This window comes from Schistocerca piceifrons, chromosome 2, assembly GCF_021461385.2.
Source record: "Schistocerca piceifrons isolate TAMUIC-IGC-003096 chromosome 2, iqSchPice1.1, whole genome shotgun sequence".
In the NCBI taxonomy this organism is placed as follows: Eukaryota; Metazoa; Arthropoda; class Insecta; order Orthoptera; family Acrididae; genus Schistocerca; species Schistocerca piceifrons.
The window spans coordinates 911716387-912004744 of record NC_060139.1 but is presented as its reverse complement, the minus strand read 5'-3'; the positions used below and the strand labels follow the sequence as shown (position 1 = coordinate 912004744).

Genomic DNA, 288358 nt, shown 5'->3' with positions numbered 1-288358 from the left:
CAAATACACAAGGGTACATAAACACATAGCAGAATAACACAGGAGGAAAGGACAGGGTATTTTTCAGTGTAACATTTGGTACTGCAGTCCAACCCAAAACTTCATTCCATATATCTTTCATCTTATTTCAACATTTGTTTCCACCAAAAAAAATCCTATCCAAGCATGCTTTCTGTATTTATATGTTCACATTTTTCTTACCTCATTATTTACTTTCCATTATCTTACCTCTTATTTCCACGAAAATTCTACCTATACCTGCTTTCTGTACTTTTTCTGTATAACTTCTCAAAGCATTTCTTCCAATTCATCACAATTCATTCTCTTATATAGTCTACACCCTCTTAAGCTGACTTAAATCTACTGAGCTCAGATATATATACCAAGGGACGAGGCAATGCAGCAGCACATAACAAATTAACACAACCAGCAATGACAAAAAATGCAAATTGGCAAAGCAAATGCAATATTGCAACTAATATAAGGCAATGTGCAGCAACAAGAAAAATAAATCAGTAGTAAAACTGGCTTAACAGTGTAATACAAAGTGAAATTCAGTAGCACTATGCCTGGCAAACAGCAGCAGCAAATGGAATAACTTATATCTAAACATGACAAAGCTCAAGCAGAAAAAAATATTACAGTAAAAATGGCCATGTTTAATACCTATGTCACATCTTAACACTATAGTGATGCATCACGAGAACTTACTCTAGCAGACAAGTTACCAAATCGTAAAAAAAAAATTATTTATGCAATTCCTGTGAAGGGAAATGTCTATTTATGTTCCTTCGTTTTCTTGGAAGTAGATCATAAAATTATTTTTTACTGGATCTGTAGGCATAAAATAACTATATTAGTACATCTATTAAATTTTATTTTAACCAATGCTGCAGTGCAGCTAGAAACTAGATATTAAACAAAATAGGCAAAGCAAGGCGTGAAACATCATTCGCTAGCCATAAGGCATTTCATAATGCAGTAAACAATCTTCCAACTAGCAAGACAATAGACATGAAATGTTTCTCATCATCTCATTTCAGTAAATATCATAAATTAAGAACTCCACAGTGTAATCATGTTTTCAAGTTTGAGGGTGTCGTATTTGCGACGCTTTCTACAAAGAACTGTCAATAGCAAGGATAATGGCCTCTTTTTTTTCTCCACCTAATGGCTTTCTGTTGTCAGACGACTATCTCTCAGCTGGGTGCCCAAAACGCATTACGTCAAGGTCAGTTACCTTTCTTACTGAAATATTTACGACAGCAGTTTCCGCTACACGTGACAGTCTCATATAAAAATTTTCACAGGTCGAAAATTGGCGTTACAAATATGTAGAAACAAAATCCTATAAATATAACAGTGTGCAAAAAATTTTCAGCGGCATTGTGATACATTCATGCATTTACACACATTTCATAACTCTTAAAGTATGATTCTTGGTTTCCAACATCCTTTTTCACAAACCAGAGTCCCTAACCACTACTCATTATTCCTTGCTTTATTACACATATACATATTTGTAGACACTTCTTCAATATTTCATCATAATAAATACGTAGCACAATCAAATTCCTCATATAGCATCAGCTTATTGATCATAAACATACTGCAACAGCGTAATACACATCGTCATCATAACATCATAAAACCTCAGCCAAATCTCAAAATCGTCGTAGCTTCCTCCAATATTTTCAAAACCTAAAAAAAATTCTCTGCACATGTCAAAAGTGTCATCTACCTCAAACGTACTTTAAAAATCATGATCCCATACCAAATACATCATTCAAAGCTCTCATAGTATCACAATGGTTCCGAAAAAATATGAACAGTTCACAAAGTACAGACAAAATACAATTTCATAAGTGTGAAGTTATCCAACTGTGTAATTGTGTAAACATGTGTCACTGATGTAGTAAAAAATGTTTGTCTCTTCCAGTTAAATGATCAGATAGCTGTGTAATTTGTGTGATAGAGAAATATGGTATCGATGTGTAAAGTTGTATAAGCAAATACCATATTAGCTAGGGCTCCTTGTGCTTGCCAAACACATGGTACACAAAGTAAGCATGTACCCTCCTGAGGATTAATGTAATTATACCCTCAGGTGTTACAGATTACAGCAATGGAATGAAATGTATCACGGAAAACCTTTGTATCTTTGTAATTCAAAAATCTTTAAAAATAAATGTTTGAAGTACAAAATTAATCACTCAAATACGTTTACTGTAACGCTAAACAGTGCCTCTTGTTGTAAGATAATCTCTGTGGAAGTGTTGTAGTTAGCAAAGTTTTGCTGAAATTAATGTACTTACCTCATCATAAACGAAAGTGAAATGCTTTGCGTATAGATATCGTAGTTATTACGTACCTTACCGTGATCAAGAAAGTACTATAATGTAACGTATTGTTGTGCTACTAAAAAGGCTATCTCATTGTAGCTATACCACAAAAGTTACAACTAAAACATGTTTTCCTTTCCAGAAGAATTCAGAAAAACTGTGCAGATATAAAACAGAAACACCGCAAAAGCAACATTGTAAATGGTCACTCATTAGTAGCGTCGTGATAAAATCGTGTAGCTGTCACATAAACTAACCACTGTGTCATCTGGTATCTCACAGAAAGTACTTTAAATCCAGAATGTATTTTCAAGTAAACCAAAATGTTGCATTAAAATCTCGTTAGTATACGTTCTAAGTATGTAAGCTTGATAGTCGTTACGTAATCGTGCAACTAACAAGCAAGAATGTACAAATAACAACACTGTGTCGTCTGTTCACTATAACAATGCATTCGTAATTTCTGTTTAAAAATGTTCCCTAGGTTCTAGGCTGGATAGTTAACTTTAAAACATTGTTGCATGTTAACAGTTTCTCAGTGTGACAAATTGTACTAGTAGCAGTGTGACAAATTGTACTAGTAGCGTGAAGTGAAAAGTTTTATAGCAAAGACTAAGTTAAAAAACAGATTATCTTTCAATAAACGGTTTTACATGTGAAATTTGGTGTAAACCTTTACTCTTCCTAGTACGCAGAGTTTCAACTTCAACGCAATTATCATGTGGTATACGTCGCATTCTGTAAGGTCCATTGTAAACTAGGAAGAATTTGTCACTCAAGTGTTTCTTCTTATGTGACAATGAATGAGCTTTAATAAGAACTTTCTGACCAATATATAATTTCTTTGCATTTGCTTTACCATGCAGTTTTCTCCTTTTGTCTGCTGCAGATTTTATATTTTTAATAGCCAAATCAATTATGTCTTTGTGTCAAAGTTTACGTGTATTCGGAGAAGGTACAAGCTCTCTGATTCTGTTCGGCGGTTCTTCATTCTTCAGTACAAGAATAGGTGGTAAAGCAGTGGAGTCATGAGGCATTTCATTCAGGACGTTTTGAAATAAGTGTAAATATCTGTCCCAATGCTGATGCTTTCCGTGACAAAGTCTGCAAAGCTTATTGATTTCTTTCATAATCCGTTCAGATGGGTTACAATGTGGTGAGTACAATGAAATAAAAACAGATTTGATTTTATGGTTCCGAAGCGTGCGTGACCAAACAGCAGATCTGAATTGCGGTCCGTTATCTGAAATGACTTTACTAACGTGTCCAACTTCACGTAAGAAATTTTTAACAAAGGCGTTGGATACAGACCGTCCAGTGGCTTTACGTAACGGAGTGAAAGAAACAAATTTTGAAGTAAGTTCAACAGAGACTAGAACGTACGAAAATCCATTGGATATTCTGATAAGGGGTCCCAAGAGATCAACAGCAGCAAATTCTTTTAATTTAGAAGGAATGATAGGAAACAGCGGAGCACGATGGGAGATAGTAGATGGTTTCGCCTTTTGACAAAGTTTACAAATAGACAAGACTCGTCGAATTCTCTTTTCCATATTGTTAAAATAACAAGTCGTCTGAAGAATATGATTACATTTTCGTGGACCAAAATGTGCTTAGCTGAAGTGAATGTACCAAATGAGCTTATTAACAAAATCGTCAGGATTGCAAAGTACCCATAGCTTGTCATCAACAGCGCAGCGTTTGAACAGTATGTTGTTTCTAACCAGATAATAATGCCGAATCTGTGTGTGTGTCTTTTCATCCCATTGACTTTTGATGTCTTTCCAAATCGGATCTTTATCTTGTTCATGAGCAATGTCCTTTAAAGATGTGGTGATGAAGTTTTCAAAGGCGACTTTCTGAACGTAAAGAATACTGAAATTTTTCTCGGGGTTGCCTTCTGTGTTACTTTTCTCAAGCCCAGCCGGTGCGCGTGACAGTGCGTCCGCAACAATGTTCTCCTTGCCGGGAATGTAGACTATTGTGAAGTGGAATTCTTGCAGAAACAATGCCCAACGTTTTAACCTGCCATGATTTACTTTTGAAGACATAAGAAATTGTAATGCACGATGATCACTGTATACTTTTACGTGTTTACCAGAAAGAAAGAAACGGAATTTGTTAGATGCCGAAACGATAGCTAAAGCTTCTAATTCAGTAACGGAATAATTTTTTTCAGATTTTGTTAGCACTCGGTTAGCAAAAGCAATGGTTTTCTGAACAATAGTGTCATTTTCTATGGCTTCTTGAAATAAATGGGCACCAAGACCGACTTTAGAAGAATCCGTGCTAAGGCAGAAATCTTGTGACAGATCTGGATGAGCTAGTATTAGCGCGTTAAGTAACGCTTCTTTCAAAGAATTGAATTCCAACTGCGCTTGTTCGTTCCAGTTCCAAATAGTATTTTTTCCGGTGAGAGAACAAAGTTTTGGTGTAACTAGAATTTGCATATTCAGAAAACGACGGTAAAAATTTACGAGACCTAGAAAACTGCGGACTTGTTTTTTAGTGGATGGAACTGGAATGGCTCTGATTGCTTCTAACTTTTCAGGATCCGGCTGAATGCCTTCAGAAGAAATAATATGTCCCAGAAACATCACCTTTGTCCTACCGAATTCAGACTTTTCCAAGTTAACTGTAATTCCAGATTCTGCAAAAATATGTAACACGCTGTTGAGGATGAGATTGTGTTGTTCCCATGAGGCTTCTGCTATCAGAATATCGTCCACATATAAGGTGATGTGACGTTTTAAGAACTCAGGTAATATGGAATTTAGCCGGCGAATGAATGCTGCCGAAGAAATGTTCAAACCAAAAGTAAGTTTCCGAAACTGATAACAAGCGCCGAAACAAGGGAAAGCAGTGTATTTTCTACATTCTGGATGAAGTTCGATCTGATAAAAGCTGGATCTGAGATCAATAGAAGACAACACTTTTACACCATTAAAATTTTGAAGAAGTGCTTCCAACGTTTGCGGCCTGTCTGTTTCAGGAATGATGATAGTATTGATTTGTCTCGAATCTAAGATAAGCCTGATCGATCTATTTTTCTTCTCAACAACATGTAATGGATTGTTGTATGAGCTTACTGCAGGCTCAATAATGCCCTCGTCAAGCATAGATTGTATTTCTGTTCTAACACGGTCCCTATAATGTGCCGGAATTACGTATGGTCTAACACAAAATTTAGTATGCTCACGAACACGAAATTGGTATTGAAATCCCTTGATTGTTCCTGTTTTGTGAGTAAAAACTGTGGAATGTGCTTGTAAAATCTCAAAAAGGTCTTGCCTAACAGTATCATTACAATTCTCAATTGCTTGAATTTTATTCTGAATTAACTCATTAGTATCTAATGCGCCGTCGATATCATCCCTGTCAGTACTTGCAGAGTGTTTGTTAGTGTCAAGTTCCGTCGAAAATTCCGAACTGTTGTCTAACAGGAGGTAAAGCTGATTAATTTCTTCGTCATGGTTTGAGAGCCAATCTTCAAGTTTCAAAGCTACTGACTTACCTTCTTTCTCTAAACTTATTTCAGCATCGTGAAAGTTTAAGATTGCTTTGTATTCATTCAAAAAGTCTACTCCCAATATAATTTCCGTCGACAATAATGGAACAATGAGAAAGTTCATAGAGAAGCTGTGGCTTTGACAAAAGAATTCTAAGTTGGTTTTTTGGCGTACTTCTACACTTTTTCCAAAGATTGCACCTTGCAATTTAATCCTACGTAACGGAAGTGTGGGACAATCGTTCGATTTGTTGCATTTGCTAAAGGCTGCTTCCCTAATTACTGAAATGGGACTGCCAGAGTCAAGTACTGCCGTAAATTTTACGTCATTTACTGTAATGTGAATCACAGGATATGCAATGTTGTTACGTTTTACGTCATGTTCCTGGAGTAAGATGTCCATAATGTCTTCCATTTTTACGTAATTGCTAGCTACGGTAGCTGTGTCGTCAGTTTCATACGTACGTTTAGTGGCTGCCAGCGGTATGAGTCATTGCCTATTGTCTCTTTGTCGGCGCGCAGAGTTATTGGGATTTGGAGACCTAACTTCTACAAATTCACCTTGTCGAGAGGACCCTGCCCTGTTTGAATCCTGCCAGTTCTGACGCAATTCAGGTCTGTCGTTACGATCATATCGTCTGTCGTCATGTCGGTAGATTCCATAGTTTCTTTCTTGTCGGTCACGTGGTGGAGAATTTCTCCCAGAATCTTAACTGCGCGCTGGACCGTTGCGTCTGAAGTTATTCTATCTCCCTTGATAATAATTATTTTGGTTCCCATATTGTCTGTTTCTCTGATTGTCTCTGTGATAGTCATTACTGTGGAGAGGTGATCTTTCCCTGTACTTATTACTACTCTGCCAACGGTTGTCATATGGGTGGTGTCTGTTTTGGTCACGATTTACGTTGTAAGAATAGCCTTGTCGTGTCCATTTATTATTTCTGTCATCGTGGAATTGTGACGGATGTGACCTGTAATTGTTGTGTTCCTGTTTTCGCGTTCCGCGATTGTCAGTGTCAATTTCTAATTCTTGTAAGAGTCCCTGAAAAGCTTCAATGTCGTCTTTGCAACGTCCTGCCAAAATAATGTGTCATAAATGTTCAGGTAATTTCATTAAGCAAATGCGGATGAGTTCTGAGGGGCTGTATGGGTTTGACAGGTACTGATTCTTGTGCGACATGTGTTCAAAATATTTCACTAGACTGGAAAATTCAGATTGTTCGAAATGTTTCATCATTATGATGCTATGTTTTACTTGGTCTTGTGTAGCTTGAGACCAATATGCTGAGAGAAACGCATGATAAAATTCTCCTTCACTGTGACAATCGTGAATGACCAATCGCATTCTTTCAGCTGGTTCATTCTCTAAGTAGCCACACATAAATTCTAATCTGTGCTCTAATGACCAGTTGGGAGGAAAACAATGAGAGAATTGATGGAGCCACGCTTGTGGATGAATGTCGTTGCCAGAATTCTTAAATGTTTTGAATTTACGTATAGTAATGAACAGCTTATAGTCAAAATCATCGTGTCGGCGAGTAGCATATCGGTCATTGTTACGTCGTGTCCGCGGTTCCATCTCAAAATTCGGTGCACCTTGCCAATTTCTTTCATAATTTCCGAAATGCCCTGTGTTATTATTTTGTGGCTTTTCCGTATTTTTAAGTCCCTCTTCCCGTGTTGGAGCGCGAGTGTCCTCTGAAATATGTAATTTTTGTATTACTTGTGCCAACTGATCTTGTACTTCCCGGATTTCTCTTTTGTGTTGCGTATTAATTTGATTCTGATTTTGTTTGAATTTCTTAATTTGTTCATACTCTTCTGTGTCAGTGATGGCTACAGGTCTTGTGTTATTCAGATCATCATCTACCTTTGCAGGTAAGTTAGTGAACTGATCCGAAAGTTTGGCTACTTTCTCCGATAGTGTACTTATTTCCTCAGTGTGCTTTTCTGAACCAAATTTCAGAGTGTCCATTTGTGTTGAAATCGTATCTACTGTGTCCTTTAAGTTTTGCTGAGTTTTTTCAAGTTGTGTAACCGAATCGGTAGATGCAACTGAGTCAATTTTAGCTTGCAAGGTCTCATGATTTTCATGAACAATAGTTTGCAGTTCTTTTATGGCTGATCCGTGTTTCTGTAATGTATTTTCATGCCGCAAAAAAAATAGGTTGGAAATGCTCACAAATTTGTATTTTTACGTCATTACAGACTTTTTGACATTTCGATTCGATTTTGTGTAACTCAATAGTTAAATCTTCACGTGTTTATACAAGCGTATGTTCCACTGAGTCTAACTTTTGAAGCTTTTGTTCCATTGTATCTAACTTTTGAAGCTTTTGCTGTGTTTGTCTCTGATTTTGTTCCATTTGTTGCATTAATTGCAATAATAATGTATTAGTGTCTGGAATCTGTTCCTCTATGCTTTTCGGCAGTGCATTTGCACCGGCAACATTCACATTTTGACAAGCAGAAAATGTGTCTTGACTTATTTGAGAAAATGGTGAGGATGCAAAACCTGAATCTACAGTATTTGCAAGATTGTGTACTGTCATTTCGGATTCCTGAGGCGAGCTGTTGCCAACCGATCGATCGATAATGCTTCCCTGTTCACTAATTGTTTCGCTGCCTACACCATTATTTGCAGCCTGCTCCATTTCCCTATGCACAATTATCAAATTACTACTTTGAACATTAGTTAATTCATTACTCGGCGGCGCTAACACACTGCTTTCGTCTACACTGTCATTTCTCAGTTTACTTTGAAGCCTAGTATTATGTTTCTCACACGCCCTTATTGTCACAATATTTCACAAGACAACCCAGAAAACCACAATTTGAAGAGCAAAATAAGAAAACACATTAACATAGCATTGAAAATAATATCTCGTTAATTGCAAGCGCAGCTGCGAAATACTTGGTGCAAATCTACATGCATGCCACAACTGTTTTACTGTACAAAAATGAAAAACTACAACTACAATGGAAATTCTCTCTACAATTATGTGCTAGCAATAAACAAAGGCTGCACTAATTATACAAACTACAAGAAAAAATCTGAAGATTCCAGTGAGATATCCTGGCAGGGTCGCCATATGAAATGTCCCCTTAGAAAAATTATACATGACTGTGCTTAAACTGACACACAATTTTTTTTTTTAGCGCAATGCAATCTGACTTTCAGTAATCCCTACAAGAGAATGGCCCTGACTAAATTAACCTATACGTTTCACAAATCACTTACCTCACAAAAACCTTCGTTACTCGAACAACTGCAATACGGCGAGCACCACTACTGCCAGCTAAATAAAAGATTCAAACTACGGAAGGCACTAACTACCGATAGGCATAGTTAGCAAATGAAAGATTTTAATAGAGAACAAACAATGTATTTACCTTAATAGTCATAATATATATAGCAGGTCATGACATCCATTCTTACAAATGTACTGTTTCTGATGGACACGCCTCCAGATTATCCATTCTCAAAAATCCTCCATCTCACTTCCCCACATCCACCACTGCTGGCGGCTCGCCTCCAACAGCGCAATGCTATGCGCTGTTAACATCCAGCTGCCCAACACTACAATGGCAGACAACAATGCAAATTAGCCGCAGACTGCACACAGCACAGCCAGTGATTGTCATACAGAGCACTACGTGGAGTTACCCATAAGAAAACCTAAATAGCCTACTTACACTTTTAAACACGCCGCTAACGGCAATCAAGTAATTTATAGCAACACAACAATTTTTAAAAAAATTAAAAAAAACACAGAAGTTAGCAGTAGGGCAATGAACAACCTTTTAAAACACGCCGCTAATGCCAATCAAAGTAATTTATAGCAATACAACAATTTTAAAAAAATTTAAAGAACATAAGTAAACGGGCTACTAAAGTAAATGCAGAACTTTGTTAATAAAGTACGGTGAGGTAGTGAAGCTATCAACACCACCATTAAAAAAATTAAACAGGTCTCAGCAAACACACGATTAATGGCAATAAAAGGAATTTACAAACTTCGAGGAATTTAAAAAAATTTTAAACAAAAGTGTCCTGGAATATCATTAGAACATAAGAGATATGACGGACCCGTGTAAGGCGGCCACAAATCACCCACTCAGGGATGCTCAGTCTAGACAGAATACTGACCAATTTAAATACGGCCGTAAACACAATTGCCACTTTCAGGCTGGTCACTGCACCGACTTTTAGCAAGCGAAAACTTGTTATAAGATGGCTTAACTTGCTGACAGAATTAGAGCTAACCTCGTGCAAGGAAACATTACACCGCACAGTCCTGAATGAGCGACCACATGATCAACCAACAAGAAGCATGAATTACTCATAACCCACGACAGAATAGCGAAACAATTAGACTGCCAAAACTACACGTCCCATCGGACAGTAACGAGAGGAGGAGGAAAGATCACTGTCTTCAATTACACCTGTGCCAGGGACAGGAAATCCGGTCGCCGGAGGCCACAAGGCAGAAGAGGCGCTGGTTACACAAAATTATTACTCAATGATTAAACCTTCCACGAACTTAACTTGCAATTATGCCAGACCTCCGATGGCAAGGATCCACGCCACGGTCACGACAACACGCTCTGCCACCGGAGATCACGTCTTCTCTACAACGTTGACGGGTAGTGACCGCTCCTTCATGTTAGGTGTCTCCTTTTAAACTCCAGTGTTGAAACGGAGGATTTAAAAAAGCTTGTTAACGTTCCACCAAGGCGAAATGAACAGCAACTACCTGTGGGACGATTCTGTATACAACCAACACGCGGGGAGCTCTTCCGTCAACTCGACCCGCTCGTTGCACACAACCGACATACATCACGTGGTGACTCGGTACAACCGACCACGCCTGCTTCGCGCTGGAGAGTCACACTGCCCTCCCGTGTCCACCACACTCTCTCTGCGCGCAACCCCCTACTTCCGCGCCACCACACGAGGTTACAACCGGTCAAAGATCTCACTTCCTCCATAGCAGTTTCCCGGAAGCAAAAACGCAGATATCGATAGCAGAGGGAAAAGACAACCAAGCAGCCACTTAATAGCAGACAAAATATCAAACAAACATGTCAGGGGAAGAAAGGAAAACCAATGAAATCTAAACACACGGTGTAGCCCAAGTCGATACACGGCTCAACTACGTTATCAATATTAATATGAAACATATTTTAAATTGCTTATTTTTATCTTATTACAATCTCCTTATAAGTTTTAGCTGCTACGCACCGAGAGATTACCTCTCTTAAATTAAGTTCCTCCCCAAGCGGAAAGATATTAATAAGAAATTTTCAACGAATGTCGCACAAGTCGACTGAAAACTTTCGTCGTGTATTCTGAAAATGCATTGAAATATTCCTTTAATACACCAGTAGACCCTTAACCACATTCCTTTAATCGTACCTATCAAAACGTTCTGGCGAATTTCGAATACGGATTGTTAAATACAACTTCTACCACTCCCCACGCTCTACTAGGTCTATATCGTACCCTCTTTCCGCAGTTCCTACTCTGACACTACAGTATGGTTTCAACAAGTAATTAGTCGCAGTAATTACTTCATTTGTCAATATAACGTATGGTGCAGTTTACGTCACTCCTGGTAATGGCAGGCATCTGTTGTCTTCGAGATATGTGCACCAAAGCCAAATTTAAAATTACGCTCATTAGTATTCTGTCCTTGGCATTACATCAGCGCGCGTTAAACTATAGTTGGCGTCTATCACAGCGAGTAGTGCTGTGCTGAAAGTACCTCTGTACTTGAAATACTAGCTGTGGCTGCTTTCTGACACAGTTATAGTTATTGTCGTCAGTACTGCAGAGCAGCGTGAGAAAAGGCCATCCACTAGTAAGCAACAGCTTTCCATGAAGCCTCTGATATTTTCTTGTTAAAAAATTTAAAAAATGAAGATATTTATTCAAGTGTGAATAGAGGAGGTGAAAGACCAAGAGTGATTAGTTCATGTTAAAAATCACGTAAGGCAGGAGAATGGTTTAGCATCACTATTTCTCAAAAATGGTTCAAATGGCTCTGAGCACTATGGGACTTAACTTCCAAGGTCATCAGTCCCCTAGAACTTAGAACTACTTAAACCTAACTAACCTAAGGACATCACACACATCCATGCCCAAGGCAGGATTCGAACCTGCGACCGTAGCGGTCGCGCGGTTCCAGACTGTAGCGCCTTTAACCGCTTGGCCACACCGGCCGGCCACTATTTCTCAGCTTATATGTCCGAGTATTGGTGAAGGAAGTGAAATAGAATATTACGAATATTTCGAAAGAGGAGTTGGCAAACAAACATCAGTGATCAGGTTCGCTGACCTTTCGGCCTGAAATAATGGAGAACTGAAAGTTGCGTTGAAATGAACGTGAAGCAGATATGACACAGAATATGGATTAACGAGAAACGAAGGAAAGACGCGAGTGACCAAGAGTGATAGGAGAATACGACTTTCTTAACATAAAAATTGGGAAAGTCGCAGTAGAGGAGTGAAGGCAAAGGATTCTTCTATCGATGAGACAATGAAAGTAAGATTGCATGGAATGGCAGATATAAGATGTAGATTGGGAAAGCCTTCTTCACTAAGATACCTCTGTATCAGAAACCCCTGAATCTGTAGGTTTGAAATACAACACTATGACAGCGAAGCGTGGGCCACCGGAAACCCAGAATAAAAGGAACTGGAATCATTTGTAATATTGTGATACCAAAGAATATTAGGCATTAAGTGCACACATTAAATGCGAAACGGAGAATTTGTATAAAAAACACATGAGAAAGACGTCTATGGCAGACCCTTTCTAGAAAAAGAGATCCGTTAGCGTGACATCCGGTATGTCATCCAGGATGCATAACTTGGCAGTGGAATGGGCAGTAGAGGGCAAACAAAGAAAGGTTAGAAGAAGCGAAATGCTTTATACACGATGAAGGTGTAGTGTTGGCAGAAGAGCCAACACCGTGTTACTACAGGAGGCCGAAATGCACGCGTTTTAAGCGCACGTAGGCTGGCGTGAGGAGGGAAGGACTATACTGACGTGAGGTCTTGAATATGACAAGGAATTAGAATTCAGAAAGCGGACATAATTAGTTTGATACTTAACTTTAATCCATTAATGATGAACGTCGCTCTAGACGTTACATGAGTCACAATATTATCTGTTCAGAATACGTTCTTGAAGAATATGGCGCCTTACTAGGTCGTAGCAAATGACGTAGCTGAAGGCTATGCTAAACTGTCGTCTCTGTAAATGAGGGCGTATGTAGACAATGAACCATTGCTAGCAAAGTCGGCTGTACAACTGGGGCCAGTGCTAGGGAGTCTAGACTAGACCTGCCGCGTGGCGGCGCTCCGTCTGAAATCACTGATAGTGGCGATACGCGGGTCCGACGTATACTAACGGACCACGACCGATTTAAAGGCTACCACCTAGCAAGTGTGGTGTCTGGCGGTGACACCACAGAAGGCTATCGAGATGAAAAGATTAGTAGAAGATACGGAACTGGAACTGAGCCTCAGAAATCTTTAACAAAAATAATCAGTAGTATTTAATAGTTTATGGAGCCGCTTCTTACATTTCTACAAAGATTTAGGAGTAATATTTTAATGAATAAATAATCCGCTTCCGAGATACGAAGGTTCAAAGTTACCCGACTTGTGTACGTAAAAACGGATGTGAATCGGAAACGTCGTTGATAAAGTGACGTAGAACGTCGAAATACGCTTTAAATAGTCTCCGTTAGCATCAGAAGGGTTTTTGGACCCCCTGTTATTGTTGTATTGAGGCACATCTAAAATTTTTTTGCATTCACTACTGGCCATTAAAATTGCTACACCATGAAGATGACGTGCTACAGACGTGAAATTTAACCGACAGGAAGAAGATGCTGTGACATGCAAATGATTAGCTTTTCAGAGCATTCACACAAGGTTGGCGCCGGTGGCGCCACCTAAAACGTGCTGACATGAGGAAAGTTTCGAACTGATTTCTCATACACAAACAGCAGTTGACCGGCGTTGCCTGCTGAAACGTTGTTGTGATGCCTCGTGTAAGGAGGAGAAACGCGTACCATCAAGTTCCCGACTTTGATAAAGGTCGGATTGTAGCCCATCGCGATTGCAGTTTATCGTATAGCGAAATTGCTGCTCGCGTTGGTTGATATCCGATGACTGTTAGCAGAATATGGAATCGGTGGATTCAGGAGGGTAATACGGAAGGCCGTGCTGGATCCCAACGGCCTCGTATCACTAACAGTCGAGATGACAGGCATCTTACCCGCATGGCTGAAACGGATCGTGCAGTCACGTCTCGATCCCTGAGTCTACAGGTGAGGACGTTTGGAAGACAACAACTATCTGCACGAACAGTTCGACGGCGTTTGCAGCAGCATGGACTATCAGCTCGGAGACAATGGCTGCGATTACACTTGTCGCTGCATCACGTACAGAAGCGCCTGCGATGGTGTACTCAACGACAAACCCTGGTGCACGAATGGCAAAACGTCATTTTTTCGGATGAATGCAGGTTCTGTTTACAGCATCATGATGGTCACATCCATGTTTGGTGACATCGCGGTGAACGCACGTTGGAATCGTGTATTCGTCATCGCCATACTGGCGTATCACCCGGCGTGATGGTATGGGGTGTCATTGGTTACACGTCTCGGTCACTTCTTGTTCGCATTGACGGCCTTTTGAACAGTGGACGTTACATTTCAGATGTGATACGACCCGTGTCTCTACCCTTCATTCGATCCCTGTGAAACCCTACATTTTAGCAGGATAGTGTGCGACCGCATGTTGCAGGTCCTGTACGGGCCTTTCTGGATACAGCAAATGTTTGACTGCTGCCCTGGCCATGACATTCTCCAGATCTCCCACCAACTGAAAACGTCTGGTCAATGGTGGCCGAGCAACTGGCTCTTCACAATACGCCAGTCACTACTTTGATGAACTGTGGTATCGTGCTGAAGCTGCATGGGCAGCTGTACCTGTACACGCCATCCAAGCTCTGTTTGACTCAATGCCCAGGCGTATCAAGGCCGTTATTACTGCCAGAGGTGGTACTGATTTCTCAGTATCTATGCACCCAAATTGCGTGAAAATGTAATCACATGTCAGTTGTAGTATAATATATTTGGCCAATGAATACCCGTTTATCATCTGCATTTCTTCTTGGTGTAGCAATTTTAATGGCCAGTAGTGTATAAAATTCAGTCTGGACCTCAAAATTATAAAGTTTTACGGTATTTCAATTTCACGTAAGTGAACTATCACAATTTTACTGACCCATAAAGTTCTCTTCATATGAGTGACATACTATGCTGCAGCAGGGAAAAGGACACCAGAGGAAAAATACTCCTTCCGGAGCCACAGAATGGCATAAATGCTTCTGTTTATTAAAAGACTCTGACTGGAAATCTGTCACATTCTGCCTTATTGATCATCTTTTAAAATTTTCCTAAGATTTCTAGCTTGTCAACAGATTGGCGCTTTTTTGTGCTTTGACAGAAGGAGATAGTTGTGGTGGGAAAGCAACGGAAAAGTAATAAACACTGGGAAGTAGTAAACAGTGGTGATATAGAAAGAGCGAAGAGACAGTGGCAGTGTGTGTGAGAGAGGGGACACAGTGGCAGTGTAACATAGTTGACAATGACAGAACAGTGCTAGAAAAAGGAAACAGCGCCAGTGGGAGAGAAATAAAGAGAAGGAGAAAATAGAAGTGGATAAGTGAGCGTGACAATAAGAGGCAGAATCTATGACATTGACAACGAGAAAGAGACAGATAGCGAGAAGAGACAGCAGCATTGTCTAGTAATGAATGAGATAATAACACTAAGAGGGAGACAGTGGCAGAGAAGGCGGATAATAGTAATAGAAGGGAACGAAAGAGACTGTGGCTGAGAAACAGATGACAATGACAGACAGACGCAGATTTGGGCAAGTAAGTGGTAGAGAATGAACAAATCGGAGTGGATAGATATGAGCAACTTATAGCAGCAGACTAGTAGGTGTGAGCGAGTTACAGTTTGGGAGCTTATGGGACTGAGATCTGAACTGCATGTTAAATACACCGCTAATATGTTCACATGCCAAAACTTTTGGGAAAATTTTTAAAGGTGCTGAGGAAAGTAGAACGAGGCAAGTGGTACCCCGCTTTTTAGTCATAATCTTTTAAAACATGAGCATATTAGCCTTTGTTATTCTGCAATACGAGCATTTTCCCGCTGGTATACAAATGATAAGCATTTCTGCGCAATCACAAATAGAAGTAACGCCATCTACACCGGTCAGGCAGAACATTACGACCATCGACCTCGTATCGGTGTAAGCCCATCCAGGCGATAGCAGCATCACCTGGCGAGGAATAACTCTACTCAGTAGAGTGGTTCATGTAATATGGGTGAGCGTGCTGTCCGTGAGTAGAACGGGAAAAGCACGTGATCTATCTGAGTTTGGCTGAGGGCAGATTGCGATGGCCCGGAAACTCGGCACGAGCATTTCGGAAACTTCGCGACTTGTCGAGAGCTCGAGGAGAGCTGTGGTGAGTGTCTTCAAAACGTGGCGAAACCACGTTCAGACGTCGTGGGATTGGGCGGACACACCTCATTACAGATGTCGGACGTAGTAGGCTGGGCAGACTGGTAAAACAGCACAGGCGGCGAACTGCGGCGGAACTAACGTCAGACTTTAATGGTGGGCAGAGTACAAGTGTTTCTGAACACACAGTGCACCGAACACTACTCACAATGGGCCTCCACAGCTGACGATGCAAGGATGTGCCAATGTTAACACCACGAAATTGGCAAGTACGACTGAAGTGGGCACATGACCCTCGCCACTGTACGTTGGCGCAGTGGCAGAGCGTGGCATGGTCTGATGAGTTCCGATATCTTCATCATGCCGATGGGAGGGCGCTTATTCGTCGAGGGAAACAGTTTCTTGACAGCTGTACTGAGGGATGGAGAAAAGCTGACGGCAGCTCCATCATGCTTTGGGGATCATACACGTGGGCATCCATAGGTCCAGTGGAACTCGAGCAAGGCACCATGATGGCCAAGGAGTATCGTACACTGGTTGCAGACCACGTGCGCCCCTTCGTGACCATCATGTTTCCCGACGGCAGTGGCATTTTTCCACAAGATGATGCGCCATGTTACAAGGCCAGGAGTGAGTCGAGGAATACAGTGCTTAGTTTCCGTTGGTGTGCTGGCTCCTCAGCCCTCAGATATGAACCCAATCGAACACATCTTAGATGTGGCGTCGGATCTCATCGCCACCCTCCCAGGAATTTATGGGAGCTAGGTGACTTGTGTGTGCGAATGTGGTGTCAGCTCCCTCCAGAGAACTACCAAGGCTTCATTGCTATCCTTCCATGACGTGTCGCCACTGTTATCCGTGCCAAAGGTGAACATACCAGCTATTAGGTAGGTAGTGATGGTGTTCTGGCTGATCGGTGTATATTCTGTATAACGAAAGATTACACAGCGTGTTTCCCATTCAGAAATCTCATTTGAATGTTGAATATTTGTGAGAAGATCGTGTTAAGTCTCGCGAAAGAAGCAGAATCGGCTACCAGCATGTGTTTGAATTCGTCAGCGGTAGCATAGTGGTCTATCGAGACTGCTCTTTACCGTTCCGCAATATTGGTGCCCACGCTGGTTGGGACCCTACGACAATCGCACTCAGCCTCAAGCTTGATCCCAACGATCCCACACAATTACCTCCTTAGAGGACAGACTTACTATCTGTTCAACCGCACCGGACTGTACAGACACGTAACGTATCTTGAGTCAGGAAAGAGACTTGTTTGCAGCAAGGTAAGTATCCACACGGTCAGTGGGACGACTTCTTGAGCACCACGGCGGCTGCTCGAAGCTTTTCCTAGTGCAGCAGCCTAGGGAAATGCGTCGACAGTGGTGCACCCAACAGAGACACTGTTTCATCTTTTCACACGATTGCTGGTCCCGCATACGGCACCATCCTGGACGTATCCGTACTTGAAAGTCTTGTGGGGCATGAACCCTGCCAGATTGCATTTGTTACTTGGGCACAGCACCTTGGATGTTGGTATGGGGTGATTTCGATGCCCGATGCGATCTCACATAGCCGGTAATTTCGTAACCAGTAATCCTATGTCTACATTTATACTCCGCAAGCCACCGAACGTTGTGTGGCGGAGGGCACTTTACGTCCCACTGTCATTACCTACGTTTCCTGTACGGGTCGCGTTTGGCTCGCGGGAAGAACGCTGCCGGAAAGTCTTCGTCCGCGCTCGAATCTCTCTAATTTTACATTCGTGATCTCCTCGGGAGGTATAAGTAGGGGGAAGCAATATATTCGATACCTCATCCAGAAACGCACCCTCTAGAAACCCGGACAGCAAGCTACACCGCGATGCAGAGCGCCTCTCTTGCAGAGTCTGCAACTTGAGTTTGCTAAACATCTCCGTAACGCTATCACGCTTACCAAATAACCCTGTGACGAAACGCGCCGCTCTTCTTGGGATCTTCTCTATTTCCTCTGTCAACCCGACCTGGTACGGATCCCACACTAATGAGCAATACTCAAGTATAGGTCGAACGAGTGTTTTGTAAGCCACCTCCTTTGTTGATGGACTACATTTTCTAAGGACTCTCCCAATGAATCTCAACCTGGCACCCGCCTTACCAACAATTAATTTTATATGATCATTCCACTTCAAATCGTTCCGTACGCATACTCCGAGATATTTTACAGAAGTAACTGCTACCAGTGTTTGTTCCGCTATCATATAATCACACAATAAAGGATCCTTCTTTCTATGTATTCGCAATACATTACATTTTTCTATGTTAAGGGTCAGTTGCCACTCCCTGCACCAAGTGCCTATCCGCTGCAGATCTTCCTGCATTTCGCTGCAATTTTCTAATGCTGCAACGACTCTGTATACTACAGTATCATCCGCGAAAAGCCGCGTGGAACTTCTGACACTGTCTACTAGGTCATTTATATATATTGTGAAAAGCAATGGTCCCATAACACTCCCCTGTGGCACGCCAGAGGTTACTTTAACGTCTGTAGACGTCTCTCCATTGAGAATAACATGCTGTGTTCTGTTTGCTAAAAACTCTTCAATCCAGCGACACAGCTGGTTTGATATTCCGCAGGCTCTTACTTTGTTTATCAAGCGACAGTGCGGAACTGTATCGAATGCCTTCCTGAAGTCAAGGAAAATGGTACCTACCTTGGAGCCTGTGTCTAATATTTTCTGGGTCTCATGAACAAATAAAGCGCGTTGGGTCTCACACGATCGCTGTTTCCGGAATCCATGCAGATTCCTACAGAGTAGATTCTGGGTTTCCAGAAATGACATGATAGTTTTGCGCATCTACTCGACGACCCTTCTTGAAGACTGGGACTACCTGTGCTCTTTTCCAATCTTTTGGTACCTTCCGTTCCTCTAGAGACTTGCGGTACACGGCTGTTAGAAGGGGGGGGGGGCAAGTTCTTTCACGTACTCTGTGTAGAATGGAATTGGTATCCCGTCAGCATCCATCCATTGGGTTTCTTACGTGTCGAAGCTGGCGGCTGTACCATATCACCGACATTTCCTGTTGTTATCTTTCAACAACATAACGCAAGACTATACCCTGGCTGTGCTGTTCTAACCAATTCCGATACACTAGGCAACGTTGGAGGATTATGAGGAAATTCTTGACCCAGAAAAACTGGAGGACGAATGGAGACTGAAATCCCGTAAAGTATCAGAGATGTTCTCAAACAAGTGTATACTCATATACCCTTTAGCTTTTACTAGACGGCAAAGATTATACAGAAACGGAAGTATCGCCATTTTCACGATTGAGAGTCGCTGTTTGAAGTTATGAAGGTGACGGGGATAAAACACAGGAATAAAGAAAGATATTTACAACTTGCACAGACGCCAAGCTGGAGTTGTAAAAGTCGAACTGAAGGCAGTAATTGAGAAAGGAGTGAGACTGGCTTGAAGCCTATCCCCATTCTTATACAGCGTGTACACTGAGCTAGTGGTAAAGGCGTCCACTAAGAATTTTGGAACGGTGAATAAAGATCAGGGAGAAAAAAAATTAAATCTTTACAGTGTTTAGATGAGATTCTAACTTCGTTAGTTGAACGGGAATGTAGAGCAAGAATAATGGAGGTTAGCTGGCTTAAATCATGATGTGCTCTGGGAATCATATTAGGAAATTACACAGTTAGAGATTTTTATTTGGGCTGTAAAAAAACTACCGACGGAAGAAGTAAAGAGAATTAGAAAATACAAGCTGATGATAGTAAGACTTCTCAAAATGAGAAGTATTACAATACTGAATTTAAATCTAAATCTAAGAAGTCATTTCTTTCTAAAACTATGTGGAGTGTAGCCTTATATAGAAGCGTAATGTGGACAATACACAGTACAAACAAGGATGAAGTAAAGGTTTGGAAATGTGGTATTACAGAGGAATGATGCAGATGGGTACACCGTATAACGAGGAGGAACTAAATCCAGTGGGAGAGAAAAGATGTATATGGCGGATCTTGACAAAAAGAACATACAGTTTCAAATGAAAGTAGGTTGCAGTACTAACGCAGAGGTGAATAAACTTGCACAGTACATTTTAACAAGGAGCGTTGCATCCAACTAGTCCTCGAGTGAAGACAACAACAAAAGTGAAATGCATAAGCCAAGTCAGGAGTCAATTGGCGAGCGTGGGTGTCGGATGAACTCACCAGCCACGTTAAGTCTCTGCAGGCTCCGAGGCGCTGCTTCGCGCTGGCGCGTCGCCTCCGGCGGTGCCCCTCAAATATCTCGGATAGGCAACCTGCCGCGCGTAATCGTTGCGCGAACACTCGATCTTGTAGGCTGCGTGCTCCCGAGTTAAGGGCACTGCAAGTAGATGCGTTTCTAAAAGAAACTCTGCATTGCTTTTAGTTTACTCTTGGCGACGGTCTAAAAACATAAATATTTTCACACCGGAGATGCTAGGCACATCAGCAAACGTTTTTCCACGGCGAAGCGTCTACGTGTTACATTATGTAAACACCTAAGCAGGAGTGAACATGCAGCTACAAATAAGTAAGCCCTGTAGACGGCCTACTAAAATATAATAAGTCCAAACGTTTGGACATTACAAACAAACTTGTACCAATATTCATACTCCCATTTGTTGGCTGTTCTTCTTCTTCCCCTTCTTTGCCCTTTCTTCCCTTATCTCGGTGGTGTCGGCATTGTTACATGAGTTTTGGCAATGTTTGTGACGGTTGGTGGCCCGATGCTCTCCCTGACCTCATCACTCGCCGATGGATGGTATCTGTATATCTAGTCTGTCTATATGTAGAGTAAACCTCATGTTCAAGTGTGAGAACGTTCAAATTTTGCGTACCGTGTATCTGGGCCGGGACGTGTGTACCAATCAGGTAATTATCTATTTGGGTGTGGGAAACCTCCTAAAAGCCACATCTAAGCTGCCTGGCTCACCAGCCATCTTCGTTGATCTGTCAGGTGGATTCATTCTGGGGTTGACTCGCCTCCCAGAATCCCGAAAATAGCACGTTAACGCGCTCTGATACGCAGATGGGTCAAATGTCATTTGTTGATTACAGCAAAATTATCCTGCAAAGTCTTTCTGAGAAAAGTTCACGTCTCAGGCAGCGTCTGTGTGCGACATACCTATGTCGTTCGTCCTGCTCGCCATACCTCAACCCCTACACAGAAGTTTTGTAACCCCCTCTATACGTTTTGTGACACTGTAGTGAATTCAGGAACGAAGAACAGATGCGGCTCGAGAATTCAGATATTAATTTATTCTACGTCCAGTATCAAATAGTGAAAGTAATACATGAGTCTGCTTGCTTTAGTTGCAGCGTCAGTTGCTAACAGTAGATTTGAATGTTGAAATATATGCAGATCCAAAGGTTTTCAATTCAGTCAGCCATCAATACAATTATTCCGTAGATGACGAGCTCAGACCGCTATAGATGTCTGTAAATGTTATGAAAAAACAGAAAATGGGCTCTGTGCACCGATGTTTGAAGTTTAGTAGACTCGCCGCTGGAGCTCCAGAGAGGGGATGTTTAATATCATTGGCAGCGACGTAAGCATTCGTGGCAGCGCCCTCATGCCACGGTGGTGGCTGTAAGAAAAGCGGCCGTGTGACCGGCGGAGCGCGTATTTTAACCGAATGGCGGCCAATACCGCAAGAAGCGGACTAGAACGTGCATAGAGGAGATTCTTCACTAGACATGGTTCTTAATCTGACAATATACCTCTGAAGTACAGCTCTGCATTGAAGAGAGCGGCCAGATGTGGGGTTACGGAAGGAGGTCTACACTTAAGTGAACTGATAAGACAAGAAATAAGGATGTTCCCCCAGAGAAACGGTGAGGAAAGGAGTATGTGGAAAACACTGAGTACAAGAAGCTACAGGGTAACAGAAGATCAGAGACAAATTTACATGCTACTAGAGGGATCTGTCGAGGGTAAGAACTGTAGGCCAAGGCAGAGACCGCAGTATATCAAACAAATAATCGTATTAAGCGCTACTCTGAAATGAAGAGGTTGGCACAGGAGAGGATGTCGTGGCGGGCCTCAATAAACCAGTCAAGAGGCTGATGGCAATATACAGGGTCTCCGTAATTAAAGTCCAGCTTCAAAACGCTGTAAAAGGAGAACCACTGCTCAGAATGACGTCAAATCTTAACAGCATATTGTAGATCCAAGAGGAAACGTCATGGGACAAAAACAAATTTTTGTGAAAATTTGGCCAGTAGATGGCGCTGTAAGCGGCAGAACATGCACACCAACAGAGGCCCTGCACAAAACTTTTCCTCAGTTTACGTCGGAGAGGCCTGTGCGCCAGTAGCCCTCGAGAAGTTCCGGCTTCGCAATCGTATGAAAAACGGCACTGGTCCGATGTCTGCTAAGGGTGTAGGGAAAATAATTGCAAAATTCGAAGAGACGGGTTGTTTTGAAGTGCATTGTGGCAGAGGGAGGGAGGCAGTTGATCCGACGTCTGTCGAAGATGTTGCCAGTTGGAAGAGGGTCGACTGGTGATATGCAAACATGTAGTGCACGAGGAGTTGCCCGAACGTTGGACATGCCTCCGAGCACGGTGCAAAAATCCCACGAAACATCATGCATTGCTATCCATACAAACTCACTCAGTGCGGATGCACACGAATTGCCTGAACTCTAATGGGACTCGGTGGATTGTCTGCCGCGAGTAATGGGTATAATGGGAGGGGCACTACGAATGTAGTGTGTGGACTATAAGTTGAGAATGTGGGTCTCACGGGGAGCGTACCGGCGTTAATCCCTGCAGTTGCACTATCCTTTGTGACCTCGGTGGCTCAGATGGATAGAGCGTCTGCCATATAAGCAGGAGACCCCGGGTTCGAGTCCCATCGGGGCACACATTTTCAACTGTCCCCGTTGTTGTATATCAACGCCCGTCAGCAGCTAATGGTATTGATTTGATTATAATTTCAAACTCACTCATGTTCTGGCACCATGACAAACGTTCGTTCTGGCATTACTTGCTCGCACTTAAATGGACAGTGAGTGGCCATAGATCATCTTCCGGACAGGTGAGGCCCATTTCCAAGGATATGTCAGTTCGCAGATTTGCGGAATATGGGCAACAGGTACCACTTCATTCTGTAAAGGTGTCTTTGCGGTGCGGGTACACGGCAACGTTTGTCTTACGGCAGTATTTTTTGGAGGAGATGAGTCCTGCGGGTCGTCTTACCTGTACTGGTAAACATTGTGAGACTCTTGTATGTACCAACTTCATTTCAACCCTTCAACTTCGTGGACGTGTTGGTAGGATCATTTTTACGCAAGATGCCGTTCCTCTGCACATTGCACAGTCAGTGAAGTGGCTGGTGCCGAGCCATTTCGGAAATGCTCGAATTATCAACCGACATTTCCCTACTGCCTGGTCGTCCATACCACCTGATCTTATTTCGTGAGATTTTTGGCTTTGGGGTTACCTGAAGGATGTTGTCTTCAGTGCTCAAATTACGAACGTAGCTGAATTTAAGGCACGCAATGCTCATCGTTAATGAACGTGACCCCCAAGACACTCCGATCTGTTGTAGAACATGCTGTTTCTCTATTTCAACTAATGACAGAAAACGGTGGACAGCATGTTGAACATGTCTTGGGCCAATCTCCCAGCAGTTAGAAACCGATCTCATTCTGCTTTTTACGCTGTTTTTGGCCTCAGAACAACTGAGAACCGATGTCATTTTGCTTTTTATGCGTTGTTTTGGCTCGAGGAAAATTAAAAACCGATATAATTTTGATTTTTATGCGGTTTTTGGCCTTAGGACAATGAAAAATTGAGTCTCCCATCCGATTACGGCCTTGCCTGGACTTACCTAAATAACAGTGCGACAGCTATGGACTGTCGAACTTGCGCAACTCAAAATCACAGCCGGCGTATTGCGATTCATCTGTCATTCCAACCCCATTTACGTTAAGACGCTTCAATGCCACTGTTGGTAAAATTTTCGTTGAGTTTTGTTGTTTCATGATGTCCACCCCCACCCCCCTCCCATCCTCCCGTCAATGATATCCTGTTCAAATTTGACGTCATTCTGAGCAGTGCTTCTCTTTCTACTGCGTTTTGAACGTGGAACTTTAATTATGGACACAATGTTTATAGCTGTACTGATAAAGATGTTGATGAATTTGAAGTGCAAGATAGCAGGGTTCTTCTCTGAAACGAGTGTGGAGGAAGTGTGGGAGAAAAGTAAAATATCAAACACAATTGAAACATAAAATTACAATGTTTATAGATTATTTTTAAATGACTACATGCTTAGTTTTTATTCGAAATTTGAATTTTAGTTGACAAGTCTATTTGCATTTAACCCCTATCTAAGGGTCAGTGACTGCCTCACTAAACAGCACTAGTCATGGTACAAGTCTACCGCTTAATTGGCAAGATACACTGTATCGAGGTCGTAAATGTGGTGTGTCTTCCTTTTGTTCTGTACACTATATTAATGCATTTCTGGTAGAAATATAATTCCGCATTTGTTCTGATAATCTGACCGATTCTGATGATGCCGGTAGCCGAAACGCTTTAGGTGTTTATTTTTAAAAAATAAAAATACCGATCAAGACGGACAAATATATTGAAATACAAATGTGCTGTGCAGACAACAGCAGAGATTTGCATAAATTCTGTTTATTTTACCATGTAATCAATCTGTACAGTTTCGCCTACCGTTGACGCTATCCCCATCAGAGAAAAATGTGTCGTCATTACATACCCGCGCGTTGTTAATTGTTTTCGACACTAAGAACCCGACTCCGGAAAGATCTTCCTGGCGATGTTACACAAATAGATCACAACTCTAACTTCGAAAGAGAGCTAATGTACCATTCTCGTAGAACAACAGTAACGTCTGACTTTCCTCCGATACATGCCCTTTACCCCACTACCCATAAATGGTTTCGTTTCCCACCACAGATCACCCGTTTCCCAAACTCCTTATGTGTCCAGGTCTTAAAATACGCTACTTTATGTTAAGGTGACAGAAGTCATAGGTATCAACACACACGTATGCAAAGGGCAGTAGTAATGCGTACACAAGGTATAAAAGGGCAGTGCATTGGCGAAGCTGTCGTTTGTACTCAGGTGATTCATGTAAAAACATTTCCGACGTAATTATGGCCGCATGGCGGAATTAACAGACTTTGAACGCAGAATAGTAGTTGGAGCTAGACCCATGGGACGTTTCGTTTCGGAAATCGTTAGGGAATTCAATATTCTGAGATTCATAATGTCAAGAGTGTGCTGAGATTGCCAAACTTCAGGCATTGCCACTCGCCACAGACAGCGCAGTGGTCGACGGCCTTCACTTAACGACCGAGAGCAGCGGCGTTTACGTAGATTGTCAGCTTAAAAGACAAGCAGAACTGCGTGAAATAACCGCAGAAATCAATATGGGGCGTACGACGAACGTATCCGTTAGAACAGTGTTGCGAAATTTGGCGTTAACTGGCTAAGGTACCAGACGACCGACCCAAGTACGTTTGCTAACAGCGCGACATCGCCTGCAGCGCCACTCCTAGGCTAGTGATCATATTGGTTGGATCCTAAACCAATAGAAAACCGTGGCATGGTCACATAAGACCAAATTTCGACTGATAAGAGCTGGCAGTAGAGTTCGACTCTGGCGGAGACCACAGGAAGCAATGAACCCAAATTGTCAACAAGGCTCTGCTTAATCTGTTGGTTGTTACATAATGATATGAGCTGGGTTTACATAGAATGCCGAGCGGTCTAAGGCGCTGCAGTCATGGACTGTGCGGCTGGTCCCGGCGGAGGTTCGAGTCCTCCCTCGGGCATGGGTGTGTGTGTGTTTGACGTTAGGATAGTTTAGGTTAAGTAGTATGTAAGCTTAGGGACTGATGACCTTAGCAGTTAAGTCCCATAAGATTTCACACACATTTCAACATTTTTTTTGTAAAAAAAAAATGCCACCTTTCCTTGCTGCAACTCAATTTATTTCTCCCGGACACCTTTCACCTGTTTCTTACTCTATGGTATCATCAGTGGGATCTAGAACGATACAGTTTTGTTATTTTTAGATTATCAAACAATCACGTCGCGTTTTTTATATAAACAAGTAATAACTCACAGTTTGTTGGCCTCGGCGTTTTATTTACAAAACAAGTATTTCTGTGCTTGCTGCAGAGGATGGCCACGAAAACACACTTGTTACCTGGAGACCATTTCCACGCATTCATGGACTTCATGTTCCATAACAGTGATGGAATGTTTATAGATGACAATGTGCCATGTCATCGGACCACAATTGTTCGCAATTGGTTTGAGCAACAATATGGACAGTTAGAGGGAATCATTTTGCCACCCACTTCGCCCGACATGAATCCCATAGAACATTTATAGGACAAATCGGGAGGCCAGTTCGTGCTCAAAATCCAGCAATGGAAACAACGTGGCTGAATATTTCCGCAGAGGACTTCCAACGACTTCTTGTGTCCATCGCGTCGAGATGCTGTACTACACAGCGAAACGATATTAGGAGGTATTCCATGACTTTTGTTACATCACTGTATAAACTCTCACTTTGTCCTCTTAGTGATGATCAAATTTCCATATTTTACCGTCTGTTGCTGTTATTATTTTTGTAAATCTCGTCGTCAATTTTGAAAAGGCCTCATCGCAACTGCTGTGGAGGCCGAGTTGCCACTGTAATTACGGTAGATCGAGCATCTGGATTCGTACAACGGTTTCTGGTGTAAAACACCGCTAAGACAATTTCTCACTGCCACAATTACACAATATGCCCCAGGGTCAGGTAACAGGATAGGAGAACGAAGGTTCTACAACACTACAACAAATTAGTAACAAAGTCATGCAAATGAGTTAAAATGTTTACTTATCAAAAATGGTTCAAATGGCTCTGAGCACTATGGGACTTAACTTCTGAGGTCATCGCTCCTCTAGAACTTAGAACTACTTAAACCTAACTAACCTAAGGACACCACACACACCCATGCCCGAGGCAGGATTCGAACCTGCTATCTCGGTAGTGGTCGCGCGGTTGCAGACTGCAGCGCCTAGAACCGCTCGGCCATCCCGGCCGGCTTTTACTTATCTTTGAGTCTTGACAAATAAGAAGTCTGCTTGTAATATAACATAAAAGAAGGCTCTCAGTGGGTAAGTGGCGGACTGTAGTCGGCAGCCAAATGGTCGAGCCGAAGTCGATATCTTCATCCTCAGCGCCGCCTGTGGCGCTGGTGGAACTCGCGCAGGTGGCGAGTCTCTATGGCCTCGTCATAATTGAATATTTGATGAAGTTGTTAGAGTATGGAAATTTTTTACCTTCGATACCGCTGTAATATTTTCCAGTTTCATCAAGCCTTCAGCTAGTCACCGTAAGAAGCTAATACAGAATTTTGCTATCTCGGTAGTAAAATAGATAAAAAAGGACGACTGGAGCAAGACGTTCTCGCAAGAACTGTACAAGGGAAAAATGGCTTTCTATAACAGGAACAGGCAGAAATATACAGGTTTATTCAAAACTTCAAGTGATTGTAAAGAAAATGTGTGAATTGAGGTCCAACTGTAGACCGATACGGTCCACACTCGCCCGAGAGAGTCCACATCGATATCAGTCACAGCTGCCCTGATACGTCCTTTGAAGTCAGCGATGTTGTGGGGAAGTGTTGTGAAAACAGTGTCTCTGATGTAACCCCAGAGGTAAAAATCATACACTGTCAGGACCGGAGGACGTGCGGGCTGCGGTGTGCGTACTGTAAGACCTTCGGTACACACACCGTCAGATTATTTGACTTGTCGCTCTAGCGAAGTAGGCGAGTGTCAGCAATATGTCTCGTGGTCTTATCGTGGCGTGTTTATCTTCTGCCGTTAGGTCAGACGATAGAAATGCCACTTGCACGCTTAGAGTAGCAGATTTATGGTGACCAACTTTAAACAGAACTTGATTAATTTTCAAACACGTTTATTAAAATAATAAAAAACATAAATCTTAAGTAACTGGATTCTGGATGCTGTTTACAATTGACAATCTGAAGTTCCTTTGTTCTTGGTACGTTAATCTTATTCTCACATATCTCTGATACTTAACAAAGTGTCTATTCATTTATCTTCATGGCTATGTACAGGAATATGATAATCTTATTAGGCACAGACTGAAACTTGACTACAGACTAATGCAGACTGATGCAGACTGACTAATCGGTGATCTGTACACTCGTTATAATACCTCGCGCGTTCAGGTATCACTGCGAGAGTGTGATCCGCGAGGAGAAAAGGTTCTACGTTAGCAGCAGTCTCATTGGCTGCATTACATTTTAATACGCGGTTGGGCAGAAGCAGAATTTGGTCCGTCTTTATGGCAGCGCCATCTCGTAGTGCGGAGACGGACGAGCGCTGCGCCTGCGCTGTTGTGCTTAGTGGGGCGCGCTCTAGTGGGAAAGTTGTGTACGCGCTGACTACGCGGAACTATGTACAGAACACGGTCCATCCAGCATCTGGAGACTTCCTACCCATTCACAACTGATCCGCCGTCATAGCAGCTCGGCATCCCCGAACTCACAACCATCTTTGCGCAAGTGCAGTGCAGCACCATCCTGTTGACAAATGAAACTATCACTCTTGCATTTGTAATATGAGTTATACAAAGTTACTTCTCTGTGGGTATGGTAGCCATTTTGCTGGTGATGACTGTTACAATACAAAATTCTTGAGTTACTATTTCCATACATGAAATCATATTATACGTTAGATCACTGCAAACATTTTTATAATCACTTGAAAGTGTTCAGATCATTGTGAATACCCCGCATCTTATGTACTCATTTACTACTCTCAGCTTTGCCTGCGTGTGCATACGTCACACTTATTACACACATATTAGTCTGATTCTCTGCTGTTTTACACCATTCGAGACGCTGTCAAACACATGCGTAATATCCAGCAGTGTGGCATGATCTTAGGTTCCCAAATACATAGACAAGCTTACTGCCTCACCTGTCTCACACACTGATCAGCACAAACAAGAGAGACACTGCAGTTCACACCCTTGAAGTATTCCATGTCAAATAAATAAAGGAAATAAATACCAACAGGTCGTTTTTTCCCATTCCCATCCCCGTCCTTAGTGGCAGTAGGGGTATCTTACTCGCATTATGCTTTTATACAAAAAATGCGTCATGTATATACCCCTTTTGGTTGGAATTGCTCCAGGTGTCCCTGAGCTATACTTTAATACCACCTCTTTTCAGTCCTGCACTCAGTCGTAGGCTTACTAAAGGAGCCTTACTATCACAGTAATTTTTTCCAGGTTGCAAATGGTACGTGTGCCCAGTTTGGCAAAAAATTCTTCACGCGTTACAGAGACGGGATGGTACAGCATTATCTATGCACCCTCCTCCCTGGTCCTGCCCGCTCCTCACACACACACACACGCACACACACACACACACACACACACACACACACACACACACTCACACCGACACCTAGGGAGGGTTGTCATCAGTGAGGCAAGCTACCCAAAGATACTAATATCGGCTGTTTCTATTTTGGTACATGTCTCGCCTTCTCATCCTCACACTCACCCCTAGTTGTGGTAGGTAGGGGAGGGGAATATTATCTACACCGTATTTTTCTGCAAATAATAAAAAAATGAGTCATGCATATACAAAATTTGGTTGAAATTCCTCGAGACATTCCGTTTTCACCCCAGCCCCCACTCCTATGAAAGGCAGCTAGTTCTTACTCATAAAATGATAAAATGCTTTTTTCTAGATACTAAATTATATAAGTACCAAGTTTCGTTCAGATGGATCCAGTCGTTTAGGTGGAAATACACACAAGCACATACGCATATATAGTAGTAGTTCAGTACCTGGCGTCACCCGGGTGTGCATTTGGTACAGTCTTCATTCACCCACCTCCCCCCTCCGCCCTCTCTCTGCCTATCTCCTCCAATATCTCTCTTGCAAGGAATTACCCGATGTGTGCCATGACAGTGAGGATGAAGGGGACAGTAGGTTAACGCCATGTAGAAGTAGTTAGCATCCAAAACGCGATGGCAGGAAATAATGAGAAGTTTGCTTCGTTAACAGAGCGAGGTAGTGCAGCAGGTTCGCGTACATCGTTGACAGAATCAGCAACAAAAGAAAAGGCGCGCAAATTAGATTTTTAAAACAAGCGAAGATTAAAAACAAAGTAATGTGGAGAAAATCAATAATTATTCAAACAGGCGAAAGATAAATGGTGGAAAGAGAGTGAAGAAAAAAAAGAATTTTTAAAACAGGTGGCTAATAAAATGGGAAAGGATAGTAAAGAAAATAAAGCATTTTAAAACAACCAGAAGAGGAAAGACGAAAGAGAGATATATACGATATCAAGGGCGAAATAACGAAAATTCGGCAGATAACAACAGAATCAAAACATACGGCAACTGACGAGAAGAAAGACGCAATGATAGCTCGTACCCAAGCACAAGGAATAAGGAAGGAGGCACTAGTCGCGAAAAAGCACGTGAGACAATCACAACAAGGAGTCTGCCGAATGAAGAAGATTCTAGCTACTCTACAGGAGCATGGGAAGAAACGCAGGAACAAGTATCGCAAAATTCGGAGAGGTAAGTCAAATGGGGCAGCAGCATGAAGAAGTACTAGAATTATGGGAGAATCATTTACGAATTAATACACAGCAGAGCGACATTGTTAAAGAGATGCAAGATCGCATGGAAGTCGTTCCACGAAGAAATGGATGGAGGACAGTGATAGCAGAGAAGTAACGAGGCAAGAAGAGGATACGATAAGAACACATTCAGTTATAACGCACCTGTGCATATCACGGAATCAGCAGTGTGTCGTGCAGCCGTTGCGTACACATAGCGAGTCACGAGCCACGAGTCAGGGTCCGAACCGGTGTATTATTGTGTACAATTGCAGAAATGTGTATAATAGTTTAGAGAGGAAAATAGTGCAGGAATCTGTAGTAACCACTCGCATAATAATGCCACACACCACAGAGAAGAAATTCGTTTTCAAAAGCAAGAGAAGGAACGATCGAGAAAGACATCGGCTGCAGTCACAAACGTTTCCTGTCTGTTTAAAACTTTCAAAACTGTCGGGATAACAGCAATACTTTACGCCCAATGCCTTACACTGTGTAAATTGATAGGTCGATGCGCCATACTTAGCCATTAAGATAAAAGCTAGAATTCATCTGTGGTCATATGGAATGTTTAGTTGCAGAAAAGATGCATGCCATTGCAGATACCTGCAACGTAAAAAGAATTTAGAGCAGCTTCCCTCAACCATTATTGCTCACGAGACATCCAGAGTAGGATAAAAGAGAAGATCATGATGTGCCAAGACTTGGAGTCATCGTGATTCAGGAGCCCTGTGGAACTGTTCGAATCACTTGTCGGGAAGACCCAGCTTCTGAATGGGCTATGTAGTAACAGCGAAATTATTCCTTTCTGCTATATGAAACTGCCGTTCGGTTACCAGCAGCTATTGGCAGGACGGTGCGTAGACAATACTGAAGCGTTTAAAAGCTCTCTCTGTGAACTAGACTACGCTTACGAAACGAAAAACGCAAGAGAAAAAAGGAGGAACTGGGGAGGAAACTTCCGTGAACCACAAAATAGGAATAACGAGAGAAGGAATAATAGTAACTATTGAAACAAACCATCAGGAGGACGCAATTATGGGCAAACAGCAAGCAGAGGCACCACCCCCATACAGACGGAATAGCTGAAAAGTGTTTGAAGGAGGAAACGGGAATGGTAGAGAGAAAATGGAGAGAATCGAGCAGGAGACGACAAGAAGTCGAAATGTTGGAGGTACGCCTTCAAATTCCAGCAGCTGAAGACGGTGATGGACAGCGAGTCAACGATTAATCAGGTGAGAGGATATGTGTTCAGGTTACTTTAGGAGTACGTTGTTTTGGGTATTACACTGAAGCGCCAAAGAAACTGGTATAGGCATGCGTGTTCAAATACAGATATATGAAAACAGGCAGAATACGGCGCTACGGTCAGCAACATCTGTATATGACAACAAGTGCCTGGCACAGTTGTTACATTGGTTACTGCTGCTACAATGGCAGGTTATCAAGATTTAGGTGAGTTTCAACGTGATGTTATTATCGGCGCACGAGTGATAGGACGCAGCATCTCCGAGGTACCGATGAAGTCGGGATTTTCCCGTACGAGCATTACACGATTGTACCATTAATAGTAGGAATCCGGTAAAACATCAAATCTCCTACATCGCTGCGGCCAGAAAAGAAACCTGCAAAAACGGGGCCAACGACGACTGAAGAGAATCGTTCAACGTGACAGAAGTGCAACCCTTCCGCAAATTGCTGCAGATTTCAATGATGGGCCATCAGCAAGTGTCAGCGTGCGAACCATTCAACGAAACATCATGGATATTGACTTTCGGAGCCGAAGGCCCTCCCGTGTACCGTTAGTGACTGCACGACACAAAGCATTAAGCCCCTCCTGGGCACGTTAACACCGTCATTCGACAGTTGATGACTGGAAACATGTTGCCTGGTAGGACGAGTCTCGTTTCAAATTGTTGGGTTGGGTTGATTTTGAGGGAGGAGACCAGACAGCGAGGTCATCGGTCTCATCGGATGAGGGAAGGAAGAGGAAGGAAGTCGGCCGCGCCCTTTCAAAGGAACCATCCCGGCATTTGCCTGGAGCGATTTAGGGAAATCACGGAAAACCTAAATCAGGATGGCCGGACGCGGGATTGAACCGTCATCCTCTTTCAAATTGTATCTAGCGGATGGACGTGTATGGGTATGGAGACAACCTCATGAATCCATGGACCCTGCATGTCAGCAGGGGACTGTTCAAGCTGGTGGAGGCTCTGTAATGGTGTGGGGCGTGTGCAGGTGGAGTGATATGGAACCCCTGATAAGTCTAGATTCGAGTCTGACAAGTGACGCGTACGAAAGCAACCTGTCTGATCATCTGTATCCATTGATGTCCACTGTGCATTCCGACGGACTTGGCAATTCCAGATGGACAATGCGACACCACATCCGTCCAGAATTGCTACAGAGTGGCTCCAGGGACACTCTTCTAAGTTCAAACACTTCGCTGGCCACCAAATTCCCCAGCCATTAACATTATTGAGCATATCTGGGATGCCTTGAAACGTGCTGTTCAGAAGAGATCTCTAGCCGCTCGTACTCTTACGGATTTATGGACAGCCCTGCAAGATTCATAGTGTCAATTCCCTCCAGCACATTTCAGGCAACAGTCGAGTCCATGCCACGTCGTATATATTGCGAGTAGTAGATAAGCTAGCGTAAGATTCATTCATTATTTGATGCTCTGGAAGTCAATCTTTGAATTGTTCCCTCGACAGTGCCTTTCTTGTATTTATAAATTGTGGCTGTAAATAGATTGTCAATAATCGATTAGTTTTGGCAAGTATGAGGTTTGTACAGAGTTGGACCTGGCACTTGACGACGCATACGCGCGGCACACAGCTGTGGAGGCGAATCGGCACTGGAGAATGAGGGGCGGACAGCTGATGCATTCCGCGTGCACACCAGCAACACTTGATGCAGCAGGGGTCCGAAGCTTGTGGCCCTGCATACCTGGCCAGAGGCAGCGATGGAAAGCATAGAAAGCGAGAGTGACGGCGTGTGTCCACGCAGGATGGGACTGGTGTTGATGAACTTGGGAGGTAGCAGACAGCATGGCACAGGCGGGTAGCACTGCCACAATGCTTTTCCCCTGGGATCCACCACGCTGGAGGTTTTCCTGAAGGCTAAACACTTCCTTAACAGACTGTCTATCATGACTCACGGCAGAAATGTCTCTCTGTAATTAGACCCAAAAACTTGAAGAGATTCCTTCTTGGTGACTGAGTTTCTGTGACTCATTCATTACCTTTGGCCAGGTTGTTACCAAAGGCAGCTTTCTGCCATGATGTTATCTGCAACTGCATATACACATCTTTTGCTCCTAGCGAGAGTAGCCAACTCGTATTAGCTATAAAAACAGAACCGATCAGGACCATTGGTATATAATGTCAACTGGCATCTCGGACAGCGACAACACGCCAGTTGTGTTACTCCTTCCTTTCTTTCTATTTAAACGTATTATGTTTACCATAGAACCACATCTAATTCAGTGTCAATCTTGTGTGCCACTCGGAGACAAGGAAGGCGTCTACGAGAAGTACACAATAGACAAGTCGTATCAGGACAATTTAATGGGGCCGTTATGACTGTTTAAACTATCTTGGCTGCCAAACCATGAGGTCACTAAGACTGTCTACACAAACTATCTTGGCTGCCAAACCATCACCGTGTGCTGTCCACACGTCCATGAGAGTCTACCATTTTATCCCATGCTGCCTTCAACAGTCTGTGTCTAGCGTGGGTCGCAGTTTTCCCACACCCAGAAACAAACTGCAGAGAGGTCCCCACCACTGCTCACTGAGTTTTGAACAGCACGCTTATCCAGCTCATCTTAAAAGTTACAGTGTTGTTTGCAGTGCAACAAAGAGTCATTGTGAAGCCATGCAACACTTTCAGTGTCACGGTTACGAGTTTATAGCGTTGCCAATTTTCACCTTGCTCAAATGTTATCATAAAGTTTTGGAACAAGCTTGTTGAAGTCTCATATGTACTGCAGGGTGTATCAAAAAGAATCAACGGATTAAAAAAAGAATGATAAGTCTTCTTTCATTTGAGATATGTGCATGAACCATATACTGTTCGTGCAAGCTGTTCGTGAAGGTGACAAACAACAACGTGTGCAGTTCTGTAATTTCGTCTTGGAAAGATGGAGGATGATAGTTTTCTTCCACACAGTGTTTACTGACCTGACAACACTCCATTTAAATGGAAAGGTGAACCGTCTTAATGTGAGAATGTGGTACGTAACAACCACATGAAGTTGTACAACGTGAGAGGACTCACCAAAATTTAGTGTGTTTTGTGCAGTTTCACAGAAAAAGGTGTATGGTCCATTTTTCTTTACCAAGAACACTGTTCCAGGAAGCACATATCTCTATATGCTCGAGAACTTTCTTTTCCCACAGCTGGAGCCTGATTCAACAGGATGGGGCACCGCGACACTGGCATCTGGAAGTGCGGCAAGTTTTAAATCAAAGGATTACTGCACGATGGATCAGTTGCACTGAACCAAATGGTTCAGCCTTACAGTACTGGCTTCCAAGGTCAGCGGACCTGACTATATATGATTATTTCTTGTGGATGTTTATAAAAGACTCTGTCTGTGTTACCAACAATAATGAAAGAATTGAGACATCGCATAACAGCAGCTGTGGAAGCTGTAACTCAAGATATGCTTGCTGCAGTGTGGGAACAGTTTGAATACCACACTTAATATGCTGTGCATCTCAAGGGGGGAATACTGGCCACCTATGAAAAGGTATGAAAGAAAACTATTTGAGTTTCCCGTTTAACAAAAAACAAAATTCATTATATGTCTTCATTAGTTTCAGAAATATATACCCGTGCCAAATCGGATGATTCTTTTTGATGCACCGTGTATATTATTCTTATTGTATGTTGTAATATCTTACTCTGTTCTTAGGTTGGCACTCGACATACAGTCGTTGTCTGTTGCTTTCATATGTATCCAGCTTGAGCAGTTATCATTCATGCCACTGATTCTCATTATTTTTATGAAGTTAATACGTTTCGCTTCATGTAATCTCGCATATGGTGACACATTTCTAACAAATATTTTGTTCAGGTGCGTCTTCAAATTTCATGTTTAACTTTCTGTTTGGACACTGTAATGCTCATTATTTAGTTACCAGCTTGAAGTATTATGCAGACATGTCATGCTTCACTTGTACCACCAGCTTTGCATTTTTCGTAAGTTAATGAATGTTGACGTAAGGAGATAACCCAATGTTGGACCTTAAGTCAAGTATAAGACCCGTTTCTCGGAACTGGAATCGGGGAGTTCACAGTTTTGTGGAGGTACAGAATTTCTTCAATATTTTAAAAATTGTGTTGCATATATCTCCTCTGGTCTCAGTAAATGAGTTATGTTTTATAGCTGAATACGTTCCATTTGAATTCTAGTTATTTTAATTGTCTGACTGTGTGACTGTGGCCTATCAACATCCAGCATGGCCTTCAGTCCCATATTCAGCGTATTTTAGGTATGTATCAGTATCTGCATATATTAGACATGCATCAGTATGTATTGGGATCACTGAGAATGTTCCCATGTTGATTTTTGGTTCGTCTTGCCCCATGTTTGACAAAGTTGTCCCCTTTCCTTGTTACTGAGTTCAGACTGACTGACAAGCAATCAATCGCTTACACTTCAAATTTTTGCTTGATCCTTTAGACCCACCTTCTTTAACTTCACATATTCAGTCGAATTCATAATCACACTCTTTTGTCAATGAGATTATTAGAGTTGACAGTGACTGTAATGGTGAATCCAATAACAGCTACACGCATGCAGTTACTTGTTTTTCGTCGGACAGCCACAGCTGTGGGTTAATGGTGCCAGGCAAGCTGGCACTTTTGCATGGCAGAACCTGCTGCAGAGAACGCAGCCCGAGCTACAGGGTGTCACTGGACACAGGGCACAAAGAGGCAGAAATGGGATGCCTCGGCATATTGTCCCTGTATCCAGTGGGAGAAAAAAAATTCTTACAACTTCTTTCGCAGAGTTGCGTAGGAATGTGAGAACGACAATCGTTCCCAGATGAGGCAAAGCACAATCCTTTGTTTTGATATGGGGCTTCATACAGTTTCCTCCTTCCACTAAGAGTGGGTGGTAACAGCTTGACTCTCTGAATAATTTTGCCATATGCTCCACGAGGTTTCCGGAGCGTGTAGGATAACAGAGTGTTGATTCGACCGGGATTCGTGACATCAGAAATTGCTGTAGTGGATGACTTGCAGATGTACTGGGATCGGAGGAAAACCGTTTTCCTGTCTTTTAGGGGAAGGTTGTGTGGTAAGCGAAGTGATGCACAGTTGGTGCAGGAGGGTTTACAGAGTTTTCAGGTGGCGGTTTTAGTTTTCTTCGGGAAAACTCCACGCGAAGTTTTTTGTAGCCTGGCAGAGTATGTGAGGAGCAGGGGATTCAGTGGCGAACTACGGAGGCGAATGGATGAGATACAGTCGTTCTCCCCAGAAGAGATTAGGATTTTTGGACTTGTAATCTGGGCACAAAGGTGTATTCGACAGAGAGAGTGTCATGGTGGTCCACAATCCGACTTGACACTGAGGCTCACTGGGCATTGCATAACGAGTTTTCTACACGCATGTGGTTAATCATTAGAGAGAATACTCTTACTCTGCTGCAAGCTCACAGGAACGGAGGTTTTTGCCCGACTAAAGTGCACTATAGAAGTTTGTAGCACTGGGGTGGGTTGTGATTTTAATACACTACTGGCCATTAAAATTACTACACCACGAAAATGACGTGCTACAGACGCGAATTTGAACCGACAGGAACAAGAGGCTGTGATTTGCAAACGATTAACTTTTCAGAGCATTCACACAATGTTGGCACCAGTGGCGACACCTACAACGTGCTGACATGAGGAAAGTTTCCAACCGATTTCTCGTACACAAACAGCAGTTGACCGGCGTTGCCTGGTGAAACTTTGTTGTGATGCCTCCTGTAAGGAGGAGAAATGCGTACCATCACGTTTCCGACTTTGATAAAGGTCGGATTGTAGCCTAAGGCGATTGCGGTTTATTGCATCGCAACATTGCTGACCGCGTTGGTTGAGATCCGATGACTGTTAGCAGAATATGGAATCGTTGGGTTCGGGAGGGTAGTACCGTACGCCGTGCTGGATCCCAACGGCCTCGCATCACTAGCAGTCGGGATAACAGGCATCTTATCCGCATGGCTGTAACGGATCGTGCAGCCACGTCTCGATCCCTCAGTCAACCGATGGGGACGTTTGCAAGACAACAACCATCTCCACGAACAGTTCGACGACGTTTGCAGCAGCATGGACTATTTGTTCGGGGACCATGGCTGCGGTTACCCTTGACGCTATATGACAGACAGGAGCGCCTGCCAAGGTGTACTCAACTACGAACCTGGGTGCACGACTGGCAAAACGTCATTTTTTCGGATGAATCCAGGTTCTGTTTACAACATCATGATGTTCGCATCCGTGTTTGGCGACATCGCGGTGAACGCACATTGGAAGCATGTGTCACTGCCTTCCTGGCGTATCACCCGGCGTGATGGTATGGGGTGCCATTGGTTTCACGTCTCGGTCACCTCTTGTTCGCACTGACGGCACTTTGAACAATGGACGTTACATTTCAGATGTGTTACGACCCGTGGCTCTACGCTTCATTCGATCCCTGCGAAACCCTACATTTCAGCAGGATAATGCACGACCGAACGTTGCAGGTCCTTTACGAGCATTTCCGGATGCAGCAAATGTTCGACTGCTGCCCTGGCCAGCACATTCTCCAGATCTCTCACCAATTGGAAACGTCTGGTCAATGGTGGCCGAGCAACTGGTTCGTCACAATACGCCAGTGACTACTCTTGATGAAATGTGGTGTCGTGTTGAAGCTGCATGAGCCGCTATACCTGTACACGCCATCCAAGCTCTGTTTGACTCAATGCCCAGGCGTATCAAGGCCGTTATTACGGCCAGAGGTGGTTGTTCTGGGTAATGATTTCTCAGCATCTATGCACCCAAATTGCGTGAAAATGTAATCACATGTCAGTTCTAGTATGATATATTTGTCCAATGAATACTCGTTTATCATCTGCATTTCTTCTTGGTGTAGCATGTTTAATGGCCAGTAGTGTATATTGTGAACTGACAGTCCCTGGTATGGTTGACCGCCCTCGGACATTAGACAAAAATTATTTAATTGATTCTAACTGGCTGATGTTGTTATATAACCTATGGAGGATCAGTAGGGTAAAGACTAATCCTGGTTAAATAAGCATAATAGTATGATATCAAAATATTTATTACAAAAAATCAAGGTAGTTGGAAAACAGAATCTGTACAATTACAACATTGATTTAATTCTAATAGTCAGACTAAGTTTAAGATTGGCACAGCACTTATCTTCTAGTCAAAAATCGCAGTCCCACTTTTCACGACAGGAATACTTAAATGGTTGATACTGCCTAGCCTCTCAGTTAGCAAAAACCTCGACCCTGACTGGCACTGACAACAGAGAGGTCAGAGAACTATTTAGCGCAATCGGTTCCCTGTGTCTCAAGCCATGGTGCGTGTTTCACCATAAACAGTTGAGCGGAGATAACGTCTGGCGTATTTATATGTGGAAGACTGCAGTCGTTGTGGGCACGAAGTCTCATAAGCAGATATGAATTTAACTTCACAGGGGCCGTGTGGTTGCGCCTGAAAACTGCTACGTTTGAAGTTATTCAAGTACAAAGTTCGTTATGAGTCAAGACAATCTGCTTGCACGCTTCCCAGGAGCAGACATTTGACACGAGTGCGCGGTCGCATGTGAGCACTTTTGGAATGCCTTAAGCTCCATGGAGAAACACCGATTTGTTCCTCTGCTCGCAGAAAAACAATATGATTCTGCATCAAGTGGCATAATCGGCACTTTCTGAGACTAAGTTTACGAGCGATCACTCGACGCTTTGCCCGCAATCTCTCAAACAAATTAATGCTCTCCAGCAATGTGTGTCAGCTAATTACCTGCCAGAGAGCCCCACGACTCATTCTTCCTCGATGTTAACAAATCTCGGTTCACTAATGTAGATTCTAAACTCAGCCAATGACAGCCTTCGTTACAAACTGATCTCCTTCCACTCTTTCTAGACATGGAACTGCTGGCCAGTTAATACAAAATATTCTACAGACTTCTCGAACAATCTAAAGTAATGTCCGTCCTAAGAGCTTGGCAAATCACAAGGCCTCCTGCATACAGCGACAAGACAGTGCTTCACGTTCTGCGTGGTGAGACTTCTTAACCGTTGACTCCTGGGCATCCGTGTGGCGACAGGGGAGACATTCCATTGGGGCTGAAAAACTGCAGGCGAGTCTTCTTAGATGACTATCTTTACTGCCCCCTTTCAACTTTCGCTTTCCCCCTAGACAACGGAAGGCGACGTTCGCTGGGCTTCAAATGGTTCAAATGGCTCTGATCACTATGGGACTCAACTGCTGAGGTCATTAGCCCCCTAGAACTTAGAACTAGCTAAACCTAACTAACCTAAGGACATCACAAACATCCATGCCCGAGGCAGGATTCGAACCTGCGACCGTAGCGGTCTTGCGGTTCCAGACTGCAGCGCCTTTAACCGCACGGCCACTTCGGCCGGCCACGTTCGCTGGGCTGTCCAACATGATGCCTTTGTGGCAGGCTCTAAAACTCTGCCCTTCAACCGCTGAGAGAAAACTCCCTCCTTGTCCCTGACCCACCCGTAGTCCGTCGCTTCCTCGGCCCCTCTCGCTACCTAGCGAGCGCAAAAATTGATTCTGTAAAATATACAATATTATAGTTGTTAGTGTGAAGCTGTCCCAACCAGTACGATTAATACATTGATAACTCAACCTCAACCTAACCCAAATGATATAAATATGTTAATATAATCGACGAATTTATAATCGCGTTAACTGATCATGTAAGGAGGCAAAATACCGCCATCTTACAAGTTTATTTCTGGGTTAATCACTGTCAGATCGTATTATCCATTTAAAGTCACAATTACAGTCGAACTGTCATCCCTTGGTCGAACTTTGTCTACTGCCAGTCATGCAACTTTACTATAGATAAGAGACAGAGTACAATAAAAGCAACGATTTAACTAATGTTTTTATGAATGAATCTGTCATGCTATTTAGTTATATTTATCATCCAAGTTCACAAAACCCCGTCATCACCTTTGGTTATTATGTTCGAGATAGTAATCTGTCATCATCAGTCTCACTACACAGGGCCATATTTTATAGTCATTTGCGTTAACATCGGTTGTGTTTAGTTTCAATAGTAGTGTCACTGAACTGGTGGATCTGTGTCTGAGTATTATTGAGATATTAACACGTCTGCCCACCAGACAGACATCTTGTAATCTGTTCTGGACCTGTTCCTGGCTTCCAGTGTTTTCACTAAAGACATCTTGTTTGTCAGCAGCAACACTTCTGTTACTCGGGTTCTTCTAACAAATTACACTGACTCTGTTATCGCAGTGCATTCGACTGTAAATACATTTCGAGAAATTTGGAAAATTTCTCGTTCAAGAATCAATGAACACCAAAAGTAACGTCCTACGTTTGCTCTCTACTTCAAAGGCAAAAGGAAAGCATTTGCTAAGTTTTCTTTTTTTTTTTGTTTATTACAACTGTGTGCTTCGTGACTATTAAATATAAACTTTTGTGCTTAACAGTACACCAGTGGTAATCCACAATCACATATTAACGATTTTCTTCTCTCGTAAGTCATCACAGAAAGATATTCTTCTTGATGCGGCAGTTATATGAGGCTACGAATTTCTACTTTTGCGGTTGATATCCATTCAATTTGACAGCTGGTTACGTAGATGTCTTAAGATAAAATAATACCATTGCTTTCGTTTTCCCTACCGCCCTGTTTTCATGTTAGATCCTTAATGCACAGTTCGATATGTTCGATTAGTGACAGGATCCCGCCGACTTTTTGGCTACATTTACAGCAAATTTCATGTTATGGCAAAAAGTTCGTTGCACTTATTCAAGTTTGGCCTTCTTTGCACAATCTTCTTCTTTTTTTTCCGGCCTCCATCCTGTATCTTCACAGGGTCCACATGTTAATTTATGGAATTGCTTGACAATGTTAGTTGTCAACAGCGGCCGGATGCTCTTTCCTATCGCAGTATTATACAGACCTTTATAATTAAACTACATTAACCGCTAATGCACTAACTACAGCAGATTGTGATTCATGACGTGTATGGGGGTTAGAAAATTCATTGGGTTTGTGTGTGTGCTACCAAGATTTCTCCATGCCTTACTCCTTGTAAGTGTTCTTGTATCCAGTTTTGTGTACTGTATTCGCTTTTAATCTATCTCTTTCTTACTATTAATTGCTGACTCGTCCTAGTGCGTTGTATTTTTCTTTCACGTTCTTGTCTGAGATCCAGTGAACTACTGAGCCAATTTTTCGAGCTTTGGTGCCTAGTACTTAGGATATTTTTCTCGGCGTATGTCCCAAGCAGAGGGTTATCTTCGATGTTTTCGATTTGAAGAACTCTGTGACTGTTCGTTTCTTTAACAATCTTCAACAGATGAACAACTTTTTACTTGGTCTGATCAAGGTCTTCTTTTTCATGTGAATGGCAATTCCATTAGGACATATTCGCTGGCATTTATAAACTATTACCGAGCGAGGTGGCGCAGTGGTTAGCACACTGGACTCGCATTCGGAAGGACGACGGTTTAATCCCGTCTCCGGCCATCCTGATTTAGGTTTTCCGTGATTTCCCTAAATCGCTTCAGGCAAATGCCGGGATGGTTCCTTTGAAAGGGCACGGCCGATTTCCTTCCCCATCCTTCCCTCACCCGAGCTTGCGCTCCGTCTCTAATGACCTCGTTGTCGACGGGACGTTAAACACTAATATCCTCCTCCTCCTTATAAACTATTTAAAAAAAGTTAAGCGCGCGCTCGCGCGAGCAGACTGGCAGTTCATGTAGTTGAGCAGTCATGTCCATGCACAAAACAACCGGCAGTAAATTGTGTGTTTGTTGGAAGGCTGTTCAATGTAGAGAAAAAACAACCAGCTCATTGATGTGTGTACACGTTAAGATACAACATACCCACCCATAACACTGTGTAGGTGCAGATACTCTTATACGTGGTACCTTAATATGTACACACATCAATGTGCTGGTTACGTTTTCTCTGCATCGAAGTCTTCTCACAAGCACGTCTGGTGATTTGCTACCTGGTGTTTGCTGCAAGGTTGTAGCTGCACCACTAAATGGACTACTCCTGTCAGTGTAGGCAAACCGTTTTGCATCCATACATCCCCGCTTCAACACCTGACCTGCTGCCCTGCAGCGCGGGATTAGCCGAGTGGTCTCAGGCGCTGCAGTCATGGACTGTGCAGCTGAGCCCGGCGGAGGTTCGAGTCCTCCCTCGGGCGTGTGTGTGTGTGTGTGTGTGTGTGTGTGTGTGTGTGTGTGTGTTGTTACCTCCCCACCGCAATTTTTTAAAGAAATTATAGCAATACTTAATAGAAATTGGGAGCCAAGTGTAACCTCCCTACAAAAATTTTAAAAGAAAAGGACGATACTAATTAGAAATGCTGATGGACATTACTCTATGCGTAACTTGCCCACAATCAAATGTACTGACAATGGCAACAAATGTGTGAAATTCGCAATCTGACTCAAATATAAATCCTTCAAAAAATTAAAGTCCATTCAGTGACAAGAAAATTCAATTAAACCGAAATATCGGTCTTTGGCCCTGTGTAAAACAATCAGAATTAAAGTCTTACCTCAGAATAAATAGATGTCACATATCTGCTCTTGTTGTTGCGCACTGCTCGGAGGAACTGCATTGCAAATAATAATATTCTCTTTTTTTTTGTGATTCTAGTGAAATTTTTTCTTCAAAAGAAGTGGAATGAAATGGGAAGTGCAACGAGATCTTTAGTTCAATAAAAAATTAAATTTTTGAAAAAATGCTTTTGAAATAAAAAAATTATTATTGGGAGACTTGTTGGAGAATAATTACAGTAAATAAAATTTTTCATTATCTAATGATTATATTAATTAACAGTATACCTTATTCCTCATCTTGACCAGTGTTGCCGACCGCCTACATCACACAACCGCACTGGGCTGCTACTACTGACCGACCGCTCTGCATGACGACTACAGACAGAGTACTGCTCTCAACTAGACAGCGCTACAGACTCGCAACGACTGCTACTGACCAACTCGCAACGACTCACTCGACTGACTCGCAACGACAGACTGTACTGCACTGCCCTACAGCTACTAACAGACTGAGCAACGACTACTGACAGAGAACCGCTCGCAACACTCGCGCGGTCAAGCGCAAACTCTCTGGTCACAGATGCTACAATGCCTCGCCATCGCTGCTGCGTTACATACGTGTTTCAGTGTGTGTGTGTTTATACTTAGGATAATTTAGCTTCAGTAGTGTGTAAGCTTAGGGACTGATGACCTTAGCAGTTAAGTCCCGTAAGATTTCACACACATTTGAAAAAAATGGCTCTGAGCACTATGGGACTCAACATCTTAGGTCATAAGTCCCCTAGAACTTAGAACTACTTAAACGTAACTAACCTAAGGACATCACACACACCCATGCCCGAGGCAGGATTCGAACCTGCGACCGTAGCAGACCCGCGGTTCCGGACTGCAGCGCCAGAACCGCTAGACCACCGCGGCCGGCCACACATTTGAACATTTTGAACCTGTTGCCCAAGGAAAAATAAGCATTAATGGCTTGCTCTTACCCAATGTACTTGGATGTAGTAACCAACCTATATACTTATTTCTAATAGCTATAATTTCTAATAGCTATAATTATTATTCTGCAAATGACGCAAATACTAATATAACGTTATTCAGTACGCTGCCCTCAGTCAACATAAATATATTTACGTACGCCTGTTACACCCTGTATATTATGAACAACCTGCAGAACGCAGTAGTCCATAATATGCCACCGCCTCTCAGAACACAGAATACTTTTTAATACTGTGTGTGTGTGTGTGTGTGTGTGTGTGTGTGTGTGTGTGTGTGTGTGTTTTCTAAAAAGTGTATTCCATGTTCCTTGAGGTTGTAGTATGGTATAGATTACTGCATTCTGTAGACCATTCGTAACATCGAAGCGTTTGCAATAGAAGAGATTTGTTTCACAAGTGAAGATAAAAAAAGTGATTGTAGTTGTTAGGGTACGCATTTTGGGGCCCATGTTTACTAGACATAATTTTCTTGTTTTGGTTCATGCTTCCACATCGGAAACTTCTTTCTCGACACACTTTCTCGATCACAGGAAATCGCTCAGTAGAGCCGCCATGGTAACGAAGGTAAAATTAAAGCCTGCATTCTTAGTGCAGTTCGGTGGAGCGGTGTGTGTCTCGAACGGTGAACGGGAAAAGGCGACATACGACCGCTGTTCAGTCCTGCAATATCCCACGACGCGTCATTTCAAACTTGCACTGAGCGCGCATTGTCACTTTATGGCAAGGAAGAAAAGATATCAGCGTGTGAAGTTGCCCGTCGAATTGACGTACACCACAGTGTCCAACCGCTATCATGAGGCACAAAATATTGACGATCTTTCTTGTAGTGATTTCCCGCAGCTAACACCCGCTGACGACCGCTGCTGGAAACTACACCTTGTAGGAAACACGTGGGGAATACAACTGTGCGGTACTGTTTTAGAATTAAGGGGAATCCAACTTGGGTCAGTGGCATAGCTTTCTCTTCAGCGACGCGTCTAATGCTTTATGATCATTGTAGAAGAGTGTGGTGCTTTCCCCCTTCTCCTTTCTTCAATTAATGTCCATATTGTCCGAATTACGCAAATCGGAGTGTTCACTATGTTGGTGCATAAGTTCGTAGCGTTTTTGATTTCTTACGGTTGCTATGGGTTTATTTATCGTTTGCCATTTTCATTGGTAGTTCACTGTTGCTGTTTGAGTTTACATATTGTCTTTTTGTCATGTGGAGATAGTGAGTGGAGCTGTATACGCTAGAAAATGGAATTCCGAGTGGAGAAATCGAACATTTATGACATATTCTTCTGTTTGAGTTCAATAGAGGGGTGACAGCGGGGAAGGCAGCCAGAAACATTAGTGTCGTGAATGGAGATAACTCCATTAATCCACAATGATCCTCGTCAGTGTACTCGAAAACTGGCAGATGTGATGAACTGTGATCATTCTACCATCGTGTGATATTTGCATGCAATTGTCGTAACGTATTCCTTTCTAATGGTGGCTTCCTAAATAGGAAGTTGAAGAGAGATGAAGCAATAACTGAGTTTCAGGAATAGATCTAAGGAATGCCGAAGAGGAACGGTGAGGTAGAAATAAGGGAATAAGGGAGTTGTCAAGTCATTTGGATGGAGTGATTGAGACAGACCATTGGACACCTGCATCGGTAAGGTCACAGCAAGTTTTCAGCTAACATCGCCTCAAAAAATCTGTGAGTTTCAGGTGCCGCAGCCTTACACAATGTCTATCGAGCGAGGTAATTAATATGGTTTTGTTATTGATGTGTACTTGGTTTCCGAAGTTGTTCCTACCATTTTGGAACACCGTGTAGAAAAGAGAAGCTTTGTATTCTTACAATGTTGACTATACCTGTATATTTCCATATGCTAGTATCACGGGTATGTCCTCTCAAACAAATTAGTGTGCTTTCTTAGTGGAACTCTGTAGCAATAATCACTTCCTAAGAAAACAGACTTTCAGTTTCCGAGTTCGTTGCCCTTAAATATTTTTTCGTTGGCAATAAGGATTTGCGCTTAATGAAAACAGCAGATTTTCTGCTCTATGTGAGTTTATTAAGTTTCAATACGTGAGTGATGAAGAGATATAGCGTAAAGGTTGTGGGATGCAAAATTTCATATAAGTTAAAACCAACCTCATAGGAAGTTCATCAGATTATTTATTTAATAACAAAGCTAGGGGAAAAAACATTTTGTTGAGGAAAGGCATAATATTATCAAAACAAAATGTTGCGTCAGCATAGGAAACAAAATAACATAAAATAAAATATATTTTTTTTACATTTCTTACACGACTTACAGTGACTTTGCTGACAGTCTAGAATAGTTAAAATAAAAATAAAAAGTTCATTTGGAATTTCAGAACTCAAAAGACACACAAATGTGAACAAAAAATTATCTTCTTGTAAATTAGATAATATTGTCACAAATAATTACGCTTCTTGCGTTTGGTAATTGAGTACTTCAGAATCGGAAAAGAAACAGTCTCTACTCCGTTAATATGTACACAAAAATTCAAATTAAATACTTCTCAACATAAATACTAAGATATGTACAGACACAGTACAAACATGTAAGTAGTCTCTCTCTTAGCGTCTAAATTCATAAGAAATCCACTATATTTACAAATTTTGGCAATCGTGATTTTTTAAGGACGCAAATGTTTTTGACAGACAGTCATTCAATAAATAATATATCTAGGCAGTATCATTTAAATGTATAACTAAACATAATGTAAAGTGTAACTCAACACGCTTCTAGTGTTATAATCATCTTAAGCGCTAAATTATCTAGATTACAAAAAATATATATATATTTATAGCATTATGTCTTGCATATGTACAGCGTTTCTACGAGAACGCTTTCATTCAGTTTTGACTAGTGTCAAGTAATACGCTTTGGGATGACTACACAAACCCTGTACAATTAAACTCAGTCATCTGTAAGGAAAATTACAATAGCTTATGGCATCGGAAGGTACACTCTTTCTTTTAAATACGAGCGTCGCAGTCGTGTTTCGTTTAATTACAGTAGATTTACAACAGCGGACGTCAGTCTTCAGGGCAGCAGCCGCCGCGGCCGGCGCGCCGCAGGTAGGAAGACGAGGGCAGGCGAGGCCCTCCCCGGCGCAACTCTTTGAAAACTATATTGTCTTTAGCGTCTCTCAAGTATTTACACAGACGTATGTACAGAACGCTTTCACTGTTTGCCCAACTGTCTCCGAGATAACTCCCCGGTGTTTGTCGGCGCGTGTTTGCCGTCCTCACAGATAACGCCGGTCCGCTACCCCTCCCAGCGAACACACACGCACGCCACACACACATACATACACACACACGGGTGAAACTCCTTCCCAGGACGATTTATGATCCCTTCGCTCGACCACCCCTGTGCCCAGAGGGGTGTGCGCGCTCTGACCAGCAGGAACAAGGAGCGGGAGGAAGCGGAAACACCTGCTACAGTGTATCGTGTAAGACAAGTGTTCCTACCGTAGCTCTTCTGGGGTTAAGACGCACAGGATGAGACGTAGGCGGAAACTTAAAAGAGTGGAAGGATAGAGGGATTAATGTAAGAAATGGAGACATTGAAAGATTGGTTGTGTCTGGATACTGACGATTTCTATCAAACGGCTGACTTACGCAGTTCTGGTTTACATTTGCATGAAAATGCAGCCGTGGGAAACGAAGGAGATTCTTCATTTGTTGCCTCTCTATATATTAACGGTCCCGAGTAAAAGGTATCGATCTGAGAGAAGAATTTTGGTGTTTGTAAACATATTAGTATAATTGGTAATGCCTTTATCAGCAAGTGTGTGAGCCTTTGTGTACGAAAAACTATTGAGTAGCATGGTTTGAGAGAGGAGAGAAAATGGAAACCGTAGTAACTGGGTAAATTGGGAGAAATGCTGTGAATGATGTGCCAGCATATACGAAGTACCTGAAGAGCCTCTCACCAGCGATGTGAATTCTGAAAAAGGCTGGGCTGCGAGTTGCCCGTCCACTTGATAGTGGCTCGTCCCCCATTTCCAGTATATAGGGAAGAACTTAGACACCAATATATTCGGCTCTAGACTATTACCTCAGATGCATGGTAAAATCATTTGGAGCCATATTGTTATAGCTCAAGGGTAAAAACTTGTGGAGCAACGCACGTAATCGAACTCTTAGACTAGATTCGAGTGCGGTGTAAGGCAGTAAGCACGTTTCGTTGCTTGCACAGCAGAATCTTTAAGAATAGTGACAAGCCCGTTCGTGGTAAACGGGGCTCTTTGCGAGCACGCACTTCTTCAATGCCTACTCATTTCTCCAGGATCTAAGTCTGAACAATAGTTCAGAAGTGCCTAGAAATTGTTTTGCTACAAGCGACCAAATTGGGATGGACCGGCGCCGTTGCAGTTTCTTGTTACACAGCACTGCTATGCTCAAGAAGGTACTTCGATTCTGGATTCCTGAAGAAGGGGGTAAGGAAATGGAATTCTGATATAGACGCAAAGTCTTAGAGGATTGTCATATGGAGGGGAGCTGGGCATGACGATATGTGAAATTGACACTGCAATAGGGAAAACAGTGAATGGGAAGACTCGTTTGGAGGAAGCGGTAGAGGGGCTGGTGAAGTCAGAGGGCTACCAGAGCTGAGAAGAGGGGTGGTTGACGTGTAAGAGGTGAGAGTTTTTGGTAAGCATGCACTACTTCTTTTGTCCAGGCTCTCAAGTCGGAACAGCAGATCACAAGTGCCTAGTTGCTACAAGCAACTACGTCTGGGCCAGCGTCGTTCAGTTTCTCGTTGCACAGAAATGGCATTGTTGGGACTGTTGAGGATGCTGAAGAAGGCCTGTCGGTTCCAAGTTCCTGGAAAACGGGCAATGAAAGTATATTCTGATACAGACACGTTCTTAAAGGATGATCATGTGGAGTGGAACTGGGCATGACGAAATGTGAAACTGACACTGCGGTAGGGAAAACGGTGAACGGGAAGAGACTTCTGGAGGAAGCGGGAGAGGAGTTTGCGGAGTCGGAGGGCCAGCAGCGCTGAGAAGAGGAATGGTTGACGTGTTGGTGGTGGTGGGGGGGGGGGGGGTGGAGGTGTCCGTAGGGGAGCCGCCTAGAGACACGTGTGGATGGTCTTGACGGTGCGGCAGAGCTTGCACTTGACCTCGCAGCACCAGTGGAAAGTGCACGCGCAGCGCTCGACGACGGTGATCTCCTGCGTGCGGTAGCCGCGCCCGCAGCACATGAGGTCGCAGCCGTCGACGCCGATGGAGGTGTCGTTGCACTGGCGGCCGTGCGTGCCCTGGATGCCGAGGCGCGGGTTGCGCTCGCAGAAGCCCGGCGACGGCTCCAGGTACACCAGGTCCTTGACGCCGGGCGGCTTGTGGTCCGGGTTGTAGGGCCGCAGCTGCAGGTTGTAGCGGCTGCGCTTGCCGCCGCCCGGCGCAGCCGCGTTGCTCAGCATGACGCGCGACGCGCCGTCGAAGCGGTCCTTCAGGTTGTCGCCCACGACGCGGAAGCTGGGCAGCCGCATCCAGCACGTGCGGATCGTGCACGAGCCCGACATGCCGTGGCACTTGCACTCGCGCCGCATCTCCGACACCACGTGCTGCAGGCAAACACAAGCGACACGTTCAGAATCAGCTCTCAGTACAGTGTAATGCAAGAGATGTCATTCAGCGTGAAGCTCAGCTGTTGTCTGGTATTTGGTCAGTCAGTGGATGTCGCCTGTATTGTTTGAGAGGACAAAAAGACTACACAGCATGAACTACACTACTGGCCATTAAAATTGCTACACCAAGAAGAAATGCAGATGATATACGAGTATTCATTGGACAAATATATCATACTAGAACTGACATGTGATTACATTTGCACGCAATTTGAGTGCATAGATACTGAGAAATCAGTACCCAGAACAACCACCTCTGGCCGTAATAACGGCCCCGATACGCCTGGGCATTGAGTCAAACAGAGCTTGGATGGCTTGTACAGGTACAGCTGCCCATGCAGATTCAACACGATACCACAGTTCATCAAGAGTAGTGACTGGCGTATTGTGACAAGCCAGTTGCTCGGCCACCATTGACCAGACGTTTTCAGTTGGTGAGGGATCTGGAGAATGTGCTGACCAGGGCAGCAATCGAATATTTTCTGTATCCAGGAAGGCCCGTACAGGACCTGCAACATGCGGTCGTGCATTATCCAGCGAAATGTAGGGTTTCGCAGGGATCTAATGAAGGGTAGAACCATGGGTCGTAACACATCTGAAATGTAACGTCCACTGTACAAAGTGCCGTCACTGCAAACAAGAGGTGACCGAGACATGTAACCAATGGCACCCCATACCATCACGCCGGGTGATACGCCAGTATGGCGATGACGAATACACGCTTCCAATGTGCTTTCACCGCGATGTTGCCAAACACGGATGCGACAATCATGATGCTGTAAACAGAACCTGGATTCATCCTATAAAATGACGTTTTACCATTCGTGCACCCAGGTCGTCGTTGAGTACACCATCGCCCGTGCTCCTGTCTGTGATGCAGCGTCAAGGGTAACAGCAGCCATGGTCTCCGAGCTGATAGTCCATGCTACTGCAAACGTCGTCGAACTGTTCGTGCAGATGGTTGTGCAGGGGGGGAGGGGGGGGGGGGGGTGTCCACCGGGGCCAAACTGCACAATAACCCTGGAAGAGTGGTTCGGTATGTGGCGGCGGAGGGGTGAAGTGGACTGCGGTAGTCGTCGTGGGATCGTGAACCACTACGGCTGCGGCCGGGGGCGGAGCCTTTCCGTCGTTTCTAGGCCCCCGACTAGCATACAGTACAATTATTAACTCGACAATGGTATAAATTCAAGGTTTCCACATGGTTTTACGTAAAGCTTGGCAAGAAATGAGAGTGACATTAACAACAGGTAGGAACTGTTAGATAAAACCGGAGTTTTGGCCTTCGCCTTTGTAATCTTATTCTGGAATTTTGCTTCAGTTGGATTAGGGAAACCACAGGAAATCTCAATCAGGATGGCGAGATGACACGTGTTCCAAATACAAGTCTAGTGGGTTAACAATTCACACTCCTAGTCACAGTGTGAGGGGCGGATCTAAGAACCAAGTTAACATTCATTCATTCTAAAAGGTGATTAGAGGTGCACGATGTTAGTTTGACAGGCACTAGCAGACAAGGGGATGTCTCACTGAACACCGGAACACACATAAACAGGAGGTGTTCAGGACGCATTGGACAACACAACTCCTATATTACGAACTAGCTACGCGGTTGCCGCTTGGGTGGCGCGCGGGTGGAGGTCATATGTGAAAGAGCGTGTGAGGCCGGTGTATGTTGTGTCCATTAGTCAGGACGGCTGCCATCAGTCAGTGGGGATGACTAATTGTGGCTGCGACACCTGACACCAGCCGTGACAAATAGGCCTACTGTAACCGTCCGTCCAGTGCCTTCTGCCCTTGTCAGCCGACAACACTGCTCCGAGGCTGCTCATTCGTTCCCTGTTAAAACCGATATGCCATGTTCTACCTTCTGAGCAACCGGTGATTGCAGCCTGCTTACAAGAGTGTCGGTTCCCAAGCGACACCGGAAAGAGCGCTCTAGTCGTACGTGAAACAAAACACACATACAGCCAACTATTGCCAGGTCGAACCTAGATAAGTCGAATTTGCCGATGAACCGAACGTGTGAAGCCTCTCGAAGAACACCTCCAAAATCGAGGAAATCCTTTTTTGTTTGGTACACTCGATAAATTGAAACGATTGTCGTGACATACCGCGCCAAAAACATATTCTAACAGAAGAGGACGCAACATACCTGTCGGTGATTGTGTGTTTCAGGTCATTCGTCAGGTCATTTGATGCTAGTCTGGTGACTGAAGGTTTCGGGTTCGCCGAAAATGAGGGTAGACCCACTAACTCAAAAGAAAAAAAACTTTGTTTTTAAAATGTTTTATGGAGAAAATACGAGCGTTGATGACACAGTTTGTCCAGCATGGAGAAATAAATGAACTGAAATTTTCTTACGAGTTCTTAGAAATGTGCAGACACTTTCCACAAGTGAGGCTGTGGTGAAGAACGACAGACAGTTGTTCGTGTCGTATCAACATGTCCCCACGTGCCTAAACGAGTCCTTTCGAAGATTTCCTAGCAGCTACGAGTGGCGTGATACGATACATAAAAAGCTTTCATATCCATTTATAGCTGTTGTCATTTGTGTTATTCTATGTTGGAGAACTGTGTTTAAATGGCGACGTGTTAGTTTTGTAACCTTCGTATACGTATGGCCATGAGATTAATAATAATAATAATAAATGTGTGCGTGCCTTTAATTTGAAATTCATATTTATTATCAAAAAAAACTTGTTCACCTGCATAATGTCGTGTAGGGCGCACGCGAGCATGCACAAGTACTGCGACATGACGTCGCATGGACTCGACTAAAGTGGTGCTGGAGGAAACTGATACCAGGAAGCCTGCAGGGCTGTCCATAAATCCGTAAGAGTAAGAGGGGTTGGAGAACAGCACGTCCCAGATATTCCCAATAATGTTCACGCCTGGGGAGTTTGGTGGCCAGCGGAAGTGTTTAAACTCCAAAGATCGTTCCTGGAGTCACTCTGTAACAATTTTGGATTTGTGAGGTGTCGCATTGTCTGGCTGGAATTGCCCAAGTCCGTCGGAATGCACAATGGACGTCAATGGATGCAGGTGATCAAACAGGACGCTTACGTACATGTCACCTGTCGGGTTCGGTGTGGGGAGGCGATAAGGTGGGTGGAGTGCTGTGGCCAGTTGTGGGGTTGTGAACCACTGAGGGCTACGGCGGGACGAAGCATCTCCGTCGTTTCTAGGTCCGCAGTTCAATGCACAATACAATACACCCCCACAAAAGGTTGAATGGAAACACGTTTACCGCTTATATTTCCACTGTTCTTGCAGTAAAACTGTCGCATCAAGTATGAGTTTTAATTTACTACTGTGTACGTGGCACATTTTGCAGACGGTATTCACATATACCACTGAATGTTCCAACAAAATTATATCATTGTAAGACTCATGGGTCAGGATATACGACTTCGGGGCGAAATTAGCTGGAGATATGTACAGATACGTGTAGAATATGTTTAATATATTTGTCATGTGCGTTCGTGGTTATATACGCGGAAAGAAAGCTTATCCTTGACATCTGAAACGATTTCAACCAAATTTGGTACACACATTGGTACGATCTGTGGCGGTAAGACCAGTCAGTCTCCAATTGGGGTGGAGGTCATAATGTGCAGAGAGAAGCGGAGGCGGCAGGAGAAGACAAAGAAGGGGAAGAAGGAGACAGACACCAATAGGGGAGGGAGGAGAAGGACAGAGAAATGGGAGAGGAGGAGATGGACTTAATAGAAGATGGCCACAAATACATATCCAGGTTAACACCGGGTTCTCAGTATTAAAATGATAAATAATGAAACTGGCCAAAAGTAAATCTTATTTTGGGTTCTGGTTGTTCCTTTCAGCTTCCGTTTCTAAGTTACTGAAACCTCAGTATCAATCTTGTAACGTATGCTCGTATTTCGGCTTTTCACTGTTTCCACCTTTATCAGTAGTACTCGCGTTATCGAATACTCAGTTATTCGAATGTTTTGCTACTTCCGTTGAACTCGGAGGTGTCTAGAGTCGACTGCACATTACGACAAATTGGCACAAAGCACGCTTCCTCGAGATAAATTGTTCCTCTGGTCTCTCAGTCGGCTGCGTTCCTTTTCAGAGTCAACAGAGAAACTGCAGCGGTGGTAGCCAATACTCGGTTCGAGTTTTGTGCTCCCATATGTGGCGCCTTCGAAGCAGCGACGAAGTATGACTGTGACCTGAGCTGGACTTGGCGGAAGGAACAGGCGTCGCGTGCGGAGCGGAGCGGCGCGGCGCGGGTGGCGGGAGAAACGCGGGAGCATCCTAGGCAGGCCGCCGTTACTATGGAAATGCCCAGCAGTTCTCAGGCCGGCCAGCGGCGTCCCGTGGGGTGGACGTGACGGCGTGGGAAGACGGGCGCTGCTTGCGGGGGCGGCGTGGGGGCGTGTCCCCAGAGAAATCCGCCGCCGCCACCCGCCGCTCGCCGCAGTGCCGCTGCGCGCACAATGCCTCCTTATGAGGGGCTGGGGCGCTCTTTCTCAGGCTTTTCTCTTACGGACAGCGAGCCGCTCCTGCTCGCTTACCAACTCGGCGCTCCTACTGTGCAACAATCTCAGTTTCTCCCAGCACTTGGTCCCTACTGATGTGAGAACTAGGACACACCCAGCTTTCACTGGAAAAAATCTGTTAACTCACGATCAGGAGGAAATCTGCATTTCCTAATCCAGTTCCCTCGGCAACGTTTGAGATAATTCACTTACACTGCATTCTCCATATTTTACTTTCGTTGATGTTCATCTTATATATTTTTTTAAGACAATGACTGTTCCACTCGGATATTATTCGAAGTCCTTTACTGTTCAGAGAATTGTCTCAGAATTACTTCAAAATTTTTACTTTTTCTCCTTGAACTTTAACCACCTTTCCAAATTTTTCCTGTGTGTCCTTTAATGCGTGTTCAGTCAGCCAACTGAATGACATCGGGGATAGGCTGCAAGTTTGTCTGAATCACTGCTTCCATTCCATGTCTGTCGACTCATATAACTGCATTCTGTTACAGGCATTCAAATCAAAAACGGAGGCTTGTCAAAACGGTACCACGGAATGGCTTCACTCAAAAGTAATCACCACACGTATTAAGTCACCATGCAACAGGATGATTCCTAATGACAGTCTTCCGACAGCCCGATGAAAAACAGCAGAGCATACGGTGGAAACATCCCGCATATACCCCGCCTAAGAAATCCAAAGCTGTGCACACAAGTTCCGGTAAGGTCGCGATGAGCTTCTTAGACTGCAGCGGCTCTCTGTCCGCCGATTTATTCGACCATGGAACCACAGCCAGTTAGCGACGCTATGGAGACACTTCGTAAAGTCAAAACGAATGTTTTCGGACGGAATCATCCAGTTGCACGATGACAGTCGCCCCAAAACTGTCAATCGGGGAAGGCTACGCTTCATCAGTTTGGTTGGGAAACACAGCAATGTCCTCCATACAGCCCTGAACTTTGTGATTTTCATGACGTTGGTGACCTAAAGAAAGACATGAGAGGATGTCGGTTTCAGTCGGACGAGGAAGTAGCAGAGAGGCTGCGCCTGTAGATCCGTCAGTGGCCGACAGCGTTCTACCAAGCAGAAATTGGTTTTCTCGTTTCCCAGTGGGATAAAAGTCTTAAAGCGTATGGAGATTATTTTTAAATAGAAACGTTCCATCATCCCGTTGTGGCGAGTGCTCGAGCTTCGTTTGATGGTCCCCTATAGTTTGTATGCAAGTTACAAATAACTTGTGGTCCCTGTATTTTATCCATGTTACCTTACAATGTCGAGGGGCATGAAATGGAAGCAGTGGTTTGGAAGGGAGTGAGACAGGCTTGTAGCCTCTCCCCGATGTTATTCAATCTGTATATTGAGCAAGCAGTAAAGGAAACAAAAGAAAAATTCGGAGTAGGAATTAAAATCTATGGAGAAGAAATAAAAACTTTGAGGTTCGCCGATAACATTGTAATTCTGTCAGAGACAGCAAAGGACTTGGAAGAGCAGCTGAACGCAATGGACATGGTCTTGAAAGGAGGATATAATATGAACATCAACAAAAGCAAAACGACGATAATGGAATGTAGTCGAATTAAGTCGGTTGCTGCTGAGCGAATTAGATTAGGAAATGAGACGCTTAAAGTAGTAAATGAGTTTTGCTAATTGGGGAGCAAAATAACTAATGATGGTCGAAGTAGAGAGAATATAAAATGTAGACTGGCAATGGCAAGGAAAGCGTTTCTGAAGAAGAGAAATTTGTTAACATCGAGTATAGATTTAAGTGTCAGGAAGTCATTTCTGAAAGTATTTGTATGGAATGCAGCCATGTATGGAAGTGAAACGTGAACGATAAATAGTTTGGACGAGAAGAGAATAGAAGCTTTCGAAATGTGGTGCTACAGAAGAACGCTGAAGATTAGATAGGTAGATCACATAACTAATGAGGAGGTACTGAATAGAATTGGAGAGAAGAGAAATTTGTGGCACAACTTGACTAGAAGAAGGGATCGGTTGGTAGGGCATATCCTGAGGCATCAAGGAATCACCAATTTAGTATTGGAGGGCAGCGTGGAGGGTAAAAATGGTAGAGGGAGACCAAGAGATTAATACACTAAGCAGATTCAGAAGGATGTAGTGTGCAGTAGGTACTGGGAGCTGAAGAAGCTTGCACAGGATAGAGTGGCATGGTGAGCTGCATCAAACCAGTCTCTGGACTGAAGACCACAACAACAACAAAAAAATGGTTCAAAAAATGGTTCTGAGCACTATGGGACTTAACATCTATGGTCATCAGTCCCCTAGAACCTAGAACTGCTTAAACCTAACTAACCTAAGGACATCACACAACACCCAGTCATCACGAGGCAGAGAAAATCCCTGACCCCGCCGGGAATCGAACCCGGGAACCCGGGCGTGGGAAGCGAGAACGCTACCGCACGACCACGAGCTGTGGACAAAAAAAATGGTTCAAATGGCTCTAAGCACTATGAGACTTAACATCTGAGGTCATCACTTCCCTAGAACGTAGAACTACTGAAACCTAACTAACCTAAGGACATCACACACATCCATGCCCGAGGCAGGATTCGAACCTGCGACCGTAGCGGTCTCGCGGTCCCAGACTGTAGCGGCTAGAACCACACGGCCACTCTGGCCGGCAACAACAACAACAGCAACCTTACAAAGAAGAAGGTGTAGGGCTTTGGTTGAAGCGAATAGGGGAAATCGAATCCAGCAGTAACTAATGGCCGACCGGAGTGGCCGTGCGGTTCTAGGCGCTACAGTCTGGAACCGCGTGACCGCTACGGTCGCAGGTTCGAATCCTTCCTCGGGGATGGATGTGTGTGATGTCCTTAGGTTAGTTAGGTTTAAGTAGTTCTAAGTTCTAGGGGACTGATGACCACAGCAGTTAAGTCCCATAGTGCTCAGAACCATTTGAACCATTTAGTAACTAATGGACCTTGATGCGAGAGCGTACGTTCAGTTTATGTGATTTTGAGGTGGTTGGAGTGAAGTGGGATGCTTCAGGTTCCGCGTGGGTGGTTGCCGCAGTGCAGAGGAGCAAGCTTTCATTGACAGATGTGAACTGCGCCCAAGTCTGAAGAGGCATTACGGTCCGCTACTGGGCAGCGGATGCGAGGCCGACAACAACGGCTTAGGAGCTCGCTGCCGAAAGGGAGAATGTCGCTAGCAGATGTGTAGAGGGGACATAAAAAGAAAGAACGAAGGAAGGAAAGGAATTTCACGCGACGCGACGCGGCCGGCGGCCGGTGGGTGGGGAGAGCAGAGCCACCTGGCGGCGCCCCGCTGCGCGGACAACGCCGCCAACAATGGCCACCCAGGGGCGCATTGTTCAATTTGCCACGCGGCGCGTGACGTACGGCCGGGCCGGCGGGCCGCGGACGTCTTCATTGTGCGCGCGCCGGCCTCTTTATCCACTGTAAATAATAAAACGCGCCTCGTCGTCCGCGGGGTCACGACCTCGGCCGCACCGCTCGTCCATAACGCCGGGCGCGACGCGCTGACTCGACGGAATACGTCACCGCCGCGCCGGTGCGTGTAACACATTAATGAGTGAGCGAGCCGGCATTGTCCCGGAGCTGTCGTCCGCCCGTCCGTGCGTTCGCTCTGCACTGAAGGCCGCCGCTGTCAGCAAACGAAAGGGAAGGCGCCTCGCAGGTTATTGTTTATATCTACCTGCGCCACAACTGACTTGTCTAGCGCGTCTTTGTTCCTCGCTGAGCCAGATTCCTATCTGCAGCGGATAGGCACTCGGTGCAGGGAGTGGCAACTGACCCTTAACATAGACAAATGTAATGTATTGCGAACATATAGAAAGGAGGATCCTTTATTGTATGATTATATGATAGTCACAGCTGCAAAATACTAACGCGAATTCTTTATAGACGAATGGAAAAACTGGTAGAAGCCGACCTCGGGGAAGATCAGTTTGGATTTCGTAGAAATGTTGGAACACGCGAGGCAATACTGACCCTACGACTTATCTTAGAAAATAGATTAAGAAAAGGCAAACCTACGTTTGTAGCATTTGTGGACTTAGAGAAAGCTCTGAAGGTGGCAGGAGTAAAATACAGGGAGCGAAAGGCTATTTACAATTTGTACAGAAACCAGATGGCAGTTGTAAGAGTGGTATGAAAGGGAAGCAGTGGTTTGGAAGGGAGTGAGACAGGCTTGTAGCCTCTCCCCGATGTTATTCAATCTGTATATTGAACAAGCAGTAAAGGAAACAAAAGAAAAATTCGAGTAGGTATTAAAATCCATGGAGAAGAATTTAAAACTTTGAGGTTCGCCGATGTCATTGTAATTCTGTCAGAGACAGCAAAGGACTTGGAAGAGCAGGTTGAATGGAATGGACAGTGTCTTCAAAGGAGGATATAAGATGAACATCAACAAAAGCAAAACGAGGATAATGGAATGTAGTCGAATTAGAATGTAGGGAATTAGATTAGGAAATGAGACACTTAAAGTAGTAAAGGAGTTTTGCTATTTGGGGAGCAAAATAACTGATGATGGTCGAAGTAGAGAGGATATAAAATGTAGACTGGCAATGGCAAGGAAAGCGTTCCTGAAGAAGAGAAATTTGCTAACATCGAGTATAGATTTAAGTGTCAGGAAGTCATCGGCGAACCCCAAATAGTCATTCGAATGGAGTGTAGCCACGTATGGAAGTGAAACAATGACGATAAATACTTTGGACAAGAAGAGAATAGAAGCTTTCGAAATTTGGTGCTACAGAAGAATGCTGAAGATTAGATGGGTAGATCACATAACTAATGAGGAGGTATTGAATAGGATTCGGGAGAAGACGTGTTTGTGGCACAACTTGACTAGAAGAAGGGATCGATTGGTAGGACAGGTTCTGAGGCATCAATGGATCACCAATTTAGTATTGGAGGGCAGCGTGGAGGGTAAAAATCGTAGAGGGAGACCAAGAGATGAATACACTAAGCAGATTCAGAAGGATGTAGTGTGCAGTAGGTACTGGGAGATGAAAAAGCTTGCACAGGATAGAGTAGCATGGAGAGCTGCATCAAACCAGTCTCATGACTGAAGACCACAACAACAACAATATGATAGCGGAACAAACACTGGTAGCAATTACTTCTGTAAAATATCTGGGAGTATGGTTAGGAACGATTTGAAGTAGAATGATCATATAAAATTAATTGTTGGTAAGGCGGGTGCCAGGTTGAAATTCATTGAGAAAGTCCTTAGAAAATTTAGGGCATCAGCAAAGGAGGTGGCTTACAAAACACTCGTTCGACCTATACTTGAGTATTGCCCATCAGTATAGGATCCGTACCAAGTCGGGTTGACAGAGGAGATAGAGAAGATCCAAAGAAGAGCGGCGCGTTTCGTCACAGGGTTATTTGGTAAGCGTGATAGCGTTACGGAGATGTTAAGCAAACTCAAGTGGCAGACGCTGCAAGAGAGGCGCTCTGCATCTTGGTGTAGCTTGCTGTCCAGGTTTTCTAGAGGGTGCGTTTCTGGATGAGGTATCGAATATATTGCTTCCCCCTACTTATACCTCCCGAGGAGATCACGAACGTAAAATTAGAGAGATTCGAGCACGCACGGAGTCTTTCCGGCAGTCGTTCTCCCCGCGAACCATACGCGTCTGGAACAGGAAAGGGAGGTAATGACAGTGGCACGTAAAGTGCCCTCCGCCACTCACCGTTGGGTGGGTTGCGGAGTATAAATACAAATGTAGATGTAGATTCCCTCGCCGCCTCCACTCCGCCCCCCCTCCCCCGCCCCTAATTTTTATCTGTGTCACTGATCTGCATGCCGATCTTTGCGTCTTTCAAAAGAGAGAAATTTGAGACTGCTCTTCGTGCATTTCTTTCTCACACGCTATTTTGTTTCCAGTGTCCTAAAACTTCCTTTCCCCACCTTTTGTCTCTACTGACTACTCCAGGAAAGTGAGTCTGCTGCAACGCCCCTGGCGTTTTATTGCTGTGCCGTGTCTCGTCTGTTTGGTGTAGTCTTTTTCGTTTAGACGTCGCCGCCAAAATTGCGTATGTTCTCAGAGCTGTCGGCTTTGCAGTTTGTCGTCTTTACGACAGGGACGGCTCTGAAGGAGAGGGGGAGGGGGATGAGCCGCGCCACAGCCCAGGGTGACAGGTTTTTTGGCGTAGCAAGTCTTCCATTTTAATATTGTTCCAAAAGGACGAGACAATGAAAATTATATAGAGACGAAAAAGTGTGAGAATTGGCTGTAAATACAAGTCATTCGTAAAATCTAGTATCTTATTAGAAATTGTCTGCTGTATTGTGAAACAGATGACCAAGGAAACGCTGAGTTCCTCGCCTTGGTTGCGTATTTCAAAATAGCAAAGATAGCAACTGGCAGTGTTGGCAACTTTGTTTCTACCATGCTCCTTCACAACACTTGAAATGTACGTACGTCACCTGGGTAAACACCACAGAAGCGGGAAACTTCGAAAGAAATAAATGTAGATAAATGCCAGCATATGATGGCCAAATGTTTCCTTAAATACCTATAGGGCTACAACTGAGAAAAATACTTTGTAATAAATAGAGAAAGAGTAAGTCAGCTATGCACTGCCCATCAATGCCATAGTCATTTGAATCCAGACGTTGGGATTAAGGGGGTTTGTCACGTGGAAAGACCTATGCTATCCTCCCCTACCTCATTCTCATTTGGATTTGTCATTTCCCTTCTCCTGCTCCTCATCCTCCTCCTCACGGTCGTCTAATTTATTTATTTTTGTTTGCTTTGTAACTTTTTTTTTAAGTTTCCTCTCATTCCCTTTTCTTCCTCGGTGTTGAAGCCGTAGTGAATGCATATTAATGTTTAAGATAATACGGAAACAGTAAAACCTTATTTTGGAGCTGAAGCAACTAAGATGCACGAACTGTTTATCCAGTTTCGCAGCATTACACACTTTTTGCTCTCCAACAACTTCATCTATCATATACCAGTTACTTTTCTCTGCAATAAATGAAGATGCTTTCAAAACCGCTTGTTTGGAGCCATAAATCATAGTCGTGGCATGGTGGAAATGCCTTATCAATATTCGAGCACAGACATTGTTTCTTAAGCACTACGGACGTAGGCATTACGATTAATGAACTTTTTTCAACAAATACAGCATTTGTCTGTCCCTCGCTGTACTGTAACCATCCACTTCGTACAGCAGAAGCGAAGACGATAACGTCGACAATGCAGTACCCAGGTCAGCTGTGTTGGCTGCTACAGGTATCGTGCTGCACACTCCCCTTTTCTCAGGGAACGTGAAAAAGTGAACAGATTTACTTATATATTCTGTAAGTGACATAACTTAATTTTGGAGTTATTACTCATAATGTATTACACTGCAAACGTTACAATACTGCTTCACTGGCTAGTCCCTCATACCTAGCCTAACTCTGTTCTAGAAGACGTATTCACGACTTATGGAGCCATTCCTGCTTTAAAGATGAAAGAGACACTTTGAGGGACTATCCATTTTAAGCAAATACCAAAATATAGTGGAAAAATATAGGAACAAGCAATGATAACAGAGTTTATCAACACCCACAGCAGAACTGGTAGTGGAAGTTCTCGTCAAATATGGTGTAGTACATCATTTGCACTGAGAACAAAGTGCTACCCAAACATTTCAGAACATATACAATAATTTGCTCAAGAAAATATAAACTTGCAAAGTGCGAACACATCAGACAATATCTAGGACGCAATAAATAGCATACTTTTGTAATTTATCCTTTCGGGATTGTTTTCTTGCGAAGTGCCAAATAACACCAAACTTACTTTTCTCGTCAAATAATTCTGACATTTTCATTATTGAAATAATTTTCACTAAAACACGTTTATCTATTTACGTTCTTATTTATGGACAGTGTAGGCTTTTTGTCTGTAAAACGTACACACATTTTTGGTTTCAAACATCTCGTTGATCGTGTAAGAGAAAACTAGTGTGTCACGAAAACAAACCGAACAACACTATAATGACTACGGAGACAAGAAAGCATAAAATCCATTTCTTGTGTAAAACGGATTTAAGACCGTGGTTTGTCAAATCTGTTCCGTCTACAACGTGTCTCTTCCAGTCGTAAACTGTGCAAGTCATAATACTTTGCTAGACGTTACGGTCCCATCCGCGGAAGTGCAGGTTCATTTACGGAACACAAAAAAAAGTGTTTAAATCGCGCCCGACCTCCCGAATTGTCGTTTTCCGCGTTTTTCCTGAAATCGGTTGATGTGAATGTCAGAATGGTTCGTTTTAAAAGGACACGAGCGATTTCGTTTCCCATCCCGCTATCACGGCTTTTCCGTCGCCAACGGCCGCGACGCCGATAGTAAAGTAAACGACAGTCCTGCACATTTGTGAAAATTGTGGGACATCATAGAAGAAAGAGACTCCCACATTTCAGAAGTTGTCAGTGGTGCTATATATTTAGTACGTTTGTTTTGCCCTCTGTGACAAGCTGTTACTGCGAATCTGCCATGTATCATTTGTTGAGTGCAACAATACAACCAGACTGCCGTGAGTGGAATTATTAACCTGCGCCAATAGCTGCAGCTGCAGTAATAGATCTGAACAGGTCGAACGCCCCGGAGAGAAAACGCGCAACTGCAGGCAATAAGTGGACCACTCTTTGCTCGCTATAGCCGAGAACGAGCAGGGAGTGAGTGTGATACGCCAATTTGTAATGCCTGTGCGTACGGCCGTTTAGTCCCCGCGTCGCCGCTGCCGTTCAGTTCTCACGAAAGCGATCTGCGGCTTATGGCCTGGTAACATCCACGTGGGACAGCGATTACGTTTTTACGCGCAGCTGCCACCGCCCTGTGTCTACACAGCTCGCTATTAAACGTCGGCCTTGCCCTGCACCCCTCCTCCCCACCTCCCCTCCACCGGCACCCAGATCTTCTCCGTGGTAGGGGAAGATAGCACAGGGAGAGGGGAGACGGGAGGGAGGAAGCAACAAATCACAACCCGCGCTCTTTTAAGTGTTTCCATCCACAGCCAGCCACAAGAAAGGCGCAGCGCTCAATTTGTACCGGTATTAATTTCCAAAGACGTTTTGCCCGAAACGCCAAAAGAGGAGGGCGCCACTCGGTCCTCTCTTTCGTTTTCCGTTCTTTCTTCTGCCCCTTTCCTCCGCCGCTCCCCGCCTTCCCTTTGCGCGGTCGCCATCCATTTGCCTTGACTTATGGTTGCGCCGGGCCGGACTGGTCTCGTCTGCAGGGCGGCCAATTTTGCCCACAAACATTTCACTCGGAACAAATGTAGGCAGTACAGAGGAAACCAACAGGGGTGACCACGAGAGGGGGGCGCGGTAGGGGAAGGTGGGAGAGGAAGACAGAATTCTACGAGCACAAAAACCAGCACTAAGGCCAGTGGGGCTCCCTTTTACAAGCAATTATTCAGTTCCATTTTATTGCGTCATTAAGCGAGGCTTGCGTGTACGCGGGTATGTGCGCGGCATACGTGCGGGGTTTTTGCGGCGCACAGGTTGCCCGCCCTGGCCGTTGCATCCCCCCTGAATGAGTTTTTCAGCGCCTCCGCGGGACTGCCCACCACCTTGAACTGCTATTTGCTCGCCATTGTCTGCCGCACGCTCTCGGCTAATTAAAATTCTACCTCCGGCTCGGCGGCAGCGAGGAGCAGGGAGCACGATTCCGCTCAAAAATAAAAGTTACGCCGATTAATTACTACGAAAGCCCTTCCTTTTTTTCTTTCCTTACTGTACCTTCACAAGAGAACTTTTTTTCCCTCTCTGGCGTCCCCGGCTCGTTTTCTTTGCTACCAGAGCTCAGCTTTAAGTGAAATACGACGTCGAGCTTTAATAATATCGTAATGCAGGTGTAATAACACATTTAATGAAAACGTCTACTGCCGTGGAGCATGCTGGGCCATCCTGGCAGACGTTTGCCTTCAGTAATTACGCGTTTTTGCCATCTGCGACGACAGAAACTTTCCCGCACTTAGATCGCGGGTGGCATCGCCGTCACTTCCCTCCGCATGTAATTAATTGCTAACAGCGAAAGACGTCTACTGTGCGGAACCCGCAGAGTGGGCTGGCTGTCGAAGTTTATTTGGCGGATGCAGCTATTAGTGTTCGAAGGCGCTCAGAAGCAAACGACGAAAAAATACAGTTACGGTTCTCGCCTAATTAAACCTACACGGTGAAGCTGTTTCGGTTTAGTCTCGTCGGAGTGTCTGTACAGGGAGCACTAGGTCTGTGAGATGATGCATGGAGAGGGTATTTAGCTCCTGCACTGACGAGTTACTTTCTAGCAAACTGCGTGTATATGGGACACCGACTGGATTAGTTTAAAAAGGTTACAAAACGAACCCATCTATTGAAAATGTTGTCACAGCCGACGTTCCCCAGCGAAATGTGACAGATCCTTTGCTTTTCTTGAATCTACGTAAATAATTTGGATTGCAGTTTACCAGCTCTCTCAGATTGTCGTAGTTTACCTTCTAGTGAAGTCAACAAAACCAAAGCGAGCTACAAAATTACTTTGACGAGATATCTGAATGGTGCAAAAAATAGCGACTGACCCTAAACCGTAGAAGCTGTGTAGTCGTCCATGTACATAGCTAGAAAATTCCTCTTACATGATAAATGACACAAATTTGCGTAGTGTCGATCCATTTAAACATCTAGTGATACTACCTAATAACAACTTAAGCTGAAGTAGTCACGTATAAAATGTTGTGGACAACTAAGGACAGAGATTTGATAGCAGAACGCTTAAGATCTGCATCAAATCTTCTAAATAAGCTGTTCTTCTAGAGTATTTCTGCTCATTAGGAGATACTTGCCAGAGAGGAAATGAACGCGAAAGAAGGGCTGTTCGTTTCGTGTGTTCACGGTAAAAGGGAGAGAGTGTCATGGACGTGATAAACGGGCTAGGGTGACGTTTATTAAAAGAAAGCAATCTCTTATTGCAGTAATTTCTTTCTTTTCTTTTTTTTTTACAAAATTTTAGTTAGCAAATTTCTCCTGCAATGGTCAAAGGTCAAAATATATGTCTGACTTGAAGGACGAATGACTATCGCGATGAAATGAAGAGGGATCAGAGCACGCAAGGAAAAGTCTTGCGTCTTCATTTTTCCCACCCGGTGCTCGATAGTGGGAAGTTAGAGATCTTGGAAGTGTTGTCTTACACCATGTGTAAAACACATACTAACGACATAGATGTCGAGTAGTTGAAATTTTTGTAAATCTGAAATCGATCTTATGTCACAAACCTTCGCAGAACGGTCGCGAATCTCTTTAACGTACAACGCCATTTTTTTTTCTTTATCTATAAGAATCCATATCTTACTTCTCGTATGGCTCTAAACGGTACTGCAGAAAAGCAGGGTCTGAACCCCCGCTTCAAGCTTTCTGAATGAGTCTGTTTTGTTAAGGCATTTCTGGCGAACTTGGTGATAGCTACTTCAACTAGAGCCCCACCTTTGCGCGTCATTATCCTGTGTTATGCAACCACGAACCCGGGCCTGGAAAATCCGATGATGGTTCTGTATGTTCCGAGAGTCCTCTGGGAGCAGAATCAAGTGTTTCCTTAAGAAGTGGGACAGGATCACAGTCTACCAGTAAGCCGCTGCAGCTGGTCTGAAAGTGTCTTTAAATGCCCGGGAAAGGGCTTGTTCTTCTTGTTTGAGAGCAGGTAAGGGCCACACACATGAGCGTTTCTCTTGTGTAATTCCAGGTGTTCCCCCTTGAGGGGAGGGGACACTCCCTCTCTCTCTCTCTCTCTCTCTCACTCTCTCTCTCACTCTCTCTCTCACACACACACACACACACACACACACACACACACACACACACACACACACATATACACACACACACACAAAGCATGAGGGAGAGGGAGGGAGGGAGAGAGAGGGAGAGAGAGAGGGGAGAGAGAGAGACTACTCCACCGCTCCGTTTCGACGTGAAAGGCAAGACAGCGTTTCGAGTATAGTGCGACCGTCGCCGTCAGCTGTGGCGCTTTGCTGCAGGCAGGTGCCGGTGCACCTGTCTTATTATACTAGTTTTTCGTTTTTTACACTGAAAAGTGAAATAACTTGTAAAATATATATTGATAAGTTCCATTTCTAAACTGAAAGGAAATAGAAAATTTCATATTTTCGTCCTTTCAACTCAACTGAAGGATGAAGGGGAGGTGAAGGAGGAGTTGAAGGTGTGCTGTGGTTTAATTTCCTGACAGACAATCTGCTCACGTTTATCCTCATGGATAACAGAATTCAGGCAGAGCAAATATAAAAATCTTGTTACATTTAGGTTTAAAAAACTAAGAATGGGAATCAGTTAATTAGCAGTTAATTCGTAGATGTTCTTGGGGATTTGAATTGTAATTGAATTTGATGTTTGATGGAATATGTTTACGGTGCGGTTATGAATTTACTCGGAAAAGACAGGAAGAGGTTGACAGCAGAAATGTTCAACTAAATGAAGAGGAAAGAAATGTGTCTGGAAAGGATGGGAGAGGCAGAGGGGGATGGGGAGGGGGAGATAGGGGGAAAGAGGGGGAGATAGGGGGAAAGTGGTGGCGAGAAGGGGCGGGGGAGAGAGGGGGCGGGGGAAAGAGGGGGCGGGGGAAAGAGGGGGCGGGGGAAAGAGGGGGCGGGGGAGAGAGGGGGCGGGGGAGAGAGGGGGCGGGGGAGAGAGGGGGCGGGGGAGAGAGGGGGCGGGGGAGAGGCAGAGGGGGATGGGGAGGGGGAGATAGGGGGAAAGAGGGGGAGATAGGGGGAAAGTGGGGGAGAGAGGTGGCGGGGGAGAGAGGGGGCGGGGGAGAGAGGGGGTGGGGGAGAGAGGGGGCAGGGGAGAGAGGGGGCAGGGAGAGAGAGGGGGCGGGAGAGAGAGGGGGCGGGAGAGAGAGAGAGAGAGAGAGAGAGAGAGTGAGTGTTGGTTAACTCACCGCTCGGCCCGCCTCATTGTTGTGAAGATTCATCTTCTCCCGGAGGGAGCGTCCGCGCTCGCCCGTGTCGACGAACTCGCGGGAGAACTTGAAGCCGTAGTCGATGTTGTCGGAGCAGCCGCCCCACTCCCAGTCGGCCGCCGCCTGCGCCGCGGTGCGGCCCCCGGTCGCCGCCACGCCCGCCCCCGCAGGCGCTGCCGACAGCAGCCCACCCGCTCCTGCAACAACCACAACATCGCTCACCTGAGATCTCTGGACATCCGAAAACTCCTCATATCGTACTGGAATATCGTCTCCTGTGCGAGAAGTGTGTTACTGCTCTTTCATGTCACTGGCACTAGTGCGGTTTTAAGTAAAAATCACTAGAGCTATGTCATGCATTAAAATCAGGACAGGATAAATGTAAGTCAGAATTGATGGGGGAAAAGTTCATAGTAGCATACGTATCAGACGGAAGATTTGCGTTGCAATTAGAAGAAGGCTGAAGCTTCTTATGTTGGAATATGTTGCCCGAGTACTTTGTAGCTGTCACTCAAATACAGGTGCACAGTTACACACTTAATGCCACTGCATCGGCAACCAACGTCGGCAAATATTTTTGTATATCTGTTGGGATATAGTACACCAACAAAATTTTTGTACAAATAGTGAATCATATGGATACAAAATTTGATTGAAATTGATCCAAGCGTTCCTGAATTAACTTGCTATGTCACTATCTTTTCATTTCCAGCCCTATAGGTGGTAGTTAGTTCTGACCCAACAGAAACCTTCACAGATGTGTGCAACAAGTCACCACTGTTTCATCGCCATCGCATGAGTGGTATAGGAACACATAGAAGACGAACACACAAATATTCGTTTTTTAATCAAATATAAAATATACATTGTAGAGGTTAGTGTCCAAAACCTGACTACCCCCCTAAAGTTGGCCCCATGGTTCTTAGTTGTGCATTCTCTTAAGCTACATGTAGTAGCTCAGGCTTGCACCACTCCGGCGCGGACTGCTGCTTCACTCGTTATTTATGTTTGACAGTAGGCTTCATGTTTTGACAATGGAAAATTTTTTTCTGCCTTGTACTACATTTTCCGTTATGGCAGATAAGCCATTCAACATGTGTCTGTTCTTGATTAATAAGTTTCAAATGTTAGTGTTTATGACTAAACGGTTTCATTCAGATATATGGTTAACAAAATATACGCTATAGTTGCTTAAACCAGATCCCTTACTTAATGTTTCAAATCTCTCGTATTAGTACACACTTTTATTCTTTTGGAATCCTAGTGCAGTTTCGAAGAGGATAATGGCGAAGGTTGATTAAAGAAAGTGGAGTGCTTCTAAAGTGAGTAAAGCTATTGAAGCAGTTCATAAAAATCAAGTGAGTTGGAAGGAGGTCAGTAAGCAGTTTAATGATCCAGAAATAACCCTTACGAGGCTGTCCAGCATGAAGTGCGGTACACCAGAGGAAGCAGCAAAAAACAAAACAGGCGGACCTACAGTTCGAGTAAAGATTTCGAGGAAGATCTTGTATAGTACTGTCTTGCTATGGAAGTTTCTGTCTTTGGGCTTACTCGTAAGGAATTGTGAATAATGGCATTACGGTTGTCAGAGGGGAATAACAGTAAATACCAGTTCAAAGGCGAAATTGCTGGTGAAAATTGGGTTAACGTTCTCGTTAAATGTCACAAAACCAAACTGTCAGAATGAAAACCTACAGGAACATCGTATGGCAGAGCTGTTGAATTAAGCAAAGGAATCATAGAGACATTCTTTAAGTTTCTGAAAGATGCAATATTAAACCTACTTTGAAACTACAAGATGTTTTCTCTTATTTAATACCTTTGTCCAATTTTGTTTAGTGCTTTTTGCTTATTTTTAAAAGGGGTCCGATTTAATTAAGGCTTCTAAGAGTAAAACGTAAGTGGTGCATAACATTATATTAAAATTATGATACGGTTTTGAAACATGTAAGAGGTCCATGATTAAGGAATTTGTTGCTAGCGCACTCGAGCAGATGTAATTTCGATGGATTGCTCTCGCGCTGCCTGCGATATGTAAGCTATAAGTGTCTCAGAGCAGAGAGTACTGTTGGCTGCAGTAAGAGCAGTGTCAGTAGCAGCAGTATTAGTAGTAGCCATCAGTCGTGTGTGGAGTTGGCTGGGCCGGTCTTGGGGAGCGATGGCGGATCCTGAGCATTGTAGTATAAGGTAAAAGCAGCCTCGCGCGTATGTACTATTGTTGTATCAGGTCCCATGTGAAATGCTTTAAAAAGTCTCTTAACAATCTTTCTCATAAAAAAATTAACTTTTAACAATTATTGATCTCAATTTTAAGAATTTACTAATTTCTCCAGTCCATGGTCATTCTGATTATTGTAAAGAAAAATCAGTTGTTTCTGTTATACATGACAAATCTATCGGCCAGCATTGCACAGGGCTGTGCCAGAAAATTTTAGTTTCATATAGGAGCAGATATATACGCGTTATCCGGCGACTTTATTGAGGTAAGAATTTTCAATTTATTCAGTATGATCTTTCAGGGCCATGACGCAGCACTGCTGACGTCTAAAATTTACCAATTTAAATTCACAGTCAATTATTGAAAGGTTATAAGTGAGCCACAATTTTATTGAGAGATTACTCACATTTTATTATTGATAGGTTACGCAATTTTTTTATTGGGAGGTTACGCTGAATGTGAATGCAATATATGACTATTTTTATCTGTTGGAAGGTTACATTGAATGTGAATGAAATAAATATATTGTTTTTACTGTTGGGAGGTTACGGAATTTTTATCTGTTGGGAGGTTACAAACAATTTTCTACTGTTTTCTGTTTTTAAAAAATCAAAAGCAAAGTGGGGTGGGGGGGTGTCCGGCTTTGGGCACTTTCCTCTGTTAGCTTTTTTCCTTCGGAGACGTATTGGCGGCTCGGCTCCTTACCTGCAGCGGCGGCGGCGGCGGTGCCGGGCAGAGGGTGCTTGGCGTGGGCGTGCGCGCGGTGCGCGTAGCTGTGGTCGCACGAGCAGGCCGACACGCTGCCCTCGGAGCAGGCGCGCGCTATCGCGTGCGTCACGCCGGCGCTCGTGATGGCGTAGATGAACGCCGTCTCCCGGCAGCCTGCAACACGGCCCACACCGCGTAACGGCCTCCTCATTGTGTGCTCACAGCAAAACGTCGTTTAGCTCTAACAACTCAGCGCTACTACTATGAAGCAGTGTCTATATCACGAAGGGAAAACTTCATATTCACTGTTTCGTATAATTAAGCCTGCCGTAAGCTACTCTCTACAATGTATAAACTTACGTTCAAAGTCTAACACACCACCAGTTACCAATACTATATTCATGTAGCATTTAAGAGTGAAACCACTTTATGTTAGCGACTTCCAACAAACTTCAACACAATTTCAAACTTTTTCTAAATTTTTTTTCTCGCACGTAATGGCTTTACATGCTCTGTTCTAAATACACTACTGGCCATTAAAACTGCTACACCAAGAAGAAATGTAAATGATAAACGGCTATTCATTGGACAAATATATTATAATAGAACTGACATGTGATTACATTTTCACGTAATTTGGGTGCATAGATCCTGAGAAATCAGTAGCCAGGACAACCACCTCTGGCCGTAATAACGGCCTTGATACGCCTGGGCATTGAGTCAAACAGAGCTTGGATGCCGTGTACAGGTACAGCTGCCCATGCAGCTTCAACACGATACCACAGTTCATCAAGAGTAGTGACTGGCGTATTGTGACGAGCCAGTTGCTCGGCCCCCATTGACCAGACGTTTTCAGTTGGTGAGAGATCTGGAGAATGTGCTGGCCAGCGCAGCAGTCGAAGATTTTCTGTATCCAGAAAGGCCCGTACCTTAAATAAAACAGCAAATTGGGAAGGTGTATTTGGTATACACGCACGTATGCGCGCGCGCACACACTATTTATATATATGTGCAGAGTGGATGTTTGTGTGTATGAGCACGATCACCTACCAGACGCCGTGATTGATGTCATCCAAATCTGGCACAGAAACAACAGACCTTTTGAGTATCAGCACTGTGGGGTTTATAAGCACCTAGCTCCAGTAAGACCAAAGATATGGGCAAAAACGATATACAGAGAAGCCTTACTTGAAACGCCAGAACGGATTCAGCAATTGGTAAATAGTAACTAACATGGAGACGCGTTTAGTATACTCCCAAGCTTTTTCGTCTTTACATTGTCGAAGCCTTTCTCTAGGTCCACAAATGCTAGGAATGTATCCTCAGTTTTCTTGTATGTTCCTTACATTAGTAATCGGAATGTCAGAACTCCTTTTCCACTACTATTTCCCGTTCTGTAACCAAACTTACCTCCACCCAGTGAGCATTCGTCCTTCATTTCTGTCCTTCTGTTTATTATTACTGGCAGCACGTGAAAAGCGTGATTTGGCAAACTGATGTCCCGATAGCATTCAAATTCATCAATACATACTTTTTTTGCAAATGGTGATACTAACGAAAAACGAAGAATCTGGACTACCTTTATATAAGCATTCTGTATATACGCGGAAGAATCTGAAGGTGACGATCATTTTGGTTTTCGGAAAGGTAAGGGCACGACAGAGGCCGTTCCGACGTTGCGATTGTTGATGGAAGCAAGACTTAAGAAAAATCAAAACACGTTCATAGAATTTGTCAACCTCGAGGAAGTTTTCGGCAATTTAATACGGTACAAGATGCGAAATTCTCAGAAAAATAGAGTGAGGTATAGGACAAGACAGATAATACACAATATATACAAGAACCAAGAAGGGACAATAAGTATGGAAGACCTATAACGAAGTGCTCAGAGTACAAATGGTGTAAGGCAGGTATATATAGTTGTTCGACCGTACTGTTCAACGCTTCTACTCAGGAGCAGTGACAGAAATAAAAGAAAGCTTAAAGAGCGGGATTAAAATTCAGGGCAAAAGTATTTGCTGACATTGCCATCTTCAATGAAAGTTAGGAAGGATTGCAAGACATGTGAAATGGAATGGACAGTCTTACAGGCACACGCTACAGACTAAGAGTAAACTGGAAAGGAAAACGAAAGGGTTGAGGAGTGGCAGAAAGGAGACGGCCAATAAACTTCAAAATAAGGGACCACGAAGTAGACAAAGTGGAGGAATTCTGCTACCATGGAAGCAAAATAAAACGTGTCCAATGGAGCAAGAAGAAAGGAGGATATCACAAGCAGATCAGCACTGGCAGAGAGGTCATTACTGGTTAAAACATGTCTGTTAGTATCGAACATCAGCCTTAATCTAAGAAAGAAATCTTTGGAGCACAGCAGTGTATTGGAGTGTATCGTGGACTGTGGGAAAACTGGAAAATAAGAGAATCGAAGCGACTGAATGTGGAGCTATTGAAGAACGCTGAAAATTAGGTTGACTCTTGGAGTAAAGAATGAGGTAGTTCTTGGCAGAATCTGTGAAGAAAGGAACATACGGAAAACACTGATAAGGAGACAACTTGATTCAAATGGCTCTGAGCACTATGGGACTCAACTTCTTAGGTCATAAGTCCCCTAGAACTTAGAACTACTTAAACCTAACTAACCTAAGGACATCACACACACCCATGCCCGAGGCAGGATTCGCACCTGCGACCGTAGCAGTCCCGCGGTTTCGGACTGCAGCGCCAGAACCGCACGGCCACCGCGGCCGGCAAGGAGACAACTGTTTAGGGATCAAGTGATAGTGAAAGGGTACAGTACCGCCCGACATTGAAAATAGGTACAACATTCTTCGTTATTCTTGTCATAACATATTTTTTGTAATAATAACTCAATTTCACTTAATACACCTAAGCCGGATACCAGTGTAGGAAAGAATGACAATTTATTTATTTAATTGATCACATGTGCACTCCCACAAAATAAATCCCTACACCAATTTGGTGAGATCTGCGAAATGAATGAATGTATGGTCGTCTGCTAACCACAGATAGTGAATGTGTAATATATGATCATCTTTGAGGCGGGCCTTTGGTCACTTTTGGTGGAACCAAAGAGATGAAATTTACCTGAGCTTTGAGCGCCTGAAATGTGGCTGACCAATACGGTAACATGGTGCGCCCCCACCTCGATGGAGGTGCGAGCTGACCTGAAGAACTACCATGTTTCAGCACTCTGCCGCTGGATCTAGTGTTGGTAAGACCTGTCTCAGGTGTGCTCCGTAAAGACAAAAAAATGGAGACATGGTATGCATGTGAAATACGTAAGAGTAGTTTGGAATAATAATTTCTCTATTTCAGGAACTTTTGTGGGGAGATTAAATGTCAGGCAGGTAATATTAAGGGGATCGTAGTAATCTTCGGAAGTGACCAACGGTCACAATGAAACCACGTGTAGCAATAAGCTGAAATACTTCCCGAGTGCTTAAGTTAAGCTGAATTACTAGCGTGTGTACTATAAGTTGGAAATATTTAAGAAATGGCGAGTGCAGGACTTGAAATTAGAGACGAGTTCTTCCACGTGGTGAGTACTGTGTGAGTCTCAATCTGTGTATGAGACAAAGGATAAAGAGAAGTACTCGTCCATGGTATCAGTTGAGGACTCGCGTGTGTGATGAATATGTTCTTAATATTACTTTGCGTGTGACGCTTGATTCAAACTATAATACTCTGAGAGAGAAGCAAGATGAGTCAGCCGTCTATCCAGCAACGCCACTTGGCTTGCATTGCACAGGAAGACGTGCATATATCCTCCAGAGTTCATAGTAGGAAAGAAAAGTTACGAAGTGGGGCAGTGTCGTGTGAAACTGGGATGAATACTAATTGAAGTGGGAAAGCTGAAAGTGATGTGATTATAATGTTGTGACTATTCCTTGTCTTGTATTCCATGTTGCAGTGTGGTGTATGTCATGTAATTTAAGTATGTGTGGTTTGCATGGGAGAGTAGTAAGGTAGTTTCAGAGGTAGTGGGTTATGCATGTTCCTTTTGTACCGCTCGGTCTGGAGGAAAGTTTCGTGATGATGGTTGTGAGAGTCGAAGTGTGAGATATAGCAAAAGATCCACCGTCCTATCCAGAAAGTGCACTGTAGCATTAAATAATTACGAGACCATAAGATAATCACCAATGTAAAGCCATGCCCACTGGGCGGAATTTCTCATGTGTTATTGTTGTAGGTTATAGAATTTGTGTGTTTAGGTTACAGAATTTATCGCAATAAATAAGATAGTGAAAAGAGAAAGATTGGTGGCCTTTTCCTTCGAATTGTATGTTGTCATGATATCCAGAATTTATAATGTGTGCGCCATTCATAGTCAGTGCGATGGCCACGTGTTGATAAAAGCCGTTAAATAAGAAAGAAAATGTGGTATTGCCAGTGCGTAGTGAACAGTCAGTGTTGTGTAAATTACTAATAGTCAGAAGTTCGTTTCCGTTGCGTAATATTCAAACAGGAGAATAACTTGTAACTTAATTGTGAGTACTAGAGTTCATGTTACTCGATAAATAAGAATGAGCCCACTCGCATGGCAGACCATTCATCTTGTAGGCCTGACTGCTTGATGCCACAGTATGAGCAAGGCATGTGGGTGCCTCTCAATAGCTTCCGTAATACTAGACACGTGGGTACTCAAAAACAGGACAGGACGAGTAGTACGATTGTCAAGGGTACTAACAGGAAGCACGGAGAAACGGGAGGCTTCTGCTTGGATTCTTAGACGGCAGAGTTAGTGGTGGCCTGCGGCCGCCGTCCTGAATAAAGACTTTTCGTCACTGAGACCTCTCCCCCCTCCCCCCTTTGCCTGCGCAGCTTAATGACTGCCTTTGATCATGGGCTGCATGACCAGTGGCCGGCTTACAATGGGTGCCCCTGGCCCGCGCGTAATCACCAGTCCCCAGTAGAGGCGATGAGAGTGGAGCGCAGCAGTGGCAAGTACCCAACCAGCCGTCTTGACACACAACTCGCCGCTAAACAGCAGCGCGCGCCCTCGCCCAGTGCAGAGACAATGGCCCTTTGGAGGGCCGGTCAAAGGGAAGGGGTAAGTGCAGGGTGCACTCGCGAGATTAGGCGCGCACCACTCGCCCTTCAAAGGGCCGGCGAGCGCCCACCTGAGGAGGGACAGCCGATACGGCGGAAGCGGCCCCGGCCTACAATGTGCCAGGAAACCGCAAACAAACAGACAGGGGGCGTGCCGAAACGTAATCCCGACGCAGCGGGCGCGTCCTGAAATTATAGCCACGCAATACCGCAGCGCCTCCCACTGCTAGTTGCCACGGCACCACCCCTCTCTTCTCACGAGCCTTTTCTCGATACTCGGCGATATTTGATATCGCCAATGCTTATACGGTTCCTCACGAGTGACCCGGCTCCTATGGTACGTCGGGGAACGTTCGTGCAAACGCCGGCGCTAAAGTGTTCCATTTTTCAAATAAACTTATGTGGTTCCAGTGACCTTTTCAAGTCTCAAATATCTATTATGTATATTTTCAGACTGAAGCACGGCGGAAAATTTGTACAAAGTCCAGGATTCGAACCCAGGTCCCCCGCTCATTAGGCAGATGCGTCAAACACTAGGCGACCCTGGCAAGTGGCTTTGCACAAATGCACAGACTACCCCAGCACACCACCTTCTTCAATCCAGATTCCCCTCAGAATGCAGACCATCCGGTATTCCTCCTAAATTCGAACAGCATTGCAGAGGCTTTCCAGATGTGTTGGAATAGCCCTCAGCATCGAACGAAACGGGGATTCTGCCTGAATGGCAGGCATATATGCTTTACCCGAATTGAGGCCTTTACAAATTGGTTGGTTGGTTGATTTCATTGAGGTCATCCGTCCCATCGGAATAGGGAAGGAAGTCGGCCGTTCACTTTCAAAGAGACCATCCAGGCATTTGTCTGAAATTATTTAGGGAAATCACGGAAAACCTAAATCAGGATGCAGGGACGCGGGTTTGAACCATCGTCCTCCAGAATCCGAGTCCAGGGTGCTAACCACTGCGCCACCTCGGTAGGTCCTTTACAAGTCTCAAACTCCTACGATTGACGAGAAAGGCATGCTGGGATAGTCTGTGCAGTTGTGCAAAGTCGTTATGCCAGAGTGGCGTTGTGGTCAGTCCATCTGCCTAGTGACCAGGAGACCCAGTTTGGAACCCTGACCTTGGTATAAATTTTCATGCATACCTTTAGTCTGCATATATACATCACAGAAGATTGAGAACTGAAAAGTCTCTGGAAACATATAGTGTCATTTGAATAAAGAACCAATGTCTGAGTTTGAGGTAGGATCAGTTTCTCGTTCGACGCTGAAATGTTATTCCAGTATAGTCGCAGAGGCTCTGCAATGCTCTTCGCATTTGGGGAGGAATACCAAGTGGGCTGAAGGAGTGAGTGGGAATTTGGACTGAGAGGGAGGCGTGCTAGAGTCGTTCGTATCGTTGTGCAAAGCCACCGTGCCAGTGTGCTCATTGCATCTGCCTGGTGAGCAGGAGACCCGTGTTCGAATCTTGGCCTTGGTACAAATTTTCCTTCATCGGTCCAGTCTACATATACACATCACAGATTTTTTTTATTTTTGTGTGTCCTCCATCCCACGTTTCCTTTATTAAATATACTACTCAGCAGATCGGAAAGTAAGCTCTGAGAGCGATAATCTTCGGCTCGCCGGTTCAGTAAGGAAGTACCACGATACAAATCCAAATGCACTAGGTTCGATTCTCAGGTGGCCTCACAAAATTTGTCATTTTCTTTCTCTTTCCTATCTGTGAGTGAGGTATGAAGTCTAAAATGCCATGTCGAGAGTTTTCGGAGGGAACCGAAAAATGTAGGTTGTCCTAGTTACAACTGGATGGATAAATCAGTTCAAAGGTACGATGAAGGCCAGTGCAATGCCTAGTAAAGTACTGCGCTGTTGAAACTATGCTTCCCGCTGAAGAAGAGTTCAATTTTACATAACTGATCTTATAACATGGTGAGCTTTATTTTGCTAGCCTCCTGAGGAGCACTCATTTAGCAATTGGAGGTCAAGGAAGACTGTCTGACTTATCATGATGCACATTGTTCTGACCTTCCCCATGTACATTATACTAAAGATGCAGGTTAGAGCCGGCCGGGGTGACCGAGCGGTTCTATGCGCTACTGTCTGGAACCGCACGACCGCTACGGTCGCAGGTTCGAATCCTGCTTTGGACATTGTGTGTGTGTGTGATGTCATTAGGTTAGTTAGGTTTAAGTAGTTCTAAGTTCTAGGCGACTGATGACCTCAGAAGTTAAGTCGCATAGTGCTCAGAGCCATTTGAACCTTTTTTTTTTTTTTTTTTTTTTGCAAGTTAGAGGAACAGCGTCTGATCAAAAGCATCAGGACACTTATTACTGGACATTGTATTGGGAGTTTTCGCCCTTCAGCTTTATATGACTTGAATTCTACTGGAGACACTTTCAGTGAGGTATCTGAATGTCTGAAGGATTGGCAGCTCATTATTCCTCAACAGGTGAAACCAGAGTAGTAAATGATGTTGCACACTCCAGTATGGAGCGAAGTTGATGTTCTAACTCACCTAACTGGATTTATGTCTGGAGCCTGGGCAGGCCAGTCCTTTACAGAAATGTTATTGTCCACAAACCACTGCCTCGCAGATGGTGTTTATGAGAGGGTTCTTTGTCATCCAAACCAAAGTCTTCGTTTCTAAGCTGTTCTAGTGTGCAAAGTCCACAATGCCCTAAAATGTGTTCATACCCTTCCGCACTTAGCGTTTTCTGGAGCATAATGTGGGAACCATACCCCAACAACGGTAAACACCCTCTACCGTAACACCTCCTACTTCGCATTCAGTATCTGCATTTTACATGGCGGCTGGTAACGTTATCAAAGCATTTGCCAAATCCAAATCCTGTCATCGGACTGCCACAGAGTATAACGTGATTCATCTTTTCAAATGAAGATATACGGAGGATGATTCAAGAAAATCCTTAAGTACAACCCTAAACGCAGGTGAGCCGTCGTGATGGAACGATGAACATAACCTGAGGTGACAAAAGCCATGTAATCCCTCGTAATACCGTATCGGACCTCTTTTTGGCCGGCGTAGTGCAGTAGCTCGATGTAGCATGGACTCGACAATTCTTTGGAAGGCCCCTGCAGAACTGCTAAGCCCTGTTGCCTCTATAGATATCCGTAACTAAATGCGAAAGTGTCCTCAGTGAAGAATTTTGTACACTAATTTTGTACAATAACTAACTTCATGACTAGGTCCCATAAATTTTCAGTTAAGACTAATGTCGGGCGTTCTGGGTGGCCAAACCCTTTCCTCGACTTATCCGGAAAGCTCTTCAAACCAATCACGAACAACTGCAACCCAGTGACATGGTGCATTCTCATGCATAAAAATTCACGCGTTGTTTAGGGAACATGAAGTCCATCAGTGGCTACAGATGGCCTCCGAACATAACCATTTCCAGTCAACGATCTGTTCAATTACACCAGAGCACCTAGCCCATTCCATGTAAACACAGACCACGCCGCTATGGAGCCACTACCTTGAACGGTGCCTTGTTGACAACTTCCGTCTACGGCTTCGTGTGGCCATTGTCACATTCTAACCCTATTAACAGCTCTTATCAACTGAAATCGGGACACATCTGATCAGGATGCGGTTTGCAAGTCGTCTAGCGTCCAACCGATATGGTCAGGAACCCAGCAGAGGCTCTGCAGACGATGTCGTGCTGTTAGCAAAGGCACTCGCGACGCTCTGCTGCTGCCATAGCGCCGGCCGCAGGTTCGAATCCTGCCTTGGGCATGGATGTGTGTGAGATCCTTAGGTTAGTTAGGCTTAAGTAATTCGAAGTATAGGGGCTGATGACCTCAGATGTTAGGTCCCATAGTGGTTAGAGCCATTTGAACCTTTTTTGCCATAGCTTGTAATGGTTCTTTATTTACGTGACCATTACGGCACCCCAACCCCAGTTCTCGATACCAGTAACATCGTACTACTTTTCCGCGAAGTAACAGACATATTTTTATGACAATATTCGCATTTAGTTTTATTAATGTATAGGTACTCCGCTGTATCGATATATTATAGTGATATGGTTCTTGTGTGTATTCATTCCTGTGAGACTGTAATAATCTTTGACTTACTTGTATCCGTTTTGGCGCGAATGCAGAAGTTGTTATTTCGATTTGTAAAAGAACACTCAAGTCTTCTGTTTGGTCAAAGTGGAAATTAAATATATGAAGATTGATACAAAACTGTTTTCTTGATGATGTGACAGTTAAGAAGAGGTATATGTGAATTACAAGAAGTTTAATTAAAATGTGGATCGTGAACACCAAGCCAAAAATTATTTCTACCATAGCATTGTTCTGATCTGGGATTGTTTGATCATTAGGAATTTGCTGAAAAATGCATTTGTTAGGTCTCCAAATGTTGCTATAAAATACAAATCTGGATCTTCTAGCAATCAAAGTGGAATCACCCTAGAATCAACAAGATGAACCATGACAACGTCGACGAAATCTACGTGGAAATCCATTCAAGATAATTGCCAAAATTAATGACTTTTTTACAGTGACTTCTTTATTTCCATTCTGATGATACCATCCACAGTCAATAACTTTGTTGTTGCCCGATAAACTGAACATAAGCTGTGTGAGCAACATTATTAATCTGATTTCTAACCTACTTTTCTAGTGGTGGTATTGTTAGAAGCTCATTAACGCCAAATTTCATCGTTCCGTCCTAACGAATTCGGTCGTCGTGCGTCCCAGATTGATTTTTGCGGTTACTTAAAGCAGTGCTACATGTCTGTCTGCACTGACAGCTCTACGCAAACGCCGCTGCTCTCAATCAAAGTGAAAGCCGTCGGCCACTGTATTGTCCGTGGTGATAGGTAATGCCTGAAATGAGATATGCTCGTCACTTTCTTGGCACTGTGTATCTCGGAATATTTTATTCCCGACGATTTCCTATGTAGAATGATGATGTCTGGTTTGTGGGGCGCTCAACTGCGCCGCTATCAGCGCCCGTACAAATTCCCAACCTTTGCTCAGCCCAATTTCGCCACTTTCATGATGGTGATGAAATGATGAGGACAAAACGAAAACCCAGTCATTTCGAGGCAGGTGAAGATCCCTGACCCGGCCGGGAATCGAACCCGGCCGATGTAGAATGTCTCATGCGTCTAGCTCCAAGCACCATTCCGCGTTCAGAGTCTGTTAACTCCCGTCGTGGGGCCGTAGTCACGTCGGAATTTTTCCACATGAATCACCAGAGTACAAAAGATAGCTCCACCAACACACTCTCCTTTTCTACGTTGTAAACGCGATAATACCTCATGTATATGTCCATATCGCTATCACATGACTTCTGTGCCCTCAGTGTATTCGTGAAGACAAAACAAGTAGATACTCAATCCCATGATTTAAGACGGCGGCGACGACATTCGAAAGGCGTTTGACAGAAAGGAACTGTCGCTGTGGTGGTTGTGTTCCCGAGTGCTTCATGCTGATACAGTGCTGAGCTCAGAGCGGACCGGCTGCAGCCGACACACGGAACACGCCACTAGCGGTTAGCAGTGGGCTCGCAGACGGTCGCAGCGGCGGAGAGATCAGCCCGTAAAGTGGCGGCGGAGTTGTGGGAGGTGTGCGCCCGCGCGTGCGCGCGCCGAGCCGTGTAACCCGAGCCGGGCCGGGCCGGCTATTAAGACGGCGAGTGTCCCTGGCGATCGGCCGGCCGCAGGTCATCGTGATGACGTAATTACCCGGGCGGGCAGGCGCAGGGGCCGCCACCATTAGCACGATATCCATAACTCAGGCCGGGCCGCGAGGGTACAGTCGCCGCCGCAGCCGATGCGCAGACGGCTTCCCAGCCGCTCAAGCGCTCGCTGGGGCCGACCTCTTTGTTAGTGCGGCGTGCTGGACACACTGGTCTTCAACGATCCACAGCAGCACCATCGTCCTTGCTTAACTTGGAGAGCAACGCATCGGTACATAGCAAGGGTGTACCGTGAGGATCAATTTTGCGGCAGTCGATGTTTACTGTGTGTATAACTAATCCACGAAGATTGCGCCATTTCCAGGATGTTAAATTTGTCCATGTCGTATGACTTATTTGACGGCTGCAACTGTATCGTAAGATTTTTCTGAAATAATATACAGGGTGTTACATAAAGGTACGGCCAAACTTTCAGGAAACATTCCTCACACACAAATAAAGAAAAGATGTTATGTGGACATATGTCCGGAAAAGCTTAATTTCCATGTTAGAGCTCATTTTAGTTTCGTCAGTATGTACTGTACGTCGTCGATTCACCGCCAAGTGGCTCAATTGAAGGAAGGTAATGTTGACTTCGCTGCTTGTGTTGACATGCGACTCATTGCTGTACAGCATCAAGCACATCAGTACGTAGCATCAACAGGTTAGTGTTCATCACGAATGGTTTTGCAGTCAGTGCAATGTTTACAAATGCGGAGTTGGCAGATACCCATTTGATGTATGGATTAGCACGGGGCAATAGCCGTGGCGCGGTACGTTTGTATCGAGACAGATTTCCAGAACGAAGGTGTCCCGACAGGAAGACGTTCGAAGCAATTGATCGGCGTCTTAGGGAGCACGGAACATTCCAGCCTATGACTCGCGACTGGGGAAGACCTAGAACGACGAGGATACCTGCAATGGACGAGGCAATTCTTCGTGCAGTTGACGATAACCCTAATGTCAGCGTCAGGGAAGTTGCTGCTGTACAAGGCAACGTTGAACACGTCACTGTATGGAGAGTGCTACGGGAGAACCAGTTGTTTCCGTACCATGTGCAGCGTGTGCAGGCACTATCAGCAGCTGATTGGCCTCCACGGGTACACTTCTGCGAATGGTTCATCCAACAATGTGTCAATCCTCATTTCAGTGCAAATGTTCTCTTTACGGATGAGGCTTCATTCCAACGTGGTCAAATTGTAAATTTTCACAATCAACATGTGTGGGCGTACGAGAATCCGCACGCAATTGTGCAATCACGTCATCAACACAGATTTTCTGTGAACGTTTGGGCAGGCATTGTTGGTGATGTCTTGATTGGGCCCCATGTTCTTCCACCTACGCTCAATGGAGCACGCTATCATGATTTCATACGGGATACTCTACTTGTGCTGCTAGAACATGTGCCTTTACAAGTACGACACAACATGTGGTTCATGCACGATGGAGCTCCTGCACATTTCAGTCGAAGTGTTCGTACGCTTCCTAACAACAGATTCGGCGACCGATGGATTGGTAGAGGCGGACTAATTCCATGGCCTCCACGCTCTCCTGATCTGAACCCTCTTGACCATTTATGGGGGCATTTGAAAGCTCTCGTCTACGCAACCCCGGTACCAAATGTAGAGACTCTTCATGCTCGTATTGTGGACGGCTGTGATACAATACGCCATTCTTGAGGGCTGCATCAGCGCATCAGGGATTCCATGCGACGGAGGGTGGATGCATGTATCCTCACTAACGGAGGACACTTTGAACATTTCCTGTAACAAAGTGTTTGAAGTCACACTGGTACGTTCTGTTGCTGTGTGTTTCCATTCCATGATTAATGTGATTTGAAGAGAAGTAATAAAATGAGCTCTGACATGGAAAGTAATCGTTTCCGGACACATGTCCACATAACATATTTTCTTTCTTCGTGTGTGAGGAATGTTTCCTGAAAGTTTGGCCGTACCTTTTTGTAACACCCTGTATACCGGGTGATCAAAAAGTCAGTATGAATTTGAAAGCTGAATAAATCACGGAATAATGTAGATAGAGAGGTACAAATTGACAAACATGCTTGGAATGATATGGGGTATTATTAGAACCAAAAAAATACAAACGTTCAAAAAATGTCCGACAGATGGCGCCTCGTCTCATCAGAATAGCAATAATTAGCATAACAAAGTAAGACAAAGCTAAGATGATGTTCTTTACAGGAAACGCTCAATATGTCCACCATCATTCCTCAACAATAGCTGTAGTCGAGGAATAATGTTGTGAACAGCACTGTAAAGCATGTCCGGAGTTATGGTGAGACATTGGCGTCGGATGTTGTCTTTCAGCATTCCTAGAGATGTCGGTCGATCACGATACACTTGCGACTTCAGGTAACCCCAAAGCCAATAATCGCACAGACTGAGGTCTGGGGACCTGGGAGGCCAAGCATGACGAAAGTGGCGGCTGAGCACACGATCATCACCAAACGACGCGCGCAATAGATCTTTCACGTGTCTAGCAATACTTTTTTTGTTCTAATAAAATCCCATGTCATTCCATGCATTTGTGTCAATTTTTCCCTCTCTATGTACATTATTCCGTTTTCAAATTTATACTGACTTTTTGATCACCTGGTATATTGCAATAGTTAGTTGTCATTAATTTGTTATTCGATAGATACGGGAAGATTTCAGTTAGATTACATCATGGTCAGACAGAGGTTCCGAAATCAGGTATTGGATTGTAAGGCGCACCCAGGAGCAGATATAAACTCAGATTACAATGTAGTAGTGATGAAGAGTAGGCTGAAGTTTGAGAGATTAGTTAAGATGAATCAATACGCAAACAAGTGAGATACGGAAGTACTAAGGAATCACGAGATACGCTTTTAGTTCTCTGAGGCTATAGGTACTGTGATAAAGAACAGCTCAGAAGGTAGTTCATCTGAAGAAGAATGGACGTCCCTAAAAAGGCCAAGGACAGATGTTGGAAAGAAAAACACAGATACTCTGGTAACTGCAAAGAAACCATGGGTAACAGAAGAAGTATCTCAGTTGAGTGATGAAAGAAGGAAATAAACGTTGTGGAAAATTCAGGAATACAGAGAGTCACTTAGGAATGAAATAAATAGGAAGCCCAGAGAAGCTAGGCGGAGTGGATGCGTGAAAAATGTGAAGAAATGAAAAATGAAATGATTGTCTGAAGGACTGACTCAGCGTACAGAGAAGTAAAAATAACCTACGGTGCAAATAAAGGCAAGAGCGATAAAACTGAGAGCACAAAGGGAATTCCATAGTTAAATACAGACGCGAGAGCGGATTGGTGGAAAGTATACATTCAAGGGGAAGACTCGCGTGAAGTGAAAGAAGAAGGAACAGGTGTTGGTATAAAAGTGATAAGCGATCCAGTGTTAGAATGAAAATTTCAAGGAGCTTTGGAAGACTGAAGATAAATAAGGCAGAAAGATAGATAACATCCCACCAGAATTTCTAAAATCATTAGGGGTAGTGGCAACAAAACGGCTATTCACGTAGGTGTGTGGAACGTATGAGTCTGTCGAAATAACATTTTAGTTCCGGAAAACATCTCCCACACAATTCCGAAGACTGAAAGCGCTAACAAGTGCGAGAATTATCACCCAGTCAGTTTAACAACTCATGCATCAAAGTTGTTTACAAAAACAATGTACAGAAGAATGGAAAAGAAAATTGAGGATATGCTGGGTAACAATCATTTTGGCCTTAGGAAAGGTAACTGCACCAGAGAGGCAACTCCGACGTTGCGATTGATAATGGAAGGAAGACTAAAGAAAAATCCAGATACGTTCGTAGTATTTGTCGACCTAGAAAAACCGTTCTACAATGTCAAATGGTCCAACAAGTTCGAAATTCTGAGAAAAATAGGGGTAAGCAGTAGGAAGAGATGGGTAGTATACAACATGTACCAGACCCATGAGGGGAAAGTAAGAGTGAAAGACCAAGAACGAAGTACTCTGATTAAAAAGGGTGTAACACAGGGATGTAGTCTTTCGCAAATAAAAGGAAGGTGCAAGTATGGGATTAAAATATGAAGTGAAAGGATATCAACGACAAGATTCGCTGATGACATTGCTACCATAAGTGAAAGTGAAGTAGAAGAACAACATCTGCTGAATGGACTCAACAGCATAATAAGTACATAATTTGGACTGACAATAAGTCGAAGGAAGACGAAAGTAATGAGAAGTAGCAGAAGTGAGAGCAGCGAGAAACTTATCAGGATTGATGGTCACGAAGTTAGGGAATTCTTCTACCTAGACAGCAAAATAACGAACGACGGATGGAGCAAGGAAGACAACAAAAGCAGACTGGCGCTGGCCGAAAGTGCGTTCTTGACCAAGAGAAGTCTACTAGTTTCAAACTTAGGCCATTAGACGAAGGAATTTCTGAAAATGTACATATGGGTCACAGTGTTGTATGGTATCGAAAAGAGGACTGTGGGAAAACCCGAACAGAAGAGAATCGAAGCGTTTTGATGTAGTGCTGCAGACGAAAGTTGAAAACTAGGTGGATTGATAAAGTAAGGAACGGGGAGGTGCTGCGCAGAATCTTAGAGGGAGACGTCAGGGAACATCTTCCATGGTGCTGGAGGGAGCTCCATAGGGTAAAAACTGTAGAGGAAGACAGAGTTTGGAATGCATCCGGCAAATAGTTGAGGACGTAGGTTGCAAGTTTGCAAGTGGTGCTTTGAGATGAAGAGGTGGCACAGGAGAGGAATGTGTGGTGCGCCGCATCAAAAGTCAGAAGACTGATGACTCAAAAAAAGTGCAGCAACTCTAGGTAGCATGGACTCAACAAGTCGTTGCAAGTCTTCTGCAGAAAAATTGAGCCATGCTGCCTCTACAAGTGCCCACAATAGCAAAGTGTTGCCAATGCAGGATTTTTACGCACTAATGACCTATTCATTACGTCTCACAACTGTTCGATGGGATTCATATCGAGCAATCTGGGTGACTCAATCATTCGCTCCTATTTTCCAGAACGTTCTTCAACCCAATTGCAAACAACTGTGGCCCAATGACACGGCGAATTGTCATCCATAAAAATTCTATCTTTGTTTGGGAACATGAAGTCCATGAATGGCAGCAAATCGTCTCCAAGTAACAGAGCATAACCATTTCCAGTCAATGATAGGTTCAGCTGGACCAGAGGAGGAAGTCCACTCGATGTGAACACAGCCCTCACCATTACAGAGCCACGACCAGCTTGCATAGTGCTTAATGACAACAATGGTCCATGGATTGGTGGAGTCTGCACCACACTCGAACCTACCCTCAGTTCTTGCCATCTGAAATCGGGACTCATCTCACCAGGCCATAGTTTTCCAGTCTAGGATCAAACTGATATGGTCAAGAGAGTCGCTGCAGGCGATGTCGTGCTCTTAGAAGGGGCACTCGCCTCAGTCGTCTGCTACATTGTCAGATTTCACCGCATTGTCCAAACGGAGACGTTCTACAACGATTTCTGCGATTATTTCACCTTGTGTTGCTTGTCTGTTAGCACTGACAACTCTATGCAAACACCGCTGTTCTCAGTTGTAAAGTGAAGGCCGTCGGTGGGCAGTGTCTCAAATTTGATACTCTCGTCACACTCTGGAATGGAATGTTCCATGCGTCTAGCCTCAACTACAATTCCGCATCCAAAGTCGGTTACTTCCCGTCTTGCGCCGATAAGTACATCGGACACTTTTTTCACAAAGCGTTTGATACAGTTCCCCACAGTCGTTTAATGACAAAAGTAAGCGTAATGTGCTGCGAATACATAAAAAGAAAGATCCTTTATCATTTAGCTACAATATACCAGGTCAGCATCTGGAAGAAGTTAATTCCATAAATTATCTCGAAGTAGGCATTAAGAGTGATTTAAGATGGAATGACCATATAAAATTAATCGTCGGTATATCAGATGCCAGACTGAGATTCATTGGAAGAATCCTAAGGGAATGCAATCCGAAAACAAATTAAGTAAGTTACAGTACACTTGTTCGCCCACTGCTTGAATGCTGCTCACCAGTTTGAGATCCGCACCAGACAGGGTTGATAGAAGAGATAGGGAAGATCCAACGGAGAGCAGCGCGCTTCATTACAAGATCATTTAGCAATCGCGAAAGCGTTACTGAGATGATAGATGAACTCCAGTGGAAGATTGCAAGAGACACGCTCAGTAGCTCGGTTTGGGCATTTGTTGAAGTTTCGAGAACATACCTTCACCGAGGAGTCAAGTAGTATATTGCTCCCTCCTACGTATATCTCGCGAAGAGACCATGAGGATAAAATCAGAGAGATTAGAACCCACACAGAGGCATACCGACAATCTTTCTTTCCACGAACAATACGAGACTGGAATAGAAGGGAGAACCGATAGAGCTACTCAAAGTACCCTACGCCACACACCGTCAGGCGGCTTGCGGAGTATGGATGTGGATCTGGATGTAGTTGTAGAATCACCTGAGTACAAATGAGAGCTCCGGCAATCATTGCCCTTTTTTACCTTGTGTACGCGATGCTATCGCCATCTGTAGAATGTGGCTGCTATCGCCATCTGTAGAATGTGCGTATCACTATCCCACCACTTTTGTCATCTCATTGTACATAACTGCGGTTATTTAAAGGCCTTATGCGCCTAGGAATCCGAGATACAGTACTGTAAAGTAATATAAAGGACTCAGCAGTCGACTGGTCTGTAATGACTTACTTTGAGCATGTAGTGAACTCACTTTGAAAGGCATAAAGTGGCCCTATACGACTAGACCTCGATTTACGTATCAGTGCGCGAGATTTACGGCTCGAGAATTTGTTTGGCTTACTCGAATAGCGTGTCTCGAAAATTTTATGGCGGAGCTGAGAGGCATACGCCGGTAGTATCCGTCCGAGTATTAAATGGGCCGTTACAAGCTGGATATTGTGTTCCATTGTGAAGTGCAGTGGAGAACATAAGAGGCGGCGAATTTACGCTCGCAGTAAAGAAACCGAGAGCGCCGGGCAGCACGCATTCTGCTCGCTGGCCGCAGCCGTGTCGCCGACGCCACGCATACAACTCACGCGCCGCTCTGTGGGAATGGCTTGTTCGCCCGCTGACTTATGTTTGTGTATTTCCAGCCGCGAGGGGGGCAGAAAAAGTTTAGACTCTTATTATATTTGACACGTACAGCGATATTTATCGATGGGAGATCGATACGCGAAGCGGCGGAACCGGTCTGTGCGGTGCTGCGCGCCATTTCAGCCGGGCATAAAGCATCGGTCGCAGGCTATTAGCGTCCCGAGTCATAACGGCGAGGCGCAGCGCGCGTCTATTGTGCTTCGTAAGACAATGCAGTTAACGGGCGGGGGAACCTGTACCCGTACCTGCTCTCCGCTGTGGGAACCTCGTTTCGACTTGTGTATGTATATTTCCGAGGGGCAGCGGCGACCGTGCGCGCTGCCGGGGCGGCAGATTTGTGGCACGAACAACCGTCTCGCATTGGTGAGTGGATCTTAATGGCAGGAGACGCGACAGGCTGTTTTACTAAGCCCCGGCAACTCATTCTCTCGTAATTTTGACACCGTGCGAGATGGTGGGCCCTGTAAAAACTGGCCTTCATATCCCCATCAGCATGCCCGATTTACTTACCGAAGAAACACACGTACATTTTTATAAATATCTACATTAACCTTAACATCCGTTTGAGACTTTCATTCTTCTTCAACTACAGTAATACATCTGCCATCGTTGTTTTCATATCGATATACCGGGTGATCAAAAAGTCAGTATAAATTAAAACTTAATAAACCACGGACTAATGTAGACAGAGAGGTAAAAATTGACACACATGCTTGGAATGACATGGGGTTTTATTAGAACCAAAAAAAGAGCAAAGTATTGCTAGACGCGTGAAAGATCTCTTGCGCACGTCGTTTGGTGATGATCGTGTGCTCAGCCGCCACTTTCGTCATGCTTGGCCTCCCAGGTCCCCAGACCTCAGACCGTGCGGCTATTGACTTTGGGTTTACCTGAAGTCGCAAGTGTATCGTGATCGACCGACATCTCTAGGGATGCTGAAAGACAACATCCGACGCCAATGCCTCACCATAACTCCGGACATGCTTTACAGTGCTTTTCACAGCATTATCCCTCGACTACAGCTATTGTTGAGGAATGATGGTGGACATATTGAGCATTTCCTGTAAAGAACATCATCTCTGCTTTGTCTTACTTTGTTATGCCAATTATTGCTATTCTGATCAGATGAAGTGCCATCTATCGGACATTTTTGAACTTTTGTATTTTTTTGTTCTAATAAAATCCCATGTCATTACAAGCATGTGTGTCAATTTGTACCTCTCTATCTACATTATTCCTTGATTTATTCAGTTTTCAAATTTATACTGACTTTTTGATCACCCGGTATTTTGCTCAGGTGATATCACACAACCCGTCAATATACTGATGATAACGATGCAAATCAGGTTTGCTTTAAATAAGGGTTGTAACGGTTGTGAACGTTAGTTATCTTTGAAACTGGACGTGGTGAGTAGATGTCAGTCCAGAATGCGTTCAAGGAGACAAAGTCGCCATTATCAGCATCTCCCTGAACTTGAACGAGGTCGTGTAACAAGACTACGAGAAGCTGAATGTTCCTTCTGCGATACTGCAGAAAGACTTGGCAGAATGTGGCCACTCTACATGACTGCTGGCAGCGGTGGTCTCGAGAATGTACGGTCGCAAGATGACCGCGCTGCTGAAGGTCACGTGGCACTACCGAGAGGGAAGACCATAGTGTTCGGCGTATTTCTCTGGCGCATCGTACTGCACATGCAACAGCAATTGGAGTAGAAGTTGGCAACTCAGTGACTCAACCAATTATTACAAATCGGTTACTTCAAAGGCAACTCCGGGTCAATCGCCTTGTATGCATTCCACTCATCCCAAACCACTACCATTTTGGACCTCAGTGGTGCCAAGCGATAGCTCACTGGAGGGCAGGACGGAGGTCTGTTGTTTTATCTGATAAAAGCTGGTTCTGACTCAGTGCCAGTGATGGCCGATTGTTGGCTAGGAGAAGGCCAGTTGATGACCTGCACCTAACCTGCCTGCGTTCTAGACACTCTGGACCTAGACCTTCGATTTCCTATGACAGCAGGAGCACGCTTGTGGTCATCCCACGCGCCAAAAAATGGTTCAGATGGCTCTAAACACTATGGGATTTAACATCTGAGGTCATCAGTCCTCTAGACGTAGAACTACCTAAACCTAACTAACCTAAGGACATCACACACATCCATGACCGAGGCAGGATTCGAACCTGCGACCGTAGCAGCAGCGCGGTTCCGGACTGAAGCACCTATAACCGCTAGGGCACAGCGGCCGGCTTTCCACGCACACCGACTGCAAAATTGTACAACAATCTGGTGATTCGACCTGTCGTCCTATCATTCATGAACAGCGTTCCAGGGAGTGTTTTCCAACCGGATAACGCTCGCCCACACACCGCTGTTGTATCTCAACATGCTATACAGAGTGTCAACATGGTACCTTGGCCCGCTCGATCACCAGATCTGTCTCCAATCGAACATCTATGGGATATCATCGGACGACGACTCCAGCGTCACCCACAAACAGCATTAACCGTCCCTGTATTGACCGACCAAGCGCAACGGGCATGGAATTCCGTCACAAAAACTTAAATCCTGCGCCTGTACAACACAATGCATGCTTGTATTCCACGTTCTGGCGGCTAAACAGGTTATTAATGTACGAGCACTTCACGTATCTCGCGCTTACATTAACGCGTCGTCTTGCAGTACTAATCACTTAAATATGTTACCTAGACAAACGTATTCACGAAATTCCATTACTCTACATTCGTTATGTTTTGGTGTTGCGATTTCTTCTCCACCAGTGTTTTTATGGAATGCTTCTTTACGCAACAATTGTGTGCTAGTGAACGAATCTTCAATTCACTAATATCTGCTGCTCTCGTGCTATCTTCTGTTATTATCGAGCCTAGGTATGTAAACATTTTAGTACTCTTTCCCATTTATTTTTATTGAAGTCTCTATTCTCTCGCCAGCACGATCTCCCATCGTCATATACTTTGTTTTGTATATATTAACTTCCAGTCCTAAATTACGAGCTGCTCCTTCCAATGAAGCACAATTATTCTTCAAGGCTTCGATCGTCGTCGTTGTGGTCTTCAGTCCAGGGACTGGTTTGATGCAGCTCTCCATGCTACTCTATCCTGTGCAAGCTTCATCATCTCCCAGTACCCACTGCAACCTACATCCTTCTGAATCTGTTTGGTGTGTTTATCTCTTGGTCTCCCTCTACGATTTTTACCCTACACGCTGCCTTCCAATACTAAATTGGTGATCTCTTGATGCCTCAAAATATGCCCCACCAACCGATCCCTTCTTCTAAGTCAAGTTGTGCCACAAATTTCTCTTCTCTCCAATTCTGTTCAATTCCTCCTCATTAGTTATACGATCTACCCATCTAATCTTCAGCATTATTTTGTAGGAACACATTTCGAAAGTTTCTATTCTCTTCTTGTCCAAACTATTTATCATGCACGTTTCACTTCCATACAATGCTACACTCCATACAAATACTTTCAGAAACGACGTCCTGACACTTAAATCTATACTCGATGTTAAGAAATTTCTCTTCTTCCGAAACGCTTTCCTTGCCATTGCCAGTCTACATTTTATATCCTCTCTACTTCGACCATCATCAGTTATTTTTCTCCCCAAATAGCAAAACTCCTTTACTACTTTAAGTGTCTCATTTCCTAATCTAATTCCCTCAGCATCACCCGAGTTAACTGGACTACATTCCATTACCCTCGGTTTGCTTTTGTTGATGTTCTTCTTATATCCTCCTTTCAAGACACTGTCCATTCCGTTCAACTGCTCTACCAAGTCCTGTGCTGCCTCTGACAATTACAATGTCATGGGCGAGCCTCAAAGTTTCTATTTCTTCCCCATGGATTTTAATTCCTACTCCGAATTTTTGTTTTGTTTCCTTTACTGCTGGCTCAATATACAGATTGAATAACATCGGGGATAGGCTACAACCCTGTCTCACTCCCTTCCCAACCACTGCTTCCCTTTCATACCCCTCGACTCCTGTAACTGCCATCTGGTTTCTGTACAAATTGTAAATAGTCTTTCGCTCCCCGTATTTGACCCCTGCTACCTTTAGAATTTGAAAGAGTGGATTTCAGTCAACATTGTCAAAAGCTTTCTCTAAGTCTACAAATGCTAGAAACGTAGGTTTGCCTTTCCTTAATCTATTTTATAAGATAAGTCGTAGGGTCAGTATTGCCTCACGTGTTTCAACATTTCTACAGAATCCGAACTGATCTTCCCCGAGGTCGGCTTCTACCAGTTTTTCCATTTGTCTGTGAAGATATTCCTTGCAGTTGTGCTGGGGCATCAGAGTATGCTACCACCTTGCCTTGGTTTTTAAATGTTGTTCGTCATGACTTTGTTAGCTATGTTAAGGAAATAGCACAAAGATCGCATCTCCCAGCCGCAGCCCTTGCGCACTTTGAACTCTCCTGACAACTCTTGTTCTATACTAACCTTGCAAACTGTTGCTTTCATGTGAGTGATAGTGCTCTGTAACTCAGCGGACTAGTACTGTTTACTCACGACGACGACCAGCCGTGAATACGGTTACAGATGTTCCGGTCCGTTCACAGTTGCTACAAAGTGCCACTCGGCATAGGTGCCAAGTTATTTGCGAAGGAGACGGACAGGCAATCTAGTTCGGTCGGTACTTCGGCGTTTTGGAGCTTGTCGACCCGGAGGCGATGAGGGCTGTCTCGCGAAGTTGTCGCCCTCTTTCAGAGGACAGAGAAAGGCAGAGGAGCGTCCCTTGCCCCGTCCTCCTGCCGCGCTTGACACGTGCCCATTCAGCCCCTCAAGAATGTTGCCGGCCGCACAAGGAAACGTACGCGCAGCCGTGTCAGACGCGGCGATGACGCGCGGGTCAGATGGAATTATTCAGAGCCCGGCCACCGGGGCAGAAAGTGAGCGAGCCGCGCCGAGTTCCGCTTTGTGCGCGTTGGTCGCCGCGGGGCGCCCAGTCGCACCCCCCTAATTTGTTGTAAGCGGCTACCGTGCGGCGCGAGGCCGCCATAAATCTGCGAGTCCCATTGTGGCAGGCGGCCAGGAATGGGATGTTCCGCGACGGGGACCCCCTGCCGGCGACAGCTATCTCCCACGGGAATCGCCCCTCGACCGCCCCCCTCCCCACCAAACACACACACACACACACACACACACACACACACACAAAACGGCGGGCAGAGGAGCGGAGGAGGTCTACTGGAAGAAAAAGGATCCCGGGAGCTGCCGCTCGTTTTCTGGAGAGGAGGCGGGGGCTTCCAGCCTCCCACGCAGCGGCAGCGGCGCCCATTGTAGCGCGCTGCGACGGTAATGCTTGCAAATCGCGCGACAACCGGAGCGGTGCCCGAGAATGGTGGTGCCGGGTGCGGGTGTGAGGCGTCGTTTGCTCGGGATGAGAGCGCCCAGCTGCCGCCGCGAACAGCGCAGCTCCCTACCTCTCATCGCCTCGCCCACGTTCACGTTTACATTGTGGTCTCATTCGAACATGTTGGCTGCTGGATGCAGCAGACTGCGGCAGTAATCACTCGCCTCGGGATGGCAAAAATCGACCAATTCAAACCGAAACCAGTATTTCAGTTTTGAATGACCTGCATTTTTCGGTATTTGTTTGGTCTCAGGTTTCTTATTTCTTACTAATAACCGAGCAAACAAATACCGAAAAATGCAGGTTATCCAAACCTAACCGGTATTTGTTTGGTCTCAGTTTTTTTAAATTTAATTTTGTTTATTTCTTACTAATAACCGAGCCAGGAAATGAGACACTTAAAGTAGCAAAGGAGTTTTGCTATTTGGGGAGCAAAATAACTGATCATGGTCGAAGTAGAGAGGATATAAAATGTAGACTGGCAATGGCAAGGAAAGCGTTTATGAAGAAGAGAAATTTGTTTACATCGAGTATAGATTCAAGTGTCAGGAAGTCGTTTCTGAAAGTGTTTGTATGGAGTGTAGCCATGTATGAAAGTGAAACGTGGACGATAAATAGTTTGGACAAGAAGAGAATAGAAGCTTTCGTAATGTGCTGCTGCAGAAGAATGCTGAAGATTAGATGGGTAGATCACATAACTAATGAGGAGGTATTGAATAGAATTGGGGAGAAGAGGAGTTTCTGACACAACTTGACAAGAAGAAGGGACCGGTTGGTAAGACATGTTCTGAGGCATCAAGGGATCACAAATTTAGCATTGGAGGACAGCGTGGAGGCTAAAAATCGTAGAGGAAGACCAAGAGATGAATACACTAAGCAGATTCAGAAGGATGTACGTTGCAGTAAGTGCTGGAAGATGAAGAAGCTTGCACAGGATAGAGTAGCATGGAGAGCTGCATCAAACCAGTCTCAGGACTGAAGACCTCAACAACAACAACAACAACAACAACAACAAATAACCGAGCAAAAAACCAAATTATCAGTCAACCATATCAGCAGTACAAAAATTTTTCGTTTTTAATAAACTTCTTGAAATAAAATAAAGCTTTATTTTTATTCGTAAAACTTGCATTGGTTTGAAATACTGCGCTATTACAGATAATGGGAATAGCAATGAACGCTATTTCAATCAAAATGCCTATATAATGGGCAACAAACACATGGCTTAGGAATTGGTACAGCACTGCTGAGGCAATAAGGTCCTCATTGCCTTCTGTCGCAGCTGAATGTACACGTGTATGTACATTGTGCAGGACTTGTCCCCAACTGGTCTATTACGCTAGTTTCTCGCTGTCATCGCCGAACATCCGGTGTATTACAGAACTGTGCGAACCTCAAATGGTTCAAATGGCTCTGAGCACTATGGGACTTAACATCTCAGGTCATCAGTCCCCTAGACTTAGAACTACTTGAACCCAACCAACCTAAGGACGTCACATACATCCATCTCAGTATGAAAACAATTTTACTAAGTGAAGTAACAATTAAGTACAGTGCTTCATTTATATTAAAAGAGGCGGCGTTAATTTCACGAAAAAATTTCTGAGAATTTACGTCTGGAGCAAAGTACTGTATGAGAGCCAATCGTGGTCTGGGGAGGGGTGGAATCGTAAAAAAAGAAAACTATAGCGTTTGACATAATGTGTAGCGGAAGTAAGGTGAGAAGTTAACTGGACTAATATGAAACGAAATGAGGTGATTCTCTACAGAAAAGGTGAGGAAACGAATATAGATAAAAAATGAACGGCACGTGTTGAGACGAAAGCAAATAACTTCCATCGCACTAGAAGTAAACAAACCAGACTAAAGGCTGAAGTCAATAATTAAAAAAAATTAAGAGTGCTGCAGGAAATGGCACATTCTTTTATCCCAGTTCGGACTGTAGTAGTAGTAGTAGTAGTAGTAGTAGACGTAGTAGTAGTAGTAGTATGGTCAAAAGAAATGGAAAATAACTGTCTGCGACATTCCTACGTTACCGATTCAACGCTAGCTTGGAACACAATTTTACCAGACTCTGCTTTGGAGGATCGTATACAGTAGTTCAAGTGAAACAATGTTTTCTTGATTTACAACATAGTCGGGAGGCATAATTGGATTTATTTATTTATAGTATGACGTACACATGTAAACAAAATATTGTAGGCTATAGAAGATGGATCAGCTGTCCCTGTCAATGTCGTTATCGGCGTCGTCTCGTGCAACCTGCTATGTTACAGCTGGCCTTCAAAAAGTACGCGCAAGATTTTCATATCCTTTCGCTTGCTAATTGCAAACTGTTAGTCCTGCAGGAACAAATTTGTGGAGGGATAGGTTTTCGCTAGAGGCCGTAGTTTTCGAGTTATTCAAGAAAAACGTATAAAAGTGACCTTGAAACGCAACGCTATTCCCATACTCAGCCCCGACCGATCAGCATTACTAGTATAGGCTACTGTTAACAGCACTCCCTTCTACCATTGGACAAAAATTTGCGACTGCACGAATTATTTTCTACATTCGACCTTTTATGGTCTTCATTCACTGCCCTTATTACGCCACCAGTTTAATCGAGCACTTACACATTGTAAAATTGACGTTTATGTAAATTTTACCTGAAACTTTTATGAATTTTACAGCACAAAACAAAAAGAATTACATCGCTGTATTCGTCAGGCCTTCTGACTATGAAACTACTGTGCTTGTAAGGGTTAAGTTTGGATAATTTGTCAACGTACTTAGTTTTAGCGTAACGTTCACCAAAATCGTTTTCCTTACGGCCACGGTTAAATTAATAATGTTAAAGAAACAGACTCCGCTGGTTGCGTAACAACGCAATCAGTAGAGGCAAAAAAGGTCTAATAACGGAAACAGTTCGCGTAGTCTGAAATCTTTGTACAATGGTAGGGGGGAGTACCACGAACAACGTACCAGAAATTCTGACTGGTGGAGGATGAGCGTGGAGAGTGGAAGTTTGAAGCTCAGTTTTGTACGTTTTCCTTGAATAATTAGGAAACCGTATCCAGCAGCGAAAACGTAACCCATTACATAGTCTAACTACATTGGATTTCCTACAGAAAGATCCATTTCATTTTTTCAGTAGGTCTAACAGTCTGCGCGTTGCGAGCCAGAGAATATGAAAATCTCGCGCATGGTTTATTGAAGGCAGAATAACACTGAGGGTTGCATGAAAGGACATCAATAGGGGCAGCAGAACCACCTTGTACGCTGAATCCATTTCTGTGATGAAAGGCAAATAAGCGTAAAGTCAAAAATAAAATACAAAAAAATGGTTCAAATGGCTCTGAGCATTATGTGACTTAACATCTGAGGTCATCAGTCCCCTAGAACTTAGAACTACTTAAACCTAACCAACCTAAGGACATCACACACGTCCATGCCCGAGGCAGGATTCGAACCTGCGACCGTAGCGGTCTCGCGGTTCCAGACTGTAGCGCCTAGAACCGCTCGGCTACTCCGGCCAGCAATAAAATACAGGCCTAAGCTCTAAATTAACATCTGACTACTCAATCCACTTTGTCGCCGATGGGGATAATTTGGAGCAGGTCTATCATGTCACCTCGATATGGTCGTTTATACCATCTTTTAGCGATAAGGAAAGTTGTACTGGGATGTAGGCACCCCCTGTCAACTGTAAATCCGCACTTCAGCCACAGAGTGTTCGTTTTCTGTTGGTAATTTTACAGACATCCCGCGATAAGTCAACGCTAGGTTTATTAGCCATGTTCACATGGCTGTTAACAGTTGCTGGCACTGAATTGCTCCAGACATCTGCGCACTCACGTTGGACTCGAGTCTCATTGAGAATGCACTAGCAACGTCTTCGTAGATGGGCAGTAGAAGGTCGCTACCGATCTTCTTGCTCTCACGTACTTGCCGGCGTCATATTTCGATAAGACGGTTGTAAAGGCAGAGATTTACAGTCAGTGATCGTTCGTGTACTGGAACAGCCGTCGGCAGCCGCGTGCTACGGTGCACAGGTCACGAGCTTGCACGCTGTACGGTACTTTTAATGCCCGCAGCAGGAAGGGATTGCTGGACGCACTCCGTTTACAGATGAACTCCACTCTCCCACAAGGGTGACTAAAAATTCCTAGCGCGTGCTCTTTGATCCGTGCAGCGGAGAGTAGTTCCGCTTCAAGGAAAGTTGCAGGCAGCAACGTGAGCCTCCTGGAAGCGGGACAAGGGCGAAGCTAATGGAACAAGTCCTGCGGCCATCGGTATACCATGTTTCTTTTCAGGAATACGTGATTACATCTTCCGTTATGTAATTAATACGATTTTTTTTTTCAGCTCGAGCCGGGCGTAACTCGCGTAACTCGCAGTTTAAGTACGTGATTTACTACTTCTTTTGTTATTCGAAGAAAATATTCGGTTGTTTTCAAAAAAAGCTGCCAGCGATGCCCTGAGATAATGTACTGTTTAACATTCCGCGCGCACTTCTTCAAAGCAGACGACTTCACATTCAGTATCAGAGACGATGCTGTCATAGGGAAAGGAACAAGCTGTAGAAAGTAACCAATCGACCGCCCATTGTGGTTTTCGGGAAACTGAAGATTCTACAAATATTTTTTCCCATTAAAAACCAGTTCGCGAACCCAGGACTTCTCCTGTCGCAGGCAATGCTCTTACCACCTGAAAATCTATGCAAGACTCGCGAATTGCCATCAACTGTAAGACGGGCCATGAGTCGTGCTTGGATTGTTCCCGACAGTCCGTCTATATCTCTTTCACTTGAAGAATGACCCATGACACCCGTTGCTTGTCAAATACCCGGAAGTAAACTGGAGCCGAATTTGTAACATTATTCATTCCATTATCTTGCCCACTAATGTGAGGGCGATCTGGTTAAATTTAGACACGGAGACTTGTCCGTCTTCAGAGAAGAAGCACAAAATATCTAAACCTAAAGCTGATTTGTGACAAATGAAGTTTGGTTGGAACCATGGTACATATATTTATCTGCAAGCAGGTAATCATTTAGAACTGGACCAGAAGGAAGTAGCGTCTTATCGCTCGGACCGCACCCCACACGATCAGCATCCCCTCCGCGAAGCATAATGCGAATGTTTCGCTCGCGGTAAATATTAGATTTTTGTAAATTTGCTTTCAGGAGAGTATCCGTATAAGAATACAGAGAACATTTGTGGCTTCAGTACTGGAACCAATGGAAACTAACCGGAGGCAACTCCAATTTCTTAATCATAAATGCTTCAATGTACTTTTAGTTCTTGACGACATCGTGCTAGAACAAGGAGCCGGGACTTAGGCAGTCCTTTGTGTCACAATAACTTAAGGACAACAAAAATTTAAAAAAAAAATAAATAAATGCCGATAAATTACTGAAACTAAGAAGATTCAATCGTAGAAGGCGCTCAAGGCAATCGAGATGCGATGTTAACCAAATTGACAAAGAAAAGCATGATCATAAATTACCTTGCTTATTTTAGCTATGTGTGAACCAGAAGGTCTGTTTTCTTGAAGTCTGTCGTTTATGTTACCTTTTACTTTATTTTCACCACTACTGAGGAATTTCATGTCTATGTAGTCACCACAATGTATGTCAAAATGGTTTAGTTTCGTTTCCAAAAATACGATTACTTGAAGGTATTTCTGTCCCAGAAGATGAGTTTAGTTCTTCAAATATTTGGCAAAGAAATTTCATCAGTTTTATCGCTCCGTGAACAAAAAAGAATTACTTCTGCAGAAGAATCTTAATTTTATTTCAGACTTTCGCCGAAGAAGGCGACTGTGGAGAGCGTAAATCGAGGATGAAGAGGTGGAACCATTACATTTCTTTAATAGACAGTAAATCAAAAAATAATACCTAGAAATTATAGTAGTGCATACAAGTGTTTCACGCGTAATCTAAATACGTGCCGTGATATTCGCATATTTTTGCCATGAAACCAACATGAGAGTGGCACTAAATATTTAACTGTTCTTGTGCGGTGCTGGAGCTGCCAAGATGCAGTTGTTGAAGTCATTCATTTAACTGGAAACGTTAGCCATCTGAAAATGGAAATGAATGCCTGAAATCGGTTATGGCTCTGTAATAAAAGTAGTTTAAAAGTAATTGTGTCTGGCTGCGTTATTCACCAACACTCATTAATAACCACGTAGTTCAGAAGATCCAGAATGGATAAAAAACATTAGAAAATAAAAGTTAGCGCAGTGGGTAGAGTTCTGCGTTAAATACTAGAGTCTACGTATAACTGCTTAGTTTCTAATTTTACGCTGTGTGATATGGTTAAACAAAATAGAAAAACAGATAGCTTCGACGGCAAGGTACTTGTCTGTGAAAGACAAGGATCCGACGTTCTAGTCCTAGTCTGGCACACAGTTTTAATCTGCTCGGAATTTTCCGAACCGCCCACACTCCCAGGACTTTTCATCTCTCGAGTGGAAACTGCATGGTAGTACGTTTTGAATGATCGATGTTTCTCCTATTCTGTTGCATGTGATTCACCGTGTCTAATCTACAGATCTTTAGAAACTATAAAATGGGCTAAGGTTGCGTATTTCTGAGTGAAACTCTTCCTCTTGCTCCTCCTCCTCCTCCGGCTGCAACACCTACTCCTCCACTTCGCGATTAGGCTTCAATCTTGATTCATCTTCATAAATTATCTACCAACCCTTCCCACATCCCATCTACGTGCTGGTTATCAAGCTAATGCTAAATCATGTTTTTTCGAACCTTTATATGTGATTACCGAGCGAGGGGCGTAGCAGTCAGACGCTGGACTCGTATTCGGGATAACGGCGGTTCAGATCACGTCCGGCCATCCAGATTCGGTTTTTGCGTGGTTTCCTTATAACGCGCAAGACAAATACTGGGTCGGTTCCTTTAGAAAGGCAAAGGCAATTTCCCAACAATCCTTGCCCCATCCGAGCTTGTGATAACCTCATCGTCGAACGGAGGTAAAATGCTAATCTTGCTTCCTTGCTTGGTTGGTTCCTTCCTACCTTCTTCCTTCCTTCCTTCCTTCCTTCCTTCCTTCCTTCCTTCCTTCCTGTCTAACTGTACGCGATTGTACTAGGTGTTGCCGTATGTATTCAATCTACGATTAACTTTTTGTTGTTACAGCTTCGTCGGACAGTGTCAGTTATTATCAGGTTACACAACTGGTGCATTCAGAGTGAAGCAAAAACGCAAAAATAGAAGCCGTAAGAGTCGCGATAAAATAAGGTCTGGTAAAAATTCCTATTAAAACGTATCTAGAATAACTGAGCGAGAACCATGTTTGTGGCAATAGATCAACAGTGTTGCTCAATGGCACATTTGTAAGACCACGAATCGTCTTTTATAACTTTAATATTTATCTCTTTTTTCCTTTTTTCTAGGAGCGGAATGGAAAGTATCAGGTGCAGTGTCACAGTGATGAAAAATGATTTTGAAAACTCATTTCCTTCTTTCGCCGCCCATGGGATACAGGTTTTTAAACAAGGTCGTGGAGGTGACGGTGGAAGCGGTTGCGTTCCTCGACCACGATTCGCGGTCTGCGCCTACCTGCGGAGATAAATTGTTGTTTATGTAACGTTTAATTTCTTAGCATCCAGATCTTAAAGTTCCCTCTCCTTCGCTAAAATACTTTTAAGCCATAAATTCCTCGGGGATTTTCTTTTTGTGTCTCCTGAGGTCATCGTAATTCCAATTTCGTGTGATACTATCGCTTTGAGTTCTTGAAATGTTGCTGTTTGCTCACGGCACAGCCGCCTGCGCTTATTTTCCCAACGGTATTAAACTAACATTCGAATGTGATTTCTCCGTGTCGTTCTTCATCCGAGCGACGCGTTCTGGCGTTTACTGCCTTGGAAGAGCTATAATGCAAAGGGCATTTACAAGAAGTGATTATTAAAATCAGCTGTTTTCGCTGCAGAAACACTTCGTTGGAGCAGTATACTGCACTTTCACAGACGAATGGAAGTTTTCCTTTCCTCTCTCACGTATTTCGGGAGAGAAAATGGGGCGAGATGACAGAGTCTGTTTTTCAGACTTAGGGTTACGATTTAACAAAGCATTTTTTAAAATTACAATGATCTGTGCACTGTGATTTCATTAATTAATCTAGTGTTCTTCTGGTCGTGTATATGAAAACTGTTAACGAGGTTTGCACGCGTGGAAAAGCCAACGGGTCTCTCTTCCGGAAGCACGCTGCATATTTATAAGAGTCTACTGTATTGACGGTTACGGTTAACTGTACGTACACAATCTTTTGAATTCGCACTTAAGTGTTTTCCTCAGATACTGTACTTTCCTTGTGTGTTTTCATGGGGTATTGGTGACTATTCAATGCATAGGTGGTCATAGATTTCTGTTGTAAAATAATTCACTCCATTGTGTGGGATACTATGATTAAGTTGTAGATAATACGCGTTTGTTTTGTTGTTGTACTTATATCTTCTTACTCTTCACTGCTGAATGCCATGGAATAATAACTATCAATAAAGGCAATAAATTCCACATAAAAGTGCACGATCACTTTTGTAGTCTTTATTATAGACTCATTTTAGTTCGCACGTTTAACTTAATTAATCCGTTGTTTGAAAGTAGTGGTAACTTGTTAGTTGCACAATACATAAAACTGGGATTGAATCTCAGAGAGTTTAAACAGCTACATGGAGAACAACGAACATCTTGAGCGTGAGCACGTGAATGTCTTAGTTCTACTTAAAAATTATAGGAGGAGGTATGCTTTGGCTTCTTCAGATATCTGAAACTGACGGACACAGTCAGTAATGTGGACGCCAGCTGTTACGCGTGCATTATGATCCACGCTGCAACTTACATTTTTGACAGATGCAAGTCGTGGCCAGAGACAAGAGAAGCGATTAGTAGCAGATAATAATCCATTGCTTGACTGAGAACTGAACCCCGATCTGGCATTCACCTACTTAGTCACCGAGCCACTGGATAGAAAGTCAGCGAAATACTGAAAAAGATATAATCTCTTACTTTCATTCCATTCACTGGAAGAGTTTTCGACAGTGAACAGTTAAATGATACAAAAAAAATGGTTCAAATGGCTCTGAGCACTATGGGACTCAACTGCTGTGGTCATCAGTCCCCTAGAACTTAGAACTACTTGAACCTAACTAACCTAAGGACATCACACACATCCATGCCTGAGGCAGGATTCGAACCTGCGACAGTAGCAGTCGCACGGTTCCGGACTGCGCGCCTAGATTAAATGATACACTCAACAGTTTCCGAGATGACAACTGAAAAGGGGATAAAAAGGTGGAATGAAAACTTTTGGAGCGGATATTGCTGTCTTCGTTAGCTATTACTTTAATTACTGTGACCGTCAACCTCGAGCCCATTGCTTCTATTTCTGGTAATCTTTTGGAGACTTGCTTTTCTTTACATCTTTCCCACGGAATAGTAAAAATCTAAAAAATAGGGGAACAAAATAGGGTAATATAGAAGTTTTAGAACGACAAATATAAATGTTACTTCTGGATAACATGGTTGCGAATGGAAGGAAGGGACAGTTCGACTTTGCGAACTGAAAGTTACTCTTCAATTTTTCTGTGTGAGCCCCGTGAAATGGAGGGCCAGTGCGGTATCCTTAGTGTGTAACGTGTTCAGAAGATCCCAGGCGTAACAGCCAGAGTTGTTGAACTAGGAAATAAAGACGGATTCACACACTTTAGCGACATGTTGATGAAAAGTTTTCACTGTTAACATTTGAAGTTCTCGGTATTAAGACAATTGGCTGTGCCCGACAACATTCCTTCTTGAACGCAATCACTTCAACATGTGTTCTCTTTTTATACATAGGAACAACGGCGTCTTTCGTTTAAACGTGGTTGGGAAGCCAGAGTAATAAACGATTACGGTGCGAAAGGTAGCCATTGACAGATATAACCCACATGTCAGAACAGCGCCTTTCAGTTTGGTATGGTGACATACATCTATGTTACCTATTAGCCGTACACCAGGGAAATGCTAATCCCGTTGCACTGAAAAAGCCGAAAGACTAAGCACATTTAGGATATAAAATACTGGACACATGAGATGTTATGATCTACTGCTACTACTGCTGTTATTATTCGCTGGGATCGATTCTGAGTTCGCTAAGCATTGATTCACTTAACAATAAGCCTCGCTTCTCGTCTGCCCAAATGAAGTGTTAGCACTCCTCTGTTCAGGGAGCGCAGCTTGTTTTTGGATGTTCGGCTCCACCTGAAATGTACGGAGGTCAGATTTAGTGCTAGCAAACAAGGGCATTGCGGTTTTGTTTTTTCTATGTATCACGGTCTGACCCAAAGAACGGGAAGTTTTGGAATAGAGACTGATGGATGAGCACACCTACTTTATACAAATATAGTACAGAGTATGCCATTATGGAATGTCACGCATTTTATTTCTTGAAGATCACATCAGATTGATTAGCTCCACATCGGCGCTCACGTTTCTGCAGCCTGATAGGAACTTTATGCATGGCTCGACCTAACATTCAGAAGAAATCCTGGAAACTATTCCCCTTCATTTCTTCGGTGGTAGCAGATCGAGTACGGTATACAGTTCTTTTAAGGTGGCCCCACAAGAGAGAGAGAGAGAGAGAGAGAGAGAGAGAGAGAGAGAGAGAGAGAGAGAGAGAGAGAGAAGAAAAGGACATGCTGTCGAGACAGGCGATCTTGGGGGCCGCGCAATGTCATCGCGCTTTGAAAAAATACGGTTACCAAACAATCGTCGCACAGCTTCCATCGATATCAGTGCTGTTACTCCATCATGTTGAAACCAACTGTGGGTAGGAAAATGGGGCAGCGCAACAAAACTTTTCACCAAGGCAACCTCCCGAACAGACGTTGCAATGGTTGGGCACCCGTCACCATCTTCAAAAACTTAGGTGCCTGTAACGTCACTCTATGACATGCCGCACCATACAGTAACCTTGCTGTTGTACGATGGACGCTCGTGTAGCTGACGTAGATTTTTCTGAGACCGATAGCGAAAATTCCGTCTATTGACAAAGCCACTTAGGTGGAAATGAGCTCCACCAGACATCCGCAGGTTGTTAATGAAATTGTCGTCGTCGTCGTGCACTTTGCTGACATGCGTTCAAAAAGGTTCAAATGGCTCTGAGCACTATGCGGCTTAACTTCTTAGGTCATCAGTCCCCTAGAACTTAGAACTACTTAAACCTAACTAACCTAAGGACATCACACACATCCATGCCCAAAGCAGGATTCGAACCTGCGACCGTAGCGGTCGCGCGGTTCCAGACTGTAGCGCCTAGAACCGCTCGGCCACCCCGGCCGGCAACATGCGTTCAGCATACTGTCTATGCATTAGCAGATCGTTACATTGGAGCTGCTGAGCGCTCTGCAATCCGCACGGACGGTATTTTAAATCAAATTTCAGTATTCGTTGGAAACTGCAACTGTAGAGCCGGCCGCTGTGGCCGAGCAGTTCTAGGCGCTTCTGTCTGGAACCGCGCGACAGCTACGGTCGCAGGTTCGAATCCTGCCTCGGGCATATATGTATATAATGTCCTTAGGTTGGTTAGGTTTAAGTACTTCTAAGTTCTAGGGAACTGATGACCTCAGTCCCATAGTGCTCTGAGCCATTTGAGCAACTGTACAGGCTCTGTGTGACGTCGAACGAAAGCAGTTCGCACAGCCCTGATATCCTCTCCTGTACGAGCGGTTCTAGCTCTCCTCGCAATGTACTTCTTCATTGCAGAACGTGTTGCTACAAAATTGCGAACCCAGATATCGGCTGTAAGCGCTGAGGAAAAACGACCATGTCGTCCGATGTTTAAATGACTCCGAAATTCGCGACGTGCGGCCTTCACACTTTCATTGTTGTAATCGGCTTTTTACTGTAAAGACATGCTGCACACCGTACCATTCCTCCATGTTTACTGTCGATTAAATGGAAAGACAGTGGCGAGTAGTATTGTGCGTGTATGTCATTCGCCGCCACGTACCTCGCAGCATTGCCACAACACTTCCCAAAACTTCCCATCCTTTTGAATCACCCCGTATTACTGATAATCATTATCATCTTTAAGTTGAAACTGTAATAAGGAAGTGATCGTATACCTGCGACGGAGCGCTAGCAGTGTTGGCAGAGGACGTGTAGGGAGTGACAGCCGGCTCAGGCTGGCGTGTTGTTCAGACGCCCAGGTGCGCTTCTAACCTGCTTTCCCGCGGCCTTGTTAATATCAAACATCTGCTGCGGAATTAATCAGCCTACGTCAAATTGGCTGTTGGTAATTCCTTGAGCGTACAAGGAGAGCGCTGCTGGCGCGCCCTTGCTGTTGCCATATACTCGGAAGCGGTGTCCGGCTTGACCTCCTTCCCTCCAGAAGAAACCCACAACCCATCGGACTCCGTCCAGGATGAAACGTATATAAATTGATACACATTAGTACTCGCTTCTCACATGGATGCTGCTACTTTCACTTTAAACTCTGTAATGACAGTCTTTAAACTGTGTATGACGAAAGCTGTGTTTCGGAAAATCTTACGTAACTGGTATTAAGTAAGTTAAAGATGTGACCTACGAAGGAACTGCAGTAAAAAGAGCACATATGGTACCATCAACCCATATTGATCGAGTAACTTATGTCCACGAATCAGCATCGTTTTAGAAAACATCGCTCGTGCGAAGTTGAGCCTGCCTTTTTCTCTGTGAACTACAGGTAAAGGGCAACAGGTAGATTGGCTCAAATGGCTCTGAGCACTATGGGAATTAACTTATGAGGTCATCAGTCCCCTAGAACTTAGAACTACTTAAACCTAACTAACCTAAGGACATCACATACATCCATGCCCGAGGCAGGATTCGAACCTGCGACCCTAGCGGTCGTGCGGTTCCAGACTGTAGTGCTAGAACCGCTGGGCCACCCTGGCCGGCCCGCAATAGGTAGAGTCCATACTTTTCCCGGAAAGCATTTGACCCGGTGCTCCACTGCAGGTTACTGACGAAGATAGGGTCATATGGAATTGGTTCACAGCTATGTGAGTAGCTCGAATACTTCGTAAGTTATACAACGCGTTTTGTTGTGCCCGATGGCGAGCGTTCATCAGAGACAAGGTTACCGTCGTGGCTGCCCCAGAGAAGTGTGATAGAACCGCTGCTATTCTCTATATAGATAAGCGATTTGGCGGACAGGGTGGCAGCGATCTGCGGTTGTTTGTTGATGATACCGTGGTGTGCGGTAAGGTGTGGAAGTTGACTGACTGTAGGAGGTAGGTGACTTAGTCATAATTTTTATTTGGTGTGATGAATAGCAGTAACTCTACATGTAGACAAATGTAAGTTAATGCGAATCAGTAGGAAAAACAAACCCGTAATGTTAGGGTGCAGCTTTAGCAGTGTCCTGCTTTACACATTTAAGTCTTTTAAATATCTGCCATAACGTTTCAAAACGATAGAAAACGGAACGAGCATGCGAGGTCTGTGGTACGGAAGGCGAATGATCGACTTTGGTTTATTAGGGGAATTTTAGGAAAGTATGGTTGATCTGTAAAGGACACCGGATTTAGGATGCTGGTCCAATCTATTCTTGAATACTGCTGGAGTGTTTGGGATCCGTACCTGGTCGGATTAAAGGAAGGCATCGAAGCGATTCAGAGACGGGCTGCTGGATTTGTTACCATTACATTCGGACGATACGGAAGTGTTACGGAGATGCTTCAGGATCTCAAACGGGAATCCCTGAAGGTGACGTTCTTTTCGAGGGGCTCTGTTGAGAAGATTTAGAGTACACGCATTTGAAGTTGACTGCCGAACGCTTCTGCTGCCGCCATCATATATTGCGCGTAAGGACCAAGAAGATATGAGAAATTAGGGCTCATAGGGAGGCATACATACAGTGGTTTTTTACGTCGCTCTAGTTGCTACTGGAACCGTAAAGCAAATGACTGATAGTCGTACAGGGTACCCTCCGCCACGCACCGTACGGTATCTATGCAGATGTACGTATGTGGAATTTATTCCCTTCGTCGAATGACAATCTTACATCAGAGTGAAAACAGAACTGGGAACAACAAACATGAAAAAATTTTAACAAGTTATCAGTGTTCATTCCAAGGGAAACGTTCCGGTATTTGCCGTAAGTGCTTTAGAGAAACGAACAGAAAAATTAGAGATGGCTGCCCAGACTGTGGTATCGTACAGAGACAGTGGCGCCACACCAAAGTCGACAACGTGAATCTATATCACAGACGTTAGCGAGGACGCTCTTCAGTCCGCAGTGACGTATAGGAGGGGCTCCTGCAGTCTACATCTCCCCTCTCAGCACAGAAGCGCCCTCACGCTGAGGTCAATATAGTGTCGTGTTTAAGAGGTCTGCTCAGTTCGAGACCTCAGCTACAGCAGTCGTAATCATAATCATAATCATCATCATTTTCATTATCATCATATCATCATCATATAGGACCAACGTGATAGAGAATGTTTCTGATGGACTTGTTCATTTAAATGTGGAACAGTTAATCTATGCATGAAGTGATGCTTTCATGGGCAATAACAGTTGTAACTTATCAAGCAATCCTGTGGCAAAGTATTCTGTAAAGTTGAGTAAATGTTTTATTCATTTATGTAATTAAGTGAACCATTACTTCACGTGTTCTAGTCTCACCGAGCAGTCTAGGAATCCACAGTTGTGGACAGGCGGGGGTACTTTCGCCTTGTCACAACACAGACGGCGATCTGAACCGCAGTCCTCCTCCATCGAGTGTCTCATCATTTCGTCGCCTCACCCGCTTTAGAGTCCTCAGTCGCCTGTTCTAGTTACAAGCGTTAGTGAAGAGGATAGTATCCGATTACTAGATCAGTGGTGAACATCATAAGTGCGTCACGTAGCACCTGCAAGTACTGAAAGAAGATGAAAATGAATAGAATGTTTATAGAGTGCCGCAACAACCATCATCATATTTGCATTGACTTCCTTCAACGATAAAGCATTATTACGAGTGTAGAATATATACAACTTCGGACATCTTTCATGTTTTTAGCGTAACACATTATTTTTTTATAGGTGAGCTGCCGTGAAATGAGGTCCTGGAACACCTGTTTATCGCCGTATTTCCCCAACAAACATTCATGGTGATGTCATTATTTTCAGCGGTCATCTCATCGCAACTGACCTACAAACAAGCGTATCACATATAGCGGTGTTTTGTCAATAAATTAAAGGCAGAGAGGCTGAAGAGAAACGGAAACCGGAGTTTTAGGATGGATGTCACGGACAGGTCACAAAACAGGTTGCGGCTGAGCTCTCAAGTCGCAGAGTTGCTACGTCTTCATTCTCCTCACAGTACCAATATTGAAGATCGTGGTAAGCATCGCTTACAGCTCCGTCGTATTAGGGTGAGTGAGAGTTCAGTTGCAAGACACCCATCAGTGGCTCATTTGCATCAGTGGATCCACAGATCTTTAGGATTTTTGGGTTTGGTTCCAGAGAAACAGTTTCTGTGATCGTCATAGACAGATTAATGTATCTACTTAACGGGTTTAGATCAGAGATTTTTTGCGACTCCATCTCTTTCAGTAACTTAGCCAACCCTGAGGTTAAATTGCAGTTTTCATAATAAGATAAATTTTCGTAAAGTTCTTCACGTAATTTTGTTTCGTTGTGTAACTAGTATATTTCTTTTAAAAAATAAGTATAATGTCAGTTCCCTGTCTTCAGATTCACTGCTACTGGCAACAAATTAAAAATTTAGTAATACCTTTGCGTGCATTAAATTCTGCACTGCATTGCAAGGTTGTGTCTTATTCTTGATTAACGTCAGATACAGTTAGATTTCATATTCTCACACTCGCGGGTTTTGAAATTATGGTACCAGAATATGCCTCTCCTAGGGTTCTTGAGAATAAGATTAGAGCGATTAGTATGCGTCATTTTTTCTTGCCCAAAACACGAATGGAATAGAGAAGAAAATCTATAAAATTGGAATAAAGTATTCTCCACAATGCACTGTACAATAGCTTTCGAAGAACGTGCATTGTTGAGCCGAAACATTAGAATTTTGGTCCACCTCTAGAACACAATACAGCAACAACTCTGCATTGCATTGATTCGACGAGTCCTTGCTAGGTTCTCAGAGGTATGTCGCACCCGATGTCTAAACACAGTTCGTCCAAGAGTAGTGGCCAGTATGCGGCCAATAGAGCCCCATGTGTGTTCCATAACCTTCAGACCAGGCGAATCTGTTGACCAAGGTATCAGCGTGAATGCACCTCAAACCACTGTAGCACCAGTTTGGCTTGTAACATGGGCAGTTATCCCGTTGGAAGGCTCCATCGCCGTCGGGTAAGACATCAAGCATGATGGCCTCCACGTAGTCAAGTGCTCACTACATCCTTAACGATGTCACTGGGACCACTTGGGAACATGTAGAGGTCGTCTGATTTGGAGCCGAGTGGTCAAAAACACCAGCTGAATGGCGTGTTCCGAAGCACTCGTGCCTTTTCCAACATTGTGCTCTGTCGTCACATCTGTCACTGGTCGTCGCCATCCTGCTTTACAGCGCAGACAAGCCTTCGGCCCCCGCGTTCTGCGAGGAGGCGTGGATGTGTAACATACTGTCGGCTGTTCACAGCTTCACCATACTTCAGTCATTTTCTATAGACGCTCATGACAGTAGCATGTGTAACAGTTTCCCCGCTTCCGAGTTGCTCGTGCCCATGCACTGGGCCATAGTAATCTGCCTTTTGTGGAAGTCGATTATGTCTGTCAGTTACTCCTGTTGCAGCTCATACTGTCACTAGAGTATTTCCCGAGTCCTCTCTACTCCGCTAATACATGCGGCGCAGTCACATTAATATGACAGCCGCCTATCTTTGTTTGGACGTCAACGTGGAGTAACCACTTGCAGATGGTAGAACTAGCACATTGGAGGATATAAAGCGTATACCAGGGGGGGAGGAGGGGGGGGGGGGAACTCTGCACTCGTTGCCGTAATGTGGAAACTCACTGATTTATCCGTTTATCTGACCTCAAAAAGGGCATCATCACTCGCTTTCGGGACACAGGTGGAATCTTTTGCAAAATTGTTAAGTTCATAAATTGGTCGCATGCTGCCCCAGTTAATGTACACTGTCCGTGGCAAAATGGCGCCGACGCAACTGTGATGCACCATGGGCCATAGAAGTAGGGGGGAGGGGGCGACAAGGTTTGCCCCTGAGTGCATACCTACCCCTCATGTAGGCAACCTGCACTGATGAATTGCACTCATGTCCTTGTTGCCCCCCTACTCATAGATGAACGATGGCTGCAGGGATCTGTATGGGTGACTGCCCTGATGAATCAAGGGGGTACCAAAAGAGTCCCCTCAACGACTGTTCAGCGAAAATGGCTGGTTGTGGGCTTCTGGAGCAGGCTCCTAGTTCCTGCACCCATGGTGATTGCTGTTCACTGGTGACAGAGGCTTAAAGTTGCAGACCAATACGGTAACTGCACGTCCACTGAGTGGCATCAGGTGGCGTCCTCAAATGATGGATGGCCATTGGTGCGTACGGAGTGAAGCATATGAAAGCAAATACCCTGCAACAACCGTCAGAGGAGTCTAGACAGGACGGCATTCCCTGGGTGACTTTGTCATTCTCGAGGGCACAACGGTTTTTCAAGAGTATGCATATATCCGTCGGAACCACGTCTATTCCTTTATGTAGTTTCGTTTTTCTTGGCGCGATGGCATCTACAAGCAGGACAATGCAACGTGTTACACAGGTCCTAGTGTACACCACGATGAATTTAACGTATTCCTCTGGCCACCAAACTGCTGGCATTTAAACCCAATCGATGATGTGGGGGACCACCTTGATCGGGCAGTTTGTGCCATGGAAACCGAGGAATCAAGCGCAGATGACCATGGCACTGAAGTCGGGATGGTTCCACATCCCTGATGGTATCTTCCAGAACCTCACTGACTGCCTTCCTGCACGTCTTGCAGCAGTCTGCACTGCAAATGGAGGTTATTCAGGCTTCTGACAAGTTAATATGACTGGTCAGTTCACTTTCCTTACAATGTCAATCACAAGCAACATAAGCAGGCGATATTCAGTGTCGCTTTGGGCAGTGGTCACATGATTTTGACACATCAGCGTACGTAGATGTAAACTGCCTGTTTTGGTTTCCATCCTACGCAACACTACTGGTATCTACATTGTGTGATGGCTTGAGTTTACACGTTCGGAGTTGAACGACTTTATACGGAAAAGGTATAGCCGAGGAAAGCAAACTGTTGATTGTTTTGTTATTTCTACACCTGCCCGAATGAGTGCACGAGCTAACACAATGAGAGCTGTTTACCGTGGCGCGCCCAGGCCTAACAGGCAGGGGAAGTGCGTGGGCAGGCGCCTACGGCCCTCGTTCGGAAATGGTGCCCCCTCGAGAGTCAATAGGCCCGCACTCTCCGTTAAACCAACTGCTGCGGTGGTGTTGTCCGAGCGGTTAGAGGCCCTCGGCGCCAGGCATCGTTAGCACGCGGCGCCGGGGCGCCCTGCACCCAGCCACGGGTCCGCCAAGCGCCGCCCCCACCACCCACCGAGGGACAGCAGCCACTGAGCCAGCCTGTTTACGACCTGCGTCCCATGTTTATTCTCCATAGTGCCCTCTCTGTTCAGACTCACACCGGCGCACCGTTACCAGTCACTGCTATTAGTTCACACTCGAAATTGTCCTAAATGTACAATGAGCTGACAAAAGTCATGAGATATCTCGTAATATCGTGTTGGACCTCCTTTTGCCCGGAGTAGCGCAGCAATTCTACGCGGCATGGGCTCAACAAGTCGTTAGAAGTCCCTTGCAGAAATACCGAGCTACACTACTGGCCATTACAATTGCTACACCAAAACGCGAAATTTATCCGACAGGAAGAAGGTGCTGTGATGTGCAAATGATCAGCTTTTCAGAGCATTCACACAAGATTGGCGCCCGTGGCGACACCTACAACGTCCTGACATGAGGAAAGTTTCCAACCGATTTCTCATACACAAACAGCAGTTGACCGGCGTTGCCTGGTGAAACGTTGTTGTGATGCCTCGTGTAAGGAGGAGAAATGCGTACCATCACGTTTCCGGCTTTGATAAAGGTCGGATTGTAGCCTACCACGATTGCGGTTTATCGTATCGCGTTGTTCGAGATCCAATGACTGTTAGCAGAATATGGAATCACTGGGTTCAGGAGGGTAATACGGAACGCCGTGCTGGATCCCAACGGCCTTGTATCACTAGCAGTCGAGATGACAGGCATCTTATCTGCATGGCTGTAACGGATCGTGCAGTCACGTCTCGATCCCTCAGTCAACAGATGGGGACGTTTGCAAGACAACAACCATCTGCACGAACAGTTCGACGACGTTTGCAGCATCATGGACTATCAGCTCGGAGACCATGGCTGCGGTTACACTTTACGCTACATCATAGACAGGAGCGCCTGAGAAGGTGTACTCAACGACGAACCCGGGTGCACGAATGGCAAAACGTCATTTTTTCGGATGAATCCAGGTTCTGTTTACAGCATCATGATGGTCGCATCCGTGTTTGGCGACATCGCGGTGAACACACATTGGAAGCATGTAATCGTCATCGCCATACTGGCGTATCACCTGGGGTGATGGTATGGGGTGCCATTGGTTACACGTCTCTGTCACCTCTTGTTCGCATTGACGGCACTTTCAACAGTGGACGTTACATTTCAGATGTGTTCCGACCCGTGGCTCCACCCTTCATTCGATCCCCACGAAACCCTACATTTCAGCAGGATAGTGCACGACCGCATGTTGCAGGTCCTGTACGGGCCTTTCTGGATACAGAAAATGTTCGACTGCTGCCCTGGACAGCACATTCTCCAGATCTCTCATCAACCGGCTCGTCACAATACGCCAGTCACTACTCTTGATGAACTTTGGTATCGTGCAGCTGTACCTGTACACGCCATCCAAGCTCTGTTTGACTCAATGCCCGGGCGTATCAAGGCCGTTATTACGGCCAGAGGTGGTTGTTCTGGGTACTGATTTCTCAGGATCTATGCACCCAAATTGCGCGAAAATGTAATCATATGTCAGTTCTAGTATAATATATTTGTCGAATGAATACCAATTTATCATCTGCATTTCTTCTTGGTGTAGCAATTTTAATGGCCAGTAGTGTATACTGCCTCTGTAGCCGATCATAACTACAAAACTGTTGCCGGTGCAGGATTTTATGTACGAACTGACCCCCGGATTATATCCTTCAGATGCCCGATGGGATTCATGTCGGGCGATCTGGGAGGCCAAACCATTCATTCGAATTGTCGAGAGTGTTCTTCCAACCAGTCACGAGCAATTATTGCCCGATGACATGACAAGGTTGTTTGGGAACATGAAGTTCATCAGTGGGGTGCAAATGGGCTCCAAGTAGCGGAAATTAATCATTTCCAGTCAATAATCGGTTCAGTTCGACCAGAGGGCATAGTCCATTCCATGTAAAAACAACCCATAGTATGATGGAGCCACCAGCTGCATCCACAGTGCGTAGTTCGGTACTTGGGTCTGTGGCTTCGTGAAGACTTCACCACACTCTAACCCTGCCATTAGCTCTTACCAAATGAAATAGGGATTCATCTGACCAGGTACGGCTTCCCGGTAGTTTAGGGTCCAACCAATATGGTTACGAACCCAGGAGAGGCGTTGCAGGCGATATAGCGCTGTTAGCAAAGGCACTCGGATCGCTTTTCTGCTGCCATAGCACATTAACGTCATATTTCGCCACCCTGTTCTAATGGATACGTCCGTCGTATGTCGCACATTGACTTCTGCAGTTATTTCACGCAGTACTGCTTGTCTTTTAGCACTCACAACTCAACGCAAACGTCCCTCCTCTCGGTCATTAAGTGAAGGCCGTCGGCCACTGCGTTGTCCGTGCTGAGAGGTAATAGCTGAAACTTGATATTCTCGGCACGCTCTTGACATTATGGATCTCGGAATATTGAATTCCCTAACGATTTCCGAAATGGAATGTCCCATGCGTCTAGCTCCAACCGCGTTCAAAGTCCGTTACTTCCCGTGGTGCGTCCATAACCATATTTGAAACCTTTCCACATGGGTCATCTGGGTCAAGTAACGATTCCGGCAATGCACTCCCTTTTATACCCTGTGTACGCGATACTACCGCCATTTTTGTATATATGTGCATATCACTATCCCATGACTTACAGCGCGAGGTGCGTAAGACGTAAAAATGTCTCATTTTCTGATACCATCGAGATAAAGAAACTTGCTTTTCGCCCCTTAATAATATGCAGAGAGCCATGCAGTGTTGCTGCCTCATTAACATCCGTACACTCATATTATTCGGGAAATCAGTGAGTGATACGTAAGGTCAGTGAAAGACTTAGGTTTGTTGGATGGATTCTGCGGAACAGGAAAGAAAAATCCGTAGTATGCGTTAGTGCAAACTTTTGGAGTTCTTATCAGGTGGATGAAACAGCAGACGTCGAACGAATTCTGAGACACGCTGCTAGGGGATCATAATCCATACATGTTATAAAAATGGATGTACGCACATATGTATGTATGTATGTATGTATGTTTGGATGGATGAAGTTATGTATGTTCCACATTTCCTCCTAAACCACTGTACCGAATTCAAACAAACATGGCATACGTATCTGATTGTCGGGAAATAATCGCTGAATGGGTAACAGCCACCTACCCATCAAAGGGATAAGGTGAAAAAGTAGTGCAGCCCAGGATGAACGAATAGGCAGATTTTACTCATCCAGTATTTAAAAATGACACACAATTCTAAATCTTTGCGAAACTTTTTCTCGCTGACAACCCCCACAAAATGATGAAAGAAAAGAAGTTTAGCGATCCCTACAGATTCGCTGTTCTTTGAATAAATCTGCTCCGTCAGGCATGACGTTTTAATTAATTTCTTCTTTACTACTATCTGTATTCGCGAAACATTTTTTGAACACTATTCAAATATGCCATCGAATGTAGCGAGAAAATTACATCGTTGTACCATACATAATTCAGGACATATGATGTCGTACACATTAGGCTACGTGAGAATGGAACTCCAGGGCGAAATTCGCTAAGCCTATCAAGTGTGAAATAAGATAAAATAAATGTGACATGTGCGCATGCAGGCAAAGGTACGTATAAAAAGCTCCTCCTAAACTCCAGCACCCATTTCAACCAGACTTTGTACGCATACTACTTACTACCTGGAAATAAATGCTATGGGGTTGTCAAGCAGCAACCTCATATTGAGGTGGGTGTGATAGCATGGAGAGAGAAGTGGGTGGTACGAGATGGACAGTGAGAGGTAGGGAGGAGATGTGCAGATAGGGGGAGGAGTATATGGACAGATAAGGGGGAAAGGGGAAATGGATAGAAGGGGGAGGAGAAAGAGATGAACAGAGAGGATGAGGAGGAGGAGGAGGAGATGGACAGAGATTTTTTTTGTGGGGGGGGGGGGAGGAGATTGCCAAAGAAAGGAGAGGAGATGGCTTTTGAGAGGATGGTGGATATGGACAGGAAGAGGGGAGAGAAGGAGACAGACACAGAGGAGCAGGAGGAGGAGGAGGAGCAGGAAGAAGAAGAAGAAGAAGAAGAAGAAGAAGAAGAAGAAGAAGAAGAAGAATAGGAGGAAGAATAGGAGGAAGAATAGGAGGAAGAAGAGGAGGAAGAAGAGGAGGAAGAAGAAGAAGAAGAAGAAGAAGAGGAAGAAGAAGAAGAAGAAGAAGAAGAAGAAGAATAGAAGGAAGAAGAGGAAGAAGAAGAAGAATAGAAGGAAGAAGAGGAAGAAGAAGAATAGGAAGAAGAAGAAGAATAGGAAGAAGAATAGGAAGAAGAATAGGAAGAAGAATAGGAAGAAGAATAGGAAGAAGAATAGGAAGAAGAGGAAGAAGTGGAGGAGGAAGTGGAGGAGGAAGTGGAGGAGGAAGTGGAGGAGGAAGTGGAGGAGGAAGTGGAGGAGAACAGCCAGATAAGGAGGACGAGCAGGAGGAGAAAGAAAAGAAGATGGACTTAGAGAAGATGGTAATAAATACATACACGGGCGACGCCGGGGGCTCAGATAGTACGATAATATACCGCATAAGAATGTGTAACAGACATGCTCACAGAAGGTAAGTGGGAATTCATTGAAGGAAGATGGCGTAGTTCTCGCAAAACCCTGTTGGTTACATTTTGAGACACTATTTGAAGATGACTCCGCGACCCTTGATACCAGTGTCTTCTCCCACTTATTAGTGTCACTAGAGTAAGCAAATAGGCTACATTTTAAGACGCATACGGAGGTATATAAGCTTTCGTACTTCCCTCGCTTATTGTGTGACTTTAGCAAGATAAAAAATAGCTGATTTTGGTACGTACCCTCCGCCACGCACTTTACAGTGGTTTACAGAGATTTATGTACACGTAGACCTTGAGGCAAAAATGTTTTGTTCTTAAATGGAGTAGAAATTTTTTTAGTGGAAATCAAAAATTATTTAGCCGATGAGTACAGTGACCTAATGTTTGTTGATTTTGACGTTGATTCTTTTCGCAAACAATATGAGAAAAGTTCTGAAATTAAGAAGGAAGGTGATGAGAATTTGCTATCGTGGTGCAAACATAGCAAAGCGAGAAACGTCCATCAATTACATGAGTTCAAAAATGTGGGGGGGGGGGGGGGGGGGGGAAGGGGCGCTCATGTGGCCGAGCGGTTCTAGGCGCTGCAGTCTGGAACTGCGCGACCGCTACGGTCGCAGGTTCGAATCCTACCTCGGGTATGGATGTGTGTGATGTCCTTAGGTTAGTTAGGTTTAAGTAGTTCTAAGTTCTAGGGGACTGATGACCTCAGATGTTAAGTCCCATAGTACTCAGAGCCATTTTTGGGGGGGGGGGGGGAGAGGAGGGGAGGAGGGGGAAGAGTCTGCCAAAATCTCAGCAATATTTAAAAGGAGAGGGAAATATTGAAAACATTACGTCAACTTTTAAATTCAGAGAATGTACATTATTATAACGGGCAAAGGCTCAATCTAGATATAGTAGGGGTCAGTGAAGTGAAGTGGAAGGAAGACAAAGATTTCTGGTCAGATGAGTATCGGGTAATATCAACAGCAGCAGAAAATGGTATAACAGGTGTAGGATTCGTTATGAATAGGAAGGTAGGGCAGAGGGTGTGTTACTGTGAACAGTTCAGTGACCGGGTTATTCTAATCAGAATCGACAGCAGACCAACACCGACAACGATAGTTCAGGTATACATGCCGACGTCGCAAGCTGAAGATGAACAGATAGAGAAAGTGTATGAGGATATTGAAAGGGTAATACAGTATGTAAAGGGGGACGAAAATCTAATAGTCATGGGCGACTGGAATGCAGTTGTAGGGGAAGGAGTAGAAGAAAAGGTTACAGGAGAATATGGGCTTGGGACAAGGAATGAAAGAGGATCAAGACTAATTGAGTTCTGTAACAAGTTTCAGCTAGTAATAGCTAATACCCTGTTCAAGAATCACAAGAGGAGGAGGTATACTTGGAAAAGGCCGGGAGATACGGGAAGATACGGGAAGATTTCAATTAGATTACATCATGGTCAGACAGAGATTCCGAAATCAGATATTGGATTGTAAGGCGTACCCAGGAGCAGATATAGACTCAGATCACAATATAGTAGTGATGAAGAGTAGGCTGAAGTTCAAGACATTAGTCAGGAAGAATCAATACGCAAAGAAGTGGGATACGGAAGTACTAAGGAATGACGAGATACGTTTGAAGTTCTCTAACGCTATAGATACAGCAATAAGGAATAGCGCAGCAGGCAGTACAGTTGAAGAGGAATGGACATCTCTAAAAAGGGCCATCACAGATGTTGGGAAGGAAAACATAGGTACAAAGAAGGTAGCTGCGAAGAAACCATGGGTAACAGAAGAAATACTTCAGTTGATTGATGAAAGGAGGAAGTACAAACATGTTCCGGGAAAATCAGGAATACAGAAATACAAGTCGCTGAGGAATGAAATAAATAGGAAGTGCAGGGAAGCTAAGACAAAATGGCTGCAGGAAAAATGTGAAGACATCGAAAAAGATATGAATGTCGGAAGGACAGACTCAGCATACAGGAAAGTCAAAACAACCTTTGGTGACATTAAAAGCAACGGTGGTAACATTAAGAGTGCAACGGGAATTCCACTGTTAAATGCAGAGGAGAGAAAAAAATTGCTCTGAGCACTATGGGACTTAACTGCTGTGGTCATCAGTCCCCTAGAACTTAGAACTACTTAAACCTAACTAACCTAAGGACATGACACACATCCATGCCCGAGGCACGATTCGAACCTGCGACCGTAGCAGTCTCGCGGTTCCGGACTGAAGTGCCTAGAACAGCACGGCCACAGCGGCCGGCAGAGGGGAGAGCAGATAGGTGGAAAGAATACATTGAAAGCCTTTATGAGGATGAAGATTTGTCTGATGTGATAGAAGAAGAAACAGGAGTCGATTTAGAACAGATAGGGGATCCAGTATTAGAATCGTAATTTAAAAGAGCTTTGGAGGACTTACTGTCAAATAAGGCAGAAGGGATAGATAACATTCTATCAGAATTTCTAAAATCATTGGGGGAAGTGGCAACAAATCGACTATTCACGTTGGTGTGTAGAATATATGAGTCTGGCGATATACCATCTGACTTTCGGAAAAGCATCATCCACACAATTCCGAAGACGGAAAGAGCTGACAAGTGTGAGAATTATCGCACTATCAGCTTAACAGCTCATGCATCGAAGCTGCTTACAGGAATAATATACAGAAGAATGGAAAATAAAATTGAGAATGCGCTAGGTGACGATCAGTTTGGCTTTAGGAAAAGTAAAGGGACGAGAGAGGCAATTCTGACGTTACGGCTAATAATGGAAGCAAGGCTAAAGAAAAATCAAGACACTTGCATAGGATTTGTCGACCTGGAAAAAGCGTTCGACAATATAAAATGGTGCAAGCTGTTCGAGATACTGAAAAAAGTAGGGGTAAGTTATAGGGAGAGACGGGTCATATACAATATGTACAACAACCAAGAGGGAATAATAAGAGTGGACGACCAAGAGCGAGGTGCTCGTATTAAGAAGGCTGTAAGACAAGGCTGTAGCCTTTCGCCCCTACTCTTCAATCTGCACATCGAGGAAGCTATGATGGAAATAAAAGAAAGGTTCAGGAGTGGAATTAAAATACAAGGTGAAAGGATATCAATGATACGATTCGCTGATGACATTGCTATCCTGAGTGAAAGTGAAGAAGAATTAAATGATCTGCTGAACGGAATGAACAGTCTAATGAGTACACAGTATGGTTTGAGAGTAAATCGGAGAAAGACGAAGGTAATGAGAAGTAGTAGAAATGAGAACAGCGAGAAACTTAACATCAGGACTGATGGTCACGAAGTCAATGAAGTTAAGGAATTCTGCTACCTAGGCAGTAAAATAACCAATGACGGACGGAGCAAGGAGGACATCAAAAGCAGACTCGCTAGGGCAAAAAAGGCATTTCTGGCCAAGAGAGGTCTACTAATATCAAATACCGGCCTTAATTTGAGTAAGAAATTTTTGAGGATGTACGTCTGGAGTACAGCATTGTATGGTAGTGAAACATGGACTGTGGGAAAACCGGAACAGAAAAGAATCGAAGCATTTGAGATGTGGTGCTATAGACGAATGTTTAAAATTAGGTGGACTGATAAGGTAAGGAATGAGGAGGTTCTACGTAGAATCGGAGAGGAAAGGAATATGTGGAAAACACTGATAAGGAGAAGGGACAGGATGATAGGACTTCTGCTAAGACATGAGGGAATGACTTCCATGGTACTAGAGGGAGCTGTAGAGGGCAAAAACTGTAGAGGAAGACAGAGATTGGAATACGTCAAGCAAATAATTGAGGACGTAGGTTGCAAGTGCTACTCTGAGATGAAGAGGTTAGCACAGGAAAGGAATTCGTGGCGGGCCACATCAAACCAGTCAGCAGACTGATGAAAAACAAAAAACAAAAAAACGGACAGCATTTCTTTTTAAATTAATCCCACGTTTATTTTACTGTGTCCATCAAACTTTGTAACCTCTCTGAAATGAATGCTTTACACCTGTGCACACCCCGAGATTCCTCGACCTGAAACATGTGACTCGCAAATGTCTGCTGCGCCGATCGAAATCACAGCGTATCACTCAGTGAGTCAGTCGTGATATTCTGAAAGCGTATAAGCCGAAGTTATTCTGTTCAAAATGAATTTGTATCAATAATTTTACACTACGTATGCTAAGCATCATGGCAACGAGTCAAAAGACAAGAGCGAGCAAGAAGCTAATAATCTGTGGAATGAAGCTGAGCTTCTCCTAGTGAGCATATAAATCAAAAGATTGAAAATCTACATAATTATAAGGCCTAAAGGAAGCCACAAACAATTTCGTTCTTCATCTGCAAAAGAGGTAGACGTTCAAAGGCACTTAGTGCATATAATGCATCAGTCGACGGTTCACTTTTCAGAGGTCCCTCAAAAGGGTCAATACTATTTTCGTGGAGCCTCTTTGTCTGTCTGTCAGTGTCCATCCGACCGTCCCAATATTACTCAAGGTTAGCATGCTTTAAGGTAAAGTGTTTTTAATCACTTGCCAAAAACACGGTTTAATGCCCTTTATAAATGAAACATGGTTTTATTAAAGAGTGTTAATCAATATTCGCAACAAATTTTAATTTTTATTTATTATTATCCACCAAATCAGAAACGGGGGAGGGGAGTCCAATTTAAAGAACGAAACCTTCATGTAGTTGATGTATGGCCCTTGCCAGGCTCCGATGTTACATGCAGCAAGAAATTTACAGTCAAAGGCGCAACCGCCTTCTCTGCACCGGAATCATCTAAAATAGTCTAATGTCGCTGTTCATTTGGTATATAACACAAAAGTATAATTGTATACCTCCATGAGATATGTAGCTGTTAAATTCTTACCGGTTTCGATAATTATCACTGATTATTCCTTAATAAAAGTTATTACACCACAAAATAAAAAAGCCCTCCCTCCCTCTCCCCCCCCCCTGCCTCTCGTGTTTTGTGTGTGTGTGTGTGTGTGTGTGTGTGTGTGTGTGTGTGTGTGTGTGTGTGTGGTTTTTCTGGGACTTTGAGGCACAATGATCCGTAAGTCGTAATTTATCGTAGGCTACTATGCGTATTCTGAATCACCTTGGCACAGTTTGCATAAGATGTCACTGATCTTAGATCTTACAGTGGACATAACATTGCTAAGCGTGGTGTCAGAGACTATCTCTACGACTGCTTAAGCAAAGAAACAAAGATCCTTTCAGCTACGGAAAACATACAGATGGTCCTCCTCACAAAATGGTGAACACTACTGCTTCGTCTTTGAGGCATAAGTTTAGTGGATCTTATTGAAACTGTGGCAAGGTGATTTAGAATAACACGCCGTGATCTACTGCGAAGTATGACTGACAGGATCGATGTTCGTTTCCGCACTCCCCCTCCCCCCCCCCCCCCACCACACACACAGACAGACAGACAGACAGACAAACAGGTAGGGTGGGTGAGTGGGTGGGTGGGTGGGGAAGGGAGAGAAAGAGAGGAGGGGTGAGATTTTCTATTCGGTGTTGTCAGCGAATTCTGAGTGATACTTCGAAACTCCTTAATGTCCCAACGGAATGCTACCCGATGCTTTCTGCACTGTGGTAACTGCACCGTTAAGAGGACAGCATCTCTCAGTATAGATTAACCGTTTTGCTTCTATGCATCCACTCTTCAACAGCTGACCTGCTGCCCAGGGAATTGCTTGCTCTAGCCACATGCACTTGGAGGTACTAACCGACCTAAAAACATTCTACTTTAATTTCGCTGAATAGATGCGTTCCAGACTTACTGTCCAGTGTGCTGGGCACTGCAACTAATGGACTGTTGTGACTGCACGCATCTCTTAAGAGAAGCAGCAGCGCTAGCCCGCGACCTCGTGCATCTCGGGACGGAGCTGGTCGACCAATCGCTAAGTGTGGCGCAAGGTGGTCTAAGGCGTCACTGGCAGATATAGGGGGTAATCCCCGACACAGACGGGGGGAATCCCGGCGTGGCGCATCTGGTGCTAAGTGGCGGCACGCGCTGCCGGGTGCAGGATGAAGGGGACTAGTAGGGTAGCGATAGCAGCCCCTTCATCTCGCCGCCGCTCTCAGCGCTCCTACTATTCTCGGAGCGCCGTCTGCGGGCGGCTCTCTTTAGCTGTGGGCCGCTTCCCAGTTACCACTAATATACCATCGCTGCTCGTCCTTCCTCGTCTCTCATGTCACAGATTAACCTTTTCCCAAGAACACTACGGACTGCCCCCTTCGTACAGGTGAGATAGAAGATACTAGTGTCACCCCCCACCCCTACTCTCAACCACTATTTCTTTGAAGAATCTAACTCCCAAGTTTAAAACAGCTCCAAACATCTGATTACCATACAAATGAATTAATTTGTTAAGTATTAGATATTAATCATGTAAGAGAAAATACACTACTGGCCATTAAAATTGATACTCCACGAAGATGACGTGCTAAAGAGGCAAAATTTAACAGACAGGAAGAAGAAGCTGTGATTTGAAAATGATTAACTTTTCAGAGCATTCACACAAGGTTGGCGCCGTGGCGACACCTACAACGTGCTGACATGAGGAAGGTACCAATCGATTTCTCATACACAAACAGCAGTTGACCGGCGTTGTCTGGTGAAACGCTGTTGTGATGCCTCGTGTAAGGAGGAGAAATGCGTACCATCACGTTTCCGACTTTGATAAAGGTCGGATTGTAGCCTAAGACGCTTGCGGTTTATTGCATCACAACATTGCTGCCCGCGTTGGTCGAGATCCGATGACTATTAGCAGAATATGGAATCGTTGGGTTCAAGCGGGTAGTACCGTACGTCGTGCTGGATCCCAACGGCCTCGTATCACTAGCAGTCGGGATAACAGGCATCTTATCCGCATGGCTGTAACGGATCGTGCAGTCACGTCTCGATCCGTCAGTCAACAGATGGGGACGTTTGCAAGACAACAACCATCTCCACGAACAGTTCGACGACGTTTGCAGCAGCATGGACTATTAGCTCTGAGACCATGGCTGCGGTTACCCTCGACGCTATATGACAGACAGGAGCTCCTGCCATGGTGTACTCAACTACGAACCTGGGTGCAAGAATGGCAAAACGTCATTTTTTCGGATGAACCCAGGTTCTGTTTACAGCATCATGATGTTCGTATCCGCGGTTGGCGACATCGCGGTGAACGCACATTTGAAGCGTGTATTCGTCATCGCCATACTGGCGTATCACCCGGCGTGATGGTATGGGGCGCCATCGACTACACGTCTGTGTCAGCTCTTGTTTGCATTGACGGCACTTTCAACAGTGGACGTTACATTTCAGATGTGTTACGACCCGTGGCTCTACGCTTCATTCGATCCCTGCAAAACCCTACATTTCAGCAGGATAATGTACGACCGTATGTTGTAGGTCCTGTACGGGCCCTTTCTGGATATAGAAAATGTTCGACTGCTGCCCCGGCCAGCACATTCTCTAGATCTCTCACCATTGAAAACGTCTGGTCAATGGCGGCCGAGCAACTGGCTCGTCACAATACGCCAGTCACTACTCTTGATGACTGTGGTATCGTGTTGAAGCTGCATGGGCAGCTGTACCTGTACACGCCATCCAAGGTCTGTTTGATTCAATGCCCAGGCGTATCCAAGCCGTTATTACGGCCAGAGGTGGTTGTTCTGGGTACTGATTTCTCAGGATCTATGCACCCAAATTGCGTGAAAATGTAATCACATGTCAGTTCTAGTATAATATATTTGTCCAATGAATACCCGTTTATCATCTGCATTTCTTCTTGATGTAGCAACTATAATGGCCAGTAGTGTAAGTTTAGAAATGTCACTCTCATAAACTGGATGAATACGATATGGGTAATTCACTTACCATGAGGTTCATTTCCTCAAGACATGCAGGGTGCTAGTGGTGTAACAGTAGATACCGTATTTACACTCTTCAGTATGCTGTATTTTAATTTTTTTCTCTCTCTGTGTCCAACAGTGTTCCTGCCAACTCGATACATATTTTACAACCTGATGTTTTTTTTCACAGTCGTAACTAAACCTCTAAGTCTGTCAGTACAGACTAACCGTTTGACATCCAAGCATCCACACTTCAACACCTGACCAGCTGCCCTTGGGGGAAAATAAGAACAAATGGCTTGCTGGTTCCACTTGTACATGTACTAACCAACCTAAAAACATTTTGCTTTAATTATTAATGAGTAAATGAAGTAAATACTGATGTAATGTTGTTCTGTACACTGTCCTCAGTCACTGGTAAAAATATCTGAACTATATCCCTAACACCCAGTAATCACAGCTTCTAATTATATTAGTTGTGTTACTGCGCTACAACTTTAAGGTAAGGTTATACGTCTTAAGAAGTAGACTATTACAGCATTTTTAAATTCTGTTAATAATTACATAAAATTTTTTGTTACTCTGAAAACAATTACATAGGCAACTTGCTACTGGCAATGGACAACAATACACTGGATTAGCCACTTAGTACAATAGATAAATTATTTTCTGTTAACCGCGCAAGTCATAGCTATCAGCACCTATCATGCTTTCTGTTTTTTTTTTTTTTTTTTTTTTTTTTTACGTGGCGTGTCCATGTCCTACATACCAAGAGTTCTGACTTAAACGAGTAGTACGGCGAGTTATGTAACATCTTTCTATATTGCAATAACAAGTTTAGAAGTGGCACTTGCTGATTTCAGAGGCTTTTCCAGTATAAGTAACAGCATATGCACTTATGATGTCCAACCGAGTAGACTTTTTTCCAGCCAAGGTCTGGTTAGACTAGAGGTTGCAACATCCAAGGCGGAAGACTGGGTCTATGCGGAAATGTAGCGAAAAAAGGAGACATTGTCAACGTAACTGTGTGTGTGTGTCTCCTCCTACCCCCCCCCCCCCCCCCCCCGTTTCTTCCTGCTCAGATTTCAACAATGGACTGACACGTAACTTTCGATTCTCCACTCCAGCTCATGTCTGAAGGTAGCAGTGCATGAAGAATGGACGCAAGACAACTATGGCCAGATAGCTGCCTAGCTCGTTGATATTCCGTTCCTCCGGTGCTTTATTTACGACCTCTAAGTTGGTCACATAAATTCTGCACAAGTGCGAGTAAAAGCGATAGGATCGTTGCATTCGGTATCTTAATCACGCCCCATATCCGTCCCACATCAGCCACAATGGAGACGCGCCAACTCAATCACCAACAGTATTTGCTCTCCAGCCATCATCATTCCATAAAGATTTTTCCCTACTGCTAATGCCAGTCGGCGAGCCTCTCTGGAAAAATGCCTCTTGGGATGCATGCCTCGTTCGCCGCTTCTGACACGCCACTGAGTTGGGTACACACACGGACGCCGTGGCGAGGTCATTCCCTGGAACGCGTGTACCTGTCCCTGCGGTATGCCAGTTGACAAGCGGAATGCCGGCCGCGGCGCGTCATGTCGAAAGACTCAGACATGCCGATTGCAGCCTGCACTGTGTCCAGCAATCCGGGCTGCGAAAGAACGCAGCTGACTCACAAGCGTACAGAGAGATTTGTTAGATGCTGCTGTATATGGTCAGTCGTTAAGAGACTTCATATTGTGTATATTTTTGTCCTCGAACGTTGTCCAGTGAGGTAAGGTATCCGTGTAACTGCCACCGTCGATGTGCACCTTTCTTACAATAAGCCATTCTTCATCAGAAAAATTACAGAAACACGTACGGAACACAATAAGGTCGCCATCAGTTAGGAGTAACTAGGCGAGAGCACTATATGGACTCATGGGAGAGTCGTCGAAAGATGAAGCACTGTAATACAGTAACACGTAATGTATAACTGAAACAGGCTTAACCTTTCCCGCTGAATAGCATGCAGACACATGATCTCGGGCAGTATAGTGATGGGATTGCGTTAGCGAGGGCTTAGGAGATACTGAGGAAGTTTCAAGATTAGTAAAATTATTAAAAAACAGTAAAGGAAGACAGTGATGACAAAAGTAGTTACACTCCTCAGTTAAAGGTAGATGTACTTCGTAGTAACTGACGAACAGAAAGAGTGAAAAGATTTGCGTATATGGAAGGAGATACAGAGAGATTTTAGGATACGTCTGAAGGAATACACTGATGAATGGATTAATAGATTAAGAGAGAGAGGGGAGGGGGAAGGAAATCTTGAGGTAGATAAGAAAGGGCAGGGAAAAAAGAGAGATAGTGACGTATAGTAATAGGGACGTATATAATACGAACAGCAGGAGGAAAGATGTACACCTGAACGTAGACAGAAGACGAACGAATTGTGGGAGGGGGAAATCAGCTGAGGGATGGGTACACAGACTGAGATATGGAGGACTGGCCAGAGAATAGAGACCTTGAATGTGCAAATATGGCATGGAAGGGGAAAAAAGAAAAAAAGAAACTAGACAGAAACATATTGCGCACGACAGAAATTCAGGACAGTCTCTAACACTGACTGGACGTATTATATTTGTGATCTTCTCGAGTTATGAAACACATGCAAGCTACTTCTCTATTTGCAGTGGTCCTAGGGATACTTTCTTTCACACTATTTTTCCTCCTACACACATATGGACTAAGCCCGAAAGAACTTTCTGTACGCATTCTACTGTTAAGTTTTTTTAACGTATCACTGACTCCTTATAGCCACTCCCTGTTCTAGGTATATCTTATGTCTGTCGTGTTTTCGTTTCTTATGCGGTAACCTTACATGTGTAAATCGTGTGTTCGAACTCCTATCCCCACAGATGGTAATGGTGTGTCATTTTTATATACTTTTTAACATTGAGAGACGGTATGTCAGTTGTATACCAGGCTTAAGCAAACTCTCTCAAGGGGACCGCGGCTACTCACTGTCACCAATTTCGCGTAAATTTATGGTATGTGCAGGGCTTGGCCGCGAAAGAAGTGACAAAAGTAGGAGAATTTTTGACGCGGGTCGTATGAGGCATGTGAAATTTGTTCTAGGGTAGTTGCCAGCCAGCGGTTGGCGTAGCATAGGAGTACAGGATTCCGCATGTGGAAACTATTTCTTCATTTTCGATTTCAATTTTTACGTTATTTAAACTGCAAATAAACCAAAATAATTCTGTCTAATCTATTTATTAATATATTTATAAAAAGGAAAGTCAAAGGCAAAGTATAGGAATGTCGTCATTACTTCATCAAAAACCGGGAAGCTTATAACCACCTTATACAAAAAGTTTTTGACGGATGTGATGGAGCCCCACGTCCAGGGGGACGAATTCCTTCTTGGGGAAAAACAACAAACCCAAAATTATACGACGAGATTATTCAAACAGAAGCATCTCTGCCATCGTGCAGTATTAAACTGATTCCTGTCAAATGCTCTCCGCTATTGCACCGCTACGATGTCTTTTCATTTCGTCAGGTAAATAATTTCATTAGATAGCTACAAAACTGCTCTTATCGACATCCCGAATTTTCCTTTACCTTCCCGTTCCATGCCTTTTGTGAAAATATTATATATACAATCCATTGAACCTAGGTAATTATCTCGCATTTTTGGGCCAGTCTTCTGCTAGTGTTTGAATGATACCTCCCCCCTTTGTCTGTAAAAAACTTCTTTACTTTGCATTACTAACATGATTTAGGCCTTAAGCCATTATCAAGTACAAGAATATTGGATATCATTAGACTTTGCTGTACCCAACATCGTTGTTCTTGATAATGGCTTAAGGCCAAAATCATGATATTAATATAAAATAAAGATATTTGTACAGTCAAATGGCAGAAATATCATTCCAATACTAAACGTTATTTAGGTTTCTTTTGCAGTGTAATTAACACATAACTTGAAGATAAAATTTTCCGAATAGGGGCTCGACCCCAAGGCAATTGGATTACAGTTCTGTGCAATTTTCACTGCTCTAACCGCTGTATGGACAGTACGCTAACAAAAATTTCACATTGCCTCGGCTGATCCGCGCCAAAAATGCAACTTTTTTTTGTAATCACTTGGCCATCTGGAGCCACCACTTCTGGTTCAAATGGTTCTGAGCACTATGGGACTTAACATCTGAGGTCATCAGTCCCGTAGAACTTAGAACTACTTAAATCTAAGTAACCTAAAGACATCACACACATCCATGCCCGAGGCAGGATTCGAACCTGTGACTTTAGCAGTCGCGCGGTTCCAGACTGAAGCGCCTAGAACAGCTCGGCCACACCAGCCGACTGTCACAACCCAGGAAAGGTCCACTACAGTAACTATTCGCCTAAGATACGCTACCCTTCCCTCTTGAATGAATTACGTCTTGAGGTTATAATTCATGTCCTGAAATTTCCGATAAAAATTTCGCCTACTTGTGGTTTCGAATAAACCTGCGATTTTAGTCCACAGATGCCGAATTAGATCGCGATTATGATACCTTTCATCCTCAGGATGCCACAAACACCCTTTCTAGGGATGAACTTACCAGCTTCTCGAAGTCCATACCTGGAGTGTAAGAACGTCGGTCGATTTGACCGAAGAAAACAAATGGATTTGAATTTCACCGATTTTCGTCCAAAGCCTCTACATCCGTAAATTTTTAGACAATATAGTTGTATGGAGGTAAAGGGCGATTAATTTACTTATAATCAATTATTCAAAGTGACAGTCACAATCGGATTATTTATTTGCCGTCAACCGGTTTCAACCCGCGATGGGGTGATCTTCAGGGCAATTTACACCATTTGGTCGCTCGCTGGAGTCGTCACCCTGCCTGTGCACGGTTGGTAACAAGGTAGTTACCAACTGTGCACAGGCAGGGTGATAACTCCAGCGAGCGACCAAATGGTGTAAATTGCCCTGAAGATGACCCCATCGCGGGTTGAAACCGGTTGACGGCAAAGTAAATAATGCGATTGTGACTGTCATTTTGAAATAATTGGGCTCTGCATCCGGGCGATGAGATCGGCTACAGTGTGGCCATAAGAGTAGAGGTGTATTAATTTGAAAAGATCGGTCGATTTCAGTTGTAGGCGGAATCCACCAATACCAGTGCCACTGTGACCGGAACATAAGAAGTAGCGAGCAAGGGCAGGCATTGGCCCCCTGGGTCAGAACAGGCGACGGGCACCCGGCCAGTATGTGGAAGGGAGGGGGGGGGGTGGGGGGGGGGGGGGAGGGAGATGGGAGGAGTACAAAGAGCAGGTAGGTAGCGCAGTAGAGGGGGTCACGGTTTCACTCGTGTGCAGAAGCCTAGTGAAAACTTCCCTGTGTGGCCCTCTCGACTCTGCAGTCGCGGTGTCATCGCTGTCGCAAAGCCGGGAGCAGGTGGACGTGGCGGCTCGGCGTGGCGCGACGCGGCTCTGTTGTGAAACCTGCGGCCAGGGAATGCGGCGGCGGCAAGCTGCCTTTAAAGGAGCCCCGTGGCGCTTAACCTGATTCCTCAGCACGCAGCAACGCCGCGATAAACGATGCGGCGCGCCACCGGCGGGCGGCCGTGCTGTGCTGTGCTGTGCTGTGCCGGGCTGGCCGCGGCCGCGCTCTGACAGCTGACAGCTCGCCCCAAACTGAATAACGTCGTCAGTGGCAACAGGTGCCGCGCAACAACCACCTCCAGCAGCGACTCCACTCCGTGTTATGACGTTCTCACTGTCGTGTACTGAACGCTGTCTGCTGACAACTTCATCGTCCTCGGTGCCGTTAACGGGCCATTACCGGCACGCTCAGCGCCATGTCTAGTTCGTCGGCATCACTTGCAACTGGATCTCAATTTACATACGTCCTGTAACGTTCGATATCTATCCGAAAGTACAATCTCTCGACGTGGCGAGTCAGTGCATTCTCAATTCGGAGGACAAGACAGTTAAAATCCTCCGTCTAGCTATCCAGACGTAAGTTTCCCATCCCCTATGAATGGTACACTGTCTGGTCACATTCATGGGACTACCCTGCCAGAAGCCTAAATAAAAATTTTTGTAGCGCAGACGGCTGCGAGACGGGCAGCAAGGGCGAGCAGATTGTTGAATGGTGTAACTGGCAAATGGGTAGCCGAGTATACAGACATGTCCATGTTTTAACGTTATGAAATATGTTACTGAGTGGTGGGATACTTGTGGGAAAAGCTCTCAACCACGACCGAGGGATTAAGTACCTAGCTGCTGGCTGCTTTAATCGACGTCCCGTCGAAGATGTTCGTTCTACGATGTTACTAACGCCAACTTTGGTATCAACACTGCCAGAGTCGGCAGTTGATAATTGGAGTGCTGACACCAAGTGCTGACACCAATGTTTTCAGATAGTCTGCATAACAAGTTATGTTGGCCACTGATGCGGCATATATGTATATCGGGATCGTGTCAACCCCTTCAGCATCAACTATAGCCTGAAGACGGCGCATTGAAGCGTCGAAACTGGTAGCTACAAAATAAATAAAATCGTAAGGACGGCTGTATGCGTTTCATTTTCTCATCATAGAAAACCCCGCTGTCATCCGCTGTCGTCCAAAAGCATGGACGTACAAAAACTTACGTAGTGGTAGATTCGCACCATTTGCCAGCGGATTTTCGCGGACGATTCTCTTGGCAGATAACTCCGTACGGAAGGCTGACGTCCTTGTCCATTCTCTCTACAGGAACCCTTCAGTCGAGTGAATACATCTTTTGGTATAAATGATTTCGCTTCTCTTACAGAACAGTTCGGCTGAAGATGTCAGCTCCATCTAGTTTTGTTTCGATAGCAGCTCCTAGGCTTTCTCATATAATATCGGCTGCAGCTGGGAACCTGTGAAAGAAACTAGAGAAAAATAAAGTTTTTTTCCCCTCGTTTCCTATGCGCCTGAATAGCAATGGTGGTGGTGGTGGTGGTGGTGGTGGTAAGTTCCTATGGGACCAAACTGCTGAGGTCATTGGTCACTAGGCTTACACACTACTCAAAGTAGCTTAAAATAATTCACACTAAGGACAACACTCGAACCTTCGACAGGCGGAGCCGCGCGAACCGTGGCAAGGCGGCTGAGACCGCGCGGATATCCAGCGCTGCTCTCAATAATACAGTTGTGTTCGCTTGCCGCAAGATGACGATTTCGCAACATTGGGTACGACGGGAGCTGGACGTTGCCTCGGCAGGTTAGTCACGAGAGCGCTCAGGTCAGAAGGCGGGGGCGACATTCGCAACACACGTCTCGCGTCGCGTTCAGTTTCCCACGTGTGAGTCAGGGAATATTCCGCGAAGGCGGCGTGGAGGGGCGCTACGAGCGGAAGGCGAGGCGTGGTGCGAACAGCGGGGACTTGCGCAAGCGGCCGCGCCAGACGACACCGTCACTCGCAGCGCGCCCTCTGCTGATGACGACCCACCAGCTGTGGCCGGAACCGCGCACAGCCCGAAGCCCGCAGACTGTGACTGTCGATCACGAGCCAGGCTTATTTGAAGTAGTATTGCAATAATACACAACTGACCATTATAATTGCTACGTCACGAATATGACGTGCTACAGGCGCGAAATTTAACCGACAGGACGAAGATGCTGCGACATGCAAATGATTAGCTTTTCAGACCATTCACACAAGGTTGGCGCCGGTGGCGACACCTACAACGTGCTGACATGAGGAAAGTTTCCAACAGATTTCTCATACACAAACAGCAGTTGAACGGCGTTGCCTGGTGACACGTTGCGGTGATACCTCGTGAAAGGAGGAGAAATGCGTACCATCTCGTTTCCGACTTTGATAAAGGTCGGATTGTAGCCGATCGCGATTGCGGTTTATCGTATGGCGACATTGCTGCTCGCGTTGGTCGAGATCCAATGACTGTTAGCAGAATGTGGAATCGGTGGGTTGAGGAGGGTAATACGAAACGCCGTGCTGGATCCCAACGGCATCGTATCACTAGCAGTCGGGACAACAGGCATCTTATCCGCATGGCTGTAACAGATCGTGCAGCCACGTCTCGATCCGTCAGTCAACAGATGGGGACGTTTGCAAGACAACAACCATTTGCACGAACAGTTCGACGGCGTTTGCAGCAGAATGGACTATCAGCTCGGAGACCATGACTGGGGTTACCCTTGACGCTGCATCACAGACGGGAGACGAACCTGGGTGCACGAATGGCTAAACTTCATGTTTTCGGATGAATCCAGGTTCTGTTTACAGAATCATGATGGTCGCATCCGTGTTTGGCGACATCGCGGTGAATGCACATTGGAAGCGTGTATCGTCATAGTGGCGTATCACCCGGCGTGATGGTACGGGGTGCCATTGGTTACACGTCTCGGTCACCTCTTGTTAGCATTGACGGCACTTTGAATAGTGGACGTTACATTTCAGATGTGTTACGACCCGTGGCTCTACCCTTCCTTCGATCCCTGCGAAACCCTACATTTCAGCAGGACAATGCACGACCGCATGTTGCAGCCCTGTACGGGCCTTTCTAGATACAGAAAATATTCGACTGCTGCCCTGGCCAGCACATTCTCCAAATCTCTCACCAACTGAAAACGTCTGGTCAATGGTGGCCGAGCAACTAGCTCGTCACAATACGCCAGTCACTACTCTTGTTGAACTGTGATATCGTGTTGAAGCTGCATGGGCAGCTGTACACGCCATCCAAGCTCTGTTTGACTCAATGCCCAGGCGTATCAAGGCCGTTATTATGGCCAGAGGTGGTTGATCTGGGTACTGACTTCTCAGGATCTATGCACCCAAATTGTGTGAAAATGTAATCACATGTCAGTTTTAGTATAATATATTTGTCCAATGAATACCCGTTCATCATCTGCATTTCTTCTGGTTTAGCAAGTTTAATGGCCAGTAGTGTATTTGGCTAGATGCGGTTCCTCAGACACCGTAAAATTTTTTAATAATAACGTTTTTCCACAATTTAATGGTTAAGCCACGTCCATTAACTCCTCGTTGCTCCACTGTGCAATAACGACTTCGAAGTGCTATGCATGTGTCTGATCATCAGAATGGTTTCTGTTCACACGTACGGGTCGTTGTGTAGAATCGCCATGGCTGTGCACTATGTACCGGCTGGTTATAATTAAATCGCAACTACGCACGGAGTCCCAGTGTTGGCTGTACTTTTCATACGGCATCGAAACTTGCTAGATATGCTAATGCGTTAATGCAGAAACGAATTACGCTGGGAATTTTTAGCCACCAGCGATCAGATGCAAATCTGGCGCTGTATCGGTATGATATCCAGCTGTCGTTTGACACACACGTGAATGGACAGTATGGGTGGTGAAAAGAGAGACTATGCACTGTTAGTGAAACAGTTTTATGTGGACGCCAGCAATTACAGTGCTGCATTACAGGAATATCGTCGACTGAAGGTCTGAGGAGGGCTGTATGTCATTAAATAGTTTAAAGATGATGAATATGAAACTCGAAAACATGGATGAGCTTGGTGTTTGACTTGGAAGAGGAAGGCATCTTATCCCAGTGGAGGCTATTGACAACGTTGCTGTTGCTGTAACTGTCCATGCAGCACGTGGTCCCAGATAGCGTTTGTGCAGTAGCACGAGATTGTTCATCCCATGTTCAACAGTGCAGAAAGTTTTGCGGTTTATTTTACTCTGGTACCCGTACAAGAGTCAGACGGTACATCAGCTGTATGTCTTTCTTCCATTCACAGCGCCAGATTTGCACTTGGTGGCCAAGTTTTTTAACTTACCTTCATTTTATTATTGTATTTTTTCCTGCGTAAATTGGTTCCGCATTAAGGCGTTAGAATATCTATCCAGTTTCTCTGCCATATGATAATTACAACCCACAATGGACCTCTGTGAGTAGCTACTCGTAGAATTTAATTATAACCACCCGGTATCTACGCTGACTACAGCAGAAGTGAAGCACCCCGAAGACATAGTTGGCTGACAATGTAACTTCGTACACGTACGCACCATTGGCGGATACATTAATGATTAGAGTCACAGGCTGAACGACCTGCATTAGTGTTGTTCGTGTTTAGCATTGTTACGAAGCATGATAAGGTATATTAGGGATGGGGACAGGGACAGATCATTGACGGACTACGCATTAGTGCTTTTGCTAAACTAATAAAACCAATGCATAGTGGTTTATAGACTTAAGACAAGCTGTGGTCGAGACGATGTAAGAAGCTCCCTGACAGCTCGCAGCGTTGATGCCAGCAGTCAACTACGAAGCACTAACGAGTGCAGGGGAAACAGCAGCCGTTTACATGGCTCTGACAACACTGAGGCGTTGCCATAGAGACGTTCACAAAGTCGCTTTACGCTGTTGGTTGAGGTACACCTGCTAAGCTGCCGCGCTTAGTCTACTGCAGCCCTCAGGGATCAACTTAGCCCACTGAAATATACAAGGTGTCCCGGAAATGTTGCAACAGTCTTCGAGGGGTCGCAGAGGGTGAATGGAGGAACAAATCGAGGAAATGTCATCCAACGACGCTGCAGAGCGTAAGAGTTGTAGACGCCATGTCTGCTATTAAGCCACCCCTTCGGCAGCAAAGGTGACTTTCTGCGCTGAAGGACCGTAGGCGGAACGTCTCGCAATGTTGTTTGCTCTTCAGTAATCGCGACTGACTGCCAGGATCTCCAGTGGAGAAGATGGAGCCAGCTGCTGTTTAGGAAGGGGTCGTCTCCTATGAATGTGATGCTCTGTTTCCTTGGTGAATGTTTCGGACATGGGTTTCCGTCTGCATCTTACAGTATGTTTCTCTTGTAGACCGAAAAGCACTGGGAATTTTAGAGTGTTCTAGGAGAATAATAAACTGTAGCTGTAAACCAGCGTCTGAAACCTTTATCCAAAGAGGCAATGGAGCATCAGATTCATAAATAACAAGGCCTATCTACACAGTAGATAGCTTCATCTTCTCCACAGGCGATCATGGCAATCAGCCGCGATCACTGAATAACAAACAGCATTTCGAGACGCTCCGCCTGCGGTCCATCAGTGTAGAAAGTCACATTTGCTGCTGCAGGGGTGGCCTAGTGGCAGGTGCTGGCGCCTATGACTTCGACATTCTGTAGCGTCGTCGTATGACGTTTCTGGACTCAGTTTCCTATCCTCGATTCGTTCCTCAACATACAGTATACAACCACTCAAAGTATGACGCAACAATTCTGGGGCGCCCTGTATAATGTTGACTGTGAACCGTCCGCCAGTGGGAGATATTAAGCTCTCTACTCGTTCCTAACATCCAGTTCAGTTTACTGCGTATATTTTTGCCACTTCAAATTATTCATCCAAATTTTTCTAGATGAAGCTGATGCTCCTTCATAACGAAGTCACAGTGATTGACATTCAGTCTAGTAAGCAATACTGATCTTTCTCTATGGTGTGAAAGGGTATGGGGTAAAAAATTCCGAAAATAAGAGGAAGAATATATCTGGAAATGGTAGTAATGATTCTCACTATACGTCACTGTCCTGACTTCAAATCAGAACTGTTTCGCCGTCTCTTTTCATACATAGGACACTGTTGTTAGGACACTTGTTTATTCTTCCAGCGGCTGACAACTTTTATCGTCCTAATTTCCGACAGAAGAGTAAATGGTGACACAGGGCGCCAGCCACAACTTCTTCCCTTTATTCATTCATTATTCGACCACAACGACGGCAAAGAAGAACCGTTAGTCACAAACGCTCATTATACAGGGTGTACGGAAATTCCCGTTACAAACTTCTAGGACTTTTAGAGGGGAGTGAGTACATAATATTTTGAGTAAGAACTCGTGTACAGAAATGGAAAGTTTCCGTTCTACGGCGGTTTCAGTACAGATGTGTAACGCATCCACGTCTACTTCCGCTCAAGCAAACTGCTTCTGCATACTTGAGCTTTCTAACAAAACGTATTGGACTTGTTCTTGGAAATTGTGCCACTAGATGTTCGTTAGGAAATGTGGTTCAAGCATGATGGTGCACCGTCTCACTTATCGCATGTGGTTCTAAGACCTTTCAAAAGAGGTTATGGTGAAAGATGGATAGACTTAGGTGGTCCAACCGTGTGGCCGCTGCGATCGTTGGATTTAACTTCTGTGGACTACTACTCTTGAGGTCGTATGTAAAGTACAATTTACGAGACTCCTCTACAGAAACAGGAAGATCTGCTGGTACAAGTTCTGGCCGCTGCACTAGAAACTGAAGAGACACCAGGTGATATGGAATGTGTGTACCAGAACATGCTTTGTAGATACAACGTCTGTAACAACGTTGGTGATCGCCACATCGAGACGCTACTGTAGTGCATCAGCTTTGCTCTGTACGTACAATATGTTGGGCTCTTTTTTGTTGTGGAATAATGTAGACACGCTGTGAGTAACTTCATACTAACAATTGTGCTTAAGTGATAAATTGATGTTTTGTTTCGGACTGTTATCCAGTAAATGTACTGCGTCGCGCCTAATTTAATTTCAGATGGAGAAGTGGATGAGAAAAATCTGAATTTAAACCGTCATAGAACGGAAAAGTTACGCTTCCGGACATGGGTTTCTATTCATAATATTATGGATTCGCTCCCCTGTACATGTCCTAGAAGTATGTAACCGGAATTTCCGAACACCCTGTATTCATATTCTAGATACAACAACAAACTGACACACCGTTCAAAATTGACGAGTCCTGATTATTTTCCGGTTGATTTTTGTCTCCTCTTGTTGGAACTTTGAATTCAGGCTATGCTGCGTGTGATTTCGTCTGTAGCTTGGTGCAAGGGTGCCTGTACAACATGTTGTGTGGCAGGGGGGGGGGGGTGAGGGGGGCGGGGGGGGGTAGACCTAGGGATACTGAGTTTTTTAGTATTTTGGAAGACGAATGGTGACGTGCAAATAGCTATAAAACGTTCCGGTTCTGACCTTGTTAAAAACCTGTGACACCGACTTTTAATCAATTTTTTGAAAGAAAAACACCAGGCTAAACTGTGGGGAGGGGAGCCGCTCCCCTCCCTTGCCTCCGTTATAAGTTTCCTTTGCGTGGTGTATCATGAGGACCAGTCTCCGGAGCAACACGTCACGGGGTTTGGAACTCCCGCGAGGCCAGTTTGCTTACTCTACAATACCCTTACAACACGTCGGTCTTGCGCAAGACTTGGCAACGGGCGAACAATAAACAGGTTGCGGCTGGGACAAGTGGGGCACCCCCTGGCGTTCCATTGTCGCCGAGTACCACACACCAGCTGCGTGGCGTGGCGCGACCCGCACCTGTTGTAGGTCGCCAGCGAGTGGCGACAATTAATACGAACCGAGGCCATTGTTCTCTTCCGTTGAGTCGGCAGTTAATCACGGCGAGCAGTCGAGGACAGCACCGAGCTGCAACTGCGGCCGAGCTCTGCACACCAGACACACACGCAACACTGCACTGCTTCCCTCAGCATACGACAGCGCCGTGTTTGTCTCGCAGCGGCTGGATTTAATGACCAGCCCGCCAACTGCACAAGTTCCCCTTTTCTCTCCTGCGGTAAAGGATAGACTAACTGTACTATTTTCATACTGAAAAAAAAACTCTCGGTACAAGCGATGGTTGTTCTCGTTTTTGTTTTGGAAATGGGTTCACTCTTAACGGCGAGAATGCCGGTGCGACAAGACAACGGGGACCGCAATCCCAGCATCGGACATCCCAGAAATATTTTTCAGTTGTTTCTCATTTCATCTTCGGGTAATTGCATGCACTCTGCAATCGTAACATGTTCGGGCCGGTTTCCTGACTACATATTTGTCTAAACCTTTTCCTAGGGCTAATTTCCAAACCGTTGTTTCAGGCGAGTAACGCGAAAGTAAGGCACTGGGCTTGCAATGTGACAAGTAGCTTGTTTCGTTAGGACAGTAAACAGTGCTAACTGAAGATCATGCTGTTCCTGCTCCACATTGTTTTTAAATGAAAGTATTGTTCACCAATGAAACCAGGTAGAAAATTTTACTCTAGTCTTTTCTTCCGACTTCAGTGGAAAAAATTTCTCTTTCGAAATAGACTTCAAAATATTTTGTACACAGTACATTTCACTTATCCAGATTGAGGGTATTCCTGGTGCTGTAACTGTAGGGCGGCCTATCTTGTTCGCAAAAGTCAGCAGGATTAACCCCGATTAATGGAAGTAAGATGTCAATTGGCTTGAAAAGTCTCGATTTACTAGCCACAATATGTTTTATTTCCACTACCCAGTTCAGACATTTAAATATTTATCATCATCTGAATTCGCATAAATTAATAGGAAATGACTGACACGTGTTTGTGGTACCCTGTGGTACTGTCTACAGTGTCACAGGCTGCTTCTCGTGTCGTATTGTATCATTTACACCACCACATAAAATTGTTGAACACTGATCAAACATATAAAGGAGCTTGTGACCACTGGAGAAAGTGCCACAACGTCTCTGAAGTCTCACACGTAACTCGTACACGTCGTATTAATTCATACAAATCCAGATGATGGAATTTTAGCCTGAAAGGCCTGGTGGAAATAAAATAGAGACTGGGAACAGTAAACATTTTGTTTCAATCAGTGTTGGAAATAGTCGGTGAAGCCTAACCTAGAACGTTCACATTGAAATCTAAGACCAACGCACTAGATTTATACTAAACATTGACAAAATCCTTCCCACTGGGCATTTATTCTTATAAATCTATATTACGCTCCAATAAACTGAGGTATCTCCAACAAAATGACCTTCTCTATGCCATTCAACATGGATGTCGCAAACGTCGGACGTGCGAAATCCAACTCGCACTCTACTTACGCAACATGCTAAAAGCCTTGAATCCAGACAATCATATGGATACAATATTTCTTGACTTTCTAAAAGCATTTAACTCAATACGAAACCAAAACTACCGACGAAGTGGCCGAGCGGTTCTAGGCGCTACAGTGTGGAACCACGCGACCGCTACGGTCGCAGGATCAAATCCTGCCTAGGGCATGGGTGTGTGTGATATCCTTACGTTAGTTTGGTTTAAGTAGTTCTAAGTTCTAGGGGACTAATGACCTGAGAAGTTAAGTCCCATAGTGCTCAGAGCCATTTGAACACCAACACTTGTCAATGGAAGTACAATCATCAGGGACATGAAACGAAATTTGTGAGAAATTTTTGGTAGGGCGGATGCGGCAATTTTTCTTTGATGAAGGGTCGCCAATCTATTCAGAAGTATCTTCAGGCGTGTCCCGGGAAAGTACACCAGTGATTCAGGACTGCAGTAGCATCAAATATATTGCGTCCGAGGCAACGCGTAAAGGGAAACCTTTTTTTCTGTTCCACCACTTGTTATAGGAGTCGGGAGGGGAGGGGGGGGGGGGGGGAGGCTGGTGCAGAAAACAACTGATGTCACAATCCTCCAAATCATCAATAAAAATGAACCGTTTTAAAGAAAAGGCACTTTGTGATTCTTGAAGTTAGTTGACACACATGAGCCTAAAGGGCATCCATCAGTAGGGATAAATTGTATAATGAACCAAGACACTGAACTTGCAACGCAACAAACGTAATATAGTCATCAATTACGAGCGTCCGTTTTTAAGAGGCCGTTTGGTGCTCGGTGCTTTGTGCTGCATCCGGTGTGCACGGTGGAAAATTAAATCTCATTTGTCGTGTGGTTACAGTGAGGAAAGTGTAGAGCGCGTGCTGTATCCTATGCTGTATCTGCTAAAACCTCAGAGAGCTCACATGATAAACGCACGTTAAAGCGTAATGGATATAAAATACTTGACATTAAGTTAGAAAGAGACAGTTGTTAGCTCATTACAGTGGAAGGAAGTTGTGGAGGTCATCGATTAACGGACTACGATGGTTGAAAAAGCTATGCGCAATGCGTTGGTTTTGGTTTTGTTTTGATTTACGGCGCAAAAACAACTGGGGTCATACGCGCCCAAGTCAAAATTATAGAACACACAGACAGAGGACAGAGGAGAGTTAAAAAAACGACTATGCGTCCCAATTGACATAATAGAAGACAGCTAAGAACAAACACGTGGAAAAAGGGCTAAAAAAAAGACACTATATAGAAACGGAGGTCCAAACTAAAAATTAAATGACCTTCGTCATATTGCTTTGGCAGATAAAAAGTAAAATGCGGTAGACAGCCCGCGAGTCATTTGCTACAACGCCCGATTACTCAGACGGCAAACCCAAGCGGAATGCGTTGTGTAGTCATCTCTTCGCGATGAGATAGAAGAAAGCCGTCCAACCCGTGGGGAGGAGTTTAATCTCACTGATCTTGTACCCGCAGACAGATGACCAGTGTTCGTACCAAAGTTGTTACGGCGTATAGTGGGTGCCGGCACTCGAGTCGGGAAAAACAGAGAAGATAACCGACCTACCTCCAGGACGACAACGCGGCAGCAGCGACCCCTACGTGAATACGACGTAAGCGCCGCGGCCGACCGGTAGCAGCCACTTCCTTAGCAGCTTCAACGTTAGCCACTTCGTTAGCCGACGCAACGTAGCCTCTGTCATTAGCAATCTCTACGTAGCAGAGACCTGTGTTTGTCTGTTCTCCAGAAGACGGATTATTTTGTATGACGTCCTTCTTGCGGCACATCTCTGAAAGATACGTATTTGTACACTACTGGCGATTAAAATTGCTACACCACGAAGATGACGTGCTACAGACGCGAAATTTAACCGACAGGAAGAAGATGCTGTGAAATACAAATTATTACCTTTTCAGAGCATTCACACAAGGTTGGCGTCGGTAGCGACACCTAAAACGTGCTGACATGCGGAAACTTTCAAACCAGTTTCTCATACACAAACAGCAATTGACCGGCGTTGCCTGGTGAAACGTCGTTGTGATGCCTCGTGTAAGGAGGAGAAATGCGTACCGCCACGTTTCCGATTTGGATAAAGGTCAGATAGTAGCCTATCGCGATTGCGGTTTATCGTATCGCGACACTGCTGCTCGCGTTGGTCGAGATCCAATGACTAATAGCAGAATATGGAATCGGTGGGTTCAGGAGGGTAATACGGAACGCCGTGCTGGATCCCAACGGCCTCGTATCACTAGCAGTCGAGATGACAGGCATCTTATCCGCATGGCTGTAACGGATCGTGTAGCCACGTCTCGATCCCTGAGTTAACAGATGGGGACGTTTGCAAGACAACAACCATCTGCACGAATACCATGGCTGCGGTTACCCTTGACGCTGCATCACAGACAGGAACGCCTGCGATGGTGTACTCAACGACGAACCAGGGTGCACGAATGCAAAATGTCATTTTTTCGGATGAATGCAGGTTCTGCTTACACCATCGTGATGGTCGTATCCGTGTTTGGCGACATCGCAGTGACCTAACATTGGAAGCGTGTATACGTCATCGCCATACTGACGTATCACCCGGCGTGATGGTATGGGGTGCCATTGGTTACACGTCTCGGTCACCTCTTGTTCGCATTGGCGGCACTTTGAACAATGGACGTTACATTTCAGATGTGTTCCGACCCGTGGCTCCACCCTTCATTCGATCCCCACGAAACCCTACATTTCAGCAGGATAATGCGCGATCGCATTTTTGAGGTCCTGTACGGGCCTTTCTGGATATAGAAAATGTTTGACTGCTGCCCTGGCCAGCACATTCTCCAGATCTCTCACCAATTGAAAACGTCTGGTCAATGGTGGCCGAGCAACTAGCTCGTCACAATACGACAGTCGCTACTCTTGAACTGTGGTATCGTGTTGAAGCTGCATGGGCAGCTGTACCTGTACACGGCATCCAAGCTCTGTTTGACTCAATGCCTAGGCGTATCAAGGCCGTTATTACGGCCAGAGGTGGTTGTTCTGGGTACTGATTTCTCAGGATCTATGCACCCAAATTGCGTGAAAATGTAATCACATGTCAGTTCTAGTATAATATATTTGTCCAATGAATACCCGTTTATCATCTGCATTTCTACTTGGTGTAGCAATTTTAATGGCTATTTGTGTAAGAGTTTTTGATTCTTTGACTAGCGAACCGAGTACGCAGGATTCCTGGACACATAAAAAAGTGATAGGGTGTTGCTACTTATGGCAACGCTGAGATCGTCCGAGAGGCAAAACTGCTGAAGGGCTTGCGTAGTAGAGAGATGCAGATCAGCAAGAGACCCATTCCGCGACACGTTTCGGAAGTCTGTGGTCTATTCCCGGATGCTGGCGCCATCCGCGTGTTGTGTGGGGCAGGAAGGCCTTCCCGTTGACGTCCACATACTGCGCGACCGCGGAGTGTGATGGTCGGCTGCTGGGACAGCGGCGACCGCAGCCTTGTAGGGCGGTCGCTCCCGGTATGGGCTTCCTGCTGCCTGCTGCCCGCTGCTCCGCAAACGCGGCCCGGCTGCCAACTCACTTCCGTCTCGCCGGTCACACCACGCGAGGTGAGCCTGTGCGTCTGTTCTGTCCTCACGTGTCCGTGCCAGGGGGCGGGGGAAGATGAACGGCTGCCACCAGTCGAAATTCGTCAGGGCAAGGGTGGGCAACCGGCGCTTCACGGGCCGGAGTCTGCTCGCAATTGGTGTGAATTCGGACCGCGGAAGAAATTCGTGGTACAGGGAGCCTAGACGTTTCAGAACAGTTGCACTGTTGAAGTTGAAGGTGAAGGTAATTTATAATGAATTAGGGCAACCAGCTGTTTTTATAGGCGTTTATTTTTCCATAATCACATTAAAAACTTTGAGGTTCGCCGATGACATTGTAATTCTGTCAGAGACAGCAAAGGACTTGGGAAGAGCAGTTGAACCGAATGGACAGTGTCTTGAAAGGAGGATATAAGATGGACATCAACAAAAGCAAAACGAGGGTAATGGAATGTAGTCGAGTTAACTCGGGTGATGCTGAGGGAATTAGATTAGGAAATGAGACACTTAAAGTAGTAAAGGAGTTTTGCTATTTGGGGAGCAAAATAACTGATGATGGTCGAAGTAGAGAGGATATAAAATGTAGACTGGCAATGGCAAAGAAAGCGTTTCTGAAGAAGAGAAGTTTGTTAACATCGAGTATAGATTTAAGTGTCGGGAAGTCGCTTCTGAAAGTATTTGTATGAAGTGTAGCCATGTATGGAAGTGAAACACGGACGATAAATAGTTCGGTTCAAAATGGTTCAAATGGCTCTGAGCTCTATGCGACTTAACTTCTGAGGTCATCAGTCGCCTAGAACTTAGAACTAATTAAACCTAACTAAACTAAGGACATCACACACATCCATGCCTGAGGCAGAATTCGAACCTGCAACCGTAGCGGTCGCTAGGCTCCAGACTGTAGCGCCTAGAACCGCACGGCCACTCCGACCGGCAAATAGTTTGGACAAGAAGAGAATAGAAGCTTTCAAAATGTGGTGCTTCGGGAGAATGCTGAAGAGTAGATGGGTAGATCACATAACTAATGAGGAGGTATTGAATAGAATGGGGGAGGAGTTTGTGGCACAACTTGACTAGAAGAAGGGATCGGTTGGTAGGTCATTTTCTGAGGCATCAAGGGATCACCAATTTAGTATTGGAGGGCAGCGTGGAGGGTAAAAATCGTAGAGGGAGAGCAAGAGATGAATACACTAAGCAGATTTAGGCGCGTAATGGGGCCCCTTAGGCACATGGCGGCTAAGGATGAGAAGAAATCCAGTGTGCACTCCGTGTGCATTCCGGGTGGAGTCATTCCTGATGTGGAAAGGATCCTTCCGGATGTCATTAAGAGCACAGGGTGCAGCCAGCTTCAGGTGGTGGCACATATCGGCACTAATGATGTGTGTCGCTTTGGATCTGAGGAAATTCTCTCTGGATTCCAGCGGCAATCTGATTTGGTGAAGGCTGCCGGTCTTGCTTACGAGATGAAGGCAGAGCTCACCATCTGCAGCATCGTTGACAGAACCGACTGCGGACCTTTGGTGCAGAGCCGGGTGGAGGGTCTGAATCAGAGGCTCAGACGGTTTTGTGACCGTGTTGGCTGCAGATTCCTTGACTTGCGCCATAGGGTGGAGGGGTTTCGGGTTCCGCTGAATAGGTGAGGAGTTCACTACACTCAGCTGGCGGCTACACGGGTAGCGGAGGCTGTGTGGCGTGGACTGGGCGGTTTTTTTGGTTAGAAGGCCTCGGGAAGGTACGGGGTGGGCTGCAATCTCAAAGGGTGCATGGCAAATACAGGACATGCTTGGATCAAGGAACAGTCGGAATTGTAGTTGTAAATTGTTGTAGTTGTGCTGGGAAAGTCCTGAGCTTCAAGCGCTAATAGAAAGCACAGAAGCTGAAATCTTTATAGGTACAGAAAGCTGGCTAAAGCCTGAAATAAGTTCTGCAGAAAGTTTTACGAAGTCTCAGACGGTGTTCAGGAAAGATAGCTTAGGCAGAATTGGTGGTGGAGTGTTTGTGTCTGTCAGTAGTGGTTTATCTTGTAGTGAAGTCGAAGTAGATACCCCGTGCGAATTGGTATGGGTGGAGGTTATACTTAACAGCCGAACGAACCCACGCGAATTGTAAATGGTTGCGAAAACACACTTGACCTCCTAGCCACAAACAATCCAGAGCTGATAGAGAGCATCATGACTGATCCAGGGATTAGTGATCACAAGGTCGTTGTAGCTAGGCTCAATACCGTTTCTTCCAAATCCACCAGAAACAAACGCAAAATAATTTTATTTAAAAAAGCGGATAAAATGTCACTAGAAGCCTTCCTAAGAGAGAATCTCCATTCCTTCCGAACTGACTATGCAAATGTAGACGAGATGTGGCTCAAATTCAAAGATATAGTAGCAACAGCAATTGGGAGATTCATACCTCATAAATTGGTAAGAGATGGAACTGATCCCCCGTGGTACACAAAACAGGTCCGAACGCTGTTGCAGAGGCAACGGAAAAAGCATGTGAAGTTTAGAAGAACGCGAAATCCCGAAGATTGGCTAAAATTTACAGACGCGCGAAATTTGGCACGGACTTCAATGCGAGATGCCTTTAAAGGTTCCACAACGAAACATTGTCTCGAAATTTGGTAGAAAATCCGAAGAAATTCTGGTCGTATGTAAAGTACACAAGCGGCAAGACGCAGTCAAAAATGGCTCTGAGTACTATGGGACTTAACTACTGAGGTCATCAGTCCCCTAGAACTTAGAACTACTTAAACCTAACTAACCTAAGGACATCACACACATCCATGCCCAAGGCAGGAGTCGAACCTGCGACCGTGGCGGTCACGCGGTTCCAAACTGACGCGCTTAGAACCGCACGGCCACACCGGCCGGCAAGACTCAGTCAATACCTTCGCTGCGCAGTGCCGATAGTACTGTTACCGATGACTGTGCCGCTAAAGCGGAGTTATTGAACGCAGTTTTCCGAAACTCCTTCACCAGGGAAGACGAATGAAATATTCCAGAATTTGAAACACGAACAGCTGCTAGCATGAGTTTCTTAGAAGTAGATACCGTAGGGGTTGCGAAGCAACTCAAATCGCTTGATACTGGCAAGTCTTCAGGTCCAGATTGTATACCGATTAGGTTCCTTTCAGATTACGCTGATACAATAGCTCCCTACTTAGCAATCATATACAACAGCTCGCTCAGAGATAGATCTGTACCTACAGATTGGAAAATTGCGCAGGTCGCACCAGTGTTTAAGAAGGGTAGTAGGAGTAATCCATCTAACTACAAACCTATATCATTAACGTCGGTTTGCAGTAGGGTCTTGGAGCATATACTGTATTCAAACATTATGAATCACCTCGAAGGGAACGATCTATTGATACGTAATCAGCATGGTTTCAGAAAACATCGTTCTTGTGCAACGCAGCTAGCTCTTTATTCGCACGAAGTAATGGCCGCTATCGACAGGGGATCTCAAGTTGATTCCGTATTTCTAGATTTCCGGAATGCTTTTGACACCGTTCCTCACAAGCGACTTCTAATCAAGCTGCGGGCCTATGGGGTATCGTCTCAGTTGTGCGACTGGATTCGTGATTTCCTGTCAGGAAGGTTCGTAGTAACAGACGGCAAATCATCGAGTAAAACTGAAGTGATATCAGGTGCTCCCCAGGGAAATGTCCTGGGAACTCTGCTGTTCCTGATCTATATAAATGACCTGGGTGACAATCTGAGCAGTTCTCTTAGGTTGTTCGCAGATGATGCTGTAATTTACCGTCTAGTAAGGTCATCCGAAGACCAGTGTCAGTTGCAAAGCGATTTAGAAAAGATTGCTGTATGGTGTGGCAGGTGGCAGTTGACGCTAAATAACGAAAAGTGTGAGGTGATCCACATGAGTTCCAAAAGAAATCCGTTGGAATTCGATTACTCGATAAATAGTACAATTCTCAAGGCTGTCAATTCAACTAAGTACCTGGGTGTTAAAATTACGAACAACTTCAGTTGGAAAGACCATATAGATAATATTGTGGGGAAGGCGAGGTAAAGGTTGCGTTTCATTGGCAGGACACTTAGAAGATGCAACAAGTCCACTAAAGAGACAGCTTACACTACACTCGTTCGTCCTCTGTCAGAATATTGCTGCGCGGTGTGGGATTGATGGAGGACATCGAAAGGGTGCAAAAAAAGGGTAGCTCGTTTTGTATTATCACGTAATAGTGGAGAGAATGTGGCAGAAATGATACGCGAGTTGGGATGGAAGTCATTACAGCAAAGACGTTTTGCTTCGCGGCGAGATCTATTTACGAAATTTCAGTCACCAATTTTCTCTTCCGAATGCGAAAATATTTTGTTGAGCCCAACCTACATAGGTAGGAATGATCATCAAAATAAAATAAGAGAAATCAGAGCTCGAACAGAAAGGTTTAGGTGTTCGTTTTTCCCGCGCGCTGTTCGGGAGTGGAACGGTAGAGAGATAGTATGATTGTGGTTCGATGAACCCTCTGCCAAGCACTTAAATGTGAATTGCAGAGCAGTCATGTAGATGTAGGCTGCAGTACGTACTGGGAGATGAAGCAGCTTGCACAGGATAGAGTAGCATGGAGAGCTGCATCAAACCAGTCTCAGGACTGCAGACCACAACAACAACACAATGACATTTCAAGATGCCTGACATCTCACATTCACATGTTTACATTTATTTACGAGTCGTGACCATTGTTTCGCCACTAACGGCGTTGTTGGATTTGCAACGAAAGCTTTTAAGACAGCTGTTGTAAAGCGTGTAACTGTTACACGGACAGTATATCGTGGCAGTCGGTCGCGACCGTGGACAAGAAGGAAATTCGACTGTCTGAGGGGAGAGGAGCAGTGTGGGAGAATAAGCACCACCTCCCTCTCCAAGGGCTGCCATCCTACGTCCGCGTTCTGTGCTTCCGCGAAAGCAGAACTGACATAGCGGCATAAAGATTGCTGATTCCTTTTCTTTGAGTGAGAGTCTCATTCGAATCCCTTTATGCATCAGGATTAGTCTCTACACTCATTTCAAAATTAGAAAAAAGGAACATCCACAACGCAGGGCAAACTGGAGTACACAAAGCATTTGGTATGGCTACAGCGCAATTGTTTTCTGCGGTTGACAGTGGTAGTCCAGGCCCGAACTCGGCCGGTACTTACGCAACCCTAGTTCAAAACACTCCCCTCGTAGAACTGCCACAATATAGTGTCCGCATAGTAAAGAACCAAGTTCACGACGCATTGTTACATTTTAACTTCTGAAGATGTAATGAATACAAAATGAGTGTCGTCTCAAAAAACGTTACGCTAGAACCTGTGCTGTCGCGACGTGTCACGTGACGAGGAAGCGCACGAGCTTCAGTATGTGAATCAAGAGGCCGGCGGGTCACCGAAGTTTCAAATGGATCAAATGGCTCTGAGCACTATGGCACTTAACATCTGAGGTCATCAGTCCTCTAGAACTTAGACCTACTTAAACCTAACTAACCAAACGACATCACACACGTCCATGCCCGAGGCAGGATTCGAACCTGCGACGGTAGCGATCGCGTAAGAGTGAATAGATGGTCCACTTAACATCAGCCGTAGTTCATATGTACAAAGATTCTTTCTCCAAAGATATGTGAGCTTTTACAACTACTGATCTATACGAAAACCATAACCATATTACAATACAGAAGAAAGCTATGAACAAATAAACCTTATATTACCTTGTACTCCAGGATTAAAAGTGTGAGTATATAAAGGCCAAAACAATTCACAAGTGAGTAATGGCGCAGACTACAGCGTCCTACGGCAAAAATAATTGGTGAAAGTGACGAACAGGCAAAACTAGAGGAAGGGGCAGAGGAGAGTATCATGTTGGCGTAATGTCCTCTTAAAGCAATAAAAATGGCGTTTTTCACTGAATCTTCTTTCACTCTTTTCTAGGTGATAAAGCCTAGTGGTAACCGTTTTGTTCAATAGTTCATTTATTTGTGTTATATTCCAGCATCACCAGTTGCCTTGTAACAGGGCCATAAGTAATTCTCAAGCTGCCAAGTTGCGGTACACTGTGCGAGGGAAGTAATGGAACTTAACTATGAAGAAGTGTATCTGTTACAGCCTACTACGAAAAGCAATCAATCCCAGGATTGCAACGGATGGGAAAGTATGGAGAATGTGAAACTGATGATGATCAGGCGATGATGATCAGGCGATGATGATCAGGCGATGATGATCAGGCGATGATGATCAGGCGATGATGATCAGGCGATGATGATCAGGCGATGATGATCAGGCGATGATGATCAGGCGATGATGATGTTGTTCTTGTTGTTGTTGATGACGATGATGATGATGATGATGATGATGGAAAACGCCAGAAATGCAATCCGTTTGTGCAATACGCTACCATATGCGTTGAAGCAGCAAGAACCTGGACATTTGCACAAGACCTATGGCAGCTACTTGGACTGTAACTGTTGTGCAGTGCACACGTGTCGGACAAAGCAGTATCGCTGTTTATCTACACCAGTCCCCACAGTTACAGCGCCGCTTCTGGAGCGGCGCTAGCCGTGTCCATTGCCTAACTGATTAATGCGCACCCAGAACAGCACTCGACCGGCGGTTCACAAATGGCGCAAGTGAGCGCCGTATCGGGTGTGGAAGCTGGCGCCACCCCAGTGTCGGAACTGCGCTGTCCTCGCACCCACCGCGCAGCTGGTGCGCGCTTTTGCAACGCGGAGTTATTACGCGAGTGGCGGCGCGACTCGCAGGAACGCGTGCGGTGAAAGCGTTGCCAGGCGACAGGAACAAATAAGCGGTGTCGCACGCCCTTCCGTTCGGCCGTCCGTCAAGAGCAGAGCTGCAGCAGCAGCCGCAGCCGCACGCGTCACGACAACTCACTTGTCCGCCGCGGGTAATGCGGCCGAACACTCCATTATTACCTGACAAGGACGCGTGCGAGACTGGCCGCTGCACTTTATCACTACTTACATCTACTACCGCCGCGACCACTTACCATTTCAGATGGTCGCGCAGCGCTGCACAAACATGTCAGCTTCCGCCTATTAACAAACCAGGCTGTTCTTGCCAGGTATGTGACTGCACCGTCGTGTTGTTTTATACACCAGCTTTCGAAGCATTGTCGCAAGTGACACAAGTGCTACGTTCAGGTGTTCTAGTATGTTATTTCATCCTGTTCCTGGTCTCAGTTTGTCAAGGAAATGATAGACATAGATTTTTAATAGGTTGGTACGAATGAGGAGATGCGGATCGATAACAGTTTCCATTACGATTTCTATTGGCTCGCACTGACAAGTGCCGGCCGTATTGGCCGAGCGGTTCTAGGCGCTATAGTCTGGAGCCGCGCGACCGCTACGGTCGCAGGTTCGAATCCTGCCTCGGGCATGGATGTGTGTCATGTCCTGAGGTTAGTTAGGTTTAAGTAGTTCTAAGTTCTAGGGGACTGACGACCTCAGCAGTTAAGTCCCACAGTGCTCAGAGCCTTTTGAACCATTTGAGCATTGAAACCTCCTGGCAGATTAAAACTGTGTGCCGGGCCGAGACTCGAACTCGGGACCTATGCCTTTCGCGGGCAAGTGCTCTACCAACTGAACTACCCAAGCACGACTCACACCCCGCCCCCACACCTCCAATTGTGCCAGTACCTCGTCTCCTACCTTCCAAACTTTACAGAAGCTCTCCTGCGAACCTTTCTTTCAGGAGTGCTAGTTCTGCGAGGTTCGCAGGAGAGCTTCTGTAAAGTTTGGAAGGTAGGAGACGAGGTACTGGCAGAATTGGAGCTGTGAGGGCGGGGCGTGAGTCGTGCTTGGGTAGCTCAGTTGGCAGAGCACTTGCCCGCGGAAGGCAAAGGTCCCGAGTTCGAGTCTCGGCCCGGCACACAGTTTTAATCTGCCAGGAAGTTTCGTAACAGCGCACACTCCGCTGCAGAGTGAAAATCTCATTCTAGCGTTTGAGCATTGACAAGTAAGGTGGAAGTCAGGATATTTATGTGGTGTCTCATAGTCTGTGTGTGCGCGCACGCGCGCGCGTGTGTGTGTGTGTTTTACTGTATTGTTGAGGTCGGCATAAGTTGAGCTCATTCGTCTTGGTTGATTGACTTGTCTGAAGATTTAGCCAGAACTCGAAAAATGCGACCAGTCGTTACGTAAACTTCGTGGCGTTTGTCGTATGCAGCAACAGAGTTCAGATGTCCACTGGATTTCGGAGTTTAAGGAATTACGTGCAGAACAGTTATTATTCTTAGAATTTTACATTTAAAGATAAATCTGATCGTGTAAGCTGCAGGTTCTCCCCGATTCTCTAGTACATGTGTATCCGCTTTGTTAACGCGAGCCATACCAGTACATGAACTTCGTACTTAGTCATCACTGTAATGAAACTCCATCGTGCCTTTTATTCCTTGAAATAAACTTCGTTATATTAGCTTAGTTATTTACAATCGTAAGTTACTCTTCTTTCCATACATATTTTAACAACAGAATTTCAGTAACTGAAAGCGACATAAGATTCGGCTTTTTTTCCCCCCACATATCTGTATTATGTCCGTCTCTTCTCATATCTCAAACACAAGAAGTTTATTATCTTTGTTCATTCCACGACTCGTAGCGGTATGGTATACCCACGCTCGCGACACCAGTTATTAGCGTACGCACTCCCAGTGGAGTGTAGTCGTCTTTTTACCTTTTTGTCACAAAACAACACTCTAGGTTACTGATCTGTCTTGTGTGTGCGCGCGTGTGTGTGTATGTGTGTGTGTGTGTGTGCGTGTGCGTGTGTGTGCGTGTGCGTGTGTGTGCGTGTGCGTGTGTGTGCGTGTGCGTGTGTGTGCGTGTGCGTGTGCGTGTGCGTGCGTGTGCGACTGCCAATAAAAACAACAGATATCTCTTGTTCAACACTAATGAAATCATAAACATATGAATAGTTGTCGGTTCGAAACCAGTTTCGGCGCTATTTGTTCTTAATAAATAGCATTGTTAAAAGTGGCTGATTGCAATAAAGTCTCAACCTTGTAAGAGCAGGATTTATTATGATAGCAGAACTTCCATAACGCAGAATTCTCTAGAGGATATCGGGACTCCGAATAAAAGGCAGTGGTCACTATGGGACACTAGCTATAGAGTAACTTTGTCTTGATAGACACAGTCAGCCTTAACGCAAAGAACAGGAAAACTACATCCTGTCTGACAACTTTAGAATGAACCTTGGTGGGTGTGACACATTGCTTATTGTTGTTAGTTGTGAACAAGAGAACTAAAAAGTGAGCTGGATCAAAGTGGTACACAGTGATCAAGAATAAATGGGAATACTGGAAATAGAGAACAATATCCGGCTAAATCAGACTCAAAAGGGCAAGGTTTGCTGGACATGTAGTTAGGATGAGTATGGACGAATGACGAAGACAGTATGGGAAACAACAGGGAGGAAGGGGAAAGACAGGAACCAAGTGGATTGTTGAACTTCGGATGTACTGGATGGAATTGGGGATCAAGGTCGAAGGAAAGGAAAATTGGAGGAACAAATATACACCGACCAATATGCCGGAGATCAATGACAGAGAAGAATACAGGAAAAGATTGGAGTGTCACCAGTGGAGAAACGGACACTGAAGATCTCAGACGAACAGCGGGAAAGAAGAAGAGAAAGAATGAAGAGGTTCTGGGAGAAGAAGAGGAAAATGCAGTCCACGAAGGGGCTACCCGTGGTCCTACAGAGGCCGTAACGCAAGAAGAAGAAGAAGAAGAAGAAGAAGAAATTTAGAATTCAAATTAAAAATCATGCCGTCATAGGTTTCCAGGAAAGAGTTAGCCCCAGGACAGAAACATCATCGACAGAATAGCGAAGAATCTGAGAATGAAAATACTGTACAAGGATGAACACCGTAAGAAACGAAGCTTATCAGATTTAACGTTGTCCTCAGGTGGCCAAAACGAAAAGAAAAAATAGATAATTGTTCATTTTTTTAGAAACTCATTGCTTTAAAGATTCACTTTTTCTATAGTTATGACCACGTCATTTCCGTATGTTTACATTTACATTGCAAGGGTCCCGTTATTTACAATATGGGGTGGGGTGGGGGCATTATACTGCAGTGTGTTGTTTTAAGGCTAACAACACTTGATTGGCCATCGTTTTCGCCACTGTCTTGCTTAGAATTTTTACAGCATGTGGGTAAGGGTAGAAGTCGCAGTTTTCCGAGACATGCAATTACTGGGGCAGCGCACTAAAATTCGGTTCCACAAGGACGTCAGCTCATTGATTTTTATATCTTTTTCGTTCTACAAGTAATACACCTGGGAATCACATTCGCCCTGCACAAGCGGAACTTATAAAGTGAAACTCAATACATGCCGGTTGTTAATCACAGTATTTATGGTCAGTATTTAAACCTGATTGTTCCAGAAATATTTCAGAGTAGTCCATCGTTGGACTTTAGAAAGGTCTACCACACCAGAAATGTTACAGTGGAGCTAAATTGGCCCCACGTTAAATAATCTTGGTATAATTTACATATATAATATACTAGAACTGACATGTGATCAAATTTTCACGCAGTTTGGGTGCATAGATCCTGAGAAATCAGTACCCAGAACAACCACCTCTGGCCGTAATAACGGCGTTGATACGCCTGGGTATTGAGTCAAACAGAGCTTGGATGGCGTGTACAGGTACAGCTGCCCTTGCAGCTTCAACACGATACCACAGTTCATCACGAGTACTGACTGGCGTATTGTGACGAGCCAGTTGCTCGGCCACCATTGACCAGACGTTTTCAGTTGGTGAGAGACCTGGAGAATGTGCCGGCCAAGGCAGCAGTCGAACATTTTCTGTATCCAGAAAGGCCCGTACAGGACCTCCAACATGCGGTCGTGCATTATCCTGCTGAAATGTAGGGTTTCGCAGAGATCGAATGAATGGTAGGGCCACGAGTCGTAACACATCTAGAATGTAACGTCCACTGTTTAAAGTGCCGTCAACGCGAACAAGAGGTGACCGAGACGTGTAACCAATGGCATCCCACACCATCACGCTGGGTGATACGCCAGTATGGCGATGACGAATACACGCTTCCAATGTGCGTTCACCACGATGTTGCCGAACACGGATGCGACCATCATGATGCTGTAAACAGAAACCTGGATTCATCCGAAAAAATGACGTTTTGCTATTCGTGCAGCGAGGTTCGTCGTTGAGTACACCATCGCAGGCGCTCCTGTCTGACGCAGCGTCACGGGTAACCACAGCCATGGTCTCCGAGCTGATAGTCCATGCTGCTGCAAACGTCGTCGAACTGTTCGTGCAAATGTTTGTTGTCTAGCAAACGTCCCCATCTGTTGACTGACGGATCGAGACGTGGCTGCACGATCCGTTACAGCCATAACAGATAAGATTCCTGTCATCTCGACTGCTAGTGATACGAGGCCGTTGTGATTCAGCACGGCGTTCCGTATTACCCTCCTGAATCGACCGACTCCATATTCTGCTAACAGTCATTGGATCTCGACCAACGTGAGCAGCAATGTCGCGATACGATAAACCGCAATCGCGATAGGCTACAATCTGACTTTTATCAAAGTCGGAAACGTGATGGTACGCATTTCTCCTCCTTACACGAGTCATCACAACAACGTTTCGCCAGGCAACGCCGGTCAACTGCTGTTTGTGTATGAGAAATCGGTTGGAAACCTTCCTCATGTCAGCACGTTGTAGGTGGCGCCACCAGCGCCAACCTTGTGTGAATGCTCTGAAAAGCTAATCATTTGCATATCACAGCATCTTCTTCCTGTCGATTAAATTTCGCGTCTGTAGCACGTCATCTTCGCTGTGTAGCAATTTTAATGGCCAGTAGTGTATCTCAGTCACCACTTCTTAGCCTCGCAAAAGGAAGTCTGTTGTACGCTTTCAAAGGAACCATCCCGCCATTCGGCTTAGAAAACCTGAATTCAAGATGGCCGGAAGTAGATTTGAGCCGCTGACCTCCCAAACAGAGTTCAATGTACTGACCACTACGCTACCTCGCTCGGTGTTGTTGTTACGGTTTTATCCAAGGGGTGCCCTTTGATTCTACTTTTCAGTCGTGTTGTAGGGCAGTGTTCGTCGTCTGCTTGCAGCAGGCGTTGTGACAACGGAGTTGCCACGCATCCCTCGCAGCTGTCCTGCAGCTGCCCTCGCGGCGCCGCTGTCCAGACATGGAAGTCGCGCTCCTGCCTCCGCGTTGTAAATCACGCCATTGCGGAATAACCCAGCCGGGCGGCGCGCAGTAATCCAGCCGCCACTCTCTTGGGCCGTCGTGAGAACTCCGGACTTCCAGACTCCCATGTTTTACGACGTGCTAAGCGCAAAACGTGAAACTCGCTTTCACTTCAAGCAAAAATTGTTACCGAAAAACAACCCGGTACTGTTTATATTGTCGACGTAACCGCACCATTTAACGGACCGGCGCAACCGTGACCTGTAAAACTCCTCTTAATAACACGTCGTAAAAAGCACTCCTAGGGATTGCGTAATATGCTCCCGCTATTCCCTAGTGTGGCCATTTTTTGTTCTGTTTTAATTTGAGAACGTTACATCCGCTCAGTGTACAGTAACTGTTTTCGGAGAGAGCTGTAGTGCCACTAATTTAACTGCTTGTGTAGTAACGGCGGGAGTAAATCCTGTGACTCCAAAGGCACTCTGATGGAACAGCAATTAGTACCTGTGCTACACCGCAGATAGTTGTCTTCAAGAGATGCAGCTCATAGAGCTGTCGCACGTTAGAGGCTGAGATCTTGCCTCCTAGCGTAGTGCCTACCAAATAGATAGTTTGATTCATCCTGCCCCTCAACCTCCAGTAACTATCTTCTTCAGTACCATCTTTCAGTGCTAACGTTCGACTTTTTGCGACAGGAGACATGCAGAACAAACGGAACTTATAACACTAGTTTAGGAAAGTAGCCTTCTGCGGTGTTAAAAGCAAATTTAATGTTTTTATAAAAACTAAAATAATTCTGGAGAGCCAAAATAGTCTTAGGACGTAAATTTCTTCTTGAAACCCAAATCTTGTAATTCTCTAAAACAGGGAAGAAAAACTGCTCTTAAAGAATTTTTTCCCTCCAAATACATGTTTCTTGCCTGTTAAACGTTTACAGAAACTGATGTCCTCTTGTGAATCGAAACATGCTTTGTAGACAGGAATTTGTGTTGGAAATCAAAGTATTTTGCAATACAAGACTTTCTAGGGAAATAAAGCGACTTATTCTTCTTATCAGGGTCATACAACTGCTAAGACAACATCCTACCAAAAGAAGTATCACTAAGAAACAACGTTATCTCCCGATTTCTCGAAGACGCTTGACAAGAACATCGGTACTAGAGCAGAAGTTATTACAGCTATGTACTTACTGCGACCGTCCTAAGGGTGACCAGTTAGGTGTACATCGTTTACCTGGTGAGCTATCGCGCCAGTAGGCCGTAAGTGTCCGAATACCGCACCGCTCCATCTGAAATGAACTCGCCGCTGACGGATCGTTAACTGCTGATGTTCCTATCTTGATATCTTTTGGGGTACTGGACACCAGAGACTGGGTATGAGCACCTTACGCTCCCTTTAAACTCTCCAACGAGTCCTGTGGCGTCATATACGTATATAATCCGCTCAGTGACTGATCGGTTGTTTCACTTTTCTTGTCGGGGTGCGATGTATGCATATATGCTGGTGTTAGCAGTGAATTTTGATGTGTTTACATATATATTTATGTATATATGTAATAGTATATACTCGTATACATATTGCATCCTGGCGAGAAACATGACGCAAGAACGGCATCTCTAATCGCTGAAAAACTCATGTTAAGTGCCCCAACGTGCACGAAAACTATAATGGGATATACTGCCTACAATACTTGCTTAAAATTTAACCCTAGCTTACTTAACCCTCGTAAAATTTACGATTTCAGCAGGGTATGAAACAGGTCATTTTGTACGTAATTTGGTATATAACACTGGAGATTCAATAATTGTGATTAACATGCATGACCGACACCTTTTGAATTCCTTTGAATAAAATTTGGAGTAGTAAACTTTACGATGGTTTGGTAACAATGTAACATTTTCCCCACCTTCAATGTTTAAGTAATCTTACAATATTTCAATGCAAGTTCTATGGTATTAATTCTCTAAGTCGATTTTTCTCACATATTGCATTATTGAATTGTTTCACTTTTCTTGTCGGGGTGCGATGTATGCATATATGCTGGTGTGTGTGTATGTTTGTGTGTATGTGGTATGGTGTGGACCCCATTTACTAGCAATGTCCTTGCGGACCAAGGTGCAAACACCACCAGAAGCCCGTAAGGGGCCAATTCGGTTCCGACAGAAAGAGTGGAACCCACGAAGGGTGGGTGAGTAAGAATTGTCAAAATGGGTCTCCTGGAGCGCAATACAAGCAGCCGAGTAGAAGGAAAGAAGGGGCTGCAACTCTGGAAGGTAACTTTTTCCATGAATACTGTCTGTACAGAGAATAACAATTACGCTCACGCACATAGACTTTCGAGAAATTACCGAGTTTGGGACGATAGCACAAGAAATCGTAACACGAGAATGAAGGACATTCTCTAAATGGTGATTAAATAATTAAAATAAATCCACAACAGTCTTCCAAAAAGCTACAGATATGATCGATAAGCTACATAACTCAATGTTAATACATACATTTAAGTTGCCATGAGCGAATGAACACAGAAATAGGGCAAATGATGGGCAGAGTGACATCACAATGACATTTCTCTGTGTCCAGTTTTCTGAATTTGGAGGTGAGATAAATAAGATTACAACCACTTTGTTGGCATTGGACGAAATGTGCCCGTTTTTCGCCTGTAACTTATTCCAGATATCACTTCTCCTCCAATGAACACATTAGCAATTTTATACAAGGCATCACTTAATTTTCGTCTTCATCCTCCACAGCCTCACGAAAGACAGCTTCGTTAAAAGCCAGAAGATCCCGACAACCGGTTCGCCTTGTCAGTGCCACGTTACAACAGGAAGATCGTCCGTTCAACGAACTAAATCATGACTAGCCTTACACTCCTACAATTTTCAGTAAGAGAGAACGAGTGGACGTATATGAAGCGACCGCAGTGCCACAGTGAACAGACGCGGTATACTAGCGGGAATAGAAGGCAAGAAGGAAGGAAGGCGGCATAACACAGTTGTAACAACGGCGCCTCGATTAGTGAAGTATGCAACCCGCAACATTAGCTTCGAACTCGCTCCGTTTCTGATAACGACTGGACGCCCGGCAGCTGGCTGGGTCCCCGCCCTTGTAGTGGGAGCCTCCAGCGCCACGTGTGTTTACTCCCGCAGGCGCGACGTCCCGGCCTCGCGCGGCCACCTGCGACGTAGCGACGCCTTCACAGTTTACCTGCGCGGAGGCTTTGATGCCCTCGTCAGCTGATCAACACGTCGCCGCCGACGGAGAATACGCGGCCGCAGCCGCGGCGCCCGTCTGGCCGGCACCCCGCCCTCCGCGGAAATCCGCTTTGTCATACCGGCCAGACAAACATGACGCACGAAGCTGCACCACTGGCCTGTTGCTGTAGGAGCTCCGTGCACATTCCCCCAAGTAACTTCGGCCCAATAGATAGAGGACTGGTCGACTCTACCGACACCGGCCTTTGGCTTTGACTTGTGCATCGTCATGTTGTGGCATGTGTCGTTATTCGTGAGGGAACAATGAAGACACAGTGAACACATGGTGTGCCGTCGGGCGATCACTCTGTTTTTAAATAATTGAAAAGCCACGATCGCTTCAATCCTTTATTAGATGACCGGTTTCAACACTCTGAAGGTGCCATCATCAGATCTGATGATGGCACCTTCAGATTGCTGAAACCGGTCATCTAATAAACGATTGAAGCGATCGTGGCTTTTCAATTATTTAAAAATGAAGAAACACTAGCATATTGAAACGTCCTGGCAGATTAAAACTGTGTGCCGGACTGAGACTCGAACTCGGAACCTTTGCCTTTCGCGGGCAAGTACTCTACCAACTGAGCTACCCAAGCACGACTCACGAGGTGAGTACTGGCGGAATTAAAGCTGTGAGGACGGGTCGCGAGCCGTGCTTGGGTAGCTCAGTTGGTTGGGCACTTGCCCGCGAAAGGCAATGGTCCCGAGTTCGAGTCTCGGTCCGGCACACAGTTTTAATCTGCCAGGAACTTTCATATCAGCGCACACTTCGCTGCAGAGTGAAAATCTCATTCCACTATCATATTAACTTTGCTTCCATACAATTTTTTAGAATGTAATGCAACACTTCTTTCCGGCCAATTTCTGTAGAAAAAAAATTCGTAATTTGTAGTGGGACATCGTGTGATATTCCAGTTTCAGTTCCTATAGATTCATGAAGTTCGGAAACGCGCCGGTGCCATACGTAGTCTTCAAAATGGCGTATGTAGCGGAGGTATGTTCTAAACAGTGAGCTTTAACTGAGTTTTTCAGGGATACCAGAGTATCGCAGATCATACGTGCTCACAGATTGTCTACGGAGACCTGGCAGTGAACAAAAGCAGGGTGAGTTGTTGGGCGAGGAGTCTGTCATCATCGCAACAAAGTCGTGCTAACAGTTTCATTCCCAATGTAGTTGTGCAGTGCAGTGCACTATGCAACTAAAAATTATGTACGCTGAGGATTGATTTCTGGTGCCATAGGCAGAAATATCAACCAAATGCGTATTAATCTGAAAATAATACTAGAAGTGCATGCATAGTAAACAAGTTCGTAGCGTTTTGAGTCATTTAATGGTGCTCCAAAGGGATCAAAATCAAAGTTTACTTAGTACGTTGTTTTCCATGTGATGATATGTCTTAGTAGATAGTGAAAATGATATGAACGATATGTTTAAAATTTCCTCTGACGCTTTGGATAGCGACTGACTTAAAATAAACCCCAACAAGACCTAAATAACGGTTGTAAGTAAATCGAACATACGAATAAGTGCAAACATTAAGATAGAAAATAAAATGCTGATGCAAGTAAATGACTTTTGCTACCTGGGAAGTACAATATATGTTGACAACCGAAGTATAATTGATGCTAAAAGGAGAACTGCAGCGACTAAGCAAGCATTCTGATATAAGAGCAATTTAGTAACAGACAGCCATCTTAATACAGAAACAAAAAGTTCGTCAAAACATTTTTTGCAGCATTTTTTAAGTTATGATTGTTACGTGAGCTCTGAAGAAGCAAGAAAATAAAGAATTACAAGCAACATAGATTTGGATATGAAGAGGAGCCACAAAAACCTCTTGGACTGAAAGGAAATCTTACAAACAAGTACTAAAAGAAATTGAAGAGACAATGACACTGGTTAACATAACACAGAGAAGAGAAACAACATTAATTTAATACTATTTCGGTATAACAACACTATAATAAACACTGTTAATGAAAAATCCGGAACTGCGCGACTGCTACGGTCGCAGGTTCGAATCCTGCCTCGGGCATGGATGTGTGTGATGTCCTTGGGTTAGTTAAGTTTAAGTAGTTCTGATTTCTAGGGCACTGATGACCTCAGACGTTGGGTCCCGTAGTGCTCAGAGCCATTTGAACCATTTGAACATTTCTGAAAAATGCCCAGGAAGAAAAGATCAAGATGCAGGCCCAGAACATCCACACTACATAGCTTTTTCAGTAGAATGAACTACAATAACAACAAAACTTTACAGACAGCGAGGGACACAGAAGGCGTTGCCTTTAGGGGATGGCGATGAAGATTATGGAGACGATGAAGATTAACAAGATGAAGACGACGATCCATGAATCAGTAATGAAGGGTACCCATCAAAACTGCGGTCTTTTATAATGGTCTTTAAATAAATGGTGTTGAGTGAGCTCAAAAAAGCATTATGTTTTATGCCACGCCAATTTTGATTGTCGAAGAATAAAAGAAAAGCTGAAGTAGTGGAAGGAGTGGATTTCAGTCTGTTTGGGGAAGACGTTAATGGGCCGTTTGTGGCTAGTGGCCGTAACTATAATGGTGATGGTGGTTATTGTATTGCAAGTAATTGCACAGGGTGTTTCAAGAAGAATATAAAGGTTTCAGGACTTTGTAGCAATTGTTCCATTCAACTTACAGTGACAAATAATACATCAAATAACAAACCAACTCAAACAGTTTTTCTTAGAAGTGTTCAATGTGAGCACCATTCGCCACACATCGAGTCAGTAGGCGAGCTCTTCCATAACCTTGATCAATGTGTCTGGAGCAATTGCTGAAACAGCTCTGTTTCTAAAGTGGGGTAAATCAGCGGGTAGTGGAGGCACACACACATATGATCGTTTATGAACACCCGAAGGTAAAAATTACATCGCGTCGGTGTATGAAAATGGAGATTATGCAAAGCAAGCTCTGTCATCCGGCGCCTTTCAGTCAATCCAGCGGCCGGAAACAACGTCGCTTAACCCAATCGAGTACTGACCTATGCGAGTGAGGAGGCGCCCCGTTTTGTTGCAAAATAAATAAATAAATAAATAAATAAATAAATAAAATAAATGTTCAATTGTGTGTGAATCTTATGGGACTTAACTGCTAAGGTCATCAGTCCCTCAGCTTACACACTACTTAAACTAAATTATCCTGAGGAGAAACACGCACAACCATGTCCGAGGGAGGACTCGAACCTGCGGCCGGGACGAGCCGCACAGTCCATGCCTGCAGCGCCTAGACCGCTCGGCTAATCCCGCGCGGCGTCTTATTGCCAAATGAAGCTCTGTGGTTCAGCTTCTTCAAATTGAGGGAAGAGCTACAGTTCTGGTGCATCAAGATAAGGAACACAACACACAACATACTGTTGCTTCTCTGACAAAGGGGGCGGGAGATGGCATCCACATTTCCACTTCGGTGAACTGACGATTCATCACTGAAGACGACACAATTCAGAAAATCTTCAAGGTCATGTACAAACATTTGGTTTGCAAAGTTGGCACGCAAATCGTAGTCTGTAGGCTGTAGAGCTGGTAACAACTGCAAACGATACGGACGGCGTTGCACGCGTCTTCTCAAAAGGTCTCCAAAATGACGTCACTAGAACTGCCAATTGACGACTAGGCTTGGCGTTAGTGTTTTTTTTGTTTGTTTTGGTTTTAGGGCGCAAAACTTCTATGGTCATTAGCGCCCGGTCCGTGACTTAGGAAACAGTAAAAAACCGAAATTGAAAACCAGCAGCAATGGGAACGAAAGTCATAAAAGTGGAGAAACTAAAAGCAGAAGGAAGGCTTAAAAATCCACTACAGAAAGGGGTTGGTTGTCCCCAAAAAAAGCTTCAAATGACTGACGTCATTTCACTGGCACTAATAAACTTGAGAACGCGGTCGGCTGAGCGCGTGTCATCTGCTAAAATCGACGATATATCAGGCGATAGCTGTAGACGGGAGCGTAACGGAGTAAAATAGGGGCACTCAATTAAAAGGTGTCTTACCGTCCACAGCTGAGAGCAGTGGGGACAGAGTGGGGGAGGACCGCCGCTTAAAAGATGTCGATGGCTAAAAAGACAGTGCCCTATCCGGAGTCTAGTTAAAATTACCTCCTTCCGACGACGCGTTCGGGAGGAAGAGGTCCAAGCATAAGGAAGAGCTTTTATGTCCCGCAATTTATTATAGGTAAGTGTCGACCAATGCGTGGGCCATAAATGAACAACACGTCGACATAGAACGCTCCGTAGATCGGCGAAGGGAATCGATTGAATAGCTGGCCGAGGAAGAGAGACTGCAGCCTTGGCTGCAATATCGGCCGCCTCATTTCCACAGATACCAACGTGTCCCGGGAGCCAGAGGAACGCCACCGAGACGCCCCCCAGGTGGAGCAAGCGCAGACAGATTGGCGTTAGTGTGAAAGACTCACTGGTTCAGCACGTTATTCAGTCACCCATCCCTTTGCTCACAGGTTTAGAAACAAAACTGAGTTGCTGTTTCATTTACTGTATTATTTATAAGTGTAAGTTGCATGTAGTAAATTCTAGAAAGCCTTAAATCCTGTATAATGATTTTGAAACAGCCTGTACTTTCGCCAAGAGTGTACTAAGCCAGCAGCACGTTATGTTGATGGTAGTGGTGGTGATGAAACTATTACGGGGAAGAGAACCTGGGAGACGGGGGAAAATGTGCGGCATTAGCTTCTGCCGCTGCTTTTACGAGACTATTTAATGCCTGCGGCAAAGAGAAATTCCGTGAAATTACCTGGACTCGGCGATGACAGGTAGCAACGCAACAGCTTAAAGACAGGAGGAGGAGGAGGAGAAAGGACGAGCCAAAGTGCACAACAGCCGGAACGGACGGCGGGAACAAACAGGTTCTGGTGCAGCGCAGAGGCACTCGCCGCCGGATCGGCGTGAAATACGGTCGCCAAAAAACCGCCGCGCGCGCTTCGTGCTTCCGGACCGCCCGCGACCGGCGACAGCCCATCCGTGCAGTTACGCAGATGGGCGCAGTGGAGCGTTACCGTCACAACTCGCCGCTAACTGCCCGACGAGGCGCCGCCAGCTCAGATTCAATTTAGGAGCCAGCGGGGCAGCATGATGTCACAGCTCTCTAAGGGCTTAGCTGTGCACGCTTTATTTTATGGCGTGCTTTAAGTACCGTAAGCACTACGTCTAGGTAATAACAAAATAATAAATCTACACAGAATGAAATGCAAAAATAATAGAACGTAAATTTCAGAAACGTGTGACCCATTTATGTTTTTGTGTTTTTCTGTATCTAGTCGTTAGAGGATCACCCCATTTCATGTCTCTCTGTTCTGTTTAATGCTCCAGCGGCTGTGTCATACAGTATCAAAGATCATGAACTAAGTTTCACATTATTTATTATTTATTATTATTATTATTATTATTATTATTATTATTATTATTACGCGAATTACATATGTGACACCTCTCTGTCACTAAATGAAATTAGAATTTTAATTTCCTTTATTCGTTCATGTGACATGCTTCTATGGTGTTATAACCGTTAACCGGCTGCGCAACAGCACAAAATGCTTTTTTTTTCAGGAATTTTCTGGAAAAAGCGTTGAGAACCTCTAGAATGTCATATACAGGGCGTACGAAATGGTTCAAATGGTTCTAAGCACTATGGGACTTGACATCTGAGGTCATCAGTCCCCTAGACTCAGAACGACTTATACCTAACTAACCTGAGGACATCACACACGTCCATGCCCGAGGCAGGATTCGAACCTGTGACCGTAGCAGCAGCGCGGTTCCGGACTGAAGCGCCTAGAGCCGCTCCTTAATACATTAGTGAAGATAAAAAAATGTTGTATTTCCGACATACCTGCACTGCTACGACATACATATGTAGAAGCTTCACGACAGCGTTGTAAAGACTGAATTGTATCGTTCTGGTATTTATTACTTCAAGTTGATTGAACACATGCTTTTTGACATGAGGAATTTAGGCTGAGCTTTGATCAGTTCCTCTTGTCATAATAGTTATAAATTGCTCTTGTGACTGTTAATGTTCCACTATTAATCTTTGTTACACGTAATTTTTGTTTACCTTTTACAGCTATTTTTGTAGGCCCCAAACTTGAAAATTACATAATAAATACAGTTCTCCTTATTTGTTGATCTTTTAATAAGCTAGTAGGGTCTTCTAACGCTGCACTGATCACTTGATCATATGATTTTTAATATGAAGAAACCGACTTTGTAACCATCTTTCTCAAAACATCAGACAAATGTCACACTTTTCAGAACTTGCGCTGGGAGCCCATTCAGTTCCCATCGCCCCCCCCCCCCCTCCTCCTCCCAATGCCACTTCCATATTTTTGGAGTGGTGAAGAAAGACATTCGTGGCCGTCGATTCGCTTCGAACGAAGAGCTGCACGCCTTGGTACAGTCATGGTTTCGTACACAAAACAAAATATTTTTCCATGGAGGCACTGACCGTCTTGTTTCACAGTAGGATAACTGTACTAACAGTTACGGCGATTATGTTTGAAATAATAAACAATTTACTCGTTTTTTTTCCAACTGTCTCGTTTTCGTTTGACTGTCCCTTATATTATTATTATTATTTACTGTTATTAAATTGGCAATTATAATTATCCTCTTCATAATATAACGTATGTACATACATAAACCACAAGTATGCTTACAAATTGACTATATATATATATATATATATATATATATATATATATATATATATACACTCCTGGAAATTGAAATAAGAACACCGTGAATTCATTGTCCCAGGAAGGGGAAACTTTATTGACACATTCCTGGGGTCAGATACATCACATGGTCACACTGACAGAACCACAGGCACATAGACATAGGCAACAGAGCATGCACAATGTCGGCACTAGTACAGTGTATATCATCCTTTCTCAGCAATGCAGGCTGCTATTCTCCCATGGAGACGATCGTAGAGATGCTGGATGTAGTCCTGTGGAACGGCTTGCCATGCCATTTCCACCTGGCGCCTCAGTTGGACCAGCGTTCGTGCTGGACGTGCAGACCGCGTGAGACGACGCTTCATCCAGTCCCAAACATGCTCAATGGGGGACAGATCCGGAGATCTTGCTGGCCAGGGTAGTTGACTTACACCTTCTAGAGCACGTTGGGTGGCACGGGATACATGCGGACGTGCATTGTCCTGTTGGAACAGCAAGTTCCCTTGCCGGTCTAGGAATGGTAGAACGATGGGTTCGATGACGGTTTCGACGTATCGTGCACTATTCAGTGTCCCCTCGACGATCACCAGTGGTGTACGGCCAGTGTAGGAGATCGCTCCCCACACCATGATGCCGGGTGTTGGCCCTGTGTGCCTCGGTCGTATGCAGTCCTGATTGTGGCGCTCACCTGCACGGCGCCAAACACGCATACGACCATCATTGGCACCAAGGCAGAAGCGACTCCCATCGCTGAAGACGACACGTCTCCATTCGTTCCTCCATTCACGCCTGTCGCGACACCACTGGAGGCGGGCTGCACGATGTTGGGGCGTGAGCGGAAGACGGCCTAACGGTGTGCGGGACCGTAGCCCAGCTTCATGGAGACGGTTGCGAATGGTCCTCGCCGATACCCCAGGAGCAACAGTGTCCCTAATTTGCTGGGAAGTGGCGGTGCGGTCCCCTACGGCACTGCGTAGGATCCTACGGTCTTGGCGTGCATCCGTGCGTCGCTGCGGTCCGGTCCCAGGTCGACGCGCACGTGCACCTTCCGCCGACCACTGGCGACAACATCGATGTACTGTGGAGACCTCACGCCCCACGTGTTGAGCAATTCGGCGGTACGTCCACCCGGCCTCCCGCATGCCCACTATACGCCCTCGCTCAAAGTCCGTCAACTGCACATACGGTTCACGTCCACGCTGTCGCGGCATGCTACCAGTGTTAAAGACTGCGATGGAGCTCCGTATGCCACGGCAAACTGGCTGACACTGACGGCGGCGGTGCACAAATGCTGCGCAGCTAGCGCCATTCGACGGCCAACACCGCGGTTGCTGGTGTGTCCGCTGTGCCGTGCGTGTGATCATTGCTTGTACAGCCCTCTCGCAGTGTCCGGAGCAAGTATGGTGGGTCTGACACACCGGTGTCAATGTGTTCTTTTTTCCATTTCCAGGAGTGTATAAACTCCTAGTCCATTGTAAGACAGTTGCTAAAGGCCCTAATCTGGGCAGACTAAATACAACAGTAAGAAAATAAATCAAATTAAACTATTTGGTTCGAAAGACCTTTTCAAGTCTCAAATATCTATTAAGTTTATATGCAGGCTGAACTGACGAACGAAAATTTGTACCGAGTTTGGGATTCGAACCCGAGTCTCCTACTCCCTATGCAGCTGTGCTAACCACTCCGCCACCTTCGCACAGTGCAGTTGTACGAAACCACTGTGCCAGAGTCACGTAGTGGTTAGCGCATCTGCCTGGTGAACAGGAGATCCGATTTCGAATCCTAGGCTTGGTACAAATTTTCATTCGTCGGTTCAATTCGGATACATCCAAAATAAATAGACAAATTGTAAGCGATTTCCATGTTGTCCATGTGGGTTAAGACGAGGACACCAGTGGCATGTTTACCATTCAGGACACTAAAACCAAAAATGAGACGCCTAAAATAACTGCAAGTGTATGTGTACAACTTTCGAAGTCCTTAGCTCACTTCTCTGACATCAAGTCCAGAAATGGGATAAAGTCGGTACACACACCCAGCAGATGGGCAGCAAAAGTGAGCTCGGGCCTCTACTCACCCCTGTCGACGATCTTGCCGAAGAGGTTCTTGCCGCGGACGAAGTTTCGCGTGGAGCAGTTCCAGCGGCGGTTGCGGAACTGGTACTGGCACTCGAGGATGGCCTGCTTGGCGCCCTTGACGACGGCCATCAGCACGCCCTGGTTGTCCAGCACCAGCCGGCGCTGGCGCCGCCGCAGCGTCGCGTGGATGATGGGGTCCAGCGCCTTGGCGCGCCCCGGCGGCAGCGGCAGCAGGTTCGTCGGCTCCCCGATCTTGGCGATCCCCCTGCGAACGCATAAACACCCGCACTGTCAGACAGTGCACGGCGAGAACTCGATGCTGTGTGGCGGGGCGAACGACGCCAGGTTTGCTCACAGCCGAAATGCCTAGGGCGAAGTCATCAGCGCCGAACTCTAGATGTGACTTTGGCTTTCACAAAACGGTGAGGGCAAGAGGGGCGCTTGTCTCTCCCTGGAATCTGGGTCACATACTCCTTATTCATTATACAGAGGGGTCCAAAAAAATGTATCCACTGTTTAAAAGTCCATAACTTGCAAACTAATCGACGGAGTTGTCTCATTTTTGGAGAAAGTTTAAAGTCCAACTTAAAGATATCACTGTAGGTGTTCGAAATGGTCACCATTAACATCCACACACAAACGATGCCGCTGAACTGCTGCACGAACTACTACTGCAACATGTTCAGTTGGATATTTGCACATGAATATTGTTGTGTACATAGTTCCGCGTAGTTAGCGCGTACACAACTTTCCCACTAGAGCGCGCCCCGCTAAAGCCCGTCTCACACGGAGCAAGATTCGCTGTAAGTTTCCGGGCTGGTTCGCGCGACGGCTAGCTTGCGGCTCCGTCGTCTGCTAGCGGGCCACCTTGCTGGGAACCTTGTAAGATTTCCAGGATAGGTCCGGTGCTAGTTTTCTTGTAAGGTTCCCTGCGTGCCACCTGCGTTGGCCAATCACGAGACGTTTCGTTTGTGACGTCAGTCGCGGAAAGCTTGATAGTCGCCTTTCTGCTGTTGTGAGGTGCGGTAGGAAGTTCGTATAATTATTAAATAATGGCACCGCAGTGGTCCAAGGAAGTGATTAAAGCATTGGTATGTACTTATAGGGAAGAACAGTGTCCGTACGTCATGAAAAGCGCAAACTACTATAATAAACACTTGCGTGCAGAAGCACTCGGAAGAGTTGCAAGTGACGTGTGTGTTCTTCGACCATATCCATACGTATAAAATTTGCAAAGGATGTACGATCTTCTATCCTATAAAATAAAGTCGTATATAACAGTCATTATTGGTATATTTATAAAGTCAAACAGTAATGAAATGGTGATACTTTTCAAACAAAAGTAGGTGTTATGCGAACTAACCTCAACTCTTTATGAAGCATGGAGAGCACACCTTTTCCAGCGTTTCTCCTCTTAATACAGTTTTTCGTCAATTCTTTCTTTCTTCTTCTCTCATTAGCATGCATTTCTGCATCGTTTAGCACCAAAACAGCTAATAATGGCAGTTTGCTCTGAACATCTGTACCTGAAGCAGCCATCTTCGTTCGATACAACATGCAGCCGATCACAACACAACTAGCTGCCTATCTTGCACCGTGGGAGAGCTTCGACATGAAAGATAGCCGGCTCCCTTCCCTGCAAGCCGGCGAGCATGCACGCCATCTCGCAAACTTGTGGCGAACCTTGCTCCGTGTGAGACGGGCTTAAGCACAACAGCGCAGGCGCAGCGCTCGTCCGTCTCCGCACTACGAGATGGCGCTCTCTTAGAGACGGGCCAAATTCTGCTTCCGCCGATCCGCATATTAATATGTAACGCAGCCAATGAGATCGCTGCTAACGTAGAACCTTTTCTCCGTGCGGATCACATTCGCGCAGTGATACCTGAACGCGCGAGGTATTATAACGAGTGTACAGACCTCCGATTAGTCAGTCTGCATTAGTCCGCATTTATCTGCACCTGTCTGTACCAGTCTACATATGTCTGTACCAGTCTATAGTCAAGTTTCAGTCTGCGCCTAGATTATCATATTCCTGTACATAGCTATGAAGAGAAATGTATAGAAACTTTGTCAAGTATCAGAGATATGTGAGAATAAGATGAACGTACCAAGACCAAAGGAACTTCAGATTGTCAATTGTAAACAGCTTCCAGAATCCAGTTACTTAAGATCTATGTTTTTTATTATTTTAATAAATGTGTGAAAATTAATCAAGTTCTGTTTAAAGTTGGTCACCGTCAATCTGCTACTCTAAGCGTGCAAGTGGCATTTCTATCGTCTGACCTAACGGCAGAAGATAAACACGTCACGATAAGACCACGAGACATGTTGCTGACACTCGCCTACTTCGCTAGAGCGACAAGTCAAATAATCTGATGGTGTGTGTACCGAAGGTCTTACAGTACGCACACCACAAATATACGATGGATTCTCGAAGTTCATCCAATGTGCGTGGCTTCTGTCTATAAACGACGTCCTTTAGTGTTCCTCACAGGTAAAAGTCCAGAGGAGTTAGGTCTGGGCAACGTGGTGGATACTCCACAGCACCTCTACGGTCTATCCATCTTCCTGGTAGATTTTCGTCGGGATACGCCCTAACACGATTTTGGTAGTGGGCTGGGGCACCGTCTTGTTGAAAGTAAACTCTTCCGTCTCCATACAAGTCTCGGATGGCAGGTAAAATAGATGTCTGAAGCTTTTGAAGGTACACCTCACCGGTAACTGTGCCTTCAAAGAAGAATGGCCCAATCAAGTTCCGGTAAGACAACCCACACCACACATTTACTCTTGACAAATTCACGGCTTTGTCTACATGAACGTTCGGATTTTCGGCAGCCCAGTAGATGAAACTGTGGCGATTTACTGTACCATTGAGTTTGAACTGTGCCTCATCAGACCACACAATCATCTCTGCAAACTCTTCATCTTTGCGCACCATGTTAGAAAACCACTCGCAGTACTCCATTCTACGATCTGGGTCGTCCTCGTTCACTGCGTGTAGCAATCATGGGATGTAGCACTTCCACTTTGCTGTCTTCAAAATTCGCCGGACACTTGAGCGAATCACTCCAGTTTCAGGGGAACACCGTCTCATAGACTCCTGTGGTGAGCGAGTGAATTGTTGTAACACACGACGGGAGTTAGCTGGACATGTTATGGTTACAGGTCGTCCAGATCGTTGTTTGTGTACATCTTTAACACAGCCTTCGGCTTCAAATTTGTCTCGAATGCGACGAATCGTTAAACGTGTCGCCATTGCCGTTGGACCTCTTTAATGTTTTCGTACTTGAAATATCACTTCAAACTAACTTCCTTTCATCGAATGCAAGCCTTGCCCCAGCCGTGTTTACTCGAGTAACTAGGTGTAACTGAGAACGAAACACTGACTATCTGGCGACTGTCATCTGACAAAACAAAACAACGCAATACAGCGCTTGTGTGGCGATTTCCGGAACTACAAACTATTACACTACCAAAGATGAGACAACTCCATCAATCACTTTGCCAGTTATGGACAACAGTGGATACATTTTTTTGAACCCCTCTGTATTCTTACTCTTTTGTAGAAATGACTGACTGTGATGTTACCAAACCCCAGATTTAGCATTGCTTGATGTAAGGGGAAACATTGTAGCACTGAGAAGTACTATCTGACTAAGTTTGTGTCGTTGCCAAAACTTCACGAGAAATTAGTTTCCTTGACGCAGTTGTGGTTCTTGCTCTATTTTTCTGTCGTGGCGGATGCGGATCTTTAGAGAATATCCCACGCTTTTTCAACACTGTGCAACAAGCAGGCTCGCTTTACTAACTGTGCAGTATATTTCACATGACTGCACAGGAACGAATCAAACAGAGGAGACGCGGAGTGAATTGGTTCAGTTCTATGTTCCACCGGCCAATTTGATGGTCGTCTTGGGAGATTCTCACACAGATCTGATCGAATTGTGGCCCTGAGATACATTTTACCCCAACAGCCCTTAATGTCTCTTTCTAAACTCTTTTTCTTGAAATTTTAATATGATAAACAGCATCAAAAAGTAGAAGTTACGAAAGCAACGAAATAGAGCCATTCGCATGATCAGATGTGAAGTTTTGTAAGAAATAAAAGTAGACTAAGCGTTTTTTATAGGTATATTTCCTGTCTCTCCAGTTCGAGGGTAGGGGAAGTTTTTGCTGGCTACTTTTTCAATACGATTTCTTCAATGGATCCACTGCTTCTTTCCTATTTCATTTTTTTTTAATTTTCAGTATCAACATAATATTAAAGACATGTTTTGGAAATCTTTTACAGATTTATTTGGAACTCGATGGATTCAATAACATTAAAAATAGTTTCGCTGTGGCTAGCGAAAGATGCTTAGATCAGCTCTTTAGAAACGAGGTGAGTGGATAAATGTCGAACGTTTCAGAAACAATGATTTCTATTATATTTCCCGTCAAAGTAAGTTTTTAGGGCACAACACGTTCTCAAAAACCACGAATCATCTATACAAAAAAACGGCAATTTTCCAATCTCCCCCCTCTTGCATAAATTTTTTCAGAAGCACATGATCGTAACCTTAGATCGCGAGCTATCGTTTAAACACTATTGTATCACGAACTAAACCGATGTATGTGCCAGAAACAGCATTATCAGGTTGCTAACGATGAGGATATGGGATGCTGGTCCGTGATTGTTGCGGACATCAGCTATGGGACGGCCTGTGTCTGCTGCCGAATACCCTGCTCCCGTGAGGTACTCATATGCCTATGCGAAGGAGGCGGATAGCGTGGCAAACCAGTGCATGGGGCGATGCTGAGGCCAACAACAGAGCAGAAACTCCACCGGCTCATTGGCATCGCAACCTCTCGCGTGTGCCAATTGATTGCGGCAGCAGTGGACAGGTGAAGATGGAAACCGACTCCCGGTACCCAATGAACAGGTCGCAGCTCATTGGGAGACACCTGCGCTCCAGGGAATTCTTGAAGTAAGAGAACGCAGCTGCTCATTAGTGTCTATGAGCAGGAACCGAGTGCACAGATGGATGACAGAAATTAAGAACCCGGACATCGCTCCATAAGAAGAGCCAGCATACGACAGCGAGATACCCTACCATGTGTCGCCAACGAGCTGTAATGGGGTCCTCTCTCCTCCCGGTCAGGTAGATGTTCTGCGCGAGTGTGGCGAGTTGCAACCTGTGGGCCACCTGCTGGATAAACTTCGCGAATTGCAACATCTTTGTAAAGTAACCAACAAAGCCATTTTAGCCTCAGTGTTCTGGGAATAATTTACTTAAACCGATATAGGAAAGAAACAGAGAAAGTGCGGAATTTGGTTGGTTGATTCAGGGGATGGGACCTAACAGCGAGGTCATCGGTCGCATCGGACTGAGGAATGAAGGGGAGGGAAGTCGTCCGTGACCTTTCACAGGAACCATCCCGGCATTTGACTGAAGCGATTTAGGGAAATCACGAAAAATCTAAATCAGGATAGCCGAATGTGGGTTTTAACCGTCGTCCTCCCGAATGCGAGTCCAGTGTGCTAACCACTATGCCCCCTTGCTCGGTTAATGCGGATGTAGATCACAGCCATCATCCCGAGGGCGTTTCCACCTAACACCGCGCGCAAGCTATGAGGATGTGCAAGTCAATTCGAATGTCATTTTGGTTTCCATCGAATAACAGTAAAAATTACTTTACTGTTCGCACATACAGAATTTCAGTTTCTGAGCAAAGTGTTCACAAACTGAAACAAAAGAATTTATACCTGATTAAAATAGGCTGCTGTTTCTATAGGTTTCTGTACGCCGCAGTGCAGCAGTCATTCTTTTACAGTTTGTCATCTACGACCAGACAGAATTTGATATAGAAAACGGATGTTCATCAAAATTACGCCTGTACTGTTAGGCTGATGTGGTCTACTTCATTTGACTTGTGTTTGTGTGCGTGAATGCAGTATTTTTACAGGCTTCTACATGGTCTTTGCCGTGAAACTGCACTTCTAACTTACAACGTCTCACGATTTACAAGAAACGAAACAAGATTGCGAACAGCTGAATGTGTTCTTAGTGGGAGCTTACGTCTTTTTCTATGTGGCAGATTTTTTCATTTACTATTTCTATTGGGAGTTGTTGCAACATTTGAGTATTTTCGGGTCTGTATTGATGTCCGGTCATCTGAGGTCCATATCCACAAGGTGTATCGCAGATGTAGAATAACAACTGTTACTCTTTAATGCTCTTCTGTTTACCAATCATTGCTTGTTTGTCTAATATAAATTGAGATGCAGTCTTGACATGTCAACCGGTAAATGCAACATGAACTGTGTTCGTCTGCGTTGATGGTTCTATTTCGTATGTTATCTAACCTGTGAGACGCTCGAGGACAACATACTGGGTTCTCTTACGTAAGAAGTCTTCGGGTCAGTAACTTATCTGGGAGCCTATTCCGTATGCACGTACCTTCGTTAATAGTCTGCAGTTGGGTACCGTGTCGAATGCTTTAAATGTGAACTCCGCCTGTCGCCCTTCATCGATGGTTCACAGTATATCATGCGAGAAAAAGCAAGCTGGATTTCGTGGACATGAGCTTTTTGGTCTGTTGGCAATTCATTATATTCGACATCAGAATATGCTCTAGAATTCTGCAGCAAACGCATGTTAAATATATTGGGCTGTAATTTTGTGCATCTATTCATTTACCCTTCTTATGTACAGGAGCCACTTGCGCTTTTTTCCAGTTGCTTGGCATTTTGCGCTGATCGAGGGATTCGCGACAAATGCAAAATAAGTGAGGGGCCAATGACGTACACTACTCTTTGTAGAGTACTCTTTGGGATTCCATTCGGACCTGACGATTTATTTGTTTTCTACTTATTCAGTTGTTTCTGTACGTCAGGGATGCTTACTGTTATGCCATCCATACGGGTTTCCATGCGATGGTCAAACGACGGTACGTTTGTACGATTCTCCTGCTCGAGCGGTTTCTGAAACGTGGAATTTAGAACTTCAGCCCTCCTTTTGCTGTCTTCTGTTGTCAAACCAGACCGGTCAACGAGTCTTAGGCCCGCTTAGCGATTTTACGTGGGACTATAATTTTTTTAGAACATCTCGTAATGAATTGCCTAGACACCAGCGCACCACCACTCGTCAGCCATTACTGTTTTCAAACTCTGGCACAGATTTGAATTTGCGTGGAAGGACGTATCCGCATCTGTCATCCAGGCTCAGGTGGACTCTATGCTCAACCGGTTTGCAACCGTTGTTGTTGCCAGAGGCATTTTTTCTCACTATACACTGCACCGGTTTTGTTACATGATTTTTTATTCCCCATTGCAATACTGAATTCCAATATCAAGCTTGGAAAATATTAATTTCAAACTCTTTCAGAATACTGGGAGAATCAAAAATAGTGAGGAAAATGCATCTATTGATAATGTTGGAAAAAATTGTGCTGCATAACAAAAACGTGCAAGCTGCCACCCATCTTCGAGTTCAGGGAAATGCAGTGCTCGGGGCGCGGAACAATGGGCTAAGAGGCGTAGAATTCACAGTCTCACGTTGTCTCGAAGAAACAAGATTTGTATTGCCTCTGAACTGACAAATGTAGAAGGCGAACCAGACTTCCACTTACAAACTTTCAGAGGTTGTTCAGGGATACCTCTCGAGTATTTTGATTTCAGGAACCCGCGGTCTCCGGCAGCTCTTTGCAGGAGTGTTGCATTAAGCTTAGTTTCTTGCCCCACTTTGTATCCACTTTACCCTTCGACTTCAGGACTGCATTCAGTACTGCTCGGTTCTGCCTTGGGTTGTTTTTCAAGAAGTTTTAGTTGTAAGTTAACAGTGATACACAGCTATATGGAAGCGTTTACGGATGGGGAGTTGGACGATATGCATGTCGCGCGCCCGTTCAGTGAATGCAGTGGAAGAGCGCCACGACATCGCTATGCTGAGGTGTTTTCAAAGTGATGATAACAACGTCACACCACATTTGTTGCACTGCTGTGTGTAGCTTGTGGTACGTTTTGATTACTGCATACTGCAGGTTTCTCCGCTGTTGCGAGAACACAGAAACGAAGGTGACTGCGGTATCAAACCGTATAAATCACGACAATTACTCTGCAACGAGCCATCAGAGACCCTGTGTCCGTTGTACCAAAATACTCAGAAGGTATCCCTAAACAACCATTGGAAGCTTGTCGGTAGAGTTCCGGTTTCCGCTGCATATTTGCACCATTGCAATTGCAGTTATAACTGATTTATTTTTGAAGATTTTTTACTACAAGATGCATTTAGTGTAATATTAGTTCAAGAATAAATATTTCATGATTCGAAGGACATAAAGACATTAGCTGCTATTGAGGATAGAAATATATCAACGGGGAAAGTTGATAATTTGTTCCGGACTGGGACTGCAATCCGGATTTTTCCGTTTCACGACAACGGTCGCCTTGACGGCCTCGGCCATTCGGTCATGTTCCATGGCTGACTCAACTTTCCAACTTATCCACACACTACTGACGTAGTGCTGCTGCCCCTCATCTTCGTTACTCACAGCGATTCGCTGATTCCAGTAGAGCTCGAGCGTGTTTGTGCATCTGCACTGAAGGGAGCATGGGTCTGTCTCGCCCTAGTTACAATATGCGGTGTCCGAAAGAACAGACGCAGCATACGTGTAATACATATTTTGTTTTTTTTCTCAGCAGTCCATAGTTTCCTTTACAAGCTAAACTGAAATAAAAATATTAACGTTCTGTTTCCAGTAATATAACGCAGTCCAATATTTAATTGCTTCGTGGAGCTGAGAACATTATTTGCTAGTGATTTTGTATTTTTCTTTTTTTTGCCTTTAGCGACGGCCGCAGAGGCGAACATCAATGAAAAGCAATCACATGCGTCTTGTACGACCCCCAATTATGGTTCCTATGCTGGTAACTTAGATTTTCCAGGCGAGTCTCATTTTGGACCTAATGTAACTGTGGGTCACCCCAGAAAACTACAAAAACATGCGTTTATAGTGAACTTTAGCGCACGGCATAGGAGGAGAAACTTGGAAAGTTTTAAATAAATTCTAGCCTCATTGCAGTTTTCAAAAAGGGAGCCGCCACAACACTCACAAATTTCCTACAAACTTAATCACATATTCTTGGTAGCATACTGTATACGAGCAATAAGCGAAATTTCGTTATTTGCTATGCTTTGTGGTATCGCAGTCTTGATGGATAGCCGTGTAATATACACAGAGCTGACACAAGACAAGGCACACCTCCTAATATGGCGTCGGACGTCCTTTCCCCCGCGTAGTGCAGCAGAAGTCTGTAGCAAAAATACTGAATCATGCCTCTATAGCCGTCCATATTGCGAAAATGATGTCAGTGCAGAATTCTGTGCACGAACTGACCGCTCGATTACGTCCCATAAATGTTCAATGCGATTCACGTCGGTTGATCTGGGTGTCTAAATCATTCGCTCGAATTGTCCAGAGTGTTCTTCAAATCGTTGTTGTGGTCTTCAGTCCTGAGACTGGTTTGATGCAGCTCTCCATGCTACTCTATCCTGTGCAAGCTTCTTCATCTCCCAGTACCTACATCCTTCTGAATCTGCTTGGTGTATTCATCTCTTGGTCTCCCTCTACGATTTCTACCCTCTACGATTTCTACCCTCCACGCTGCCCTCCAATACTAAATTGGTGATCCCTTGATGCCTCAGAACATGTCCTACCAACCGATCCCTTCTTCTAGTCAAGTTGTGCCACAAACTTCTCTTCTCCCCAATCCTATTCAACACCTCCTCATTAGTTATGTGATCTACCCATCTAATCTTCAGCATTCTTCTGTAGCACCACATTTCGAAAGCTTCTATTCTCTTCTTGTCTAAACTGTTTATCGCCCACGTTTCACTTCCATACATGGCCACACTCCATACAAATACTTTCAGAAACGACTTCCTGACACTTAAATCTATACTCGATGTTAACAAATTTCTCTTCTTCAGAAAGGCTTTCCTTGCCATTGCCAGTCTACATTTTATATCCTCTCTACTTCGTTCATCATCAGTTATTTTTCTCCCCAAATAGCAAAACTCCTTTACTACATTAAGTGTCTCATTAATTCCCTCAGCATCACCCGACTTAATTCGACTACATTCCATTATCCTCGTTTTGCTTTTGTTGATGTTCATCTTATATCCACCCTTCAAGACACCATCCATTCCGTTCAACTGCTCTTCCAAGTCCTTTGCTGTCTCTGACAGAATTACAATGTCTTCGGCGAACATCAAAGTTTTTATTTCTTCTCCATGGATTTTAATACCTACACCGAATTTTTATTTTGTTTCCTTCACTGTTTGCTCAATATACAGATTGAATAACATCGGGGAGAGGCTACAACCCTGTCTCACTCCTTTCCCAATCACTGCTTCCCTTTCATGCCTCTCAACTCTTATAACTGCCATTTGGTTTCTATACAAATTGTAAATAGCCCTTCGCTCCCTATATTTTACCCCTGCTACCTTCAGAATTAGAAAGAGTATTCCAGTCAACATTGTCAAAAGCTTTCTCTAAGTCTACAAATGCTAGAAACGGAGGTTTGCCTTTCCTTAATCTAGCTTCTAAGATAAGCCGTAGGGTCAGTATTGCCTCGCGTGTTCCAATATTTCTGCGGAATCCAAACTGATCTTCCCCAAGATCGGCTTCTACTAATTTTGCCATTCGTCTGTAAATAATTCGCGTTAGTATTTTGCAGCCGTGACTTATTAAACTGATAGTTCGGTAATTTTCACATCTATCAACACCTGCTTTCTTTGGGATTGGGATTATTATATTCTTCTTGAAGTCTGAGGGTATTTCGCCTGTGTTATATATCTTGCTCACCAGATGGTAGAGTTTTGTCAGGACTGGTTCTCCCGAGGCCGTCAGTAGTTCTAATGGAATGTTGTCTACTCCCGGGGCCTTGTTTCGCCTCAGGTCTTTCAGTGCTCTGTCGAACTCTTCACGCAGTATCATATCTCCCATTGCATCTTCATCTACATCCTCTTCCATTTCCATAATATTGTCCTCAAGTACATCGCCCTTGTCTAGACCCTCTACATACTCCTTCCACCTTTCTGCTTTCCCTTCTTTGCTTGGAACTGGGTTTCCATCTGAGCTCTTGATATTCATACAAGTGGTTCTCGTTTCTCCAAAGATCTCTTTAATTTTCCTGTAGGTAGTATCTATCTTTCCCCTAGTGATACATGCCTCTACATCCTTACATCCTTCGAATCAATCATCAAGAATTGTGGCTCTGTGACGTGACATCGTTGTTTGGGGACGTAAGTCCATGAATGGCTGCAAATGGTCTCCAAGTAGCTGAAAATAACTATTTCCCGTCAATGATCGGTTCAGCTGGACCAGAGGACGCAGTCCATTCCATGCAAACACAGACCACCATTATGGAGCCGCCACCAGCTTGCACAATGTCTGTTGACAACTTGGGTCCATGGCATCGTGAGATCTGCACCACACACTAATGGTATCAACAGTTCTTACCAATTGAAACTCGGGACTCATCTGACCACGCCATAATTTCCCAGTAGTCTATCTAACAGATACGTCACGAGCCCAGGAGACGTGCTGCAGGCGATGTCACGCTGTTAGCAAAGGCACTCGAGTCGGTCGTCCGCTGCCATAGATCATTAACGCCAAATTTCGCCGCACTGTCCTAACGTATACGTTAGTCATACGCCCCATATTGATTTCTGCAATTGTTTGAAGCATTGTTGCTTATCTGTTAGCCCTGACGACTATACGCAAACACCGCTGCTCTTGGTCGTTCAGTGAAGAAATGGTTCAAATGGCTCTGAGCACTATGGGACTTAGCATCTATGGTCATCAGTCCCCTAGAACTTAGAACTACTTAAACCTAACTAACCTAAGGACGTCACACAACACCCAGTCATCACGAGGCAGAGAAAATCCCTGACTCCGCCGGGAATCGAACCCGGGACCCCGTGCTCGGGAAGTGAGAACGCTACCGCGAGACCACGAGCTGCGGACGTTCAGTGAAGACCGTCGGGCACTGCGTTGTCCGTTGTGAGGGAGAGAATGCCTAATATTTGTTAATCTAGGCGCACTCTTGCTACTACGGGTATCGGAATGTTGAATTCCGTAACGATTTCCGAAGTGGAATGTCCCATTCGTCTAGCTCAAACTACCTTTCCGCGTTCAAAGTCTGTTAATTCCGGTCATGCGGGCGCAATCACGTCGGAAACCTTTCCATATAAATCACCTGAGTACAAATGACTGCTCCGCCAATGCGCTGCCCTGTCACATCTTGTGTATGCGAGAACACCGCCACCTGTATATGTCCATATTGCTATCCCATGATTTGTCACGTCAGTGTACACTTGGTTAGAATTAAAGTGCAATAACTCACGGAGGTCCAGTGTGGGATCTGATTATCGGATGGCAAGGAAACTTGGTAGATGTGCTAATGCTTCAATGTGGAACAGATTTATGCTAAAAAAAATTTTAGCTGCCGTCGGCAAATCTGACGCTACACTGAATCTTGTCGACGTATCCGGAGCTCATACTGAAAAAACTGTTCAACTCTTTCAGGCCTGCGTTTTTTTCTGGAGGAAGGAAAATTTTTGTTTGTGGTAATGGTCTTGGGTGATTTTTTAATGATTTTATAGGTAAGACTTAGACAAAAATAAGGACCCATTTTCAAAACATACTTTTTACATTTGGCTTCATTTTATGGACTAAAATAACTAATTACGAAATACAAAGAAACACCGCCCGAATAAGCCTTGAAGTCCCAACGGCACCGACCGGCCGCCGTGTCATCCTCGACCTTTAGGCGTCACCGGAGGTGGATACGGGGGGCATGTGGTCAGCACACCGCTCTCCGGCTGTTGTCACTTTTTGTGACTGGTGTCGCTACTTCTCAATCAAAAAGCTCGTCAATTGACCTCACGCGGACTGAGTGCACACCGCTTGCCAACAGCACTCTGCAGGCCCGGATGGTGACCCATCCAAGTGCTAGCCAAGTTCGACAGTGCTTAACTTTGGCGATCTGACAGAACACAATGTTACCACTGCGACAAGGTCACTGGCAATTACAAAATATTCTCTACTGTGATAAACTGTAAAATGATAATAATTACCAATGAAAATAACAAAAATAATATGCAATTATATGGTGGAACATAGCGAACCAACCACATCTGTGTATTGTGGGTGTCACAAGCTGCTGCGTGCTGGTACATTTATACATTTACTTGCTGATATTGTCATAATAATGGCCGGCCGGCGTGGCCGTGCGGTTCTACGCGCTACAGTCTGGAACCGAGCGACCGCTACGGTCGCAGGTTCGAATCCTGCCTTCGGCATGGATGTGTGTGATGTCCTTAGGTTAGTTAGGTTTAATTACTTCTAACTTCTAGGCGACTGATGACCTCAGACGTTAAGTCGCATAGTGCTCAGAACTATTTTTTTTTTTTGTCATAATGATGCCCAACAGTTGGCAGCAATTATTCGTGGTGGAAGTCTGGACATTTACAATTGTGTACCTCAGGTTTCCATTGGGATAAAATACTTTTGTTGCAGCTAAGACACAGTAAAAGTTAATGTACACAATTGTAGGCAGAGGTCTGATTTTGTTAAGCTGCAGTTAACAATAAATATCAGCCAGTTAACAATAAATATCAGCATTACGCCTTTCTCACTTGTTTGACGTCTTCTGGCGACGTCCCGTTCCTAATTCAATGCGTAAGGAAACATGCGTCTTTCATGCATTTATAGGGCCAGATTTTCACCTGCAGGCCAAAATTGGAAAAAGATTTTTTTTAACTTTAATTGGTCCCGCATTAATGCACTAGAATATCTGCGAAGTTTCGCTGCCACACTGATAGGTATGTGCTAAGGTCTGATCAGGGTAGCTCTAGAAAATAGTCGGTAGTTAGAATCAACAACCTTAGAGCGATCACATAAGAGTTCATGTGATCGCTCTACGCTTGTTGATACCAGTGCCTACCAATTTTAAATGTTATTACAGCACTGAGAATGGTCACTAAGTGACAGAAAATCGATTTTGCGGATAATAAAACAAAAAAAATACGACCAATGCTGATTCTCCTTCCAATTCTATCCACTATTTGGTCGTGGTGCACAGAACACTCCATGGAGTCGCCAATCAATAGTCGGTAGTTGCCAACCGGAAGGTGGAACGAGTATAATATCTTTGAGTAGGAGGATCTCCGATGGTTAAGAGAGCCGGACGTGCGTAGTAAAAAACCGGAGAGTCGCAGGTAAGTGCCCGGAGGAAGCAGACGTGTGCAGACAGCGTTAATGTAGGTCGCTGCCCCTGACCAAACTTTAGCACGTAACTGAGAAGGGTAAATATAATCATTTCAAATTGGATTTTGTTAGATAATGTTCAGAGTTAGGATTTGTATGTCCAAGGTTTGACGCAGTAAGCGTTTTGTATTTTTTTTTTAAAAGTGATCCGTGCTACGGAAATGTTTGAAATAGTAGGTTTTGTGTATCACTTAAAAATTGAACAATGTATACACTGAGATCAACATTGTGTTTAAATCTAACAGCCTGAATCATAATCCACATCCTTTGCTTGTGTTGAATATGAAAATGAGTAGTAAACTAAAGTTACCCACCAATTAAAGAACCAAGTAAACATCAGGGCCAAAAGTTAATTTTCCAGTACCATCTTAATGCCAGTGCACAAACGGCATTATTGTCTTAGACTTGATTGCTGAGTCAAATACATGTTGCACTTCTGGCAAAATGGAGGAGTGCACGAAACAAGTTCACAGACGCAGTTAGATGCAGGTTTGCTGAATAATTGAAACTTCCTGGAAGATTAAAACTGAGTGACGGACCGAGACTTGAACTCGGGACCTATGCCTTTCGCGGGCAAGCGCTCTACCGACTGAGCTACCCAAGCACGACTCATGCCCCGTCCTCACAGCTTTAATTCCGCCAGTACCTCGTCTCCTACCTTCCAAACTTTACAGAAGATCTCCTGCGAAGCTTGCAGAACTAGCACTCCTGAAAGATAGGATATTGCGGAGACATGGCTTAGCCACAGCCTAGGGGATGTTTCCAGAATGAGATTTTCACTCTGCAGCGGAGTGTGCGCTGATATGAAACTTTCTGGCAGATTAAAACTGTGTACAAGACCGAGACTCGAACTCTTGACCTTTGCCTTTCGCGGGCAAGTGCTCTACCAACTGATTTTTAATCTGCCAGGAAGTTTCATATTAGCGCACACTCCGCTGCAGAGTGAAAATCTCATTCTGGAAACATCCCCCAGGCTGTGGCTAAGCCATGTCCCCGCAATATCCTTTCTTTCAGGAGTGCTAGTTCTGCAAGGTTCGCAGGAGAGCTTCTGTAAAGTTTGGAAGGTAGGAGACGAGGTGCTGGCGGAAGTGAAGCTGTGAGGATGGGGCGTGAGTCGTGCTTGGGTAGCTCAGTCGGTAGAGCGCTTGCCCGCGAAAGGAAAAGGTCCCGAGTTCGAGTCTCGGTCCGGCATACAGTTTCAATCTGCCAGGAAGTTTCATATCAGCGCACACTCCGCTGTAGAGTGAAAATTTCATTCTGCTGAATAATTCATTTAGAACAATTTTATCACTGATACTTTCACAGAATAAAAGGATATAATTTTGGTTGGATACTTTCAACACAATTATTACAGCCCGCAGAGGACGCAGCTGCACTCTGTTATAAAAATCTGCCACTAACGTTTCATCTACTGGACGTTAACGTCCCATCTTTCTTCCAGTTTTCCCTCACGACGAACACTCGCTGTCGCCGCTGCGACACCGGCTGCTGCAGCGATGACAGCGACGAATCTGAGCGTCCCACGAGTTGACAGGGTTCCGGCGAACGCCTATCAGGCATTTCTGCGAGTGTGTCGCGCGGCGCGATGGCCGTCATATTTCGAGCTGGCGAGACAAGGGAAGGCCGGGTGCCCCGCGGTGGCTCAGAGCGGCAGGAATTTCCCTGGGCCGCGCTCGCCTCGCCTTCCCTTCCCTCCCCTGCGCCCGCCGGCCGGAGGCCGCGACAAAACCGGGCCCGTGACGGCCAAATGTCGCCCTCCGGCCGTGGCTTTTTGCCGGCGCGCGCCGCGCTGTCCGTCAGCCGGTGACGGATGCGGCGCTGCCGTCGCCGGCCCCTGGCCGCCGCCGGCTTTTTGCGGAGCCCGCGGCCGTCATTACTCGCGGTCCTCCGCGACGACACGTGTTTCGTGCGCGGCCGTCCCGCGGGCCTCAGGCGCGCCCACCTAATTGCTCATTGTGCGGCGTCGACGATGCAGCGACGGGCCGGGTCCGGCCAGTGCGCCATTTTAATTGTCTGCGGCGCCGGCGCCGTAACTCACCCCGGGCACCGCGGCGTGTAATTGGCGAAATAAGAGCGTGCCGTGGCTCGGCGCAACTGCCGGCGATCGCGAGAATGCGCTCCAACTATGCGGCAGCGACGCCACCGGCCAACTGACTCCCGTTTCGGTAAAAAGCCGATCCGGCACAGCTCCCGCTTCCAGGAATTCCGGTAGCTCCACTCGACCTAATAGCAATCCTTATACCGATATGACACTGCAGTCAAGTACCGTGAGGTAACGGCCCGACACTTTGCCTTCTACTTAGGTTACTCACTCTTTTACTGGCTTTGGGCTACTTGCTAGGCGTTGAAGGTCCAAAGTACGTCTAACGGCCGCCGTGCCATCCTCTGTCTTGCGGCGTCATGCGGAACTGCATGTGGTGAGCACGCCGCTCTCCCGGCCATTTTGAGCACTTTCCAGACTGTGAAGCCGCTACTGCTCGGTCAAGTTGCTTCTCAGTTCGCATCATGAGCCTCATTGTACCCCGTACCAGCCCTCCCACCAGGGAAAATTCCTTCGCAGTACTGGGAATCGAACCCAGACCCTCTACATGGCAACCATCTACGTTAATGTCTTCTCCCTGTAGTGTAGGCAAAATAGAACTGAAACTTCCTGGCAGATTAAAACTGTGTGCCAGACCGAGACTCGAACTCGGAACCTTTGCCTTTTGCGGGCAAGTGCTCTACCAACTGACCTACCCAAGCATGACTCACGCCCCGTCCTCACAGCTTTACTTCTGCCAGTATCTCGTCTCCTACCTTACAAACTTTACAGAAGCTCTCCTGCGAACTTTTTTTTCAGGAGTGTTAGTTCTGCAAGGTTCATTCTGTCGCTCTTCACCTGATTAACTTCAGACTCTGGGGACGGTGAATTCAGCGTGAAGTTGCTATAGTCACGAACACGCATAATTTTCCTCTGTTGACCGCTCCACTGTAGCTTTGCGCGGCTTTCTCGCATGTTTCACTGAAAATGGGACAACGGACATTTATCTACAGGCGTGCAAGTTCTCCGTCTGCTTCCCGGTACACCAGCATGTGGTCAACCACCCACTCACTGTCACTCATCTTAAGGCAGCTGGAGGCCGCACCCTGTTACTGCTTTCTCAGAGCTTGAGCCGCCCTAAGCTGCCTATTGTCGCTTCCCTTCGCCGCTCCCCAGCCAGCCACGGTCACTCGAATACTTCCCTGGGATAAACTAGCCTCCAGTAAATCGACGCATTTCCACAAAGTTTTCATGTCGTGTTAATTACTTTAAAACCATCACCTGACATTAATTATTCCAATACGTCCATACTATACCCTCTACAAGATGCATTGTGCCTTGTCAGTCATTTTTGTTCAGCCCGACTGTTCGCTCAACGTGAGTTAGGTGATCTTTAATGACTTCATGTAAGGGGCATATTTCTTGCCATCTTACAGTGAACTGAAGTAGGAAGAAAACCAATCTTCTGTTTTTGTATAATATTCGAAGATCAGTTCCAAACCAGCATTACTCCATTAAATCTTTAGGTAGGTGGTCTCTGCCCATACACGGTAATACTAATTCACTGTTCTGTTTCTACTGAAGACTAACGACTGTCTATCTGTCGGCCACTGTTTGTATCTCACTTGACGACTTGAAGACACGGAGAACGTACTGCAGGAACTCCTATCAAGACACGGACTGAATTACGACTTGCTATGACAACTTCTGATAGTGTATCGTTACTTAAGCGCGTGTCTCTTTCCAGTGGCGTTGCTGGTTCAGGGGGCGTAATTCTCACGGGCAGCATGGTTGGTTTGTGCGGAGTAACGTTCCTGCTACTCATGCACGTCCACGATACTTCTGGAACCAACTACCCCAAACTCTTCTTGTGTAGTATCAGCACACCACACCAAGTATGCAACAACGACATGGATGCATGTAGCTGGAGACTGCACTGTACAAAACGCATGAAATGAGCAGCATGGATGTCCAATGTCTCACACGTTGTCTGCGTTTTAGCGTAAGAGTTACGTGGCTGATAGAAAATTACTGAATGTGGCTACCTCATAAAAAAATGGTTCAAATGGCTCTGAGCACTATGGGACTTAGCAGCTGTGGTCATCAGTCCCCTAGAACTTAGAACTACTTAAACCTAACTAACCTACGGTTTGAGTTGGTTTGTTATTTGATGTATTATTTGTCACTGTAAGTTGAATGGAACAATTGCTACAAAGTCCTGAAACCTTTATATTCTTCTTGAAACACCCTGTGCAATTATTTGCAGTACAATAACCACCATCACCATTATAGTTACGGCCACTAGCCACAAACGGCCCATTAACGTCTTCCTCAAACAGACTGAAATCCACTCCTTCCAATACTTCCGCTTTTCTTTTATTCTTCGACAATCAAAATTGGCGTGGCATAAAACATAATGCTTTTTTGAGCTCACTCAACACCATTTATTTAAAGACCAATATAAAACACCGCAATTTTGATGGGTACCCTTCATTACTGATTCATGGATCGTCGTCTTCATCTTGATAATCTTCATCGTCTCCATAATCTTCATCGCCATCCCCTAAAGGCAACGCCTTCTGTGTCCCCCGCTGTCTGTAAAGTTTTGTTGTTATTGTAGTTAATTCTACTGAAAAAGCTATGTAGTGTGGATGTTCTGGGCCTGCATCTTGATCTTTTCTTCCTGGGCATTTTCCAGAAATGTTCAAATGGTTCAAATGGCTCTGAGCACTACGGGACCCAACGTCTGAGGTCATCAGTGCCCTAGAAATCAGAACTACTTAAACATAACTAACCCAAGGACATCACACACATCCATGCCCGAGGCAGGATTCGAACCTGCGACCGTAGCGACCTCATAAAAGCGATTTGACAGTAACGACATAAAACCAAGATACCAATTCGTAAATGATATTAACTAACGAATACGTACCCCATCAGTCCAGGAAGACTCCAGCCTGGATAATTAACAAATAGAGAAAAAATGAGGTAGTGTTTTTAAAGTTGTAGATGTTGGAAGGTATACAGCGCCGCCACCACTCCCCCCCCCCCCCCCCTCACTTGAATGCAACGCACAGTACGTTCGTACAATCGTATGAAACTATCGGAAAAGATCTTCTTCGAGCTGTTGTTTAGCACGGGCGTCACATTGGCTTGAACGTCGGTTACATCGTCAAAGGGCTCGCCCCAGCAGTGATTTTCTACACTTCCTCGTTTTTTTGTAGGTTCGCATTGATAATACGAAATCTCGCCACTCCTGATGATTCTTTCCAGAAAAGAATTGTCCTCATTTTGCCTTTCAATCGAGTAAGGACAAGCGTCCACGCGTCGTTTTTGTTCGTGAGTCAGAGTGCGCTGGACAGACTGCAAATTTCTCTCTCCTTCGTAACATTCTGGAGAATGTCTTGAACGCATAGTGAAGTCAGGTTGCTCCACTGACATCTGTGACAACAATGTCGACGCACTACGGCCACCACGTCCCCTAGTTAACGCTGTCTACCCACAACTGACTAGTCGAAGGCACATCTACTGTTTGCAGCGGTTACTTCTATCTGCCACCGTAGTTCTTGCGTTGTGTCTCCTACACGCTAGGAATAAAGTCAGTCTCTTAACTTTATGGACTGACGGAACATTCCATAGTCTTATGCCACGTCTTATGGTAATTACATTTGTTAAGAACATTTACATATTGGTGTTTTGGTTTTACACTCAGATGACAAAAGTCATGGGATAACGAAGTTCACATTCTATATAGTTAGCGATAGTATCGCGTACGCAAGGAGGCGGGAGAAGGAGATTAGTGTTTAACGCCCCGTCGATAACGAGGTCATTAGAGACAGAGCTGAAGCTCGAATTAGGGAAGGATGGGAAAGGAAAGAGCTGTGCGCTTTCGAAGAAAGAATCCCGGTATTTTCCCTTACGCGATTTAGGGAAATCACAGAAAACCTAAACCAGGATGGCCAGACGCAGGTTTGAACCGTCGTCCTCCCGAATTCGAGTCCAGTGCGTGCATGAGCTATAAAAAGGTCATGAATTGACAGAGCTGTCATTTTTAATCAGGTGATTCATGCGAAAAGGTTTCCGATGTGATTATGGCCGCGTGACGACAGTTAACAGACTTTGATCACGGAATGATAGTTGGAGCTTGACACATGGGACATTCGATTTCCGGTCTAAGGCGCTGCAGTCATGGACTGTGCGGCTGGTCCCGGCGGAGGTTCGAGTCCTCCTTCGGGCATGTGTGTGTGTGTGTGTGTGTGTGTGTGTGTGTGTGTGTGTGTGTTTGTGTGTGTGTTTGTCCTTAGGACAATTTAGGTTAAGTAGTGTGAAAGCTTAGGGACTGATGACCTTAGCAGTTAAGTTCCATAAGATTTAACACACATTTTTGAACATTCCGTTTCGTAAATCGTTAGGGAATTCAGTATTCTGAAATCTACAATGTAAGGAGTGTGCCAACAATACGACATTTCAAGCATTACCTCTCACCACAGACAACGTGCTTTCAGTTAACGACCAGGAGCATCGGCGTTTGCTTAGAGTTGTCAATGCTAACAGCCAAGCAACAATGCATGAAATAATCGCAGACATCAATGTGGGTCGTACGAGGTACTTATCTGTTAAAAAGTGCGGCGAAATTTGGCATTAATAGACTACGGCAACAGAAGACGGACGCGAGTGCCTTTGCTAACAGCACGACATCGCCTGTGGCGACTCTCCTGGGCTCGTGACCATGTCGGTTGGAACCTTGACGGGTGGAAAACCGTGGCCTGGTCAGACTAATACCGACCTCAGTTCGTAAGAACTGATGATACGTTTCGAATATGATACACAACACCATGAAGCCACATACCCAAGTTGTCAACAAGGTACTGTCCACACTGGTGGTGGCTCCGTAATGGTGTGGTCTTTGTTGACATGGAATGGAGTTGGTCCTCTGAGCCATCTGAACAGATCATCGATTGAAAATGGTTAGTTCTGCCATTCAACGACGGAATTCGTACGGATAACAATACGCCGTGTCACTGGGCCACAATTGTTCGCGATTGGTTTGAAGAACACATCTGAGGGCATCAGTCCCCTAGAACTTAGAACTACTTAAACATAACTAACCTATGGACACCACACACATCCATGCCCGAGGCAGGATTCGAACCTACGACCGTAGTAGTCACGCGGTTCTGGACTGAAGTGCCTAGAACCGCTCGGCCACCGCGGCTGGCCACATCGAACTTTCATGGGACAAAATTGAAAGGCCTTTCGTGTACAACATCCTGAACCTGCAACACTTTCGTAATTATGGAAGTGTACAGAGGCAACATGACTCAATATTTCGGCAAAGAACTTTCGACGACTTGTTGAGTCTATGTCACGCGGAGTTGCTGCACTGCGCCTGGCGAGAGGTGGTTGGACACATTACGAGGTATTCCACGACTTTTGTCATCTCAGTTTATATCTTTAACGTCAAGAAATTTTTTGTACGGGAGTAAATGTCGTGTGACTAGGGCCTCCCGTCGGGTAAACCGTTCGCCGGGTGCAAGTCTTTCGATTTGTCGGTACTTCGACGAATTGCACGTCAATGGGGATGAAATGATGATGATGATTAGGACCACACAACACTCAGTCCCTAAGCGGAGAGAATCTCCGGCCCAGCTGGGAATCGAACCCGGGCCCTTAGGCTTGACATTCCGTCGCGCAGGCCACTCAGATATCCGGGGCGGACTTTTCTACGGTAGTTTCAATTGAGTGTTGTATCGATGACACACCCCACACAGCGATATTCGTCACAACACGCAGGAAACCCAGCGTAACACGCTCAAGAAGGGTGACAAATACGAACTCTCGGTTTGTAATTTCCACTCCCCGCTAAAGGCAGTAGGGTGCAGTGTTCTCGCGTTGCATGTCGCGGGCCGAAATGCAGAAGCGGCGGCTGTCAGCGCGGTGTGGCGTGAGCAGGCGCTGAGCTCTGCCGCCGGCGTAGTGGCGAGGACGCGGCGGCGCGGCGCGCGGGCCGGCCTTGGGCCGCGGATTCCTGCAGCGGCGGACGGCAAAAACACAGACTCCGGCTCTGACTGTGACAGCGGCCGCAGCTCTCTCTCTCTCTCCCTTCTGTCCACGACGCTACGCGGCTGTCCTCTCTGGGAACTTTCACCCTCACCGTGGAAGCCGGTCACCTTCCCACTGTCATAAATCTTACTGTCTGAGTACAGTCCGAGTCGGCTGCATAGCCAAAATTGCTGTGAATCTTAGAGTTTTCTCAGAGTTTGGGACACTCCAAGTTTGCAGCCGGTTGTCGTTTTCTTTAGGTGGGCTGCTTAAGTCATTCCTAAGACGACAAACCGCAGTTATTTGAGGGATGCCCAGATGGAATATAGTGTGTGGTAGTAAACCAGGACTGGCTGCACTCCAGAAACATAATTGAAAACTAAAACTTAATTTAATGGTCGTTTCTGACACTGTGAAGAGAGTATTGTGCTGAGACTCTAGTTTCTAGTTTATAAAAATGAGATTGATCTAAAAATTTCATCAAAAGGGGCAGCAGCCATCATGAAAGATAATGTTGTTGACCTGATGGTTCTCACACAATGGTCCTGCAATATAATGGTCCTGCAATATAATGGTCCTGCAATAATGGTCCTGCAATAATGGTCCTGCAATAATGGTCCTGCAATAATGGTCCTGCAATAATGGTCCTGCAATAATGGTCCTGCAATAATGGTCCTGCAATAATGGTCCTGCAATAATGGTCCTGCAATAATGGTCCTGCAATAATGGTCCTGCAATAATGGTCCTGCAATAATGGTCCTGCAATAATGGTCCTGCAATAATGGTCCTGCAATAATGGTCCTGCAATAATGGTCCTGGCATAATGGTGTTCACTTGGAATGAAGCATGATTAATATGCCATTGACACAGTGACTATAAATGGTGGTGTGGTCTTGACTTAATGGTAGCACTCTAGACAATGGCATTGACCTGACTAATTTATGACAAGGTGACAGCTGGTTACTGGCAAGGTGACAGCTGGTTACCGGCAAGGTGACAGCTGGTTACCGGCAAGGTGACAGCTGGTTACCGGCAAGGTGACAGCTGGTTACCGGCAAGGTGACAGCTGGTTACCGGCAAGGTGACAGCTGGTTACCGGCAAGGTGACAGCTGGTTACCGGCAAGGTGACAGCTGGTTACTGGCAAGGTGACAGCTGGTTACTGGCAAGGTGATGGCTGGTTGAAACTTCCTGGCAGATTAATACCGTGTGCCGGACGGAGATTTGAACTCGGGACCTTTGCCTTTGGCAGGCAAGTGCTCTACCAACTGAGATACCCAAGCACGTCTCACGCCCCGTCCTCACAGCTTTACTTCTGCCAGTACCTCACTGTGAGGACGGGGCGTGAGTCGCGCTTGGGTAGCTCAGCTGGTAGAGCACTTGCCCGCCAAAGGCAAAGGTCCCGAGTTCGAGTCTCGCTCCGGCAGTTTTAATCTGCCAGGAAGTTTCATATCAGCTCACACTCCACTGCAGAGTAAAATTCTCATTGATGGCTGGTTATTGGCAAAGTGACGACTAAATGACGACATGGTGATGATCAAATAATGATATGTTGATGATGTACTGACATGGTGATGAAAATTGATTATGATGATAGTGGTGGTGGTGGTGGTGGTGGTCTTGATATGCAAGAACAAAAATATGTTGCTGTGATACATTTGTAAATTGCATTTGAAGTTCCTACTGACTCAAAGGCTGAAGACAGAATACATTCCTCGGCAGCGGTCACAGTGAACTCAATTCGGAATCGGCGCCGGCAGAAAATCATACAAGACAAGGGATGTCTCAAGTTACATTAAGCTGTCGGCGTCTCGCGTCACTTGCGGAGGACGTGCGTCCTTAATAAACCGGCGGCGGTAGGGATGGCGGGAAGAATGCGTACTCAGGGGGGCCGTAATTTGTTTAAGAGCCTGCCTGCCCGTCTGCCAGCCAGCCTAATAAACCCCCCCTTCCCCTCATCCCACCTCCTGAGCGTCTTGCGCTCCGCGCCACCACACATGACCACCTGCCCCGGGGCTCGTAAATATAATTATCAAAATTCCTCGGGCGGCCGTGCCTCATAAACGCGCTGCGCGGCCGCAATAAAACGGCTCGCGAGTTAATTTGCCACGGCAGCGGGAGTCCCCGTCCGCGCTTCTGAGCTGCGGCGACTGCTGTCGAGGCAATCGTCACGACCCTCTTCAGCTACCAACAGTCCCAACTCCCTAAGAAGTATGTAAACAGCACTGTGTATAAGAAAGTTAGAGCAGTTGTGAATGATTTTGTTTGACAGACGATTTAAGAACTGGAGGAAAAGTAATACTTCACTAAATTAGAAATTTCTCTAGTAAATGTCTGCAGAAGAAATCATTTACTCGGTACTGGAGCAAGCCTACACAATTTTTCCTTCACAAGAAAGGATACAGACCAGTCAGCCTACTCCCCTTAAATGAAACTGTCCTTACCATGATGTTTGATTCGACAACATGCTGCTTCAATGAACATGGTCCTGTAGGGTACGTCGTGATATTGTCTTCCTCTCGCCCACGTACTGTCTTATCCATCTAATTAAGCGTTATCCATTACACTTTAATGTTGACTCCAGTCGACGATGCAACTCGGAATTTTTTCTTCAAAAACCACGTGTGAGATTTATCTTATTCTATCACTGCTACACGCAAACCACTAGTCATACAGAAAAAAAAGGAACTTACTGTGGGCATTTTGATGTATTCGAATTTTGTGTACTGAGATACATTTTCGCTGGAGGTCACAGTTTTCTAGTTATCCACGAAAAACGGGAAACGTCACTTTTGAATATTTTTCTTGAGTAATTCTAAAACTATGCCCTCTAGCAAAAAAGTATCCCGGTACAAAATTTAAGTATATTAATTTTCTACAAGAAGGCCCTGTTCATCTTTTCTGTAGGGCCAATAGTTTGCATGTAGCAATCGAGAAAATATGGACATCTTGCATGCGGTATTTGAAGGCGTTGTGGATTGCATACATCACAGTGGTAGGGGCCGCTGAATCACCCTGTGCAAATCTTCACCGGAACCGAAACAAGTCACATGAGACAGAAAAATCTAGGGCCCAGTTCAAAAATGTATCCCGAACCTGTGGATGTGTAATTTGCCTATTACCCTCTTAGCTATTGTACTGCTGAAGTACATGATATTCCCCACAGTCATTAGGAATGCCACATAAAGAAAGCTGTAACTTAATTATGCAAAGAAAGTACTGGTTTTAGTAGAGCACAAAGGAAGAGTTGTCGCTAGCAACCTTTCACTTAACACGATTCCTACAATCAGTCTCGATGAAAATTGTGTCGTAACTCAATATCTAGAGCGTATTTTTTCGTGTTATGTCACAGTACCATCAAACACTTCACGTCATTCTGTGACAGAAGCTTTATGCTCTTGCGTTGTCCTCTGTGAGGTAACTATAGATCTTGTCGTTAGATGTCAGCTCTGTTAAACGTTGAAGGCTGAGAAAACGGCTTCTGTCAATTTGGAAGACGGCAATGCCCGCAGCGTACTCACGAAAGGCAATACTTGGTCATCAAAAAAGTTGGAAAAAAAATCCTCGTTCATGTTTAGGATAACCTCATGGACTGCCAAGTCACGGTACGGAAAACACCTCTAAACGTTCTCATTGCCACCTCCGCCTTTAATTACACCCTCCTCATTTTGTGTGTTCAACGCCTTATTAGGCAGTCAGTGTACTTGATACTTTGCATCTTTTTGAAAATAGGCGAAATAGCGAGTCGTCAGACCTCATTACTGTGCAGTTTGTATGTGGTTTGTACCACTGAAGACGTACAACTTCATTTCACGCTACGAGCAACGGCCCTTTTCCGAGATATCTGTCTCCGTGTGTCCAGTGCACGCATTTCTTTCGCAATGTTTCCTAGTAAAAAGGTTGAGACGGACATGTATTCGCTGACAGCAACAGCTTCTGTTGGGTTTAAAAACGACTGTCACTTAAAAGGCATGACAGATGTGTTCGGCCCCTGCCGATCAGGATCTTTTTACCATCTGTGTTCTTACTCCGTGTTACTTGGCTGCAAAGGGTGCACCATTGCTTGTAGACACGCTGGGCAGTCAGCGTAAGAACAGAAACAAATCGGGCAACTACATTCACCTTAAGGTCATCGACATGTCCAAACAGGACTGCTCTTTTCTGATATTGTCTTGTCTCCACGTCCGCCCATTTTACTGTGCTGATTTCATACAATCGGATGGCACATTTTCACCACTTCACTGCCGTGACTGACACTGAGGTGACAAAAGTTACGGCACAACGATATCAACATACACACATGGCGTTAGTTTCACTTACACACTAAACATAAAAGGCGAGTGCACTAGCGGAGCTGTCAACTGATTCATGTGAAAAGGTTTCCGACATGATTATGGCCGTACCACGGGGATTAACAGATTTTGATGCGGAATGATAGTTGAAGTTAGACACATGGGACATTCCAGTTCGTAAATCGTTAGGTAATTCAATATTCCGAGATCCACACTGTCAAGAGTGTGCCAATAATAATAATAATAAAATCAGGCATTATCTCTCACTACGGAAACGCAGTGCCCGAGCGCATTCACCTAACGACTGCCAGTAGTGGTGTAGAGTTGTCAGTGCTAACAGACAAGCATTAAAATTGCTAGACCACGAAGATAACGTGCTACAGACGCGAAATTTAACCGACAGCAAGACGATGCTGTGATATGCAAATGATTAGCTTTTCAGAGCAGTCACACAAGGTTGGCGCCGGTGGCGACACCTACAACGTGCTGACACGAGGAAAGTTTCCAGCCGATTTCTCATACACAAACAGCAGTTGACCGGCGTTGCCTGGTGAAACGTTGTTGTGATACCTCGTGTAAGGAGGAGAAATGCGTACCATCACGTTTCCGACTTTGATAAAGGTCGGATGGTAGCCTATCGCGATTGCGGTTTCGCGATTGCGGTTTATCGTATCGCGACATTGCTGCTCACGTTGGTCGAGTTCCAATTATTGTTAACAGAATCGTTGAGTTCATGAGGGTAATACAGAACACCGTGCTCGATCCCAACGACCTCGTATCACTACCAGTCGAGATGACAGGAATCTTATCCGCATGGCTGTAACGGATCGTGCAGCCACGTCTCGATCCCTGAGTCAGCAGATAGGGACGTTTGCATGACGACAACCATCTGCACGAACAGTTCGACGACGTTTGCAGCAGCATGGACTATCAGCTCTGAGACCACTGCTGCGTTTACCCTTGACGCTGCATCACAGACAAGAGCGGCTCCGTTGGTGTACTCATCGACGAACCTGGGTGCACGAATGGCAAAACGTCATGTTTTCGGATGAATCCAGGTTCTGTTTACAGCATCATGATGGTCGCATCCGTGTTTGGCGACATCGCAGTGAACGCACATTGGAAGCGTGTATTCGTCATCGCCATACTGGCGTATCACCCGGCGTGATGGTATGGGGTGCCATTGGTTACACGTCTCGGCCACCTCTTGTTCGCATTGACGGCATTTTCACAGTGGGCGTTACATTTCAGGTGTGTTACGACCCGTGGCCCTACCCTTCATTCGATCCCTGCGAAACCCTACATTTCAGCAGGATAATGCACGACCGCATGTTGCAGGTCCTGTGCGGGCCTTTCTGGATACAGAAAATGTTCGGCTGCTGCCCTGGCCAGCACATTCTCCAGATCTCTCACCAACTGAAAACGTCTGGTGAATGGTGGCCGAGCAACAGGCTCGTCACAATACGACAGTCACTACTCTTGATGAACTGTTGTATTGTGTTGAAGCTGCATGGGCAGCTGTACCTGTACACGCCATCCAACCTCTGTTTGACTCAATGCCCAGGCGTATCTAGGCCTTTATTACGGCCAGAGGTGGTTGTTCTGGGTACTGATTTCTCAGGATCTATGCACCCAAATTGCGTGAAAATGTAATCACATGTCAGTTGTAGTATAATATATTTGTCCAATGAATACTCGTTTACCATTTGCATTTCTTCTTGGTGTAGCAATTTTAATGGCCAGTAGTGTATAATCGAGAAGTCAGTTCGTGCACGAAGTTCTGCACCGGCAACTATGGACGGCTACAGAGGCATCATGGCTCAGCATTTCTGCAGCGGACTTCCAACACCTTGTTTAGTCCATGCCACGTTGAGTTGCTGCACTGCGCCGGGATAAAGGTCTGACACGATATTAAGAGGTATCCCGCGAGTTTTTTCACCTCAGTGTGTGCCAGCCGCTGATGATCATATGACCGCCTAATATCACTTTCGTGCCACATACAGCGGTCGAAAACGACCAGTGCGCGCTTTCCAGGAGGCGACATATTTTGTCCGGTGACGTCCGCCCGAGCCTCCAGACGGAACGCAGCGGTGCCGCAGCGATTCGCAAGCAGCCGCAGCGGACGCGCCACCAGCGAGGCTGTGGTCCGAACTGCTGGGCCCGGCCGGCCGATGGGCCTCCCGATTCCCTGGCGGGCGTGGAATGCGGACAATGGCGGTATATTTCAGCGCCGTAATCAGCCGGCACGCGGCAGTCGGCGCGGGAATGCGCGGCACGCCACGCCGGGCCGTCCCCATGGGAACCAGCGGCGGCGGCAGTGGCCTAGCAGCCCAGCACACGGCCTCCGGACACCCGACAGCTGCCTGCCGCTCCGGCGAGCACACTGCGCTCCCCACCCACCTCTCTCATCAACTCTGCAGTGTCCACTCCACTCCTGTTCAACAGGTGTTTTTAACCTCAATATCTCCTTGGTTACCTAAATTTTGTTCGATGAAGTCCGTTCGCGTAACATCGCTTATCGGCACACAAACTTGACGTTCTACCACCATCTACATCCGTGTTTCCCGCTTACGCGAGCGGTCGCTCTAGCTGCGTTGGCTACCCGTGCACGACTCACGGTCAGACCCGAACTTCCATATATCGCTGTTCCTGCGCCGCAACCTATACTCTTACAAATATTATATAAATTGCGGACAGAGAAGGCCATGTTAATTGGAAAATCACTGCCTGGTATCGGCGGATAAGTACGATATTGCACTGCCAGTGATGCTCAGAAAATCGATGCAATGTTACTCCCGACATGCATGCACTTTCGAAGGAACACTTCATCGTTCTTCTTAAGGGGGGGTTGGACGTCAAACGTTCGACTTGGAGCAGGAGAGCCGTCACAGGACATTTTAATTTCCACTGTCTATACTTTTACAAATAAATTCATGAAACTTTGTCAGCATTACAGGGAAGAATTCAGGATTCACTTTCATTGCAGTGGAAGTTCGAAAACATAGCAAAATATTTTTTTTTACGTGTGAAATTTTATAATTTTTTCACTTACTAATGGCTGCATTTGTTGCTATACGTACACTTTTCTTCATAAGTTATAAGTTAGAGAGATTCTTCGATGAATTTTGCACAACAAAGATACCATACTTGCAGGTGTATGAAACTCTAGAATTTATTTAATTTATGAAAAAAACGAATGATCTGTTGTATTTTAAACTTCATGTTTAGAAAAAACAAATTTTTTAGTTAATTACCTCAATTTTTACCACAGTTTTTAATAGATTTGGAAAATTCTAGAGTTTCATACACCTTTCAGTATGATTTGTATGCTGCGCAAAATTCATCGAACTATCTCTCTTACTTATGAAGAAAAGTGTACCTATAGCAACAAATGCAGCCATTAGTAAGTGAAAAAAAGGATGAAATTTCACATGTAAAAAAAAATAACTTAATTATGTTTTCGAACTTCCACTGCTATGAGTGTGAATTCTGAATCCTTCCTGGCCTTGCTCACAAAGTTTTATGAATTTATTTGTAAAAGTATAGACAGTGGAAATTAAAATTTCCTGTGGTGCCTCTCCAGCTCCAAGTCGGCCCGCTTGACGTCCTACCCCCCTTAACGGCAGAGGGTTGGAATATCGTAATCTAATCTTGTCCTCGCAACCCCTACAGGAACGATACGTGGGGAATTTTGCTGCATCCCTAGAGTCGTCAATTAAAGATACCCCTCGAAACTGGGTCGGTGGGCTTCTTTGAGGTATTTTCCGTATTTCGGCAAGTATCTGGTAGGTCAGTTACTTCAGCATTTCTGTGCCACTCTCTAGTGAATCAGACAAACAAGCAAGCATTCGTGCTGCCCTCCTCTCTATACGTTCAGTACTTCCTGTTATTTATGTTTGGTACAGGTCCCACACACTTGAGCAATACTCTAGGATGGGTCGCATGACTGATTTGTTAACTGCTTCCTTTGTAGACACTTAACTGTCTTCTGCTCACAAGGTCATCTCCTGACCGTAACTGACTATAAGCGTAACTTGATCTTGCAGTTATGGAGTGTGGTACTGTTGCTAACTGATGAACTGTAAAAATAATATTCCAACAGCGGTTGTTTTTATAGTTTTTTTTTTATTTCCGCTACCAATTTAGACTCAATAGAGCCATCTTCAGACCCGGTAGCACGAACGACAAAAAGCAGCCATTCGTATATGTATATAATAGCGAACCAATATTTGAGCCTAGTTCCCGTAGAAGACTTCACGAGCATTGTGTGCTTTTCACACGTGTAACAACAACTGTCAACAAGAACAGTAACTGTGGTGAGTGGTTGTTATATTTGTCAAGGGCACAAATTATTCGCGAAGTCTTCTAGGAAAGTCAGGCGCAAATATTGGTTCCCTGTTATAGACGTGTACGGCTGGATGCTTTAGTAGTTTATGCTACCGAGCCAGAAGATGACTACTGATAAATCGAAACTGTTAGACTACCTGTGCAGCTGATCCCGGCGGAGGTTCGAGTCCTCACTCGAGCATGGGTGTGTGTGTTTATCCGTAGGATAATTTACGTTAAGTAGTGTGTAAGTTTAGGGACTGATGACCTTAGCAGTTGTCCCGTAAGATTTCACACACATTTGAACATTTTGTTTTTGTTAGACTAAATAGTAAGCTATAAAAATAGTGAGATCTGGAATATTATTTTTGCAATGACTGACTATCGTTGTCAAAGAGGATATAGTACTCGGAATCACAGATAGAGAACAGTGAGCTAAGAGAAAAAGAGTAAACGTCGTCTTTGGTACTGCAGTTGTAACGTAACTGAAAATTTTGAGCTAAATAGTAAATAAATGTAACTGGAGCATACGGCAAAACAAACATTTAAGCTGGTTGATTGGCTGCTTAACTTTGGGGGATAGGACCAAACAGCGAGGTCATCGGTCCTATCGGATTAGGAAGGATGTGAAAGGAAGTCGGCCGCGCCCTTTCACAGGAACCATCACGGCATCTGTCTCAAGCGATTAAAGGAAATCACAAAAAAAGTTAAGCCTAAACACGGAAAAACCGTATGTGCAGGAGGAAGGTATAGAGATTGCGGGTGGGAGCGTCAGTGACACAGTCACGTTAGTGAAAGAGAAAGCTGAAATTGCTGTGTACAGTCCATCACTATTTAGGTTCTATAATTAGAGTAATTTTGTTGCAGTGGATCAAAACCATTTATGTAACGGGAATATATGTAGTAAAAATTGAAAAACTGGGGACGTTTGGACATCTAAAAGCACCTTCCTACAAGGACAAATTTTGTTATAGGCGTTAAGAGACAAAAATGAATAGAAATTGGCACACATTTAAAGCAGCATGATGCGAGAGGGGCAATATGTACCAGATGAAACAGAAAGTAAGTTGTTTGCATCAGTACCCGCCATGTTAACCACGATTTTAATTTGTGATCTAGATTCTGCAACGTGTAGCATCTCATTGTAAGTCGTATTGTTTCGATATAAAGTAGTCAATAAGCAACAAACAGCTGAGTTAATAGATCCAGATCGCAACAATTCTACTGTCTTCAGCAATCTAGTCTTGAATGTCCGCCGGGCGGGGTAGCCGCGCGATCTGAGGCGTCTTGTCACGCTCCGTGCGGCTTCCCCACGTCAGAGGTTCGAGTCCTTCGTTGAACATGGGTGCGTGTGCGCGTGTGTGCGTGTGTGTGTGTGTGTGTGTGTGTGTGTGTGTGTGTGTGTGTGTGTGTGTGTGTGTGGTCCTTAGCATAAGTTAGATTAAGTAGTGTGTAAGCTTAGGGACCGATGACCTCAGCAGTTTGGTCCCATAAGATCTTACCACAAATTTCCAAAAATTTCTTGAATGTTCCAGAGCATTCGAATTCGTGTAATATGTGCATTTCTAAAACTTAGAATTTAATTTCTTTTACTTTAATTTTTTCCAAATATTTCCACTTGCAATCTGTATAACTCCTAGTTCCAATTGCCTTTGGTTCGATCCACAGTTAGACATATTCACTTTATCACCTCTTTCAACTCCGGCAAATTTTGTTATTATGAAAAATTCCTTGTACCGTTTTTTCGCAGTCCATTTTGAGGTTTATGGCCCCTATAACGGATTCAACGAGTCGGATCGATCGTCAGAGAGGAAGGCAAGTGCATACCTTTTGTAATAGAAACACGCCTAGTAAAGCTTCTTGGTGGCCAAATCAACCTTCGGTTTGATGACGTCTTTACTACTAGCTCGCCATTTTACTTTAACACACAGATTGCCAGTTCATCGACGGTGATACTTCTGTAACATCAAAAGGGGTAATTATATGCCATCAACTCGCGTATGCTCTCGTAGATTAAACCTACATTATTAATTTAATACCCATGATGTACAACATTTCACCTACGAACTATTAGTCGAAAACTGGTACCACCGTCAAGTATGTTTAACCACGAGAAGGACGTGTATTGTCAGAAAACTACTGGTAGCGCATTGCACCGCGGGTCAGTATACCCGCAGCACTAGGGGCAGAGGGGCGCCGCGGTCGCGCCACACACTGGAGAACCGCAGTCTAAGTCTTTCGGATGATTATCAGGGCAGCAAGTGTGTTTGCTCTTTTTGTCTTCTGAGTCTTTCATGGCGATATGCCTGAATAATAACTACTCCGGTTCAAGCCACAACATATCGAATTAAACTCGAGATTTAGACAGTTGTCCCGTCATTGCCAGCAGGAGTAAAACCAATAACCCGGTTGGCAAGGTTTTCTACTTATGAAGGGTGTTAAAAAAGTACGCTGTGTTTTGAGAGGTGGTAGTATGGACCAAAACAGGAAAAAATCTAGTAAACATGGGCTCTAAAATACATATAGCTATGAGCTACTGCGAAACGAGTGTCTTATACTGCAAGTTCTCTGCTATTATGAACTACCTACTGAATGCAGTAAACAACTGAGGACTGGAATTATTATACACCTAGGGTACTGACAGCAGAAAAAAATTGTTCAAATGGCTCTGAGCACTATGGGACTCAACTTCTGTGGTCATCAGTCCCCTAGAACTTAGAACTACTTAAACCTAACTAACCGAAGGACGTCACACACATCCATGCCCGAGGCAGGATTCGAACCTGCGACCGTAGCAGTCCCGCGGTTCCGGACTGCGCGCCTAGAACCACTAGACCACCGCGGCCAGCACACAAAGCAGAAAAAACATCTGTTATTGTAAACCTTACTCACAGTTTTCGATAAGTGCACCGTATACATTAATTCTAATGGAAACAGGCCGTGTTGCAGAAAGTCTGTGAAACGCTTTTACACTATAGCTTTATCTCTGTACTTGTCGGTATTATAGACACCTACTATTCCACACGGAATGTGGTAGACATGATTACCCGTTTTTGTGAGGTGGATAAAAGCAACCATCGAGTCAGTGTCCTGTATGCTGAAGAAACATCCAGCATGCAGGGTACCTCTCGCGGCGACTAACAGACTGGCTCAACAGATACAACAATGGCAGATCGTTGTATATTTTCACCTTTCGCACTTTCGTTGAGGAGGACGGAGTATTGCAATGGGTGGAAGAACATTCTGGAACTAGTGTACGCAGAACTTCTGTATATATTGCGATTAGTCATCCTATAGTCTGGGCGATCTGCACGAGCAGTTGTTATAACCATATGTGCAGCGTGTCCAAGCCCTTCGTCCACGAGAGTTCTGTCAATTGTTGTTGGAAAGATGTGGTGAAGATCCACTTTTCACAGCTAAGATACTACTTACAAACGAGGCTGGTTTCATGCGAGATGGGACTGTCAATTTTCCTGACCAACGTATGTGGGCTGATGTAAATCAATACGCCAATTGCATCAGCGACAATTTTCAATCAATTTATGGGCAGAAATTGTTGGCGACAGATTAATAGGACCTTTTATATCACCAAACAGACTCATTGGTGCAAGGTATTGATCCTACCAAACGACTTGGCTGTCCTTCACCAACCAAGGCCCAGCTAATAGGTTGACGATCAAAGAAAGAATGATATTAAGAAAAATCCTAGGCTCCAAATTCGACAACAGCAATCAGAAACGAAACCCTTTACAGAAAAAACTCAGACACAATACGGAAAATAAAAATTGATTTTTCTGAAATCCTAAAAAGGAACCGAAGTAGTCTAACCAAAAAATTGTTTGACTACTTACGCAACAAAAAAAGAAAAAACCAAATCGAATTGACTTAAGGAAACACAGAACGACTTAATAGGCCTCCAGACTATAGAAAATATGCCCAGAGATAAAACTGAAAAAAAAAGAAAAAGAAATCCATAGGCAAGAAGTAGAGGTTTCAAGTCGAAATCAAAACGCTGAGTTCCTGCATGGCGTTGACTATGGCCCCCCTGAAGCCATGGCTTCCACATTCGTATGAAAGTCGTGGGATTTCGACCAACGTGAACAGCAATATTGTGAGATGACAAACCGCTGCCTCGGTAGGCCACGATCCGTCGGCTAAATCATACGCCCTTGATCCTTGAGCTACGTGTCGGTAGGCGTTTCTTCTTCTTAAGTGAGGCATAACCCGATCTTCTCACTAATCACCACCACCAACCCGCTATTTCGTAATGAGAAACCCAGTGCGTAATCCTCCTTTATATACAGAATATGGATGACTTTACTTCTACCTGCTTTTTTCGATTACGTTGAAATGATCCAAGCAAGTGGTGTATTTTATGCCAGTCTGACTTGTTGCGTGCCGACTTTATGGTGTTGCAATTTTAGAGGCGAGCAGTGCAACATTAACCAGTGGAACGATCGGAAGACGTTACAGAAGCGTTCGTGCCTCCGAGGGTCTGGAAAGTAGAGCAGCTGACGTTCCGTGAAGTAATGGTTCTTGACTGCTGAGCTTGTACGTAGGCTGCTGGTGGGATTCCTGTGTGTTGGACTGGTGTTGCGCGTGATGCGAATAGCGGCCGCAGTGGCGGAACTGCAGGCGACGAGCTTCTGCAAAAGTGGCGAGCAGCGCGCATGCGCACGCGCCGTAGCTTGGTGACCCGGCCGACCCTGTCCGCTGCTACATTCCTGCGGGTCGCGGCTCTCACTCGGTTCGACCCGACGAGTAGGGAATCCTTAGCACATGCCCAGCAACGGCACTGACGCGCGCTCCCCACTCACGCCAAGGACGGATTTTTGTTTCCATATTTTAAAAAAAAATCAAAGTTGCTCATCTTTTTGATTTATAGTCTGCTGAATCCTATGTATAAGCATCCAGAACAGTCTAATATAGAATGACCGAAAAGAAAAAATAAAAGGGGGAAAATATTTAGAAAATTTAATTTGTTCACGAAAGAAGTGGCTTACGAAACACTTGTTCTAACCACTCCTGGCTCTTGTTCATCAGTGTGAGACCCCTAACGAGTTGCATTAAAAGAAAAACAGGGAGAAAAATCCAACGAGGAGTGGCACGTTTCGTCGTTGGGTCGTCTAATCGGCGCGGGCAACACGGAGATACTCAACAAACTCCAGATACTACTAGAGAGGCGTTGTGGACGACGTGCAGGCTTCCTGCCGAAATTCAGCTGGTTTACGTCCCAGGAAGGGTAGTCGGGTCATATTACTTCCATATGCGTCTCGCGAAATGGTGACGAGGAACTCAGAGAAAGAAGTCTTCATTCAGCGTCCGCAGCTCGTGGTCTCGCGGTCGCGGGGTCCCGGGTTCGATTCCCGGCGGGGTTAGGGATTTTCACCTGCCTCGAGACGACTGGGTGTTTGTGTTGTCCTCATCATTTCATCATCAGTCATGAAAGTTGCGAGATTGGACTGAGTAAAGGTTGGGAATTTGTACGGGCGCTGATAACCACGCAGTTGAGAGCTCTACAAACCAAACATAATCTTCATTCAGAGATTTATCGAAAGTCGTGCTTCCCACGCACCTTTCGTGAATGAAATAAGAGAATCTGATTGCGGAGTATAGAAACAAATCTGAAATTAGATACTTAAAGTCGCAACACACTTAACTAACATTCAGTGTTTTAAAAAAGGTATTTTTAGTGAATGTGAGTAGTTATATAGCTTGAGCGCTCGATAGTGTCGTTAGAGGGCGTTGCCAGATCTGGGTGGCTATCCAAAATTTGTTCCTTAAGATACCATCTACGAACCTTCGAAGTATACCGTTTTCATTAACATACACGCTTTGTAATCAACAACGGCCTTGTAATACTTACTTTCTGTCACTACTGAAGCTACCTTCGCACCTGACGATGTCACCTATTTCAGAATGACGCACTGATTTCTACCAGTAAGGAAGTTCTGGTTCCAGTGGCAAAGTGGGTTTGATTTTTCAGTAGGGGGCAAGAAGAAGTGTGTCCAATGCCTTCTGAACGTAGAGGAACAAAACATCAACCTGAGATTGGTTATCTATGGGTCTCCGCATGTGATGTAATGAACGAAGGTAACTGAGTTTCTCTGTTTGTTGAATCCGCGTCGATTTTGAAAATGGAACGGTGGTTCGTAACCTTGGGATACTGACTCTTCCGACAGTTAAAATGAAATTTTCCTCGGAAAAACTAAAAATGTTTGAGTAAGAGAAAATTGTAACAATAAAAATCGTGTTGACGCTGTTTTCGTAACATTTATTAGATCAAAACTACGAATGTCATCTACTTGACATCGACTGCCATATAAATATCTCTCTTACGAGCTTTCGATTCTTGGAAGCAGGACCTTACCTTTCGCGGGCAATGCCGCATCGCTCCTCAGTTGTCATCAGCCACGAATTGTCGGAACATTGCCCGCTCCGCTGCGTAGAGACATATTTTTTTGTAACTCATGAACACGCAATACATTCTCAGTTGCCGAGATTGCTAAAATCATTTATTCATATAGCTGGCCGGACCCGGCAATTCTCTGTTGCCTTCTTCGGATGCATCTTGACACGATTATATAATCTTCTCCATCAGTAAGGTAAGTGGTGCTATACAATGTATGTCCACGGTGGTATCGTGAGCTACTCTAGGAGTCGGCACGTCAGTTTTGAAATAACAGCTATGTACACACACATTATTTCGTCGATTACAACTGCTCGTGTCCGTCATCACTTAACAACCGATCAGTCAGTGCTACAGTATGTCATTATGATTATACAACTGATCAGTCAGTGCTAGGAAAGGTTCAAATGTGTGTCAATTCTAAGGGAACCAAACTGCTGAGGTTATCGGTCCCTAGACTTATACACTACTTAAACTAACTTATGCTAAGAACAACACACACACACACACACACACGCCCAAGGGAGGACTCGAACCTCCAGCAGGAGGGGACATGCAATCCGTGACACGTCAGTGCTACAATGTAACTCAGTTGTAACGTGGTGATGAATGTTAGCACTTGTAATCGGCGCAGTAATGTGTGTGTGCATAGCTGCTATTTTAAAACTGAATGCCGACTTCTGGAGTAGCTCCTGATACGAACATGGACAATGTGGTATCGATAGCTACGATGCCACAGCGTAGGTGTAAGTTCGTTAGGTTTGCACTAAGCCACCGGCACCGACGACAGCGCTCTCTAGCCGACGCTGTGCAGCTCTACGAACGACCCTCCAGATTCAGCCCATTTGATGCCGAGCAGACGACCAAGCAGCATTGTTCCTATTTCGTAGTGAGGAACCACTACTTGTAACTTTGTAACTTGATGTACAGCTTCGCACCTACGTGCTCATATCAGTCAAAGTCAAGTACATAGTAAAACCACTTTAAATTGCAGTACCAAGGGTTCTACCTCACCTGCTCCTCCTAGCTTCCTACATTCGGCCTACCCTTCAAGTTTCAGGAGCAGACCCATAAGCTGCCTATCCAGGCGGGATATAAAAGACAAACATTGTATAGCACCACTTACTGTATTGATGTAGGATTGTGATCAACTAAACACAGATCTGAAGATGGCAACAGGGAATTTCCGAAACCGGTCATCTGTTTGAATAAATTATTTTACCCATCTTGGTAACTGACAATCTATTCAGTGTTCATAACAATACAGATCGCTCCCGCGCTGACAATGTCAGAAGTGTATTTTGAAACTTAAAAAAAGGGGGGTGGGTGGCTGGAGAAGCTGCGCGTTAGTGGAGATTTCTGCGTATTTAATGCATGCAGCTGCATTAATGATGCATGTGCGAAACGGGCTGGTAAGAAGTTGTCTCTGCACTGGCTGCGCTACACTACTGGCCATTAAAACTGCTACACCAAGAAGAAATGCAGATGATATAAGGGTATTCACTGGACAAATATATTATACTAGAACTGACATGTGATTACATTTTCACGCAATTTGGGTGCATAGATCCTGAGAAATCAGTACCCAGATCAACCACCTCTAGCCGTAATAACGGTCTTGATACGCCTGGGCATTGAGTCAAACAGAGCTTGGATAGCGTGTACAGGTACAGCTACCCATGCAGCTTCAACACGATACCACAGTTCACCAAGAGTAGTGACTGGCGTATTGTGACGAGCCAGTTGCTCGGCCACCATTGACCAGGCGTTTTCAGTTGGTGAGAGATCTGGATAACGTGCTGTCCAGGGCAGCAGTCGAACATTTTCTGTATCCAGAAAGGTCCGTGCAGGACCTGCAACATGCGGTCGTGCATTATCCTGGTGAAATGTAGGGTTTCGCAGGGATCGAATGAAGAGTAGGGCCACGGGTCGTAACACATCTGGAATGTAACATCCACTGATATGCCAGTATGGCGAAGACGAATACACGCTTCCAATGTGCGTTCACCGCGATGTCGCGAAACACGGATGCGACCATCATGATGCTGTAAACAGAACCTGGATTCATCCGAAAAAATGACGTTTTGCCATTCGTGCACCCAGGTTCGTCGTTGAGTACACCAGCGCAGGCGCTCCTGTCTGTGATGGAGTGACAAGGGTAACCGCAGCCACGGTCTCAGAGATGGTAGTGCATGCTGCTGCAGACGTCGTAGAACTGTTCGTGCTGATGGTTGTTGTCTTGCAAACGTCGCCATCTGTTGACTCAGGGATCGAGACGTGGCTGCACGATCCGTTACAGCCATGCGGATAAGATTCCTGCCATCTGGACTGATAGTGATACGAGGCCGTTTGGATCCAGCACGGCGTTCCGTATTACCCTCCTGAAACCACCGATTCCATATTCTGCTAACAGTCACTGGATCGCGACAAACGCGAGCAGCAGTGTCGCGACACGATAAACCGCAATCGCGATAGGCTACAATCCGACCTTTATCAAAGTCGGAAACGTGATGGTACGCATTTCTCCTCCTTACACGAGGCATCACAACAACGTTTCACCAGGCAACGCCGGTCAACTGCTGTTTGTGTATGAGAAATCGGTTGGAAACTTTCCTCGTGTCAGCACGTTGTAGGTGTCGCCACCGGCGCCAACCTTGTGTGACTGCTCTGAAAAGCTAATCATTTGCATATCACACGCATCTTCTTCCTGTCGGTTAAATTTCGCGTCTGTAGCACGTCATCTTCGTGGTGTAGCAATTTTATCGGTCAGTAGTGTATATCTCTGGTCTACGGGAATAAGCGTGTGCGCTAACGCATGTGGCGAGGTCGCGTGTACTCTAATACGGCGAGCAGGAGGACTAACACACGGGATTTACGCCGCGACTCTGGAGGTGCAAGATAGGAGAGGTAAAGGCTGCCTTTGTCCGTGGCTAATTACCGCGGGACTGTGCTCGTCCCGGCCGGCCGTCGGTCCCTTGTCGGGGCCTCTGCCGGAGCGGCCAGCGCGAGCGGCCGAGGCCAGGCCAGCAGTCCGCGGCGCGCGGCATTCCGCGGCTGAAGCATTGCGTCTGCCCAGATCGCTAACAAGTCCTACTCGGCCGCGGCCGGCCCCGCCGCCAGCTGACTACAATTGTATGTACGCGGCCGGCGGTAATATACGGTGCGGCCCGGCTAGCACATACACAAGCCTGATGCCAGCTCGGAAATATTGTTCTGCTCGTCGCGGGGCTTATATAAATAGCCCGCGGGCGCATTTGTCTTGCGTCGCTTCGCCCCGCTCCGGCCGCGGAGCATGCATCAGCGCGGTCGCCCGGCGTCTGCGCGCTTCTATATATTAAGACGCTGCGCGGCGGCGGCGAGCGCCGACAAGCAAGCATTCGCCTGTCATTTGCGTGCCGTATAAACCAAGTTCGACGAACCGAGTACTAAATCCGACGGCCATGTAAAGTGATTTAGCCGGACCCTCGCGGTGTACGTCTGCGCGAGACAGCATTATGAAGGGTTTTGTCGTTCCGAACTCGCTGTTACGGCAACAAGAATCCAGGCCGGGTGATGGCCTCACGAAACCTTTCCGTGTTGAACACGAAACTGTTTTAATACTTCGAGTGATCACAGCAACTGTGTTCGACAACATACCAACATTTTTCCACTATCTCACTTCACAGTTTTAACATTATGTGCCACTAGAAGGACGCTATTTACTCATTTTGACTTATAACAAAATTATAGTGCACTGTCAGAACAGGTAGCAGATTAAAACTTTCCCTGTGTATAAAACTTCCTGGCAGATTAAAACTGAGTGCCGGACCGAGGCTCGAACTCTGGACCTTTGCCTTTCGCGGGCAAGCGCTCGACCATCTGAGCTACCCAAGCACGACTCACGCCCTGTCCTCACAGCTGTGTATAGTTCATTAGACACGAGGCATGTCTTACGTTCTCAATGCACGGATTACACGTCAAGGATTGCGAATCCTTTGAGTTCCTTCTATAACTGTGTCGCTAACTTCCTTTCATATCTGTTTAATGCGAAACGAGTGTTCAGTCTCTCACGTCCTGGTAATCAGTGAGTTACTAATCTGTAGCATATCTTTTCATATTGTAGCACTGAATGTCAGTATAAACAATCATCGGGTATAATAACTGCACAATCTTATTTAGTTCCAAATATTTATTTTACCGAAAAAGTATCAATTGTAAAACAAGGAAACTGCTCTACGTCATTCAGAACGCTACTGCAATGAAGAAATTTGTTACTTTTTCGTCTTGAATCTGTACATTTACAATCTTATTCTACTACAGAACCGAACTTCCGGCTAATATCACCAGTCAAAATTTCTATCAAAATGTTTCCAGTTAATGCTACGGAGTAGTCCCAAGGCTATCTATGAAATAATTTTTACGAGGCTTTATCCAGTGTTTTCAATTTACGCTTTGCAAAGAGTTATGGATGACATTACCCAACGACTCTGGAAGTTGCATCTCGTCATGAATTGAAACTAGAAGCATCTTATTTTAGACATGTTATTTTTTTTTAAGGTCGGGCAGTCATAGAAAATGTTCCCTCTGGTAAATAAAATCTTCCGCACTGGTCGTTAAAATACATTTAGTAAAAAGTCACTACCGGTTTGGGTCAGTAGAGATGCCACTTTTTAAAACAACTATCACCTGAAAACGCATCTCTGCTGATGCGAAACTGGTAGTGACTTTTTAATAAAAGTATTTAAATAGCCAGTGCGGAAGATTGTATTCGCCGTGTGAACCTAGGAAACTACTCGTTATTCTCTCCTAGCAAATTCATCTTGACAGTGCGACTTTAGACGAGCACAAATATTTTGCCTTGTCAAGCACTGCTTCCTGTATTCGATGAAGCAAGACACCGTTACTCATTTTTATACATGTAATGAAGGAAATATTATTATACAATTAGTTCGTAACACGAGAAGGCACTACGTTTCTTTATTTGATGATTCACGTCCAGTTTACTGGCCGTAAAAAAGTATCGAAATTTTCTGACTTTAGTCGGTGCACAAAATTTGAAGGAGAATGCCCTTCAGCCCGTGGGCCTTATTTAACTATAACAGACTCTGCTATTAGAACTGAACTTTTATTGTGAGTTAATCACCGAATAAATTTACACTTAGCTGCTTTGCTTTTGTTAGCTCTATAATCCATAAACAGTCACCTAAACAAATTCTTTTAATCAGTAAATAGGCCAACATTACCAGTGACTAAGAAATATTTCTGAAAGGGGAAAAACCCAACTATCACGCACTCTGCACATAACTGAATGCCTTGTTGCAATTAAGAGAAAACTGTAACACTTTCTTTTACCAACGTCATAAGTTTTTTCATGTTAAGTTAACAAGTAGTGACAGTTTTCTCTGTGAAACAGTAAGCCTCGCATCTTTCGAAAGTTACGCTCCTCCCTCTGTTCGTTTCTAGATAGTCCCACAATTCATTTTGCCCTGTCTCATCATATGTGTTTATCATGTTTCTCTTCTTCTGTATCCCCAAGCCTTCGATCACTTTCATTGCTGCCAGTGCACTCACTTCAAATCTGATTGCCTGTATTTTGTCTACGTTACTATACTTTCCATAAACTAAAATAAAATGTGATTTCTAGGATTCCGGCGTAAAGAAACTCTGATACAATCATTTTGTTGTCCGTCTGCATGCTTGCCTGCCTGTTTGTCTGACAGACTGTTAAAAACCCTTCTTCCTCATGAACGGGCGTACAATCAGAACATACGGCCATGTATGTCACATATTTTGATACTCGCGAACACTCTCATCAAAACCTATAGTTTATTTCCCGTCGACCTAGAATCATGAAATTTGACAAGAGTAAAGCTTTTTTGAAGTAAAGGAAAAAATCCAAATGTTCTCAGTTTGTAATTCAAATGGTTCAAAGGGCTCTGAGCACTAAAGGACTTAACATCTGAGGTCACCAGTCCCCTGGAACTTAGAACTACTTAAACCTAACTAACATAAGGACATCACACACATCCATGCCGAGGCAGGATTCGAACCTGCGACCGTAGCAGTAGTGTGGTTCCGGACTGAAAGGCCTGGAACCGCTCGGCCACTGCGGCCTGCTCAGTTTGTAATTTATCACACGAAAAATATATTTTCTTGTCGTTTGTTAAGCAACTGTGTCTGTCCTGTTGAGAGCCCTTTTTCTCAGGAAAGGGTAGACGTTCATCTTGCCTCTTATCGATACATAATCAAGACTGTATGGAGCCCTCGGTGCGCCAGTCCTACTAACACTTATCCGGATTTTTTTCTTGTATAGCTACTACCGTAGCAGATGTGTCAAGTGCTGGATCTCATGTTAAATTTGAAACTTTTCATAATATCGGTGTGCTAATGATCGTAATGTAACATACTTGTTTTATCTAAAAGAGCGCTTGATAGCACTCGTCTTGCCAGAATAAATAAATCAGTAATAAAAGTATAGCGAAGAACTGTGTTCGTTTTCCGACTGCTGGTTGATCGCCTAAAACGAGTTCTCTCACTGCGCTTGCGCGGCTCCCATACCTGCAGTGGCACCGGTGTTACAGCAGTGAGTCATGAAAGTCGGGCTGGATCGATCTGAGCCAAACCACCTGCTGCTCGAATCGCAAGCTGCCCAACTACCGGTCGACCGTAAATCGATATTACATGTATCTAAGTCAGCGCGAGACACGTACGCACGCAGAGCGGACGATTTCGCTCGCCACGCAGCACGAAACATCGCACAGCGCTGATGCAGACGCATCTGCCTGCGATGTGACAAGGCGATGGCAGTTGCTGCCGTGCACAGAGCAGGCTGCACTTTATTGCGCCTCGATAAACACCTGCTCGGAGTTCCCCGCTGCCGCTGGAAACGATACGAGTTACCGCGACAGCTTGTCATTATTTACTTTCGTCCCTTCGGCTGTACATTTCTAAGTAGTCACTTGCTCGAAATTTACGAGGCGCCTGCAAAGAAGCGAGGCAGTCACTTTGGACCGGCGGCGAGAGGTGGTTCTGTAGCAGGGAGGAGGGTTTTGGGGGAGGGAAAGAGAAGAGAGACTGGCGAATACATGACGATATCGTAGAAAGTCACTTGAACTCCATGTATTCTTTTTACAACGAAGGAAACCCATCTTTAAATTTAGCTCAGAACAGAGGTATCGTTTACATTTGACTAATGGATAATCATGCCGAATGGCTGTAATGAACTCAGTCCTCGTCACGGAAGTGACTAGTCACTTCCCTGTCGTGCCGTGCCGGTCGCTTGATGTGGCTGTGGTCCTTAATGACTGACTGGCCCGACCGCCACATAATTACGTTCCCATAATCATTTGGTGGCATATGAAGATGAAGCTTTCAGCTTCGAAACCGGTCGTGGAATAAATTAAGAAAATTACTTGCAGCTGAAGCAAATTTTGATTCTATAAAGCCGGCCGCTGTTTCGAATCCTGCCTCAGGCATGGATGTGTGTGATGTCCTTAGGTTAGTTAGGTTTAAGTAGTTCTAAGTCTAGGGAACTGATTACACCAGATGTTAAGTCCCATAGTGTTTAGAGCCAACTTTATTCTATAAACTCGTTCATTTACAAAGACTTTGTAAATACCCCACTATGTGTTTCTGTACAAAATCGAGCCCAAATTTACCTCCCACTCTATAGAAAGTCTACAGTTTGCGTATACACAAACTGTTATCCAACTTAAACTCGTATGCCAACCTTCGACTCAACAGAACCTAATTTCAACTCAACTGTAACTGGTCTTAATACGACTTGTCTTAATATTAAAGGCGCATCTGAAGTAAAGCAATTATCTGGCCCTAATCAAAGGGTCCATTTACCTCGCGGTTTGACAACATTGTCGCAGATTTCTCGAACGCGCAACAGCTAACAGGCTGCCTCTAGGCTAGATTTATACTTTTAAATAAAATTTCCAAACAGTGTTCAAACTGTTGTATACCATCTGGTGCGATGTGGCAATGCTTAATGATAAACCTTCTTTAAACAGTGGGATGGGGAAAATAACTTTTCCTATTAAATTATATTCCAAGACAATTATTTTATAATGAAGTGTGTATTCAAAATGACAGTAAAACTACGCGTGATCTTCACACAAAACATTGGTCTCTACGATGCTTCACTGAACAATATTTCACATATAACATTGTTCTGAACAATACCATGCTTAAAGTTAACAATGATCTAAGAAGGGTACAATGTTAAGAGACTTTCTATCAAAACTAAACAGCTTAATCAGTTGTTATGTTAATGCATGACTCAGAGAAGTGGGGTGATCTTTCTCTCTGAGCAAGTGAAGAAAGTTAACTAGCTGACAATAATCATTCCAACAAACGATCTGCGCAGTGCTGCAGTCCTACCTCAGACTACTACTCTTTCAAAAAGTCTGTGTCGCTGGATTTACGGGATCGCTTGATAGACGGTTAAAAGCTCCACTGTAAAAATCAAGCAGTGTTCTGGAAGCCGATACTGAAAACTGTCGGTTCCAATGACGAAGAAAAATCTGACACTATGGTCGATCATAGAGTCATCAGTGTACACGAAGGTGCTATCGCTAGGTAGCGTGCGAAAGTCGAGAAACTTACAGCTATAGATCGAATCCGGAGTAGTGTCCTTGAGATCGGGTGAAGTCCAAGATCAACACGGGCCGCCGCACAAAGCCAAAGCGGTGAAGTGTTCACACCCATCGGGAACGTGGCACAGAGCGTGAAGTTAAGCTGTCGCCGAAAGCTAACTCCGAGAAGTAACAGAAAACGGGTGCACCCCAAACTAGTGATCAAGGGAGTCGTCGGAAAAGAGGCCATAGAATTGGTAGCCGGGCATGGCAGACAAACTGCGAGGAAAATTTGCGGTAAATGTGAATGTCGTATGAGTAGGGCCTCCCGTCGGGTAGACCGTTCGCCGGGTGCCAGTCTTCCGCTTTGACGTCACTTCGGCGACTTGCACGTCGATGGGGATGAAATGATGATGATTACAACACAACACTCAGTCCCTGAGCGGAGAAAATCTCCGACCCAGCCAGGAATCGAACCCGGGCTTTTCGGATTGACATTGTCGCGCTGACCACTCAGTTACCGGGGGCGGACATTTGTGGTAAGGTCTTATGGGACCAAACTGCAGAGGTCGTCGGTCCCTAAGCCTACACACTACTTAATCTAACTTTAACTTACACTGTGGACAACACACACCTACATGCCGGGGGAGGACTCGAACCTCCGACGTGGGGAGCCGCACGGACCGTGACGAAAACGGCGTGCATCTCGGCTGAGGAGGACCTCATGCCGGTATGAAAGTGGTAGTTTGGCAGCTTCTGCATAGAGACTCTCAACCGGGCTAATGTAAAAGGCGCCAGTGGGCAAAGGTATTCCGCGATGGTGGAATGTGTTAAGACAGCGTAAGATGGGAGGAATAAATGAACACCAATACTATAGATTTGAACGGACAAGGGATCGGTACAAACGGAGGAGCGTGGTCCGAACCGCTCCCCAGGAAGTGCCGCTTATGACACGTAAGTCATTGAGGGACCGGAGACAGCGTGCGGCAGGTGAGACACGTGGGAAGACCAAGATTGTTTCCCATCACGCATGGGCCCCGGGAATTTCGTAGTTTCACAGAACGGAAGAACAACAGGCCCAAGATGTAAAGACGGTGGGAGAAACCCACTGCGCCGCCAGAAATTCATACAGACGATTTTGCCAGTGGAAAAGCGAAAGCCATTGTTGACGCTCCACGAGTAAAGACGATCGAGACATCGCTGAAGACGCCGCTCAATGAGACAACTCCATAGGGACCTACAATAAATAGCAAAGTCGCCGACGAAACAGAGTCGGAGACGCCTGGCGGGGGACAGCCCATACTAGGGTTACTGGCTATAGCAAAGAGGACGACGCTCAGGATGTTCAAGTGAGAAAACATTTACTAACTATTTGCGCAGCATGAATCTGAGACGGAACTTGGGTGCCAGCCGAGTATTTACCTAGCTAGTTGTGGGAACCCGCCTAAAAACAGTTTCGAGGCTGGCTGGCTCACCACACCTCTCAATCAGATAGCCCTTCAATTGGCATTACGAAGCTGAACGTACCCCAGTTCAGTCCTTTCTGCAAGGAAAAATCCTCTGCAATACAGTTTCTGTATATTCAGCTAACCGTTTCCGAACAACGTCACCGAATTTATTTCTAAGATCCGACTTCTGTTGTCAAGCAACTCTGTTTCACTTTCCTAAGTGCAGTAGTGGCTTCAGGGACGTGCTGCTAGCAATTCTGTGGCACATGTCGCACTACCGTTAAAACTTCGCAGTTCTAATCTAGAATTGAGCTAACATTGAGAGAGTTTAAGATTTCCTTTTTTCAGCTACAAATCTGTCTTCCATTCCCCTTAAACTTATTTGTCTTACCTGTTCGTCAACTGACGACCGTTGATAGATAGGCCACACGGCATACATGCGGGTGTAACATACTTTGCTACTTTGAAATCCACTACACTTAAAATTCAGAACAATAAATAGGGCTGTTCGGACATACAAAAACACAAAAATAAGTAAATAATCTAAGCGGACAAAACTCTGTATCATTTTGCAGGCTATTCGTATTGCGATAACGTGTCTGAGTTTCCGTCGAACTAAGAACGTACGCGGACAGCTCCTTTGAACACGGCTGTAGTCATCTTGGAAGACTCTTCTTGAGGACGTGTAAGAAAGGCAGCACTTGGTCACCGAGAATACTGGAATAAAAGTCGTGGTTCAAGTTCAAGGTACCCTGAATGAAAAGGCCCATAATAGTAGCAAAAACCACCAAAAAGTTACAGAACCACCAATTGTCTCAACTACATCCTCAACACATTGCAGCTTAGACGTCCTACTGAGTTGTCGGTCCCCTCTAAGCCTTACGCTATTTGAAGGGAGACTAAATCGCGACTGAAATCACACTACATCGAACTGCACTATTACTGCGCAGTTTCTGTGTGGTTTGGTCCCTGGCAGCTTTATGCGGCACCATGAAAACTGGACTTTTACGAGGTACCCGACTCCAACTGTCCACTGCACGCATCTCCCTTTGCAGTGTTCTCTCAGAATTTGGTTGAAATTGAGCTGCATTCCTTGACAGCACCAATTCCTGTCAGACTATAAACCCTTCCCACTCGCGTCTGGTCCCCATCGTTCAGGACCCTTTTAACGACCACTCTGTTTCTACGCAGAGTTGGATGGCTCCAGATGATGTACCATACAGGCTTCGATGATACAGCAACAGCTCATAAACTTCGTTCGCGGCTTCTTTTTTCGATTTGTCATGATTCCACGTTATACCAGACTGGCAAATTTGCACCGTTCCACCTCCAAGACAATGTGAGCGGTTGAGAATCGCATGACCGCTTGGTGGTAGTTCTACACTATCTACAGCAGGGTCGGCCACGGCCTGCCACACAGCCCGTGAGCAAGATGTGCGGAATGCGTGCGTGTCGAGGCTTGGCTGCCTCACCTTTTTCCTGTCCTCCTCGGAGGTACCTGGTACAGAGCGACATTTCATTTCGTATAACGGTGTGGCTTTTTTGGTCGGCACAACTATCTTCAGTTGGCAGAATCATAGTGTCAGCACTGTTTACCCTTCGCCATCTGTTTGTCGTATAAAGGACGTTCACTGGTTCAGTGGTTGTTTAAAGAAAAACGTGTAGCGATTCACCGTCAAAATCTTTAAAAATGAATGGGAACGACAGAAGAGAGTGTCGAAAATTCTCAGTATCTATTATGCAGTCGCATAATCGACAGGTACTACAAATTTGGTATGAAACAACAAGGATTTAAAGGTTTAGTTTACAATGAAAGAGCAAAAAATTGCAGTGCTTGTCAGACGGGATTCGTAATTCTGTATATCAAGAAGCACTTTGTGCTACATTTGCAGGCTTGGAGCATGTGAAGAAATTGGTGGTACGAATAGTAAAATTTCTGAAGTCTAACCATTATTATACTGTCATTTGCTACAGTTTGCGATGGAATTTTTCTATTTAAAACCAGCTATAGTTGAATTTATGAAGGAAAAAGTGACGCAGGAACTAAAATTAGATGCGGAATAGACAGTCAGACCTCGCCATTTAAGATGTACTGGGCGCGCACTGTTTGCAGTGATAACGCTGCAAGGTGAGAAACAACTCATTTCTCATTTGACAGGGAGGAATTTAAACAGAAAATCGCATTGTAAAAGGGACAAATTCTGACTAATAGAGTCCAGTTCTGTAAGATCACTGACATTAAAGAAAATGCAACGTTTGAGGTGTTGATCCTGGTCTTGAAAGAATTACAACCATTTTAGAGCTGTTTTCGAGACCATTTGCAATTTCGGATGAAAGCACCCCCTGTGCACATCCAGATATAACTGACTGATATACAATGTAATTTCCTTTTGAAGACAAATCCTTTTGCGTTAAAACTGTCGAAGACGTCTACATTGTTTTCCTCGACCACAGGCTCCACATATCCATAATGAGGTTGTGAAAGGGCTAAAATATTTCGACCAACATGTATGTGTGAAAGACCTTTTTTTTGTAATGAAACTATATATGCCACGATTATGTGGCAATCTCAGTGCGAAAATCTGTTACTGTCTGCATCTGTCCCTATGTCGACAGTTTGTACCAGATAAAAATTGTCTTCAGCGTGGCAAAAATAATTAAATGATACTGAAAATGTGACGTTTGTGATCTGTATCAGTGAGAAATATGAAATCAAGTCATGCATGTGCGACTGCATTGCCACATAAATAGGGCTCGTTAGCAGTTACCTCCTGTCCCCCCTTCTCTCGTTCAGACAGCGTGGCACGACGGTGGGGGAAGTGTGCAGCCAGGCGGAGTGCAACAGTATGCGAGCCAGGGAACGGCTAGTGAACTTGTTTCTTGGTCATCCCTGATCCTTTCTGAGTCATCAGCTTCTGATTGGTGTGATGTGCCCAGCTTCAAATTCCTCCTGTACCAACTTGTTCATCTCCAAGTAGCACTTGCAATCTACATTCTCAGTTATTTGCTGGATGTCTTCCTCTGCAGCTTTTACCCTCTACAGCTCCCCCTAGTACCATGAAAGATGTTCCCTGATGTCGTAACCGATGGCCTACCGTCCCGTTCCCTCTTATTAACAGTATTTTCCACATATTCCTTTCCTCTCCGATTCTTTGCAGGACCTCTTTTCTTATCCTATCAGTCCAACTAATTTTCAACATTCTTCTGCAGCGCCACATCCCAAAGGCTTCGATTCACTACTGTTCTGGCTTTCACACAGTCCATGTCTCACTACCATACAATGCTGTGCTCCAAACGCACATTCTGAGAAATTTCTTCCTCAAATAAGGCCTATGTTTGATACTAGTAGCCGCGCGGGATTAGCCGAGCGATCTCAGCCGCTGCAGTCATGGACTGTGCGGCTGGTCCCGGCGGAGGTTCGAGTCCTTCCTCGGGCATGGGTGTGTGTGTTTGTCCTTAGGATAATTTAGGTTAAGTAGTGAGTAAGCTTAGGGACTGATGACCTTAGCAATTAAGTCCCGTAAGATTTCACACACATTTGAACATATTTCATACTAGTAGACTTCTCTTCGTCCCATTTTCTCAGTGCTAGTCTGCTTTTTATGTTCTCCTTGCTCTGCCCGTCATCGGTTAATTTGCTTTCTAGGTAGGAGAATTCCTTAACTTCATCTACTCCGTGACCCTGATAGATTAAAACTGTGTGCGACCACACTCGAACTCGGTACCTATGCCTTTCGCGGGCAAGTGCTCCGCCATCTAATCTAGCCAAGCACGGTTTCAAGACCCGTCCTCACAGTTTTAATTCCGCCAGTACCTCGCCTCCTACAGTCCAAACTTCCAAATTTGATTCTATAAATCCTGATGTTAAGTTTCTCGCAGTTCTCATTTCAGCTACTCCTAATTATTTGCGTCTTTCTTCGATTTATTCTCAGTCCGTATTCTGTACTCACTAGACTGTTCATTAAATTCACTAGATCATGTAATTCTTCTTCACTTTTATCGAAGATGACAATGTCATCAGCGAAACATATCATTGATATCCTTTCGCCTTGAATTTTAATTCCACCCCCGAACCTTTCTTTTATTTCCATCACTGGTTCATCGATGTAAAGACTGAACAGTAGGGGCGAAAGACTACATCCCTGATCTACATCGTTCCAAGGCTACCGGTGTGCGCTTTTAAAGGGGGTGAATAACAAGCATTAGTAGTTGATGTTCCCATTTCTTGGTTCAAATGGCTCTGAGCACTATGGGACTTAACTTCTGAGGTCATCAGTCCCCTGGAACTTAGAACTAATTCAACCTAACTAACCTGACATCACACACATCCATGCCCGAGGCAGGATTCTAACCTGCGACCGTATCGGTCGCGCGGTTCCAGGCTGTAGCGCCAAGAGCTGTTCGGCCACTCCAGCCGGCTCCCATTTCTTCCATCGCCGCGGAAACAGCAAGACAGCTGTGTCAACAACAGATTAAATTACTTGCCACTTAGGCACTTTTCCGTAAGATGCGTTTGGATATCTCTGACAGTTACAAAACATTCGCGGTATCCACTTTGTGCCATCGAGTGGCGTTTCTTAGTCGCTGCTCGTGTTCCCCACCGTTAACAATTAACGACCGCGTCGGTCGCAGCGCATCGATGTTAGCGGTGGTGGTGGCTGCGAACACGGCGCCGCTTTTTGCGTGTCCGCTCGGCCGGAGATGCGGCGCGGTCGTGCGTGGCGACGGCAGCGGACGCGCTGCCGGCCGCTGGGGTGTGTTGTGTGGCGCCGCCCGTACCGCGAAACGAGAGGTCGGCGCCGCAAGAAGCCGCCGCGATGCGCGACACATCGGTAATTAAATCATTAGCGTGGCCTGCCGGCGCTCATTCGCCAACCGCCGGCAAGAAAGGCGGCGTCGCCGACCTGCCGCGCGGACGCGCTCGGTAAACCGGACGCCCTGCGCACACAGCAATTCCAGTAGAGCCAAAAAACGAACAGATGCTCCGTGGACCGCGACACTTGTGCGCCTCCAGGTATTTCACTCGCAACTCCTCTGTGCTTGGTGACCAAAAGCCGGGAGGTAGCATCAAAGGCAGCATCCCGGTATCACATTTTCTGAAATTAATTTTATCAGTGACGGTCGGGGAGAAGCTTCAAGAAAAGCGTTAAATAATGTTGCAGACACAGTTACATCATCTAAAGAAGCACCTAAACTGGCGTGAAACAGGCCGTGGTTTTCACAAACTTTCTACAGGCCGAGCGGAGTTTGTTGCGTTCATACAGCAATGTGGGCATTTGGCTGCGACTACGAAATGAAACGAATAGATCGATCATGATAGAATGAGTGGCTCTGCAGTATTCAGAGCTTAGAAATAATAATATGAAAATAATATTACGAGTCTCTTTTGTTTTCCAGCGTGGAGAAGCGTGGAACATCAATAGTTAATCGTCAGTAAGGCCGAAGTTTCGGAAGGTGACTGCAGAAGACATACCAAAAAGAGACTCACTTCAGTGCATAGAACATCTCTCCAAGATTTTAACTCACAGGGGTACAATTATGCAACTATATGAAAAAAACAACGTAAATCAGTTACAAACTATGGCACGTGCACACACTTTATTCAACATGTAAGCGTCACTATAGATGGTTCAAATGGCTCTAAGCACTACGGGACGTAACATCTGAGGTCATCAGCCCCCTAAACTTGGAACTACTTAAACGTAACTAACCTAAGGACATCACACACATCCATGCCCGAGGCAGGATTCGAACCTGCGACCGTAGCAGCAGCGTGGTTCCAGACTGAAGCCCCTAGAACCACTCGGCCACAGCGGACGGCGTCACTATAGATATTCGGATTTAGGTTATAACATGTTCAACATGCCTGCCATGGCGATGTTGTGGCATAGACGAATAGCGAAATTCTCGATGACCAGCTAAACTGTCGGAACATCGATGCTGTCATTGACCTCCTGAATGGCTGTTTTCAGTTCAGCAATGCTTATTGCTGTACACCTTATCTTTAATATAGCCCCCAAAAAGGAGTCTGATGTGTTCAGATCCGGGGAATATGGTGGCCAATGGAGGATCATAAAAGTGGGCACTGGGTACCCCAGAGCCAGAATGCCGTCCACAAAGTGCTCCTCCAGGACTTCAAACGCCCACGAGGATGCATCCGTAGTGAGTAGCACGTCTCGAGCCTCGATGACGACTTAGTGTAGCAAAAATGTGTTTCACCCGAAGAGCAGACACGTTTCCGTTGATGACGGTCGAATCCCTATCCTCTCGTGCTCACATCAGTCGTTGGGTCAACACGTGAACACGTAGGGGTGGTCTGCTGCGGAGTTCCATGTTGAACAACGTACGATGAAAGGTGTGCTCGGATACACTTGGACGTGCAGCAGCAGGGTGCTCTTCAGGCAGAGATGTCTCAAAGCATACGAGCCTCGGAATCACACGTTCTGTGAAGAGATGTGGACGTCCAGCTATTTAGTGCCTTGTGGTAGTTTCACTGCCCTTTTACCCATTTCCGTAGATGTACAAGAAGTAGCACGTGAACATTCGACCAGCTTCGCCGTTTCCGAGATACTCGTTCACAGGCACTGCGTGATGATAATCTGCCCTTTGTCAAAGTCGCGTATCTCAATGGATTTCCCCATTTGGAGCCCATATCTTCACTAGAGTGATCCCCCGTCCATTTCTGCACCGTTTACATACTTTTGTTACAGTGTCACGTGACCGCAACGCCACCAGGCGGCGTCCAATCAGTGTAGTTCGCAACCAGTTTGATTCACCGTAGCCTACCTTGGGCTAACAGGAGAGAGGGGGAGTGTGTGTGTGTGTGTGTGTGTGTGTGTGTGTGTGTGTGTGTGTGTGAGTGAGTGAGAGAGAGAGAGAGAGGAGGTTGAACGAAGAGCTGCCCGTTTCGTCAAGGTATCGTTTAGAAAGCCCGAGAGCATTACGGAGAGACTCAACGAATTTCATTGTGTAACCGCTCTTTAAAGAGTGTGTATTCAGAGACGAAAATTAGATTAAATTCTGTAATACGAAATGGCCCAAGAGCCAAAAAACGGTAGCTGTATTTCGAAGTAACAGTTAAAATTTTACAAAGAGTAGATATTTGAAATGAGTAACGCAAAGTAGTACAAAGGGAGTCCAAGGAAGACATAACAGAGTTGCGTTTCGTTTTGAATATAATATGCGCAGCATTGTTATCTCTCTTGAGTCTTTGTTTTCAATGGTGCATATTCGCAGTCTCCCGTGGTAGTCTGAAGTTAGGGATTATAACCCTAATTAAATATCATTCTGATAATTGGATTAGATATTGGAGTGGTGGATAATAGATTATTTTGAGATACTGGGACAGAAAATAGTTGGACCTTATCATTCTAATATCTTTGTCGATCGTTGTAAAGGCGATTCTGCTAATAAACGAGACGTGAGATATAGTGCCCGCGAAAAGATTAAATTTGTGCTGAACAGACGTTGAAAGAACTCGAACTTATAATTAATATCGTGTCGTGAGAATTAAGAAGCTAGACATTGTAAAGCCAGAGACATATTTATGATTTATCAGATATTAATATATTAATGGTAAAGAACAGTTTCGAGGGAAATATCTTCGGTGATACGAACGCGAAGGAATGTGGCACAGACTGACTGTTGTTATACCGAAACAATACACACTAGGATCAACTCCTTCATTGATTCCCCAGTGCCACCTCTCATTAATTTAAGAAGTGTATGGTGTCAATAAAACAGAATACATACGACACTTTCTCCGTGTTTTCCAAATCCCAAAAATAAGCTCGTACTTAGACAATTATATCTGCGAATATTCAAGGGTTATTGAAGAAAGCTGATCAATCTGTTACAAACACATAACTGCACTTAACGGAGGCATATTGACTACGAAGGTAACTAAATCAAATTATTTGGGGAACAAAAATTAGAAAAAATGGACTGGAACCCGACTGCTATGTAATTGGTTCAAATGGCTCTGAGCACTATGGGACTTAACTGCTGTGGTCATCAGTCCCCTAGAACTTAGAACTACTTAATCCTAACTAACATGAGGACATCACACACATCCATGCCCGAGGCAGGATTCGAACCTGCGCCGTAGCGGTCGCGCGGTTCCAGACTGTAGCCCTAGAACTGCTCGGCCACTCCGGCCGGCTGCTATGTAATTCCCGAGTAATAAATAAAATCACTGTCTTTGGATACGTCGTGCTTGAAAGTGTTTGAAATATCTTTGGAAATAGAAAACGAGATCAGTTTTCAACTGCTAGTTCACACAATTAGAATCACAACGTGATTGAAAGATGCTTCATGCCCGACCCATACGGCAGGGAATGGTTCTCTACTAGCCGGAACAATGGATATAAACTTGTAGGGTCAGCTCCGCTGCCGTAGGGGGGGAACGTCGAAGGAGCATCAGTGCAGTTGCGACGACGGTGGGTGTACGGGCATAACTGGCAGTTGCTACAAGACAGGCGTTGTTTATCACGAGTAGGCTTACTGTTGAAATTCACAGATCTTACGTTCAGAGAAGTTTCGGGGAACTTTACTTCCTCCCACATGTCTCGCTGAACAACCATGACGAAAATCTATGAAATTAGAGCTCATACGGAAAGATATTGAAGTTGTTCTTCCCACGCCCCGTTCGGAAATGCTAGAGAGAAAGAGGAAAATGATAGTGGCACCAGAGGTACAGTCCGCCACACACCGTAAGGTGCCTTGCGGACTATGGATATAGGCTTAAGATGGCAAGGTTCCCGGGCTGTAGTCCCATTCCTCACTGTTTTACTCTGCCTCGATTTACGTTGTTGCGTCAGCTTTTACAGCAAAATTTTACTGATAGGAACATAAGTTTGTACCCGTACGCTAACTTTCACCTTACTCAAGTACTTCGATGTCTACGAGAACGTAATAAGGAAGAAAATGTTTGACTTTCAGATTGGTTTAATATGCCAATTAGTGTGTACGGAGGTGGCACGTTAGTCGGCTACTCTTACGCAAGGCGCGCCGACATTGGCTGGCGGGCAATTAGGGGCAGGTGCAGCAGCAGGTGGCGGCCTGTTAGCAGGTGTCTGCTGGGTGTGGCGGCGCCGCGGGTGGTCGCGCGATCGACGCCCGCTCCGTCGTGTCGGCTGCGGCGCCGCTGTTTGCAATTAGCTCGCGCCGTCCACGCCCTCTCCCGCCTTCTATACCTGTTCTGCGAATCTCCTCGCACTGAAAGGGCTGCGCGCAAAAAACACGCGACCACTGATTGGCAAGCTTATAGCTTTACGTCGTCATATGTTGGCGAATGAAACGTGCAGGCCGAGTACCGGGACGGCCACCAACGAATACGCCCTAATATTCACGTGCAGTCCTCACTCCCCGCACGTCTTTGATAGTCTAAAGGTTCATGAAATCACAGATTAGTCACGTAAAGACATCACTATGTATTGGCATCTCATTATTTACTCAATTAAAATTTTGTATCACCCATTTTCCTAATTCTCTAACATCTTTTCGCTCTGATGCAGTAACATTACTCCCACAATCACTTAGTGCAGCCAAAAGGATACCATATTTAGGTAATTTATTCGTTTTAAGACAGGTGAAGTTGAAATATCGCCCGAGTCGCATTTTTGTAGGATTCTGGGCGTTTCCCTTGTATCAATTGGGGTGAATGCTCGGTTCATTCCATTACCGAGGATACAGCGAATTCACTTCCTCTTCCTTGTGCGGCTGAGATGTTTTCCGGCCCCAATAACTTTAGACATCGTTCTTCCATATGAACACGCTCTCGAAAATTCAGTAGGTTCACTGATTTTTCTCTGCTTTCGTTAAGTTGAGGTTTTGGAATATTCGCTGTGAACTACGTTTTCACAATGCAAGAGTGGCGTTATAACATAACATCCTTCGTACAACTTAAAGTAAATAGTAAAATTGTAAGGCACATAAAAATTAGAGACGCGCAAAGCTAACTGCTACTTATTATTTGCTTTGTATGCTATAAGGCAAATTTAGAAAATGTGAAAGAACAAGGAAAGATAAAAATTGCAGAAATTTGTCTCTGCACAACAACATTTATTTGTAAACACCGAGAAGTGTGTGCCACAGGCTGCGTTTCTTTTATTGTTGGTTAAAGATTTGGCCATTTCTATTGCAGGAAGAGTACACCGGTTAAGTTTAGTTACACGTCTTTGAGACAGCCGACTTGATTTCCTGGGGTTTCTGTGGTAATGATGTGTAAGCGATTGCAAAACATTTCTTTAATATATACTGACAATTATAATTATAGCAGCAATTTTTTTTTCAAAATATTCCGTTTCTCTGTTTTAGAGTCTACGATTTCAAATTATTCTCCCTCTCCGTCTCTTGACTCAGACAAAACTTTGACTGTCCTTCCTCCGTGTACTGTCCCAGTAGTGATCACTTACTAGAACATCCCACACACGAACACCTTACAAGCAAACTTTAGCACACGAGCAACAGTTTCGCAACTGGTCTCTCCGAAAACCTGAACACGTGGTTTAACGACAATGGAATCTAAGTGACGTTCGACCATTTTTATCAGTTTGCGGCTACACATCATCAGTACCTTTTGGAACGCTTAAAATGATGCTTGTCGGTCACTGATAAAGTAGAAATGGAAGTCTTTTTGGCACGTTATTAATCACAGAGGAGAGACATCGGCTTCGTTCTTTATTCTTTTTCTCCGAATAGGTACAGCACGTACGCTCATTTGCTCCCCAGCAACAGTTAACGTATATGATAAGAAGGCGACATCTCTTTACTTGATTTGATATCAAATAAAAGAATAAAAAATTATCTAAAACTGTATCATTTCTACTCAGAAGCCATGAATCAACACATTTACAGCACGAAAAACAAGCTGATGCCTACTTCTGCGGTTAGGAAGACTACGAATGTATGTCTGTTATTCTTTTATGAGACTTCTCCGATTACAACTTATGCAAGACAGGTAAATTTTTGAAAGTTTTGCTGTCCCTCAGGTAAGTCACCAGCATTATGTATAATCAATTGCCAGCGACGTGGAAGTCATAGTATACACATACTAGTGCCAGATGTCTTGATAGGTCGAGTGAAGCGATCTGTAGCCCGTTCAATCTCTGTGAGAATTCTAAAGCGAATGCCTTTAAGTGTTTCCTTCATCTTAGGATTCAAGTTGAAGTCACAAGGACCTAATACCGGGGAGTGTCACACAGGACTTCCTAGTCCCATCTATCGAACAAATCAGTCGCAACTTGTGCCATACGCGTCCGAGCATTGTCCTGCAAAATGGTGCGCGGGTCCTGCGGAAAGTGTGGCCGCTCCTTTCTCTGCGCTGTTCATTTTTGGCACACAGTCTGTGACCAGCTTAAAAGACAACATCACCCATCCACAATTTTCCAGGACAATGTTTCGGCGGATATGGTGCATGTTGTGACTGGTTTGTTCGATCGAGGAGCTGGGAAGTGCTATATCACCGACATAGACTTGATAAGCTCTTATGACTTCAGCTTGATCCCTAAGATGAAGGAATCATTTCATGGCATTCACTTCAGAACTGTTACAGAGATTAGTTAGACAGTGGACTGCTCCATTCAAACTGTAAACACAAGTGGAGCTGCTAATGGTATCCTACTACTTCCACGTCGCTGGAAACTTTTTATTCATAATGCAGGTGACTAAAGGACAGCAGAACTTTGTAACGTGTTTATGTTTTGTATGAACTGTAATAGTAGCCATCGTTCAAGTTCCGTCCCTCATACGTACACAGGACATAAGCTTCGTCCCCCACACTGAAAACTTTCGTATTTCCTACACTTCCCCCAGACTTGGCACTAACCACCGAAGACACAGGAGATTGAGAAGATCCAAAGAAGAGCGGCGCGTTTCATCACAGAGTTATTTGGTAAGCGTGATAGCGTTAGGGAGATGTTGAGCAAACTCAAGTGGCAGACCGTGCAACAGAGGCGCTCTGCATCGCGGTGTAGCTTGCTGTCCAGGTTTCGAGAGGGTGCGTTTCTGGATGAGGTATCGAATATATTGCTTCCCCCTATTTATACCTCCCGAGGAGATCATGAATGTAAAATTAGAGAGATTCGAGTGCCCACGGAGGCTTTCCGGCAGTCGTTCTTCCCGCGAACCATACGCGACTGGAACAGGAAAGGGAGGTAATGACAGCGGCACGTAAATTGCCCTTCGCCACACACCGTTGGGTGGCTTGCGGAGTATAAATGTAGATGTAGAATCGTTTCATCACTGGTTAGCAGCCAACGCACTCTGTCATGCTTTCGTGAGGACTGCAGATTTAGGTATTCTGTTGTTTTCCTGAATCACTGCAAATGCCACGGTGCTTCTTTTGGGCAGGCACATCCAATTTCCTCACGTATCCTCCGCTAACCCGAGCTTGTGTTCATTCTGTATTGACCCAGTCGTCGACGGAACGTTAAATCCTGATCTTCCTTCCTTCCTTCCTTCCTTCCTTCCTTCCTTCCACTAAAAGGTGGCCGTAAAGCAGCTCTACGTGCTGAACGTATGGAAGCCATTCTCGATGATGCTTTAAACAGACGACTCCCCTTTCACGATGACGTATGGCTGCCCTCAGTGTAAGCAGCGCTTCCCCTGCTTTGCATGCAACAAGTGGCACCGTAGAGTGCTGACTGATGCGAGCAGTTAGACTGCGACGCCCAGCGCATCGTAAAGAATTTATTACGGCGGCCACAATGGCGGCAGAGGTGGCACGCCCCCCTACGCAGTTAGTGTCGCCGATAACGCGCCGCGCAGCGCAGCGCTCAACCGCACACTTTACACAGGGACCGCCTCTAACCGCTGCAGCTGTCGTTCGCTACGCTATTTGTTCTGGCCACACCTCTGATGTGTCACCCTCCCGTCCAGCAGGTGTCTTCCCCTGCTGTCTCAGGAACACTGCACTGCGCCACATGACTCTGCCGCCGTTCCTAGCTCTTTGCCTTGCTACATATCCATTCATCATTTGTTTCCAATTTTCACGTCTCTAGCATTACAAAATTATTGAAAGATAAAAAAAGTACTTCCTACTTCTGCGTCGATAAGGATGAGTTGCAGTACGATTAATTATTCGATCTCGGTGACTTAGCGGAAACTGTGTGTCTTTAATTGGCAGAATTAATTCTGAAGTGCTTCTGTTAGATGGCAGCACCGACTAGAGTATTTACAAGCGACTGAGGAGCTGAACCTGTGAGCAAGCGAGAAACAACCCAACCTTCATGTAGCTCCAGCGCTAATTGACTGCAAGGCGCTAATGTTCCACAAGTTTCGAGAACTGCTCTGAATTCGTGGAACCTGGGAGTCGGTCGTCACCCCTCCTGACAGGAAATGGAGTCAGTTCTGGTGGACTCAAAATCCAGAGAGATATCAGAAGTTTCAGACTTTCGGAGATGGATATTTATCATTTTACTGGGGGCGTCGTAATTACACATGGGCACCTTGACTATACTGAGAGGCAGTTATGGCTTTCAAAGTTTCCTGTCTGTTGTTGCCATATAAAACTTTTCCTTTGAGTTCAAGCACTAAATACTGTTCATTTTAACACTAAGCTGCCTGTATTTTAAATGTTAAGTAGCCTACTTATATTTACGGCTACCAGATGGCACTCTTGCTGTCATGTTCACCTGCTCGCACTTGTTAACGCGGGCGCCTCAGTCCGTTGCTACCTGTGGCTTCACACATATGAGCAGCCCATAGTGGCTCATCTTCATGCATTCTTCTTAAATGGCATTTGGTGACTAAAGCCCTTCTGGCCTATTATCTATTTTATACGTGACTTGTAAGTACTGTCTCTGTCTTGTATTGTTAGTACTTACACTTTTCTATAAAAATTTTCTTTTCCCATAAATTCATAATTATGTCATAGACCACTTTAAACATTTAAATTCTGATGAAGGCACACTTAGAAGTGTTGTAGCCTGGTTAATAAGACTAAAAACTGTGACCGAGGGCTCATTTGTTTCAACTTGTTTCCTTTTACTTCGTTCCAAAGGTGTTTGTTGTGGGCTCAGTAGTGTTTTTCAAACGAATTCATAATCGCTATTGACTTAAATTTATTACAGTATTCACTACTGCAGTTTCGACCTTTTGGTCATTTTCATCTTGTTGCAGATGTTGAAAACACAACAGAAGTCAACATTAATAAAAAGCATGAAAATGACGTGAGTCTATATGTCTCGTGTCAACCTTCGTCTAAAATATATGGTGTATGTGACAATAGGCTCGCACATATAACTGGTGTCTCTCGTAAGAGTCGTCAGGCGCATTTTGTCTGGTATTCCGACAGACATTTGCAATCTCACTTTTGCACTGTATAGCTCGAGTCAGCCCAAATAAAAAGTGCTCATCATATCTATAATGTGGCGCCCAATGTCAATAGTAAGAGAAGATTTGTTTCCAACTGAGACAAGTAAATAAAATTGGATTCTACGTGGTCATTCGATAGGGCGCTCCCAAAGTACTCTTGTTGTGTACTCGTTTTGTCGGTATGTGTTAGTAGGGACAGTAAAACACGGAGAATAAACAGCAGGCCAGCAGCGGCTCAGTAACTCTTCGCGGTGGCAGTCAGTGCGGGCTGAGGCAGTGCTAGAGTACTGGTTAGTCCTCGTATTCTAGTTTTCCTGTCAATACATGTCGCCGGCCGCGGCGGTCTAGCAGTTCTAGGCGCTCAGTCCGGAACCGCGCGACTGTTACGGTCGCAGGTTCGAATCCTGCCTTGTGCATGGATGTGCTTGATGTCCTTAGGTTAGTTAGGTTTAATTAGTTCTGAGTTCTAGGGGACTGATGACCACAGATGTTAAGTCCCATAGTGCTCAGAGCCTTTTTTTGTCAATACATGTCGATAAAAAAGTATCTCACTAGACTAATCTGGGTCGGCTCTATCGAATGGTCACGTAAAATTTCGCTTTAAAAATCTTTTTGTTTGTAACGGAAAACAAACTGATGCTTACCGTCGACACTGTGCATCTCATGAATGACGTGACAAGCACCATCTGTTTGGGCTGACTCCAGCCATACAGTGCAAAAACGAAATCGCAAATGTCCTCTTAAACGCCAGAGAAAATGCAAGTGACGACGCTTCGCAGAAAAACACTATTTGGTGTATGTAACAAGAGCTGTCGCGTGCCACAGAGGCTCACGACATTTTTATGCTTTATACACTCCTGGAAATGGAAAAAAGAACACATTGACACCGGTGTGTCAGACCCACCATACTTGCTCCGGACACTGCGAGAGGGCTGTACAAGCAATGATCACACGCACGGCACAGCGGACACACCAGGAACCGCGGTGTTGGCCGTCGAATGGCGCTAGCTGCGCAGCATTTCTGCACCGCCAACGTCAGTGTCAGCCAGTTTGCCGTGGCATACGGAGCTCCATCGCAGTCTTTAACACTGGTAGCATGCCGCGACAGCGTGGACGTGAACCGTATGTGCAGTTGACGGACTTTGAGCGAGGGCGTATAGTGGGCATGCGGGAGGCCGGGTGGACGTACCGCCGAATTGCTCAACACGTGGGGCGTGAGGTCTCCACAGTACTTCGATGTGTCGCCAGTGGTCGGCGGAAGGTGCACGTGCCCGTCGACCTGGGACCGGACCGCAGCGACGCACGGATGCACGCCAAGACCGTAGGATCCTACGCAGTGCCGTAGGGGACCGCACCGCCACTTCCCAGCAAATTAGGGACACTGTTGCTCCTGGGGTATCGGTGAGGACCATTCGCAACCGTCTCCATGAAGCTGGGCTACGGTCCCGCACACTGTTAGGCCGTCTTCCGCTCACGCTCCAACATCGTGCAGCCCGCCTCCAGTGGTGTCGCGACAGGCGTGAATGGAGGGACGAATGGAGACGTGTCGTCTTCAGCGATGAGAGTCGCTTCTGCCTTGGTGCCAATGATGGTCATATGCGTGTTTGGCGCCGTGCAGGTGAGCGCCACAATCAGGACTGCATACGACCGAGGCACACAGGGCCAACACCCGGCATCATGGTGTGGGGAGCGATCTCCTACACTGGCCGTACACCACTGGTGATCGTCGAGGGGACACTGAATAGTGCACGGTACATCCAAACCGTCATCGAACCCATCGTTCTACCATTCCTAGACCGGCAAGGGAACTTGCTGTTCCAACAGGACAATGCACGTCCGCATGTATCCCGTGCCACCCAACGTGCTCTAGAAGGTGTAAGTCAACTACCCTGGCCAGCAAGATCTCCGGATCTGTCCCCCATTGAGCATGTTTGGGACTGGATGAAGCGTCGTCTCACGCGGTCTGCACGTCCAGCACGAACGCTGGTCCAACTGAGGCGCCAGGTGGAAATGGCATGGCAAGCCGTTCCACAGGACTACATCCAGCGTCTCTACGATCGTCTCCATGGGAGAATAGCAGCCTGCATTGCTGCGAAAGGTGGATATACACTGTACTAGTGCCGACATTGTGCATGCTCTGTTGCCTGTGTCTATGTGCCTGTGGTTCTGTCAGTGTGATCATGTGATGTATCTGACCCCGGGAATGTGTCAATAAAGTTTCCCCTTCCTGGGACAATGAATTCACGGTGTTCTTATTTCAATTTCCAGGAGTGTATTAATGTTAACTACTGCTGTGTTTTCATCATTGCAACAATACAGAAATGACCAAAAGGTCGAAATTGGAGTAACAGATGGTGTAATAAATGAGCAGTCAGTGGCGTATATGACATTTAAAAATCGTTCCAAACGATATTGTTATTTGATGGAAGAGGATGGGTGACCTACACTGACCCGTCAATTCTGAGCTTACTAGACGTAAAGGAAAAAGGAAAGAATGAAGACAAAAAGACAACAGGAAGGAAAAATGAAAGCAAATTAGAAACGAAGAGTCGGAAGAAGTAAGGCACGCAAAGGCAGGCAAGTTGCACAAGCTGTGAGCAAAGGGCAACACACGGAGAATACAGTTTAAAGCCGTCTCAACAGGGCCATCATTAGTGATACACTGGCAAATCAGGGGAAAGTAATGTGCATTACCTACTGTGGAAAGTGACACTTTTCTGAAAGTGTAGACTGTTTATGGTGCAATGTTAAAAAAAGAAAACATTCCAACTTCTTTCTGTCGAAGGGCACGAAATGGAGACCAGTGAACAGAAAGGTAAATGGTGACCGACGTTTCTCGAGCCGATTTCTCTCTTCCTCTTCGCGCACTTGAGCTGCGTAATGGCCTCGCCGTTGACAGGACGTTAAAAACCGAAACAAACAAAACGTAAATCGTGTGAGACTAGGCAGAGAAAACAGAGTCCCCACCACTGTCCGAGCACGTTTGCGCTTTCTCCTCGCGGCCCAGGCACACCCCGTGTATCGTAGCGAGATCGTCGGCCGCTTGAGTACAATCGACCGCACACGCCCTGGCCAAATGTAAAACACGTGCTACGTATCAGCAAAGTGGCAGCTGACAGCTTTTGGAGACCCACTTTACCCCGAAGTGGACATTTTGCGAACGAATTCCCGCATAAGGTGCACCCTTACCGGCTTCCGTTTGCCTAATGTATCTTACCTCTTCTGTGGTCAACGAAATCCATCAGACCATCTGCCGAAACAAGTATCACCAACTTCCGAGTACCACTCAGCTACTTTCTACGGACAAAAATGGACTATGTAAAAAATCTTGACACGAAACTTTTAAGGATGCGTAATAGAGGCAGATATTGCTCTAGTCTACACAAATGATGTCGTAACGAAGCGAAACTGCGTGCATATTTCTGACAGTCGACTTCTCATATTTGTACAAAAATGAAACGTAAATTAATAAAATACGAAGGATTCTTAACGCTTCATTGGCGAAGTAGCAAGCAGCATGTACCTTAGCAGCTCAAAGGATATAGCACAGAGAACAGTTATCAGGAACTGAACGTCACATGCCTTAGGAACGTATAAACAACAAATTCTTACGAACATAAAGATAAAAATACTCGCTGGAGAGAAATGAAATAGCTATATACTCCAGAAAATAAACAGCAAGCAATGTAAAATTAGCAGTTATTAATAATTCAGGAACTGTCTTAACTCCGACTAGAGAGAACTTTTTTTCGTTTCACTCAAACCGCAAGCTGTGTTAATAACGGACATCTGCAAGTGAATACTAACGTGACTGTAGTCTTTTCTATAGTTCAGGAAAAAATATGAATTACCGTAAGAAGAGAGCAGTTATAGCTGTAGACTTCAAAAGAAATCGTGTTTAATGTAATGGGAAATTCTAAAAAATTGGAATTGCAAGAAACAATTGCTTTTCTTAAAATCTGTAAAGATAGAGTTACAGTTCAACATAGACTTTAACCCATGCAGCTTCTCGGTATTTTCAAGGCGTGGGATACATATGACTACCAGGGATCATTGATCCGACTGTAGAGTAAATTCGTGACATGTTTACACTTAGCCACAGAGGAAGTAAATGTAGTTTCCTAAACAAATGGTTCAAATGGCTCGGAGCACTATGGGACTTAACATCGGAGGTCATCAGTCTCCTAGAATTTAGAACTACTTAAACCTAACTAACCTAAGGACATCACACACATCCATGCCCGAGGCAGGATTCGAGCCTGCGACCGTAGCGGTCGCGTGGTTCCAGACTGAAGCGTCTAGAACCGCTCGGCCACTCAGGACGGCAGTTCTCTAAACCCGTTGTGTCTTAAGTCGAAACTATAGTTTCTCTAGTTTTGCCTTGTGACAGTGATACATCAGTTTTTAGTGAGAGAATCACAGAAAACAAAGGGCTCTTCAGCAGGTACTGGAGACAAGAACGTTGTGAAATGTTAGAAGAGACAGAAGAAGAAACATATCAGACCAGAGTGAATGATGTCATTGCGGTTATAATGAAATAGAAATGGAACTTGGATGGACAAGCAACGAAATAAATAGATGATAAGTAGAGCAAGACAAGAAAGGACTGATGACCAAACAATGAAAGACTGATAGAAATCATAGAGGATCATGCATACTGCTGAAGAGAGCAATGAATGGAAAAGTTCCAAAAGGGCCGTTATGTGGCAGCGGTGCCAAATGGCTGACGGTGGAAGAGGAGGAAGATAGATAGATAGAGAGAGAGGATTTAAGGTTATAACAACTTCCTTAACTCCGTAGCAGATAACATGCTAGAGACTCTGAAGAACCCAGAGACATTAGTTGCTTACGTAAAATCTGAACTGTTCGACATTTCATACAAGCACCATGTGATATTATGAGCATGCATGTATCCATGTGCCATGCGTTGTGGAGAATTTTGTGCATCCAAAAATTGTAAGTAGAATAATTATACTTTGTTAGTCACGACAAAAGTAATAGTTAAAAACATGGCAGTTTATTCTTTAATGCCATAGTGTGTGAAATTTCTATAAATCATCGTCTTTTGGAGGGACTACTTTGTGTGTTGACTGGTGCAAGCACCGCAAGTTGCTTCGCGTCTTTCTGTTAGGGTAGTGCTGGCTTGCTATCATGAATGGAATAAAGTGAAGCATATCTTTGAATAGTCATTTTACTTGGTTTAATCAGCTGTATACATTTTAATAAATAATAATGCAACACAAAAACCGGCGAAGAACTGAACAGTTGCATTATCTCCTAAAGAGCCAAAAGTAAACAGTTACTTTTACGTGAAGACAGCATTATCACTTAGCACTGTAAAGCGATCCACAGGGAACTGGGACGAAATGTAGAAGACAAGAGGTAACTAGGGAAGATGATAAGGAATATAAGAGGAGGAATGTAAGGATTGATAACAGCAGAGATGCTTGAACAGGGCACAGACGCTACAACAAAGCAAGGACGTTAGAGCAGTGGTAGAGAATGGGAAACATGACAAGAGAACGGCGGAAAGACCCCAGAACTGCGGAGATGATGAATAATATAAAGGAGAACAAAAATTTGTGAAGCACGTGGGTCACAGATTGAAACATTAGTCGGTCAATGGTTTGGTTGACGGAGTTAAGTGTCGAGGTTGATTACCGGAGCCAAGTGAAAGAGAAGTTGGGCGACAGGACACCTGTGCGCCCCCGAATTTACGCATACAGATGCGCGCGTTGTATAACACGAGTGTTAAGGACAAGCGGCTCGCCGGATTTGGTGTGGGAGGAGGGAGTGTGGAGGGAGTGGGGAGGGAGGGGAGAGGTAGACAGGTGGGAGAGACCTCTCTACCTGGGTGGCGATGAGAACACATGTAGCCTGGCCGCTCCCAGCGTCGACAGCAAAAAGCCTTGTAATAGCCTACGCCGAGCATGTCGGCCGACACCGCCGTCCATATTGCTAATACTGCGAAGCCGCGGTACGTGACCCGCCGCGTGTCTCGGGAAAAACGGTAGGAAGCACGCTGGCTGGGCGCGCGCGCCGCGGGGGGCCCGCTGACCCACTCTATAAGGGGGATCCGTGCCGTACCATCTCGCCGAGGCAAACTGCGCCACGCCGCCCTGTTCGCGGAACACCGCGCCGTGTTTTGTCCTGCCCCGGAGCGAAATGTTGTCCCATCCGGCATTAATTAAATCAACATTTATTTGAGACCGTGCATACAAATCGAGGAGAGGATGGCATAAAAAATGGCCCTGAGCACCATGGGACTTCACAGCTGAGGTCATCAGTCCCCTAGAAATTAGAACTACTTAAACCTAACTAACCTGCCCGAGGCAGGATTCGAACCCGCGAACGTAGCAGCCGCGCGGCTCCAGACTGAAGCGCCTAGAACCGCTTGGCCACTCCGGCCGGCGAGGATGGCATAGCTACATCGTCCCGATGCCTTGCCGAGACAGTTTTACCACTTTACAGACGGTATTTAGTAGGATAAAGGTCCCATGGTAGGAAGCTGTCATGTCAACCAGAGCACGTAAACACTGAAAACTGATTGCTTTTGTCTCATCAATACATCTCGTTCCTTGTGCCAATTAATACATATTACTTCTATAAGTATCCAAGGACCTTGCCTCGTTGTGATACCGAAGTTGAATAACGGAGGGAGGGGGGAAGGGAGGCGTAATGGCTGCTTTCCCTTCGCCTTTACGGCAAGGGGGAAGAGGGGTGATGGTGTTAAGTCCCTATCACCAGTATTTGTGTCAGTGTCCTGGATTAAATTCCAAACGTCTCTGCAGTACCTCATGAAGTGAGAACGTGACACGATTGACAGTGATTCGTCAGACATATGGGGACGTGGTTAATGCTATGCGAGAGGAGTAGGCTATGATCTGTCACCGGGATTCATCCTCCCCTTCTCTCGTAAACATTCAAGACAGACATGACAACACTACACACAAACCCATTTCTGTCGCTACACGTACCACATATATTTAAATATAAAATCTCAACTTTCGCGAAAGAAAGTTTCGAAGAACAGTAAAAACCTTTGAAATTAGGTGCCTGAAACAACCATGCCACACGACTTTTTCTTTATCACACTTTTAAAACTTAATTTTATCTATTTAATGATCATATTTACCTTTTTTATTTTATGTTGAACAAGTTTCACAGTAGTTTCGAAAATCAATTACAATGAGACTGACACGACGTATAAGCAATAAAATGAGAAGAAAATAATAAGAAATATCAATGAAATCAACGAACGAGTGTATTACCGGCAGATGATTACAACGACTCGAAAAGAGGGAAGGAAGGGCTTGGACTGATTACAGTACTTATATCATCTTCAAAAAGAATTAATTCTCGTTCAGTATGTTAAACGGAAGATCGTTTACATGTATGAGGAACAATGGTGGACCTAATGTTGAGCCTTGTGGAACCCCACAATTAAGTTCTCTCCAGTCAAAATAATGTCTCCGGACTATATTCGTTGAATTACTAAACACAACTTTCTGCATTCTTTTGGTTATATATGACATTATCTGCTGACTGGCTATACCATCAATCCCATAAAACTTCAGCTTATCTAGGGGTTGGGTTGTTTTAGAGGCAGGAGAGCGAACAGCGAGGTCATCGGTCTCATCGGATTAGGGAAGGATGGGGAAGGAAGTCGGCCGTGCCCTTTTCAAGGGAACCATCCCGGCAATTGCCTGAAGAGATTTAGGGAAATAACGGAAAACCTGAATCAGGATGGACGGACGCGGGATTGAACCGTCGTCCTCCTGAATGCGAGTCCAGTGAGCTAACCACAGCGCCACCTCGCCCGGTGTTTATTTAGGAGAATATTGTGGCTCACACAGTCAAATGCCTTAGACAGATCACAGAAAATACCAACTGGTGCCATTTTATTATTTAATGCTCGTAAAACTTTGTAAATTAAAATGTTTATGGAATTCTCAATAGAACAACTCTTCTGTGGTTTTCTGACTCATGTTTCAAATGGCTCTAAGCACTATGGGACTTAACATCTGAGGTCATCAGTCCCCTAGACTTAGAACTACTTAAACCTAACTAACCTAAGGACATCACACACACCCACACCCGAGGCAGGATTCGAACCTGCGAACGTAGCAGCAGCGCGGTTCCGGACTGAAGTGCCTAGAACCGCTCGGCCACCGATTTTATGAGGATATTATCGTAGGCTAGGTGGTATAGTATTCTAGAATACATAACCTTCTCAAAAATTCTGGAAAACGATGTCAACAGTGACATAGGTCGGTAGTTACCGTCATTGTTCCTATGACCTACCTTATCGAGGCTTTTCAGTCTCTCTGAAGAAATGCCTTTTGTTAGTGATGAACTACATATATCAGATAACACCGAGCTTATTATGGGGGATGTAACGTCCCGTCGACGATGGAGTCATTAGAGACGCAACAGAAGCTCAGATTGGGTGAGGACGGGTGGAAATTGTCCGTGTCCTTCACGGGAGAACCATTGTATTAAACTGAATTAGGGAAGCTCAGCCGGAGAAGCACTGGTGATGGAAGCAGCTATGGAATTTTTGAAGAACACACCCAGCTGTGACCATAAGCGATTAGCGTATGCGAAGTAAACCATTAATACCCACTCGGTGTCGCAGATTGTAATGCCTCACGAGTCCTCTGTCGTTACTACTCAGTTCCGTTACTACGGGATTCACACTCAGCGATATCAGTGCCAGTTTGTTCAGAGAATTCCGCGAGGAAAACACAGCGCTGGGGGACTGACAGATCTACAGACTCTGTCGAGATAATCCATAAACAGCGGACACGCGCTCCCGGCGGCAGCTCACCAGTTTGAGTGATGAGGGAGGACGGCGCTGGCCGCCGGCTGGGATGTTACTGCTGGCATAAAACCGCCATGGCGCGCTCATCTGCTGTGCGTTTATGCCCCGGCCGCGGAGCTCGTAAATCACGTTAATAGCGTATCCGTTTACGAAGGAATTCGCCGAGGCGAGCGGCGGAAACGGGCGAGCGCGGCTGATCCATATGCATGGCCACCGCACACGCGATAACAGCCTCCAGGGCCCTCAGCCCGACGGCGCATTCTTTAATTGGTCAACACGGAGGGAGCGGGGGGCGTGGGACGATGAACGTGACGGCACGGGGTGGTTTATTACTCACCCTCTTGTCCCTGGCTCGCATGATCTGCAGATCAAGTAGCAAATTTATATGTTACTATAATTCTCATGATGCTAAATGTAATTAAATAAAATACTATTTTACCTATACACTTTATATATATATATATATAGGGTGTTACAAAAAGGTACGGCCAAACTTTCAGGAAACATTCCTCACACAGAAATAAAGGAAAGATGTTATGCGGGCATGTGTCCGGAAACGCATAATTTCCATGTTAGAGCTCTTTTTAGTTTCGTAAGTATGTTCTTCCACCTGCGCTCAATGGAGGACGTTATCATGATTTCATACGGGATACTCTACCTGTGCTGCTAGAACATGTGCCTTTACAAGTACGACACAACATGTGGTTCATGCACGTCGGAGCTCCTGCACGTTTCAGTTGAAGTGTTCGTACGCTTCTCAACAACAGATTCGGTGACTGATGGATTGGTAGAGGCGGACCAATTCCATGGGCTCCACGCTCTCCTGACCTCAACCCTCTTGACTTTCATTTATGGAGGCATTTGAAAGCTCCTGTCTACGCAACCCCGGTACCAAATGAAAAGACTCTTCGTGCTCGTATTGTGGACGGCTGTGATACAATACGACATTCTCCAGGGCTGCATCAGCGATTCCATGCGACGGAGGGTGGATGCATGTATCCTCGCTAACGGAGGACATTTTGAACATTTCCTGTAACAGTGTGTTTGAAGTCACGCTGGTACGTTCTGTTACTGTGTGTTTCCATTCCATGGCTAATGTGATTTGAAGAGAAGTAATAAAATGAGGTCTAACATGGAAAGTAAGCGTTTCCGGACACATGTCCACATAACACATTTTCTTTCTTTGTGTGTGAGGAATGTTTCCTGAAAGTTTGGCCGTAACTTTTTGTAACACCCTGTATGTATATAAAACTTACTTTATAATTTATTTAAAAATATCAACTCAAAAATTCAATGTCTCTGTACTAGTGTAAAATGTATTACAGTTGCGTAAATGAACATATGATCCTTTCCAAACATAGGACATTATCGTCAAATGTTACGATGTATCATAGCATCTATGATACTCATACGTTTGTAAGCTCTTTGTATGTATCAAAACATGTGGTGCGTGGTAGAAATCTTCTCAGTGACAAATCTGAAGTGTTTAGTGAGAACAATTTACGTGTGCAACAATATGAATGCAGTGGGAATGCATTTACATCTGTTGGACGAATGTTACGGAAACAAACACTCCAAACCGATGTTTCGCGTTAGTCAAATGCAACTAAAATCTGTAACGCAACCATCTGTGTGTGGCGTGTTTATAATTATGTATTATTTATATTTTAGGACAATTAATCTGTAAAAAAACACACCACATGTCATAAAGAAAGCGTGTAAACCGTCTGAGGATGAATCACAACGATTCGAAACCGGTAACGGTGCCCTTTGAATAAAGGAACTGAAAGTAAATTCGTGGCTAGTTGCTGTCCTAACACCATCAACATTTGTCTTCAAACAACAGCCACGGTCTCCATCATGTCATCATATGACAAAATTGCATCCGCAATTTTTACCCTATCAACACACCAACTCTGCACCTCACCCGAAATTGCTCTTTCCGCCAGTAACCGTATTACACAACCAGCGAGATATTACGCTCAACGACACGTCATTAAGACACATCGTAGGCAGGGAGCATAGAATTCACGGCAAAAAAAATTTTTACGTAGATGAAGCAAAGCTACACACCCGTCTCTGTAATTAGTTTCTCAATAAAACATTAAGTTTTCGCGTAAAAAAATGGAAAGCACTGTTCCGGGATTCGCGCGTGTTCTCCGCTATGCAGTCTTTCTCATCCGATTTTGAGCAAACTGTTCGGTAAGAAAATATAATTTTTCCAAATTTTATAGCCACAAATTTAAGCTTCATGGTGAACTTGTTTTCTTTTAATTATAGCCCATAGTTGTTGTGGTGTTTCGAAATAAAGTACAACACGGCGCGTATTTACGAAAGTTTGCAGTGAAAAATCTAAGCCGAACGGGATTAGCCGAGCGGTCAAGGGCGCTGCAGTCATGGACTCTGCGGCTGGTCCCGGCGAAGGTTCGAGTCCTTCCTCGGGCATGGGTGTGTGTGTGTGTTTGTCCTTAGGATAATTTAGGTTAAGTAGTGTGTCAGCTTAGGGACTGATGACCTTAGCAGTTAAGTCCCATAAGATTTCGCACACATTTGAACATTTTTGAAAAATATAATTGCTGGCTATTTTACGATTGTTGGATTTTAGGACATAGGTTGCTGCGTACGAACTGTAGCTAACATATCGAAATTGTTTTTAACGGTGGAGTGGGTGATAAGACTTTCCATTCTCGAGAAAATACACGAGATACATTCGAGATTCTCCGCAATGAGGTTGGCAGGTACGGCGCGGGTACTGCTGTCTGCTTTGCGGAGCTGCCTCGTGTTCCTCTTCTTCTTACGCTGCCGATTCGAAACGACACTGGAAATGGTAGAAAAGCTTAATCATCAGCCCATGACGCTCACTGTATGTTTTGTCAGTCTTGTTTTACAATCTAACAAGTGGAGTTGGGATTTAGATCACAGTTTTAGGTTTGTTTGCACCTTTCTCGTTTTCTCTCACTGTTCTAAGAAAGCGTGTAGACCATGCTACAAGGTTGTCCCTCTCAACCAGACACACTGTATCTACATTTTTTTAAAACGAAGCAGACCTCTCGGTTTTTCTTCTCGACAGAACTGAATTCCGTTATTTATCAACACTTTTCCGTCTGAGCCTACTCTCCGGTAACGTATGTCTGCACGACGATTATACATTTCAGTAGACCTTAAGCATACGCAGAAGCAGTATCGCACTATGACAACAACGTAACTATAAAATGCGGAGCCACGTGCTCAGAGCACCACCCCATTTTCTACAAATCATACGATTGCACCTCACCGCAACGTCTCATGGGTGACGGATTTTTTCGAGGGGGTGGGGTAGCATGGCCTTCCCTTTCAGGGTATTGGACTACTGCCTACGTGGACTTTTAAAGGAATGGATGTATGCCCGACCCACCTACAATATACATAAGTTACAGGAGCGTGTGACCTGCTTTATTTGCTGTATTTTTTAAATTTTCTCCTTTCGTCAGTTGAACTCAATATCTCCTGTGTTATCTAAGTATTTCTGCTAGGCTTTTTTTCAACTATTTGGTCCTCTGTTGCATTCACTATTTCAGCTTTAAAGCTGCCATTCGTCTTCTGCTGTATTTCTTTCTCCTGCTCTCGTCAGTTGTTGCCCAATACTCCCTGAAACTCTCAACAACCTCAGTTGTTTCCCAATGCTCCCTGAAACTCTCAACAACCTCTGGTTCTTTCAACTTATCCAGGTTCCATCTCTCTAATTTCTCACTTTCTTGCACTTTCTTTAGATTTGATCTGTAGTCCATAACCAATAAATTGTGGTCAAATCTGTCCCTGCAGGTATCTTGCAATTTAAAATCTGGTTCCGAAATACCTGTCTTATCATGATATAACCAATCCGAAACCTTCCGGCGTCTCAAAGTCTCTTCCACGTATATAACCTTTCATGATTCTTAAACCACGTGGCCGGCCGGAGTGGCCGAGCGGTTCTAGGCGCTACAGCCTGAACCGCGCGACCGCCACGGTCACAGGTTTGAATCCTGCCTCTGGCATGGATGTGTGTGATGTCCTTAGGTTAGTTAGGTTTAAGTAGTTCTAAGTTCTAGGGGACTGATGACCACAGATGTTAAGTGCCATAGTGCTCAGAGCCATTTGAACCTTTTTTTTTAAAAAACCACGTACTAGCGACGATTAAATTATACTCTGTGCAAAATTCTACCAGGTAGCTTCCTCTTTCATTCCTTTACCCCAGTCCGTATTCACCCAAAATTTTTCCTTCTCTTCCTTCTTCTACTATCTAATTTCAGTCCCCCGTCACAATTAAATTTTCGACTCCCCTAACCACCTGAATAATTTCTTTTATCTCATCTAACGTAAAAGCCAAAGTCCCAAATCCGATCACGGAGCCGGGAGCTAGCTGGAGGTGGTGCCGGATAAAAGCGGCGGACTTAGAGCCAGCATTTGGTAAGGTCGAAACTATGTTTGGTTATCCCATCATTTGTCGGTCGTGCATATGGTAATGTCTTCTTTGATTATTTCGGATGATAACCTTACAATCGTCTTCAGGGTGAGTCGCTGGCAAAATAAAACCACTTGACACAGTACCGGAGTAAAAGCGCGTGTGTCAGAGATAACACTGTCGGTAACAAGATCTAAAGTCACAAATATAACGTTACTGTTCTATAAGCAAAACAAAATGAGCACAGAATCAAAAAATCTTCAGTGATTATGAGCTATGTAGTTGGTTATTAAAATGGATGGAATTTGTTTAATGCCCGACAGTGAAGACAGAACAATAATTCCTCTGAGAGCGCAGACATGAAATTAATTTTTTCCCTTAATTTCTTGAGCTTCTGATATGAAGTGAGTGGTTTCCATGATTTGTTGAAGCCCTCGTCTTTGTCAGCAAGGTTACCTGCTAATGCATTTCGATAGCTTCCCTATCCACAGAATCACAAAAGGATGAGACTGTAAGCAGTTTGTTGATTTTCCCGTTCGGTAATCCATTACTGGAAATACAGCCTTCAGACACTTAAGTTTGTTGGGCTTTAGAAAGCGGATGTGTCACTGATGTTCGATACGCCTTTTTTGTGCAGTGCCCGTTATTTGTCTTATGTACCTCTTACCGTACTGACTAGAAATTGCGTATATACCCACCCTTTCGTAAACATGGATTACGCTGGAAGTCAAGGGTTGTGTGGTGATTATTTAATTACGTGCTTCCATTTATACATCATTATAATCAGATTAATTAGAGTTTGGATGAACACGTCATACGTATATATGGAGTCATCTGTCTTGTCCCTAAGACAGTGCGAACGTTTCGTATTGTGTAATGGATGAGATACATGACTCCATACGTAAGTACGACGTGTTCACCCAAACCCTGGTTAATCAGACGATGAAGTATAAATTGAAACTTTTAATTAAAGGAAGTAGTTACCACAACATGTAAACTCCATATATTTTTATTACGTCAATAATAGCACTGATACAACCTTCATTTATACCTCTTACGGGACTTCACGTCACACCTGTTAGCTGCCATCTTCGTCGGCGGGAGGAAGGTCACGTCCGCTTTATACTACCCCATTATTCCCGCAATTTTTGAAGAACGTAACATTTCTCACATACTGTAGGAAGGCGTAGACTTTAGATCTCTTTCTTCTTGCTATTCCTTTGTTTGGTCTGGCGTTTCCGCTGGCCCACTTCTCTTAATGTGTGTTTTGTTTATCCATTTTTACTGAATCCTCTTCCAAGTGTAGAAGACTTTCTCAAAACTTTGAGCCTTGCACTAAGGCATCGTTTTGTTGTTTGTCTTCTACGGTGGTTCAAATGGTTCTGAGCACTATAGGACTTAACATCTATGGTCATCAGTCCCCTAGAACTTAGAACTACTTAAACCTAACTATCCTAAGGACATCACACAACACCCAGCCATCACGAGGCAGAGAAAATCCCTGACCCCGCCGGGAATCGAACCCGGGAACCCGGGCGTGGGAAGCGAGAACGCTACCGCACGACCACGAGATGCGGGCTGTCTTCTACGATTACGCAGTGCAACAGGCTATCCAAAAGTGGTACAACAATGATTCATTAACTGACAGTCATCCGGCTGATGGAGTTTTAACCCTCCGAAATAATGGAAAATTGTTACTGACTAGAGTTTCGGTTGTTATCAAAATCTCTTAATAAAAATGACTTAATCGGAAAATATAAATGGTTTTGGAAAATGACTGAGATGGCTGTAGTATCAGGCAGTTAAATTCAAGTTTAAATAAAGCGAAAGAACTTGTTTGTAACCCAGGCATTACTGTCTCGCGGTTGCAGGCCGTATTGAGACCTCCGGCTGCGCCTGCGCGCGGGCGTGTAGGCAGCCCGGCGCGCAAGGTGGCGGTAGCAGCAGGCAGCCGGCAGCAGCCTGCAGTAGCCGCGGCTAGTGAGATACTGCCCGCCCGGGGTCAAGGATACGGCGCAGCCCAGCCAGGCGGCGACTGCGCTCTCACGGCCTCCCTGCCGCCAGACACCGCCGAAAACGCACGCCCTCACACGTGCCGCCGCTAAACTGCAGATAAACCTAGCCCCGTTTAATCGACACTGACCTTTGAGGACGCCTACAAAATAGTGTGAGAACGTACGCCAGGGACATTTTCGTGCTCGTAGTTCCACCGAGCGAGCTGCCAAGACATTGGTCCTGCATTCCGATGGACGACGTTTCAAAACGCCGTTTTCTCGGTTTTCCTGAACTTCTGAAGGTAAATGTCGGGTTGTTCACTTGAAGTGACACGGTCAATTTCCTTCAAGATCCGCCCGCAACCTGAGAGCTCTGTCTCTATTGACATTGTCCTCGACGGGAAGTTAACCCCAAATATTTGATTGTTTCGTTATTGTCGTCGTGCTTAAGGAATTGTCGTCGTGCTTAAGGAATCAAACTGTTTGCAGGTTCCACCACTAAAATGACCACAGCGTCATCTTAAAAAGGCATCTAGACTACACTTTTTTCTGAGTAAATTGTTTTCTTCTGTTCCAAGCCACACTCTGGATAAGATCTCTTCAATTTATATCAAGTTAACGTATCTGTCGGTGATACTTAAAATATTACATAAGTATAGTCAAACAAGATGTTCAACAGGTGAGTGAACGCAAAAGGGACTAGTACGCTAAATACAATTTTACATGATAAAAATTTAAACGACATAAATTTTTATACAAAATGTATGTGCCGGTACTTAAACAGTAAATGATAGATCATGGAACGGAACTCCAGTCGTGAAATGTCTTCTAAAATTTTGCTGTGAAATTTTTTGCAAAATGTGTCTAAGTCTATTAAATGTAGCCAGCTGCTGTGGCCGAGCGGTTCTAGGCGATTCAGTGCGGAACCGCGCAGCTGCTGCGGTCGCAGGTTCGAATCCTGCCTCGGGCATGGATGTGAGTGATGTCCTTAGGTTAGTTAGGTTTAAGTAGTTCTAAGTCTAGGGGACTGATGACCTCAGATGTCAAGTCCCATAGTGCTTAGAGCAATTTGAACCATTAAATGTAAGATACAAGTATGTGGCACTCGTAATTTCAACACGAGACGCTATGCTTACATGTTAGGGAAGGGAAGTGGAACAAGTGTGTGCCGGATCACTTGGCCGCACGCCCGGAATGCTATTGCGCTAATTCGACAAATAAGTTCCTCGTTAGAGGAAATATTACAATGCTCTCATCTTTGCGTACTATAATTTGCGAAAAACACTGATTTAACATATTGAATTGCTTGTGAAGTGTTAGACGTATAAATTTCCTTAGTTTAGAATTGTTTCATGTGCTAATATATGTTTAACGTACGGCAATCAATAGATACGAAAACAGAGCACATTTCGTACTCCGTAGATGTTATTTCAGTTCCTCTATGATGCTTATGATCTTTTATTCTACTAATATATAGTCCTAACAACAACGGTGGAATCTGATACTCAGGCAATATTGTCGAGGTTGCACGGAGAACAGCACTTTGACAGGCTGTACTACTTTATGTTCCGTCAGGTTGAGACACGAAATGTTGCTTGAACAATAGATTTTACAAAGGTTTAACAATTTTTTGTACTGAAGAGGGTGTTGTATCACTGAAAGTCACTCAGCCCTATGTACATCCTGATTAAGTACCTCTTAAATCGGCGGTGCTAATTGCTGTGGGGAGTGGACCAAACTACCGGTGGGTGCGCCATTCTAATGGCCTCAACAACAGTTAAGATACTCCCATATTCATATTTAGAAAAAAATGGGTTGGCCTATGTTTCTCGACCCCTAGTGGCTATTTGTCGCCTTGAAAAGACGAATAAATATCTTCGACTATTTAAAATTTGGGTGTAAATTTTTGATATCACATAATTCTAATGATTTTATACATTTCGAATATTGGTGACGCGTAGCTATTGATAAAGCAAAAAGACAGCGAAAAAGATTTTGAGTTTGAAACGCCACACTTATTACCAAGATATTGCTTCTTATCCCTCGTCCAAGGTCGCAGCATTAAAATTTGTGTAAGAAGCAGTGTATGATGGATTATGGACTAGTACTCAAAGCCTGACAAATAATAGGTAAACTGTACTTTTCAGAAATTTTATTCTCATTTATTCACGAAACGAAGGAACATTAATTAACCAAACAAATTTTCGTGTGAAGATGACAAGATTGCTTCATACATGTAACTTCATCCAGGAACTAACGATTAATAGATCTTCATAATGTCAAAAATGTCTATTTCCAGTCCCTAGGGACGATAAATAAGAAAACCATTTCTCAATTATTTAATTTTTATGATCGGACATGTTAGATTCTGTTTTAAGTCTGTAGAAAAGTTTAACTGAGAAAGGGGAAACAAACCACGTTGAATATTGACACTGGAGAAGGAACAGATTGTCTACTTTGTTCCAGAATTTGTCTTAGAGTCCTTCCAGCGACATAGTATGAAACACACGAGGAGAAATAGTATGTAGTTGATACGACTTGGTCTGACGTTATCATAAGTTACAGGCCTACTGTGTATTTATTAGGCGTCAGGTGCATTGTTTCTAATACGTTGATGATAACGGACAAAATCATTGAGGGAACTGGATGGAAAGGTAATTTATCGTTGTGCAGCGTGAATAAAGATGTAAGTGTAGCGAAGACAAACGCTTTAGTAATGCTGTCATCAGAGTATCTTGGCAGAAAGAAGAGCGGAGAAAAGCTATTTATGTAGCAGAATAGTAAGAAATCTAGTTTCGGTATAGGCTATATATCAAAATTCGTACATCTTAGGGGATGAGAAACTGCCGCATATCGACAAGAATACGTCAACGACCCCGTCTTTTCCGTAAATATATTATGAGATCGTCTTATACTCCCAGTGAAAAGCATTTATTTGCACCCGTATTGCCACACAAGTAAAAATGAGTGATTAAAAACGTGAAATATGACCGTGATATGAACCTTCTTATGTAACTGAAATTTCTTGATACTTTTTGCATTCCCCCAATTTTATACTACATGGTAACTTATTTCGAACGTATGTATACCACTAGTACAGCACGGCCAAATTAATATTGAAGTTTCCAGGAGATATTCTCAAAATTCAGTTCCCCATTGTGAAGCTTGTGAATTTCTTAAATTCTCGTATATTCAAACATTTTGATAAACCTCTATGAGAGGTGGCTTGCAGTGATTGATAGACACACAATTTGACGCCTCGCATCACAAATAATTAAAGCATAGAGGCATCACAAATGTTTTTGTGGAACGCCGTATCACACCACAATTTGGATGGAAAAGTAATGAATCAAAATTTAATTCGCCTTTATGAAGATTATTCTTTCCAGACACTCAGTTAAAATCAAGCACGTAAAGAATTAGCTTGTTAAGAATAAATCCCTTTTACTGGTCGTTAACTGAGGGAAATGGTTATTTGCATAAAAATTGGGAAAGGTATTAACAGTCACCTTCGTAATGCAAACATAAGGAAACGATTTGTGGTAAAAACAGAAATTGAAACTCCTGACAGCCGTGTAAAGTGTTTAGAAAGAACATGAAACATTTCGCTCGGTAACGCTGCAAAAACAAACGACTTTTACACAACTTTATTCGCAGCTGCATTGAAGCTGGCTGGTTCAAATGGCTCTGAGTACTATGGGACTTCACATCTGAGGTCATCAGTCCCCTAGAACTTAGAACAACTTAAACCTAACTAACCTAAGGACATCACACACATCCATGCCCGAGGCAGGATCCGAAGCCGCGGCCGTAGCGGTCGCGTGGTTCCAGACTGTAGCGCCTAGAACCGCTCGGCCACCCCGGCCGGCTGAAGCTGGTTGGTTTCGAGCGGTTGTGCTCTGCAGTATGATACGTGGTGGATTTTAATTCTGTGGATGTGCGCCGGATAGCAGCCTTCGCCCTCCCTGTTCTTGGCTATTGATGAGGTGTGATGGCGGTCACGCTGGATATAAACACCATGAAACGACAACTGGCGAATACTATGCAACGTTTATGTGCCAGTTGAATGGAGAAGAGAGTTGGATTGAAGAAGGAAGTAAGAATCCTTTCTCCTCACGGGAAAGCATCTACACGGAAAGATGCTTTGACAGAAGAAAATAACAAGATTTCGAGTACCAAGAGGAGTCAGAAGAACAAGAATAACAAAAGATAGAAAAAGAGAATAATGGAGATAGCGCCCAGAGAACTAAGAAGAGTGATTCTTTTGAGAGGAGTTTTTTCTTTTAAGCGTGGTGCTTCCACCGCACTCGGGGGGTCTCTCTGGAACGAATACAGGGAGAAAATGAGCACTATATGAAATAAATCGCGGTACACGTATTATGAACACAGTTTTATGTTAGTGAAATATACGACCATACCACGCAAGCCACTCTACCGTGTACAGCAGAGAAATTCATTTACATCAGAATTCGTTGTCGGCAGTATGCGCTGTGAGGAAAAGCTTGTATTAAATCCCATTCCATTCCAACACTTCTCCGATTTCCCTATCGCGGTCTTGATGCGAAGTGTAAATTGCTTACTGTTTTCGGAATACTGGTCCTTGAAACCCTAAGACATTCGGGTAACACAGACACTGCTTCTTGATAAGCAAAATTCACCGAGAATTTCTGTGACATTATCACTATGATTAAATATGAAGAATCGTTGGGTCGCCTTGACCGTTTTTCCCCATTATTCCCGTCTTAGAGGAACTCAATTAGAAACAAAAGTGTCACAGAGTGCGCCTGCTGAGGTATTTGCAAGCGTATTTTTCGTAAAGAGAAAGGAAAGAAGTTTAGGGTTTTACGTGTCGTCCACTTCGTCAGTAGAGGCGGAACACAACCTTGAACAGGGGAAGAATACGAAGGGAAATCGTTCGTGTTCATTACAAACAGAACCATTCCGACATTTGCAATAAGCAATTAGGGAATTATGGAGAACTTATATTTGATAGTTTTTGTATGTGCACGTTTGTGATGGATGGTCTGCGGGTCTTCGGCCGCTCACTTATGTAATAAAGTGAAACACATACAGCCTTTGTTGTGATGTTATTTTATTGTATTGCAACCAATTTCGCTGACTCAGTAGACCATCTTCAGGCTTAACCGATGCTGAGATTGTCAATGGCCAACATCTATTTCATTAGCTTTCTTTCTCAAATACGAGTCTAGTGTTTTGCCACTGCCTTAGCTAACTCGTCTGCTCCTTCACAATTACGCTCTAAAAATTCTTAAAGGAATTTAATCTCCCAACAATTAGCTTTTAAGTCATCTGAGGTGCTGAAGCCTATTCATTTGATTTATTGGCCGATAAACGAATTAATTGTGTAGCATACTGAATATTTGATTACTAAAGATACAAACGAAAGGGGCAAGCAGAAGGTGATGAAATAAGCAAACAATCCCAACACACACAAGTCCAGGAACCAATGGCTTTCTCGATGCGACGTTCTACGATGGAGTGCATGAGCAACTGATAGTAGATTTCCAGAGGATTCAGACTGCAGACATGCACGTGAGGACAAGCGCTCCACAGCAAGTGTTCCGAGTGACCAGCAATGACGTCTCCTCATCGACGCCCGTACGCGTTCCCAGATGCCTTCTGAATTTGTTGACAACCATCCACAGTGCGTTTCCAGCGCTCATTGACGCTGTCGGCTGGAACGCACCAAAACTTATATATTTCCCACACCGAAAAGTCAGACTGGTTCAAGTCGGGCAACAAGCAAGGCTTTAGTATTAGCGAGCAGGAGCGATACATTTTTTGTCAAAACACTGTTTACCAGGACTATGGTATCCGGAATGATGATAAAATGAAACGAGGGCAGCTTGTAATTTACGCCTCATTTGAGGTGTTTCAAAATAAACATCGCTTTCGATTGGCTTTGCTCTAGCATTGGCATGACTAGAACTGTGTATCCGTAATACTGCAGAAACCATTGGTTTCCGAAGCTACGTTTATTAAGAATACTTCCCTTTAATGAACGGAACTACTGTATCGCTGTGATTCGATCTTGTGCAGCTGATGTGTGGCAGGTACAGAGTATAACTAAAAACTGCTTTTCAATGCCACATAATTCCGATGAAGGATATATAGATCTTTCGTTCGTGTTGTCCCTGTTGGCAGCAGCGGCAGTTCTGCAGTTCTTTCTAGCAATGAAGATACGTTGGAGCATTCTGAAATCTAGCTTGTTTGAACGAAACAAGCAACGTAGTCCCTGTATCTTCGTGTTATGCCTTTCTCGCGCTTTTTTTTTATCTCTGGCTCAGATGTACTTCGCTCGAACACAGCCTTAATTAGATCACTATTTTTATTATTGTCGACGGTGAATTTAACAATGCCAAACTCGTTACAGTTTCCAGTTTTCGACCTCTGTTTTTCATCAGCTGCATTAAGCATCTCTATATTCAAATGGCTCTGAGCACTATGGGACTTAACATCTAAGGTTATCAGTCCCCTAGAACTTACTACTTAAGCCTAACTAACCTAAGGACATCACACACATCCATGCCCGAGGCAGGATTCGAACCTGCGACCGTAGCGGTCGCGCGGTTCCAGAATGTAGCGCCTAGAACCGCTCGGCCACAACAGGCCGGCTTCATTCATCTATTTGCCCCTTTCGCATTCGATAATATAGTACCACTTGATTCCCACGGAGATAGACAGTAGCTTTGATAGGTACACGGAAAGTTCTCGGAAGCCTTCTTAGAGTCAAGAATCGTGGCATCAACCGGTTTGTCTTCTGAAGTAACAGAACGACAAGGAGGGAGACGTAAGAAATATTCAGTTGCGCCAACGTAGGAAGTGACGCTGTAGTCTGTTTACGGTTGCAGTGCAGTCGGGAGTCTCTCGGTTTCGCACATCGCGTTCCCGGCGTGTGACTGTACCGGACGAGGAATTTGAGCTCGTCTTCGCCGCATCAGCAGCCGCGCCTGCGTGCCGCGCTACACACTGGGTCGGGGCGCTGCTTGCGCTGGGTAAACGCGCCCACGCGTCAGGCTGGGCTGGGCCGGACCGACACGCCCGCCCAGTCGACAAACAGCGCCGCCTGTCGTTTGGCCGGACTAAGCTGTTGTCGGTTGTTTGTCTCTGCGCCACAGGCCGGCCTCCACTCCGACACGGGCCGCTGCGACCGCCGCACTGCGTGACCAGATAACCGGCGCACGCCGCCTCGCGCCTTCCGGTATCCGCCACTGGTCCGGTCTCTACCGCCCACGTTGTTACTGCTGCCTTCTGACCGAAGACTGGTTTGATGCAGCTGTCCACGCTAATCATTTCTGCATAATTAATGCACCCTACATCCACTTTAACCTTCTACACTACTGGCCATTAAAATTGCTACACCCAGAAGAACTGCAGATGATAAACGGATATACATTGGACAAATATATTATACTAGAACTGACATATTACATTTTCAAGCAATTTGGGTGCATTCATCCTGAGAAATCAGCACCCAGAACAACCACCTCTGGCCGTAATAACGGCCTTGAAAAGCCCGGGCATTGAGTCAAACAGAGCTTGGATGGCGTGTACAGGTACAGCTGCCCATGCAGCTTCAACACGATACCACAGTTCATCAAGAGTAGTGACTGGCGTATTGTGACGAGCCAGTTACTCGGCCACCATTGACCAGACGTTTTCTATTGGTGGGAGGTCTGGATAATGTGATGGCCAGGGCAGCAGTCGAACATTTTCTGTATCCAGAAAGGCCCGTACAGGACCTGCAACATGCGGTCGTGCATTATCCTGCTGAAATGCAGGGTTTCGCAGGGATCGAATGGAGGGTAGAACCACGGGTCGTAATACATCTGAAATGTAACGTCCACTGTTCAAAGTGCCGTCAATGCGAAGAAGAGGTGACCGAGACGTGTAACCAATGGCACCCCATACCATCACGCCGGGTGATACGCCAGTATGGCGATGAGGAATACACGCTTCCAATGTGCGTTCACCGCGATGTCGCCAAACACGGATGCGACCATCATGATGCTGTAAGCAGAACCTGGATTCATCCGAAAAAAATGACGTTTTGCCATTCGTGCACCCAGGTTCGTCGTTGAGTGCACCATGGCAGGCGCTCCTGTCTGTGATGCAGCCTCAAGGGTAACCGCAGCCATGGTCTCCGAGCTGATAGTCCATGCTGCTGCAAACGTCGTCGAACTGTTCGTGCAGATGGTTGTTGTCTTGCAAACGTCCCCATCTGTTGACTCAGGGATCGAGACGTGGCTGCACGATCCGTTACAGCCATGCGGATAAGATGCCTGTCATCTCGACTGCTAGTGATACGAGGCCGTTGGGATCCAGCACGGCGTTCCGCATTACCCTCCTAAACCCACTGATTCCACATTGTGCTAACAGTCATTGGATCTCGACCAACGCGAGCAGCAATGTCGCGATACGATAAACCGCAATCGCGATAGGCTACAATCCGACCTTTATCGAAGTCGGAACCGTGATGGTGCGCATTTCTCCTCCTTACACGAGGCATAACAACGTTTCACCAGGCAACGCCGGTCAACTGCTGTTTGTGTATGAGAAATCGGTTTGAAACTTCCCTCATGTCAGCACGTTGTAGGTGTCACCACTGGCGCCAACCTTATGCGAATGCTCTGAAAAGCTAATAATTTGCATATCACAGCATCTTCCTACTGTCGGTTCAATTTCGCGTCTGTAGCACGTCATCTACGTGGTATAGCAATTTTAATGGCCAGTAGTGTAATTGCAGTCAAGCCTTGTTCATCTTGTACAATTTCCGCTCACCTCTCCTCTCCTCCCTCACTTCATCCAGTTAGCCAACTTGCTACTACTTGATGTGTCAGGATGAACAAGAAACATATTAGCAGTTGCGAATACGGGTAACCTCCAACTGTGGAATGGAACGACATAGAAAATTTGTGCCAGACTATGATTTATCGCTTGTCGCGAACGGTCATCTTAACAATTTCGACTATTCGTGCACGCTCCGCGGCCAGACCTAACTTCCACGTGTCCTTAACCACATGTCATTACCCTGCACTCTTACACTTACCGTAAGACATTTAATCGTAAGTATAGTCCTAAGGAACATCGCATAGTACTTCAGCATAATAGTTCAGTTTAATGACATACGGACGACGACATACGGAAGTCCGGATCTGGTCGTGAAGCTTGCACAGACAGCCGAAATGGCTAAGGCGACCTCTTCCGGTACGGCACAAATTTTCACTGTCATGAAACGTATTCGCAGTTATGAATGTCGACTACCAACAGCTATATAACAGAAATACGACAATGAAAATTTGTGCCAGAAGGGGACTTGAGCGGTCGCCTTACCATTTGGTTGTCCACGCCCTACCCACAGCAAGACCCTAACTTCCATATGCCCTCAACCATGTGTCCATAACCTGTACTCGATTGTGCACAGGGTAGAAATTTTTACTTGAAAGTTGCTTGTCCGACAATATTGCAGTGCATGTGTTATTCCGAATTACAATGTGAAGTTCCTTCGAACACGCGTCGATGCATGACCGCAGGAACTTTGCATCGTAATTCGAAAAAAGACAGGCAGTGAAATATCGAATTTTCTACGGTTGAAGGTAGCCCCTATTCTCAATTGCGAATAAATTTCCTGTATTTCATAACGCCTGTAGTCGCCGCAGTGCGTGTTCCTTCAGATACGCATGCGTGTCAGAAGGAACATTGCTTCCTATTTGTTACAAACAAAGGCACAGCAATATCGTGTTACTGGACGTGTCCGAACGCTCTATCCCTTACATTAGTTAACTTGTGAGGTAGAGCTCTTCCTCTCAGATCGATTCCGTTTCTGGCCAGCCGAAGTGGCCGTGCGGTTAAAGGCGCTGCAGTCTGGAACCGCAAGACCACTACGGTCGCAGGTTCGAATCCCGCCTCGGGCATGGATGTTTGTGATGTCCTTAGGTTAGTTAGGTTTAACTAGTTCTAAGTTCTAGGGGACTGATGACCACAGCTGTTAAGTCCCATAGTGCTCAGAGCCATTTGATTCCGTTTCTCTTAGTTAGTTATTCGATCTAGTCTTCAGTATTCTTCTGTTGTCTGACACCACGTTCCTAGAGCATTCAGTATCTTCTCGACTGTATTATTCACTTTCACATAAATCTGCACTCTATTGAAGGAGTAATACTACCCACTAATGTTACGGACAATGCAAATTAGCCATAACTCCGGGAAACGCATAAGACGAAAACACGTAAGATAAAAAAATCGATTAATAGGAAATAATACCGCAATCCCGCCAACATGATTCGTAAATTCATATTTTCTTTCTTTTGAGACGAGAAAAACTGTTTAACACGAAAAGACTTCGCTTCTCAGACGAAGAAATATACTTGTTTTCTGCAGTCACGGTATCATTCACATTTAGAAGCTTTTTTATTGTTGATGTTGTTGTTGTCGTCTTCAGTCCAGAGACTGGTTTGATGCATCTCTCTGAACCTGCATGCCCTCGCGAAAAATTATTGCTGTAGTTCCCCCTTGATTTCAGCCGTTCGCAGTACCAGCACAGCAAGGCCGTTTTGGTTAGTGTTACAAGGCCAGATCAGTCAATGATCCAGACTGTTGCCCCTGCAACTACTGAAAAGGTTGCTGCACCCCTTCAGGAATCTTACGTTTGTCTGGCCCCTCAACAGATACCCCTCCGTTGTGGTTGCACCTACGGTACGGCTATCTGTATCGCTGAGGAACTAAGCCTCCCCAGCAACAGCAAGGCCCATGGTTCATAGAGAGCTTTATTTTGTTAGAACGAACAAATTAAACAATGTTTGCTATTGTTGCAATATTACCAATTGTCTTTGGGTACTGCCGTTGTCAAGACATCTGTCAGTGCTCGGGGGTGTTGAAGTCGTTTTATAGTGTGTCGAAATTAGTGAATTCGGTGTCAAACTGTGTTTTTCTTTCTGTATACAAAAACTGAAAAATTTTTAGGCTCATTGCTAGAGAAATCGCAACGAAAATACGCCGAAATTTAGCTTAAGTTGAATATAGGGATGCTTAATGCAGCTGATTAAAAACAGAGGTCGAAAACTGGAAACTTTAACGAGTCGGCAATAATCAAAATAGTGATCTAATTACGGCTAGGTTCGAGAGAAGTATATCTGATCCAGAGATAAAAAAAGCGCGAGAAAGGCATAACACGAAGATACAGAGACTGCGTTGCTTGTTTCGTTCAAACAAGCTAGATTTCAGAATGCTCGAACGTACCTTAGTTGCTAGAAAGAACTGAAGAACTGCCGCTGCTGCCAACAGAGAAAACACGAAAAAAACATCCTTCATCGGAATTATGTTGCATCGAAAAGCAGTTTTTAGCTATACTCTGTACTCCCCACACATCATCAGCTGTGCAAGATCGAACCACAGCGATACAGTAGTTCCGTTCGTGAAAGGGAAAAGGACGTAAAATAAAATCCTTTAATTATAGTGCTGAATAGCTGTTAACAAAGCGTGTTATGTTACAGGCCACTTAACCGCTGGAAGCCAAAATAAAATAGCCTTTATCATTTAATCAGCAAGAACCTATTGAATCCTAGTGAAGGCAGACCATAATAGTGTCGGCACATGACGTCAGAACGTTCCTGATGAAAGCGGACAGCAAGATTTATGAATTTACTTTTGGTGATCGAAGTGCAACACTGACAGCAACAGTCTCGTCCACAACAGAGACGGAACCTTTAAAAACACGTTTAGTTTCTTAAGTTTTGAAAATGTATGTGTTTATACTTTGAATATTATATTTCTTCGAGACATCGCAAATTTAGCCATTGTTGTCCAAGTACGTCTCAGCGAACTCGACATACCGTCAGTTGAACGATGGCTGTGACTTTAATATCTGATACTGTGAGTAAACAATAGTGTTCGCCACATGTTGGAAGTGGCTGCTTCACAGTAACGATCAAACCTAATAACAAATAAAAACGCTGTCAGCAGATGAAATAGGCATCTGTCTTTTCTGAGTACGGCCACCGGCTCGCATCCATCGTTTCGATCGTTGTTTCGTTTCCTCAGAAGTGGAGGACATTCGTATTTTCCAGAGAGACAAATCGTTCAACACAATTTATTGCATTTGTTCTGAAAAAGTCTGCTTCTTATTGCCACAATTCGAGTTAGGTCGGAATCAACAGGTTCCGCCCGCGTTTTGCACGAAATATTTTCATAGTGAATTCTTCATTTAAAACTTACCCTTTCTTTAGGCCTTTCATACACCTTGTAACTGCCTACCGATCAAATCAGCATTCTGCGTCTTCTCGATGGTTTCGGCTTTGGAAAGTCGTCCCTCATGTGAATTATCTCCGGCATAAGTACAGCCGAGTAGTATTGAGACATCCATTTATTGGCTGTTGGAAAGCCGACTCCTTCATTGACTAGAAGGAATTCCGGTAACTCGTTGAACAGAAAGAGTTCTTAGATCGGTATTCCAGTTTATCCATTTCGTAGAAACACACACGACACGACCACTTTAAAGAGCCGTGCAAACAAAAACATTCCGCAGCTGAAGATGACGCACGACAGGTTATTACGTAACACGTAGCAAATTCAAAATATGTTTGCTACCTACGTGTCAGGGGAAACTTTTAATCTTACTTCGTAAACTGACTGCAAGTAGGTTGCGTGCACATTCTCCGCCAAGTCGTTAGTTGTTCTAGTGTGATTGAAGTAATGTAAAATGGAAATTGCTAGGCACTCACGCCAGAGAATGAATTACAAATCGTCTTCGTAGTAATTGCTGATCTCACAACTACAAAAAGACTAGACACAGCATTCACGAGGAAGACCTGCGAATAATATGAGAACTGTTTGAAATAAATCAGACGCAAAAAGTTTCTTGTTACTGGCCTAGAATACAATCTATAGCAATTTCTGAATTCTCCATTGGTACCTCGCAGAACGAGATAATAATAACAATAAAGAAAAGCTTCTTAGACATTCTGCAACTATTGAATTTGTTCACCAACCGCTTTTTGGCTTCTTAATCGGTCGTAAGGTGACAACCGAATGTCGCGACCACAGAATTACGTGCAGTTAGCAGATATTGTTGATACAGAATTCTTACAGAGGAAATCCTCACATTTATCTCGTGTGCTTTTAACAGTAAGCTTCAGTTATCCATATGTTAGAGAACCTGACTGCAGCAGTAGAATTAACTTCATTATTCGTACTTCAAAAATGATTTCCTTCGCATTTTTTATATGAATCTTTTTTTTCAACAGCCTTGTGTCTACATGAGTAATATCTGTAGAACTCGTGTGTCGTCCTACCTGTTGTGGCGACATTCACTTGTCACACAGCCGAAAACCAGTATGTGAATAAGTAACTTATACTTGCAAGGTCAATATTTTTAATCCTCACGTTTTCAGCTGGGTATATGGAAGCGTAAGCTTTCATCGCTAGTTTCTCATATTGTTCCAGCAGATGGTGAACATAATTGACTACACTTCTGTATGAATCAACATTTCTGTAGTTTAACCATTGTAGTCTTGATGCTGGACTGTATGTATTATGGTTTCTCGAAACTCTAAGAATAACTCTCTCCGCTATGTACAAAGACTATGACCAAGTTTCCCCCAGTAGTCCAATCGAAGTGCATTTCTGTGACACTCCTGCTGCAATTGACGAATTATGAGGATCCTGCTGCTACAAGCAAACCCCGTGACCCCCCCCCCCCCCACCCTCATGCCCCCCGCTCGGTCGGCTGTCTCTCTCTCTCTCTCTCTCTCTCTCTCTCTCTCTCTCTCCCCCTATTTCCACATATGGTACATTTAGTTGCTTAAGACCGTTTGACTGACGGTGTCCCATGGGAAAACGGCGTTTTACGTCACGTCTGCTAGGAGGCTCAACTGGTTTACACTCTGCAAGCATTGTTCTGTTAATCTTGGAACCAAGGAAAGGAACAAATAGCGTGTGAAAGCAGAGGCTGCAAGAGATTGTTGTTGCTCTTAGGTATATTGCTTAGTTTGTGGTCCAGTGGTGGAAAGACTGTTTCAAATGAACAGTAAATTAGGAAACTCTGTAGTGTATCTCTCTTATGAGTAAACAGTGCGCCGCCTGGGATTAGCCGAGCGGTCTGAGGCGCTGCACTCATGGACTGTGCGGCTGGTCCCGGCGGAGGTTCGAGTCCTCCCTCGGACATGGGTGTGTGTGTGTGTTTGTCCTTATGATAATTTAGGTTAAGTAGTGTCTAAGATTAGTAGTTAAGTCCCTTAAGATTTCACACACATTTCTTTTTAACTAAACAGTGCGTAGTGCAACTTTTAATACAATTCTGTGGCGTGGCTTTTCTCGATGAGCTAAGATCTGACCTCATCTCTTAAAGGTTAAAGATTGATGTTACGATTCTTCCCTTTTTCGGCCCTTCAGCGTAGTTTCTAGACCTGATGCTTCATACATGACAAATATTAACATGTTACACCGCGAGTTCGATTCCGTTTTAATCTGGCTCTGGTTCTCAGGTACCAATCTGAGAAAACACTGCAGGCTTCAAGACAGTATTAAGACTTGATAACGAGTGTCATTTGCTACCAACCAACCATTTAAAAATGCTAGATTTCTTGGGGACTGAAAAACTAGCAGTCGGAAAACAGTTTTTCAGTGCTGATTCAGTTTTCTACTTTCACAATAGTCTTTTCTGAAGAAATGTCCCATATCTCTGAAGCGCTTTACGCTGACTGAGAACATGGAATCTGGATCTGCGGGAAATATGGTGGCTAAGGAAGCTGATTCTCAATAGTGAATGTACCGCCTTCTCGTGGAATTATGCAATCGTTAGCGAATCATTTTATTTACCGACGTGGCAGGTTAGGTACTCACATTCGGATCCGTGCAAGCTTTTTGCGCGTTACACGCGTTGTTTCTGTTTGGCACAACAACCGCCGACATTAATTCTGTAGTAATTAGTTGACCTCCTTTCCCAGTGTGGTTTCCAGCGTCTATCTTGCGAGGACTGGTGTTATCATGATTTGACAAATTTGTTTAATTTTGTGGCTGGATTCCCTTTCTGCCGCCACAGTTGTCAGCTAATATGAGAGAGGGAAGTCGTGTGCACCATCTGTCTATGAAACGGGAAAACAGTGTTCTATGTGTCAACGTATTTAACTGTTTGTACATCGTGTTTTATGAGGTGGAGGGTGAGTAACAGTCCAGTATTTAGCTAAATCGGCTTGCACAACCGTGTAAAAACCACACCCAGACTGGTCTTTACGCTAGATCGTCATTAATTCGCCTCGCCGCGCTTATTCAATCCGTGTCTGTCTCTATCTGCCGCTATCGACAGCTACCGCGCTAAGGACCACAGATTTTTTAAATTTTTTGCGTTGGATCCCCGACGCAGTTAATTGTAAAACCGGTAAGTGAATATGCGATCCAAATAAAACCAAGCGTAGCTGGTAGCACATTAATACCCCATTGTCCTCCCATCTCATTCACCGCTGCTGTCCCGATGGAGCGATTGCCTGTGAACTTCCATCCCTGCCCTGACATGAGGCTGTCATCATTCATGGTTTTTCTCTACAATATTTGGGTAGCATAAAGGACCTCGGCCATAGTCTTCTGCAGACAATGGTTAAAAAAAGATAGCAGCCCTTGTCGAGTACACATTTTGGTTTATAACGTTTCTCTGGGACGCTCACGTGCCGTGTTTATACATCATTTCGAACATGGCTCTTATGATAGTCTTACATGCGGCTTCCTTTACAGAGAAATTACCCTTCCTTATAAGCATTCCAGTTCACATTAATTTGTTTATAGGCCTATGTTCGCTCCATTTTACACCTCCAAACGGACGCGCCAGAGTATTTTACGCCAATGATTAATGGGTGACATTGCACCAGTAACACTGACACGTTACTTAACATTTTAAGAGTCTGCCAGTCCCTGTATATATGGATCTCTCAACAGTCTTCACGACGGATTGACCGTCTATAAACGACGTCGTTATCTATCACTATTGTGCGTATCGGCTGAATACTCTACACAAGATCACGTTTGGTGTCGCTTTAATAGCGAGGTCGCTATAACAATGCAAGAAGCGCTGTCGGCGTTACGTTTCCTTATTGTGTCGGGACAGTCAGAAACTACATACAGGGTTTTACTCGACCTAGTAGCATGTCTGACTGGATGATTCATAATCACGTGGGCTACTTATGAACCAGTAGTACTGTTTTATGGACAGTGATTCAACACATTTGATGGCATCTGATATGATGATGATGATGATGCGGATGATGATAATGACGATGACGACTCAGTTAACACTGTACCAAGAACACGTGAAATCCTGCTGCACACCGAGTAACTAAGCAAACAGCTACATCACCCACAAAGAGAGAGCTATTATAACAACTATAGTATTTATCTTTGTGTAACAACCAGTTTCAGACCTACATGACAATTTTCACGTGATGACCAATACTGACAAGCAGTCATCTGTAGGATATACATTATTATAAAGACCAGCTGGTACTTGTTACCCGAAAATTGCTTGCAATACGAATAAAGATGTCTAACTGAGGCGAAATTTTACACACTGGGTTTACACCAGCGACTGCGGCTATCCCGTGACGATGAGAAGGAAATCTGAATCTTTACGAAGCTAGTAACAGACACCAACAATTAGTTCGTTTTACAGAACAATAACGTTAAACAATGGCTGAAGCTTAGTAATTTAGAAATGGTAAAAATCTCAATGGTAAGATTTTCATGACTAGCTATATTGTATTATGTTATATGTCTATGTTTTCTATAAGGTGTGGATCCGTAGCAGGTGGGCGGTGATTGGCTGCGGTGCTGCTGCAGTGATAGGAACTTCCAACAACATCAAATGAATGATACATTTTTCTCTAAATTATCTTATGCATGTAAGAAGCTTCTGATTTTCTGTCATTACACTTAGCTCTTTGCCGGAGCTTACTGGCTGATATTTTTATATGACTTCCGCGCTGTGTGGCGTATCTTACAATACTTCGCTGAGGTCTACGTTATGTATAACTAAGCCCTTAATCCCACATATAAAGCGCCAGAAATACCATGTCGATAGTCGCATGAGGAATCTTCGCATATTACTGGGCAGAGTCTAAACACACATTTTATCTGAAAGGTTCAGTGAAGGTATCGGAAATCCGTGAAATAGAATACAAGTCGCGGAACTCCTTATTCTTGCGATAAAATAAGATCAACTTTTTAAAATACGGTCTCGATGTTTAGCATCACACATTCCCCATTTGGGAATTATTTCCTATGTTACAGAAATCACAGATCCCTTCAACATTTCTACTAAAGGACCGTGATGATGAATCAAACCTATAGGTCGACTACTGCCGCACATCAGCAACCGGTATTGGAATATGCTGCAAAAATTAATAAACCACATTGTCAGTACTCCGAGAAGTTTCTGCCGAACAATGTTTCTTTGTGGTTAAACACTGGTCTCACATTCGGGGTGACTAGGTATCAACTCCCCATCCTGAGGAAGTATCGAGCAACCACAATGAATCCTGCACACTGCAGGGAATGAACGATGTTTAGACGTTTCAGTATATCCGTTGCGGATGACGAACTACACTGTGATTTAAATTGGCGTTTATCTGGTAATAAATATGCAACCCGTCGCTTTTTTACGATTTCTTCAACCACGAACATGTTTTCGAGCCACTGCAGGCTTGTAACACCTCTATCTGATGATGAGCCTACAGTGGCTCGAAAACATGTTCGTGGTTGAATTAATCGTAAAAAACCGACTGGTTGCATATTTGTTACCAGATGTTCAGAGAGTTCGGAGCAGTTTAGAGCTGCATCCGGACCAGATTTCTTATCTGGGACCTTGCCTTTCGAAGGAAATTTGAGTTATACAGGCATGACTCACGAGTTGTCCTCACAGAAGTGACTCGTGCATTGATAACTCAATGCGGTACGAGCACTTCCCACTACAGGTTCTAGTACTGGCACGGCACACAGTTTTAATCTGCAAGATAGCTATTTGTCATTCTTCCAGGCGGAGGTACAGAGCTGTTGGTTGGTGTTTTGGGGGCTTAGGGACTAAACAGCGAGCTCGGTACACCCTTTGTCAAGAGTCTTCCTCATTTGGCGTTAGCGACGTCAGCCAGAAATTTGATCGGACCACGTAAGTATGGAGGAATGGCAAAGTTGAAGCACTGAATAGAGCAGAGTAGATGAAGGGCCTTCCAGCCATCCCACCCACATCCTACCCCTGCCAGTCCGATTCATCTACATCTACATTTATACTCCGCAAGCCACCCAACGGTGTGTGGCGGAGGGCACTTTACGTGCCACTGTCATTGCCTCCCTTTCCTGTTCCAGTCGCGTATGGTTCGCGGGAAGAACGACTGCCGGAAAGCCTCCGTGCGCGCTCGAATCTCTCTAATTTTACATTCGTGATCTCCTCGGGAGATATAAGTAGGGGGAAGCAAAATATTCGATACCTCATCCAGAAACGCACCCTCTCGAAACCTGGACAGCAAGCTACACCGCAATGCAGAGCGCCTTTCTTGCATAGCCTGCCACTTGAGTTTGCTAAACGTCTCCGTAACGCTATCGCGCTTACCATATAACCCTGTGACGAAACGCGCCGCTTTTCTTTGGATCTTCTCTTTCTCCTCTGTCAACCCGACCTGGTATGGATCCCACACTGATGAGCAATACTGAAGTATAGGTCGAACGAGTGTTTTGTAATTCACCTTCTTTGTTGATGGACTACATTTTCTAAGGACTCTCCCAATGAATCTCAACCTGGCATCCCCCTTACCAACAATTAATTTTATATGATCATTCCACTTCAAATCGTTCCGTATGCATACTCCCAGATAATTTACAGAAGTAAATGCTACCAGTGTTTGTTCCACTATCATATAATCATACAATAAAGGATCCTTCTTTCTATGTATTCGCAATACATTACATTTGTCTATGTTAAGGGTCAGTCGCAACTCCTTGCACCAAGTGCCTATCCGTTGTAGAGCTTCCTGCATTTCGCTGCAATTTTCTAATGCTACAACTTCTCTGTATACTGCAGCATCATTAGTATACTACAGCATTAAGGGTGAAGACAGAGTAAGAAACCTCTCGTCGGAAGATTCATGACAATGAAAGTGAGAAAGCCAAAACGTACTGGATGTCGGTGGTTTGGGGTTCGACTATAATGAAACGAGGTTGGAGAAATAATGAGGTCAGCAGGAGGGTGAAGCCAGGCGGCGACACAGAGGACTTCACTTCCGCCGGGAACGGCGTATGGACTACCAACCGAATAATCGGCAAGAGCACTAGATTTCAACGTGTCGTCGATAGCTAGATTATTCGTTCCGGAGCACAAGCTCCTAGTGGAAACGGCTAAGGTGAGATAATGGCCGTGGTGTTGTTTAAGGAACCGTACCGACATCCCCTACAAAATTATCTAATAAATAAGAAACTTCCTGGCAGATTAAAACTGTGGGCCAGACCGAGATTCCAACTCGGGATCTTTCCCTTTCGCGGGCAAGTGCTCTACCAACTGAGCTACACAAGTTTCTTGGGTAGCTCAGTTGGTAGAGCACTTGCCCGCGAAAGGCAAAGGTCCCGAGTTCGAGTCTCGGTCCGGCACACGGTTTTAGTCTGCCAGGAAGTTTCATACCAGCGCACACTCCGCTGCAGAGTGAAAATCTCATTCTGTTATCTAATAAACAGCCGGACTATCTAAATAAGGTACAGTCGAGTAGGGCTTTGAACTACGCTCTTCCCGACGTGAGACCACTGAATTAACCAGAGTGCTAACGTGACCACCCGAGACGGAGCAGTGCTTCAGTGAGATGAGAGAGTAAAGCCTCTCTAGTCATTTCTCTTCAGTAGCGTTAACATCTCTAGTTAAGTCCCATAGTGCTCAGAGCCATTTGTTAACATCTCTTCTTAGCGCCGCGTACGTAGTCAAATTTAAATTTGCTCTCTGTGGGCCTTGACTGCCTCGGCAACGAACATTCCTGTGATATTGATACAATAATGATGACATACCACCAGACTCAGTGACGTTCATTAAGTATCACGGCGTAATGTTTCGAAACGACGTGAAATGAGACGAGCACGTAAGGTCAGTTACATGGAAGGCGAATGCAGGCTTCGGGGAGTTCTGGCGAAGTACAGCGCACTTGTACAGGAGATACGTCATAGAGAACTGCTTTGAGATCCAACCTTGAGTGTCGACAGTTTTTCGGATCCCCATCAGGCCAGATCTAAGGAACACGTCTCCACCAGGATATTTGTTATCAATTAAAAAAATGGCTCTGAGCACTATGGGACTTAATTTCTGTGGTCATCAGTCCGCTAGAACTTAGAACAACTTAAACCTAACTAACCTGCCCGAGGCAGGACTCGAACCTGCGGCCGTAGCGGTCGCGCGGTTCCAGACTGTAGCGCCTAGAACCGCTCGGCCACTCCGGCCGACTTGTTACCAATCGTTACGATCAGTACGGGAGAGTTGTATACAAGCTCCGCGACCTCAGGTGGGATTAGTTGAAGGTGGAAGCTAGGCAAGCAGCTAGATAGATATACAGAGTTAAAAGAAAGTGGCGAAGAGTTCTCGGGCTTCCAGCCGGGTGGCGGTGTCTTCAAACTGCGACGTTTCGACGAGTGACATACTCATCATCTTCTGACTTCGCCACCCGGCTGGAAGCCCGAGAACTCTTCGCCAGCTGTATACGTCGGGAAAGCATACATTCACATTTAAAAGAAAGTCTTATTGTAGACCAGTGTTTTTTAACGTACTAAACGATAAACGTTTAATTTACATATAGGATACCTATAAAGTGTCAAATCAAGGTCCGATAAGCAATGAACATATAGGTAAGAAGCCCGTGAGGAAGGAGAGGAAAAAGATTTATCAATATTCAGTGTTTGAGGAGTGACATCAAAAAATGGTTCAAATGGCTCTGAGCACTATGGGACTTAACAGCTCGGCCACACCGGCCGGCGAGTGACGTGATAAGTATCTACACATCGATGCACCAATACGTATAAATTAAGCTTAATAGTAAGTAATTGGAACGGTTGTTCGACATTCCCTATAATTCCATCCGACAAAACACTAGACGTTTTATGGTGTTTGTACTGCCATGGTTCAGCAGCTCTAGTACACGCACTGTTCAGACAGAATGTACACACAGAGGGTTCTTTCATCAGTTTCCCTCCGGAAATTCTAGAAGCAAGCAGCCGCGTCACACTCTTCTGAAACTGAAGAAGCTGTCGCATTCCATAAATATATTTAAACAATCATCATCAAATTTCAATACTAATTTTCACCAAGAATGCGTTCATGGATTCAGTGGAGGGAGTTCTCTCGAAATCACTAAGGTACAAAGTTTTCTGTTAGGTTCCCTCTCTTAACCAAATACCGATAAGTTTTTCTTTTAGGCAGAGGCAATAATATACTTCCCTGCGATACCTACTGCTTCTTGCATAGAAAATTAAATAACAAGAATATCCGATTATTTCACTGAGTCCGCTTTGTAATCGACTAGTGTTCAGCGTACTGCACTGTATGGAGAGGAAAGCTAATTAAAAATTCTTTTTGACGGAACAGTCTAACAGAGGAACAGTTTCTGGACACGGTGTTGAACCTGTAAGAGATAATGTGCGCGCCGGCTGGCGTAATATAGTGAGATGCTGGACGAAGATCATAAAAACTGTTCAGGAATACTTTCTGACACGCTGCTAAAAATAATTCCAGGGGTAGAGAGGAATGCTGTCTCCAGATAAAGTAATTGTTCGTAGCTGTGTGAAGAAATGGGGTGAAAGGCACTGAATGTGGATGTTACACCATCTCCAGTACTCGTTAGCACGCGTGCGCTGCCGTGGTCTGCGCGGGTAGGATAATTTGCGCACGCTTTGTAATAGAGCGTGAAATCACTAGAAGTTGTCTAAGAGTTAGGAAGATTGATGCGAGTTTGAAACTATCATGCGACCTCTGAATTAACCAGACAGAACCCGATAAAAAATTTAGCGACGGACATTTGGAATAAGTCACGTCATTTAGATATTTAGGAGTAATGCTAAGAAGCGATGCTATCGGGACGAATGAGTAAAAAGTGTAGTACGTGAGCGAATGGAAGACATTCTTTACGCGAGTTCAGGGCAAGTACAGTGCATTTGTGAAGGTAATCTGAAGCATGACGCTAATGCGACCAGTTTTATAGAGCATTTCTGCAGCGTTTAGAGTTCTTATCAAGTAAGCATGGCAGCAGACATCTAACGAGACGCGCTACTAGTATCAACATAAGTGGATAAGTCAAAGAAGAAGAGATATGCTCGGTCAACTTAAATGGGGAATTTATTGAGGAAAGACGACCTTGTTTTCACGAAACCCTTCTGGGTAAAATTAGATAACATGCATTAGCTGGAGACTTTTCGACAGTTCTGCTACCACAGTCGTGTATCTCCCACAGAACTTATCAGGAGAACCCTAGATAGGTTAGGGCAGATTTGGAGGCATATAGACAGTAATTTTCCCTTTCTCAGTACACGAAGTTAATAGGACAGAAAATCACGTACATTATTTTGGTACGGAGTGCCCACCGCCACGCGCTGTACAGAGGTTCGTATATATAAACTTACGAATGTAGAATATCAGAATTAGATGGATCAAAACTGAAATTTAATGAAAAATGCGAAATAGAACGCTATGTACACGTAATTACGTATTATTTCTGTAATTTGTCTGACGTGCCCTACCAGTCGTGCTGAATAGAGTAAGGACGAATGAATAAATAAATAAATAAATAAAATAGAGGCTGACGTGAAACTCTACAACTACGGACTAGGTCTCTCGCTCAATCTAGTGGAGGGTATAACCAAGGACGTCGCACAGACGGAGTATGTACAGATTAAAATCAGTATGCCTCCTGGGACGCAGTAACGTGACTTTTACGTTAGGAGCAAGACACTTCACCGAGCACGAAAGATAACAGTAAATAATACGTCGTGGACTTTATGCACGAAGGCTACAAAGAAGAGCCAAGTCACAGACTGGAAGGGAAAGGGCGTCTCACTTTCATGTAGTTTACATATTTAACAGCATTCGGCGAAGCTTTTCACGTTATCTGCTTGCTAGAAATGCTAGACGTTGGATATGGTGCGCGTGACTAAGCGCTGCCACAAACTGAACTGGAACCCTGACCCCTGGATGTTGATGTATTTATAAATTCTTTCTCCTATTAACAATCTAATCGTAATTTTTACAAGTACTGGTTTGATCTTCTAATCTGTGGAGCTAGGATGCGACGCAAAAAAAAGTAAATAAATAAAAAATAAATAAAATAAAATAAAAATTCTAATGAGGAAACATGGTATGTGTACAAACTGCCTAATGAAACGAAAAAGGTTTTCTCACAACACCATTCTTTCTCGCTGAAGATACATTCATATGCTATATTGATTTTAGCATTAATGGACAGAGATTTGTAACCTTCAATCAAAAAACAGTTAGGAAGATGAGACAAGCACACGGAAGACTGACAACAATATTGTGATTTCTCGCAAGTTGGAGGGCCTAGAACGACACCTGATACGAATATAACTTCTCACTCTGCCTGCCTCAGATTGATAAATATCTTCTACTGTATTTTTTTTTATATACTCTAGTTTCGTCAATAACAAGTTCTGTTGTGACATGGCAGATTTCCTCGTATTTCTTTGAGAATACAACGTACGCTCTCTCTCTCTCTCTCTCTCTCTCTCTCTCTCTCTCTCTCTCTGCTTTGTAGCGACAGACTTTAGATTTAATGTTCGTGAAACTAGGGAAGGCTTGCACGTATTCCACTAAACCTTTCGATCAGTTTGCTGTTTCTTGCGTATCGCTCAACACAGTGGTCCGCAGAAGATTGCCTCACAACTACGTTTGCTTGTACAAGTCTCCACATTGTCGGCATACATACTCGCGTAAGTGCATGTGGTACGCTTGCACAAGCTTGCGTAAGTGAAAATCGATCGAGCTTCAGGTAGCTTTTAAGAGTCCGACTGCTTGCGCAAAGTTACCTTATAGACGGTTCATTGCACAAAGTGCTTTATTATTCGCCGTTGTCAATCTCTCAATTACTAGTGTCGTTACCTTTACAAAAGCTTAAACTAGTCGAATAGAGGGAGTCGAAGAAACGGGTCGGTTGTTGATATATAAATCAGTTTCCTTCCAGCCGTCGGCGAAGAGGTACAACAGGTTATTGTCTTTCCTCGTAGCGGCGAACAACAGCGAAATCGAACACGACGCATATCAGTCTCAGTTGGCGGAGGGGAAGTGCGAGATACACAGACGTCCGCAGCTGACACGTACGAGACACGGAGCTGTCCTGGTAAGCAACGCCGCAAAGCGTTATTTTAAAGTTGCAGAAAGCCCGTTTAGCGCTCGCTCGTATGTTCGTGGCCATATATCAAACGTTCTTGAATGAGAAAAGGAAAATTAGGGTTTATGCCTCGTCAACAACTATGTCATTAGACTGGCCACAAGATCGGATTGGGGAAATACGACTAGCAAAATCGGTCCATCCAGCTTTTGCTTTAGGTGATTTAGGGAAACCGTAGAAAACCCCACTGTGTATGGTTAGTCCGGGAGTTGAATACCGGTTCTGCCGAGTGCGAGGAGTGTCTGAGCCACTGTGCAGCATTGTTCGGTTGAACTTATTTGGCCAACTGGCTTATTACTTTTCCGCAATATCCCAGTTCTGGTCGCCGAAGTAACACAGCAGTCAAATCGAGAAGGGTGATTTGAACACCGCGGTCCTTAACTAGAACTATCGAAGGGCCAATAACATTCTTGGTGTCACAATCTATCGGTTTTCACTGACTTTTATCGCACAAAGGTTAACCATAGTGCGATGTAGCATTTGTAGGACAAAACTGACAAACATTCGATGTGATTAATAATTCGTCGGTAATAGTCTTGTGAGAGTCTCATTGGTAACATCAGTTGACTTGTCATTGGTGACGTATTAGAGTGTAAAAGAACTGTTTATTTTACACGTCTAGTTCCGCAGGACCAATTTGAGGAGCGAACCTCCAAGGTCATGGAACGTGTCAGTACATGAAATTACAACATAAAATTAATAACAGATAAATTAAAGCTTTTATGAACACCCCCCCCTCCCCCCCCCCCAAAAAAAACAGAAAAAAACCGTAAGTTTATGTAAACGCAATCAACAATATAACACAGGAATCAGCTTTATTTTTCAAGTAACTCCTCGACAGAATAAGGGTGATGCATGAGGAAACTCTTCAGCTTCGATCTGAAAGCGCGTGGATTACTGCTAAAAGTTTCGAATTCTTGTGGTAGCTTAATGAAAATGGCTGCAGCAGCATACTGCACACCTTTTTGTACAAGAGTCAAGGAAGTGCGATCCAAATGCAGATATTGAGAGGCCAATGTCAGAATACCCAGACTAATGCCCGAATCGCCCGTTTCCGAGACAAAAATATTCTTTGAGAATGGGAAGAGTTAACCCAAAATATAATACCATACGTCATAAGCGAATGAAAATAAGCAAAGTGGACAACTTTTCGTGTCGAACTATCACTTACTTCAGATACCGCTCGAATAGTAAAAATGGCAGCATTAACTCTGAACAAGATCTTGAACGTGGGCCTTCCACGACAGTTTACTATCTATCTGAACACCAAGAAATTTGAACCGTTCAGTTTCACTAATCATATGCCCGTTGTCAGATGTATTTTAGTGAATACGTTCTATAAAATTTTTGACGTACTTTTGTAGAAGCTACAGCGCGGTCCTAGTTTTTATAAAATGTTTGTGAAGTATCTTACGCAGTGCAATATGGGCCGATCGCCTTAACCAAACATGGACCCGAAATTGGGTTTCTTGCCCGCACTAACACTGATATTTCAGCAGCGTAGAAAATTGTCCTAAGCATACCAGAAGCACGTCTTTGGACATGTTAAGCTGTCAGTTCCCCTTGTTCAAAATTACAAACTGTTTTGCAATATTGAGCAATCACAAACCGATTACATGAGCAATCTTGAACAACTGGAACGCAGTTTAAGAACCATCTTAATTTGATGTTGAGAAAAAAAGGTTTTTTTTATCTTAAGATTTCATGCTCTTCTCATACGATTCGGCGCTTAACATTAGTGCGATGAACATATAAAGTCAGTAGAGACCTGAGAAATTTGTTCATTCAGTGACTGACAAATATGTTGTGATAGGAGCGCGGCAACTGGTTTAATTCGATTCTGACTGACGTGGTTCGTAAACGCGTGCAGTCTTTTGGCTGCCGTGGTGGCTTCGTTCAACCCCAGACACTGAAGCGAAACTGGATGGTTCAACTTCCCTTTCAAATAACTGTGGATCTATTGCTGTCACCACAAAAACGTGATGCTGCTGTCAAACATTTCAAGATACTCGAAGCTATCTTGTACTTTCCTTCTGCGCAAAACAGGGATTCACATTTTAAATATTTATTCATCGGAAAACTTTGTTTTTCGATTTAAATTGGCTCCTGAAACACTGGCATTTTTTACGATCCGAATAGTAATATATACAAACAGCTTGACTGGCAATGGCAACTGTGACCTCACACCTTTCCCCTACGTGTTTTCAGGTGAAGCGCTATCAAAACTTAATTGCAACTTTTCCTCAGTGTTTCTCAAGCTATTAGCCTCGAGCAACGACTTTAAAACTATCTCCAGACGCAAGGCTGAGCAATCCGCTATGTGTAAAAATGCTGTAGTCCTTGACTAAGGTATTAGTAAATCACAACTGCATGGAGCAAGAGCAATGGTTGAACGACGCGCCAGAGTATGAAACGGAACGATGACTAATGTCAGGTAGTGTACGTCAGTCCACATAGGTTATTGGGATAGTGCAAATTATGAAGAAACAACCTTTACAGCTTATGCCTGAATGCTGCATTATCGTGTGGAATTCGTAACATATTGGAAAAAAGATGAAACTGCACGTGGTCAAAGGACGTCAATGCGAATGACAGGAGGTATGTTTCAGACGTGGGATTGTGACAGACATGCTGAGACATGTAAGCAAGAAGTTCCATATTACAAAAGAAAACTGCTCTATCCCACACAGAGCCAGATGCAGACAAAGAGCCCTCTCCCCGTGTAAATAAACATAACGTGCAAAGTCATTTGAACTGTCTTATTTGCTTCTATTTTGGGCAACAGCGAAATTCATTAGTGATAAACCTGCTCCTGTGGCGTGACATATCACTAGCTGTCACACTAGATATGGTAAGGTTTTCTATACGATAACTTTTCAATTACTGACAATCTTTGTGCGTGAGAAAAGCAGGAACCTGCGGCTCTTCAAACTCCGGTGAGTGGAAAGAGGAGGAAGCAGACCACCTCCGATAGGAATCAACTTTGGGATTTTAACACGCCGTCTCTAACGTGGCCACTATCGATGTCTCAGACGGTGCATCGCTCAGGGAAGCACTATGCTGACAAAGCTCACCTTCAGATTGATGACCGCTTTTGTTAAGTAGATGCGCTCCACACGCCTGAGCTCCCAAAATAGCAGTCAGCAGACAAAATGTTTCGGAACAGCTCGGTTGTAAACAAAGCATCTTAAGTAAACAGCAGCTGCGAGTCCCTAGCGCCTTACTAACGGCCCCACTCCCCCACCCAGGACTACTTAATGCAGCCCTCACAAGTGCCACTTTGTTTACAAGGCCCCTCGGAAGTTTTGCCGCGCTCACATAAAATGTTTCTGGCGCTGTTTAACTCTGCGTCCGGTATTCAAATAAGTTTTATAATACCACAGGTCTCTAAAAACGTCTTCAATGAACTTAAATTTCGAGAACGGCAGATCACGCTTGTTCGAAATTTAACGCAAATAAAACACCAACGGTTATTCAAACAGGTGCAGTAAACAAAACCAAACATTTGCGTCTTTCTCATCAAACAATGTATAAAGACAGGTCTGATTTAGTACTTAAGACAAGCGTTGATTCATTGTGGAAATTCGATTCTTGTCGTGTATATGCCATAATATTGAGATATACACTGAAAACATTTGCGACACTGCCACAACTCGCGAGGAAAGCGACTAATATTCGGGTCATATACTGTCGACCAACTATCACCTAAGTAAGGAAAGAATTCTCCCTCAAAATTACAAATCATTTCGTCTGCTCCTGTCCGATCAGCACCCATTTCGGGTTGTCTTCTAATTTATCAGTTAGCTAGACAGATGTTATCTTTAACTGAATTCCGACAAAGCATTCTCCCAAGGAGAAAAGATACGACAATCTAAATTCTATCAGCGCTATGATTTTTTTCTGGCATTTAACGTGAGAAATGTTGACAAGGTTTTTTATGTGAATAAATAAAATATTGTTGCTGATCGAAAACCCATTTGAAGTCGTTCGTTTTCTACGAAGATGATTTCAGGTAATTTATTCTGAAGGGGCACGTACCGTGTCCTATACAGTCTCTATTAAGGCACGGAATTGTTCAAACTATGTTGACTCCTACTCGCCGTTTATTACGACTATGGGATCGCAGAACAGAAGTCAACTACTTTGTTAAAACACAAAAAGAGCAGCTTCAAACGCACGAATACGTGTAAACATTGACGTTTGCGGGGTTATTATGGAAAAACATACACACTCGCAATTGCCGCAACACTTATTTCAACGGAACTTTAAGAAATCTGGTTTGATACTGGATCTCCCCCCCCCCACCCCCACCTGCACCTCCCCCACCGCCCTTCTGCCCCTGAAATCTTGGTTGTAGTGAGAGCCTGATCTTCAGCGTAGCCCGAGGTTTAGGTTAGGCGAGACTTGGGTTGTGAGGTGGCGGAGCCAAAGGATGAGAATGCAAAATAAAGATTGTGAACGCTGCCTCCTCTGCGTTCGCGCCATATTTAACGACATTCCCTTACAAAAGTTACAGGTCCGAGATGAATTCACAAAATCTCGTGTTACATATAGTAAAATTCTGATGAGTATTTTCTGTGTTCATGATATACGTGAATTGCGAACTTCGCGAGTAAGAGGTACTACGTTTAACAGAAAACATAGAGGCGTTTGACATACCTTAAAAGGGTTGTACGTGGGCAAACACTGTGTAAATTTTACAAAGCTTTTCAAAAACCGTGCCACAACAGAAACAGGCAGCACTCTTATACGACATAGACACCTTGTTTACGCCCCCTAATGTGAAAAGGTCGACAGAAAAGTGCTATCTTGGCGCGAACCGGCCGTCGGTTTACGAGCGAGGCGAGGTGCCAGGGTAGTAAACAGCGCGAGGCGTGCACGTGACAGTTTGACAGGCAGGCAGCGCTGCTACGTACCACCACTTGGAGCCGCGACCGCGGCCTCCGCCTCCCTTGCGGTGTCGCTGCCGCCTCTCGGTGCCTCCCCGGTGGTTGTTGTTGTTGCTGCCGTTGGCGTGGCTGTTGTTGTGGTGCCCGCTGTTCCCGTTGCGCGGTCTCCGGTTGGCGCCTCCTCGCCGGTGTCCCCGCAGGCCTGCGGGGGTGGCGGTAGTAGCGGTGGCGGTGGGTGTCGTGGGCGACGCGGGGGCGGACGGCGTCGACAGCGCGGACGTGGACTGCGCGTCGGCGGCTGCGGCGGCGGCCAGAAGGCACAGCAGCGACAGTGGCAGCGGCAGCAGCAGCAGCCGGCTCCACCTCATGGCGGCTCAGTGTTCGCATAGCCCGCCACCATTCATCTGAGCCGCTGCGCGCCCTAGGTAGCGCGCCGCCCGCCCAGGTAGGCGCAGCAGCAGCCGCCGCTACCGGCCGCTGGAGGGGGTCGAGGGGAGGGGAGGCCGCTCCCGGCCGGCAGCTGCGGGGGCGTGGCCGGCCGCCAGCCGCTCGGCCGCCGCGTGCGCTCCCGCGCCTGCTGGGCGGGCCGGCAGCGGCCAATCGCGGTCGTCCGGCCCCCACTCCGCCCCGTCAGTTCCGCCCCTTTGACGTCGCGGCGGCAGCGGCAGCCCGGTGGACCACCGGGGGAAACATTCCCAGCGTCTGTTAAGCTGACTCTTTCCATTGTACCTTACAAGAAAAGATAAAGCGATTCGCAAACCAGCGCTGCTTTGTGATTTCGCACGTCAGCCTAATGGGAACAAAACCAAATTTGTTCCTCACAGTCGTTTTCCTAATCATTCCCGCGCCAAAAACATACCGACCAGTTTACTTAGCAACGCTACCAATTTAAATAATCTGCTTCATTGTTGCTCACTACAGGTCATAATGGATTTGTTTGTAAAATAACTTTTTCCGGTACCAATCACGATTTTCTTTTTGTTTATATTTTGTCCTTCGCGTTTCAGAAATAATTTCCACATTGAAGCTGGTTTTTTGTGTGGTATGTCATTTATTCGTTATGTTTTTGACGTGTGACGAGGGTAGTTTTTCTTAACGAATAGTATTATTAAAAGTGGCTGGTTGCTGTTTTCACTTTCTACGAATGAACCTGTACCAATAATGAGCGCTGATGAAGAGAAATCACGAATTTCCTGAAAAGTACCACTTTACGGCAATTCTGAAACTGTGGAAGTCTAAAGACGTTACTTTTACGATCTGCTTTTTTATATTTTTTATGAAAACCTGCAGTTGTAAAAACAATAGGTTTATTCACGAAACAACTTTTTCTGCTACCAGTCACGATTCTCTTCATTCTTACAACGTATTTTGGTATGGAGCACCACCAACGCAAGGAACTCTCCCCACAATGAAAAACAGCCGACGTGTTTTGGGAAATAATTTTTATATTCAAGTTGGTTTCTTGTGTGCTATGCCATTGATTCATGACGATTTCGAAGTGCGAGTTGCTGCATTGTTGTGTTGTCTACACTGTAATATATAACACGTGCAATTTTTAACTAATGATAAGACTTTGTATACAGAATTAAGGAACGTTTTTTATATAAGGGATTAAAAATTGCGTCAGATTTTTAGGTGTTAGCTACAATAAAGACAGCATAACAGTGCAGCAACTCACGCATCGAAATCGTCACGCATTAAAAATGGTTCAAATGGCTCTGAGCACTATGGGACTCAACTGCTGAGGTCATTAGTCCCCTAGAACTTAGAACTAGTTAAACCTAACTAACCTAAGGACATCACAAACATCCATGTCCGAGGCAGGATTCGAACCTGCGACCGTAGCGCGTCACGCATTAGACAGTGTAAGTTACCTCCCAAAACGCTTGGGCTGGTTTTCATTGTCTGCGAGAGTTCCTCGCAGTGGAGGTGCCGCATGGCAAAAATCGATGTAACAAAACAGATAGTCGTGACTGGTAGCAGAAAAAGTTATTTGCTGAGAAGTTTTGGACAGTGCTGACCCACAGTCATAGAGTATTTTTTGAAAGAATAAATCGCCATTTGACTGTAAATTACTGTATTTTTCTTCTGTACCACCTATATTTCGGCTTTTACGCTATTATGGAACACAAGTCAGCTGACCTTAACAGATGTGACGTGTTAATGGTCTAAGAACTTTTAGCATTGTACTGGACAATGGCGTAAAAGCCGAATTCAAGGTGGTACATAAGAAAAATACAGTAATATGTAGCCAAGTGGCTGTTCATTGTTTTTATTTTCATAAATAAATCCATTGCTTGTACTGTCGCAGGCTCTCACCTACCATTTCTAACGGTTAAAACAAAAACAATTCGTAAATGTAACAACTGTCGACTTCCACAGTCTCAGAATTGCCGTAAACTGACACTTTGCAAGATATTCGTGATTACTTGTCATCAAATCAGGTAAATCCTAAGGAAGTAAAAGCAGCATACTTTTGATAATATAGCATAATTCGTTAAGAAAAACTATCGTCATTTCCGGTTTGGAACCGACGGGTCCATGATCAGACGCTGGTTGCGTTACAGATTACACTGTAATGCTCTAAAAGTGTTGCCGGCTCTTATTCGTCGTAGCCAGAGGTCCTGCGGAGGTAGTGCCCTTCAGCAAACAACGATGTAAGAAAAGAGACTGCTTATTGTAACTGTGCCCGAGAATGAATTAAAACGACGTGAACGAACTTCACCAAGCAAGACTTGAGCTAGTTTTGCGTTGCTCTAGTGGAAACGTTTGTGTGATTTTACATAATTTTTTATCTGCTTTTGGAGAACATCACTGCCCGTGATGTCTTCTGCAGCACAGCCGGTATATCAATAACGTTCGTCATCTGCAATTTTATTGTTAGTGGCGCGCTTTTCCACGTTGCTAAACCCGTGAAAAGTATTTGCAAGACGCATTCCATCAGAACTTACATTACTTTCAACTCTTCCGCAGTCCGCAGGTCGTGGTCTAGTGGCCAGCGTTGCTGCCTCTGGATCACCGTGTGCCGGGTTCGAGTCTCGGCCGGGTTGGGGATTATCTCTGCGCGAGGACTGGGTGTTTGTGTTGTCCTCATCATTTCATAATCGTCATCATTCTTAATAGTGGCTATATTGGACTGCGTAGAAAATTGGAGAGTGCAAAAATTGGAACTTTGTACGGGCGCTGATGACCGCGCAGTTGAGCGCCCCCACAAACCAAACATCATCATCATCAACTCTTCCGCCATTTTCTCTCGTAAACAGTCAGACAGTGCGCATTAGGAATACAATATAGAACTTTGGCAACATGGAAGCTACAATTTCTAACAGCAAAATTCCACATGAAAAGCCATAATAGAGTAGCAGTTCTTCTGCTGGAGGCAGATATCGATATGAATAATAAGCGCTGTTTACTAAATTAGAGAGAAGCCATTTGGTGATGGTGAAATATCACCGAAACTTGTCTGGGTGAGAAACATAAAACGAGATATCACTCAATCACGGCCAAATTTGTAGAGCGTATTTAAAATATTACGATGTTTATCAGTGAAATAAGAAAACAACAACAGTGAAATACAGAGATAAATGGAATAAGTTGAAATAACAAAATTGCACTCAAATAAAATATACAGATAAGTCTTCCTCAGTACTCAAATTCAATCTAAGTTTAAAACTTCAGTTCTGTGCATCTGGCATTAAAACAAGGTAACAGCACACCTTTGTCAATTCCCTTTTGACGTACTATACTTTCTGTGTGAAACTGGACGTGTTTGAGTCTTGACACCTCGTTCCGTATAGGTGGAGTTTTCGACACACAGTGCGAGTGAATATTATGAATCAAATACAGCGTATTGCGTAACAGCAGAATCTGCGTATGGTAACAAGAGATCAATAGAAACAACAATTACGCAAACTATTAAAGGAAAAAAATGCCTTTTGGGACAACAGTTAAACACTTGTGTGTTCGCAGCTCGTGGTCGTGCGGTAGCGTTCTCGCTTCCCGCGCCCTGTTTCCAGGGTTCGATTCCCAGCGGGGTCAGGGATTTTCTCTGCCTCATGATGACTGGGTGTTGTGTGACGTCCTTAGGTTAGTTAGGTTTAAGTAGTTCTAAGCTCTAGGGGACTGATGACCAAAGATGTCCCATAGTGCTGAGACCCATTTGAACCATTTAAACACTTTTGGTCAAGATATTTTGCTGTGAAATAATTCTATTAGGAGTCACAAGACACTGCAGTATAATAAAAATATAAAACTCCAGTAATCTGAGAAATGCTTGACGCTTCAATTATTTGCATGCGTGACTGGTACCGAGGGATCGCGATTTGTTACAGTGTATCGCAGGACCGCGACCACAGTTACGTTACACTGAAACATGCGTTCGGTTGTACTCAACTCCACACGTGTCTTGTCTTTTGATGATTTTATGTAAGATACGGCCCATATTCCCGTATGATGATGTGGATCAGTCATTAACTTGCGTTCATGTAGGGCCTAAGCATGTTCCATGCTTTTGCGAATGTTTTGAAAATAGTTCAATAAAAACGGCGAATAACGTCCGCATGCCTCAGTCCCACCATTGCCAGGGGCTCACCTCGAATTTTATTTGTGATTTGGTCCCCAGTGATCTGCCTCACCAACTCAATGTCGGAGTGGTTTTGATAGCTCTAATTGCAAGCAATGATATTTTTAATGATGATATAAAGAAACAACCGTTACTACTTTCTGAAATCGCTGTAAGCCTTGGTACAAACTGACACACACACACACACACACACACACACACACACACACACACACCCTCCAGGTCCGTCACTGATTGCTAATCGTTCTGCAGATTTCCCGTTCTCCCGCGATCCTTTTTTGTAGTTACATATCAGGCACTTATTTTGATGTCAATTAGCTGGTATCTTCGCCTTCTTCTGGTCCTCTCCCCAGTTACCGCTCCTTCTGGTGCATCCTTTATGATGCAGTCTCTTTTCACTCAGCGTCCTAACCAACTTTTCGTTCTCCCTTTAATACTGTTTCCACGTTGTTCCTCGTTCACCCTGTATATCACAACCTCGTTCCTTGTTTTATCTGTGCGTTTCACACTCACCCTTTTTTTCCAGATCCACGTCTCGAAAGCCTTTTAGCGTTTCTCCTCTCTCCACCGCAGTGTCTATGTTTCAGACCCATATAGGGCAACACCCTCTACGTACTAAATCACTATTTTTCTTAATTGTTTGCTTAATGGACCACACAACATTTTCCTCCTACGATGTTTATTTTGCAATACTTACCCTTGTTTTTATTTCTTCATTACATACCATATTATGTTACTCGTTTTGCGTCTTAGCTACCTGAAGTTCTGCATCTACATCGATACTCCGCAAGGCACTGTACGGTGCGTGGTGGAGGGTATGCTGTACCATTACTGTCATATCCTTTCCTGTTCAACTCGCAAACAGAGTGAGGGATAAACGACTATTTTTTCCCTCCGTGTGAATCCTAACTTCTCGTATCTTATCTTCGTGGTCCTTACGCGCACTGTACCTTGGCGGCAGTAGAATCGTTCGGCAGTCAGCTTCAAATGCCGGTTCTCTAAATTTTATCAATAGCGCTTCTCGAATATAATGTCGGCTTCTCACCAGGGTTTCCCATTTGAGTTCCAGAAGCACCTCCGTAACACTTACGTGTTATTCGAACGTACTGGTGATAAATCTGGCAGCCCGCTTCTGATTTGCTTCAACACTCCAGAAGTACTCAAGAATAGGTCGCACCAGCATCCTATATGCGTTTCCCTTTACAGGTGAACCACTATTTCCTAAAATTCTTCCAGTAACCGCAGTCGACTATTTGCCTTCGCTACCACAGTTCTCACAAGCTCGTCCCATTTCATATCGCTTTGCAACGTTACGCCCAGATACGTAAACGACATGACTGCGTCAAGCAGAACACTACTAATGCTATATCCGAACATTACGGATTTGTTTTTTCTACTCATCCGCATTAACTTGCATTTTTCCACATTTAGAGCTAGCCGCCATTCATCACACCAACTAGAAATTTTGTCTAACTCGTCTTGTATCTTCCTACAGTCACTCAACTTTGACACCTTACAGAACACCACAGCATTATCAGCAACAACGGCAGATTGCTGCCCACCCGATCCGCCAAATAATCTATGTATGTAGAGAACAACAACGGTCCTATCACACTTCCCTGGGGCACTACTGGCGATATCCTTGTCCCCGATGAACACTCGCCGTCGAAGACAACGTACTGCGTTCTATTGCTTAAGAAGTCGTCGAGCCACTCACATATCTGTGAACTTATTCCATACGCACGTACCTTTGTTAACAGTCTGCACTGGGGTACCGGGTCGAATACTTTTCGGAAATCTAGGTACATGGCATGTGCTGTTGCCTTTCGTCCATAGTTCGCAGGGGAAGCTGAGTTTCGCACGAGCGATACTTTCTGAAACCATGCTAATTCGTGGATATAAGCTTCTCAGTCTCATTGAAGTTATCATATTTGAACTGAGAATACGAACAAGGATTCGGCAGCAAACCGAAGTTAGGTATATTGGTCTGTAATTTTGCGGGTCCGTGTTTTTACCCTTCTTACGTGCTGGAGTCACCTGCGCTTTTTTCCAGTCGCTTGAGACTTCGTGCTAGGCGAGAGATTCACGATAAATGTACGCTAGGCAAGGAGCTAATGCCATAGAATACTCTTTTCAAAACTGAATTGGGATTCCATCCGGACTTGGTGACTTATTTGCTTTCAAATCTTTCAGTTGTTTCTCTGTACCATAGACGTTTATTATTATGTCGTCCAATGGTCAAATGGCAGTATGTTTGTACGATTCTACTGAGTGAACGATTTCTTAAACGTGAAATTTAAAACTTCGGCGTTCTTTTTGCTATCTTCAACTGCATACCAGACTGGCCAACAGGGGACTGAATGAAAGCCTTAGATCCAATCAGCGATATTACAAAGGACTAGAATTTTCTCGAATTGTCTCCTGGATCATTTGCTAATGTGTGACGGTGGTAGTTGTATACTTCGCGCATAGGTCTTTTCATGGACGCACGAATCTCTACAAACCTTTGTTTGCCGTCATTTGTGTGTTCTCTTTTGAGCTAAGAGTGTAACAGCCTTTGCTTCCTCAGCATCTTCTAAATTTCATTATTAAACTATGCTGGGTCTTTTCCATCCTTTACCCAATTGCTAGACACACAACTTTCTAGATCACGATTTACCACTTCAGATTTACCCTTTTATCTGTCTTGCTTGTCTTGTGAAAATAACTGTCTTAGCCCTCTTCACATTTATACTCATTCCTCACTTCTCACATCTGGCTTTCAGCTCTTTTAACATAACGTTAATTGTCTTTTATTTTCGCTTAATTAATACCATATAATCAGCAAATCTTCTACATTTCATTACCTTCACTCCTAGCCTGTTGTCACAGCCTCTTTTGTTTTAAGCTAAATCACGTACATAAGAGTTTAAACAGAGCAAGCGAAAGGAAAAAGCCCTGTCTGGCACCTCTCCCATCTTGATTCCGACCGTCATCTCATATCGTTGCCAGAAACGATTTAAAACAATTCCAATTTTTCAGACTATTTTCCTTAGTTATCAGGCAACTGCCGGAATTTGAATAAGTCATCAATGATTGATCGAGATGTTGCAGTAGTTAGTACAGTGGACTCGCATTCGGGACGATGGCGGTTCATATCACAGTCCGACCTCCAGATGTAGGTTTTCCATGATTTGTCTAAATAGCTTAAGTGAATGCGAGGATGTTTTCTTCGAGAGGGTACAGGCGACTTCCTTCCTCACCCTTCCCTTATCCGAGTTTGCGCTTCGTCACTAATGCATTTGTCGTCGAGAGAAGGTTAAACCCCGATTCTTTTACTTTCGTATTTGGTAGAAAAGAACTAAATTCTACAAAATCACACCCTGCCCTTAGAAGTACGGAAAAATTCTTGCAGCGTTTGGCATTAGACACATGTTGCCTGTTGTTGGTTTGTGTGCTGTGCTGTATGTGGAATAAGGTTTCGTATTGGGCCACTTTCTATGGATATGAATCGATGAAATCGACCAGAATTCCCACTGCACTCTATACATGCAAGGCGGGCTAGAAGAGTTAGTGACACACGCCAATTTAACACTGCAGAGTTTCACTCCCGCGGTCTCGACGTAACGCAACCTGTCTAGTGTCCGGTTAATAATGTACTAACCTTCCCTTACAATCTTTTCTTCCTTTTTCACAGTGCTGGATTTCCAGCTTGATGTCATTTAGCCTGTTTGACTGAACTGTTATGTGTCGCTGTCTGATTACAAAGGCAACACATTCACATGAAAAAAGAAAAAAAATCAGACAGGCTACTTACCTCTGTTCTTTCTGCGGCCCTATTGTATCTTGTACAACATATTAACAGAAAAAGGGATAAGCGTTATTTGTTTGGCCTGGCTTTTTTTGTCTCTTTAATTCGTAGAATTGAAACCTTTACTGTTGTAGAACATCTAGCCGATCCACTGGGTACAAAACTTTCACACTGCATCGTCACGATGCAACAGACTTTGTTTACATAAATAGAGAGTAAGGGGGAAAGATTCCCGAAGAATTTGAAAATATACATTCCAGTTTTCTGTTTTGCAGTCCTCTTTCATTGCGCGGTTTTTCTCAAAAACTAACGAAAAAAATGAAGTATTTCTCACACACCACAGCAGCAGGCTTTAGTAGCTAACACCACGAGCTGTATAACACGTCACTGTGTCGTCCTGAAGAAGGATACGTGTATCTGGAATAAGCCATATCAGTTTTACCAAATAGTGACTGTCAGCACCTCATTCCATCGTGTTACAGGAATACGAAGAAAAGAACGGATGAGATTACCAACTGCCTCTTTCTTACAGACACCAGATAAAGTTCGCCTGTTTTTATGTTTCCCGGATCGTCGGTAGTGGCAATGCTGTAGTAGTTGTGATTTCTTGATTGTAGAATGCTGTTGGACGAGATGCAGCTGTGTACGAAAAAAATCTGTATTTGCGATCTAGCGTAACCTAGGCGATTACTGGTTCGGACGTTATGGACCATCTTCAGATACTTCCAGCTTCATTGCAGCGTAACGTGTCAATTTCGTTATGGCTGCCTGCAGAGTAAAATACATACTAATATTTCAGTACTGAGACAGCCATGCACGGCGACGAAATGGCGCGTTACAATGCGCTGAACCTGAAAATATCTGACGATGGTCGATAACGATCGAACCGTAATCGCTTAGACAAAATCTCAGATGAGCCTATGATAAATAGTTCTCTCTTCTGATATTTGTGTACATGACTAGTTTAGTTCAGGGTTAAGCCAACGAACACTAAATTTCCAAACATTCATACACATGAAATGGTAGAAATTATGCGTATCAGATCTTATCTTTTTAATACAATACCTCCTGAAGTATATACATAGGGTGACTCCAAAGCCTATTAACACTTGAAAATTCAAAACTTCACGGAATAATGTAGGTGAGAGACATATATCAGACCAGCTGTGTGGCTGGAATGAAGAGTTTTTAGCAAACAGAACACAGCATGTTGTTCTCAATGGAGATACGTCTACAGACGTTAAAGTAACCTCTGGCGTGCCACAGGGGAGTGGGTTATGGGACCATTGCTTTTCACAATATATATAAATGACCTAGTAGATAGTGTCGGAAGTTCCATGCGGCTTTTCGCGGATGAAATGGTTCAAATGGCTCTGAGCACTATGGGACTTAACATCTGAGGTCATCAGTCCCCTAGGACTTAGAACTACTTAAACCTAACTAACTTAAGGACATCACACACATCCATGCCCGAGGCAGGATTCGAACCTGCGACCGTAGCGGTCGTGTGGTTCCATACTGAAACGCCTAGAACCGCTCGGCCACACCGGCCGGCTTTCGCGGATGATGCTGTAGTATACAGAGAAGTTGCAGCATTAGAAAATGCAGGAAGATATGCAGCGGATAGGCACTTGGTGCAGGGAGTGGCAACTGACCCTTAAAATAGGCAAATGTAATGTATTGCGAATACACAGAAAGAAGAATCCTTTATTGTATGATTATATGATAGTGGAACAAACAATGGTAGCAGTTACTTCTGTAAATTATCTGGGAGTATGCGTACGGATCGATTTGAAGCGGAATGATCATATAAAATTAATTGTTGGTAAGGGGAATGCGAGGTTGAGATTCATTGGGAGAGTCCTTAGAAAATGTAGTCCATCAACAAAGGAGGTGGATTACAAAACACTCGTTCGACCTATACTTGAGTATTGCTCATCAGTGTGGGATCCACACCAGGTCGGGTTGACAGAGGAGATAGAGAAGATCCAAAGAAAAGCGGCGCGTTTCGTCACAGGGTTATATGGTAACGGCGATAGCGTTACGGAGATGTTTAGCAAACTCAAGTGGCAGACTCTGCAAGACAGGCGCTGTGCATCGCGGTGTAGCTTGCTGTCCAGGTTTCGAGAGGGTGCGTTTCTGGATGAGGTATCGAATATATTGCTTCGCCCTACTTATACCTCCCGAGGAGATCACGAATGTAAAATTAGAGAGATTCGAGCGCGCATGGAGGCTTTCCGGCAGTCGTTCCTTCCGCGAACCATACGCGACTGGAACAGGAAAGATAGTTAATGGCAGTGGCACGTAAAGTGCCCTCCGCCACACACCGTTGGGTGGCTTACGGAATATAAATGTAGATGTAGATGACATGAAGTTTAATTGAGAACAAGAAAGTGCACAAAATCACTGACAGATGGCGCTTCATTTGATACAAAAATTGTTCAAATGGCTCTGAGCACTATGGGACTTAACATCTGAGGTCATCAGTCCCCTAGAACTTAGAACTACTTAAACCTAACTAACCTAAGGACATCACACACAACCATGCCCGAGGCAGGATTCGAACCTGCGACCGTAGCGGTCGAGCGGTTCCAGACTGTAGCGCCTAGAACCGCTCGGCCACCCCGGCCGGCCATTTGATACAAAAGCAATAATTAACATAAGAATTAATTTTTTTCAAATACGATGTTCTTTATAACAAATGCTCAACATGTCGACCGTCGTCCATTTTAATAGACCACCTGTAGTCGAGGGCAATGTTGTGAGCAGCACTGTATAGCATATCAGTAGGTGTGGTGAGAAAGTCCAGTCGAATGTTGTCTTAAACATCTAATGATGTCGGTCGATCGCGGTAGATTTGTGACTTCAGGTGACCACACAACTAACAACACACGGATGGAGGTCTGGGACCTGGGAGGCCAAGCATGGCGGACATGGTGGCTTAGCACGTGATGTGCGCGAGAGATCTTCTACATGTGTAGCAATACGGGGTGGAGCGTCATCTTGCATGAAAGTCGTACCTTCCAGCAGGTGTTTATCAATCGGGCTAGGGATGATACGATTCTGCAAAATATCGGTGTACTCGTCACGCCGACAGTTTGTAAAGCCGCACTCCGTATTTCCTCGAAGAAAAATGTGCACACGATTGATACGGCAAATCCGTACCACACTGTGCCTTTCTCGTTATACAGTGGGATTTTGACGATAGTTCTATGACTTTCGGTAGCCCAAATTCTGCAGTTGTTGGTGTTGACAGCCCATCGGAGTGCGAAATGTGCTTTGTCGTTCCACAACACGTGAGAGAACCGTTTTACGAAGCGACCACACAGCAGATGCTCTCCGCGTTACAAAATCGGTGTCTAAAAGTTCACAATGACGCTGGATTTTGAACGGATAGAATTGTAGGGTACGCCTTGGCGCTTTCCGAACTGTAGTGCGTTGGATGCCGGCCTTGTGTGTGACTTGCGAGCGCTGACTTTGAGAGGCACCCACATGCCTTGCTCATGCTGTGACATCAAGCAGTCAGGCCTGCAAGATGAGTGGACTGCCAAGCGAGTGGATTCATTCTTATTTATCGAGTAATATGAACTCTCGTACTCTCAATTAAGTTACAAATTATCCTCCTGTATGAATAATACGCAACGGAAACGCTCATCTGACTATCAGTAATTTACAGAACTCTGACTGTTCACTACGCACTGGCAACACCACATTTTCTTTTTTCTTTTATTTAACGGCTTTTATAAACACGTGGCCACCGCACTGAATATGAATGGCGCACACATTATAAATTCGGGACATCATGACAACATACAATTCGAAGGAAAAGGCCACCAATCTTTTTCTTTTCACTATCTTATTTATTCCGATAAATTCTATAAACTAAACACACAAATTCTATAACCTACAACAATAACACATGAGTAATTCCGCCCAGTGGGCATGGCTTAACATTGGTGATTCTCTACCTTATGGTCTCGTAAATATTTAACGCTACAGTGCACTTTCTGGATAGGATGGTGGATCTTTTATTATTTCTCACACTTCGACTCTCACAATCATCATCACGAAACTTTCCTCCAGACCGAGCAGTACAAAAGGAACTCGCATAACCCACCAATATTTTGAAACTACCTTGCTACTCTCCCATGCAAACCACACATACCCAAATTACATGACATACACCACACTACAATATGAAATACTACACAGGGAATAGTCACAACATTATCACTTTCTGCTTTCCCACTTCAATTGATATTTATCCCAGTTTCACACGACACTGCCCCACTTCGTAATTCTACTTTCCTACTATGAACTCTGGAGATATATGCACGTCTTCCTGTGCAATGCAAGCCAAGTGGCGTTGCTGGATAGACGGCCGACTCACCTCGCTTCTCTCTCAGAGTTTGAATCTAGCGTCACACGGAATCATATCACGCAAAGTAATATTAAGAACGTATTCATCACACACGCGAGTCCTCAACTGATACCATGGACGAGTACTTCTCTTTATCCTTTGTCTCATACACAGATTGAGACTCACACAGTACTCACCACGTGGAAGAACTCGTCTCTAATTTCAAGTCCTGCAACGCCAGTTCTTAAATATTTCAACTATGGTACACACGCTATTTCTTAAATATTTCAACTTATTGTACACACGCTAGTAATTCGGCTTAACTTAAGCACACGGAAGTATTTCAACTTATTGCTACACGTGGTTTCATTGTAACCATTGGTCACTTCCGAAGATTACTACAATCCCATTAATATTACCTGCCTGACATTTAATTCAACCCACAAAAGTTCCTGAAATAGAGAAATTATTATTTCAAACTACTCTTAAATATTCCACACGCATACCATGTCTCCACTCTTTTGTCTTTACGGAGCACAACTAAGACAGGTCTTAACAGCACAAGATCCAGCGGCAGAGTGCTGAAACATGGCCGTTCTTCAGGTCCTCTCGCTCCTCCGCTGAAGTGGGGGAGCACCTTGCTACCGTATTGGTCAGCCACATTTCAGGCGCTCAAAGCTCAGGTAAATTTCATCTCTTTGGTCCCACCAAAGGTGGCCAAAGGATCGTCTCAAAGATGATCATATATTCACATTCACTATCTGGGGTTAGCAGACGACCATTCATTCATTTCACAGATCTCACCAAACTGGATGTAGGGATTTATTTTGTGGGAGTGCACATGTGATCAATTAAATAAATAAATTGTCATTCTTTCCCACACTGGTATCCGGCTTCGCTGTATTAATTGAAATTGAGTTATTTTACAAAAAAAAATGTGTTGTTCTGACAAAAATAATGAAGTATGTTGTACCTATTTTCAATGTCGGGTGGTACTATACCCTTTCAACTTCACCGTGGGAAATGAGCCCACTAAAGCCTCCTTTTGTTCCTGAACTGTCCGAGCAGCAGAAGCACTTGTGTCTGGTCGTCTAACAATCCGTGACTTCCAACTTCATAATCATTTTCTTCGCAGCGACACTCGTCAGAGGGTCTTCAATCGTTCGACTGCATTTCTTACGGCGATAGGATCGTAAAGCTGCAGAAGCGGATTCTCCATTCTGACAGAAAAGCTTCAGTAGCAGTGCCTTTTATGTTAAAATCAACATGCAGAGATTTCTGGCGCATCTGACCCCTTCTCTCACTGCAGCTAGTCCATTTTCAAATGTTAAAGGACCTTTGGATCAACCTGTATATTTACAGGGACCAAATATGTGGTCTCCGTGTCGTACAGCGATTGTCGATGCGATATACTCTTCCTAAACTTGCTGAAATATATAGATGGCGATGGACTCTACAGCAGCTGTTATTCGCTGCCTTTGCTGTGTCAAGGATTGTGACAGGAGTGGGACAGAAGTTCTGTCTTTCACATACTCTGCAAAAAGTGTCACAAGGGGTTCATTCTGGTGAT

General features: G+C 44.6%; 1 protein-coding gene across 1 annotated transcript; it reads right to left on the bottom strand.

Moving 5' to 3' along the window:
* Positions 1-47145: 47145 nt before the first annotated feature.
* Positions 47146-274441, bottom strand: LOC124777572 (protein Wnt-1-like). Its single transcript, XM_047253027.1, has 5 exons — positions 274084-274441; positions 167784-168049; positions 70953-71072; positions 67952-68145; positions 47146-50469 (listed from the first exon to the last, which is right to left on the bottom strand). The coding sequence occupies exons 1-5, from the start codon at positions 274422-274424 to the stop codon at positions 49975-49977; spliced, it is 1416 nt and encodes a 471-aa protein (XP_047108983.1). The 5' UTR covers positions 274425-274441; the 3' UTR covers positions 47146-49974.
* Positions 274442-288358: the final 13917 nt, after the last annotated feature.

Bases quoted from the DNA above. Each gene is read 5' to 3' on its own strand.
- LOC124777572 (XM_047253027.1), bottom strand. From the start codon at position 274,424: ATGAGGTGGAGCCGGCTGCTGCTGCTGCCGCTGCCACTGTCGCTGCTG. The intron at 71,073-167,783 runs GTGAGTAGAGGC...GCCGTGTTGCAG, and splicing joins CGGCAAGATCGTCGACAGGG to GCTGCCGGGAGACGGCGTTC. The intron at 50,470-67,951 runs GTGAGTTAACCA...GTTTGCCTGCAG, and splicing joins ACAATGAGGCGGGCCGAGCG to CACGTGGTGTCGGAGATGCG.